Here is a 288358-nt window from a genome sequence, read left to right as displayed (position 1 = left end):
CATAGAAATGACCTGGGAGGTTTACCAAAAGCTACCTTAGACAACTTCACAGTTAACCCTACCTTACGAAGGCGATTAAGGACCTCTTTTAGATGATCAAGGTGTTCTTCAATGGTCTCAGAAAATACGACGATATCATAAAAGTAATTGTAAAAGTATTCAAATTTGATGTCGGAGAAGACCCTATCCAGCAGTCTCGTTAGCACAGCTGCCCCCGTGGGGAGCCCGAAAGGCATGCGGTTGTATTCATACAAGTTCCAATCCGTGGCAAAAGCTGTGAGATGTTTGGATTCTTCGACTAGAGGGATTTGATAATACGCCTGATTAAGGTCTAGGATGGTGAAGAACTTAGCTTTCCGAAACCATGAAAAACAAGAATGAAGGTCGGGAAGAGGCACTGATTGTAACACTACCTTCCGATTTAATGCCCTATAGTCAATCACAGGCGTGAAGCCACCTTGGGGTTTTGGAACCAGGAAAATAGGCGATGAATACGACGACTTAGAGGGTCGAATTATACCATCTTCTTAGCATGTGATCTATGATCTCCTTGAGAGCCTTCATTTTAGGAGGAGATAACCTATAAGGTGGAAACCAAACGGGGATCGAATCCGTAACCTCAATCTTATATTCAATAAAGTAAGTAAAACCAAGAGTACCGGAGAAAACATCTGGAAACGACTGACACAACTTACGAATACTCTCAGCCTGCTCCTCAGGTAGATGCCTAAGGTCTAACAACATCTCATCTGGGTAGGCGAAACAGATGAACATGACACAGAATTACATTTTAGCATATTAGCAAATTTGAAGGTGCACAACTTGCTCTGGATATCGAGCACTAGACCGGTGTTAGATATGATATCCACTCCTAATATAATGGGGCAAGACAAATGCTTAGCCACAAACAGTTTTACCTTCCAAGTGAATTTAGAAATACGAATTTCGACATATAGGGAACCTAAAATTTCTAATGGAGGAGAAATAGCCGAAACGTATTTAACCGAAGACGAACAATAGTCAGAAAATTTACAAACGGACTTTAATTTGGAATACCACTCAGCCGAAATAATGGAGCAAACACTCCCTGAGTCTAATAGAGCGGTAACGGTCTCATTATTCAACGCAATTTTGAGAAAATGTACCAGTGCGGGGGTCTCCGCGGCAATCCTAAGACATTCTTTGGGGCATTCAAATGCTGGGTTAGAAGAACTGCTACACTGTTCTGAGCTATCGGTGTCTTTAATCGCGGCTGAGCCATTTGAAGATGAATTGGCGGACTCAGCCGATACCACTAGTCATTTCCTATCATTTGAGTTGGTGGAGGATGCACCAGAAGTGCTATTAGCATTAGGACGGTTCTTGGCAAGGTGATTAAATGAGCCACACTTGAAACATCCTTGTGATGAACCTACTCCATACTTTGTCCCACTGGATTTAATCAAAGAACACTTGTTCCGGAGATGATCTGCGACCCACAAGCATAACATTTGCGGGTTGTGGAAGTTCGGCGAGATGGAGGCCGAAGGTTACTCGGTGATGGAAGGGGCCCCTTAGCGACTCGTAAGGTGCCGGCATACCTAACTCCTTTGGCTGAGACAGCCATAGCCTCCAATTCAGCAAAGGTTTGAGGACGCGACGCAAAACACAGATATGACTTATAGGGAGGGGAAATGCCTTCCACAATGGCCTGCAAATTTGATCTTCTGGGAAATGAAGAGCAAAGCCCCTAGTGTAGAACTTAATGTCCTGGATGAAGTCGGCAAGATTTTCATCCAGTCGCTGTACTCTGTAATAGTACCTTTGAATTGATGATGACATTGATCGAGCCGGAATGAAATTCGCCAAAATGTGTGCATAGAAGTCTTCTATAGAAGATTGTTCAGCAATAGCTCTGACTGTCTTGTCCGAGAAGACACCAATGGAGTAAGGGTAAATAATCTTAAGAATTTGAGAAGGGGAAAGAGAAAACACTAGAGCGTGATCTTGAAACTCAACCAAAAACCTTAAAATGAAATAACCTCGATAGTGGAATTAATAGAAAATTTAGAAATTCCCCTAAGCAACATAGCCAAAGGATGAGGCAAACTACTAAAGCCAGGTGACATAACAGGTAACGGCCTAGGGGGTGAAGAAGCTTCAGAGACAGCGTTATTTAAAAAGAAAGGTGGAATTGAGGTACGACGGTCAGTGTCATTTCCTAATGGGGCAGACGTCTGTTGAGCAGCCACAGATTTTCCACTTTCTTCTCCTTTGGAAGAATCCTCCTCATTAGCTGTGTTTACAGTAGTGGCTTGGTCGGTTTTGGCAGTAGCTGACCCAGTCAACAATTGAAGAACTTTATTTAACATTTCAGAGAGATTATCAACAAGGTTGCTAGCCTCCTTAGCATGGTCCTCTTATAGTTTAAGAGACCCGTTTAAGTTGATTGGGAGAAGGATCATTTACTTCAATAAAACTAATTACAGATGCTAGCTCAGTACTGTTGTCAGTGATAGTGTAGAGATCCTCATCAATGTCCTTCTCTCCCAAGGTTGGTATACAAATTGGTAACTCTAATGACTCTTTCAGCTTGGTGGTATCAGCCGCAACCGTGCTTCCAGATTGAACATTTCTAATAGCTAATTCATAAATCAATTCCTCCTTGCGCAAGTAGCCGGGATGGAGGACTTCGCGAGGGCCGGACATGATGACAAAAATTTACAAATTTAGAAAATAGGAGAAGAAAATTCCAGCGACTGAGAATCGAATCCAATGTTTAGCCGTCAAAAGGGGCTTAATTGAGACCCAATCAACCACGCTCTGCTACCACTTGTTACGGCATTACCCGTGGAGCAGCAGAGGTGAAGGAAGGTGCCGGGATGAATGGGTCTATCCACAAAGTCAAAGTTAATTTAAAATTTTAACAAAGGTTATATTTTCGAAAAACAAGAAAACATCAATTTTTCACTTAGTGAGATAACAATGATATAGCAATATAGAAACAAGACTTAGAAAGATTCCAGAACTTTAACATTCTTGGGCTACAAGCCCCTAGTATTACAATTTTGAGTTCCCAGCTGAAATATTATAGAGGAGCCCAAATAATTCAAAGGGCAGAAAGCCCCTAATACCTGGAGCATTTGCGTCCAACTTCAAATATTAAGCCTCCCAGAGGCACTTCTACAACACTTGAATAGAGCTGACACGCTCTCAGTTTTTCAAGCCTATTCAAGGCAATATCCGAAAACTTACAATTACTTGCCACCAAGGCACAACTTACAAAAACGGAAACAGGGGTATCTTGTACCCAACCCACTGGGCCTTCATGGAACACGAATAATGGTTAAGTAAATGGACCTACACACAAATAGAATAGAGGCGAGTACTAGCACTCCTAGAACAGATTTCTTAAAACCTAAGGGGCACTAGGCCGATGACACAGGGGCAATTCCCAACATACTGTGGTGACACGTATAAGAAAAATTAAGACTTTACGGAAGGAAGAAAACCAGCTACAAAACGCAGTCACCTCAAACCAACATGAAGGGGAGCTCGAGAGGGAGCATCACTCTCCATCCCCGATTTATAGTTAAAGATTTATGAAATGTTTACATGAGCCGAAAGGAGATTTACATTTTAAAGAAGTTGGTTACATAATTAATGTTTCGAACCTTTCCCTCGGGTTAAACTGCGGAGTTAGCAAAAGGTGAAGATGTTAATTGGCCGTACCTTGTCGGAGTACTGCTGCCTGATGAAAGAGGCACCTCCCTCCTGCTTGACACACAAACTTAGTTAGATGTTGATCAAATGGCCAAGAGACGTGAAAATCCGCAGTTTATAAACCCTCGGGAAAAGTTCGAGACCTTTCAAGGATAATCAAGACACACCCACAGAATTTTATTGGTTACATTCAAAAGTTACACTCAAAGTCGAAAAAGAAATACGGGATTGGTTGGAAATTAATTACAAAAATTAGGGATTGGCTGGATTCAAAACTGGCGGAAAGAAAAGATAAATATTGCCAACCCAAAAATAAATGAGCATCATTTAGTAAAAAACTTATGAATACAAAACTTCTTCAAAAAGTTTCCTTCAATTCGCACCAGAGTGGATGATCGTAGTTTTTTAGCAGTGACATCTATGAGAGAATGTCCAAACTTATTGATGAATGGAAAACAAAAACAAGTAGAAATTCACACAGTTCTGGAAACTTCACAATAACAAAATTACGTCAAATTACCGTATTGACACCTGAGTAAAGGTTTATGTAGGTCTAGCTTTCAAGTTCACTGTTTCTCCTGTAGAGGAGTTCTTTTAGGTGCAAGATTTAAATATGCGGCGTAGAGGTGTACCTCCAGGTACAATTATTATTATTATTATTATTATTATTATTATTATTATTATTATTATTATTATTATTATTATTATTATTATTATTATTATTATTATTATTATTATTATTATTATTATTATTATTATTATTATTATTATACACTCCCTCCTCGCCCCCACCTCAAAGGGGGCTGAAATTGGACATTAAAAATCCAGAGTGTCACTATTCATCTCAGCGATCCCGTAAACTATGGACTCAACACATTTTTCTACTATTTTTCAATTCACTCCCACCTTGCTCCCCCCAAAAGGGGGTTAATTAGAATTTAAAAATCCGGAGTATCACTATTAATCTCAGCGACCCGGAAAAGTATGGAGTCGAAATTATTTTCGATTATTTTTATAACTTAGCCCACTCACATTGCGCCTTTAAGGGTGCTTGTGGTGTCTCTCCCCCACGAGGTTTATCTCCTGATACTAAGTCATAAGAGTACCAAGTTTGGTTGAAATCGCTCGGTTGGTTTAGGGGGGTATGTAATGCATTCCCACATACAGCGACATTTATATAAGTATATAGACATACAGACAGGTTACATAGACTCGCCTTTGCTCGTTGGAAATCCCAAGTTGCTCTTCGTTTGGAGTGGGTGTTAACTCGTGTTATTCCACTGTTGATATTCTATATTTTTCACAGTTTCTTAAATATTTTACTCATTTAATACACAGCTACAGTCTTCAAATTGGGCCGACCCATCAAAGTTTGCCCTATGACATGAAAGTAAATCTCGATCACGGCATATTCGGTTGCAATTTCAAAATAATAGACATAAGAATGAAACTCGTAGCAAGACCGACTACACTATATCAGACCTTAATGCTACTATCGATTGGGAGGAAAATGGCTCCTCCGTGGGCGAACGTTTGAGATATGTGGTTGGTTCATATCTGTGTTTACATTATATTAAAGAGTTTTATTTTGATTGAGTTATTGAAGTATAAAGTATATATTTTATAAAATAATAACTTATAATGGTTTATTAGTGCAATGTATTGTTAGGAATGTATATGATGTTATTTTGAGTGTATAATAGTGTTTATGCTGAAGTACTGTAACATTTAAAAAAAGGATTGTTGCTACTGCGTCCATGGCTGTAGATCGAATTATACCGTTGCTGAAGCTTTTAAATTCCCTGAACATAGATCTTTACGGGGGAAATGGATAAGGAATATTCATCGGGAAATTTGGAAGTCAAAGACCCAACTATCTTATGTGTGTAACACGTCGAGAAGGGCATCTGGCCGTAAAACTGACGTTAGGCTTCTCTTAAGATTGCGACTGTGAGATTAGGTTTGCTCTCTTATGCAACTCCACGTCGGGAAGGGCAACTAGCCGTAATGTGAGATTAGGCCCCTCCAAGATGGCGTCTGTGAGGTTAGGCTCGCTCTCTTATGCCAAATTCGCGTATCGGCATAGCCCTACCACTAAGGGCCAATGGCCTCGAGGTCAGAACTCGCATAGGTATACTACTAGGGGTCATAGATCTCGGATGCTGACTCAGCAGAATAAATGCTGACGAGGTAGCTCAGAACCGCCTAGCTGTACTGCTGATATGCATGATGTGAAGAAAGTAGACCTACCTTAGCAGAAAACGCAGACTTGCTAATCAAGAAAGATTTACATGCTTTAACCATATCCCTAATCTCGCCGTCCATACTCTTCCAAATAAACATTTGCCTTTTCTTCTCTCTCGTTTTGAAGATGCTCAGATGTCCCCCTAAGAGGTTCTCACGGTAATAATTGAAAATAATCGGCACTAGAACATCTTCTGGTCGTGCCTCGAAAGGCAACAGCGAACCCTGTTCCTCAAAACGTAAGGGACAACATGTTCCCCAAGAGAAAGGGATCTTCACGTTGATATTTCTCTATACCGTGATATAGCAGAGGAGCATCCTGTAATATATTCAGTTAGGTGTTCATATTATTTCTAGAAAATACGAATGTAACCTTGCGAGTACAAACAGCTGTAAGAGTGTATTACCAGCGCATGCTGGAGCGTTGTATACGTCATAAGTCATGTGGTTCAATAAAGCACCGCATTGGCTACTCCCCTCTAGCCCACCCCCAGCCGCAGCCTTCCCTCTATCTCCTGTCAGTCTTGTATAGGCAGTCTTGTATAGTCATTCTTGTATCGTCCGTCCTTAGTCGTGAATTGTCTGTCTTGAGTTGGCAATTGTGTCGTGAGTCGTCACTCGTAATGTAACCTGCACCTACTTCAGTCCGTTCCTTAGCCGATGTGGCATTTTAAAATTAAGTGTGTTTCTACTTATTGTCTACCCCAAGGTGTTCCAGATGTAAAACATCCCTCAAAATGGCATTTACACTAGGAGGTAAGGAAATAGAAAGAGAAGAACTTTCCTCCGGGTCAACAGAATCGGCATAGCCAGAAAACATTTGGCTTAACCCTACAGCGACCACATTCTCTGATCCCCGGATCAAACTGTCAAACCGAAATGCAGAAATTCTTATAGCCCAACGGGCGATTCGCCCGGTACGACGGGGCCTAGTTAAAACCCAGCTCAGAGCCTGATTGTCGGTCTCGAATTCAAATTTAACATTTTCAAGATAAAGAGGGAATTTTTCCAAAATAAGTAGAATGGCCAATCCTTCTAACTCGTATACAGAGTACTTGGATTCTTGAGATGATAAGTTCCGAAACGCATATACAATTGGCCGTCTTACGAGTTCAGATTCCTGAAGAAGAACTGCAGCTGCCGCAGATGACGAGGCGTCTGCCTATACAATGAACTTTTGGAGAAAGCTGGTATTGCCAAGACTGGGGTGTTCAAATCCTCGAACGCAGAATGCTGCGACGGCCCCCATTCAAACTTGACACTATTACTACGGAGAAGATTTAGGGGTGCTGCCCAACTAGCGAAGTTAGGAATGAATTTCGTAAAGAAGTTCACCATGCCGATGAATCTAGCAACCGCTTTAAAATCTTTGGGAGGCTTAAGGTTACGAATTGCTTGCGTTCTGTAATAGTCTACTCAAACTACTTCAGGTGACACAATATGCACTAAGAAAGATATAGATGGTTTAGCAATAGATACCTTTCACAACTTGACTGTCAATCCAGCCTTATGAAGGCCATTTAGAGTTTCCTCTAGACGAGCTAAGTGTTCTTCAAAGGTCTCAGAGAAAATAACAACATCATCTAGATAATGGTATAGATATTCAAATTTAATGTCGGAGAAGACCCTATCTAGCAGCCATTGAAAAACAGCCGTGCAACTGGGGAGCCCGAAAGGCACACGGTTGTATTCATACAGGTCCCAGTCGGTAGCGAAGGCAGTGAGATATTTCTATTCTTCCGCCAGAGGTATCGGGTTATATAATAAAAACTGGATCTTTCCACCTACTCATTACTATTATTTATGATGATGTACTTAAAACATTTTTACATTTCAGTACCGGTTTCGACCCTACGTGTGAGTCATCTTCAGTTTTATCTTATTGAAAATATCATGGTATATGATTTAACGTCAAAAACCCTAAGCTGATGATGGCATAAAAATGCCGAAACCGGTACTTAAAAATTGACAATAAAAATGTGACATTTTAATTAAATCACATTTTAAGTAGTATTGAACAGGTGGAGAATCCTACCCTTTATCTTTGAATGTAAATTATATATGATATTAAAACACTACTTGCTCTAATTTTAATGTCTAATTCTAAATAACATTGTTGCATTGTAGTATTCAAATATCTTTGGAAGAGAAATTCAAGAGTCTAAAATTGATCACCAGTTCGTTATAATGTCACTGATCTTTATGTACATTCACATACTCATTCATTTGATTAGAGTATTACAATCTCTATGCCCTTATTTTCAGTTTTAAAAACATCTTATTATTAAGTTAAAAGAGTGTGTTTTGTAAGACTTGCGACTGTAGGAAGACTTAGTAATGATTTATTATATACCTTGATGTGCTTGTACAATGAAACAGGTATAACTCTCGTGTTTTGAGCGAATAAATTAAAAATCTTCTTATAGTTTGCTCAAGGTCAAGTAGTCTGGGTTTGATCTCCCCTTATCTAAAGTGAGAACGTTCCCTTCTTCATAACTGCGATCTGTTGGACTGTGTCAGATTATCTAAGTAGAAGAAAGAAAGGAGTTTTTCTGTTAGAGAATGTCTATGGAACATGTTACAAAAATGTTGCATATGCGTGTTACTTTCTTATTTGCTGCCTTGGCCTGTCGTTAGTGTGATTGTCGGGAGCGCGCCGTGCACTGCTTCGAGTACGGTGGGAGCTGGTTATTGCAGCATTGGAAGGGAATGGTGGTACAGCAAGGGAGGGGGCTTGGGGAAGGGCTGGGGTAGGAGAGAGCGTGTGTTGCGGTGACTTGGTTGCGTGTCCTTGTTTCTGTATATTGACTTCATTTAAGTAAGGGAAGGTTGGCGGCACTAAAAGGGAAATTTGTTTTCTGTTACTTCACTAATATTAAAATTTGGGTTGGCGTATTGATGTAAAATTCCTCCAATATTTTGAGCAAAGGGCCCTTAGAATTTTTGCTTAGAATTTCCATATCGTTTTGTCCTATGGATGAAATGGCGTATGGCTTTCAGTGCCGGGAGTGTCCGAGGACATGTTCGGCTCGCCAGATGCAGGTCTTTTGAGTTGGCACCCGTAGGTGACCTGCGCGTCGTGATGAGGATGAAATGATGATGAAGACGACAAATATACCCAGCCCCCGTGCCAGCGAAATTAACCAATTAAGGTTAAAATTCCCGACCCTGCCGGGAATCGAACCCGGGACCCCTGTGACCAAAGGCCAGCACGCTAACCATTTAGCCATGGAGCCGGACGTCCTATGGATGAACAATGATTGTGTTCTATAGCGTTTACATTTTCGTTATGCTGGATGAAAAAGCTCTTGCCAATGAGTCCGATGCAACTGGCCTCACAATCAGTGGCGAAGCGTGAACTAAGTAAGGGGGTAGACAGAGATTTATTAAAATTTAAACTATGTGAATCATATTATACAAGGCATTTTATTTTCGACGCATACAGATATTAATGAATATGAAACTAAGACAAACACTATAACAATCTACAACCGTACGTGCACTCGTTTTATTTTAAAATATAGACTAAATAGTAAGGGAGTTTTCAAATAACAACATACTTTTAGAATAAAAAATAAAAATATCTTTCATTGTTATGTAGATTTAATCATAGAAATAAGTAAATTGATATTCGCACAAGTCACTTTAAGCAATATTCTTGTAAATGAGTTCAATACGCCGGTCGTTCATGTTAGCAAATATACCTACTAGTCCCGTCCTGATGTCAGGCGTCTTGCTAAGATGCCACAACAGTGCCATGTCTATAGCTAGATTTCCCAAGTTAGAAAGGCTCTGGTTGGTCACCGAATTCCTTAAATAGTTTTTAATTCATTTGAAGGCACTCATAGCGCGTTCACTAACAACTGACGTTAACGGAATATACAGCATCAAATTAAGCATTTTTTTGTTTCCGTGTGCACACTCTGGAGTTCAGTATCAAGAATGTAAGCCAATGTTTATTGAGGTTATAATACCGTAACTAATATTGGTGGGCAAGAAAGATTTTTATGCTATCATTAATTTATTGGTTGTAAGTTTGCTATACTTCTTATTTGAATATTATTATTTTAATTTAGACTTGTCTAATAATGAAGTCAATTCAAATGAAATACATTAAACGCATGTCTGAGATGGTAGCTGATAAGAACACCTTTATAACTGGTATCCAAATACTAGCCAATGAGAGCAAGAAGAGACACTGGTAAGTCTGCCTATTGGGAGGAGAAATCTCGCTATAGGAAAGTCATAATTCCACCGTCAGCACCTACAGATAGCGTTAGTGTTGCTCTGTCTGAAAACTTCGAAAATCAAAGAGAACATACAAGGAATGGACAGCGTCTACTTTCGTCTTCGAGTAACTGACGCGAGCACTAGCATTACCAAAGTGAGACGAAAATAAGTAAATCGGGGAATGCAATAATGTCATGAATGTGGAAATAGTTAATGTTAATTGAACTAACTAGACAATATTTCGTTCACAAAATGTTAAGGGTACACGCTGTCTACACTTTCTCCCTTGACGATTCGCCCCTGTTCACAATTATTTCATTTCATTCGGTATACTCTACCCCTGAGTGGTTGTACTTGTTGTTTACGTTAACGGATTTAGTATTATGCAGGATAGTGGCATTACTGCATGAAGTTTTAAAGGCTATTGTTAAAAATAACGAACTGGTGAACAATTTTAGACTCTTAAAGTTCTCGTCCAAACATATTTCAATACTACAACGCATTAGTGTTAATTAGAATTAGTCTTTTAAGATGAGATTAAGTAGTGTTTTAATATTATATAGCCATATTATTTTGAATAAGATCTAGGTTCTTCAGCGGCTGAAGATGACACATATATAGGGTCGAAACTGGTACTGTAATGTAAAAATGTTTTAAGTACTTCATAATAAATAATTGTATTGATTGAGTATAAAGTTCAAATCATTATACTTGTGATAATTATTATAATTAATGCACCGTTCCCGCGTCCAGGTGAGGATACATGTGTTCCAGACTAGCTCCTGATAAACGATTCTATCTGCTTAACATTGCTGGGTTCTGGGTTCCGCGTGAGAAAGTATGCCGATGGCCTATGGTAAATCTCAACCTACGCAGAAGGACGTCTCCAACACGCTCTCAGTCGGATACCATACTCGCATGTCGCCGAAATTTAACGCAAAATCCAGGTTATTAAGTCATTTTAAGAAATTCGTGCATGCTGCTACCGAAATCGCAATCAGACAATAAGTTACTATAGCCTTATATCTAGCTCTTATTCTAAGTAGGCATTAAAAGAATTTCATAGTTTCACTACTCAGCTTTTTTTGGCAATACAGTCTAAGTATCATTTAAATATTATGTAAAATTTCGTTAGAAATCGCCTCATATAACATAGACAGTCTCATAATGCTATCTGCGTCTCTATGCGTTGTGATTATGTTGCAATAAAGGAAAACATGTTTTGAAAAACCTTTGACAAGTAATCGAAAACCAGGCCTTAATCATCGACACACTAATTCTGGCCTGTCGAAATACTAGGTTGTAGTTAGGTAATGTCCGTAAAAATCAAATGAAAAATTAAAAAATAAAATATATATATAATCAAGTGAAACATACTAAATATAGTTAAAATAATTAGATGCATCCAATTGATTAAAGTGAAAAGAAAACTATACTCCCTACTATATACAACATTTCAAATTATAGTTCAAATTGCAGAATGTGAAAACGCAGTGAAAATAACCAATAATTAATTAATTAATTAATTAAGATCTGGAATCTTTTCTTAGTGAGCTGGATTGCTCCTCAAAGTTACCAAAAATTCTATAATTTAATCTTTAATTCACATGTGACTAGTGAAGTGAATATCACTTTACTGAAAACTTAACATCCGTGTCCATGCACAGTAGAAAATCGGGTGAGAAAGCAATGATTGTTTCCTTAGGACTTCAAATAATTAATAAGTTTGAAAATTTCCATGTTCGTTTCATATTACACAATGTCTGATCTCCATATAGGCAAATTCAAGTCCACTGTAAGTCGTAAGTAATCTCAAATTAATTCTATCATAAGGCTTATGTGGCTAGATCACTCAATTATTATTTTAATCCATGATTGAAATTCAATTTAACTGCGTATCTGGCTGAATGTAGCATTGCCAAGTGTACTTAACTAATTTTTCAACAAATTATACCACAAGTGGAAAAGTTGGTATACTAGAAGACTCGACCTTCATCTAAAAGTCCATATATGAATGACTAAGTCACCAGTGATGTGTCAAACTACTCCCATATAATCATAAATTAAGTTACCGTGTGTGAGAGTACTTAAAAATGATCGTAGATAAGTCAGTGAAGGCCTAAATATTAACGTTATTCGCCTCTTGGCTCAAACGATGATTCTACATAGTCAAATAACTCTGTATTGATGGCATTGAGATCGTTCCTAACCTATTTTGTGTATCAGGGAATAAAAATAGCAATTGAAAACTGTACGTTTCAATATATACCTTAGCATGCGCAATTTACACATACTATCATCTCTCAGAAGAATACTATGACCAACTTTTCAAATAACAATAACTATCACCATCACAACTTAACATCAACTCATATTAATACTTCATTCAACATTTATCACTTCAAATATCACGTACCATTCATATTAGTGCGTCTCAGGCACTCATTTCATCAAATACGCTGCATATGTGCCATAACCTACACATATAAAAACATTATCCTTACCGTCATTGTATCAAAGAAAAGTGCATCACAATACTAAGCTGTGTTACTATACTTCATCGTAAACATTCCCTAAATACGATCTCCAAGCTTGTTGTTCTGTTAAAGCCATCGCACATGTATATTAACCTTCATATAATACTCTAACACTTCACTGACAACGATTTAAAAATATCAATCACTTTCTCTCGCATCACAATGATAAATTTGCGAACGGCATTCACTGGTATTTTACGCCTATATATGGGATTAACAGTAACTTCAGATGAATACCTACTTCCTTGTAACTACACTTAAATATTATGTATGCACGCACAATGTCACAAATCATATCACACATAGCCAAAAATAAAGATTTCTACTTACGAAAAACGACTCATAGGGGACTTAACTTTGCTTATTGGGTCGAATCTCCCATCTCGCTGTTGTGCATCGGGAATGGTAGGCCTCGCTCCATGGTTCTGCTTAGGTAATCGGGTCCATCTCGTCCTCTCAGCTGATTACCAACCCTCCTGGGTCATCAATCTCAGAAGCGCCACCATAGTCGGAGTAGTTTCTGCCTTAGTCTTTTGGTACATCATAGTGGTCTCTAGTACGTCAGGAACAGAATAATACAATCCATTATTTACTATTGACATGCTGCAATTCGTTTCGTACTGCCAATGATATAGGAATATATGTGTTCTAAGCCGTCTAGTTTGGCTATAACAGCTCTAAATGTGCTATTATTTGTCAATTCTCTTGCTTGCTGAACGGATGTAATTTTTCCGTGCTTTTTAGGAATTGCACTTTACAGCTGATGGAATTCTGCTCTCTACGGTGTGCAGTATTGGACAAAATATAATGCTTCCAAGTCCAACCGTGACGTAGTAGCTGAACAAGACTTGACGATTCCTTATCGCTGGTCTTAAATTTCGCGTATATATGTCAATCTATACGGTTGACGTTGAGAGGGCTGCCGCGGATTTAATTTTCCTCCAATAATTGATCATAAAATCAGATAACCGGCTTGAATCTTTACTCGATTCCGTCCTTTTTGCTGCAGTGCTGGATTGAGTCTAGTGTTCTAATGGAAGTCTCTTTATTTTAATAATCAGTTTAAATAATCCGCTTCTGTCATTCTTTTCTCACAGCCTTCTAAGAATGGTTCTTTCGGTGACTACCAGTTGAAAGGATTATGTTTTCGGCTCGTACCGCTGTTAATTGCTTTCATATTGATTCTTTAATGGCTGGAACGCCATTTTTGTTCCTAATGCTGTAACTATAAAACGGTGAAATGGCACGTTAATAAGGAAAATGAAGTTAATACATTATGATCTGATTATATGCCTGGTTAAGATCTAGGATAGTGAAGAACTTAGCCTTACGAAACCAAGAAAATCATGAATGCAAGTTACGAAGAGGTACTGATTTTACTACAATCTTACGAATTCACGCGCTGTAATCAATTACTGGTCTAAAGCCACCTTGAGCTTTCCTCACCAGAAAAATGTTGCAAAATAGGCTCACTTTGTGGGTCGAATTATACCATCCTTCAACATTTGATCTATGATCTCCTTGAGGGCTTTCATTTTAGGTGGAGATAGCCTGTATGGTGGAAATATTACAGGAACTGAATCCGTAACCTCGATTTTGTATTCAGTTAAATCAGTCACAACAAGATTTTCCGAAAACACATTGGAACATGACTGACATAATTTCCGAATGCAATCAGCCTGATCCTCAGGTAGGTTCTCAATCCTGGATTATGGGAGGCAATTTTGAGACATTCTTTAGGACCTACTCAAGACGTTACAGAGGGTCTTCTCTCCTCAGAATTGAACTGGACTGAGCCTTGAGAAGCAGATAGTTGTGACTCAGCCGGGCACGCGATTTATTTTATATTGTTGTGGTTAGTAGGTGTTGGTGACGCTATTTGAGACCTATACATGTTCTTTGGATTGTTATTGATTTTAATACAAGAGTCTAGCTCCTGAGGGAGCAATAGGGACGTTCTCAACTCATGAGTCAAACGTTACCCAATTGCAACTGTCAAGTTTTAGGGAGGAAGGAGGTCTGAGATTGCTCTTGGTAAACTGTCAGAGTGTAGTAAATAAACAATTAAAATTCGGGAAACATTGATGGAATCTTATGAGACTGATGTGGTGATAGGAGTAGAATCATGGTTGAGAGAAGGGGTGGGTAATAGAGAAGTATTTCCAGAAGGGTACACAGTCTAATGTAGAGACCGAGGAGATAAAAAGGGAGGGGGGTTGTTTATTCTGGTGAAGGAAACTTATTGTTCACATGAATGGTTTACCGATGAAAGGGATGAAATATTAGGGATAAAATTAGTTTGTCATAATATGAAGGAGGTGGGAATTATAGGAACATACAGGCCTGGAAGAGAGGAAAGAGACATGGAAATATTTGAGAAAATAATAGATTATACTCATAAAAACAATAATAATGATATGGTAATAATTGGGGGAGATCTAAACTTGCCTGAAGTTGAATGGAATGGAGCTGCAAGTGAAGCCCATGAACAGAAACTGGCAAATAAGTTAATTTGGGAGGGAGGATTTACACAAGTAGTACAAGAACCGACTCGTCTCAATAACTTACTAGATGTATTCTTGGTTAAACCATGGGAAATTGTTGATAAAACTGAGGTAATTGAAGGAATAGGTGACCATAAGGGTGTAATAATGGATGTAGGACTGGTACCAAAAAGGCTTAATAAGAGGGTCACACAAGACAAAAAATTATACAGAAAAACTAAAGTTGATGAATTTGGGACTTACCTTAAATCACAATTCAGTTGTTGGATAAGTGAAGGGAGTAATGTGGATACACTTTGGGCTAAATTTAAAGGAATCATTTGGGAAGGAGAGAAGAGATTTGTACCTGTTAAGAAGAGTAAAATGACCTCAGACCCTGTTTATTATACAAGGGAAATAAGAAAATTAAAAAGAAAATGTAGAATAGTAAACAGGAAAATCAAAGAGGGTAGGGAGAATAGAGAAACTAGAAAACAGCTAATGAGGGAACTGAATAGAGTGAAAAAGGAAGCAAAAGAGAATTATATGAATGGCATTCTTTAAGAGGGAAAGGGAAATGGAAAAAGCTGTATTCATATATTAGGAATCAAAAAGGAAAAGGAATCCAAATTCCTACAATGGTGGGAGAAGGGGGTGAACACTATTTAACAGATACTGAGAAAGCAAACCTCTTCAGTAGGGAATTCAGAGATTCAGTAGAAGATTGTCAGGACTTGGAAACCATAACAGAAGATAGAGAGGGAGAGACACATAGGGAAACAAGAAGCTTCTCATTCACAAATGAAGATATTTTCAGAGAAATCCAACTGCTTCAGCAAGGAAAAGCAGCAGGAAGTGATCAAATTACTGGGGAGGTATTAAAGACGATGGGGTCGTATATAGTGCCTTATTTAAAATTTCTCTTTGACTATGTCATAAATAATAGTGTAATACCAAAGGAATGGAAGGAATCTATAATAATACCAATTTATAAAGGAAAGGGTGATAAAAGGAAACCAGAGAACTACAGACCAATCAGCCTGACCAGTATAGTTTGTAAAATTCTGGAGAGTTTAATAGCAAAGTACATCAGAGGGATATGTGATGATAAAAATTGGTTCATGAGGAGCCAGTATGGATTTAGAAAGAAATTTTCTTGTGAGGCACAACTGGTGGGATTTCAGCAGGACATATCAGATCAGTTGGGTTCAGGAGGCCAGTTAGATTGCATAGCCATAGATCTTTCCAAAGCCTTTCATAGAGTGGAACATGGAATATTATTAAAGAAATTGGAGGGGATAGGACTGGACGTAAGGGTTATACGTTGGATAAGAACATTTCTAAATTCAAGGGTTCAGAAAGTCAAAGTAGGAAATTATATATCACAAGAAGAGAAAGTTTGGAAGGGAATTGCACAGGGTAGTATAATCGGTCCGTTACTTTTCTTAATATACGCAAATGATTTAGGGAACAATATAACATCGAAAATAAGATTGTATGCAGATGACATAATTGTTTATAGGGAAATAAATAACATTGAGGTTTGCTCAGAATTACAAAGGGACATTGAGAGTATCCAAGAATGGGTTGAAGAAAATAATATGAAGGTAAATGGAGGCAAATCAACTGTTACAACATTTACGAACAGGAGCTTTAAAACTGAATTTGAATATACTTTGGATGAGGTAGTTATCCCTAAAGATGGCAAGTGCAAATACTTAGGTGTGAGATTTGAAAGTAATTTGCACTGGAAGGGTCATGTTGATGACATTGTTGGGAAAGCATACAGATCGTTACATGTCATAATGAGGCTACTTAAAAAATGCAACAAAGAATTAAAAGAAAAAAGTTACTTAAGTATGGTTCGTCCATTATTGGAATATGCAAACAGTGTTTGGGATCCTCACCAAGAATACCTAATAAAAGAACTAGATGGTGTGCAGAGGAAAGCAGCAAGGTTTGTAACAGGGGATTTCAGGAGAAAGAGTAGTGTATCAGAAATGTTAAACGAACTTGGTTGGGAACCTTTAAGTAAGAGAAGGGAGAAAACTAGACTTATAGGATTATATAGAGCCTATACAGGAGAAGAAGCATGGAGAGATTTCCGTGAAAGGCTTCAGTTGGAAAATAATTATATTGGTAGAACTGACCACAAGTACAAAATTAGAAGGAATTTTAGCAGAAGCGATTGGGGTAAATTTTCATTCATTGGGAAGGGCGTGAAGGAGTGGAACAGTTTACCAGGGGTAGTGTTTGATCCTTTTCCAAAATCTGTACAGATATTCAAGAAGAGAATAAACAACAACAGAGAAAATAAATGAAATGTTAGAGGGCATTCGACCAGTGCAGGATATTGTAAATAAAAAATGTGTGTGATTAAATTAATTCCATCCCCCTGGTCTATGGAGTTTGGACAGCCCAAGTAGGGGACTGCCTGTAGGGGTGAAGTACAGTGGGGACTTCGAGGGCCCTGGGACCGCTACGGTAGCTGTGTAGGCCCTTCAGGAATTCTGAAAAGTGGTAGCAAAAGGGGCTCTGGTTAAGACGCAGCAGGTCGTTATGCTACTTATGTTCCAAAATGGGTAAAATATAAATATGTAAATAAATTCAATGTTAATTTTAATCTTATACCAGTTGTATATTATTATTAGAAGTAATTTCACATACCGTACTGTATATGAGTTGACTATGTTTGTAAGATATTATAAGTAGAATTTTGTAAACAATATAAATTTATTAAGGATGATGTATGTGTTTAATAGAACAAATTATTAGCGTAAATTGTATAATATTGTATTCTAAAAAAATTTCCTTTGTCTCTTGTTAATTTAAAATTTAGTGCTTGGCAATAATGTATTTTAGTGTACCATTTGCCACCGAGGTAGACACCTCATTTGCAAATAAAGAGATTTTGATTTTGATTTTTGAATAGTTTCGTGTTTTGCCGCATAGCGCTGTACAAAAATAATCGGAAGACATCGGTAACTTTCGTGAGGGAGCTTTAGTTTCAAGCTATGGCACGTTACGTTGGGAGCGCGCTGGTGTAGTGGATCTTGCAAACCAGCTATGAAACGGGTCGTTGTCTACGAGATAAGTAAAGGCCTCTGCGTGCGCGGTCTTTTCAAGCAGGCCTACTAAATTGACAGAGAAGCAACAGTTAAAGCAGTGCCGCTAAGTATACGGCTATCGCCCCATTCCTCAGCGCGATTCCAATTGGCAGTGCGAGAATGACTTGCATACAAAAGCAATTTTTTTATCATCATCATCTTCATCATTTCAATGGTTTCTTCGAAGATGCAGGCGACTCTGAGTGCCTGTGTTGTTGTAGAGACGAAGTCTCGGTTCGCTCCAGTGTCCTGGTCTCCCCATAAAAGCACATTAGAAAGGTTTAAAAAATGCGTTTTGAAAAGAAAAGTGATATTGCTATGACGATTAATGAAGAAGAGTAAATGTATCACACAATAATTCAAGAAGAGCCTATACGAATCAGGTCGTTGCGACTGCACAGTTCACGTCCTGGTAGAAATTAAAATACCGAGCTCGATAGCTGCAGTCGCTGAAGTGCGGCCAGTATCCAGTAATCGGGAGATAGTGGGTTCGAGCCCCACTGTCGGCAGCCCTGAAGATGGTTTTCCGTGGTTTCCCATTTTCACACCAGGCAAATGCCGGGGCTGTACCTTAATTAAGGCCACGGCCGCTTCCTTCCAATTCCTAGGCCTTTCCTATCCCATCGTCGCCGTAAGAAATATCTGTGTCGGTGCGACGTAAAGCAAATAGCAAAAAAAGAAAGAAATTAAAATACTACATAGTGTATATATATTTACAATTGGCTTTACGTCGCACCGACACAGATAGATCTTATGGTGACGATGCGATAGGAAAGGGCTAGGAGTTAGGAGGCGGTCGTTGCCTTAATTAAGATCGAGCCCCAGGTTGTGGTGCTGATAATTGTTTTTAAGAGGAAACACAACTCGGCACCCATCCTCTATATAACACTTATCATAAAGAAAAAATGGAAGGGATCCGACACTTCGAAAAATGAAGGTATCGACCAAAGGAAGATAAGGGCCACGAAGGGCGTGAAAATGAAAGACTCCCGACGCCTCGAGTGCTCTAATACCGTCGGGGTCGGGAAAGAACACGTGTTGACCAAGGGAGATCATATAGGATAGATAAAAGTGAGGAGCTTGGCACAAGTAAGAGGAAGCAATGGTAGTACTCAGCTCAGCACCCCGTGGTCGCCAATCCACGCCTCAAAGGTATGAGCCCCTGGGGCCCCTTTTAGTCGCATCTTACGGCAGGCAGGGGATACGTGAGTGTTATTCTAAAGCCCCCATAGCATTTGCCTGGTGTGTAAATGGGAAACCACGCAAAACCATCTTCAGGGCTGCCGACAGTGGAATTCGAACTCCCGAATGCAAGCTCACACCTGTGCGCCCCTAACCACATTGTTCCCACAACCAATTACTTTTTCTTCTTGGTCGTTATTGGAATCCGCATCTACGGCATAACCACAGTCCAGCCACAGAAACTCTTATGTTATACTGTTAGTTTGCTTTCGTGAAGGAAATGAACGATCGAATTTGCTAGTTGAACTGTAGGTTTATATAACAGGCAAGAGACATTCAAGGGCAGTGCAAACCCAAATTCATTCATTTCGAAAGAAATTTGTTCCGTTGGTAATTGAATTTCTCAGACTGGAAAAGAATCTGTGTATTTGCCGCCACGTAGTGCCGTAGGAAAATAAATGTAATTCTTCGGGAGAGCCATAGTTTCGTGTTTCACCGCATAGCGCCGTAGGAAAATAGTAATCGTAGCCCTTCGGGAAACTTCGGTGAGTTTGGCGCCGCGTAGCACCGTAGGAAGATAAAAGTAATTCGGGTGACAGATTAAATAGTATTTTCATCCTGTTTTCGTTCTTCATTAGTCCGCGCTCATGTTTGAACGAGGGATTAGCTAGAGCAGTACCATGTAAATATGTGTTACAATTTAGGAAGTGCATACAACGCGTCTAATTTAAAGTGATTATACATCAGGCGATAGATTATTTGTTTGACCGCGATCGTGTTTGAAGGAATGTTGCGGTGATTAGCCAGCACTGTAACATGTAAATAGATGGGTGTTACTGTTTTATAAGTGTATAAATTTATGTCGATAATTTCAGGTGTCTTTTTACAATGTTCAAGTGTAGTGACTGTGGTTTATTATACAGGCATAGACAAAGTTTAAATAGACACATTAATAGTACACATAAGGAAATTAACTCAAGTGGCCCTAATGCTACTAGTGCCGGTAATTTCACATGCAGTGTATGTTCACATACATATTCTAAAAAGTCAGATATATTGTTACATTTCCGCAATATTCATGACATTGTTGTGATAAGTGAAAGCAGGTCATTTAATTCTTTTGAAGAGTTTAAGGAATGGAAAAGAAATTATGAAGCAAAAAACCTTGTGAAATATGTTTTAATGTTTGGTTCTGAGGACATTGCAAAAAGTGGAACAGTATATTACAAGTGTCATCGTTCAGGACACTTTAAATCAAAGGGGTCGGGTGCCCGTCATTTAAAGAGCCAAGGCACCAAAAAGACTGATGGTTTCTGCCCTTCGACAATAAAAGTTTCTTTAGTTGAAGAGGGAAGGTGTGAGGCTGTGTTTTCATCTGCTCATGTGGGGCATCAAAATGATTTACAGCATTTATTTTTAACTCAGGATGAAAAGAGTTCTTTGGCAGTAAATATAGCATTAAAAATTCCTTTTGATGTCATATTAGACGATATTCGAAGCAGTCTGAAAACCCCAGAAGAACTGCAAAGAATTCATCTCCTCACAAGAAAAGACTTGCATAATATTGAGAAGTCTTACAATTTGAGCTCAGAAGCTGTGAAGCATTCTAATGATGCAGTGAGTGTTGATGCCAGGGTGAATGAGGTGAGAGCAGGAAGTGGGGATTGTGTGTTATTCTATAAGCCTCAGGGGAAGGTTTCTGAAGAGTATCCTTTCTTGGCTAAAAATGACTTTGTGTTAGCATTAATGAATGATGCACAAGCTTCTATGCTGGAGAAATATGGAGGGGATGCTGTATGCATTGATGGTACCCATGGACCCAATGCATACGATTTTGAATTGATAACTCTTATAATTATTGATGATATGCGTCAGAGTTTCCCATGTTCATTTTTATTTACAAACAGAACTGATAAAGAAGTCTTAAAGATTCTATTTTCAAAAATCAAAGACCAGCTTGGCAATGTGTCTTCAAAGATTTTTATGTCGGATATGGCAGATTCATTTTTTAATGCTTAACCATATCAAAGGCTGCATTGCTCCTGGCACATTGACCGGGCATGGCGTAAGAACCTTGGCAAAATCAAATCTAGAGACAAACAAGCAGAAGTGTACAAAATTATAAGATCACTTATGCAAGAGTGAGATGTGAATACATTCAGCATTATTTTGAGCCAGCTGTTCAGAAATTAATTGATGACCCTGATACCCATGATTTTGGTAAATATTTTTTAGAAAATTATGTTCCCACAGCAAGACAGTGGGCATATGGCTATCGGATGCACTGTGGTTTGAACACAAATATGCACATTGAGAACCTGCACAAGTGCATAAAACATATATACTTGCAAGGCAAGAAAATAAAGCGCCTGGACACATCCATTCGTGCAATAATGAGATTCCTCAAAGATAAAATGTTTGATAGGGTCATCACTATGCATAAAGGTAAAGTGGCAAGTAAGCTGAAGGGCCTTGGGCAAAGACACAAAACTAGTCTGACATTAAGAAAAGATTTAGTTATACAGAAAGGCAACATATGGACTATTCCATCAACATCCAGTTCTGATATATACACAGTTGTCCCCCTGAAACAAAACTGTGAGTGCCAGTTAGTATGTAATGACTGTAAGTCATGCATTCACAGCTACTCTTGCACGTGCATCGATTCTGCCATACAATTCAACATGTGCAAACACATTCATCTTGTATGCCAGATTGTCTCAAAGGTAGAGGTCCAGCCTAAAGAATACCAAGAACCCCTTCAAATATGTTCTGAAAAAGAGTTACAAGTTGTTGAAAAAGAAATATTATTGAAACAAATCTCTACCAATGCCTTTCAAAGCACCAGTACTACAGAAACCAATAATCAACCATGGTTAGATATCAAGAAACAAAAATTATTATCTCAGTTAAATGAAATCAAGGAATTGGTGCAAACTTTCACAACTATTCAAGAAGCAGATGCTTTAGAGAAGTTATTGTTACTAATTAAGCCTACATTAGCAGCAGTTCAAAGTTTTAACATGCCCTATAATCAAACAGACACATCAGTAGTATAATTGGATGGTTCTGCGGCCACCACCACCACCACCACAGGCTCCCAGAGGCCTCCTCCACCACCACCACAGCCAGAGGCCCCCAGAGGCCTCCTCCACCACCACCACAGCCAGAGGCCTCCCAGAGGTCTCCTCCACCTCCCGCGGGAAATTTGAATTTGTAAATAAAGCCACGTGCTTTTTGACAGCTATCATCGACAACAACGCATCGCTAACCTCTGTACTGCCATCTTGACGGGCCTAAACCTCAGAAGTACCAACTTAACCTAACTAGCGCGAGATTTGAATAGGTAAACAAATCCACGTGTTTTTTGACAGCCGGTGCTTTTTGACAGACAACAACGTATCGCAAACCTCAGTGCAGCCATCTTGACGGACCTAAACCTCAGTGCTACCAACTTAACCTCACTAGCGCGAGATTCGTATTTGTAAACAAATCCACGTGCTTTTTGACAGCTGTCATCCGCCATCTTTAAACTACAGAGCACCGTGCTGCCCTCTTTATCGAAGTAGCTGCAAATTCGTCACCTGTCATCCGCAGTGCTGCCATCTTGGCGGGGCTAAACCTTAGTGCTACCAACTTAACCTCACTAGCACGAGATTTGAATCGGTGAACAAATCCAGGTGCTTTTCTGACAGCTGTCATCCGCCATCTTTAATCCATAGAGCACAGTGCTGCCCTCTTTAGCTACTTACCCTTGAAATGTGTAGGCGGATAATTTGAAAAATGCTTTTTGACAGCCGCCATCTTTAATCCAGAGAGAACCGTGCTGCCCTTTTTAGCTAGATGCCTTTGAAATGTGGTGGCAGACAATTCCACGTGACAGCAGCCATCTTGGAGCACAGTGCTGCCCTCTTTGTGGTGGCGGGAAATTCTACATGCTCTTGTCTGGAAACAAACTCACGCGCTTTTTCTGACAGCCGTCATCCGCCATCTTTAATCAACAGAGCACAGTGCTGCCCTCTTTAGCTAGATACCTTTGAAATGTGGTTGCGGCAAATTCCACGTGCACTTGTTTGGAAACAAAGCCATGTGCTTTTTTGACAGCTGTCATCCGCCACCTTCAATCAACAGAGCACCGTGCTGCTATCATGCGGGCAATTTCTTCAGCTGTCATCCGCCATCTTTAATCCAAAGAAAACCGTGCCGCCCTCTTTATGGTTACTACCTTAAGCACGTAGTAGCGGGCAATTTGAAAAGTTCTGTTAGCTATCATCCGCCATCTTTAATCAAGAGAGCACCGTACTGCCATCTTTAGCTAGATACCTTTGAAATATTGTGACGGCAAATTGAAAAATTCCACGTGCTCTTGTTTGGAAACAAACTCATGTGCTTTTTTGGGAGCTACCATCCGCCATCTTTAATCAAAGGAGCACCGTGCTGCTCTCTTTATCTAGATACCTTTGAAATGTGGTGGCGGATAATTTGAAAAACTCTATGTGGTCTTGTTTGGTAACATACCTACGTGCTTTTTTGACAGCTGTCATCCGCTATATTTAATCAACAGAGCACCGTGCTGCTATCATGCAGGCAATTTCGTCAGCTGTCATCCGCCATCTTTAATCTACACAGCACCGTGCTGCCTCTCTTTATGACTACTACCTTAAGCATTTAGTAGCGGGCAATTTGAAAAGTTCTGTTAGCTATCATCCACCATCTTTAATCAAGAGAGCACCGTGCTGCTATCTTTAGCTAGATACCTTTGAAATATGGTGGTGGATAATTTAGAAAAAAAAATTCTACATCAGCCATCTCTCGACGTTAATTGCACAAGATGGTGGCTATACATGGCTCCTTAAATGTGCTTATGCAAGATGGCCGTTATACATAGGTTCTTATGAGACTCCCATGGGATGCTTGCGCAAGATGACGGTTATACAAGGCTCCTTATGAGACTCCCTAGGGATGCTTGCGCAAGATGGCGGTTGCTCTTATGAGGTGGCTTAAGGGTCCTTTGCACAAGATGGCTAGAGACGTCCTAAGGATGCTTGCGCAAGATGGCGAACACAAGATGACGTCTATACACAACTCCTTATGAGACGCTTTAAGGGTGCTTGCGCAAGATGGCTGCCGCTCTTATGAAGGAAGCTAGCTTAGAGGCTAACGTGTCGTGCTAGTTCGATTCATTACATTTAGGGCTTAAATGCAAAATGTTAAATATCTCGAAAACGGTGCACCGTAGAGCAAAACGGACAAAATTTTTCTGCCAAATACCCAGGTTCGCAATATGAGGAAAATGATAGCATAAGAAAAACATAGTCTAATGATGGGATCAACGGTTCGGTTCCTACTTAGGCCCTTTGGCATTTGCTCTGTTTTAGCTTGTATTGAAGCGCGTCTTCGTAACATGATCAGATCTAGCTATGGTAGAGAGTATAACGTACCGTGCTGGTTCGATTCATTAAATTTGGGGCTTAAATGCAAAATGTTAAATATCTCGAAAACGGTGCATCGTAGAGCAAAACGGACAAACTATTTCCGACTAATACATAGGTTCGCAGTATCAGGAACAAGAAAAACATAGTCTAATGATGAGATCAACGGTTCTATTCCTACTTAAGCCCTTTGGCATTAGCAGCTATCTAATTCTACAAGATGGTGGCTGCTCTTATGAGACACAAGATGGCTTGAGACGTCCTGGGGATGCTTACGCAGGATGGCGGGCACAAAATGGTGACTATACATAGCTCCTTATGAGATAGCCTAGGGGTGCTCGCACAAGATGGTGGCTATTCTTATGAAGAAAGCTAGCTTAGAGGCTACTGCGCAAGATAACGGCTGCTGTTATGCATGCGGTGGAGAGCAATTTGAAATTATATGTGCTTAATTAATCAACACAGCACCCTGCTGCCCTCTTTAGCTGAAATGTGGTGGCGAAAAATTTGAAAAATTCTTTTGACAGCTGTCATCTTTAAACAATGGCGTCTTCACATAGGCTGTTAATGCCTTATCATTCTCCTCCTCCTCCTCCTCCTCCTCCTTCTCCGCCTCTTACGTCAAGGCATAGATTTATATCGAACAAGTTTAAACCTGCATCGCGAAGGCAAGCGTATGCAGCGATAACATTATTGTGCATGTTTAGACTTGCGAAACATAAGAAGAGTAGAATCAAACGCTGTACTCGATACAACATGTGATCAGAACATTGATTGATGTGTTCGGAACACAAAATAAGTGATCAAGACTAGAATCGAACACTGTACTCAATACAACATGTGTTTAGAACATGTTACGGGGTACCCTTGTTCTAAGAAGGTCAGAATGAAACATAACAAAACTAGAATCGAACACTGTACTCGATGTCGTTAACTTCAACATGTGATCAGAACATTGATTGATGTGTTCAGAACACAAAATAAGTGATCAAGCCTAGAATCGAACACTGTACTCAATACAACATGTGTTTAGAACATGTTAGGGGTTACCCTTGTTCTAAGAAGATCAGAATGAAACATAACAAGACTAGAATCGAACACTGTAATCGATGTTGTTAACTTCAACATATGATCAGAACATTGTTTGATGTGTTCGGAGCAAAAGTAAAATTTTAATTATTTGCTTAGTGTACAATAAAAAACTATGGAAACACACTGTGCACATATCACGTAGCTAACTCGCTCAGTAAACGATATTGCAAAACTACAACTTCAATGATTTGCCTAGTGTAAAAACCAAAAACACACTGTACACATACTGGACAGCTAACTCGCTCGGTAGACGATATAGCAAAAGTACAACTTCAAATGATTTGCCTTCCATCATTCGTCTTGTGTGAAAATCAGTCGAACAAGTTATCGCATAAACATGTAACATGAAATATCAGTCAATCTGTTTGCATGAGTTAAAAGCATGTAGCTTATGCGGGAAGTAAAATTAAACAGAACGCTAGTGCTATAAGAAATACTCTGCTTACATTTAAGTCCCTAGCTGTTGAACAGGTTATACATAAGTAGTATAATTGGATGGTTCTGCGGCCGCCTCCGCCTCAGGGCTCCCAGGGGCTCCTCCGCCTCCACCTCAGGGCTCCCAGAGGCCTCCTTCGCCTCCGCCTCCCGAGGGGCCTTCCCAGAGGCCTCCTCCGCCTCCCGCGGCAAATTTGAATTTGTAAACGAAGCCACGTGCTTTTTGACAGCTGTCATCGACAACAACGCATCGCTAACCTCACTGCTGCCATCTTGACGGGCCTAAACCTCAGTGGTACCAACTTAACCTAACTAGCGCGAGATTTGAATAGGTAAACAAATGCACGTGTTTTTTGACAGCCACATGCTTTCTGACAGACAACAACGCATCGCTAACCTCACTGCTCCCATCTTGACGGGCCTAAACCTCAGTAGTACCAACTTAACCTCACAAGCGCGAGATAAAAAAGCCACGTGCTTTTTGACAGCTGTCATCCGCCATCTTTAAACTACAGAGCACCGTGCTGCCCTCTTTATCACAGTAGCTGCAAATTCGTCACCTGTCATCGGCAGTGCTGCCATCTTGGCGGGCCTAAACCTTAGTGCTACCAACTTAACCTCACTAGCGCGAGATAAACAAATCCACGTTCTGTTTTGACAGCTGTCATCCGTCATCTTTAATCTATAGAGCACCGTGCTGCCCTCTTTAGCTACTTACCTTTTGAAATGTGGTGGCGGATAATTTGAAAAATGCTTTTTGACAGCAGCCATCTTTGAGCACCGTGTTGCCCTCTTAAACAAACTCACGTGCTTTTTTCTGACAGCTATCATCCGCCATCTTGCATCACAAACCTCAGTGCTGCACTCTTTATCTAGATACCTTTGAAATGTGGTGGCGGCAATTTGAAAAATTCTACATTCTCTTGTTTGGAAACAAACCCATGCGCTTTTCTGACAGCTATCATCCGCCATCTTTAATCCAGAGAACACCGTGCTGCGCTCTTTAGCTACTTACCTTTGAAATGTGGTGGCGGCAAATTCCACGTGCTCTTGTTTGGAAACAAGCTCACGTGCTTTTTTCTGACAGCTATCATCCGCCATCTTGCATCACAAACCTCAGTGCTGCAGTCTTTAGCTAGATACCTTTGAAATGTGGTGGCGGCATTTAGAAAAATTCTATGTGCTCTTGCTTGCAAACAAAGCCACGTGCTTTTTTGACAACTGTTATCCGCCATCTTTAATCAATAGAGCACTGTGCTGCTATCATGCGGGCAATTTCGTCAGCTGTCATCCGCCATCTTTCATCCACAGAACACCGTGCTGCCCTCTTTATGACATGTAGTAGCGGGCAATTTGAAAAGTTCTGTTAGCTGTCATCCGCCATCTTTAATCAAGAGAGCCCCGTGCTGCCATCTTTAGCTAGATACCTTTGAAATGTGGTGGCGGCAAATTGAAATATTCCACGTGCTCTTGTTTAGCAAACAAACGCACGTGCTTTTTGTCAGCTGTCATCCACCATCTTACATCGCAAACCTCAGTACTACACTCTTTAGGTACATACCTTTGAAATATGGTGGCGGATAATTTAAAAAGAAAAATTCTACAGCAGCCATCTCTCGACGCTAATTGCATAAGGTGGTGGCTATACATGACTCCTTAAGGGTGCTCACGCAAGATGGCTGCTATACACAGGTCTTATGAGACGCCCTTGGGATGCTTGCGCAAGATGGCAGTTATACATGGCTCCTTATGAGCTGCCCTAGGGATGCTTGCGCAAGATAGCGGCTGCTCTTATGGGACGGCTTAAGGGTCCTTGCACAAGATGGCTTGAGACGCCCTAAGGATGCTTGCGCAAGATGGCGGACACAAGATGGCGGCTATACACAACTCCTGATGAGACGCTTTAAGGGTGCTTGCGCAAGATGGCTGTCGCTCTTATGAAGAAAGCTAGCTTAGAGGCTAACGTGTCGTGCTAGTTCGATTCATTAAATTTGGGGCTTAAATGCAAAATGTTAAATATCTCGAAAACGGTGCACCGTAGAGCAAAACGGACAAAAGTTTGCTATCTTAAACCTAGGTTTGCAGTATGAGGAACATGATAGCATAAGAAAAACATAGTCTAATGATGGGATCTACGGTTCGGTTCCTACTTAGGCCCTTTGGCATTCGCTCTGTTTTAGATTGTATTGAAGCGAGTCTTCGTAACATGATCAGGTCTAGCTATGGTAGAGAGTATAACGTACCGTGTTGATTCGATTCATTAAATTTGGGGCTTAAATGCAAAATGTTAAATATCTCGAAAACGGTGCATCGTAGAGCAAAACGGACAACATTTTTCCGCCCAATACCCAGGTTTTCAGTATCAGGAACAAGAAAAACATAGTCTAATGATGAGATCGACGGTTCGATCCCTACTTAGGCCCTTTGGCATTGGCAGCTATCCAATTCTACAAGATGGCGGCTATACATAGCTTCTTATGAGACAGCTTAAGAGCGCTTGCACAAGATGGCTGATGCTCTTATGAGACTCCCTAGGGGTGCTTGCGCAAGGTAGCAGCGACAAGACGGTGACTATACACAGCTCCTTATGATACGGCCTACAGGTGCTCACACAAGATGGTGGCTGCTCTGATGAAGAAAGCTAGCTTTGCATCGTGCAGGTATCTTTACAGCACTAAACCTCATACCTTTGAAATGTGGTGGCGAGTAATTTGAAAAATTCGACGTGCTTTTTCTTAACAGCAGCTATCTTTAAACAATAGCGGCTATACATAAGCTGTTAAGGCCTCCTCTTATGTCAAGGCATAGCTCTATCGAACAAGTTGAAACCTGCATCGGGATAGCTAGAGTAAGCACGTGCTGCAGTGATGACGTCATTAAGCATGTTTAGACTTGCAAATCACAAAAGAAACGTAACAAGACTAGAATCGAACACTGCACTCTATGCCGTGAACTTTATCATGTGATCGGAACATTGATTGAAGTGTTTAGAACACTAAAAAAGTAATCAAGACTAAAATAGAACACTGTACTCCTACAAGATGTGTTTAGAACATGTCAGGGGATACCTTTGTTCTAAGAAGATTAGATTACCGCACATTCCTTGTAGGGCTAATGGGCTAAAGTGCTAATGGGCAAAAGGGCTAATGGGCAAAAGGGCTAATGGGCTAAAGGGAAAAAGGGCTAACGGGCTAAAGGGCTAAAGGAGCAACAACCTCATCGATCGCTATCAGCAAGAACGCTTGTACTTTGTTAAGTGTAGAAAATTAATCTTTATTTGTAAATGGTTTAATGTTCAGAACAAGGAATGGAACCTAGGGGTTACGTCTTACCTAATAAAATCCCCGAGGAGCGATGAGTTACGTTTTTCGAACTAGTGTTTGGAAAACTGCACTTTTCAAGATGATAGCAGAGAGTTTAGCAATGTTCTGTTGTTGGATTATAAATTCCGCGCTACAACATGCATAAGGTGGCAGCCTTGAGGTTTACCGCCGTAAAGCTAACAAGAGTGAGGTTAGCAATGTTCCGTTGTTGGATTTTAAATTCCGCGCTATAACATGCATAAGGTGGCAGCCTTGAGGTTTACCGCCGTCAAGATGGCACCAGTGAGGTTAGCGACGCTCTATTGTCCTTCAAAGTGAGGTTAGGGTCCGTCAAGACGGCAGCACTGTGCTCTATGGATTAAAGATGGCGGATGACAGCTGTCAAAACAGAACGTGGATTTGTTTATCTCCCGCTAGTGAGGTTAAGTTGGTAGCACTAAGGTTTAGGCCCGCCAAGATGGCACCACTGCCGATGACAGGTGACGAATTTGCAGCTACTGCGATAAAGAGGGCAGCACGGTGCTCTGTAGTTTAAAGATGGCGGATGACAGCTGTCAAAAACCACGTGGATATGTTTACAAATTCAAATCTCGCGCTATGAGGTTAAGTTGGTAGCACTGAGGTTTAGGTCCGTCAAGATGGCTGCGCTGAGGTTTGCGATACGTTGTTGTCTGTCAAAAAGCACGTGGCTGTCGAAAAACACGTGGATTTGTTTACCTATTCAAATCTCGCGCAAGTTAGGTTAAGTTGGTACTACTGAGGTTTAGGCCCGTCAAGATGGCAGTACTGAGGTTAGCGATGCGTTGTTGTTTATGATAGCTGTCAAAAGCACGTGGTTTGTTTACAAATTCAAATTTCCCGCGGGTGGTGGAGGAGACTTCTGGGAGGCCTCTGGCTGTGGTGGTGGTGGAGGAGGCCTCTGGGAGCCTGTGGTGGTGGGGGACGCAGATCCATCCAATTATACTACTCACATCTCAGAAAAGAAACATTGAACCTCAACGGGTACTCATCTCAACTAAGAAGAAAAGATCAACAAAAAGTAGTACAGTGACCAAACCATCTCCAGCGGAGCAACAAGCTATTACGTTGGATTTAATCACTTCTGTTGACAATGAGGGACATTCTGCATGGAACCAATAAATGCCCTATGAACAATACCTACTGCTTCTGAATGCTCATGTTTAGATCAATTCATTCAAGTGCATTATTAACCATCATACATCTAATTTAAGACTGACTGAGAAACACACCTCAGTAAAAGGTATTTTATAATTTAAGAAACTGTCTTATGGTACCATACTGAACTAATATTTTGTAGTACAGTAGCATTAGGGCATCTAATAAGCTTAGAAATTCATATTTGACAGTTATCCGAACTTAATTTTCGGACAATGACAAATGTTTTATTGTCTATAGTGTGTGCGCGTTTGTAATGTGCTTCGACAAGTGACAAAATGACAAGTCGCCGTTCTTCCATACTCTAGTCGTCAATGGTTAGTATTATATTTTTATTATAATTTCTTCTTGTTCTGTTGACAAAATTCCTTACTTGGTGACTTCACTGTAGTTTCATTCGGTATATATGTTTACGAAGTTATTTTATAGGCCTAGTATTATATATAGTAACGACGACCGAGTCGCACTCCGTATCACTATCAGCTGTAAGTGTTTACGTTGTACAAGAGTGTCTGTCAGCTGCTCCCGCTTCACCAGCGCGCTCGCAACATTACGTGCCATAGCTTGAAACTAAAGCTCACTCACCGAAATTTCCCGAAGTTGTCCGATTATTTTCTTAGAGCGCTATGTGGCGAAACATGAAACTATTGCTCCCTCAGGAAATAGACTCTTGTATTGTCATCTTGTTATTCTTATGTTTTATGTGAAAATAAACACGGCTCTGCACAAAATATTTTTGGTACTCCGGGGGAATTGTTCCTGAATTTGGTTATAACTTGGAGTTCGGAAATCATTTTTACGTTATATGGATAGTGTTGTTTAATTTAGACTGTAAGCATCAAGATTTGCGAGTGCTTATTGGTAAGCGACTAATTCTTTCGTGATGTGTGTGTGTGCAATACATCTTCGAGAGACTGAATCATTGTGTGACGTCGGCCTGTGATACAATCACTGATCTCAACATATATCAATACAGTTCTCTGGATACAATCAACGACTTCTAGTGTGGATTGGACCCAGTAGGCAAAGAGTACTACAGAACTGTACGAGAAAACGTTTGAACGGGCCTGCGCAGAGCCATCTGTGTCAGACATCCAGACCAGTTGTATTAGCACTAAATACCTACGTGAGTTTATCTGCTTTATTCCTTGTTTTTCATTACTTTTTACTTTCTACAATGGAAGAAGCTCCATCTCGGAAATATTCGCGAAAAAGTATTCTCCCAAATAAATCACAAATAATAAGTATTTACATCCTTTTTTGAACAGCGATACAAGTAGTTTGGTCTAATACGAAGTCGGAAGTGTGTGTGTAATAATCGGTGCGTGTGTCGTAACATACCTATTGACTGTGCTAGGGGTTAGTGATGGCGGCCTCCAGTGGAGGGTTAAAACCGCCTATACAGATTCCCCTACCAGTAAGTCATGAAGAAATAGTGAATATGGAGGAAGACACTGTCGTGGTTCCTCCCTCTTTGACTTCTAACCATTCGCAAACTCCAATATATGAGGGAGTAACTGAACAAGCTCAATCATCCATTAATCAAAGGGAAAACGATAATGTGCAACCTCTCACTAATCAGAAAGACAGTGATAGAAAACAGGCCCCATCCAATTTTGATCAAGAATATTATCCATCCTCAAATTGTGGCCCATTTGTTGTATTTGTTGAATCCAAAAATGACAAAAACGTTGGCCAGTTACACCCTATGGCTTTAGGACGAATGTTTTATGATAGGGATATATATGTGAAGTCGATATCACGCAAGGGGCGTAATCGTTTGCAGGTCACATTTAACTACGCGGCCCGAGCAAATGATTTTACGTAACACTCTACTTACTACTCTTAAAGTTAAGGCATATATCCCTAGTTGAAATGTTCTTCGTGTTGGCATTATTCGTGGTGTTGATAAGTCTTTGAAGGATGTTGAAATTCTCAAAAACTTGAAATCGATAGTTCCGGTCAAATTCGTACAAAGGATAAATAGGAAAGTGGTTCAAAATGATAATATTGAATACATTCCCACAGGATCCGTTAAAAGTCGTGTTTCGCACCCAGAACTTACCCCAGCAAGTTTAATTATTTCAAGTATACTTGGACGTTGAACCATTTATTCTTTCTACCATGATATGTAAAAATGCCAGTGGTATGGGCACACAGAGAGAAATTGTAAAGCGCATGTATGTAGATGTGGTTCCTGTACTTTGTAGCATGCAAACAATCAGTGTTCCGAAAATTTTCGTCGATGTGCACGCTATAAAGGACCCCATTCAACCTGCTACTCCGAATGTCCCGAACAAAAATATCAACAAGAAATCAAGAAAATAATGAGTACCGAAAATATCCCATTCTCCGAGAGCCAAATCTAAGCTTTCTCCTCCAACTTATAATCCTGATCGGTATTCATAACAATTTTCCCCACTTTCGCACGAACCTCCTTCACCCCCTCAGGAAAATGTTCGTAAATGTAAGTTTACCCAAGTCGTACTTAAAAATCCTAGACCAACTCCCCCTCCGGGGTATGACAGAGCAGGTTACCTTAACCTCCTTCGAGAGCAGAATGTAACGCCATCACAATCAGTAGTGACCCCATTTACCCCATCATCTCCTTCCCAATCCTAACAATCTACATACACGGCATGTGACATGCCGCCTTGAGTTCCTTTGCCACAATTGGAGCATCCTGTCCAGCGCCACAAAGTCTTTTTACAAAACCAAATACAGAAAAACATTGATGCTTCTTTTGCAAAGATTAGGAGACCAACCCAGATATCCTCTGTAATTTACCAACTTCTTGACTGTATATCCCATATCATTAATTTATATAATCAACATCATACAATGGAACGCTAGTAGCGTCCTTCATAAAAAATATGAATTACAATTGATTATCCAAGAGACCTCCCCGCAAATTCTCGCAATAAAGAAACATGGTTTTCGCCCCATATCAATTTTCGTATCTCAGGATATCACATTGAACGACAGAATGGTCAAGGTTGTGGAGGTGTAGCGATATTCACCCATCATACCCTCCCTTATACCATACTACCAATCACTTACATCATTCCCAATACTTTTGCGTTAGGAATAACGTACAAGAACTTACATTTTATTAATATCTACTGCCCCCGTGATATTTTTTACGAATCACTATGGTCTCAATTTTATACCCAATTCGATCATTTGTCACATGTTATATTCCTCGGCGACGTCAACAGTTATCATACGATGTGGGGAAGTATTATAGATAGCTCTAAAGGCACTCATATTCTCACAGCCTCTCAGCAACATGGTCTTATTATTTTAAATGATGGTTTCCCCACACGACAATCTCCTCCCGGCTCCCCTCCAAGCGCGGTTGATCTCAAGCTATGTCGTAGCTTTCTGGATCCCATCATCTGGAACACTTTATACAATACCATTGCTAGCGAACATTTTCCTATTTTTAACACATATGGTATAGGCAATCCTATTCCTCACACTTATGCATCAGCACGCGTGGGCAATATCCGAACACTCCGTAACTTTGATCCTCAAATATACCACACCTATCTCTTTACCCACCTCAACCAATTAAATGACCATCCATTAACGTATTCAATATTAATTACAATTCTGAGCGATTATATAAATACTTTCCACCCCTACAAATCGGTAACAAACTATACCACTCGCCCCTTCCAATGTATTTATTGGTGGGGCAGAGAGTGTCATCAGCTGATACAAATGCGTCGCACACTATTTCGAACATATCGGCACGATTTAACACCTTCCAATTATTTCAAACTTAAACGACATATTGCGTATTCAAAACAAATATTCAACTCTAAACGCAGAAAAGCTTGGAGAGAGTTAATTACGTCCCTTTCTACCCTTATCTCATCCACTCAAATGTGGGATACAATCCGTGCTCTTACCCATGCATCACAACATTCAATACCAAAACCAGTTCCCAGCTCAGTTCTATCCCCATTCCTTAATTCTTTAACTCCTGATTACACAGTCCCACCCTCCATCTTCACTGAACCTTCATCGCGTCCTCAATTTACAACTTTACTACAACCTATTAATTTACGGGAATTAGACATGACCCTTACTAATGCATCTAATTCTTCACCTGGTCCGGATTATATTACGTATAATATGCTGCGCTTACTGCCCGATCGAGCAAAACAGGTTTTTCTTACCTTCTATAATAATATCTTAATAACTACTCATACACCCACCTTGTGGAATGAATTCTTGTTAATACCTATCTTAAAACCCAAAAAATATCATCTGACCCCGCCAGTTATCGTGGCATTGTTTTAGGGTCGTGTATCCGTAATACTTTCTTAAAAATTATACTCCAACGCTCAGTATGGGCTTTAGAACATTATAATCTGCTTCCTAAAACCCAATATGCATTTCTGAATGGGAAAAGCACATAAGACCCAATAAATACTCTTATTATTGACATACTATTAGCCAGACATCGAAAACAGAGTATTATTGCAATATTTTTGGACTTTAAAGGAGCTTATGACTCTGTTTCCCTTCACCTCCTTTGGAAAAAACTTGCATTAAAGGGTTTCCCTCTCAAATTCATATACCGTATGAAACAATTATATACTAATCGAAAACTGACAGTTAAATCCCCTACACATCACATTGCCAGTCGCCAATCGTCACATGGGCTAGCTCAGGGAGATATAAGTGAGATACTTTTTGCCTTTTACATATGTGACCTCGAACAAATTATCTTACAAATTGCCAGATTATTAGTATATGCGGATTATTTTGTTTTATACTTCTCTCATCATAGTATAGATGCGTGTGAAAACCATTTATCTAGTGTCATGAGTAAAGTTTTCACTTGGCTCAACCTACATGGTTTAAAACTTTCCATTTTGAAAAGTGCGGCGATGCTTTTTACACCAAAACGCTCTTAAAATCGCTCCTCTATCACGTTTGACGGACATGAAATCCCTTTCACCACCCATCATACCTACCTAGGCATTACCATTGATCATAAAATTAATTGGAAAATCCATATAAATAATTTACGACAGAAAGCTAACGGGTAAATCAAAATATTGAAAACAGTCACACGACGTAATTGGGGATCAGATCGTATGACAGTTCTTTCCTTATATCGTGCGACCATAAGGGCATAATTTGATTATAGTGCAACTATAATTGACACTGCACCCGTTTCCATTTTACAACACCTTGGTACTTTACAATATCATGCTATACGTATCTGCTTAAGAGCCCTTCGATCTACAACTACTAATGCATTACTTGTAGAATCGGGTGAACATCCACTTTTTATTCGACGTCAAAGGATAGCCAAAAAGTACCTCCTTAAGAAAATCGCCCTTTTGAAATCCCCACTCATTCCAAAACTACAACTTTTGAATGACTATTACAATACAAGACCTCCTAGAAATGAGCGAGCGCCAGCACTATATTTTGCATACAAAGAATTACATATCTACCGCACTTCCTTATAAAGAACTCCTACGTGGCCTATACATTACTTTGCCTATGATAGTCTTTGTTATAAACCTTACATTGTAACACCCACTGCGGAGAATTTTCCTGGACTTTCTCACTCGTCGCAAAATATTACACTCAGGTATAAAAACTCAAAGTACCTCTAATGGATTGTGGTATTGACATTTACACTGATGGACCCAAAACTAAACAGGGAGTAAGAGCTACACTCTTTGTTTTCAACACCTTTGTTACTGAGCATTATCACTTACCACAAAATTTATCCATCTACTCCGCTGAATTATTCGCGATCCGTCAAGCGTTAATTTATATAAAAAACCACTCCTATCCGAAGGCAACCATATATACCGATGCATTAAACGTGTTACAATCACTAACGTCCTGTAAATCATCACTTAATTGGTACCTGTACAATGTCAAACGTCTCATTTATCAACTTGAACAATCTGGAGTTTCCTTAACTTTAGTATGGACCCCTGGACATTCCGGAATCATAGGTAATGAAAAGCGGATTCTGCAGCAAAATACGCAGCCCATATTCAGACAGACCCTATTAATTTAGACATTCCCCCACGGACTATTATAACCTTCTCAAGGACTCACCCAAGAATGCTTGGCAACAGGAATGGTGTAACTCTGCCCGACATAAAGGAAAATTTTATTATCAAAAACCTCACATACCTACTAAGTCTTGGTATACACAAGGTTCATATACTAGGCGACAGATTACCAACATAATCCGGTTACGCTTCAATCATGCCCTTAGCCCACAATATAAATATCGCTTTCACCTCACCACCCTACAGCACTGCATATGTGACATTTATTTATTTATTTATTAATGTCTTTCTGTATATGGCGGGGCTCAGGCTATGAAGCCTGCTATTATGCCAAACCATATAATTATGCACCTGCATAAACATAATATACTGAACATTATAACTACAAAAATAAGTTAATTATAATTTAAAGTTAATGTGAAATGTAATTTGTATGAAATGTAAAGCATCATAAAAATCATTTTAACATTTTAAAATTAATTTATAATATTTACTATTATTAAAGCTATATCTCGAAAAATATAAACTATAATGTTTCTGACCTTACATTGGCATTTTATTCATTTAACTTAATAATCTAAATGTTTGGGTATTTCTAAGAGTAAGTCAATCTGAGTGTAGGTAAAATTTCCAGCACATTCTTCTGAATAGCTTTAGGTTTATTCCCCGCACGGAGATTATTTTTCGAACGATTAGCACGCATAAACACCCCTTTCCCAACCAGAGTTTCTTGTGTATTGCTTGAACCCACCCCTGTAATGATTCAGATAATCAATCGTTTTCTTGATGACTCCCGCCTAACGTTGTAAGCATTACAATTGCATTTGCATCCTTGTAAGCTAATTGCTCCTGCTTCCACTTATATGTTGTATATTGTACCGGTAAAAGAGCCCGACTCTCAGATTATATTTTAAAATAAGCAAGTATATAGTTCTCAGGGCAAAAACTGGGTGACTACTAGCTAGGGATCGGTACAGGTGGTAGGGTCCTATCTACAAGAAAACTTTGACTTTGAATGAACATGAGTTTATTCATATAAGACATGAAATTGCACATCACCTCCAGGTAGATATAATTTGTCTTCCACATAGTCCTATAATATGGCTCGGATTCTCCAGTTCACCAAGCCGGGCAGGTTGGATCACGCTCCAGAAGATTCCAGGGACCCCGTACAGAAGCGGCTGGACTGTCTGGGTTGGTAGAAGGTAGAGATGCCTCGAACTTTCGAGGCCCAGGTTGAACCCCGATGATCCTGGTGATGTTGCAGATAATCATTTACTACCTCAGTCCAATGTGACTGAGAGGGTTGATGTCTCCAAGGTCACTCGCAGTACTGATAAATCTGAGTTCATAAAAACCTTGGGTGATTAACCTATTAGCGAAGTCACTGGTTATTATTCATCAAGACTTTCAATATTTAACACTCGTAAAAATGATATGTCTCTGTATACGAGGAAAATATTTTCAGCGTTCACCACTAGCAAAAGTCTTCGTCTCTGAATAAATACTGGCAAAAAAACACAAGTCCCTTCTCATGAAACTATGACCAAATTTAAAGTTCACCACTGGCGAAGGTACAAGTCTTTGAATGAACACGGACGAAAAACATAAGTCCATCCATATGAAAACCTGAATAGATTTAAAGTTCATCACTGGAAAAATTTATAAGGTTTTGAATCAACACTGGCGAATGTACAAGCCTTTGAGTGAACATGTACGAGAAACACAAGTCCATCCACATGAATAAATTTACAGTCTATCACTAGCGAAATTTATAAGTCTTTGAATTAACACTGGCGAATGTACAAGTCTTTGAGTGAACATGTACGAAAACCCAAGTCCATCCACATGAATAAATTTATAGTCTATCATTGGCGAAATTTATAAGTCTTTGAATAAACACAGGTGAAATCCTAAATTTATGTTTTAAAGACATTGAATAAAGTTAGAGTTCATCACCGGCAATGTTTATAAGTCTTTGATCCAGTACCAGCAAAATCACAAATTGATGCTTACGGGAACTTAAAGCACATTCAGAGATCATCACTAGCAAAGTTTATAAATCACTGTTTATTAGAGGAATGAGTCTCTTAACACTCGCAAATATTGCAGGTTCGATTTATGAAGAATTCGTGCTTTAATACACGTAAATAATACAAGTCCAATTATGAATTTAACACGCGTAAATAATATAAGTCCATTTCGTGAATAATTGGAAAAATTCCAGTCTCGAACTCCCGTAAATATTACAAGTTCAATTATGAAGACTTAGAAAATGTTCTTTAACACTCGAAATATTGCAAGTCCACTTGAGAATACTTGGAAGAATTCGTTCTCCTACACTCGAAGAAAATACAAGTTCACGTTTTGAATACTTAGTTCCTCGTCGGGACTGCCACTACACGACGAAAGTAGCAGCGAGAGTGTCCACGCTGACTACTCAGCTGTAACTGAGTGAACAGGCTACAGTGGGCCCTCCTTTTATTCGATCCGGGACGTCTACGTCACAATACGGCTTGACTGAATATCTCCTGAATCCCTCGATGGATTTACTTGAAACTCGAGCATTGCGACGTTCAGGTGATCCCAAACAAGATGACATATCGCTCAAGCCGCTAGCATAATTATTATGGGAGTTACAAAATTTTCCCCGTCGAACAATCTGGAAGATGTGACGTGAAATCTAGAATATACGAGTCCAGGCTGGGAACACGTGGTGTGACGGGCGGGCGGTCTAGCTAGCCCCTGTGGCTACGTCACGGCTCACAGCTGTCTTTCACTCCCTTGCTTGCCCCGCTGACGGTAAACAAGCCAGGCGTGCTCAGAACATCACGCGTGGTAATTAAATGTAATTTATACTCAAAAAATACTCATGTACAGGCCGTAACCGGTACAATATATACATGTATCACTTGGATGGGATAACGTTATCTGACTCAGTGATGTGGATATGTTACTGCCCCCGAAAAGTATGTGAGTGAATATCGATACTTCAATGTTTTTAGACCAATTGGACTGTGTTTTAATGTGTCTATTGTTTGAAAACTATGTGTTTGTGACTGGGCGACACGACAAGGGTCCATACATTTCCATAAGAAAAAGAATAAGAAGAAGAAGGCTCTTACCAAAAGACGAGCTACCATAAACTAGAATAGTTATATTTGATAACAATTTCTCTATATTGTACCTGTCTAAATGATGCCTCAGTTAATTTGGGAAAGATGGAAAAATTTTATTACGGAATATTGGTTTATGAGAGCGCGTTTATCAGCTGTTACCGTGCCGTGCCGATGGGAGCCAGCCGAAATTAGGTCAACAGCTGTTGAAGGCCGCCAGCGCACGCAGTTACGTCACCTGACACACCGGCAGACGAGAGGGGAGTAGTATTCTCGAAAAATCCACTCGCAGCTGTGAGGAATGAATCACGGCGCATATGGCCAACAGCCAATGGAAATAGAGGAAGGTGCTAGAAAATTTTAGGATTTTTCTAGAACAAAGTCGAGGAAGAGTCTCTTGTGAAACACTGAACAGAACAGAAGAGTACCTTACGAAACGACGAACAGAACAGTTTTAAAGAACGTCGTACAGTCGTATTCTTGCGGAGAAGATGAACAGTGCATTCTCTACGGAAAGGAAGAGTATTTGCAGACGATGTTAATACCTGTATAATTCTCGTATGGCACAACCATTGCTTTATTTGAGTGCCAGTGCAACTTGTCGTTAGCTCAATGCAGTATCCAGCGAGTTTATTACAGCCGCACATTTTCCCGTGTGGAACTTGCTGAACCGCAGACAGTTCGTGTGTTTATTGAAGCCGAGTCTTATAATAGAAACTCATGGAATGTTCCATTGGACATTATAAAGGGAAGGCACGATCTTAAGGGAATATTCGAGAAATAATCTGGCCTTTAAGCATCGTAGTAACGAGTAATATTATTTGTCAGCTTTAAGACGTATCGCAACTAGGTGAATGTGTTTGGAAGTCGAACCTGGTAGTAAACCTGGACCTGAAAATACATCGTTGCACCAGTTAAGTGTTGTGAATAATTTAGTGAGTTACAACTAGTGTGGATCCTATTGTTAATGCAGAATTTCAGTTTCAGCTATCTCCGTGAAACCTAGCAGCCAATATGTAACGAACACGAGGAAAAGCTTGGAATTTTCCGGAACTTTGCTGGAGTAATACGACGATGCTGGACGTAGCCATAGTCATGATGGATTAAACTCCAGTGTGCACGCCAACACGATGACCTTGTACACCTGTAAACCACCATAGCTGAGGAAGAGGACGCCAACGCCCATAGCAGCATCCCGACGCCACGAATTCTCATCGGAACTATAAGTACCGTTGTAAAATTTCTTCTCTTTTATTAGATGCCTAGTAGATTGTATTCTTGTTTAGCGGAATGTAGTTTCTTTAGTAATGTTGTACTTAACGGTGATGGTAGAGTATTCATTCCTTCGTTGATTTGTGATTTCAATATTGTATTATCTTTGCATTTTCTTGGAATAATGGATTCTTTTTTTTTCGAATTCGGTGATGAGTAATCCCTGTTGCCAGTGAGTTGACAAGGTCATGAGTAATTACGATCTTCAAAGGAAATTATAAGGGATTAAGACCTAATAATAATGAGAATAATAATAAAAATAAAATAAGGTTATAATAATCATGACGAAGAGGATGTGATTAAAATAGGAGTAAACCATGATTAAATCGTAATCTTAAAAAGATGTTAGGCATGTAGGATGATTGATACTAGAAGGGAAGGTAATCGACAAGTAATAGAAACAGTTCATCGAGAGAACGTTCTAGGAGCCATTGTAGGAAATAAAAATAATTTTAATAATAATAATAATGAAGGTCGGGAAATTTTAACGAGTTGTTGAGAAAAAATGAGCGATCATTGTGATAGTAAATTTTGATGAATTGCCGATATGGGACCTCTAGGGTGCATATCAGTCATAATGATTATAATGAATCACAGTGGTTATATTGAGTGATGATGGTGATAGTGATTTATGATGTATGAAAAGATTTAGGGACTAATAATAGTTCTTGTTCTTCGCTCAACAACTGATATGAATAATGCACGACTTAATCATTATTTGATTTTCTCGAGGCTCTTAAACGCATATTTCTAATGGTAGTGATGATTATTCATCGAGATAAAAATTTTGTCATCCTATTCCATCTTATAACTACAGTCATGAGGAGTTCTCATTATGGTCAGGTAATGTTGTAAGGATCTTCAACCGAATTCAAGAGGAAGAGAAGGTTATAATAAAATAATAATAATAATAATAATAATAATAATAATAATAGTACTAATAATAATAATAATAATAATAATAATAATAATAATAATAATAATAATAATAATATAGTTCTATTGTGTGATAAATCTACTTTTAAACAGTTGTTAGAATTATGTTATTTTTGACATTTTCCTACATCATTCCAGGAATGCTTATCCTTTGTGTATTTGAGGTGATTGATGAGGCATTGATATTGTTGTTTTTGATTCCACATAGTGTTACGGGATACTCTATCCATCCATAGAGTACTAGTCAGTTAGGAAACGTTATCAAGAATTCTAAAGGAATGCAGTCGAGCGAAGTCTACGAGAGAGGGGAAGTTTGCCAAAGGATTTTTCAAAATTTTCAAACATTGTAAAGAAGTTTCTCGAAGTGGTAAAGAGTTTTCCAAAATTATAACGATGATCTCAAACATTACAAGGAGTTTTCCAAAAGTTATTTGTACAGAACTTATTGAGAATAAGCTAAAGAATTTCATGATGGTGATAAACGATTCAGAAAGGATTTTTCACAAGTGTGGTAAAGTAAATCTTTAACAAATTTTTTTTAATAAGTAAATGCAATTTCGATAGTGAAGTTTCTTAAAGAGGTATTAAAGTAATTTACCTGAGAATTTTCTAAACCTGTGTTGCAATTGAAAATGATAGCATTGCTAATCACATGATTAATTCAATGTTGCAGAGTAAAATATTGGAGGGAGTTTCATTGAAGAAGTAATGGAATCAAATGAAACCGAGAAGCATGCAAGGACTCAGTCATTTTATTTGTTCACAAGCAATAATGAATTGAATTATTTTGGTGAAATATTGTATTCGGTTTTTATTTTGCATTTGTCCAGGCTGAGTTTTCATTATATTTTAATAAACATTGTTGTTATTTTGTCCTGATTTTCATTCAACATTATGTCTCCTATCCAGTCACCAATGGCCCTATAAAAATAAATGTTCTCTAGGTCGGTCCCGTAAAAGCAAGTTGGCCCTGCGAACAGTCCACCCTTTGGTACTCTCGCTCCGCCGACTAAGCGACCCCGGAGAAGGGGACAATGTGCTCTAATCTTAAAGATATAAAAGTAAGACAGAAACACTTGCTGACTAGTATAGGGGAATGCAACGAGATTCAGACACAATTAGAATTTAATGACCCCAATGAACCCCATGATTTAGATCGAGATGTATTTGAAGAATTCCATTTCGAGTTGCAGTCAAAGATGGAAATATTATTAGTGAATGTGGTGACATAAGCCATAACAATAATAGTGAACTGAATTTGCCTGCCGTTTCTCTTCCAAAATTTAATGGGCCACTGCCAGAGTTCATTTAAAAGTTTAATTATTGATAACGTTGCCCTGACAGATATTCAGAAGTACCACTCTTTACTGTCGTGCTTATCAGATGAGCCACATAAGTTGATAGAGAATTTACCAGTCATACAGAATAACTTCAGTATAGCACGAGAATTGTTCTGTAACCGATGCAACAATCCTACGTTAATTCTGGATATGCATGTTAGACAGTTGTTATCTTTGCCCTCTTCAAATAGTGATCATCCAAATGAGCTGAGGGCACTAATACACCAAACGTGCAGTAATTTAAGTGTCATTAAAGTAATGAAAATTCAAACTCTTTTACATGAAATTATAATGTCGCATTACACTTTAGAACGAATCAGTATTAGTCTTAGAAAACAATGGGAGGTCAAACCATCAGGCCCACCGTGTCCTAGGTTGAAGGAACTAATATCATTCCTTGAAAGAAGTTGTCAAACTTTAGAGCTAGTCAGTGCTAATAAGCTAATGAATGAAAGACCATCCCAATGAACCAGATACAGCAGTAATAACAAAGAAAGCTTAGGGTAAGCCTTTATGACCACAACATCAAACTTTCAAAATGGAGGCATGCAGAACACGTAAGTTTGAACTCCACTGCTGTATGAAGGCTATCAACTGAAGAAGGCAAAAGGCGACCCATACTAAAAACGACTTATTAGAGTTGTCAGATGAAAGATTTCTGCATAGATATCTAATTACCAAAGCCATAATTAACAAGGTACTAGAAGAACTTGAACATAGGTTACAGCTTCCAACAGGCTGAAACTTATCAGTGTCTCTTGTGCAGCAGTTGCTTATATATTTTACAACGAGGGGTCAGACACTGCGCCCAATCGATTTCAGCAAGCTGTAACGGTTCAAATCCTGTTACAAAATTATATCTGTATTATTATTATTATTATTATTATTATTATTATTATTATTGTTATTATTATTATTATTATTATTATTATTATTATTATTATTATTATTATGTGTGTATTGTTATTATTTAATTCAATTCTGTGATCTGATTTCGCTATGTAGTAAATTATTATCACCTACGTGATTGTAGTTAATTTGTTATATATATGTATGTGTGTGTGTTGATTAACATTAAAGACATGTAAAGTGAAAGTTGCTGTATGCTATCAGATGTGGATGTATTGTGTGAAATAACTTTGACATTGCAACACATTGTGCAATACTGCTACTGTAACTGTCGAGTCATCGCTCTGTCATTGTGTGCATTTAGCGATGAGCTCATTTTTAGGATACACCTACAGCCGCCTTAGGCTTTTTCACAACAATCTGGAACATTTGTAGCCGGGAGGGGGTAACACCATAGTTATTTTTGGAGATACGTGTGGGTGTCAACTAATGGGTATATAAGCTGACCGTATATTATAGCGTCAGTCATATGAATGGAGAGACTTGCCAAGGAGTATTGTAATGAGATGGTAGTCAGGAGTCATTTGGGGAGAGAGGCCACAGATAGTCAGTGAAGGAAATGAACGGACAGATTTGCCATGAAGTCAATTGGAAGGAGACTAACCAGGAGCAGTGATATGGATACGTAATCGTCAGTGACCAAATAGATTATATGTTCGGAGTGTGTTACGTATATCTGTTCGGTTGATTTCTTGTGTCAGTTCGATGACAGTCGAATATAGGTTATCAGAGAATTACTTGTTAAGTTGATTGGGAAGTGTACATATAATTTCAAGCCATGCTATATCTCGTCAGTGAAACAAAGTTATACATCACCGAATTAAGCTTGAGATACCTACAGGACACCAATTCAAAGGAATACGTTGTAATAACACTCAAAGAGTTGAAGGTACTGTTCGTGAAGTAGTGAGGGAAGAATTTCTGGTATATTTTTTAAATGTCCTGTCAATAGGTTTTCAAATTTAATGCCTAGTTTCTTTCACTTGTAATGTCATAATTTTATATTATAATGTAAATTATCGCAGCAAGTCTTACTATTTTAGACATAATTTAAAGAATATATTTTGTTCAATATCAAATTAATTTATCGTTTTATTTCAATGGTAGAATTAGATAACCTCAAATTTAATGGGGAAACAAACCGACAAACTTCCTTTCCTGGAACCTGCCTAAGGAAGCTTATTACCTCACAACCTAAGTATATTCAAGACTCTCATTCTCTTATTGCTGCATTGAGTTGTAGCTGGCACCCATAAAATACTGTATGTGTAAGTAATCAGGTAAAAACTAAGTGTGAGTACAAAGTCCGACAAATGGATATTTATTTAATGTATATATTAATATTTTTTACTTTAATTCAGATTTATACACTTTTAATGTGAAAGGATTATTCGCAAAGCTTAATGTACCTGTTGGGATACACTCAGTAGTAACTCGCGCATAAGTGTTTAGGTCAATACGCCTTCGTGTTCAAAATATTGAGGACAAATATCATCAGGCAGGATCCGCTTCGTACCTAGGGGGTGTGATAAGAACACTAAAACGCGAAAACATTTTACTCATACAGGTAGGGTCCGCAACCTAATAATTTCCGAAAAATTGATAAACCCCCGATTCCAATGCAACGCATACGTACTTGGAGTTATATCACAGTCAAGCGGTGATCGATTGGTCATCGCACTTGTCTACGAAGTGCGACGGCGTGAGTTCGAGTGCCACATTAGTTATATTTTAAATACAAATTGAATTATTATTTGAGGGAATCTTTCTCCCTTTCTTTATCTCTTTACCCTCCAAGGTTGGTTTCCCTCGGACACAGCGAGGGATCCTACCTCTACCACTTCAAGGGCAGTGTCTCTGAGCGTGAGACATAGGGTCGGGGATACAACTGGGTTGTGTGGCCAGTTCCTCACACATGCTTCCTTACCTACTATGCTGAACAGGGGTCTTGTAGTGGGGATTGGAAGATTGGAAATGATAGAGGAGGAAGATGGAAGAAAGCGACCTTGGACTTAAGTAAGGTACCATCCCTGCATTTGCCTGGAGGACAAGTAGGAAACCACGGAAAACAACTTGAAGGATGGCTGAGGAGTTAATCCAACGCCGCTCTACTCAATTCACCTCCCGAGGCTGAGTGGACCCAGTTCCAGCCCTCGTACCACTTTTCAAATTTCGTGGCAGAGCCGGAAATCGAACCTGGGCCTCCGGTGGTGGTAGCTAATCACGCTAACCACTACAGCATAAAGGCGGACGTGAAGGTAAAAGCATACATACATACATACATACATACATACATACATACATACATACATACATACATACATACATACATACATACATACATACATACATACATACATACATACTGTCCCCGACTACGTCTGCCGGTGAGCAAGAGACACACAAGGGGTGCTCACTTCACAGGACGGCTGATTTAAAAATTTGAAAGTGGCAGGATTGACATAAGGTTCGGAAAAGAAATGTTTTAAGTATAGAGAAATATCACACTTTTATTCAATGAAAATAAAATATTAGCCATCCTGACATCTATGATAATGAAAATGATCGCTACTTTACGTTATCTACTATTTCTCTTGATGTGACAAAAAATACAAACAAATGGGATGGTACACGCAACATAAATTCCCCACCATTCTAACAGAGTGTTTGAATATAACATTGTTTTTCTTCGTTTTAAAACATTCATTTAGTAATTTAAAGTCGAGTTAATTTTTTATAAAAAATGAGGTCTTGCGTAGTATACCTCGAACAATCTTGAAAAATGCATTAATTTGAATAAAGTGTATAATAAAAATATCCAAGATTAATTAATTAATTTTACTACCTTGACACAATCTGAGTGAAATTCTCTTCATCAAAAATTTTGTTAACATTGAAACGAAAATTTGTTTTCTACAAGTTAATTCGAGATGTCGAGTATATCTGTTCACGTCTTCCCAATTATCTCCTCGTGAGAAGTAATAACAAAACTTATTATCGTTTGTCATTAAATGAACAAAAATTAGTATTGTGACCCTTCAGAGAAATCAATAAATAAGGAGAAATATATCCTCAACGTGGAAATCCCGTCCACATAACGAATTAACACAATCAAAGTGTCACACATCACTACAACACAAATAAATAGAAAATAACTCTTTTAACACTAGGAAATCTCTAAATCTGCTACTAGCTACTGAAAAATATCAAAGAAGAAAATATCTACAATATTTACACATCATCATCGGCTGTTAATCAATCTCGCCACTCTACCATTAACTCGTTCCAACATGTAAAAAAGATAAATTCTCCACGTGTGTACGAAGTAAGACCTCGAAGTGTGAGCATGCCTGGTTCCGAACTGTAACAGTATTAGAATATTCAATTGAGGATCTATTCTCCCGACCTAAGGTCTTCCAGTGAATTTACACGTACCTTAAACTTAGAATTACTGACTTTCATGAGCACTATTAGGATATTGCTCTGAATTATGTAGTACATCGATAAACATGGACTTGTCCTTATCATCAGAAGACATTATTATGTTAACTACACCTCGTAAAATCTCGAAGATTCCATATTTCCATTATATCACGATCAACGTCATGTATAAAAGTACCACTATATTAACATGTGAAAATTCCAATTTCACAAAGATTCATATCGTACGTACAAATTCCTCATAAATCACACGTACAGTTCAACATCATAACGACGACCCTAACTCATCGTAACCCATTATCACGCATGTGTAGTCATGAAAATTATAAGGACCGGTCATAGTTCCAAAACAAGCCATATCCTCATCAAATTTGTCTCGATGATTAACTAATCCATTAGTTATCACATACCATAATGCATGTACTCTAAATAAATTCATACACTCGATTCGGAATTAATATCCTGATGACCTGCTATCGTAAATATAATGTACAAGTAAAAGTCCAATTACCATGAAAATGTAAAAAATATTGGAAAAATAACACCTCGATAAATTCATGGGTCACAGATTAACTCACTATCATAATGAATTTCGTACAATAAGAAAGGATGGTTCCGAGAACACATGGATAACTTCAACTGATCCATCATCATCAAACTCGTCAACACGTGGTCATGAATCAAGCAAGTATGCAAATTACGCTGCAAGTCCTATCACACCTCTAGAAATAACCAGTGAAATGTCGTAAAAATAAATCAACTGGATATTATAGAACAAATCTAAGGAAAGATGAAGAGTAGAAATAAAGAGCTACATAGAAAAGATATAAATAAGACGTAGTTGTCTTCACATCTCGAAGTCCGGGTCCTCAATCACCCATTCTAAGGCAAAATTCCCTGCATTTCCCCGCTGCCGACGCTGGTCATGGGCTTAGAGCTTCATGATGAAATACGTGGAGTTCATGGCACGAAGTTCCATCTTCTTCTGGCGATGATAACGTAGAGGTCCTCTTCCACGTTTACACTCGTGAGGTTGCTGAAACTTGTACCAAATGTGTTAAAAGAAATCCTGAGCACACATGTAATTTAGGATGAAAAGAACACGTACTTTAAAAATTTTATCTGCTATTTCGACGTCTGTTTACTGCACTAACTCAAGTCGTACATTTGCACAATTGTAGAAAGCATCGAACACAGGAATGAGTCCACTATCCCTGATGATAATATACCACTGAAGTTCTGCGTTGAGATCCGCTGGCGAAGTACAAGAAGAGACTGCAGATAGTAGACCAGGAACATGTCAGCAAGTGAGAGCTTGTACTCTTATGACTTGCTTTAAATATCGTGGGTAGCGCTCGTGGTCGGAAGTGAAGTAAACTCAAGTACTGAATTCTTCTGGGGTTTGATTATATAATTTTACCCTCATTTCTAGCCGAAATATCGTTGAAAACAAGTAAAATTCCAGTTATTAATTTTTATAATTCACTCGTGACATTATTAACACAGTTCAGTCGAATATGATTCATGTGTACCTTCCTAATGATGCATATCACGCCACCAAAGATATTATAAATATTTCATTTATTACAAATCGATGTAATTGCAGATGAACACACTCTGGTTATTTTTAACTCTCGTTCGCTTTTATTTTTATTATTACCCCCTTCAAGTCAGAAAGTGTTTCTCTATCACCTGGCCAACGCCACACGCGCCTCGCCGACAAAGCGAACCCCAGTAGCACACTGACTCATATTCAGTCATCCGAGACCTGTGTACGGTCACAATACATACATACATACATACATACATACGTACATACATACATACAGCACCCGACAGAGGCATGATCCAAGGACCTTTGGTTAATACTGATCCTTGAAATTATGGACGCATTGCTATTTAAAGAAAGGGAGACCGAAATTAATTAATATACGCACCATTAAAATAGATAAATTAAGTATTTTAAAGTTATTTTACAGGGTTTCTTTATTTGAGACCTATCGCGCAATATTGTCCTTTGTGTAGCTGGAACTGGCGGCAGACGCCAAGCCGACCTACCCTAGCAGGAGGGGTTATGAATGGGGATTCCCCATGACATCACTCGAGAGAAGACATCCCTTCCTCAAGACTCAGAGAATGAGGGGAAACCAACTTTTTCGAAACGAAATATAGGAGCCATCTTGAATTCGGAATAGCCAACTTAATTATCTACAATCAAAAAATTAATGAAATTCGGATTCTGGAGTCGTCTCCGGATTTAAAAGAGATAAATGTCACTAGGACCTTTATTTAGAGTGTCTAATGTCCCCTTTCTTGATAATTAACGGATGAAGAAAGAATATGGTGTTGTTTCTGTGTGGAAAAGTACCGGGGCCATTTTATTCTCATGACACCTCCTTGACTAAGGGAGTTCACCCCGCGCGGTAGGGGAAGCCGGACAAATTTTAATTAATTACAAAAGATCCTGCGAAGAACAATCGAACGGATATGTCTCGATCACATAAGCCAGATATTGGTCACCTGATAGTTATACTATTACACCTCTAATGTGCCGTGGAGAGGCAGTACGCAAATTTGTGGAAGGGGAATCGCTCCCTGGTAAAAACCACTGCAGTAAGGGAAGAGCGTCACTCGGGACTCGCGGCTTACCGACGGCGAAGCTATGTTTGGTTAAGCTCTCATTAGTTCTTTGTTCAAGCGAATTTAACTTCAATTTCAAGTGAAATAATAGAATTCGCATAAACAATGTATAGATTTGGTCTCCGTGACACCAGTGTTAGTTTTTATAAAACCGTGAAGTGTGGCGAACATTCAGTGCGCAAAGTAATATTATTATTATTACTATAGCATGATAGTATTATGTAGCAGCAGACTGAATAGTGGCTGAGAGATAGACGGGATTCGGTACTGAACCGCGGACTACGTAGTCGTATCCGAGATCGTGACCGGACGTTCACGCTGAACGCTGTTAACCAGAGTGTGGAATTAAAACAGTGACGTGTTTGTGCACAGGATTTACTGCCAGCGGTTTCGTCAACCTAGAACCATGGACTCCCAGCCTGAAGGAAGAATGGTGCCACCAGTAACTGCTTTGGTACCCAGCACTAAACCAGCAATGGACTTCCCAAGCCAACAACGGGTCATCAAATGATGGAGATGAGTATTAACCATATTTAATATGACATGTCAAGATGGGGCGGGAAGCAGTTATCACAACCTGACGCTATAATGTTAGAGATAGTAACTTCAGTTAATGTAGATGTGCTATCATGATGCACGTAGCTTTTATTTACTTTATTTAATTAATAATAGGTCTGAGCAATTAACTGTAAATAAAGGTATAATACGATAAGTTTGCATGCAGTAGTAGATTGACTTATTCATTTTATTTGGGGAACTTGTAATTATTGATGCGTCAGGAGACCAATTTTTAGTAATTCAGAGTAATTCAAGTTAGCTTGTAGTTAGTCCAGCGTTGACAATGCATGGCTGGTAAATAGTGTAATTAGATTACGTGAGTACCCAGTACTACGAGATATGACTACGGAACTGACACCACAGGCCTCCCACTGAAATATTTAGATAGGCATTGTTACAATAAATTGGCAGGCTTATCACAAGTTAAGTGCAATATGAGGATGAGGTAAGTCTCGGGAGGATACTTGAATGTGAATATTTAATTGAGTAATCACCGTATGAAAATTTAATTGGGTTGGTCACTGTGTGAATATTTAATTTATTATTGTATTACCGTGTGACGTAATTAGAAATTAATTATCTTTTAATCACGAATTTATTAGCGATTGATTACGTCGTCATTACGAGGAAGTTCGGTATGATCACAGGGTATGATCTAATTACAAGGTAAGTCATGTAGGAAAATAGTGTAAGGATGAATCTAATAATAATAATAATAATAATAATAATAATAATAATAATAATAATAATAATAATAATAAATTGTAATGAAGGTAATCATACAAGTATTGGTATCATCGAAACCGGTGTCAAGTCGTGAAGTCATGATAATGTAAAAGGAATATGTGTGTTGAATTGAGGTGAAGTACTAAGGGGCGATGCAATTTGCTTAATGAGCAACAGAGCTCAGTTTATTGTGAACGAACCTCGAGATGGGGTGTTTTTGTTAAGAAAGGCCATGTTACGCATGTCAAGGCCAAAGCCATCAACTGCCCACGGCAGGGGGTTGGGGCGTTTGACCTAGTAAAGAAAATAGTTTTTTTGTGTGCCTGACCGCTCGTATAAGAGGGGAGCCATGAGTTAAAGGAAACAAGGCCTGTAGGAATCGGCTAATAGTGGAAATATTCAACACGCCAGAATGAGGTGTTCGTTATTAAATGACACGGTGATTGGAACCAATATTTGTTAGTTTACTATCACTGTTCATTTGAGTATAATGTAGCTAGGGTTTCAGTGTCCTCCTTCCATCCACCGGGCTGTCAGTTCAGTTCCCTGCGTCGGCATTGGTACTCCAAAATGCCAAAATGAAGGATGGGTGTCTCACGTGTTTACTGTGTATAATCTGTGTTTCACTGAGTTGTTTATGTATCATGTTGTGATAATAATTAGTGTTGACGATGGTTCTGACCATTAGGGAGGCGAATTGTGTCCTAGTGAGGGTCGGTTCAAACCTGGGCGTTTGTTCCATATTTATGTGAGTTCTTTCCTGGTATTTCGTTGGGTAATAATTGTGTGTTTTAGTATGGGGATTGCTCAGACCTTTTGCATGCATGTTACGCTTATTAGTTAATAATATCATATAGCCTCAGTGTTTGTGGTAAATGTTTGCCGTTCGTATCACGTCATGGCGAATCGCTCTGCGATAAACAATACTCGGATCCATCACACACGACTAAAGGTCGATAACAAACCACAATTGATAACAATCCATGTAATTCATTTGTAACTATATATGCGTCATTACCATCATCATCAAGGCCTAATAAATCGCTTGTGTTAATCTAAACTTTAACCCGAAAGTGTTCTCATTGTAATTAGGTATGACCCGTTTTTCCTACCCAGTATGCCTTTACGATAATTTTAGATAAGCGCCTATTTTAATATACGTTCAACCCTTTGTCGGCCTGTAGATATCTCACGCCGGTGCCTTCATGGGTAGGGGCGGGTGCAACACATACATACATACAAACATACATACATACATACATACATACATACATACATACATACATACATACATACATACATACATACATCCATACATCCATCCATCCATACATACATACATCCATACATAAATCATTATAGACGGTTATGCCTTTCAGCGTTCAGTCTGTAAGCCTCTGTCAATTTACTAATTGTCGCCACAATCCTCTATTTGCAACTAGTGCTGTGGCCTCATTTAGTTCTATTCCTCTTATCTTTAAATAATTAGAAACAGAGTCTAACCGTCGTCGTCTTGGACTCCCTCTCCTTCTCTTGCCCTCCATAACTGAGTCCATTACTCTCCTAGATAACCTATCCTCATTCATTCGCCTCACATGACATCGCCACCGAAGCCGTTTTATGCGTACAGCTTCACCCATCGAATTCATTCTAACTAAGCCTTTATCTCCTCATTCCGAGTACGCTCCTGCCATTGTTCCCACCCGTTTGTACCAGCAATCTTTCTCGCTACTTTCATGTCTGTTACTTCTAATTTATGAAGAAGATATTCTGATTCCTCCTAGCATTCGCTCCAGTGAAGCAAAGTTGGTCTGAAAACAGACCGATATAAAGATAACTTGGCCGGGAGCTGACTTCCTTCTTACAGAATACTGTTGATCGCAACTGCGAGTTCACTGCATTAGATTTCCTGCACCTTAATTCAATCTCACGTACAATATAACCACCCTGGGAAAACACACATCCTAAATACTTCAAATTAACTACCTGTTGCAGATTTGTATCATCAATCTGACATTCAATTCTCTCAGATTTCTTACCTACTGACATCAGTTTAGTCTTCGAAAGGCTGATTTTCATGCCATACTCATTGAACTTATTTCCAAGTTTCAAGATATTAGACTACAGGCTTGCGGCACAACCTGCCATTAAAACAAACTCGTCAGCATAGGCCAGACTCCTTGCAACACTTTCACTAACTGAATCACTCCCTGCCAATTTATAACTTTCAGCAAATGATCCATGTAAACTACGAACAACAAAGGTGAAAGTTTACAGCCTTGTTTAAACCCTGTAAGTACCCTGAACCAAGAACTCATTCTACCATCAATTCTCACTGCAGCCCAATTGTCAACATAAATGTCTTTTTAATAATCTACCCTTTATCCCATAATCCCCCAGTATGGTGAACATCTTTTCCCTCGGTACCCTGTCATAAGCTTTCTCTAGATCTACGAAACATAAACACATCTGTCTATTCCTCTCGTAGCATTTTTCAATTACCTGGCACATAACGAAAATTTGATCCTGACAGCCTCTCTGAGGTGTGAAACTGCAATGGTTTTCATCCAACTTCCTCTCAACGACTGATGGCAGCCTCCCTTCCAAGATGTCAGCGAATACTTTGTCTGATACACTAATCAATCAGATACCTCGATAGATATTGCAATCCATCCTGTTCACAAGCTTATAGATAGGTGCAATTACTGCTTTTGTCCAATATAAAGGTACCTTACCAACACTCCATGCTAATTTTACTACTCTATGAAGCCATTCCATCCCTGCCTTCCCACTATACTTCACCATTTCAGGTCTAATTTCATCTATTCCTGCTGCCTTATGACAATGGAGTTTATTTACCATCCTTTCCACTTCCCCAAGGGTAATTTCACCAACATCATTTTCCTCCTCCCCACGAGCTTAGTTGTTCGTGACATCACCATGAAGATTTCCTTTTACGTTCAGAAGATTTTCAAAATATTCCCTCCACCTGTCCAGTCAGTCCATGGGATCTATTATTTCACCTGAATTACTCAAAACACTGTTCATTTCCTTTTCCCCTCCCTTCCTAAAATTCTTTATTACTGTTGAGAAATGTTTCCCTGCTGCTTGACCTAGCCTTTACAGATTATTACAAAATTCTTCCATAACTTCTTTTTTGATTCAGCAACTATTTGTTTCGCTCTGTTTCTTTAATCTATGTACCATTCCGTGTCTGCATCTGCCCTTTGTATGGAGCCATTTCTGAAAAGCCTCCTTTTTACGTTTACAGGCTGCTCTTACTTCATCATTCCACCAAGATGTAAGCTTTTTCCCATCTTTGCACTCAGTTGTTCCTAGGCATTCCCTTGCTGTTTCTACTACAGCATCCCTGTATTCCACCCATTCACTTTCTATTCGCGAACCTGCTTACTGTCCACTGTTTGGAACTTCTCACTAATCATATCCATGTACTTCTACCTAATTTTCTCGTCCCGGAAGTTGTCTATCCTTATTCGTTTACAGACAGATTTCACTTTCTCTATCCTAGGCCTAGAGATACTTAGCTCACTACAGATCAGATAGTTGTCTGTAACATCAAAAAATCCCCGGAAACTCGTACATTCCTAACAGATTTCCTGAATTCGGAGTCGGTTAAAATGTAGTTTATTATGGATCTGGTACCCCTAGTCTCCCATGTGTAGCGGTGAACAGCCTTATGCTTGAAGAATGTGTTCGTAACTGCTAAACCCATACTAGCACAGAAGTCCAGCAAACGCTTCCCATTACTCTTAGACACCATATCTTCCCCACGTTTACCAATCACCCTTTCGTATCCTTCAGTTCTATTTCCAAATCTCGCACTGAAATCGCCCATTAGCACTATTGTATCATTGCTGTTGGCCCTGACCACGATGTCTCGCAATACTTCATAAAACTTGTCAACTTCATCCTCATCTCCACCCTCACATGGTGAATACACTGAAAACTCTCGTCCTAATTTCTCCAACTGCCAAATCTACCCAAATCATTCGCTCATTTACGTGCCTAAGAGAAACTATGTTGCGTGCAATGGTATTCCTGATAAACATCCCTACCCAATATTCTGCCCTTCCCTTTCTAACACCCGTCAAGTACGTCAAGTACACTTTATAATCTCCTATCTCTTCCTCGTTATCTCCCCTTATCCGAATATCACTTACACCTAGCACACCCAGATGCATCCTCTTTGCTGACTCTGCCAGTTCTACTTTCTTTCTTTCTTTCTTTCTTTCTTTCTTTCTTTCTTTCTTTCTTTCTTTCTTTCGTAAGCCCCATTAATATTGATAGCCCCCCATCGAATTCCACTTCATTCACCAATTTGTTTCCAAGGAGTCCCTCGCCTCTGAAATAGGAGTGGTACTCCATTACTCCCATAGGTCCGAGGCTTGCTTAAAATGTTTTGAGCTCGGTAAATTCATGAACCAGGTTGCTACCCTACTTACAGATAGTCAGTGAGGATCTCTCCTCTAACGGGTTAGGGAACATGGTGGATTGTATAGCCCTAGCCGCCTGATTAGACGGAAGGCCATGACTCAGAATATGTCCGAGATACCCACTCCCATTCCGTAGTAACTGGTATCCCGACTCTCAGGCCACTTACTAGGCCACTCAGCCTTTGCCCGTGGTTCACGAACTAGGACATGACTACAGTAACCCACACCATGAACCATTGAAGGTAAAAATGCGAATAAAAATATTAGGCAAGAAAGAAAGAAAGAAAGACATTTGCGGTAGAAAATAAAATGTACAGCAATTTGCGTAATATTTTTGTTCCTTCTTTTACCTTCACGTTCACTCAAATATTAATTGATTTTGAACAAGATTTATTGCTGCGACTACACTCGAACACATGTTTACGTGGTTTACGAACAAGTACGGTGACCACAAGGCCACCACTCCGTTTGACTGTGATGTACCTTCAAATTTATATGCGTTGCATTGGAATATCAATTTTTCAAAAATTATTAGGTTGCGGACCTGACTTGTTTAAGTAAAACTTGTTTGACTTTTAGTGTTCTACCACCTCCACGTCCGGAGCGGATACTGTGTCATGAAATTTGACCTCATTGTTTTCGAAAACGAAATCGTATTGACCTAAACCCTTATACACATATTACCGTCGAGTTTCCCCATCCCACAGGTACATTGAAGCTTGTTGAAGCCGAATGACCTTGTTGGATATTATGCTTGAGACACATTTCATGTAATTGTAGGTGACTATGTTCACGAGTGCAAGACAAGAGTGTGTAGAGTTCTGCAAAGTATTCCTGCTGCCATTACAACATTAAAAAAAACATTACATTATTTTCCCCGCAATAAAAGAATGCCCGAAAGTCATTCAAGACGTATCAATTACCAGTTTTTCCCGCTGATCTAGGATCCTTTGATTGCACTCATATAAGAATAGGCTATATCGAATATTGTGATACAACAGTTCGTTCTTTCAATTTTTATACATCCTCTCATATTTTCAAATTAAATTGTAAAAACATTTGTCTCGCATTCATCATAATAAGGCTTTTGTTGCCTCTTACTTGACATATTTACGTCTTAGCGGTCGTTACTAAACATAGCATATAATAATGTCAAACATGTGTCAAAATACTATTTCAACACACCACTAGCAGTGATTTATGTTGCAACCCGACAAAGATAAAAACAGGAATGATAATAAAACCCCATAAATATAACCAAATGAGCACAAGAAGCAAAATACTTACCATCGAGCAGGAGCAGTATTAACAAAACCAGCGTGGAGGGCACAGAACATAAGGGAAAGGACTGGATCGAGCTAACTACTTGAGGGGTTGCCAGGTCAAGATTGCTAAATGAAAGCAAGATTAATGTTTAAATAACTTGAATTTTACTTAAAATTAGGAAAAATTTAAACAGAATTTAGGAATGAAAACTGTAGAACAAATAATAAATCTGTAAATAATGTCTTTAAATTATAGATAAAAATCAATTTTTAAAGCAAAATATACTATGAGTGTGCACTCGGATAACAACGTAAAATAATTTTTATGTAGTAATAAATAAGTAAATAGAAGAAAGATAAAAATTGTAATAATTCAACTCATTAAATTAGGAGAGAAATGCCTATTCTCAGGATAATTAAAATCGTGAAAACACACTCAGATTACAAGCTACAGCTTGCCTTAGAATCAATGAATGACAGATGTTAAAACGGATCCGTGCATTAAATATTAATTACATAAATGGCCAGCTTTTCCTTGTGAGTAAGTATACTACAATTAATCACAATAAACTGGAATTTGCTTCCGGAACCAGTACACAAGGATTTCAATCACCCCGAAACACGGAAACACACTCAATATTTAAGGCAACGATAGCAGAACCAAAAAAAATTCCACACGTAAATAATTGAAAGGACACAAGAGGAAATCGCACGAACCCGAATACAAATATGTCTCAAATAAACTACAAATTACGAAGGGAACCACTTAAAATTCCACAGACAACAAAACAATGGTACACACGAAGCATACAGCTTCACAAAATCGAAGCCAACATCCGACTTAAAGAGAAAATAGGCAAAGCCCACACAAAATTAGCGTACCGGAGATAAGATAAAAACATGGCACGCAATAATTAAAGAAGAAGGAAAGAAAAACGGACGCAAATAATCTGAGGAGGGCAAAAGTATCATCAAGAAATAGGGAACAAATACCAGTTTATTATAACCAGAATATTACAATAATTATGTATAGTCTTTTAAATTTAACATTTCTTCCAACCAAAATATTAATAAAGGATTTAAATGCCGGTTACACAATTTTAATTTTAGGAGGCCTTGGAAAACGGTAATGGCCGAATAAGACCGGAAATAAACCATCCCATTAAGTAATTAAACAATGAGCCATTACGAAAACAATACTAGTACATAACGTCTTTCAAAACATTGTCAACAGTCCATCGGATGCCACAAATATGAACCAAGAAAAGTAGAAAGAAATCCAACAACAAAATTAATAATAATAATAACTTTAAGAAACAGAAAAAGGCAGCACAACGATAATCTCAGTTAAATTAAAGTAATGGAATAATAGGTCTCTCTCCCGCGCATATACCATGTTCCAGAATTACTCCATAATAATAATTTGGATATAGAACATTACCAAAATCACGTTAAGTTACATTTTAATATTTAGCAAATACAATTTATATCATTAAAATGTCCGATGAAGAAGAAATTCCAGCTTAATTTAATGAATAAACGGTGGTCGCCAGGTCCATAAACTATAGGCCTAATTTCAATTACAGTAGCGGAGTAGAGAGGAAGTAATATTAACAGCGTTGCCTTAATTTTCGTACAATAGATGTCACAAATTGCTTGTTACCCACGTTCTTCTTCTCCACATTATCCAGCAGTAGACAGTTTTGAAACAATTAAGAAGATACTTGTACTTACATCCTTGGGTGCCCAATTTAATATACGGTAACCCAATACCATACGTTCTAGCCCATTTTGTAATGAAGAACCCTCCTTCAGAGAGTTCGGTCACACTAATATTAAAAAAAACTGTAAATATGAAACACACAACATTATTGCGCTACAATTAAGGCAATGCCTTAATTAACGAGGCTATTAGCCTGGTTTATCAAACTCTACTCCAACAACTTTCAATCGCATTTTGTACACAACTTCTCCAAACGCGTCCATCTTGGCGATCTGCCGGGAACAGACTGGCGTTCAGTCCAGTCAAGCCGCGTGTCGCTCAGTTGAAGATCGACACTGTGCACGCTCAAGTCAAAAATTTGCTTATTGAGCCAATCAGAAGTTCGAAGCAACCGACGTAACAATGTCAAGAAGATGCATTTTAAATCGCCACAGTTTCAGGCACATAATTTAACGGCAATGCAAACAATGGCCGAGAATTGCAGATAAGGTCCCCACACACAAATATACATGTCCACCAAATGAGGGTATCGTAAATTATTGTCTCAATGTAAAGAAACGAAAAATGCTCACTGCCAAACGTGTTCAGAATTCTCACGGAAATGTCTTAATTTGTCTTTAACAATTGTTTCGTAATAATTGTTGTAATTGTGTTCTTGAAACTGGGTACTGTTAACCGAAGTGTTAAATTAATAACGATTGTTAGTTAACACTTGTGAAGTAAAATTTAATGGAGGCTAAGAAACCGGGCCTGAATAATTGCAGCATTTTTCAAAGACGCATTACTTTTCTCGGTCATCATGCATTCTTAAAAATCATGTTCTAGTGGCTTCTATAAATGATGTAAAATCAAGACCAACTACAATATATCAAACCTTAATGTTACTATCGATTGGGAGGAAAATGGCGCCTTCGTGGACGAACGTTTGAGCAAGACTGACTCCAATCCTCAGACCTTAATGCTATTCTCAATCGTCCAAAGTTTACGAATCGAGTAGCCGGAATTGTTGGAAATCTGGGTTTGTTTTGGTTTGTTGTTATCGTATGTAGTCTGTGTAATTTTATGAAAGTTGACGATAAATGTTAGTTTCTTTGTAGAGTATAAGCGTGCGAGTGTATTTATATGAGTCAGTGGACACATACGGTCTGTAATCATACGAGTAATGTGAGAATATGCTTGTTTTGATTGTGTTTTTACCCATTAAAGTACATGAGTGCTCTAGATGGACCAGGTTTTAGTCTAACTATGGCAATGCCTCTCATACAACTATTCTTAAGTTTCCTACGGAATAGAACATTAAGATAGATATGGATTAGGAATTTATATCGGATTATTTTGAAGTCAATGACAAAACTGTAGCGTGCATACATCATTTTGAGAATAAGTCTGAGGTTAGGGAAGCCATTTCTCTACTTCCAAACTATTCGTGCTCCTCGAAAAATATTAATTTAGAGAGAATATAATTGAAATTGTATTATTCCGTCAGTGTCAAAGTGCTAAGTGTCGAGTGATTTAGATGCAAGTTTATTTTACAATAATCTGTGCTTTGCCTGTGGAAATGTTTGGCGGGATCTTGGAGTATATTAGAACTTATAAGTGTGACAGTTGGAGCAATCTGTATACAGTTACACAGAATAAATAGTGATTTAGAGGGATTAGCTGGGTTTGTAACGTATGATTTTACACTACCAACACCTTCCGATTCATGCTGTGGTTATCTGTTATCAAGCAGACTGCGCCGAACTGAAGCTCGTGCTTGTGGTTAAATATCAATGTTTAGTCAATACAGTTTTTTGCACTCTTTAATGGGTAACAAGCTATTATATCTTTAGTGTCTGACGTTTCATAACTAAGGTTACTATCATTGCGTGAAGTGCTGTTATGCCATATGTCAACACTATGTTAACATTACCAGGGCCGTTCATTGGGTTAACATAATCATTTCGGCTGTACTTGGGTTGAGTGACTCAGACGGTTAAGGCGCTGGCCTTATGACCCCAAGTTGGCACATTCCATCCTGGCTTGGTCCGGTGGTATTTGAAGATGCTCAAATACGTCGGCCTCGTGTCGGTAGATTTACTGGCATGTGAGGCTTGTGATGATGGCGCTTGTTGTTTAAAGCGGCCTAATATCGAAGGTCATCGGCCCTTACTTGCATGTAAAAGAACTACTGAAGGACTAAGTTTCGGCACTTAACGTCTCCGAAAACCGTAACAAATGTAGTTAGTGGGACGTAAAGCCAATAACATTATTATTTCGGGTGTACTTCCTATTCGTTGGGTCCTAAATTTAAGAAATTATCCACCACTTCAAAATTAAGGCAAAAAATTGTGTTTCACAGTTCTCATGAGAGCGAATAAATTGAGGAATTTACTTTAATTTATTTTGAAACGTTCAAAATGAGTTAGAAGTAACATTTTAACAGTCTTATAATGTATTTTCATCTATCCAGCGAAGTGAAAGCTAAGAAATAGCGTTATTTGACGAATTGAAATTTCTAAATCATCAGCTTATTAGTCTCTTTTCTAGTAGAATAACTGTGATTCTTGTTGTCCAAGCGTTTTCATACGTGTAAAAGTGATTTTCCCTATGATGCTACATTGATAATGTTAATTTACTGCCGTTTATATTATATGTACGTGATATTTTCGTGTTAGCCAATACCAGCAATCCGGCTACTTCGGCCACCATGTTTTTTATATTACGGTCTGAGGATTGGAGTCGGTCTTGGTTTGAGACATGTGGTTGGTACATATCTGTGTTTACATTCTGTTAAAGCGTGTTATTTTGATCGAGTTATTGATCTATAAAGTATATATTTGATAAAATAGTAATGTATAGGGAGTGTGCACGGCCGCTCTTAGCGCCTCTAGCGGGAGTAATCGGTAACATTTAGGTGATCTTGTCTTGAGCGGTCAGTCCAGGCTGTGTAACTGTGCGTGTGAAATTGTGGTAGTAGTAGTGTGTCAAAATGCTTAAATCAAATAGAAACTGTTGTGCAGTGAACTGCCGCAACACACAAAGAAACACGCATGGAAAAGGAATTACATTTCACACATTTCCTGGTCGTCCATAGGAATCGGGCAGATGCAGGAAGTGGATTTCAGCTGTGGGAAGGATAAAGTACAGTAGGCTACCTTATTTCATTTGTGACGTAAATCACACATGTCACATCACACATTTCAAACATACCAGGTACGCCAAGTCAAGAACGCAAGTTCACTTTTAAATAGTACATTTCAATTATGCATTGCAGCAGGTTCGTATGTTTACATTCATGTCCTTCCATGTGCACGTGTCTTGACTACGCAGAATAATAATAACAATAAGATTTAGAATAATAATAATAATAATAATAATAATAATAATAATAATAATAATAATAATAATAATAATAATAATAATAATAATAATAATAATAAAATGTTTTCTTGCATTTCAGTGCAGATGGAACTCCATCGGAACCAACAAAATGCTCCGTCAATTGCAGTTAACATTTTGTTGGAGGGAAGTCCAGTAATATTGAAAATCATCCATCTTATATACCATCTGTGTTTCATGAGAGCTATAAGAAGAAACCGAAAAGAGAATGTGATGTATCCAAGTTTTAAGAGCGAGTAAAGAATGAAATGTTCAAGTATACATACGTCTTCTAATCAGGAAACTCATGACTATTGTGAAAAATGAGTGTTACATAAGTCGGTGCAAGCAGCATTTGAGATTGAAGCAACGACTTTCGAATTCACTTGTGTTTTTAGTGGGAGTGATGTAGGCACACAGTGCCACTCAGGCACAGTACCTTCAAGTATTTCGGAAAAGGTGGATAAAAGTTGCGGTCCCAACACCCTCATCGACGTATGCAGAGGATTTCATGGATACCACAGCATAAAAGTGAGGCATGTAAAAGATCTCATACGGGACAAAATTCCGGCACCTCGGCGTCTCCGAAAACCGTAAACCGTAAAAGTAGTTAGTGGGACGTAAAGCAAGTAGCATTATTATTATTACAAGTGTTTCATTTGAAACATTCAGTTTTTTTGTTTCTAAAGGGTCTATAAATATAAGTAATAACGATGTTTGTTTACTCTTTTTAATGCAAATGAATTTGGACCTTTGCTTCCTTGGCAGTCATATTTGGTGTACATCGGACTACTGCTGCGCGAATATTTTTGTACTTCTTAATATTTTTATTTTTATTTTATGGCCTAGCATACTATCCGTGCAAAATACTTTGCCTCGCGCTTTTAAAACATATTATCCTGACCCACGAGTTATAATTGATTGCACAGAAATGAAATCAGAAACGCCAGCAAGAATAGATGATGGATGTTACATGTATTCTTCGCACAAGTTATGTTATACATTTCAATTGTTATTAGCTGTGGCCCCTAACGGAGCTATTGTTTTTGTTTCCCCTTGTTGTGGTGGAAGAACTGGTGATACTTTTATTGTTAACAATTCAGGCTTCCTAAATCTTTTGGGTAGGGGCTGCCTGGCCGAGGCGGTAAAGGCGTGCTCGGTTCACCCGGAAGGACGTGGGTTCGAATCCCCGTCAGGAAGTCGTAAAATTTAAGAAACGAGATTTCCACTTCCGGAGGTGCACATGGCCGTGAAGCTCACTCAGCCTACGCCAAAAATGAGTACCAGGGTAATTCCTGGGGCAAAGGCGGCCGGGCGTAGAGCTAACCACTCTACCCCATTAAGTGCCGAGGTTACGGATAGTGGAAGCCTTTACCTTCCACCCCTCGAAGGGTCTTAATGGCCTGTACGGCGATGACTTTGCTTTTTGCTTTAAATCTTTTGGGTGAATGGAACGTTATATTAGCCGACAAGGGATTCGCAGGTTTTAAAACACAGTCACGTCATTCTTTACTTGTTATGCCGCCTTTTCTTCACAATGGGAGATTTAAAGAAAATGAAGTGTTACAAACTCAGAGTGTAGCAAGTGTGCGAATTCATGTTGACAGATGCATACAGAGGTTGTAAATTTTCAAAATCTTGCAAAATATTCCTAATGATCTGTTTCCGTATATCAACGACATTGTTTACGTAGCTTGTGTGCTAGCAAATTTCTTGCCACAATAATAAAGAACGTAGAACTGTAACCCCTGCATATAATCCACTCGTATTAATCTATCTTATCAGAACTTCACTTAGCAACATGACCTGTTATCTACATATTCCAACTGAATTCCTGTTTATTTGCTTACCGGATGTTCTGTCAATAGCTTGTCAAAAGCACAGTCAATTTCACCGGAAATCTCACTCGCAAAATTTGAGTTTTTACAGATTCATAGATAGGAGGTAGTTACAATATTTTATTAATTTCGCCCTGTAACAATATCAGGTTTAAATGTATTTTTATATGTACAGCATTACAACTTCCATAACATTACTTAATATTTATCTTGACGACAAGATGCAACGATATTTTTTACCGTAACTATGAAGCAAGTCTTCCAGCGGAACGCACTCCCACCGTATTAATTCTCGAAACTCCGCCAGAGCGCTTTGATACTAGTACCGTGCATGCTCCCTATAACGGTTTATTAGTACGGTGTATTGTTAGGGGTGCAAATGATGGTATTTTTAGTGTATAATTGTGTTTATAATTGCCGTGCTGTAGCATTTCACAAAATGGCTCGTTCCTGCTGCGTTCGTGGTTGTAGATCGAATTATACCGTCGCTGAAGCTTTTAAATTCCCTGAAAATAGACGTTTAGGGAGAAATGGATAAGAAATGTTGATTAGGAAAATTTGGAAGTCAAAGACCAAACTATCGTATGTGTGTAAACAATATTTGTGGTTAGGAAAGATCTCTTTCCAACCGAAAATGGTGAGTCTATTCGTTTTTGTTTTCTTATTCAGTTGGAGTAATTTCATGAAATTTGACGATAAATATTTGTTTCTTTGTAGAATATAAGTGGGCGAGTGTATTCATATGGGTCAGTGGTCACATGGGATCTCTAATTATGCGCAGTCGTGTGAGAATGTGTATGTTTTGATCGTGTTGTGAACCGGATTTAAATCGAACTATGACAATGACTCTCATACAACTATTTTTAGAAGTGGATTATGAACATATGTCGTGAATATTTGTACAAAACAGTAGTGTGTATATATCATCTGAGAGTAAGGCTGAGGTTAAGGAAGATTTTTTCTAATTCTAAATGGTGGACCTATTCATATTCCTCGAATAAACAATTTATTTAGATAGATGATAATTGATATGGTGGCGTTCCGTCAGTTTCTATGTGCTTCGAAGTGTCACGTGATTTAGATGTAATTGTATTTTGCTTTCCTGCTTAAGCATTTGGCTGTTCTTTTTTTTACAAGTTGCTTTAAGTCGCACTATCACAGTTAGGTCTTATGGCGACATAACCAGTATGTTTTAAGATTTTCCATTAAGGGAGGAGTAACATCACCAGGGCCGTTCATTGGGCTGGCATAACCATTTTGGGTGTACTTCCCTTTCATTGAGTGTTGAACATCAGAAATTGTCCACCACTTCGAAACTAACGCAACACGTTATGTTTCATAGTTCTCATGAGAGTGAAGAAATTGAGGAATATCGCCCCGTAAATTATTTTTAAACATTCAAAATGATGTTATAAATATCATTTTAACAGTTTTATAATGTACTTCTATCTATCCAGCGAAGTGAAATCTAAGAGAAAAATTATTTGACCAAGTGGAAATTCTAAATAATCAGCTTGTTGTTCTCTTTTGCTGTGGGGTTGTCCATCTATTCTAGCAGAATATGTGTGATTCTAGTTTATTATATGTGATGAGCAGTTGTTGGCGAATCGTTTTCATAGGTGCAACAGTGATTTTCCCTATGATGTTACATTTATCATGTTTGGCAAAATATGTACGTGATCTTTTCGTAATATCTGGCAGATTGAACCAGATATTGTGTAGCTCTTTCGGTGGTATTAACACAAGTAATTTAATGTGACGCCAAGCTGAGTGGCTCAGACGGTTGAAGCTCTGGCATTCTGACCCCAAGTTATCGGGTTTGATCTCGGCTCGGTTTGGTAGTATTTGAAGGTATTCAAATATGTCAGCCTCGTGTCGGTAGATTTACTGGCAGGTAAAAGAACTCCTGCGGGACTAAATTCCGGCATTTCCGAAAACTGTGAGTTGGTTTATCGTTGAAATGAAGTTATTGCGTACTAACCTAACCTTCATCATTCGGCAGCTACTGCGGCCACGACCTCCACCATCTTGGATTTTATATTACGGTTTGATATATTGTAGTCGGTCTTGATAAAGTCATTGTCGAATTTATGTACGTCACTTCTGTATGGCATGGCCTTCTTCGAATTCATGAAGCAGCAATGGCTTTCTTTCCTGAAGTAAATATTTCCATCTCTACAACAGAAATGTATTACTGAAGGCTCGACGTCGCAATGATGTATTTTGAATACAGTTCGTAATGTTCTGCACCCACCTTCACCAGTTCATACGATCTGAGATACGTGGTTCGTACCTGCTATTTATTATGACTATTTCGAGTTAGTAAGAATGGTTGTTGAAGACCTCGATTCTAAATAACCTACTTATATTTTGAGGAGCACACGGATTCTTGAGTGAAGGAGGTGACCAAAAGAAACATATATTTATTCATTTCCATTTGATGTGCGTACTTTCTGCCATCAAGAATTTGCAAGGGAAAAGCCTGTCGCTATACCCTAGTACTGGAATTTTTCGAGAAGGACAAGCTATATTTTCTGAGAACTCTACCATTCTTTCCTGCTACAGAGCGAGTTGGCCTTAATCCGCTACGATTTATATTCTCACCGGAAATATTTCTAATTGCAGCCATAGAATTACATGTGGTGTGGGCTGTAGCACCGTCTTGCACACAGTAGGCGTAATTTCTCTCTCTTCCTCAGTCAACATTTCAAAATTGGAATGGAAAATAGAATCCAGGTATGTTTCGGAAGCCTGTGATTCATAAAACGTATGGGTCCAATTACTCTTCATCCACTAACTGCACGTTAAACATCCACTGTCGTGTGATGAAGGGGTGAAGAAGAGATTTTCATTGTCCCAGTGTTGAGGGTTATAACAAGATCGACCCCAATCCCCAGAATATAACATTAAAGAAAACCTGGTGGCTAAAGTAGCCGGATTGCTGGTATTGGCTAACACGGAAATATCACGTACATATTATATAAACGACGGTAATTTAGAATGTTAAATGTAACGTCATACGGACATTAACTTTTTCACGTACGAAAACCATTCGTCAACAAGTACGCACCACATATAATAAACTAGAATCGCATATATTCTACTAGAAAAGGCAAAAAGCAAGCTTATTATTTGTAAATTTCAATTAGTCAAATAACGTTTTCCCTTAGATTTCACTTCGCTGGATAGAAGAATATACGTGATAAAACTGTTAAAATGATATTTATAACGCCATTTTTAATATTTCAAAATAAATTAAGGTGCGAAACTCCTCAATTTTTTCGCTCTCATGGAAACGGTGAAACATGATTTGTTGCCTTAGTTTTGATGTGATGGACAATTTCTTATATTCAGCACCCAAATGAAAGGAAAGTGCATCCGAAATAATAATGTTATTGGCTTTACGTCCCACGAATTAATTTTTAACGGTTTTCCGTGACGTCAAATTGTCGGAATTTAGTCCTGCAGTAGTTCTCTTACGTGCCAGTAAATCTAGCGACATGAGGCTGGCCTATTTGAGCACCTTCAAATACCACCGGACTGAGCCAGGATCGAACCTGCCAACTTGGGGTCAGAAGGCCTGCGCCTTATGCGTTTGAGTCACTAGCTCAAGTACACACGATATGATTATGTTAACCCAATGAATGGCCCTGGTAATGTTAACATGAAGTTGACATATGGCATAGCAGCACTTCACTTTATTATTTATTCTTTCTCCAGATCTACATAATATGTATGCGATCCATTAATGCGGAGAAAAATAACAAGTCTTACCTAAGCCAGCTCACAAAAGAATGTCACCAGATAGACAGACACACGAACAAAACCATAAATAATAATAATAATAATAATAATAATAATAATAATAATAATAATAATAATAATAATAATAATAATAATAATAATAATAATAAAATGGCAATGAGGCAGGATAATCACTATCGCCTGGCGCGAGATCAACTCTTATTGGTGGTCGGTTGGCCATGACAGAAGGCAGTAAGGCAGTATAATAATAGAAAACTAAAACAATAACATATAGCTGTGTAGAGTACAATAGTGTCAGCAGACGGCATCTGTAACTTAAACAAACAGCATATCACTTCCGGCCTGGTTCGCAACTCAGCGCAATCCTTTCTGAACACTGACCTCTCTGTTTTTCTACTTAAGTTGCAAACCCAGCTTTCATGCTACATCCACTGAGACGCCGGTGTGCAATTACGGTACTCTCCTTACGTTTCATTACTATTGTCCACTATTAAACTCCATTATCTTGCTGCACTTATTTTCTTTTACAATTTCAGGCAACTCTCTACATTAAATGAGCCCATCTCACTTGCCATTCCATATATTACCAGCCAAAAATCACTATCTCCCTATTCATCCGCCAGCCTTGACTCATCACATATATTTTACAATTACTCAACTACCTTATACCATCCAACTCCACACATTAACTTAAACACGAAAGCTCGTGATTATTTACTAAGCCACCACACTTGCCATCACAACTTTCAATCGCACTCATCCTGCCACCTACTTGTGTTCACCAACCAAGGTATCTCAACTATATTCACATAAGCCTCTCACCATATTAAATTATACCACTACATTTTACGATCTCACTATATTAAATACACACTTCACCGCCTACTAATTTAACTACTTAATCGCTCTAATCTCAGTTACAAGAAACACACACCCTCCACTATTATCATGTGCTTAACCAATTTACTTACTGCTGATGCTTGTTTTTTACTTATTGTCGTTATGCCTACGTCCAATTTACTCGTCTTATCCCACATTTTGTTTAGGCTCAAGCTTCTCCCTTTCGTCAAGGCACCTCTTGCTTCTGCTTTCTCCCTCCAGGCCGTATTTTCACTTCGTTTATGTACACTTGTCACATCTTGTGCTTCACCCCCCCCCCACATTCACTCCCTGTATCTTCTTTTCTCCTCTCGCACTGATCTCCGTCCTCATCTCCTTAAATACTGCCCTGGTCTCCCTCCTCATCTCAGTTGCTGCTTCCCTGGCTCCTTCTATGAACGATTCGAAGATAGCCTGCGCGACCTCCTCTGTCCTATTACTTTCTTTTAGCTGCAAGCTCTGTTCCAATGCCATATTTTCCTTGGTTTTTTCTTTATCCCCATGCCCGTCTTCACCAACTTTACTGTCTCTAATTAGCCTTTCTTCCACTCTCTTATCCATTACAACTTCGTTTTTCATATTCTCCTCCATTTCACGTAATTTCGTTACTGTCCAAAATCTGATCCATTGTCTATTGGTTACCACTACTAACTGGACCTTAATATAGGCTCTTAACCCTTGCAATCTAGCCCTGACCAGGTGTTTTTTCAGAGTGTTTATATTCTTAATCCCTTCTCATCCCATGTCTCTTTTAATCCAATTTTTTTCTCCGTATATACTCCGCACCTCATATCACAATTTCCGCCATCAGGGTGGAAAACAACTTCACTTTTATCGGCCTATTACCCCGTGCTTTACCTATCCTTTCCACTCAATATCAGCTTCACTAAAGTTAATTTTCATCATTTCTTGGATGACTTCCACAACTTTGTAGATAGGCAGCACTTTGTCCTCTCCTTTTTCTTCTGGCACTCCATATATAAATACGCATTTCTTCCTGTGTTCTAGGCTACCGTCTTCTATTTCTGCTTCAGGTTCACCATCTCTTCCCTCATCTCCCTTTTCACGTTGAGTGATATAATTTCTCTCTCGTTGGTTTACACTTTGGTCATTGTTTTATCTGTTTTTCCCTGTACCCAGCGCCTCATATTTTCTAATTCTTTCATTTGTTCCTTCATTATATTTTTAATCTGCTCAAACGGGCATACTTCTTCCACAACTTTTTAACCACTCTTCTTATGACCTCCACGTCTTCCCAGCTCATGTTGCCGCTGGAAGTCGGGCCGGGGTTTATTTCCACATCCCCTATAACTAGCTGTACCAGGATCACCGCTGCCACCAGTATCATCACACCCATCATTCTTGTTTCCACTTTACCTCCTTCACTCCTAGCGGTTTCCTTCTTCCATCTCCCCTGCCATCTTCCAATAACTACCCGATATTGATCCACACCAATCATCTTCCTCTTCCCACCCGTCTTTCCTTTTCCACTCGTCGCTCACACTGCACTTCCGCTCTACCGGCACACTCAACTCAACACGTCTGCCTTCGATCGCTGACTAGGTTAGACTGGCAGCACTTCACACAATGATGGTAACCTTAGTAATGAAACGTTCAGGCACTACAGATATAGTAGGTTTTTTACCCATTAAAGAATATGAGTGCAGAAACTCTATTGACTCTAAACATTGATATTTAACCACATGGATGAGCTTCAGATCAGATAACCACAATCATGAATGTGAAGGTGTTGGTATTGTAAAACCCTGCGTTACAAACCCAGCTAATCCCTCCAAGTCACTATTTCTTCTGTGAAACAGTATATAGATTGCTCCATCTGTCACATTTATACGTTTTGTTATACCAAGTACAGTAGAGATAATACACGACACTTCCGGATCTAGACATGTTAAAATGGGAGACAATTCACAAGTGGCGTTCCAAGTGGCGTGACTTGGAAATTCGTGTTTAATTCAAATATCACTGCAGATGTATATACGGAAATGGAAATAAATTACGCCTAGAAAGAAAATGTTACTAAAATATCAACTTCAAAGTTGCTAAAGCAATTCTGGATAAACGAAAGAAGAATTATTTAACAGGTTATTATTTGGACATTGGACATATAATCCAGATGTGAAATGGGCTGCTGTGAAAGGGCGTGACCTTTCATTTATGCATTACTTTTTCAGCTTTAGCATACCTGCCTGAACTTCCACGGCTAGATTTGTGTTTTTTCTCATTTAAAGGTATCGTATCATCACATTAGGACGCTTGTCAATAAAAATATCGGCACATTTATTAAACACATGACTCAATGAATTTACATTTAAGAGCTGGACAATTTTCCCTTTAACTTGAAACCTACTAACAGAAAGAAAATCTATAAATTTAGCCGCAAAACCATTCAAAATTTCACTATAAAAATACTTGCCATTACATTAGGGTAAAGCAAATTTGCGTCATCATATTGTTTCAACAAAATATGTACATTTCTTAAATCACCTATATTTTCTTCAGTGACTGACAACACATTACGGCATTATATATGGTGTAACTCGGAACACAATTAGCCACACTCATATGCATATGCATTTTCCTGAATGAAATCAAAACCCACAGATCACGCCTACAATAACACATCAGTAATACAATAAAATAAGCTTATTATAGATTAAGCCAGTTAAAAAATTGGTCACGCGATTTGACGTTCAGGAAGTACTATAAAAATCTCTTTGTAACTGGAAGAATATAAATGCAAACACAGTATTTACATTTTCTTGTCACCAGGGAAACGGAAGAAAGACCGCGAATCCTTCTGCACTTCATAGTTATTGCAGCACACATCTTTCCACTCATATTGGCAGGAGATATAAAGGAATGACACACGCTACTATTTGCTAATGTCTACTTAATGCAAACGAAAAAATAACGCCAAAACATTCAAAAACAAATACACATCCTCTTATTACAGAATCAGTAACTCCAGGTCACTCCGCTAGACAGAGCTCTAATCGCTGTCCCTCAATATCTCGCGTATTTCCGCAGGCAAGCACAGATTATTGTAAAACACACTTGCATCTAAATCACTCGACACTCTGAAGCACATGGACATGGACAGAATATCGCACTATCAATTATATTATATCTAAATTTATATTTTTCGAGCAACACGAATAGTTTGGAATTCTAGACAAGTCGTCCTTAACCTCAGACTTATTCTCAAAATGATGTATACACACTACAGTTTTGTCATCGACTTACAAATCATCACGGTGTATATTCCTAAACCATTTCTCTTTTAATTTTTATTCCGTAGGAAACTTAAGAATAGTTGTATGAGTGGCATTGCCTAGTTAGACTAAAACCTTGTCCACAACACGATCAAAACATGCACATTCTCACATTACTGTGTATAATTACATATCCTAAGTGTCCACTAACTCACACGAATACATTCGCACACTTACATTCTACAAGGAAACTAGTATGCATTGTCAAATTTCATGAAATTACACCGACTACATACGATAACAACAAACCAAAACAAACTCATACTTCCAACATTTCCGGGTACTCGATTCGCCATCTTTGAGCGATCGAGACTAGCATTGAGGTCTGAAGATTGGACTCGGTCTTGGTTCTAAGAATGAAAACTTTCGTAAAACCATATTCGTCAGACATAATCAAAAGCGAAGGGTCTACTTCTCCGTCATGCAGGGATTTCAACACATACCGGCAGAAGGTTATTTCAGCGGTGGGATCTGCGACATTTAACTTTTGCGTTATGTAATCTCACACCCCAAAAGTTTTGAATTTTAACCCTCTCGGCACTGAGATGGGCGAGACATACCACACTCTTTTGCTAAACGGCTAGACAGTTTACGAGGGCTAAACTGAAGTCTGACTAACATCTCTTAACGTTTTTCGTCAGTTGAGATAGTCCTTATTTCAGTACCTTCTCCTATTTAAGACGGATCGTGCTGTGCGTCACTTTTCTAACAAAGTAAGAACATATGGCTTTGATGATACAACTTAGAACTTCCCGGAAATCATTTTAAAAATTTCTGTACACTCCTACCGTACGATTGCTATTTTTGTTTCTTTCTCCTTCCTTTCCTCCCTCCTTCCTTCCTTCCTTCCTTCCTTCATTTATTCTTAGGACACTGAAACTGTTCTCCTCTGGCAGGTAGTGCCTTGCATGTCCCTTATGTGAAGAATACAGTCTGTAATTCCTGTCAGTTTTCTATGCGCTATTTACTTGTGTCTCCGTAAATTCCTGTGTGGTTGTCTCTGTATTATTGCTAACTTCATTATGGGCTATTTCTGAACGTTTTTGGTATGTCATTGCCAAGTAATAGGTTTAATTTCTCCACGGTTAAAGTACATTATGCACTTTTGAGTGTTTTCTTATTTTTGTTAAATGTTTCTTTATTCCTGTGCCTTGCGTACTTGTTTCATCACCATGCCTACTTCAAATGAATTGAAAGACAATCGAAAAGCTGGTTGGGTTTCTACCATAGAATTTGGATCAGAGTGCACCTTGAATATCTATGTCTATGATTTTGACAGGACCATCTCCAATAAATAATGCCAATTAGCTTTGTTTGCACCCGTTCAAAAATTTTGTGAAATCGATCTGTCGTATTCTCTGATCCTTCCGCTCTCATTTGTTTCTTCTTTGGAATGTGGGGGTTTTCCTTTGACTAGTGATGGTCAAAACTCTCGTCAGAGATACTTGAGACTAGCGTCACTACTCTCGATGCATCTTCGAGGTTTTCATAGGGATGGGCATAAATCTCGTCTGAGATACTCGAGCCTGACGTCACTATCTCGATGAATCTCGAGGCATGGTTCAATTGGACCTCAGCCAGGACGAACACGGTAAAAACCGAAATTATTAGTAATCATTGAACACCACCTGTCAGCATGGCTCAGTTGACTAAATATCATCGGTGGGTATTACCCTGCACTACGTTTTTCCTTAGTTCGAATCTTCTCTTCAAATATTTTTGTTTGTTTTTGTTTTGCAATCGGAGTTTCGGCTTCCAAACACACTCCTGTTCGTGCAGAAATAACCAAATCGCTAATAGAAGTAACTGTAACACAGTGGCGGCGCGTGACTTTCGTCATTGGGGGGTCAACAAAAGGAATATTTCTTGTATCCACCCCCCACACGCACACACACTACCACTCCGATTTTCGTCCAAGTCCCTTCGCTTTCATCACTCACGAAACATAAGCAGGGAAAACAAAACACATCCTGTCAGTAATTTTGCACCCACAGGTCCAGTCGGTTAGTCAGGTTTTTTGCATATATCCATTCTGAATTTACGCACGATTTCTTTACTTTCAGTCTGCTTCGTTATATCAAGATCAGGCATTGTGCGGTCGGCATTCTTAATCTCCAGTTTGCGCTCAAGAGAGAGATAGAAGAAAACTTTGTCTTCCTAAGTATCTGGACACTGTTCATACTCGTTTTGAAGGTCCTTACCTTTCCCGGGCACAAATATTGTGGACGCAACCACAATGCACAAAAACACACACACGGACAAGGTTGTATCTTCTTTTAAAAAGAAAGTTTCTGCACGGCACAAATAGTACACTGACACACTTGCACAGCGTACAATAATATACTGAATTATGTTAAATACTGTAAAGTTATATAAACACTAGTAACACATTTGAAAAACAGGGTGAAACTTTAGGGATGTGTGTTCGCACTGTTGACAATGTTGGTAGCTTAATTTTACGAACTCGTGTGTGATAGACAATTAGCATTTTCATTGGTATTATCCTCCCGTAATTCTTTGCATCAATGATTTTTAATTTAAGTTTCTCCCCAAAAAGAAATTACTCCAAAGAAACAAATGAATAAATGTTTAGTAAATGTTGATATATTTGAGACAAAATATCAATCGAAATTTGGCAGTTTAATGTGACTTTTGGTAGTAATGATGCTTTCCAACACTAGTGTTAACTATGTGTACTAGTCTCTGGTGCCGTAGTTAAATTTCTGTAAGGGCAACAGATGGCAGGGATGTACTAGTTCGCTAACCCCAACAACACGACTTGCGATTACGAAGACGGGTGAGAGAGAGTAGCATGCTGCGCATGTGTAAAGCACATATATCCGTTTCTGCGATATCCTGGTCTTGTCTATGTGTTGACCGGCATCTCCCCGCACCTCACCACACCCTTCGCCCAGGTACGGACGGAGATGTTGCCTTGAATGGGAGTGCATTTAGGACGAGTATCCAGCCAGGACTTTGCGCGGCTCGCTTGAATTGAAAGTCAGTACGAGGGTACAGTATTACGGATAGATGGGCTTAGCAAAGGCTTCGAGATTGGCAAGGGCGTTGTGAAAATTGAGTATTTAAGTACAATTTGATATAAACTGGAAGTTCATTGCTCTGTTGCGCTATACCAGAAACCGCCACTGCTGTAACATTACTGAATATACAATAACCAATAGATAATAAAACTCCTCCACTTGAACACATGCAATATAAATCATAATGTAAACAAACCTGATTACCTCGTGGCCATGTCATCAGATCAGTTAGCTTTGTATCTGTATTGCACTGAATATAATAATAATAATAATAATAATAATAATAATAATAATAATAATAATAATAATAATAATAATAATAATGTCCGTCTCTGTTAGCGTGATTAGCTGCCACCAGCGAAGGCTCGGGTTCGATTCCCGGTCCTGCCACGAAATTTGAACAGTGGTACGAGGGTTGGAACGGGGTCTACTCAGCTTCGGGAGGTCATCTGAGTAGAGGCGGTTTCGATTCCCACGTCAGCTTGGAAGTGGGTTTTCGTGGTTTCCCATTTCTCCTCCAGGTTTTACGTCCGTCCTAAATGCTAGTTCTTGACAGACGCCGGGGTGTGGGAATTATTTCCCGCAGGAGTTCTTTAACGTGCTGGAAGCCAACGGCATGGAATAGTTTACCTTTAAAACAGTACACTGACAGAACATTGAACACACTGTGATAAAAGTCTACGTGTTTCGACAGAGGGTTATCGCATTACTCCGTGTTTCGTATTGTACGTTTTGGTTATTACATATTACAAGGCTTTGCTACTCTGGGTTCTCTGTTCTACGTTTTGGTTATTGAATATAGCAGGCCTTTTCTCTGTTGTGAAGGTATTTTCACAAAAATAAGTTTGTTTGCGGTAATAAAACCGAATAAATCATAATTTAATTACCGTACCGGTTCTACTCGATAACGAGCCGCCGGAGCCCACGGGTCCCTTGTAACTATATACACAGAACACTGATCTCTATACATGGATCGCTGATGGCAGGTCTCCGCTGCAGGAGAAAGTACGCCAAGTTGAGTGCGCGGTTCGCCATGTTGGCGTACCCAACCTAGAGCTCTCCTTATGGGGAAGCAATGATAATATAGTCAATTTTAAGTCGCAATTAATGGCGCATTGGAATAATTTAAAATATAGAGACATGTTCACTCAAAGCATAAGGACATTGGGACGTCATTCCGAGGTCACTAAATCTCCGGGATAGCAATAAACATGAGTGTATAATAACGGCCGACAAATATTAACTTAGGTGCTGAATACATGCAATTAGCGATCGGTAACACAATACAAGTGAAAACCAGTTTCTGGAAACATTGCTGTAAATTGTATACATCTATGCCACGAAATTATGCATTCTTAAAATGATGTACCTATAAAAGTAGCTCACTATACAGGCCTAGATTCGACATACCATAATCGGTGCTTGATAATGAATTCCTGTTTCTATGAAATAACGCGCATATTATCAAATTAAAATATCAGTGAAGAAATGTACACATTTATAAAACCAGCAAATATTCAAAACTTGCCAATATATCACATTACCTGCAGCTTAATTTACTATTACAGACCTCTTTAATTAAATTCAGGTAGCAAAGCGACATTGATAGTCATCATCAGATATATGTAACACGAGTTAAGAGTCCCAAATACCACGAATTGTATAATGGGATAGCCCCAAACACCCACCACACTTTCCCTTCTCCCACCCATAATTATTACTGATGTAAATAAGGTCTAGAATTCCACCAGACTTCATTTTCTAAGATTGTTATAAGGTCACGTCAATTATTTCATCGAAACCGTCAGTTTAATTACGAGAAATAAAAAAATATATAAGTAAATTTTTACTTGCAGTTAATGTTCAGTAAAATTGAAAACAGTTGGCTGTACATCACTTCTAAGGTGTACAGTTTGTCCATTTCTATCAAAACAGTCTTCCTCTAAGTGATCCGAGCAGAGAACAGCTGTTTTAGAAGGCTCCCAATTCTCCCGCCTGATACTCCTAATCGATGATCTTAGATGTCCGGGTGTCGAGAAAAGAAACCTACAAAAATTAATTGCCATTTTGCTCCCGGAATATGCGAAATAAGATACAATAAACCTAAAACTCAAAACACTGCCCTAGGAAGATTCTTATGTACAGTATAAAACTCCCCGATGAAATGATTTCTCCTTCCTTCATTAGACCGAGGACGAGTTCGACAGCCGTAGTGGAAGGACGTGTTCCTCTCGCTCGCTCTCTCTCTCCTCGCCAGGCGCTCTGTACTTTCCCAGTACTAGTCAGGCAGCTGTACTTGTTAGTACATCTCCGAAAGAGCATTATCTACTGTCTGTACTTTTAAGTACACAGTACGAGCATTGTCAGGAAGCACTTTTTAGTGCTATTCTCTTTCAGGATTTTATTTCAGGAAGCGACAGGTATGATGGAACTTCGAGAAGACCTACCAGAGAACTTCAAGGACGCAGTAGGGGAGATTGTTCTCTGGGTCGACCACAGGACCGTCCCGCTGAACCACGCCGCCCCTGCGCTGCTGGTGCAGTACCGACCTGGGGAGGACACCTACAGGGAGGCCTACCTCATCATTGAGCTCCTCACGAGGCTCGAGGGGGCCACAGGGAAGGAGCTCTCCCCCGACGCCGTCGAGAACATCGAGAACTGGGCGATAATAATCCGCCCCACGGACCCAGGCCAGATCAGCCGCTACGAGAGGAGCTTCTCTGCTTACTTTCAGGTCACCCGAATACCAGGCAAGAGGAACTACACTACCGGCAACGGTAGCCAGGAGACTGCCACACAGACGGAGCCGAGGAAGGAGGACGACGGCGGCGCTCCCGAGCGCCGCGACGGCGCGACCCCAGTTGGAAAGCTGTACCTTACAAAGTACACGCAGACCAACAAGGCCGCCAACCAGGATCGTCGCCAACCTACCAAGGCGAAGTGGTCGCAGACGCAGGCCCACCAGGAGGGGCCTGTAACCCGGGCGCAAACCAGGAGAGCGCCCGTGTTGGTGGATGGCAGCACGGCAGTGGAGAAGGACGCCCCTTGGTGTTCTGATGCTGCTGCCCAGGCACAGCCTGCCTGCATGTCTGTCGAGTTGCAAACCTCGATGTGCGCCCCTCAGGACAGGGAAAGCAGTCGAGTGCTAGCACCGACCGACGCCGCCGCCGCCAGCCCGGAGAAGGAAGAAGACGGCGACGCAGCGGAACCACCAGCTACCCCGGGGTCACCAGGCCGGGAGGAGGACCACCAGGACGCGGCCTCTTCCCCTGCCGAGAAGACACGCCCGGGAAGAAGAAGAAGAAGAAGACGACGCCGGACCAGGAAGCAGAAGACGACGCCGGCCCATCAGGAGATGGCCACCCAGCCGCAACCCAAGACTGCTCCCAGGACAGCAGTCAGCCGAGGAGCCAATCAGGAGAGGACCTCAGCAGGTAGCGGCAGTCAGGTGAGAACAGAACGTCCCCCTCAACAGCTCTTGCAGTGTTTCCGCTGTCTGAGGTGGGGCCACCGTCAGGTCAGCTGTGGGCTCGAGGTGAGGTGCAACCGCTGTGGTGGTGATCACCACTACACGGCCTGCGCAGCACTTAGGGAGGCGCCGGTGTGCGCCAACTGCTCGGGGGGCCACCCGGCCTCCCATCGCAGTTGCCCTGTCTACCGGGCCATGGCGCGGGCAGAGAGGAAGGAGGCCCGGCGCCATGTCCCACAACCATCCAGCAGGTCCCCGCCTCGGCGGGCTTGGCCTCGTTCTCCGGGATTGGAGACTGGGTACGAGGGACCTCAAGGGGGTCGGGCGGTGCGGCAGGCACTAGTGGCTATTGCCGCATGGCTCGGCAACCGGCACGGCCCGCGCTAGTCACAGCAGTGCCCAGAAGGACTGATCCCCTGAATAACTGGCATGGCGAGGAATAGGCTTATGACTGTGCATGATACCTATTCCCAACTAACACAATTACCTGGACCTCTCCAGAACCACATCCTTGCATGTGCTATCTACAAAATGTCAGGTTTTACATGTAGGCATCTTTCTATTTCCGCCTATGTGGTTTTGTCCTGACCCTTACTACCTGATTACACCACTATTGATACCCACCACCACATCTGGCCTGGTAGCATGCTGAGCATGGGGACAGGCAGATACTCCTGTAGTATCACACTTCCACTCCTCCCTGCTATCTTTTTCTTCTTAGAACTAATAGCATGTCGGAGGCCATGTAGATTGAAAAAAAAAAAAAGATTTCTCCTTCTACTGATCGGTTCTGTTTGTACATCCATAAGCTGAACACTGCGGTAGAACCCCGTAGAATGTTTCTTCATTCATATTTCAGATAAACACATCATCATCTGTCGGCTTTTTCCCTCGGACACAGCGAGGGATCCAACCTCTACCGCCTCAAGGACAGTGTCCTGGAGCTTCAGACTCTTGATCGGGGATACAACTGGGGAGAATGACCAGTAACTCGCCCAGGTGGCCTCACCTGCTTTGCTGAACAGGGGCCTTGTGAAGGGATGGGAATATTGGAAGGGATAGGCAAGGAAGAGGGAAGGAAGCGGCCGTGGCCTTATGTTAGGTACCATCCCGGCATTCGCCTGGAGGAGAAGTGGGAAACCACGGAAAACCACTTCCAGGATGGCTGAGGTGGGAATCGAACCCACCTCTACTCAGTTGACCTCCCGAGGCTGAGTGGACCCCGTTCCAGCCCTCATACCACTTTTCAAATTTCGTGGCAGAGCCGGGAATCGAACCCGGGCCTCCGGGGGTGGCAGCTAATCACGCTAACCACTACACCACAGAGGCGGACTCAGATAAACACATACATATTTAAATTGAATCTTGTAATCCACAAGTATACTACAAGGCAACGAACTTAAATTCGTAAAATACACTATTATTTACTTTGCAATAACAAAGCACAGAACACTCGTGGAACTACAATCAAGAGGCCTGGCGTCACTGAACTAAGCATAAACAAAATAAGCGCGCTCCTCGTGGTCTACTGCACCGTGCGCTCACCGCCATCTTACTGCGCCAGTCATCTTCTATTCGGCTGTTGCCTACGAGATATACATTCGGCTTACTGCTACCCAAGCTACCAGCCATCCAGGTATAGAGATCAGTGACACAGAAGCAGGACGAATAGAAGTACATAGTGTTTGATATGTTCCTACACTATGCGACGCTGGTGTAGGTAAACGGGGAGCAGCTGTCCTTGAACATGTGATTTTAAATGAGATCTGATGTGACTGAATTCGGAATTTATCGTTTAAATAAATTATTTAAAACCGTGTGTTTATTATTGTTACGTTTCAGGAATGTGCATTCTCTTTACTGACGGATGACTGTGTTTATGTGCGATCTGTTTTTCGTGCAAATTAAGATATAGTGTTCCTTGTTTTGAAAGTAATATGTGACAAATTCGTAGGAAATATTTTACATTTAGGAATAATTTAATAGCATTACTTCTGAAATTGGTTAGTCAGTGTCTTAACGAATTTCTCAAATGGGTATGTGTGTATAGAGCTAATCCATATTTCATTAATTCACCACAAAATCAAACTCAGTTGCAATTATTAATTATAACTTTAAAAAATACACATGTTCAACTGTTAGTCTACATGCTACGTAATATAAGCATATTAAAACTCTGTACGCACCCACATGATGTTACGTACCGTTATGTCATACATATGTAATTCCTACATAACTACTTAAGTTAAATTATATGTTAACATGCTCAGATTAATGAATCTTACCAGCACTTCACCCCATCAGTCAGTTAACTGGACACCTTGGACATTTTACGGGTATGTTTTGCGATCGTAAAAGCTTGCATTTCTTTCCGTAATTCTTTTATTCGGAAATAAAATCGGCATCGTATGTAATGAAAAATTAATGTTGGTACAAAGTCCTGAGCATGTTCAGTACAGCACCCAAGCCTATGAGAAACAGCAATTGAATCAATCAATCAATCAATCAATCAATCAATCAATCAATCAATCAATCAATCAATCAATCAATCAATCAATCAATCAATCAATCAATCAATCAATCAATCAATCAATCAATCAATCAATACTGATCTGCATTTAGGGCAGTCGCCCAGGTGACAGATTCCCTATCTGTTGCTTTCCTAGCCTTTTCCGAAATGATTTCAAAGAAATTGGAAATTTATTGAACATCTCCCTTGGAAAGTTATTCCAATCCCTAACTCCCCTTCCTATAAATGAATATTTGCCCCAGTTTGTCCTCTTGAATTCCAACTTTACCTTCATATTGTGATCTTTCCTACTTTTATAGACGCCATTCAAACTTATTCGTCTACTAATGTCATTCCACGCCATCTCTCCGCTGACAGCTCGGAACATACCATTTAGTCGAGCAGCTCTTCTTCTTTCTCTCAATTCTTCCCAACCCAAACACTGCAACATTTTTGTAACGCTACTCTTTTGTCGGAAATCACCCAGAACAAATCGAGCTGCTTTTCTTTGGATTTTTTCCAGTTCTTGAATCAGGTAATCCTGGTGAGGGTCCCATACACTGGAACCATACTCTAGTTGGGGTCTTACCAGAGACTTATATGCATTCTCCTTTACATCCTTACTACAACCCCTAAACACCCTCATAACCATGTGCAGAGATCGGTACCCTTTATTTACAATCCCATTGATGTGATTACCCCAGTGAAGATCTTTCCTTATATTAACACCTAGATACTTACAATGATCCCCAAAAGGAACTTTCACCCCATCAACGCAGTAATTAAAACTGAGAGGACTTTTCCTATTTGTGAACCTCACAACCTGACTTTTAGCCCCGTTTATCAACATACCATTGCCTGCTGTCCATCTCACAATATTTTCGAGGTCACGTTGCAGTTGCTCACAATCTTGTAACTTATTTATCACTCTATAGAGAATAACATCATCCGCAAAAAGCCTTACCTCCGATTCCACTCCTTTACTCATATCATTTATACATATATAAGAAAACTTAAAGGTCCGATAACACTGCCCTGAGGAACTCCCCTCTCAAATATTACAGGGTCAGACAAAGCTTCACCTACTCTAACTCTCTGAGATCTATTTTCTAGAAATATAGCAACCCATTCAGTCACTCTTTTGTCTAGTCCAATTGCACTCATTTTTGCCAGTAGTCTCCCATGATCCACCCTATCAAATGCTTTAGACATGTCAATCGCGATACAGACCATTTGACCTCCAGAATCCAAGATATCTGCTATATCTTGCTGGAATCCTACAAGTTGAGCTTCAGTGGAATAACCTTTCCTAAAACCGAATTGCCTTCTATCGAACCAGTTATTAATTTCACAAACATGTCTAATATAATCAGAAAGAATGCCTTCCCAAAGCTTACATACAATGCATGTCAAACTTACTGGCCTGTAATTTTCAGCTTTATGTCTATCACCCTTTCCTTTATACACAGGGGCTACTATATCAACTCTCCATTCATCTGGTATAGCTCCTTCGGCCAAACAATAATCAAATAAGTACTTCAGATATGGTACTATATCCCAACCCATTGTCTTTAGTATATCCCCAGAAATCTGATCAATTCCAGCCGCTTTTCTAGTTTTCAATTTTTGTATCTTATTGTAAACGTCATGGTTATCATACGTAAATTTTATTTCTTCTTTGGCCTTAGTCTCTTCCTCTATCTGGACATTATCCTTGTAACCAACAATCTTTACATACTGCTGACTGAATACTTCTGCCTTTTGAAGATCCTCACATACACACTCCCCTTGTTCATTAATTATTCCTGGAATGTCCTTCTTGGAACCTGTTTCTGCCTTAAAATACCTATACATACCCTTCCATTTTTCACTAAAATGTGTATGACTGCCAATTATGCTTGCCATCATGTTATCCTTAGCTGCCTTCTTTGCTAGATTCAATTTTCTAGTAAGTTCCTTCAATTTCTCCTTACTTCCACAGCCATTTCTAACTCTATTTCTTTCCAGTCTGCACCTCCTTCTTAGTCTCTTTATTTCTCTATTATAATAAGGTGGGTCTTTACCATTCCTTACCACCCTTAAAGGTACAAACCTGTTTTCGCATTCCTCAACAATTTCTTTAAACCCATCCTAGAGTCTGTTTACATTTTTATTTACCGTTTTCCACCGATCATAGTTACTTTTTAGAAACTGCCTCATACCTGCTTTATCAGCCATATGGTACTGCCTAACAGTCCTACTTTTAAGACCTTCCTTTCTATCACATTTGTTTTTAACTACCACAAAAACAGCTTCATGATCACTAATACCATCTATTACTTCAGTTTCCCTGTAGAGCTTATCTGGTTTTATCAGCACCACATCAAAAATATTTTTCCCTCTGGTTGGTTCCATCACTTTCTGAATCAGCTGTCCTTCCCATATTAACTTATTTGCCATTTGTTGGTCATGCTTCCTGTCGTTCGCATTTCCTTCCCAATTGACATCTGGCAAATTCAGATCTCCCGCTACAATCACATTTCTTTCCATGTCGTTTCCCACATAGCTGACTATCCTATCAAATAATTCCGAATCCGCGTCAGTGCTACCCTTTCCCGATCTGTACACTCCAAATATATCAAGTTGCCTACTATCTGTAGAAATAAGCCTTACACCTAGAATTTCATGTGTCTCATCTTTAACTTTTTCGTAGCTTACAAATTCTTCTTTCACCAGAATGAAAACTCCCCCTCCCACCTTTCCTATCCTATCTCTACGATACACACTCCAGTGCCGTGAGAAAATTTCTGCATCCATTATATCATTTCTCAGCCATCATTCAACTCCTATTACAATATCTGGTAAATATATATCTATTAAATTACTTAATTCTATTCCTTTCTTTACAATACTTCTACAGTTCAACACTAACAATTTTATGTCATCCCTACTTGATTTCCAGTTCCCTGTTCCCTTATCACCGCTCCCTAGGCCATCCCGTTTCCCTGAATGTACCTCCCTATTACCCGTCCATACAAATTTCCTAACTTATACGTACCACTGCGGTTTAAATGAAGGCCATCCGAGCGCAGATCCCTTTCTCCTACCCACCCATTAGGATCTAGAAATTTCACTCCCAGTTTCCCACATACCCACTCCATAGTCTCATTTAAATCCCCAATCACCCTCCAGTCAGTATCCCTCCTGCACAGTATTCCACTAATAACAATCTCCGCTTTCTTAAACTTCACCCGTGCTGCATTTACCAGATCCCACATATCTCCAACTATGTTGATACTTATATCAGCTTGCCTTACGTTGTTGGTACCAACGTGAAACACTACCACCTTCTCCTTCCCCTCCTCCCTCTCTTCTACTTTCCTCAACATCTGCCTCAACCTAATTCCTGGATAACATTCTACCCTGGTTCCCTTTCCTCCACACACTTTCCCCACGTGTCTAACGATGGAATCCCCCATGACCAGAGCCTCAACCCTACCCACCTCATTTGATCCCCTCCCCTCCTGGTCAGCCCTATCTTTCCTGATAGCTGCAGAAGCTACTTCCTACTCCCTTTTCTCCTTCCCATGACCCTGTTCCACCTGTCTTTTCCTATCCTCTACTCTACATTTCCCTTTCCTACCTTTTCCCTTCCTCATACTTCCGTGCATCTCAGCAACAGTTCCCTGTCCCTCATCTTCCCTCTGTTGTTCTACCTGGAGTGACTCGTACCGATTTCGCACAGACACCTGTCCTGAATTCTGATCCTGAATAGAGCCCTTAGCCTGCAATCTCCTTCCCCTTAGAACATTAGACCACCTGTCTTCTACAACTCCTCCCTTTCCTTCCCCTCCCTCTTGTACACCTACTGTAACCTGTACATTGTTTGAGGGAGTCCTATCTTCCTTCCCGTCTTCTGTGAGAATCCTAATTATCTGCTATTTGAATAAATATTTTGAATTAGTTATCCTGAAAACATAGCGAGTAGTAGGTAAAAGTGTCATCTCTCCCCTAGTTCATCGGTTCCTCTGTTAGGCGGCTCTTCCAGCAGTAAGTGAGCTTGAGCTTACAAGTGAGCATATGAATAAAAGATAATTATTGCATGCAAAATATTATGCTTTTACTTATCAGGGGAGTATGCTGGGATCCAAGACATGGTCTACCACTAGATTTAGGTTCCCCATTTCTGATAGTTGGTTTAGTGAACATCAAGCCTTAAGCATTTTCAGTTGCAGCTAATAGCAATCAGAGAAGTCTGCTGTACAAGCCATTATTCTCATCATTGTTCCGTATTCAAAATAACTTTAACACTAAGTTTATACAAGGAGTATTTTATTATACCATCTATTCAATACAATGAAGGTAAACTCTCCAGACATTCTTGAAATATTTCGCCCCATAATGCTTCTTGTACACTAATATTTCTCACAACAACTTCCTCTACATGAGAAAACATCAATAATAATTCATTTGATGGGTAAATGAGATAGTTGGATGAGTTACAATATTCCTGTAGACTTGTTGAGGCTGAAAACGGGCTACCTTTTGTCTCCTCGGTATTATTTTGCAGAGACCCAATACATGCTGTACAGTCTGTCACTTTGCTTGCATGTTTAACAATGTACCCACAGAAGTGATGAATAACATTCATTTTTGAACTGGTGAAAGGAACTATTTCTTCATCTTCCCAACTTGATAAGGATGGCTGATCAAAGGTAAGCTTGCTGTAAATTTTCTCCTGAGCTGTACTTATGATTTTGGCATTATCTTTGGCAACGGCTTTTGCCAAGGCTCTAATATGACTGAAAAATGATGTAAAGGGTACTTCAACTTCAGACTGGCAATTACCTCCTTTAGGTATAACATTGCTTAATGGGACATACACTGGTTGTAACATGTGCAGGTGCAAAAAACCCACTGTAGAAGGGTGATCATCACAGCTTATGGATCGTAGGATACCAAAGTGCCTCTCCAAGGGGTCTTGGTTGAATTTGCCTGTAAGCACATAAGAAAAATCGCGGCTCCATAAATACGGTTCTATTGTGCTTTAAGTGTCACACGCATGGACTCAAGAGTTCTCTCAGAGGCGAATGTATTGTTTGGTGCTTTTAAGATCTCACTCATTTCACACAAACGATAAAATTTCTCGCAATCAGAAAATAATACTTCGTCAGGAGTTTTGGCATTCAATGCATCAAAAACATAATTGAGATCCCTTGTTAAAATTTCCATGGCTTCACTTCCTTCAAAACCATTGGTGTGACTGTCTCTAAAAATGAATTGCGTTTGCCATAGCCCTGCTGAATAACTGGAACGCCAAACGAGCATGCATTTTCTGAAAACCGTTAGGGTTGATATGTGATGAGGTTATTTTTGGACATACTCGCAAACCTGCAGAATCCTGGACGGTGTCATTTTCATAAACTAGCCTGTAATAGTTGAAGTTGATATTGTGGCCTTTATAGGTAGAATTTTATTAGGCAAGAAAGTAGTTTCTAATGCATTTCAGGATATGAACTGCATCTGAAAATGCCCAAATCTTTCTGGAGGAGCTCACAGGATTGGGAATGCTTACATTTCTGTTATTTAGTCTACCACTGATATCAAGATTTTGCCAAGTATTCTTGTTTGTCTGACTCCAATCGCACACAAATCCAACAATATGAATCCCAGCATTTTCCAGTTGAATAATAACTTGGATTATTATTTTTGACAGTATGTCACCAGGTGTGGAATTGCAACTTGCATATATTGCAATAGGTTGCACCTAATGCCTTAAGAGTGGTACAAACATAAACACTAGGGCATGATTTGCAACATTTGCTTGTTGTTCTTCTGGTGTGAGATCATCAAATTCCACGTACCCATCTATTTTTAAAGAAGTTCCATTAAACTGTATTTCTTCTTTTAGTTTAACTTCATCGAATATTAATATTCCTAACCTGTTGTTGTCATCATCATCATAAGTGTTAAAGGCCTGCGAAATGGCACTGACTGAATGATGATTGATACCGTATGAACACTTCAGGCCTTTCAACAGACTGCGAATATGTGATGATGATGGCAGAGGCAGAAGGTCATGCTGTCCACAATGCCTGTAACCTTTCGGGGACTTAATTTTCAACAGGAGTGTTTCCAGTAGAAGTTCCTGATCATAACGCATGCCTTTTGAATTTCTGGTATTGCTCTTCTTCAGTATGGTATCAATTATTATCTTGTTTCCTATTTAGTATTTCATTAGGGTTATTTACCTGTTTTTTGGGTGATTTAATTTCTTCAAGCTCCCTTTCTAATTCAGCATTCTTTTCTTCTTTTAATCCTCTGATAAAAAGTAACTTTCCTCTGGAGATGTTTTATTCTTTTTAAAAATAAATACCCTCTTGTTATCAGCACTAACCTGTGATTTATCACCAGCACTAGAGCATACAGAGCTAATACTAGCGGAGTCTAGTATGGAATAATCACCTGTGGAAGGAACATCTAATTTGGTAGACTGGCGTTGATATGGAGATCTTCCTACTGTGATGTTTCGTGATAAATATTTCGGAAGATTAGGAAAAACATGTGGGACTGCTGTAGGATCCAGTTTCCATCTCTGTCTTGGAATTTCCACTTTTTCACCATTAATAAGGAAACTGTCACATGTTTGGATAAGTTCGGCCGAAAATGCAGATCACAGATACGACTTTTATCATTTAAAGGCAGATCTTGAAGTGGGATAGCTTTCGACCAATTCGAGATCAGAGTGGGATCTTTTGGGGTTGAAAAAATGCCGCTTCTCATTCGATTTTTTTATCGTAACCCGGCTTGCAATCCTGGACATAGCAAGTTGTAGGCATATTCAGATGTGGAAGTAAATTGAAGCATATGCCCAAGTATGCGTCCTACTTCTCAAATGACTAAATATTTTTAACTTTTTAGTTCACGGAAAGTTAACACCAGATATTTTGCACGTATAAAACAGGAAAACGTATAAAACTACCGAAACAGACCACAAACTATTTACACACTTCCCCATAAAGCCGACAAAAAGCACGCGTACTTGGACCTTTTATCGACGGCAGCGCTTCAGGTGGCGGGGAACATGCACACCGTGTCTGTTAACATGTGATTCAGAGGGAGTCGTCACACTATTCATTTCTATTCGTCCTGCACAGAAGGTTTCCCTGAACAATGTTCGATAGCTTGTCGATGGAGTTCCATCCTGTATATGTGCCTTCAGGTCTGATAATATTGTAGCTGGTCTTGAATGATCCTTTTCATGGAAACGATCTGTTTGTTACCATACATATATAAAAGTATCGATAGTTCAGAAGGAAACTTAACCCGAGAACGAGTCCCTTTTCACATGCATGCACACATATAACAGTATCTTTAAGCCATTACCAGTATATTTTCCTTTCTGTTCAAATTATTACACTATTCGATGCGTCGTAAAAGAGATAGTTTCAATTAAATCTTAACAATACGTCACTCTCTTCATTACTATTTATTTCCCATACCCAGCCCCCGAACCATAGGAATTAATCAGTGAAGGTTAAAATATCCCACCTAACAGAGGATCGAACCCGAGTGCCCTTGGACCAACGGCCACCACGCTAACCATTTCGCCATGGAAGTGGACAGTTCCTAAACAAAGTGGTACATAAGTTGACTGCGAGTAGATTATAAAGAAGTTGACTTATAGTCATTAGTTGATCAGCAGGCGAAGTATAGTCGAGGGATAACACACAGCATGCGCATGATGTCCTGATTCAAACTTCGAGATAGGATTACGAGCCATGAACTGCACAAGACCAACTATTGTAGTTGGTCTTGGACTGCATCAGTTGTTCGAAATGCATCGGGAGCTCTCGACACGTTCCCCAGCACTGCCTCGAGACAAAGACCTCAAGCGCTTGACGTCATTATACGACATCGAGATAGCATTATGAGGCACGTATATACTGAATCGCTTGCTGAGAATGCATCGAGAGCATTGCATCATGTGACCCATCACTACCTTTGACATACGCGATGTCCTGTACTCGCAACTCGACAGTGCCTACATTGCTTCTGATACCCTGAGTGTCCTCCAAGCTTTAACAATCCAAGTTACCGGAAAAATTGGTACATTCAAAATCTTTGAAAACTTTGTTTCGATATACATCACTTATCAATAATGGTTACACTACATTGGATACCGGGTCATTCTAATATTCAAGGAAATGAACAGGCTGATGGCTTGGCCAATGTGGCGGCTCAATGACAGGGCGTAGCATATCATTTGCCATTGCCTTTTACTGATTTTTGAAGCAGTTGTAAAGATAGGATCAGACAATTTTGGCAGGACGATTGGAGTCACCCCTCGCGTAAACGGGTCGAAGTGTGTTTACGCTTCTTCCGAGTATCTCTACATCTCCGTGGTTTAAACAACATTCTTATTCCAGACATTATTTCACTAATATTATTCGTTTACGGCTCAATCACATGTGCACGCCGGATCAGTTATATCGTATGGAATCGGTCCAGTCTAACCTCTGTAAATGTCGTACTTCGGCGGTTGGTACAATTAACCATATTTTAAAAAGCTGTACATTCTAGGGCTATGCCACGATATGAATTTGGATCTTCTGTGTCTCCCTTACCTTTCATAGTACTTTAAGAGTGGCGGTTCTCCAATTTTGAGGAATACTTCCTTGTTTCAAACATTCATTAAACAGTTTTGTCCATACTTCCTTGAGGTTAGTTGCGGTACTTTTGAGATTTCCATAATATATGCCATCCGGTCCACATGCCTTTTTGTTTTTCGTCGTATTTATCGCTCGTTCGACCTCTTCCCCCGTGAAAGTTTCATAGCTAATTGTTATGTAATCTTCCTCCCTCAGATCTGGTCGCGTTTCGTATGCTTGTAGAAAGTTTTTTAAATGCCGCTCCCACGTTTTCAGCGGGATGTCTCTTGGGAAATGTGGTTGTTTTAGTGATCCTATCTTGTACCATTGTTGTTCTGTCGCTGCTATCATTTTTCTCTCTTCTTTTGCCTGGAAGATTTCTTTCTCTCCCTTATGATTTCTTTGTATGTCTTCCTAGCTTCATTATATTGTCTAAGGGATGTGTCAGTTGGTGAATTTCTTGCTCTTCTGAGTGCCTCTAGTGCAACTTGTCTCGCTTTGTAGCAGATGTGATTGAACCATGGCTTCGCCTTCCTGTTTTGATGGATGTTGCGTATGATTGCACTCTTAATGGGTCTTCATATATTGGTTGTTGCGTTATCTGTATCTCCTTTTTGTATTTCTCTTATACTATCTCCACTGTCTGTGTCCTTTAATATGTCTAGGTCCAATTTTCTTCCTTTAAGTATATTTCCTCTTCCATTTTTAGCTATTGATGTGCATTGTAGGTTTATGGTGGTGTCCACAGGTAGGCGTTTCCTTGCTACGACGTTTGCTAGTACTTTTTGTTGTGATGATTGACTATTGCTGAACACTAAGTCGATTGTTGCAGCCGTTGACACATATATATTTTGGAGAGTCTTTCCAGATAGTTTGCTACGGTCTTTGACTTGTCCTGTTTTATATCAATCCTGCAATTTAGATCCCCTGCTAGTATTATTGTTTCTTCGCGGGATACTGCATTGAGAGCTACAGACAGATCGTCAACGATATCGTTTTCTTTATAGTCTGGTTGAAAGTAGACTGCTATTATTACACAGAGCTTCGTTCTTATTACTAGGGTAGTATCAGATTTTATTATGACGGTGAATGGGGACAGTTTTGCTCTTAAGAGAACCGTGATGCCATCATGGGCTACACACAATGGATTACAGCTAAATGAGAAGAAAACAGTGACAGTGACTTTTAGGAAAGGTGGCAAGCCAGCAGCCAGTGATATAGTATACTACAGACGAGAGCCATTAACAGTTGTGTCACAGTTTAGGGTCGTATTCATGAACGAGACTTTGACTTCGACTTACGTAAGTTCACTTAGTTGAGTTTCGTGGAAGTCTGTTTCATAGACGCAACTTTTACAAAGTAGACTCTGGCGTAAGTAGACTTTGGTAAGTTACGATGTGTAGAATTAGATATGAAGTTGGCAATGAAAGCAATGGAAGAGCACTGTAGCATCTCCCATCACTCAATGTTTTTTCTTAATAAAGAGGCAGAAGAAGAATAAATTCAGCTGTTTCCTGCGTTATAGATCGCGTTATAGACTCTAAACTTCATCTCGTGGTTGATTATGCCCTGACAATTGAAACTAAAAATCCCTTTCCTATTACGGAATACCTCAGCATGGTTGCCACCTGGACTTATTATTGGTACATGAGTGCAATCAATAGCTCCAACCACTCCAGGGAAACGGGATCTTTCATACACACGTCGCGCATTATTTCGACATTCAGCTTCATTTGGGAACGAAACAAACTATGGTCTCTTTCGAGCAGTCAGGATCGATATTCTTCTGATTATTCTACATAGTCCACTGAGGGCTGGCTTACTCCTCGTAAATCAGCGGAATCAATTTGGAATTTACCTGAAAACCATGGAAGTGTGAAAGGCTATTGTATTTACCATAAGAATGCATTAATCTGTACTGATCATCCCTTAACCTAACTAGATAACACAATGAGTAGAAAGTGCAGAAACTGTGCGCTATAGTAACAATAATTTTACTCTTACCTGTAGCATAATATCTTAACGACTGGGCGATTTGTCCGTGCGGTTAGGGGTGCGCGGCTGTGAGCTTGCATCCAGGACATAGTCGGTTCGAACCCCACTGTCGGCAGCCCTGAAGATTGTTTCCCGTGGTTTTCCATTTTCAAACCAGGCAAATGCTGGAGGGCTGTACCTTTATTAGGGCCACGGCCGCTTCCTACTCATTCCTTGGTCTTTCCTATCTCATCGTCGCCATGACTTATCTGTATCGATGTGACGTAAAGCAAATAGCAAAAAAAATCTTAACGAAATTAGCAACTGTATCATTGGAGGTATGGGTGATCCTCGATTATTATGTTTCTGTAATTCGTCTTCAAACATCGTTAGTAGATCTAATACTGTACGTTTGTCGAATCTATGTCGTTTTCTGAACTCATTTTCTGTATAAAATTGAACTGGGTTTCGTGCATCTCTTATAATACGCCGAGGATTAGGCACAACGTATTGAATAAGTTCATGGATCTCTTCAATTTCGTCTACAAAATTAACTACATCGGCAATATCTGCCATTTTATTATTCTTCTGACCTCAGAGTCTACTTAAGTACGGAACATCGGCGACTTGGAAGTAAAGTCGCCATCTAAGTTTACTTACCTCCAAGTAGCGATTATGAAATGGAAATGGCGACTTACCGCCTTCTAAGTCTGAGTCTAAGTCAAAGTCTCGTTCATGAATACGACCCTTAAGTATCTTGGATTAACAGTACAGACAAGCGGAAACACGTTCAGCTATCATATCAAGGAAAAAGAGGCAATCGTCATATCTGCCATGAACAGCTTTCAGAATATACAGAAAATTTCGTTGGAAACTGCATTGAAAGTGTTTAAGCGAAAGATCTCACCGATATTAACCTACGGCTTAACACTAATGTGGGAACAGCTGCAAAAGAAAGACATCAAAGAAATTTAAAAGGTAAAAGCTAGATTTCTGAAAAAAACATTGGGAGTCTCTAAGTTTACCTTATCACGCTTGGCCTACCTGTTTGCCAGAGAAGCCTTCTATATCGAAGATCTAAGGCTTGAATTATCATTACCCACGTCAGGAGCATACCAGAGCCTATTAAAGGAACTTCAGGACAAAAGGGAGGGTATATGACTAGATTTCTGCTCTACAGACGCGATGATCAACAGGGAATGGATAACGGCTAACTATGAACTGAGGCACACCATGACTCGCTTTGCGGTCCATGGTATCCACAACAAAATCTGCAAGGGAGATACCTACCATGAACTAAGTGAGCTGTTCCAGTGTAAACTCTGTGGCGATCAATGTGATAAATACCATGTGATAAAATGCAAAAGCAGACAAGTCTCGCTGACAACGTTCTGTAATAGTTAAGTGCTATATAAACTATACATTGACCACTATGGCTATAACTGTATTATTATATGGCCATTGGCTGCATTAATTATTATTATTATTATTATTATTGTACCGGGCGGTACACCTCTACTCTGTTTATTTAAAAGTTGCGCCAGTTGAAACACCTCTTCTGGAGGAAGGTTGAACTTTATCTATTCTATTAATTCTCTACTTTCTCAGAAGATGTCACCACGTGGAAAATTTTGAGTTTTTGAACTGTGTCACTTTTGATGTGTTTTTGTTTCGCTTGAAGTAAGAAGTGGGAACTTTCTCTTCTAGAGGACACTACTGAAGAATTACAATAGTGCAACCTAGTGCGAAATCAAAGAACTATTTTGTTGGAGAAATTTTTATTTCAAAAGTTTGTTTCTTGTTAAATTTCTTTCTGTTATTGTTTAAGTTGGCTGTATACCCCTCTTTTTCCCCTTAGTTTGGATCTAGCCAATCCCGAATTTCTTTAATTAATTTTCCACCAATAATGTGTTTCTTTTCCTCTATGTAGGGGTTTCTTTTCCCGAACCAATAAAGATTTTGTGGGAGGGTGTTTTATTTCCCCTAACGCCTAGAATCTTCCGCGAGAGGATATAAACTGCTGATTTTGGGGTCTCCGGGCCACTTCTGTTCCATCTTTCAGTGTATTAAGTACATAGCAGGAGGCGGGAAGCGCCTCTTTCCTCGGCAGCGATCTACTACCAGGTAATGGCCTATTAATATCTTCTTTTCTTGCTAGGTCGGCAGTTTAACTCTCGCGGCGGGTTCGAAGCGTTTTCCATCATGTAACCTTTTCCTAAAATGTAACTACTCTTTTCTTCTTTTTCTTGTAAAGTTACATATTGGGATAGAGAGTGCTAACCCTCTCGAGCTCCCACTCACATTTGTTTTGAGGTGAACTTATTTTCTCAAACTTTTCTTCGTTTATGTAATGTAAAGTGTTCTTCTCTAAGTCACCTCTGTAGTATGGGATTAGCCCTTGCGTTAGTGGCCCCGAGCCAGATTAGGTTTTAAAAGCAAAGTGTATTAGGAGTGCAAGTTCGCCTCCTCTCAAGTTGTATTTTAGAGGTCATGTATTAATCTTTTCTCACCTAATAGACCTCAGTAGGTTGGGTATTTTACCCCTGTGTATATGTCCTTTGAGGACAACTTGAAAGTTGAGTTTGGTGTGGCCTGGGAGAGGCTTAACTTTAAGAGCGAGTGGCTCTTTTCTAAAACTGAGAGTTGTATGCCTCGAGGAGGCTTTGCTGTGTAATTTGGAGCAAAGGCTCCAGGGTTTGAGTGGGGTCTTCTGCCCCTGTTGTTAAAATTGGTATATCGTAAAGTTGAGCTAGTTGCTCAAGAATTGTGTTTTCAGGGCTCGAAGCCCAAATTCTTTAATCCCTGTAATTGTACATTTCAAGTTGTATTTCGGCTACTAAGTACCTGTTCTATTTGTTGTTACCTAATTTTGAAAAGAAAATATAACCTTGTTAAATTTTAAAATTTAATTTCTCTTTAGTAGCTTGAGACCTATTCACCACCCAGCACCTTCTTTCATGCTTAACTACCACAAAAACTCGGTAACAAGTGGTAGCAGAGCGTGGTTGAATGGGTCTCAATCTAGCCCCTTTTGACGGCTAATCATTGCTTTTGATTCGAACTCTAACAATTTTCTCAGTTGCTGGAATTTTTTGAGTTTTTCAAAATTGTTCTGTCATCATGCCCGGCCCTCGCGATGTTCTCCTCCTTAACTACTTGCGCAAAGAGGAGTTGATATATGAGTTAACTATCAGAAACGTTCAATCTGGAGGCACGGTTGCAATAGACACTAACAAGCTTAGAGAGTCCCTTGATTTGCCCATTTCCATCCCCAATTTGGGAGAGAAAGAAATTGATGACTCTCTTTCCACGATTGTCGAGAATATTACTGGGCTAGCATCGGTAGTCAGCTTTTTTGATGAAAACGATCCATCTCCTAATCAAATTAAGCGTGTGCAAGGCAGGCTGTATCACTTTGCAAATAGAGTTAATGATCTATTGTCTCTAAAGGTGAATGACGTTCAGAGGAAGCAAGCTAATACGCTCCTTGAAACTATTTCTGAATTGTCTAATAAGGTCACTCAATTGCTAACCGGCGAAGCTCCTCCCAAAACTGATCAACCCGCCACGGTGAATGTAGGTAACGAGGAAGAGCCTCCTCAGGGAGAAGTCAATAGGATAACCGTTGCTGCTCAAACTATCTCTGCCCCATCGAACAACGAATCTGAACGCCGTGCGTCATTGAGTAACATCCGCTCTGAATTAACTTCTTTGCCATTGAAACCTTTAACGACTATGTCACCTGGGTTCAGCAGCTTGCCTCATCCATTGGCAATGTTGCTTAGAGGTATCTCTAAGTTTTCCGTCAACACCACCAGTGACGTAATTTCATTTTTAAGATTTCTAGTGGAATTTCAGGATCATGCCCTTGTGTTTTCTCTTTCGCCATGTCAAATTTTGCAAATTATCTATCCGTATGCTATTGGTATTCTCTCTGATAAAATCGTAAGAGCCATTGCCGAGCAATCATCTATTGAGGATTTCCATGCCCATTTGCTAGCTAACTTCATCCCGGCTAGGGCCAGGTCCTCCCTTATTCAGAAATACTATTATCGGGTACAGCGCTTGGATGAAAACCTGGCAGACTTCATCCAAGATATTAAGTTTTATACTAGGGTGTTTGCTCTCCACTTCCCTGAGGATCAGATCGTGCAAGCTATTGTTGAAGGGATTTCACCACCCTACAGGTCATATTTGTGTTTCGCGGCGTGCCCGCAAACCTTCTCTGAACTGGAAGCATTAGCCGTCTCTGCGGAAGGAGTTAGGTATGCCGATTCCTTGCGTGTGGCGAAAGAACCCCCGCCTTCCTTTAGTAACACTCGGCCTCCACCTCGCCGACCAGTCAATCCCCGTAAATGTTATGCTTGTGGGTCGCCTGACCATCTGCGGAATAAGTGTCCTCTGATCAAGTCAAGTGGGACAAGGAATGGAGTAGGGTCATCACAAGGCTGTTTTAAGTGTGGGGCTTTCTCACATATCGCCAAGAATTGCCCAAACTCAAATAGCACCCCCTCCTGCTCAACTTCTGGTGCAAATTCCAGCTATTCCAATAATAAAAAGTGACTAGTGGCGTCGGCTGAGCCGACTAATCCATCTTCCCGAGACTTAGCCCCTAGTAAACAGGTTGTAAATGCAGAGAACGACCAGCCTTCAAATTCATCTTTTGAATGCCCTAAAGAGTGTCTTAGGATTGCGGCGGATACCCCCGCACCTGTTCCTTTTCTTAAGATTGAGTTAAATAACGAGCCTATAACAGCTCTCTTAGATTCAGGCAGTGTTTGTTCCATTATTTCGGCTGATTGGTATTCTAAATTGAAATCTGTTTGTAAACTCCCTGACTATGTCTCTTCTCCTGTTCAATATGTTTCGGCTAATTCATCTCCATTAGAAATTCTAGGTTCCATACATGTCAAAATTCGGGTTTTTAAGTTTACATGGAAGATCAAATTGTTTGTGGCCAAGCGTTTGTCTTGCCCCATCATATTGGGAGCGGACTTCATTTCTCACACTGGTCTTGTGCTCGATCTCCAGAGTAGGTCGTGCATATTCAAATTTGCGTCCAATTGTAGAATTCCCTTGTTAAAGTGTAATTCTGTATCATGTTCATCTATTTCGCCTACCCAGGATGAGATGTTGTTAGACCTTAGACATCTACCTGAGGAGCAGGCTGATAGTATTCGGAAACTGTGTCAGTCGTTTCCCGAGGTGTTCTCTGATACTCTTGGTGTTACTGACCTTATTGAATACAAAATTGAGGTCACGGATTCAATTCCTGTCCGTTTTCCACCGTATAGGCTATCTCCACCTAAAATGAAGGCTCTGAAAGAAATCATCGATCAGATGTTGAAGGATGGTATTATTAGGCCCTCTAAGTCAGCGTATTCTTCGCCTATTTTTCTAGTCCCGAAACCCCAAGGAGGCTTCAGGCCTGTCATTGATTACAGGGCTCTCAATCGGAAGGTGGTGTTGCAATCTGTGCCCCTTCCCGACCTTCATTCTTGCTTTTCATGGTTTCGTAAGGCCAAGTTCTTCACCATCTTGGACTTGAATCAGGCCTATAATCAAATTCCCCTTGCCGAAGAGTCTAAACATCTTACAGCGTTTGCCACGGACTGGAACTTATACGAATACAACCGCGTGCCTTTCGGGCTCCCCACGGGGGCAGCTGTGCTCACTAGGCTACTAGATAGGGTCTTCTCCGACATCAAATTTGAGTACTTATATCACTACTTGGATGATGTCGTCGTATTTTCCGAGACCTTTGAAGAACATCTAGATCATCTGCGAGAAGTTCTCGATCGCCTTCGTAAGGCTGGGTTAACTGTCAAGTTGTCCAAGGTTGCCTTTGCTAAGCCCTCTATGTCGTTCCTAGGGCATATTGTGTCACCCGATGGGGTAGCTGTCGATCATTCTAGAACACAGGCCATCCGTGATTTTAAACCTCCTAAGGACATCAAAGGTATCGCTAGATTCATTGGTATGGTGAATTTCTTCAGGAAGTTTATTCCTAACTTCGCTAATAGAGCGGCGCCCTTAAACCTTCTTCGTAGGAAAGGCATCAAATTCGAGTGGGGACCTTCTCAACAAGCCGCTTTCGAAGATCTTAAATTAGCTCTCTGTAATGCCCCTGTACTTGCTATGCCTGATTTCTCGAAGAAATTCATCGTCCAAACGGACGCGTCGTCGTCAGCTGTAGCTGCAGTCCTTCTTCAAGAGACTGAACTAGGGAGGCGTCCCATCGCCTATGCATCTAGGACTCTATCGGCTCAAGAAGCCAAGTATTCCATCTATGAACTCGAAGGGTTGGCAGTCTTATTCGCCTTAGAAAAGTTCCGTCTCTATCTGGAACATGTCAAATTCGACCTGGAGACAGATAATCAAGCCTTAAGCTGGGTCTTAGGTAGGCCGCGTCGTACTGGTCGTATAGCCCGTTGGGCCATCCGTATTTCTGCCTTCCAATTTGATGTACGACATATCAGAGGTACAGAAAATGTTGTTGCCGATGGACTCAGCCGTATGTTTCATAACGACGTAGAGACCCACGAACCGGTCGACAGTTCATCACCTTCCGAGTCCATACTGTCTGGTGTTAATGCCATCTTAACAGATGCTCCCATGCTTTTTAGGGATATTGAGAAATACCAACGTGAAGATCCGACGCTGGCTCCTATAATGGAAACCCTTTCTTCTGGGGAACATGCTGTCCCTTATGTTCTGAGGAATGGTGTTCTATGTTGCCCTTCGAGGCATGATAAGTTGATGAAAGTTGTTGTTCCAGCGGTTCTTGTACCTATGATCTTCAAATACTATCATGAGACCCCATTGGGGGGGCATCTTGGAATCTTTAAAACTCGTGAAAAGATTCGTGAAATGTTCATATGGAAAGGTATGGACGGTGAAATTCGAGAACTTGTAAAAGCTTGTAAATCTTGTTTGATCAGTAAACCCACCATGTCCACTAAAGTAGGCCTTTTGTCTTCTCATCAAGCGTCGCGCCCCATGGAACGCCTGTATATCGATTATGTGGGACCCTTCCCCCAGTCAAAGGGTAATGCCAACAAGTTCATCTTTGTGTGTGTAGATGGTTTTACAAGATTTTCCTGGTTATTTCCGACTAAGCTGGCTACCGCTCAGTCCACCATTACTTGCCTAAATTCTATTTTTGCTTCTTTTGGTCCGTGCCAATACATTGTATCTGATAATGCTAAAGCTTTTACATCAAATCTGTTTCGTAAATTCTGTTTTGACTTGTCCATCTCTCATGTAACTACATCTGCTTATTACCCTCAACCATCTCTGGCTGAACGGGTTAACCGCAATCTCAGGTCCGCACTTATTGCCTATCATCATGAAGATCATTCTAGGTGGGACACGTCCCTGCATTGGTTAGCTTTTGCTTTGAATTCGGCGGTTCATGAATCTCACAAATTTACTCCAGCTTCTTTGATGTTTAAGTTCGTTCCCAACACGCCGCTCTCTAACCTCTGGTCTCTGAATGACATTCTGCCCGAGACAATAGATCCGGACAACATTAAAGATCTTTGGAAGAAGGCTAAAGCCAATCTTAAAGTGTCTCATGAAAAGGTTAGGGAAAGGTATGATCGTGGACGGAGACCCACCACTTTGAAGGTAGGTGACCAGGTTATGGTCAAAAATTTTGTTCCCGCGGGCAAGCTTGCCCCCAGATTTCATGGGCCTTGTATCATTCTCGATTTTCTTACGCCGGTTACCTTATTGCTAAGTAATCCAGCCACCGAGAGGATATTTAGAGTTCACCTGTCCCAGGTGAAACCGGTGTAATTTTGTGTTAACTTGCTTCATATTATTTTGAAAGGATATGAAGGTTATATTTTTTTTGAGTTTCACTTTTAAGGCATTCTGCCCCTTCTGTAATATTTTGGGTTTTAGATGTAAGCCTTTTGTAAAACCCACCCCGATCCGTTAAACTGCCATCCTGTTCTTGCCACGGCCATTACCACGCTCCCGTCTCCTGCTCCACCTTACACTGTGGCTTCATAATAGTAAATGCCATGGATATCTACACGCCGCTGGCCCCTCAACCTCTCCACAAGCCTGTACCCTCAAAGAAGATGATAGTCCAACACAATTCTGCCGCCTAGCTTTAATGTTTCAGCGCCCCCGCAGCCGCGCAGCGCCGTGCAGCGACTGGGGAGGGGGATGGGCCCCCTCCTCTCCAGCGAGGACGACATGTGCACGGCGAGCCGGAGCTCACCTCCCGGCCAAGGCTGATGTGCGGCGCACGACCTGCTACATGCCCGCAGCCTGTATCTGTTCACCGCGGGCGCGGCGTACTTCAACACCTCTGCTCCCCTCATAGTGCGGGCGAGCGGTATCTCAGGGTACTTGAGGGGTCCGAGCGGCCTCCGTTGGACGCAAGCTGCAACGGCCGGTCTGGCCATCCGACTCAATCTACATCAACTACATGGACAGTCACCATAAGCAATAATTACATTTGGGAATTTAACAACAATATTTGGTGGACATTGCAAAATTTTTCTTCACCTTTAAGTATTAAAAGTTTATCTTCAGAAATACAAATTCTACAAACATAAAAACTTTACTGCACCGGCAACAACAAAATTTTGAAATTGCAACCAACCAAATTACTAAAATCTTATAAATGCTTCCGCAATTAATCTTAATATCAACATCAAAACTTGGACCTTATTTTGGAAACAAAGCTTATGTTCTTCTGTGTTACCCCTTGGAGGAACTTTTGGGGGGGGAGGTCTGTACCGGGCGGTACACCTCTACTCTGTTTATTTAAAAGTTGCGCCAGTTGAAACACCTCTTCTGGAGGAAGGTTGAACTTTATCTATTCTATTAATTCTCTACTTTCTCAGAAGATGTCACCACGTGGAAAATTTTGAGTTTTTGAACTGTGTCACTTTTGATGTGTTTTTGTTTCGCTTGAAGTAAGAAGTGGGAACTTTCTCTTCTAGAGGACACTACTGAAGAATTACAATAGTGCAACCTAGTGCGAAATCAAAGAACTATTTTGTTGGAGAAATTTTTATTTCAAAAGTTTGTTTCTTGTTAAATTTCTTTCTGTTATTGTTTAAGTTGGCTGTATACCCCTCTTTTTCCCCTTAGTTTGGATCTAGCCAATCCCGAATTTCTTTAATTAATTTTCCACCAATAATGTGTTTCTTTTCCTCTATGTAGGGGTTTCTTTTCCCGAACCAATAAAGATTTTGTGGGAGGGTGTTTTATTTCCCCTAACGCCTAGAATCTTCCGCGAGAGGATATAAACTGCTGATTTTGGGGTCTCCGGGCCACTTCTGTTCCATCTTTCAGTGTATTAAGTACATAGCAGGAGGCGGGAAGCGCCTCTTTCCTCGGCAGCGATCTACTACCAGGTAATGGCCTATTAATATCTTCTTTTCTTGCTAGGTCGGCAGTTTAACTCTCGCGGCGGGTTCGAAGCGTTTTCCATCATGTAACCTTTTCCTAAAATGTAACTACTCTTTTCTTCTTTTTCTTGTAAAGTTACATATTGGGATAGAGAGTGCTAACCCTCTCGAGCTCCCACTCACATTTGTTTTGAGGTGAACTTATTTTCTCAAACTTTTCTTCGTTTATGTAATGTAAAGTGTTCTTCTCTAAGTCACCTCTGTAGTATGGGATTAGCCCTTGCGTTAGTGGCCCCGAGCCAGATTAGGTTTTAAAAGCAAAGTGTATTAGGAGTGCAAGTTCGCCTCCTCTCAAGTTGTATTTTAGAGGTCATGTATTAATCTTTTCTCACCTAATAGACCTCAGTAGGTTGGGTATTTTACCCCTGTGTATATGTCCTTTGAGGACAACTTGAAAGTTGAGTTTGGTGTGGCCTGGGAGAGGCTTAACTTTAAGAGCGAGTGGCTCTTTTCTAAAACTGAGAGTTGTATGCCTCGAGGAGGCTTTGCTGTGTAATTTGGAGCAAAGGCTCCAGGGTTTGAGTGGGGTCTTCTGCCCCTGTTGTTAAAATTGGTATATCGTAAAGTTGAGCTAGTTGCTCAAGAATTGTGTTTTCAGGGCTCGAAGCCCAAATTCTTTAATCCCTGTAATTGTACATTTCAAGTTGTATTTCGGCTACTAAGTACCTGTTCTATTTGTTGTTACCTAATTTTGAAAAGAAAATATAACCTTGTTAAATTTTAAAATTTAATTTCTCTTTAGTAGCTTGAGACCTATTCACCACCCAGCACCTTCTTTCATGCTTAACTACCACAAAAACTCGGTAACAATTATTATTATTATTATTATTATTATTATTATTATTATTATTATTATTATTATTATTATTATTATTATTATTATTATTATTATTATTATTATTATTATTATTAACCATATTTTGTTTCAATGTCCGATGGGTTGCAGCCACTTTTTAGGCAACAATTCGCGTTAACCACTTAACTATCATGTTAGATACTAAATCTCACGCCCTATGTAATTTCCTTTCCGTTAATCATTTCCCCTTGTTTTATATCTCCCTTTTATATTGACCCGGTCATGTTCGTTTGGTGGCAAGTCGCGAGAAGGGTCTCTCTGCGTGATGCTTTGTACCTTGTGTCCTTGTGTTATTCCTTTTTGTTGTAGATTCGTAGTAGAATTAATTTCCTCTATTCTCCTCTTTATGACTTGTGTATTCGTCTCCTGCGTAAGGTTTGTAACTGGGTAAGCCGCTATTCAGCGAAGCCCATTAAATTATAACTATTCAGAGAAGAAGAAGATATGCGATGTCCTGTTCAATGTAGTTCGAGAAACCCTGTTATAGCCTATGGTTGTGCTGGGTTGTGCTCTCGTGCTAAACCTTAAAACTAAGCATATCCCACATTAGATTCGACCATGAAGTATGGCTGCTTAATCGTGGAAAGGGTTTGTAAAGTTGTCTAATTGAAATTTCCCCAAATGTATGATTTTATGGCCTATTAAATTCCTTCCTGGTCTGTGAAAACCATTCTTGTTGATCTCACCCATAAAAGCATATCTTGAGGTAGTTGTGTTTAAATAAAGATCCTAAGCTAACCAATGAGATCGGGTGAGGCGAATGATGGCTAGAATCCCTCAGGCTTGGGCTAGGCCTGTGGTATTTTCAATATAATGAATGTGCGAATTGTGTCATTGCGAGTAAGACATAACTGATTTCTCTATGTTGTTATTCCTACATGCGTAATTCTTCATGTGTAAGTATGCATGTATTTTTATGGGGTACCGTGATCATTTTGGTATTTTGTAGGTGTATTATGATTAGTTCGTTATCTTGATCTTGTTATACTTTTGCTTATGAAATGTTTTGTTTTCACGGATCTGGTCTCATGGTTTTATGCGAATTTGATTTAGTTTATACAACTTTCTTACGTTGGAATGTGCATTTAAATGATATTGAATACGATCCTTGAGGCGGCGTAATGTGCACTTGGTTAATTATGACCTGTTTTTAGTTCTGACATCCATTCAAGGTGTTTAGAGTTCGCTCTTTTTTATGTACTTTATAATGGATATTTTTGTTCCAGAAATGTGTGTTCTGTGCCCTTCGTTGTTTATTTTCTGATCATTTTTTTAGAATATGTTTACTGTATGTAGAATACTACAGGGAATGTATATTGGCATTGTGTTTAATTTTACTAATATATATACACCCACTAACATGTCATTGACAGCTTTTCTAAATTATTATTTTAGGAGTCATCTACCTTAGAATGGCTGCATCATGCTCATCCTCACATACACCATCTAATAACAAGACTGAGTGTACAAGTCCCAGCCCCACAGAAACAGTTTGCTTGGAGCTATCGGAGACTTCACTAGAAGGAAGAGAAGGTGCAGGTCCATCAAGGGTTGTGTGTGGTGACTCAGGATCCTCATCTGTTATAGACGATGCAAACATTGTGGTGAGAGATAATACTAGTGCATGTTTATTGGAAGAAGATGAAGGTGAGGGAAGTGAGCATGGAGAGGATTGTGAAGAGGATGGGTGGGGGGATTTGGACGATGCCGATGGAAGTGGTGAAGAAGAGGAGGAGAAACTTATCGAGGACACGTCGGAAGTAGTTGGTTCAAGAGAGAAAGATGGAACACCATTGTTGCCATCATCTGCGTGCAGTGCAAGTGCCATAAACCCCAGAACTTGGGTAAGTTTGGATGTTTTTGGTATTCTCTCTGTGTGTGTGTGTATTCAAATTTAATTACTATTATTTAGTAGCCTGGGTGTTAATGTTATTTAATAAACTGTGCTTATATACATACAAACAGTATTTGAATTTAAATACAATTATAAGAAATATAACATTTTGATACTAGTATATAGGCCCTACATGCTGAGCATGAATCATTCACTCAGCGATAAGGTACATTTACATAATATTGTAAGTTACTCTTAAGCTTGAAGAATTCTAATCTATACAGTGCTCTCCTTTACCAAGCTTGCTCTCAGGCTTTGCTCCACATCTTTCATCCATCCTTCTTGGTCTTCATATTTTTCTCCTTCTTCCAGATTTACCATCCATCACACCTTTCAGAACCTTGGTGTCTTCTATTCTTATCAGATGGTCTAGCCATTGTAATCTCCTTCTTTCAAAATCCGCCACTATGTCTTCATACAAAATTCATAGCTCATTATTAGTTCTTATTCTCCAAATTCCATCCTCACTGCTGATCCATAGATGCTTCTCAATATTGTCCTGTCTCAGACATTTATCATCATATCTATTTCTGACATAGGCCACATTTCATTTCTATACATAAGTATTGGCTTTGTCATTGTGTGTATATTTTAATTTTGACTGCTTTTGATTTAAAAATATAAAAAGTTTGGTAGCCTAATTGTATTCATTGTAGAATTTTACTGAGCATTTTACCAAAATATCAAGTGTTACCGGTACACTTATTTTGGAGGGCAATGTAGTTGTCCAGGGTTTATTTCGATCCTCTCCATTGCTAAGTTAAACAGGTCTGTTGACAGTGCTTCTCCTTGTTTTAAACCTCTTCTCATTTGAAAGTCCTTGGATACCTGTTCCTGAATTTTTACTTTGCTTCAATAATTTTCTAATGTTAACTTAGTAACACTAAGTTACCAGTTAATGTAGAATGCAAAACTCTTTTAAGATTTTATGTAAGAATCTTCTATACACTGAGTCATATGCCTGCTTAAAATCAGTAAAAAATAAATGCAAGTCACAGTCATGTTCATAAAGCTTTTCACACACTATCCTTAACATAGATGTACTAGCAATTGTGGATCGTTCTCTCCTAAAATTACATTAGTTTCCTCTAATACCTCTTCTTCACAAGGGACCAGTCAGTGAAACAGTAGACTAGTGAATATTTTGTTACGGATATTTAACAGATTATTGCTGTATTCCAGTCGTCCGGCATCCTCTCTTTTGTCTATAACTTATGGTTCAGTTTCCTTATTTCTTTCCATTATTTCATACTTCTACTTTTAATTCATTCTGCACTGATTCCATCCTCTCCTGGTGCTTTATTATTTTTATCAAGGCTGTGAATGCTTTTAATAACATTATTGGCTGGAAGAGTCACATTCTATATCTGGTGCTTGACGACTTTTTCTTCTTTCTTGTCTGTTATTGCTTTTATTCAGGAGTTCTTCAAAGTGTTCTTTCCATCTCTCTCTCTTGTTTTCCTCATTCCATAACAGATTACCATCTCTTCCCATGCACACTGAAGCTTTTAGCTGGAATCCTGCTCTCAATACCCTAGTATCATATAAAACTTTATCTCCTTTTGTTTCTTCGCTTCTTCTGTGTTTTAAATCCATTGAATTTTCCTTTTGTTTTTATACTCTTTCAGTATTTATCTGGTTCTTCTCTCAATCATTTTAAATCTAGCTCTTCCATATTTTGATGGTATTCCTCATCTAACCACTCATTTCATGTTCTTCGTCCTTCTTATCCAATTACTTCTTCAGCTGTATTTGCGATTAAGCCTACCATATAATCTCGAATATCACCTGCCACGGAATAAGACCCGCACACGTGAATTTCTAATGGCAAAATGTGGAAAAAAAAAATCAGTTTTTAAAATTTCTGCAAATGTGTCACAAAATTGCTAATTTAGAACACTTTACAAGTACAGTACTAAAAAACACTAAAAACACCGCAATGAGAAATAAAACTAATTCATTGTTCAAATCAATCATGATTCAGCATTATCAGAACTGCCATCATTGGAACTACCATCATTGGAACTTTAACCACTGTCACCTTCCCATACATAGTCGTTCTCACTACCATCCATAGAATATGAAATTCCACATTTCTTGAAACTTTTCTTCACCAAGTCGTTGGAGATGCGATCCCATGCAGTTTTTATCCATTTGCATAAAAGTTCCACTTCGAGTCGTTTCACTTGTCCACTAGATGCCAGTGCATGATCACTGGCAGACACTATCACTTGGTGTAGAGCTGTTTCAATGCAGCTTTGAAAAGCCGGTTCATATAAACATCCAATGGCTGTGGCATAGAGGTCAGCCCTCTTGGAATTATTGCCAGGTCAGCATTTTCCTTTACTTATAAATTCCTTTATGGTGCCTGTAGTATGCCTGCGATAACCGCCGAGCACTCCATGGCTAAATGGTTAGCATGCTGGCCTTTGGTCGTTAGGATTCCGGGTTTGATTCCCGGCCGGGTCGGGAATTTTAACCTTCATTGGTAATTCCAGTGGCACAGGGACTGGGTGTTTGTGCTGTCCCCCATATCCGTGCAACTCTCACACCACACACAACACTATCCTACACCACAATAACACGCAGTTTCCTACACATGGCAGATGCCGCCCACCCTCATCGGAGGTTCTGCCGTACCAGGGCTGCACCCGGCTAGAAATAGCCACACAATATAATTATTATTACTTTCGAGCACAAGCAAACTCTTCTTCTGCAATAAAGATCCCGGGCGACGTTGCCAAATTCACTTCACCCAGTCCTCGATTAGCTCACTGTCCATCTAGCCGGATTCTTGGGTTCAAATGAAACTACCAGACGGCATATTTCCTTTCGGAAATGTTTTCAGAACCACATATGGAGGAAGTTTGGTTCTGTCGGCTAATATTCATAACATTACCTGCAGCGTATTTTTTCGTTACCACCTGTCCTAATAGTAGGGCCTAGCACTTTTTCAGGAACCGTATTGACTAGTGACATTTCTAAATAAACGGGCATTTGGTCAGCATTCCCAATTTGAGAAAGCAAATAGGAATTTTGTTTTCAAAAAATAATAATGTGGCGATGAAAGGCCATCAACCTTTCTTCATAGGCAGCAGGGAGATGTTGTGAAATAGATGTGCGTCTTCGCATACACAATCCGTTTCTTCGATAAAAGTTCCTTGTCCACCCACGGCTTGCAGTAAAACCCTCCTTTTTAAGTTCCCTTGCGATCTCTAATGATTTTAGTTGACACATTTCAGTCGATACACAATAACCTAGTTCACATCTTTCAGTCACGTATTTATAAAGCCGTTCTTCAATTTCAGGAAACTCTGCACTCTGCCCTCAAAAAGCTCTACGATTACCATTACTTTGTAATAACATTTCCTTCTTCCTCGAATCGCGAATACATGATTCATCAATATCATATATTCTGCCGACTATTATCGGCACACTTTATCTTGGTGCATTTGTGTACGGGGGTGAGGAGTAAGGAGGGAGCTGTCCTGGTTCCGATAGTGCTGCCAACTGAATGAAAATTAAATCTGAATTGAATTGAGATTATGATCGATCGATATGAAGTTTCTAAACTGTTATTATCTTAAGCCAACAACTATGTCACATACACATTATATAACATTTCTCGATGCGAATCTTGTTCCTAGCATGAATTCTATAGTTTGGCTTTGCTGTGTAAACAACAGTACTAGTACGTAAAGTGTTCGCCAGATGTCGCACAACAATGCTTAAGTGATTCATAGTTTGTGTTTCAAAGGTTGCCAGTATGAATATCGAAGATTGCAGAGGTCGACCGATTCAGCACTGGGGTGTAAATGCACCAAGATAAAGTGTGCCGATAATACACAATTTCCGATTGGGCCGATGACCTTCGATGTTAGGCCCCTTAAAACAACATGCTACAATTTCCGATAGTTTCAACTTCCATTACAATTTTAAGTTTCTCACTCACAGTAAATGACCGCAAGTGCTTGTTTTGAATTCATCACTTGTTAGCACTGATGCTTCTTCACTCAGAACACAAAGTATTAATCAGCTGCCAAACCATGTGGTTATGGAAATGCAGAAGTGAGCAACAGAGCAAGATTTCAGCCATTGCCTAGTCGTGTGACATGAAACCGCTGTTGCCATGTTGATGTATTATGAGACCATGATATGCCTACTAAAGGCTTAAATATGACCTGCACCTGAATTTAAGGAGCAATATTTCTGTAAAAAAATAAAAAGAGTGCAGTTGGTACTCGGGATTGTACAGTAGGTTATTTCTTTAATGTTCTTCCAACTATCCTGAATTTCACATTTTTTCTGTTGATTTTCTGTGAAGCATTTTCTCAGTTTCCTTGTAATATTCCCTACTTATTTTTGCACTCTTCAGTTTCTTTATCCCCCTGTTGGTTGGGGTGATGGAATAACATCCACGGTATCCTCTGCCTGTTGAAATAAGCAATTACAAGGGCCCCAGGGGCTCTTGGGATCATAAGTTGGCGAACACAGGGCCCATAGCTGAGTCCTGGCATTGCTTCCACTTATTATCGGCACACTTTTTCTGGATAGATTTGTGTACGGGGGCGAGGAGTAAGGAGGGAGTTCTCCCCGTTCCGGTAGTGCTGCCAACTGAATGGAAATGAAATCTGAATTGAATTGATAATTTGATTGATCTATATGAAGTTTGTAAACCGTTATTATCTTAAGCCAACAACTGTGTCACACACACATTATATAACATTTCTCGATGCGAATCTTGTTCCTAGCATGAATTCTATAGTTTGGCTTTGCTGTGTAAACAACAACAGTACTAGTACGTAAAATGTACGCCAGAAGTCGCACAGCGATGCATACATGATTCATAGTTTGTGTTTCAAAGGTTGCCAGTACGAAGATTGCCGAGGTCTACCAACTCAGCACTCGGGTGTAAATCTATCCAGAAAAAGTGTGCCGATGATACTTGTGCCAGGCTCCTCACTTTCATCTATCCTATCCGACCTCCCTTGGTCAACTCTTGTTCTTTTCCAACCCAACAGTATTAGGTGTCGAAGCCTAGGGAGTCTTTCATTTTCATGCCCTTCGTAGCACTTGTCTTTCTTTGGCTGATTCCTTCATATTTTGAAATGTCGGACCCCTTCCATTTTTCCCCTCTGATTAATTATATTGCCTAGTACCCTTAAAACAATAAACAACACCATTTCTATTCCTTTACATCATACTTCTTGTGCCTTTTACTCTCTATAGTTGTGGAGATTGTGTGATGAAATTTGATTCAAAAAAGAAAATGTTCAGCACAAGATCGGATGTATGCCCTAACTAAGTACCATATGAAGCTGAGCAGGTCTAGATATTCTTCAGTCCTTTGGGGTCAAATGGTCAAGTTGCCATGCATTGTTCATGAAGACGTTCAGAAGGAATGGAATTAGAGGCCAATACCATTTCTTGTTTTTGATGCTGATGCAATAACAAGATACATTTTGATACAGTCGATCAATGCCTCCCAAGTGCATATTATACTAGGTATATTGTCGTGACAGATAGGATTTGAGCTTATAGGTGAGCTCATTGGAAATGTCAGATTGGTTGGAAGGTTGGTTGGATCGTTCCCGAGCAGTAGGAACGTACAGGTTGGGAAGTTTCAACTAAGGTGCAGAGAAAGAGGAAGACGATGAAGTGGATTCCCATGAAGATAATATATTCTGATACGTAGAGCTAATTACAGTATGTACACTATGTATAAAGATGAGAAGACTTTATATTGGCAAGTCTTGAGCGAGAAGCTGTCTACTAGCCTAGTATTCTAAGTCCGACGTGAAAGACTTATTATTATTAATGGTTGCATAATCGTCCTGTCGACCGACAAAGATTCTACTAGCAACTCGTCTGCGAGATGAATGATAGAAGCCCTGAATAATGACTTCCCTGCCCTTTTATAGCCTCCGGGGCCACACCCCATGTTCTGGAAGCTTGTCGAAACAGGCGTACGTGACTACTGTCCGTAATTTCTAGCCAGTCAGAGGCCTGTATCCAAGAGACCTTTCTAGTGCTTTCTTACTGTGTCTATGCGGTTGAACCATGCCCTGTCAACATGATTCATGTCCTGTGTGACAAACTTCTCTGTTGCTCAAGATTTCCTAACATGCAAGAAATATGACTTCTCCTCTTAACTATTCAATATAATTATTTTACAAACCTTATTTTACTAGGTATGGCTATAGGTATGCCTATACTTGACTTCTAGCCTCTATTACAGGCTGATTTCTATACGTCAGGTACAGCTATTCCTCCTACGTTCCCTGGGTTCGATCCTCGGAGGGAATAGCAGTCCTGGGTTCAAGTCCCTGGGGGAACACGATAATATAATTATATGTGCTGGCTGATTCTTTTCAGCATTACTCCATTTTCTGGCATGTCCCACAGGCACTACACCAGACACAGATGAGGCAATCGTAACAACATTGTTATTATTGTAGTGTACGAGCGTGATACCTGGGTTATGTTCTATTAGCTGGTGTTAACTACCATGTTCCTCTCTTCTTTTTTCTTTTTTCTTTTACAGAGGTGAATCTCAGGAAGTGGAGTATTTTCTACTCGATTCTTGCATATGGTACCTGTACCTCCATGGCTTTTCTCCTGCAGCTTTACCAACAGCTGAAAGAATGTAAAATAATTATTGATGAACAAGTTGAGTTGAGTTCCTTCTGGTAGTTCTGAAACTAGGTCCAGAACAACCGAGCTACCTACTCCTAATTCTGGTGTTGTATTTCTAGTAGCTGCTCTCCTTGAACTAGATACCCGAGATGAGTTGGTAAAGCCCAGAATTTATACTCAAAACATATTGGTTTGCCATGAATGAGTTGCTTGGTACCACGAGTCTTCCAAAATAGAGGACCATTGACTCGTCCACAGAAAGATACGCCTCACTAGTATACCATAGCCAGCATTCATTTAGCATTCTCCATACTGGACATTTTATTCTGAAATGGTCATTGCAGTCTAATTTAGCATTGTCATAAAAATGTAAATATCAGAATTTTTTCAGACCAATTGCCAACTTAATATACATCTTCTGCAGTTTCCCAGTACATTCTTGCCCTGGCGGCCATCACATTATAGCTGGAAAGAAACAGTATTGCAAAGGATAGCTGAAGTTCAGTTTTGTCCTGTGGAAATGACATATTTTCTTTTCCATCAGAGTGCTTAACTGTGCTCTGAATGATATAATCAAGTACCTCATCGTCAAAGAACAGTTCAAACAATTGGGTTGAATACTCATTGTTTGGAAAGCTTGGTCGAATAAACTCTGTGTTTGGCTTGTTCACAATGTACTCATTTCCCACACACATTTTGGTTTTGCTTGCACATGATTAGATGTGCTTGGCTCTACCTGCTAATTAGTTTCTTTGTTTCTTACATTTGGGTTGCTCTTAATCGGAATAACTTGAAGACGTACTCGGTACTGGACTAGCTGCTTCTACACTGACATGACTCACTTGATTTTCACTCAGGACACCATCTTGCATATGGATTATACCGTTTTCAGTTAGTTTTGTACACACTAGTATACAGCTTGAAGCTGATTGCCAGAGAGACTGTTTATATCCCCACACAAACACAACTCATCACTGTCGCTATTCCCATCACTATGAAAATCATTTTCAGGTGGTTCTATGTATTTATTAGCATATAAGATGTCTTCTGATTCCTCCAGCATACTAACGATCTGCTAGACAGTCAATCTGAGAAGAATTAATGAAAACACTATATCAGTACTAAGGTAATCCACTTTGCACCCACTGTCAACAGGTGTCGATGTGGAACTTTTGTGCTCTGCTAGAGAAAAACAACTCATTTCAAATCAAATCAATCGCTACTGATCTGCATTTAGGGCAGTTGCCCGGGTGGCAGATTTCCTGTCATTTTCCTAGCCTTTTCTTAAATGATTTCAAAGAAATTGGAAATTTATTGAACATCTCCATTGGTTATTCCAATCCCTAACTCCCCTTCCTATAAACAAATATTTGCCCCATTTTGTCCTTTTGAATTCCAACTTTATCTTCATATCAGGATCTTTCCTACTTTTGCACCCGCTGTCAACAGGTGTCGACGTAGAAATTTTGTGCTTAAACTTGTATGTCAACTAATGTCGTTACACGCCATCTCTCCACCGAGAGCTCGGAACATACCGCTTATTAAAACTTTTTACAATTAATTTATTTAAAACCACCTATTCAGTACTTTACAGGTGAAGTATTGAATAGGTGGTTTTAAATAATTTACCGCATAGTCGAGCAGCTCATCTTCTTTCTCTCAAGTTTTCCAGCCTAAACTTAGCAACATTTTTGTAACGCTACTCTTTTGTTGGAAATAACCCAGAACAACTTGAGCTACTTTTCTTTGGATTTCTTCTAGTTTTCATGAAGTAATTCTGGTGAGGGTTCCATACACTGGAACCATACTCTACTTGGGGTCTTACCAGAGACTTATATGCCCTCTCCTTTACATCCTTACTACAACAGGTACAACACCCTCATAACCATGTGCGGAGATCTGTACACTTTATTTACAATCCAGACTGCCTTCTATCGAACCATTTGTTAATTTTGCACACATGTCTAATATAATCAGAAAGACTGCTTTCCCGAAGCTTTCTTGCAATGCATACCAAACTGACTGGCCTGTATTTTCAGCTTTATGTCTATCACCCTTTCCTTTATACACAGGGGCTACTATAGAAGCTCTCCATTCATTTGGTATATCTCCTACATGCAAACAATAATCAAATAAGTACTTCAGATATGGTACTATTTTTTTTTTTGCTATTTTACTTTACGTCGCACCAACACAGATATACTTATAGTTATGAATTTCATCCCCCTGTAGTTAACCTTTCCAATGTAAACTTTAATAAAGAAGAAATCGCCATTTTATCAAAAGGCCCTAACCAAAACTGGCCTAACATGAATAAAATAAACATAATGACTAACATGATTATAGAATCAGAAGCTACAATAAACAAAATGCCTTTGGAGAAACAAGACGAAATTAGATTCGAAATAAAAAGAAAACTAGATAAGATAGGCACAGCTGAAAACGTAAGTAGGAAATCTATTTCTATTAACTCTAATGACGACAAATTTACCTTTGAACACAAACAAATCACAGAACTTAAAAATAAAATAAAACATAATGACTTAATAATTACAAAGGCAGATAAAGGTAAAGCTACTGTCTTAATGAATAAAACTGATTATGTATCCAAAACTAAAGACTTTTTCAACAACAACACATTTAAAATAATCAAGAAAGATCCTACCCAAAAAATCCAGAGGCAACTAAAGCAAACTTTAAAGAACTTAACATTTCTTTTTACAGACCATGAAAAATCTAAACTGATAACCATGAATCCAGGCCTTCCTACAGTTAAAGCCCTTCCGAAAATTCACAAACCTAATATTCCTATCCGACCCATTATCAACTACAGACCCAGTCCACTCTACAAAGCATCCCAATTCATTCAAAATTTTCTAACAAAAAATTATCACTTTCTCTCCAACAAATCCATTAAAAACACTACTGAACTGATTGAGAAATTAAAGGTATTAAACCTACAACCTAACCACTCCCTCCACTCCTTTGACATAGAAAATATGTACCTGAGCATACCAATTTCTAAACTTCCAAAAATTATTGAAAATAATCTAAGTAAATATAGTTCTCTTAGCAAACTAGAAATACAAGATTTCATTCAGCTTCTAAACCTGGTCATCAACAATAATTTCTTTGTTTTCGACAAAATTATATATCAACAGAATGGACTGGCAAAGGGATCACCTTCATCAGGAATTTTGGCTAATATTTATTTAGATAACTTAGAACATACAAAAATCAATAATAACAACTTTCCAAATATTCTCATGTGGGCTAGATATGTGGACGACACATTCGTCATTATGGATGAATCAATCAAGAACGCGGAATCCACTCTTCAAGACTTGAATAATATTGACCCATACATTAAATTCACACTAGAGTCAGAAACCAATAAAGCAATCAATTTTCTAGATATAACTATTATTAGAAATACATCTGGCCTGTCTTACAAAATATACAGGAAACCTACACAAACTGCTAACACTATACACAAAGATTCCATACATCCCATAATGCACAAACGTGCAGCATACAATAGCATGGTATATCGAGCCTTTGCCATACCCATGGCAAAGAAAGACCTTAATAATGAACTTAATACCATAAGGGCAATTGCTAAGTTCAATGGGTACAACAGGCAGTTTATAGAACAAATAATAAACAAATACAGGTACCGGCCTAAAACCAAACTCATAAAAGAAAAAGAAAAAACTCATATTTCAACCACCTTCACTTATAATAATGACGTCCACAAAATCACCAACCTTTTCCGAAAACACAACGTAAGAATTTTATTCAAAACTAACAATAGAACTTCCGAAATTTTACACAACTCTGCATCAATCAATACCCCCAGTATCTACTCCAAATCTGGAATATATAGACTAAAATGCAATGAATGCAGCAGCTCCTACATAGGTCAAACAGATTTTCTATCTTTATTCGTTTGCAGACAGATTTCACTTTCTCTATCCTAGACCTATAGATTCTTAGTTCACTACAGATCAGATATTGGTCTTTATCATCGAAAAATCCCCGGAAAACCCGTACATTTCTAACAGATTTTCTGAATTCGAAGTTGGTTAAGATATAGTCTATTATGGATCTGGTTCCCCTAGCCTCCCATTTGTAGTGGTGAATAGCCTTATGCTTCAAGAATGTATTCATTACTGCTAAACCCATACTAGCACAGAAGTCCAGCAAACGCTTCCAATTCCCATTAGCTTCCATATATTCCCCACGTTTACCAATCACCCTTTCGTATCCTTCAGTTCTATTTCCAACTCTCGCATTGAAATCACCCGTTAGCACTATCCTATCCTTGCTGCTTACCCTGACTACAAATGTCACTCAATCCTTCATAAAACCTGTCAACTTCATCCTCATCTGCACCCTCACATGGTGAATACATGTCAATTCTTATCACTGCAGACTGATTTTTGTACAGTTTGTAGATAATCCTTCTTTCTCGGTATATGATCATGATCACCTTCAGAATTTCAAATAGCTTGGTCCAATCAATATTATCGAAGGCCTTTTCTAGATCTGTGAATGCCATGTACATGGTCTTGTTCTTCACATGATCTTCTAAGATCTGACAAAGTCAGGATTGCTTCATGTATTTTTGTTCTGAAGGCAAACTGTTCTTCTATCAACTCAGGCCACTCTTCTGTAAGTAGTATGTGTTAAAATTTTGCAAACGTGATATACTAAACTAATGGTGCGGTAGTCAGCATCTCTTTTCTTGGGAAAAGTATAACATTATTCTGTCTAAAATATTATTTGTACATATCTGTCCATTAAGGGAGGTTTCATGATATAGGCTAAGCTAGGTTATGTCATCACTAGGGTTCGGATTTTTGGGACCTATCAATTGCCCAAAAATGCAGGCGCATTTATGCCTGGTTTCTGGAATGGTGAGATATCTTTCTGATAGCTAATGCTTTGTTACAGCTGTCGATTCAATAAATCTTCGCTACATTGCACAAGGGAACAACAGCTAACTTATCGAACTGTCAACTATTGGCTCATTGATCAAGTTTCATAAATATACACTAGATGTCACCCCTCGTACTGCTTTGTTTTTGTGCATTAGGTGTGTTCCCTGGATTGTCGGGCGCATGAGCGCAAGTAATATATATTTCGTATGGCATGAGGATACATTGTTACAATTTGGTTATTGACAAATATGTACAATTACACAAAAAACAGTTTCATCTATACACACAGAACAACTACGTAATAAACAAACTATATTTATACATTTGAGCTCATCAATATCTGCATTGCTGCTAAAGCTGAATGTCCAGTTTTGTTAGCCAACTCACAGCTTCATCACTGGCCTCGTGGATATCCTTTATTGTCCCACTGAATCTTCGGAGTGGGCACTCTGTGACGATATGTTGAACGGTCTGAGGCACGTCAGAGCAGTCGCAATAAGGATCGCTGGTAATCTTCCACTTGTGTTTCCAGAAGTTGCATCTGCCATGTTGAGATCTGATGAACAGATTTTTCTGGGTAAGTTGAAACCAGGAGGTTGCATAACTGGATCCGAAATTAGACCTAATCTGTCAGGGTTTGAAGCTGCAAACCCATCGCGCCAGGCAGTGTTAGTATGAAATTCATCTTGGGCTAGCCTCTTTCCTAGTAACCAAGAAGGTTTCCTAGATTTCAGCCTGAGATCTTCACGTAGGCAGTCTTGATGTATTGGTAGAAGAGGATTGTCACAGCATTTAACCCATTCTTTCTTCAGTGCCATTTGTCTTCGGAGATGAGGAGGTGGAATATTTGAAAGAACTGGTAACCACTCCAAAGGTGTGGATTGGATGGTTCCTGATATAGTCCTCATTGTATCGTTTAACTGAGTGTCTGTCTTCTTTGTATGGGCACTGTTGAGCCATACTGGGCAGCAGTATTCGGCTACTGGGTATACTAACGCAAGTGCTGTAGTTCGGAGGGTGGATGCAGATGGGCCCCAGCTTGTTCCTGTGAGTTTGTGCAGGATGTTATTGCGGGCAATTTATTGTTCTTTCCTTATTTCTTTTTTTCTATCACTCTTACTGCCCTAAATGTCGGCCATTTTACACAGCCATGGAAACCACGATGCAGATGGGAACTCTACCCTACATTTTTATGCGTTGCCTAGGCCACAGAGCTTAAATTGTTTATTTACACCTTCTGCCCTTACTTAGTCAGCCATCTTTAGAGCGGGGTTTTCGTTGCTACACGTCCGTAGGTTTAACCTCATATTACCCTACACGTGACCCCTGGGTGGTGCTAAGAGAGCAACAACTTTGGCTGCTGGACCCTAAGCTCTTCTTTGTGGATATCCCAGCAATTCAGAGGATTCATTAACTCAATGTGAGCGCAAGTAATGCAACGTATTTGAACTTTCAGTGCAGCTCCTATTATCCCCTCTTTGCCATGCAGCAAGAAATGGGTATTCGACTAGTTCTTACAGACGTGGTTGTCAGTTTCGTGGTGTTTAAGGACTGTCAGAAGAATTTGACATTGATGATTTCTAATGAAATATGCACACAAGTGGCACATGTCACGCGTGATCCAGTTTGCACTGAGCCTTATAAGTATACCGTATATCTTCCCTGTTATTACAAAATATGAACATTGTTTGATCACAGTATAATGATATATATTGGGTAATTAACATAATTATATAACTTGTTAGTTCCTTGTAATGTAATATCGTCAATTAAAAACTATCCCACGATAAAAGTATATGCTCACTGCCAATGCAAGTAGGCCTACTCCATTTAATGTGTAATTATCTGTTATACTCAGTTACTGGTACCGGTACCATTGCTTTTATGGACACGAATGCAGTCATAGATACAAATGTGATAAGACTCAGTAGTACTGAATCTTAAAGGGAATCGTAATTAATAATTGATCAACAGGGGCAATGGAAAATTATTTGTCACAGGACCCAAATTGTCACCTGTAACCTTTACCACACCTATGACAGTATATTTGTTTAGCCTCAATTCATTTTCACTACTGTAAACTTCATTAGAACATTAGGTCATTGATGATATAATCGTGGTCGTTCTAGAATGTTGACCATTTCTGCAATTTCTTTGTTGGAAGAAGATGAAAAAGCCATAGAAAATTTTAACAAACACAAGGTTTGCTGCTGATACTGAAGTAGTGCGCACGCGCCCACCAAGTTAACAAATAGATATCTTCTGCTGAGGGCCCTCTAAGTTAGCAAGTGATTTATCGAACCGATAGATGTATCTTACGTTCATGCAACGCCAAAATACTTGTTAACCATTCGATAGCGCTATAGATTTGATATCTCGCATTCCAGAAACCGGGCAATAGTCTTAAAAATAGTTAAATATGACCCAAATAATGGAAAATATGACCAAACATACGTACTTCCAACAAATGATTTTGTCGGGCTGAGTGGCTCAGATGGTTGAGGCACTGGGGTTCTGACCCTAACCTGTCAGTTTCGACCCTGACTCAGTCTGGTGGTATTTGAAGGTATCAGCCTCGTGTCGGTAGATTTACTGGTGCGTAAAAGAACTCCCGCGATACTAAATCCCGGCACCTCGGCATCTCCAACAACCGCAAAAATAGTTAGTGGGGCGTAAAGCCAATAACATTATTAACAAATGATTTTTGCCACTAGTTCTTTTTTTTTATAAACATACTATTAATTATGTAGTCTTATTGTAGTACTTTGGTAGTCCGACTCCTTGGCTGAATGCTCAGTGTTGAGGCCTTCGGTTCAGAGGGTCCCGGGTTCGATTTGCAGCCGGGTTGGGGATTTTAATTGCATTTGATTAATTTTTCTCCTCCAGGGATTGGGTGTTTGTGCTTGTCTCAACACTTTCCTCTTCATATTCAGACACCACACCACACTACCAACCACCACAGCAACATGCAGTAGTGATTACATCCCCCCACGTAGGGTTAGCATGAGGAAGGGCAACCGGCCAAATCCACAGTGCACCACAGTTCGCAGTTCGCACCTGCGACCCCACATGTGTGGAAAAAGCAGTAGGAAAGAAAAAGATTGCAGTACTTGTATAAATTTTCTTATTAGTTCTCTTAACTTAATTCCACTAGTCTCCATCATAAATTCATTATCAGGATTCAAACTGTGGTCAGTACCGAAGATATTTTTAATTAATAATGCAGTCTTACACAGTGATGACAGAGACCACATCGGTGCTCCAATTAATGAAAACTATTAGTTACTGGAATTGAGAATGCTCTGACAGTTGCCATGGGCACAAAATATTTAATTGAAGTAAAAAAAAAAAAATATATATATATAAAAAATGCCTCTTATTCACCATTCATCTTAGCATTTTTGTTTCTGGCAGAGTCACTTATGTTGCTGGTCATTAAAATGCTTTGTTGCACTTAGTTTAACTTTGCTCACTTTACAGAAGAGGATTTTTCCTTTGGTAGAGAAGCAATCATCCCTGAACTCTTTAATGCTATTTCCTAATTTAACATTTTCACTACTTTTTCTTATATCCTTATGCCAGGTCTATACTGTTAAATGTAACGATGAAGCCTAGAAAATTGTCTCAGCTAAATTTTTAAGTAAGGTGGGGGGAAAAAATGTTATTTAAGCACTACCTGAAGTGGTCATAAAGGAAGATAAATGCATGTTGCATTTCCTTGTCTTAACAAGGGTGACTTTCCAGTGGACATAAATACCCGCACTGCAAATCTTACTTTGAAGGAAGTTATTCTAAAACTAGTGATGTAAACTCAGACAAGATACAATAAGCATCAGCTATTCAGATTTGATACCTGAGCTTGAAGTTATGTCACAATGCCACAAACACGTTTACACACGCAACATCTGACATCTCATTTAAAGTACAGTACATTTTTCCATGTAAAATACATCAAAACTAAAAACAACTAAATGGACTGAAATATGACCAAAACATTGTTAAAAATGGGAAAATATGTAATATGCAATAAGACTAAATATGCTCAGAAAAGTCCAGTTTGTGTTTAATTTCAACAAATAGTCAAAACGGTAGATGGGGGGGAATGACATTTCTTGAACATCCGAACCTTGATCACTAAAGGCCATTGTTTTGTTATGCTGCTGAATTTTGTGAATTGTCTCAATAAATAAATAAATATATAAATGAATAGATCGTAGACAGAGGACTTTTGAGGCTTTCCTTGAAATGCACTACTTGATGTAAATTGCTTGGTTGTCTAGCTCACACTTTGTTCATGGAAATTATACTTGCATTGAGGACTTCAGAAGACTGAAGGTTCCTGAATGTTTGGAAATAATGACCATATTTGTTTAGCCTTGTTGTATATTAATTCTCTTGTTATTGTCTTCAGGTTGGTATTAACATTCTTACTCTCTTATTTCAGCGTAAGCGTAAGCTTGAAGTACAAAATGGGTTTCCTTGTAAGAAACTCTTCCCAGAGGAAAAGACTGTAGCATCGAGGTGAGTAATTAACAGCAGTTTTAATAATGGTACTTATTGCTCACATGATTGACCAAAAATAATTTTCCTTTTTTCTTATTTAGCTTGAAGAAGAAGTCGTTGGATGGTTGTATTCCATTAGAAAAGGTGAAGGTGCCAAGAAGTGTTATTCCCTCAAAAGATAACCCTCCACCTGAAATGACTGAATGGTTATACCAATTCCAGGTGAGATTGTGGAACTAAATACAGTTTTCTTTGTCATTGAATTGTGATTTGTTGAGTCTCGTCATAATAAGATTTCCGCTTCTGGAGGTGGCACATGGCTCTGAGGTTCTCTCAGCGTACACCAAAAATGAGTACCAGGTTAATTCCTGGTAGCAGAGACAGCCAGGTGTAGAGCTAACCACTGTACCCCTCCAAGTGCTGATGTTACGGATAGTGGAAACCTTTACCTTCCACCCTTCAAGGGACATCTTGGCTGTTCGGAGATGACTTTGCTTTGCTTTCCTTTCCATTCTTGAGTTTCTTCATTTCTGCATTTAAGAGTAAGATATTACATGTGAATAGCATCATGGAAAATATTTTAGCCTTATTTTATTAAAGTAAAGGTGTAAACTTTCTTGACAGTGGGGATGTGGATCTTCTAATCTTGCCCATGTCAACCATCAGAACAGTATGCTCTGCCTCATTGAAATATAATGCTTGTCATCCCTTCATGATTATGTCATTGATTTCAAATGTGCCCGTCTCAACCAATATGTACTACTACCATGAAATGTTTATTTTTAAATGGAATTTAAGAAAATAAATATTGGCTATGGACAGAAATGGAGCTGCACCTATTTTGTATATTTGATATACAAACAAAATGTGGTACATACGTTTGAAGTTCACAGACAGAAAACCAATTTTGTGTGTACAGATTACTACTACCAGCAAGTTTGCTATTTTACTGTACAAAGTTACTCTTCATTTATTCTTGCAGTTTTTGTCTCTGATCTTTGGAGGGATACCCTAGTATATTTGATCCATTATTCCGAAAAACCTCAAAGTTGTTAGAGGGATGTAAAATCAATCATTGATCCTTTATTTACTGATACATGTATTGTTCTTTTCACAGAGATGGTCCAATGCTGAACGGCTTCTAGCAATAGATCAGCTAATAGAAACTTGTGAGCCAACTCAGGTTAGGCATATGATGCAAGTTATTGAACCTCAGTTCCAGAGAGACTTCATATCTCTTCTTCCCAAAGAGGTATGGCATGCAATATTTTTAATGATTTTTTTCTTTTGGGTCTAATAAGACTGCGTGTGAAATTAAATCTTTTAATGATGCCTGCTAGTTGTCAGACCCAAGTTAATTTTTAGGATTATCGTTGTTAGAAGGTGTGATAGAAAACGATCTCAATTTAGAAGAGATAGGGATTGCATGAAGTCATTGGGTTCCATTTGAGTCTCATGTTGATCTTAGAGCTGTTACTGTTCATAAACATCAAGTAGATGGTGGTATCTTTTGAAATATGAGGGTGAATCAAAAAGTTAGTTACACTTCCAAGTTATGGCCTTTTATGAAACCTACATATAGGCAACATGGCTATGACAACATACAAGGTAAGTTCACTTTTCCACATAGTCCTCAAGAGACTGTAAACATTTCTCAGAATGGTCAATCAACTTTTCAATTCTAGATGCGTAGAAATCACCTCCAGTGCTATATAACCACCTGAAGACAGCTGCTTTCACCTCCTCATCGTTTCGGAATCGTCGTCCACCGAGATCCTTTGTCAGCTTACCTAACACGTGATAATCGCATGGCACTAAGTCAGGGATGTATAGAGGATGTTGCCATACCTCCCACTTGAATCGCTGCAGCAATTTGGTTGTTTGGTGGGCTGTGTGAGGTGTTGAGTTATCGTGCAACAAAATCACACCGGCACTCAATTTTACCTGCCGCTTTTCTTTAATTGCCTTACACAACCGGTTCAACATTTGACAATACAAAGCAGAGTTGATTGTCAAGCCTTTCGGCATAAATTCCACATGCACCACATCCTTCATGTCAAGGAACACTGTCGTCATTACCTTTCCTGCTGATAGTTGGACCTTGGCCTTCTTTCGTGGTGGTGATGTGGTGTGCACCTATTCCATCATTGTTCGCTTTGTTTTGGGGGTGAAGTGGTTGGCCCATCGTTTCATGATTCACCAAAGAAACTTGTTGTCCTCCAAAGAATACTGTTGCAGAAATGCCGCTGATGATTGGAAACGTCCCATGTGAACATCGGTGAGCAGACATGGCCCATCTTTGATACAGTTTATGAAATCCAAGGTGCTGGTGAACAATGGAGAAAAAGCTGCCATACGAATTGTTGACCATGCTGGCAATTTCCTACAGTGTTATGCGCCAATTCTCGCTAATGATCCCATCCACATGTTCAAAATTTGCAATGGTTTTGGACATTGCAGGCCTGCCTTCGCGATATTCATCCAATGAGATCCGTGCATCCGGCGTCAAATTGCCTACACCACTTTATAATACCTGGGCAAGAAATTGCACACTGACCATACACAGCAGTGATTTTGCGATGAATATCCATGCAGTTGAGCCCTTTAGCCCATAGAAATCTGATCACTGCACGCACTTCCAATTTGGAATGAACATCCAGTTGATGCGCCATTGAGCCAAGCCCACTGTACACACACCATGACAGGATACCACACCAATCTTCCTATCGGACATGTCAGCAGTTACTGTAGCTTGCTCCGCATTGGCCACTGTCACAACATACAGCGTGCTCTCATTGCGAGCTAGTGTAACTTACTTTTGCCCTTGTACACTATCAAAAAGGTGTTCTTGTGACATGTTTCACACTTAAAACTGGTTTTTCTTCTTTTGCCTGGAATATTTCGCTTTGAGTACACCAACCAGATCTGTGATGATGCCTGGATTTTATGTGACTTCAAAAAAAATGTGTTCTCTTGACACGTTCATTGTAGAGAAATTTGAAGCCTTCTTTCTATCTTGAATAGGTCTACTTGGGACCAAGCATTACTCAGCTCTTGGGCTTTGATCTTTGCTCAACATTGTCACATCTTCTTCCGGTGTAATTCCTTTCTTTTCTTCGACCAAGGGGTGCCTTTCATCTTCAGTGATTTTTCCTGAAAACCACAGACTTTCTTCAGGATCTGTCTCATACCCTGTCTGTTTTGTATGTCTGTTAGCTCCAGTTCTTTTATGCCCTTCTGAGTCTCTGTCAGCCATGTTTCTTGTTTCGTTTTCTGTCTGAGAGTAAATCTGAACTGGGATGTTACTGTTATTCCCCTTTTTCCAGTACCGGACCTAGTATCTTTCTGCAAATTCCTATATCTCTCAGTTTTTCGATCAACCCCTTTCTATTTAGTGACAGATACTCCACGGCATACAAGGCTTCCGGGCAGTTGACTGTTGTGTAGTGTTGTAGCTTCAGATTTTCTGACAGGCATTCCTTATAGGTGTTTTGAGCCATTTGATTGGCCATTTCCAGCTGGTATACTCTGCCGGGGAGGGCTGCTTTCTCTGACAAGTTGGGTTCAGTCCAATCGCAGAGATACTTAAATTTCTCCATTCGGGTGATTTTACTCTCTCCTAGTGACATCTCTTTTTATTCAAGACCAAAAGGAAAACACCAACTTTCTGCATCATTTTAGGATTTTATGCAGGAAACAATAAGTTGATTCGTAATGATCAGCAGCGTATACACTTCCTATTTGTTTCATGTAAAGTATTATTTTAATGGGGTTCAGACATAGCAAATAGCAAGATGATAGATCAGTGGCTTTTTAGCTAAGGTTAACTGGTTCGATTCCAGCTCGGTCTGATGGTACTTGAAGGTTCTCAGATTTACTTATTCGCGTGTCAGAAATATTTTGTACACAGCCAAATATTACTTTGAAACACTGACAAGGGTGGCAGACTCAGTCCTTGAAAACAGAGAAGATTCCTTGGAAAAATCTTGTGTCCAAAAAGGTTTCAAAAGGACTAACATACTTTCTAGTTGAGATCAAACCAGGAGCTCTATAAAACTATTGAAAAAATTATGGCGACGATGAGAGAAAGGAGACTGACTTTTAACGTACACATTAAAAGGCTAAATCGAGAGGTTGGCCAATAGAATACCCTTATTTTATCCATTTTTGTTTTTTGTAGACAAGAACGGAGGAACTTCATTTCTGTTGCCTGAAGATGACTCTTTGTTGGTCCAGTTAGTGTTGTTGCTTCCAGGCCATACGTCAATATAAATACGGACTGTAAAAGCATCAGTCTAAAAATGTGTGTTAATACAAATTATTAATAGTAAATACAGTTTTACTTTGATCCCCTATTGCTTTCTTTAATTCAGTATAATGTTAATATTCACATCACATAAAAATTTTATCTCCTTTTTCTGAACAGTTTTGTTATCAGCTGATAATATCTCTTGAAATACTATTCTTCAAACCTAAGGTAATGACATAGGAGAGAGGCCAAATTTAGAAAACTTTCCTGTTCTAGTGGTACAAACTAGAAGCTTTAATGGTATACTAAGGCGAAAGAGGAACACTTGTTGAATGTGAAGTAGTTCTTGAAACTTGTAAATTTCATGTATCTAACTACACATTTCTCTTCTGTTGTGTGTGGGTAGCCTTACTGTTCAGAAACTTAGTGTTCTATTCATAAAAACAATGTTTTACTGTTGTTGATTGTGTGCAGTGTGAATATTTCTTCCATGTCAACTTCATTTAACCATGAATGGCCAGTGTTACCTGTTGTAGGATGGTGTAGACTGTATATCCAATGACTGAACATCTAGTGTTGGACGACAGTAGAAAAACCTGGTTTCTAAAGGAGCCAACGGTTTTGGGGTAGCAGCTTCTTTAGGCGGGTGTTGGTCCTCCAGTGGAGGAAATGGCACTGAAATCCAACATGCAGAGTCTCTTTTTTCAGGTTAGGGGCGGTCTTATTGAAACCTAGCAGTTGGGTATAAAATGCCTTTGGGTGTGGCGGGTCCACTGTAATAATATCCTATATGAAGTGTGAAAGTGGATTAGGACAAGGAGAGGTTGAAATGGAGGTCAGTGATCCACAGCCCTACCTAGGAGCTCCCTGTGTATGGGTGACAGAAGGAGGAGATGTAATGAAGCTTGTATTTTCTCATTTTATACAGTTGGCGCTGTACGTGTTGTCATTCTTAGAACCACGTGATCTACTCAGGGCTGCTCAGACCTGTCGCAACTGGCGTTTCTTAGCTGAAGATAACTTACTTTGGAGAGAGAAATGTCGGGAAGCAGGAATTGAGGAGGTGCGAGAAACCTTCCCAAGAAGACGACATCGTATGCCGTCAGTGGCTTCACCATGGAAGGTATGTTATTAGTAACACCCTCTTGTTTTCTGCATTCTTATGTGCCATTTCATAGATCCTTCCCCTCTGTTTGTAATATTCCCTCTCATACTGATGTATCTCTCTTTAATGCCTTTTATCTGCTCTGGAGTCAAGCTTGCCTGTGGCCATGTCATTAAGGTGTCAAGCCAGTTTAAGTCCTTTTGTTTGATAAATTTTTTACCATTAGAATGTTGGCTGGCAGGGTAGGAGAGGTGGTGGTATACAACTTCTAATCACTAGATTAGTGGATTCATTTCCAAACCTCTCCTCAGTCTTCATATGGAATGAGGCCATATGGTGCTGTTGATGGTGATTCGTCATCAGATGGTGATGTTAAGCTTTGAACAAACCCCTTTGTGTTATTTGACCTGATTAAGCTGTTTGCCAACCCCAGGTTTATTAGATCTCCTTTTTTTTTCCCACTTTCACAGACAAAAAAAAAAGTAAAGGTGGGTCCAATATGCGATAACCTCACATTTTGTGCAGTGAATACATGACTTCTAAGAGCTATAAACTGTACATGTAAACATTCTACACTATTCTTTAACAAACTTACAAATGTATTCTGAGATTTTCCGGCTGTTTTCGTTCGAAGGCAGTATTTCTAAATTTAAAAAGATGATAAATGGTGAACACGACTTTTAGGCCTACATATAAAATAAATATAGTCAGTTTTACTCTTATATCACGTCATTCGTTTAATCTCATTAACTCCTCTGATGAGGTTGATGTCAGGAAGGGCATCTGGTCATAAAGCTGCGTGACGTAAGGGGCCATCTCCTTCCGCCTTGTCGATGTTCCACTCTTGCGGTGTTACTGGAACACACTTCTCACAGCATCTATAACTATATTAAGCTTATTAAATAAAAAATATTTACATATGTACAGAGCGTTTACTAGAGAGCAGGCTTGCTCGTGTCCAGGATTGTACCTAAATTGAAGAAACATTATAATAGTATAGGAAAGTAAATTAGTAATGCTGTCTTCATTATAGGGTGTGGGCTAGTTTTCTGTTCCCATGTCTCTGTCGGGCTAAGGTGGATTGATTCGTCCTTTGCCACCTGGCTGCGCTGCCATTGTCTTCTTGTGTTTCTATCAATCCTTCCTTGCTTGGGTCCCACGGGATGAAGAGAGCTGTAACTATAAGAACATATATTTATTTAATCTCCAAAATGCTGTGAACCCTATTTTACCATAAGGTATGTTAAGGTTGTAGTTTATACAAAATATACAATTTCTCTGATAAAATTCAAAATACATAAACAGCAAAATACACATGAACAGAAATGGAAAGATAAAAGTATACAATCCTTAATACTAAGAGTACTGATATTTAAAAATACCAGATCATAATATATACAATACATATGTTAAGCAGCTAATAAGTAGACGGTATCAAATTATATATGTTTAAATACATAGTCAATAAATTCTGAAAATTGAGAAGTGCAGCATTTTGTATACAATATGAAATTCAGTGGTTTTTCAAAATAGCAACTGCAAGTTAACAAATGCATCTTAAGTTCAAAACGTGCTCTCTCAAAAGCAGGACAGTTGAACAGAATGTGTTCTATACTTCGAATGGAAGGTTTATTTACCTTTATCACTTTTTTTTTTTTTTTAAAGGATTAAGGGCGAATTTTGAATCGCTCAAAGTAAGCATCGAATTTACCATGACCTGGTAGCACTTGAGTTAAATGAAAGTTGCACATTATATATTTACATCCCAGCCTACTATATACATTTAGAAAAAACAAGTCTTTGGTTACTGAGCCATTTTTACTTGCTAACCACAGTTCATTCCAGCGAGAGAGCGTTTCATCCTTTACGGTTCTTTTGACAAAAGAAATTGGGCATTTAGTATAACTCTCTGACAAGTTAGAATTACAAGCTTCTTTGGCCAATTGGTCTGCTCTTTCGTTCCTTTTATGGCGGAATGACCTCGCACCCAACCGAAACATATATGTTTATTGTACTTTGATATATTCTCTCTTACATGTACTGCCAAATGATGTAAGTTATATTTATCTTTTATGGAGTTCAGCGCCGCTTGTGAGTCACTGAGTATAGTTGCACACGTATTTTTGTAAGCACCATTGGTTCAACAGCTCCGCGATATATAATCTTCAAAATTTGCGAGTTTAGTCCCCAGGTGGGTCGTGCTACCATACAATTTGGCTGCTTTGGTTTCCAAATGTTGATATACAGGGTGTTTACAAATGAATATCGGAGTTTTAACGCCTTATAATATTGAATACGTTAAACTTACAGTTATACATTATATGTCAAATGAAAGAGCAACTCAAACAGTTTTGTTTGTTGGCACCAGTGCGCGTGTACGTGCAATGGTTTCGCCGCAATCCGCTAGACAGCGGTAGTAGTACGTCGTTATGCCAGTGATGTGGCGCACCATCTTGATGGAAAATGAAGTTCTCTGGCTCATTTTCTTCCAACTGAGGGAAGAGCCATTGCTCTAGTGTATCGAGGTAAGAAGTACCAGTTACAGTACGTTCACCATAAAAGAAAGGCCCATAAACCTTTCGCCGGGATACGGCACAAAAAACATTCACTTTAGGGGAATCTCGTTGCATTTGTACCAACTCGTGAGGATTTTCTGAGCCCCAGATGCGCACATTATGAGTGTTTACATCTCCACTAAGGTGAAAGACCGATTCATCACTGAAAACAACACGATTCATAAACTCATAATCATGTAACAACATGTCGTTTGTGAAGTTGGCACGTAATCTGTGGTCTGCCGGCTTTAGAGCCTGTAATAACTGTAAACGGTAAGGACATAGCTGTAAGCGTTTTCTTACAACTTTCCAAACTGTCGACGCAGGAAGTTGTAATTCACGACTAGCCTTCCGGACTGATTTCTTTGGGCTACGAGTGAATGACTCTCTCACTCGCTCAGCAGTCTCTTCACTTAATCTTGGTCATCCCTTGCTCTTCCCTTTACAAAGGCAACCGGTGTCTTCAAACTTATGATACCATCTGCGAATGTTATTGTCACTTGGAGGATCACAACCGAACTTAATGTGGAACGCACGTTGCACAGTAACTACAGATTTTGTCTTTGCAAACTGCAAAACACAAAAAGCTTTCTGTTCACTAGTCGCCTTCTTTGCTACTACCGCTGTCTAGCGGATTGTGGCGAAACCATTGCATGTAGATGCGCACTGGTGCCAACAAACAAAACTGTTTGAGTTGCACTTTCATTTGACATATAATGTATAACTGTAAGTTTAACATATTCAATATTATAAGCATTAAAACTCCAATATTCATTTGTAAACACCCTGTACATAGGTACATAGTGTCTGCAGTGTTTCGTGAGCTGTGTAGTACAGTATATAGCTTAGGGGGGCTTTCAGCCTCCTTCCTTCTAACCGTGTGGCTGAACAGAATGTACTTCAGTGTGGGGTACTTGGTGTAAAGATCGATGTCATAGCGTCCTATCCCACTAACTAGTGGTGTACATTCACAGTGTTTGTTTGCAGATGAAAATGAAAATCTACAACCTGTTATCCAGTCATTGACCGGGTCAGGGATGGAAGGAATGAATGAAGCCCTTATCTTGCGACAAGGATAGGAATTGGGCCAGCTGCCGAAGCCTGTCGCACTCCTCTTGGGCAGTGATTAACACAATGCTGTCCGGTCCATCTGACGTATAACTGGCCCTTGCGGCCAGAAGGTTTTGGCAGAGACATGGAGTTATTGCAGGGTATCATAACTTAATAATTTTGGGTCCATTCACACTTATATGCGTCCACTTTATAGTTGTAGTGAGATTTTATATTTCGGTGCATTCTGGTAATGATATCTGGTTGATTCCTCCACCGTATACTCTAACAAGTCATTACAAATGTACAACTTGACCTCATAACCTATATTTTCAGGTTCACTTGGCAAAATTTTAACACCAGGCGTATCCGAGAAAGACTCCAAAAACAGTATAATATCCTGCTTAGACCACTCACTGCCAGAAATAGGGATATTATTATCAACAGTACTTACAACTAGACCATCTTTGCTATCTGAAGCAACAGGTCATTGCTCGTATGGTGCAATTAACGTGTCATTCAATGCATCACTTCGACATAAATGCATGACACTACCACTAGAATTATCATTAGACAATTCATCTTCACTCTCCTCACAATCACTGGATACATGACATATTATCAGCGTATAATTCACGTTTAATATCACTACGAGTCAATCCAATGTTTACCGGCGCTGCCATTTTTGTTTGCTAGCATTGATGGATACACGGGAGATATTCGGAGGCAAAAACAAATGCCATTTATGCACTAAAACGGGCAAAACCAATACTAAAAGATGCGTAGATTTTCTACAATTTAGGTACATCAACGATAACCTCCAAGTAGTTCCTCAATAACTGTTAGATGGCATCAGAAGACAGAGCTGCACCAACACGTATTCATACGTGATCGGCTGCAGAGCACCGTGCTTGGAAATACGTATTGATACGTGAGCGGACAGCATTGTGTTAATGACTGACACAGGAAATGAAATGATAGTGGAGAGTGTTGCTGGAATGAAAGATGACAGGGAAAACCGTAGTACCCGGAGAAAAACCTGCCCTGCCTCCGCTTTGTCCAGCACAAATCTCGCATGGAGTGACCGGGATTTGAACCACGGAACCCAGTGGCGAGAGGCTGCCGCCTGAGCCACGGAGGCTGTTTGTTCGCGGATATGATGTCTTACTTGCCGTGCATTTGCTATTTTGTAGAGGTGCCCTGGTGGTGTGCCCCTCTAGGGTACCATGACCTTGATGTCGGTGTGGGGGCTTGTGTGCTTGTTGATCCCGAGGGCTGTGTCAGCTCAGGGTTACCCATGCTGGATTGGCCTCGGTGTAGGGCCAGACTAACAAGGTGTCCCCCGAGTTGCCTGAGAGGTGTCTGTGCTCTTTATTTTTCATAGCTATTTCATACCTGCCATCTTTTATGGTTTATCCATAAAATTTATGGAAATTGCAGCATTTAACAGTTTTATGGGTGGACGGTGTAATTTTACGTCTTCGCGGACAGAAATTTGAAACGTTAACATTTGATAATCGCTCCACTTCCGTACAATCAATTCTTTGCATGGGTCGAAGCACGCTCGGTCTTGGTCGAAGGCAAGTTCACGATAGTCGAAAACTATCGATCCTATCGTAAAATGATTGGTATTTTTAACTGTGTGATGTTTGTGTCATTATTGAAATTGAATTTAAAGCCGGGATAACAGTTCATCCGTGTGAATCTTAGGTGTCGACAGGCTTTTCTCCGAAAAATTCTTTTTCCCGCTCCGTTCGCTTGTTGCGATTTAACCTATATTCTTTGACGTACTTGGTTCACGAAGTTGGCGTTCCTCGAACGTTTAGCCTTTTAAGGTTATGATATATTTTAATGAAGTATTCGAGTTTTTGCGTTATAACTTTGTGCTTCTCAGTTTCCTGTATTTGTTGGACTAATTACATTTGTTCCAGTGACTGGGTATACCGCTATTAGCGAAACCCATTAAAATATAAAGAAGAAAATGAAGAACAATTTCATTCGTTCCACGTGTGTGTATGCTTTTTACCATGTTCATATTCTTTGTTCACGAGGTTGGCGTCGTGTTCATTTAGTGGTTTAAGACTTTGTTTGCTTTGACATGTTTTAATGAAGTGTTTGACTGCCTTGAGTGTTTGTTATAATTTTATGTGACATTAAGTGATCCAGGTTCATTTTGATTTTCAGTACATATGGAGACATTTGTTCTCGGACATTTTCATATGCTACATTCCTATTGTAGATTATCATGAATCAATCCAGTAAGAAACAGTACTTCCAGACATTTAATGAATCATATTCTGTTGATTTTCCGTGTATACTAAAATCAAGAAACGGAGAAAAATTTGCCTTTTGCACGGTATGTGGGTGTGATATTAATATTGCACATGCTGGAAGAAACGATTTAAGTGGTGATGAGTTAGTTATTGGCATTCAGACTTCGAACATAGTGAATGATCTCCAGGATACAGATAAAGCCCTTTTCTTTTCATCAGTGAGAAACTACTTTTGTACTGGCTGTGACTACATCATCAACAAGTTTCCACAGATGCACAGTTTTCTTCCGTTCGTTTTTTTTCCGAAAATTTTCCAGTCATGTTATGCAAGGAAGAGAATGAAACTACTGAGGAGGTGATGAATGAGCTTCAGAGACAGTTCACAGCTCTTCAGGTAGATGACACTTCGGCTGCAAATCAAGATGCTGCAAGTAATTCCAGAATTCGTGAGCCCAACCTAGCATAAGAGGGCAAAACGCTGGCAGCCAAAGAATAAGTTAGCTGGAAAACTTATAATGTCTAATAACGGACCATTTATATTGGTATTATAAGCCGGGGTATGTCGAGAGTTGTTAGATTTTTTGTCGCGCGTGAGTTTTACTGATAGCCCTTTTCAAAAGTTTGCAGGTATGCTATTTTTGCCCTTCTATTCTCACCTTCTTAAATTTCATTCCTCTTCCTGTCTAGCCACCCTCTCTGCCTTGGGTAGAATAGGTTAGTACGGAGGTTTTATCCTCCCCAATCACAAGTTTTGGATCGTGGCGAGGTGATGCTTCGCTGCTGGAAGAGTAGTTGTTAGTGGCCCACCCCAGTCACAAGTTTCGGGTCGTGGCGAGGTGATGCATGGCTACTGGGAGAGTAGTTCTTAGCGACCCCCTCCAGATACCGGGCGCTCTCTGGAGTAGCCTTGCCTCTGGTACGTCAGGGCTCTGCCGAAGGTCGACCTTTTATATCCCGGGTACTCGTGGTACAGTGTATGAGTTTTGATCTTGGTTTTTCTAATTTGAAAGAGGGTGGCACTCTCCAAAACACTGTGTCTAGTAAAGTGCGAAAAAGGAAAAGATACATGCCTCTGGCATTAGAAGATGAATGTGGCGAACGGCTCCCTTGATTCCTGGTCACCTCCAGGATCGATGGCCAGAACTTCTTAGAAGAATGTCCATTCATGATTAGCAGTGCAATTGAAGTTATTGTTCATGGTGAAGTTGATGAAATGTGTAAGCTTTGTGATGGCTCCATGCTAATAAAGTCATGGACGGGTGAATAGAGTCGGCGGCTACTTGAGGCTAAAATGTTCGGCATTGTGGCAGTTAAAATTGGGAAGCACAAATCCCTTAACCCCTGCAAAGGGGTTATTTTCCACTGGGATTTGATTAGGGCTTCCAAAGACGTTATAATTCGAAATCTTGCACGTCGGGGCGTTACCGATGCGTGAGGATTAAAGAGGCGTGTCGGTGATAAGCTGCCCGATACGGGCGCTTTCATCTTGACCTTTGATGCCCAGTCACTGCCTGAACGTATTAAAGTCGCGATGTACCGTTTAACTGTACGCCCATACATTCCAGCACCAATGAGGTGTTATAACTGTCAAAAGTTCGGCCACACCTCATTGTGTTGCCGTGGTTTGTCGACCTGTGCTATGTGTGGAAAATGTGAGTGTGCTGGTGTTGAGTGTACACCACCGTCAATGTGTGTCAATTGCACGGGCGTGCATGCTCCGATATCCAAAGAATGCTCAACGTTCAGGGAGGAGAAGAAGATCCAGCAGATAAAAATACTAGATAAGCTTTCCTATCCAGATGCCTGTAGAAAGTTTAAAACTATGGCTGCTTCGGAGTTCTCCATCTCCTTTGCTGAAAAGGTTGTGAATATACGGATCACACCACAAAGCTTCAATCCTGCAATAGCTAGTTTAGAAAGACAAGCTCCATCAACGAGCCAAGAAAAAAGTGTTGCCGCGACAAGTACAGATGCTCAAGAAGACCGGCAATCCATCTGCTGGCTCTCCTTCAAAGATTAAAGAAACGGTGGGCAAGAGTGAGAGGCCCAGATGGCCTCCGCTCTGATCCCTTTCTGGGTAAGCCAGTTCCCTCAGAAGGCCCACCGCTCCAAATCTGAGAGTTCACCATCTATGGAGTGTTCATTCTCCAAGACACCCTCAACTGAGGAAAAATGGAGACCGAAGCACTCATTGTTGTGGATGGTGACAATGAAAAATTAGAAAACTACAAAAAAGGCAGTAAATGGCAGGTAGTTTATGGAAAGAAGGGCAAGTAGTAGTCTAAATTTCATTACGCTACCAATCCACACAATGACACTATTGCAGTGGAACTGTAATAGTTATCACTGTTGACTAGCTGAGATACGTCAACTTATAAATGTCGCTGCAGCCTCCATAGTTTGTCTACAGGAATCTTGTTTGAGACCTGGACATGACACGACTATGAGAGGATATCATCTTTATTCTACAGACAAGAGTAGCTGTGGATGGCACGGTGACTGGGGGCGTTTGTACGCTAGTCGCTCCAACATCTTCAGCGATGAAGTTCCGCTCCGTACTCAGCTAGATGCAGTTGCAGTTTGCACTTCATTGCCAGTAATGACAACGGTGTGCAGCGTGTCCTTTCCACCGGACTATGATCTTGAAATCATTGAAATACAAGATTTAATCGCTCAGTTACCTCCTCCTTTCCTCACGATGGGAGACGTGAACGTCCATAACACATTCTGGGGTTCTCCGTCTTCCTGTGCTAGGGGGAGGATGCTCGAGTGATTGATAAACCTGTTCGATCCTTGCGTGCTAAATACAGAGGAACCGACATGTTTCAGCAGCACACATGGCACATTCTCACACCTGGATGTCACTTTTTGCAGCCAAGCGCAAGTTCCCCTTCTACGGTGGCAAGTACATGACGACCTCTGTGATAGTGACCACTTCCCCATAATTCTATCTCTCTTGAATCAAACGAAATACCCAAGCACTGGTTACTTCGGTGGACAAATTGACCAGAATTTTCGAAACACGCAGTAATGGCTGATGATATGCTGGAGTCTGTTGATGAGCAAGTTTCTTCCATTACTACTGGAATTTTGGCTGCTGCAGAGGGAACAGTTCCCTCCTCGTTCGGTATGCGTCGCCAGAAACAGGTCCCATGGTGGACGGATGAAATTGCAGCAGCCATACGTGATCGCCGACGGGCTTTTAAGCATTATCGTCGGAATCCTACGATGGCCAGTCATATCACATTTAAGTATCTGTGCGCGAAGGCCCATTTTTTAATTTGGGAAAGTAAGAAAGCTACATGGGAAAAGTATGTGTCTTCCATGACGCAACATACTCCGTCATCACAAGTGTGGACAAAACTCCGCCGCATTGTTGGGGTACAGAATGTGCCTCCAGTACCCGGAATCTCCATTAATGGAGATATAGTTACGATTCCTTCAGTCATTGCAGACCACATTGCGTCACGTTTCGCAGATACGTTCAGCTCCGGGAGATACGACTGCATTTCTTCCAATTAAGCACGTAGCAGAGGTACACCATCTCTCTTTTGCCTCTAGTGCTTCGCATCCCTACAACATGCCTTTCACGGAGTGGGAGTTGTGGAGTGCACTCGCGCTATGGAGAGACATGGCTCATGGACCGAACAAAATCCACAACCAAATGCTGAAGCATTTGAGTGACAGATGTCTCAAGGATATCCTCACCCTGTTCAACAGAATATGGAGTGAGGATGTTTTTCCATCTCGGTGGCACGAGGATACTAATTCCCAAGCCAGGTAAAGATCCAAAACTTCTGGATAATTATAGGCCAATATGCCTTACAAATGGCCTTTGTAAGCTATTTGAAAGGATGGTTAACTGGCGTCTTGTGTGGGCCATGGAAAAGGAGAGTCTCTTGTCTAACTACCAGTGTGGTTTTTGCTCTCATCGGTCTGCCTATGATCATCTGGTCAGACTGGAGAGCGCCATTGAGAAGACCTTTCTCCAGAACGAACACCTAGTTGCTGTCTTCTTTGACCTGGATAAAGCTTATGATACTACCTAGCGATATGGGATTCTCTCCACACTACACCAGTGGGGATTTCGGGGAAATTTGCCACCGTTTATTGAGAACTTCATGTCCCTCCGGCTCTTTTGAGTCCGAGTAGGGAATGCATTTTCTCAATATTACGTTCAGGCAAATGGAGTACCTCAGGGATTGGTACTGAGTGTCACGCTGTTCGCAATCTCCATCAATGGCACAGTTGCCGCTGCTGGGCCCACAGTCATTCCATCGCTGTGTGTAGATGACTTAGCTGTACATTACAGCTCCGGAAGGGTGGCGTTTGCTGAGAGACAGCTACAGCAAGCTATTAACCGAGTCGACAGATGGGCCCTGCAACATGGTTTTCAATTTTCAGCGGCGAAAACCTCAGTTGTACACTTTGGTTGACAGCGGCTTGTGCATCCTGAACCAGAGCTCCGCTTGTGAAACAGTGTTTTACCAGTGGTAGACACCTGCAGATTCCTGGGTCTCCATTTTGATAAGAGACTAACGTGGCAGCCCCACATCCTTCAATTGAAGGTTGCCTGCATGAAGAAACTTAACATACTTAAGTTTCTCAGCAGCACTTCGTGGTGGGCTGACCGTGCGGTGCTGCTGCGATTTTACACGGCAATGGTCCTCTCCTGAATTGACTATGGAAATGCAGCTTATAGCTCAGCATCAAAATCTGCGCTGAGCCTTTTAGACAGTATTCACCATAGTGGAATTAGGCTGGCAACAGGAGCCTTCCGTACTAGCCCCATTCCCAGCCTACTCGTTGAAGCGGGAGTTCCACCCCTACGGATAAGGAGCAGCAGTTACTCCTCATGTACACTGCCAAAATTCGTGAAATGCTGCTACATCCAGGTTATCAATGCATCTTTAGTACCCAATACTACCAGACGTACCAAAACCAGCCGAATGCCACACAGCTGGTTGGGTTTCGAATTGATAGTCTGTGTCATGATTTCAATATCAATATCGGTGGTTGTCTTGAACAAACTTTTAGCAAGGTACCTCCGTGGTTGGTTCCATGACCGGATATATATGTAGATCTACCCGTTGAACCAAGATGAACACGGATTCCTCCGTTTATCGGAGATATTTCCAGGACTTCCTTCACCAATATCTGTCCACGAGACTTATCTTCACGGATGGATCTAAGATTGGAGATAATGTTGGTTGCTCTTTTGTCACCGATGACATGAGCTCGAAGATCTCTCTTCCTAGTGTATGTAGCGTGTATGCTGCAGAACTTTACGTCATCTTAGAAGCTCTGTAGTTTGCATTGTGTGACGAAAGAAGCCACTTTCTTATGTGTACCGATTCGTTAAGCTCTGTACAGTATTGAAACCTGTTTCTCGCAATACCCACTGGTGCAGCAGATTCATGACCTTCTAATCAGATTAAGTGATGCTGGTACCAGAATCACTTTCGTGTGGCTTCCAAGCCACGTTGGGATTGTGGGAAACGAACTTGCGGATGAAGCTGCAAGAGGAAGCGGTATTTTTACCTTCAAGACCTGTCAATGTACCTTCTAAGGATATTTGTTCTCAGCTACGTCTAACCATCTTGGCGTCCTGGGAATCGGAGTGGCTAGCTATCCGAAGTTCCAACAAGGTGAGATCAATTAAGAAGACAACAACCATGTGGCGGTCCTCTTTCCGACTTTCACGGAGAGAGGCCATAGTATTGTGTAGGCTGAGGATAGGTCATTTACGATCAACACACTCTTATGTCTTCAAGAAGGAAGACCCCCCCCAGTGTGTTCTTGTGGTTCCGACTTCACTGTGGCCCACATCCTCACAGAGTGTACCGATCTCTCTGGCCTAAGGCGAAGTCTCGGCCTGCAGGAAACACTCGAACACATACTAGCCGATGACGCGACTACTGCTGATCTCGACATCCGCTTTATGTGCGACAGTGAATTAATCAAGGGTATATAAATTCCAAATGTACTATTACTCGGGGAACACACGTTCCTTTTTGATTTGTTTGTAATTTTTTGGCCTAATTCAATAAATATTTGTTTTACTTTGTACTGTGTTTCCAAATTATGTTGTTGAATAAATACTTTTGTTTTTTATTTTCAATTTCTTTTCCACTAATTGGTTCAGAGAGGATGATTACCTCGTTGTACTTCCTCTTAAAACAAAAACCACCACCACTGTTCTTAAAACAAAAACCACCACCACCACAACCGTAGTTTTTATACTGGACTTTTTGTTGAGTATTGGATATAGCTGGCTTAGTCTTATGTGTACTTTCCTCTGGATGGCTTTAATGTGATGTAGCATGGTTTTAGCTTTCTATCTAGGACTACTAGGTATTTAGCTTTGTCGTATCATTCTATATCCTGATTAAATAGCTTTAGCGGTTTAATATTGGCTGGCCTGTATGTGCGTGTTCTTTCTTTTGAACAGCACAGCTTGGTACTTGTCAACATTGACCTTAATGTGCCATTTAGTTAGCCAGGGCTCAAGAGTGCGTAGTGCTACTTGTAACCTCTTCCGAGTGTTCGCTAGCTGAGGGTGTTGAGCTGTGATGGCAGTGTCGTCAGCGTAGAGGTGTGTGGAAGTAAATTTTTACATGTACAATTTATAGCCCTTTATAGCCTAGAAGTTGTGTTCACTGCATAAAATTTGAGGTTATCACATATTGGACCTCCCTTATGTTTTTTGGCTATAAAAGTGGGGGACCAAAAGTGGGGGGAGTAATATGCAAGTAAATTATGGTAATCACCACTATAGTTGAAACTGAACAAGCAGTTTTCAAACTACCCATACATGAGCAAGATGAGCTTAGGTACGAAATCAGAACAAAATTTCAGCTTTCTTATATCAAACAAGATTCTAAAATGCCAATGTTTTCCATTATCCCCATTATCCAATCTTATTGTAAAATTAACTACATTGATGTAAACATTGATGCTTTCACAACCCGTACTTGTAGACATATGGGCTTTTGGGCTTCTTATGCCATGTCAAGAAAACAAGGTGAAACTCTTTAAGTTTCTTAGAGAACTTTGTTCTGCATCTTCAGAAGGAAATCTCGACTGTTCACGAGGAAGGCTTCTACAATAATGAAGGTTTGAATTTAGACGTTAGTAATAGAAGTGTAAGTGGTATGTTCATTTGTCACCAGATGACTCACCGTACGCAGTACAGCGCTACCATTCAAAGTGGAAGCTGATGACATCATCAGAATCAGTCTGGGAGGGGGGGTAACTGGTTAACACACATATGAAAGCATGACTCTTGACACAAGCCTGGAATGAAACATCTGGTGATGAGGAACGTATGAATTTGGAAAACACCAAAACGAAATAAGGATAGTGAAAGGACAGGGAAGAGAACTACCTACGTAAATCTTTAAGGGCTGGCAACCATGTATTACTTAATTGATAGCCAGTATCCCACAGATGTGGTTTCCCAGTCATTAAGGATTTACGTAGGTAATTCTCTGCAAATAACCTCAATCACTGTGGCTGGGTTTAACTCCTAATGAGTAACCAGGTTCGTAAGCCGTGCATCCAATTATATTGGAGCAAAGACAAATGTATTGAGACCCCAAATTTTCAAGAGACAATGAGTAGCTTGAAGTGCCTCTATGTACACTCGAATGTTTCCAGATTTACCACACAAAATCTTCGTTCTAATATCATTGTTGTTGAGTACAATTGTTTTGAATGCTTCACTGAAAACTAAGCGTGAAAATTCTGGTGGTTGTTCCATTTACGGCATTTATTTCAGAGCGGTGCACAGTAGTTCTAACTGGGTGGCTTTCTCATGTTCAGAGCGATTTAAATCTGATTTCTGTGCGAGCGCGTGGGACCATTAGACCTGTAACTATTGGGTTAAAGGTACATACCTGTGTTAAATTTCTGGTAGTATCAGGAATTGAACACAGGTCTCCAGTGCCTGCAGCTAACAGTGCTAACTGTTACACTACAGGGGTGGGCATGGACGACATATATTGATGAAGTAATGATTTGATAAAGTGCATGACAATGGCCAAGAAGTTAATTAGGGCAGTGCTGAACTTATGCTTTCCTTTACTACATTCAAAATTCATAATTTTCTGCGTAGATTATTTACTCATTTATTAATTCAATTTCTAATCGGCTTTACTTTCACATTTTTTACTAATTCAGTTTTGAATAAAGGGGCTGTCATTTATGTAAGCATTTCTCATATGCTTTTCTTCTCTTAAGGCCCATTAAAAAATATTAAGAAGTTTTACTGAATTCAGATAAAGCAGTATTTTGATGATCCATGGCAGTCTTTACTGAAGTGTTTTCTACTGGGGCTGTGTCCTTAATTGTCACGTCATTTTTCAGCTATTGTAATGCATAATTGGGAGATTGTGGGTGTGAATCCCACTGGTGTCTTGTTAGCCATTTTTGTTTGGTATTTAATATCTCCTTGATATGTACTTTATGTACTGAACACAACCTAGTAAGTTGAAAGTTAATTTTGAGTACAGTGTGGTCATGAAAAGAAAATACAGTATTACCACTCTTTTACACTTCTCAAGGGACCCAAGGAATACTGGTATACAGTAAATGGGGGAGGGGGATATAAATCATGGGGAAACAACTTACATACGTAAAAATGTTCTGGAAAAGGAGGGCAATGTTACACAAATGCATATTATTAATTTAAAAAGTATTTCAATCTTAATCCTCTTTTCTAACCTCAAATAAAGGTCTGTTGTTAATTAACTGTTGATACTGCACTCCGTTTGTAATTCTGCTCATCCACTGACCAGGAGAAGGGTACCAGTAGGTAGTTAAAATATTGTATAATATATTCTTTTAATCCGGATATCTTTCTTAGAATAGCTTTAGAATTATCTAAGATGCAATATATTTTCTTTCTCTGGATGGAATATTTTAATTATTGCTATTGTACCTGTTTACAATTTTAACACACATTTATTCCGTATGAAAAAATAACCCGCCTGGTGGCCAGGCGTTGGAGTCTAAACGGTCTGACATTGTGGCATACCTGCCAAGTATTCTGGTATTTCCATAAAATGTACGGATTTTGAGTGTGTTTAACGGCTGTATGGATGATCAGTGTTATTGTACAGATTTTGAATATTTGTGCTTGGTTTCGCTTTCTGCTGTCAAATCGGATTTGTGTGACTTTCGATAGTAGCTGGTAATAAGAGATGCAGTGTTTGAAATTCGACTGGTAAATGTATCGTTAATCACATTATAGATTATCACCATGCTTTTGTCACGTGTTCGACCTCAACTGCTACTTCATTCACTGAGATGTTCCCAAACAAGTAGCAGGTTGTGATTTTGAAGAAAAGAAATCCGTAAAAAGTAGCAGGCTGCGAATTTATATATAACAACTTTTGTAACTGCGTCGTGCTTCGTAGCAGCTGTGAAAGGCTTTGTTTGTGTGTGGGTGTGAGTAACTCGTGGAATTGTGTGACAAATTTATTGGCGATTTAGTATTTTTAGTGGTGTTCGTAATGAATTAAACTAAGAAACGAGGCATATTTAGGGAGGCATATTCTGCTTAATTTCCTTGTTTTATATGATCACAGAAAGTGTTCCCAGTGTTCAGTGGAAATAGATGAGCACTCATTAAGATGTAACCATGTGTAGGTATTGAATTTCAGGGGTGATCATAACATATATTTGACTTGTATTAGTATTGTTTATAATCTACCCCCTTGCCGTCCTTTTTCATTATGTTTCAAGACTTTGCGACGTATGTGCATGTTGTTAAAAATTTTCCGCTTTAGGATCTTCTGGATTTCTCTTTTTGAAAGTTGGCAGGTATGCCATGGTTAGCCGATTCAAGTCCCGTTGGTCGAAAAAAAATTCCCCATCTGAATGTTGGCCGGCAGAATAGAGGAGATGGTGGTATACAATTTCTAATCACTAGATAGCGTGCTAAGAGCCTGGATTAAATTCCAAACATCCCTGCAGTGCTAATAATAATAATAATAATAATAATAAAAATAATCGTATGGCCTCAGCTACCGTGTCCAGACATTTCAATTTGACGCCATCTGGCTGTCTGCTCGTCAATTTTGACGTTCCGTTATACTCTAGGCCTACTAGATGGCAGACCGAGTAAACCGAAACTATCTTGGGTGTCTGGTTGAGATTTAACGAATTTTGTCAGTTAAACACCAAATGTGTCACCAGAGATCTTTTATAGCCGACATCGTACGACATGGAGTGTCGAATGGACTTTTTTCCGCCCTTCAAAAATCCAACTACCTCTGTCGGGTTTGAACCCGCTATCTTGGGATCCGGAGGCCGACACTCTACCACTGATCCACAGAGGAAGCTTCTGTTCATATGGAGTGAGGGCATATGACATGGTTGATGGTGATTTGGCCGTCGGATGGGGATGTTAAGCCTTGAGCAGACCATGTGGTGCTGTTCGACAGGAGTAGGTTATGTACTGGCACCGGGTTTCACCCTCTCCCTTTCTACTATCATGTATCAAATCATTCATTTCATCTCATTAACTCCTCTGGTGAGGTTGACGTCAGGAAGGGCATCCGGTCATAAAAACCTGCCGCGAAAGATTCTTCTCACCTCATACCTGACCCTATAGAGGAATGGACAAGGGTTGGACAAACAAACATTTCACTTTTCCCGCACCCTTGAGGGGTTGCAGGTGCGATGTGTGTCGCACATGTGGACTTGGCACTGTTTTACAGCCAGATGCCCTTCTTGACACCAACCCTTTGTGGAGGGATGTATTATTTTTGTGGTGGTTGGCTGTTGGGTGTGTTGTTAGTGTATGAAGAGGTGTGTACTGAGATGAACAATAACATCTAGTCCCCGAGGCAGAAGAATTTGGTTTTGTCGAAAATCCGTGTCCTGGCTGAGAATTGAACCCAGGATCCTCTGAACTGAAGGCCAACTCTGGCCTTTCAACAAGGAGGCGGACAAATGCATAATATACAAAATAAAATTGTATAGAAAATAAAGACAGTTTGCTAGAACTACAAAAATATTGAAGTGTAAAAAAAAAAAAAAAAAATCCAGTTGGATACTATTCAGAAATTACTCTCCTATTTGCAAAAAATATAACTTGTGCTGTAGTAACGATGTTCAGCTAGTTGTAACAGATTTTAAGAGACTCTAGGGTGTTGGAATCTTGTCCTTCAGGAGATCTTTAACTTGCCATAGCTGAAGATACAGAGGTGTCACATTTAAACACCCTCAAATGCCAATGACATCGGCTGGAATCAGATCTGCTGTCGAAGGAACTGAACGAATGACAACAACTGTCAACACCACAAACCTAGAAGAAAAAAAATAAATAAATTATAGACTCAATCAGAAAGTCCATGAAAACTAATGTTGCATGTGTATGGATTGTAATTGCTCAGATTTGGGAGATTTTTGAGTTTATCTTGTTAGATATTATAATTACACTCCATTTAGCATGTATATTTAGAGGACATAACATTTATCATTTAAAATTAATTCGAAAACATAGCGCCTCAAATCCTTAGCTGTAATGATACACATACACTCACATTTTATGAACGAATTACTCAAACTAATAAGCATATAAATGAGGTAAATACTGAATTCAACACCTTTTAACTCAACATAAAGGACAGTTAGTATTCAACTTATTGTAGGTAATTATCGCAGGTTCAAAAGAAAAAAGAAGGAGTTGTATGACATGTAGGTTACAGGAAGTGCAATAATGTAAGAATATTGTGTTATACTTCTAGACTTATGTTCTGTTGGAGATTAGATATTAACTCGTCTTAAATGATGATAATGCTACCCAGAGAAGATTCTTCTTCACAGTATTCTTTTGTAAAATGTCCATATGTTTTTCCATATGTTTTTTCCTGGTTCGTCTAATCCTAAGTAATGTTTTTGTTCTCACATACAGCGATATAATTTTGTAGTGAATTTCAGGGAATTGTGTGTACCTAAAATCACATCATCAGATGAACCGTAACACACGACCATCTAATATTAATTTCGTTAAAATTGATAACTGCTACCTTTCTGTAAGTGCTTAACCCTTTCCGCTCGTGTGTCGACCTGAGGTCGACAGCCGTCACTCAGCGTTATAGCTCGTGTGTCGACCCTGAGTCGACACAATGTTTCGCCGCTCGTTGCTAGGTTACCTGGAATGCCAGGGCTTTTGTACTTTGTTTTGTAAGTGCTGGTCCCTTCCGGAAACCGAAAGAAACCAAATAGATGTGTTTTAGTTTCTCTTTGCTTGGCAAAATTGCTCCGTTTTTTTCCTTGACAATGGAAAGCAGTCGCCTGAAGCAACATGGCGGCGCACAGTCTGACCGAAGCTGAGATTCTTGCGTCTATTTCGGCTGATTGTTTTATAATGACCATGAAAGTGATGAAAATTTTAAATTTGGCGATGAAAGTGATGTATCTATTAGTGATTCAAATGACGATATTGATATCAGCGTCGCAAGAAATCATGGAGGAGGCGATAGTATATTGACTCGTCCCGGTCCCAGTCATACAGTGCTGACTTCAAACATACCTTGGAGATCGCGGAGAACGGGAGATGCAGGATTACCCAAATTTCCTTACAGATTAGTCAGTGTATTCCAAAATTGTGGCAATAGACTTAAAATAGAACTAGAGTACTGGTAGCTATTTTTTACTGATCAGTTGATAACCTCTATTGTCCTTGAGACAAACAAATTTGTCAAAATGAAATTACAGCAAAAATACTCTTCAGAAGAGATCTGTCTGGTTTTCTCGGAAAGCTGACAATAGAAGAGCTGAAGGCATTTATTGGTACAGTTATCAACATGAGGCTGAACAGTAAGGCAGAAATGCAGGATTATTTTAGTGCAGACTGGTTGGATAAGCAAGCAGGGTTCCATCCAAGCATTTGCTTTGAACGCTTCCACACACTCAAGACATACCGTTAAGAAAGTGAAAAACATGATTTTGTATCATGTAAATACTATACATTCATTAATTTTGTAGTTTCTTCGTGTATATATTGTTACAACCAGTACTTAACACCAGGTTATAAAATATGAAGAATGCTGACAGAAATAAATGCGAGCTGGGAGAAATCATTGATGGTTATGAATTTCATGTTTTTGGTCCGTATTGAACTGAGAATAATATATAAGTAGTAATAATAATAATAACGTAAATGTTTCCACCTTTTCAATACAATATATTCACAAAATTACAAAATTATACGGTACTAGTTTCGACCCATCTAGGGGTCATCATCAGCCGTATTGGAGCAAAGATCATTTGTCTTAGGATTTCGCCACAAATGATCTTTGCTCCAATACGGCTGATGATGACCCCTAGATGGGTCGAAACTAGTACCGTATAATTTTGTAATTTTGTGAATATATTGTATTGAAAAGGTGGAAACATTTACGTTATTATTATTATTACTGGGAGAAATCAGGACGTACAAATAATTTGAGTGGAAAGGGTTAAATATTTCTGCCTTTAGCATTAGTGAGAATTCCAGGTTTACACTTAAAAATACTTTGCACAATTTTGAAAGGTTGAGCAACAAGGTAGAGGATATATCTGTTTTTGCAAATAAACATACGCCTATGAAGAGAGAGTTCTTAAGGTAAGGACATTTGCAGTGGCCTGGAGGCCCCACTTCACGCTCTTGATATTGCGCAGAAGGGATCCGATTTGATCCGTAGAGAAACATGACCAGACCCGCTTTGGTTCACTACGTGCTTCTTGTCTTGAATTGTGCGGAGATCGTTTCGTAAAAGGTACAGCATATTTTCTAACTTGGGACTTGTTCGGGGCCATAAATTATTTCCTTAATGACAAATTTTCCGTCTTCAGTCTGTATTTCTGTTTACAGCCAATTGATTTCTTCTTTGGTATTGTTAGCTACCTGGAGACTCGTGCCTGTACTCGTTGACTGGTGAAGTTGTGTAGAACCTAATGTAATAATTTCTGTGTACAAGTAGGAAATCATAGAGAGAAGGAAATATAGTAGCAGGAATAGCCCATTCACAATAATTTCAGATATTTTTTCCATTCAGAATATCAGTATAGTAATTATTTTAATACCACTAATGGCACAGGAAGGCAAAGAAAGAAAGCTAAATAATGAGTTAAGAAGAGAAACCGGCAGAGCGTGAGAAAAGTGGTTAAATGAGAAATGTGGGGAGATTGAGAGTTTGGAAAGAGAAGGGAAATACGAACAGATGTATCAAGAAGCAAAGAGGATGGCATTTAAAAGGAAAAGTTGTAGGACAGGAGGAGCAATTGAAGGAAGTGAATGGAATAATCTTTGCTCCAAATGAGACTTTAAAACAATGGAAAGGATATGTAGAGTCTTTGTATGCAACTGAAGATAGGCCACTATGCATCCAAATAGAAGAAGAATGTAAAGTGCCTGAAGAGGAAAAGGGATGCTCTATACTTGAGGATGAAGTTGCACTTGCTATTAAAGAAATGAGATGAGGAAAAGCATGTGGAAATGATGACCTACCAATACAAATTGTAAAAGGGTTAGGAAATAAGGGTACGCAAATTTTAACATCACTTTGTAACAGAATAGATGAGACAGGCCAGTGGCCTGAAGATTTTCTAACCACAGTGATGGTCCCTATAGCAAAGAAGAGGGGTGCATGTAAGTTTGAAGATCACAGGACCATAAGTCTAATTTCCCATGCAGCAAAAGTACTATTGAGAGTCCTGAATCGAAGGTTATATTAAAAATTAGATGAATCAATTAAGGAAGAGCAGTATGGATTTAGAATGGGAAAAGGTACAAGAGTTGCTATTGGGTTACTAAGAACTTTTGGAGAAAGATACATTGAAAAAGGAAGACTGGTATTTGTGACTTTTATTGACCTGGAAAAGGCTTTTGACAGAGTTCAGTGGGAGAAATTGATGGGCATACTGAAGAAGAATGGAGTAGTCTGGAAAGAAAGGAGGCTAATTAAGAACTTCTACATAAATTGAACTGTCCAAATCAGAATGGGACATGATCTGTCAGAAGGGAGCAGAATTGGCAGAGGGGTGAGGCAAGGCTGTTGTCTTTCATCATTGCTGTTTAATATATACCTGGAGGAATTAATTGCAAATTGCTTTTAAGGAAAACAAGGTGTGGCGGTTGGAGGAAAAAGAATTGAATGTATTCGATTTGCAGATGACATGGCGGTTCTAGCAGAAACTGAGAAAATGATGAATGATATGTTGGAAAAATTGAACAGATCCTGTAAGAAGTTAGGCATGAAAATTAATAGGAAAAGACCAAGGAAATGATCATGGGGTCAAAGAAGGACTCAACAGCTAAAATAATACTTTTGGGGGAGAAGATCGAACAAGTGTGTAAATTCAGATATTTGGGAAGCATAATCAGAAGTGACCTTTATTGCTTGGACGAAGTGAAGACTATAATTGCAATGGCCAAGGAAGCATTTATAAAACAACAGACACTGTTGAGTGGGCCTCTGAATAGGGACCTGAAGAAGAGGTTAGTGAAGTGCTTTGTGTGGAGTGCTGCGCTTTATGGGGCTGAGACTTGGATGTTGAGAAAAGTGGTAGAAGGAAGACTAGAAGCATTTGAAATGTGGATCTGGCGGAAGATGGAGAAAATTAGCTGGCAGGAAAGAGAAAGGAATGAGGAAGTATTAAAAAGAATGGGTGAAGGAAGGAGAACTATATTGGAATGCATTCAGAGACGGAAGAAAAATTGGTTAGGCCACTGCTTGCGACGAAATTGTTTAATAACCAAAGCATTGGAAGGGAAGATACAAGGGAGGTATGTTAGTGGCAGTGTAAAGGTGAATAGAAGCAATTGGAAGACAAAGAGAATGGCTGAAGACAGAACAGCGTGGAGAATTCATGCAAAGACCTACCGATAGGCAGACCACTAGTGGTGATGATGATGAATGGCGCAAATGTCAGCTGATCATCATCATGTCTTGTACTTGTATCATCAATGTCATTTCCATACCATTTGGGAATATTTGGGAGGGTACAGCATCTGCGTTCAATTTTTCTTTCTTAATGGCAAGCCCAGAAGTTAGTTTTTGGGTCCTGTTCATCGTTATGAGTGAGGAAATGTGCAGAATAAATTCTAGCAGCGTTGGGGTTGATTTTATAAGCTCTTTGACACCGTAACATCCATTTAGCATATAAATAATATTTTTTTTAAAAACTGATAACCGTGTGTTTTATAGGCCGTAATTTTACCATTCTTCCTCCACCAACTTGTCCCAATCATGACCTCTCAGCAGTATATCGTTCTTAACTAAATCTATCCATTTCCTTCGTGGCCTTACTGGCATCCTCTTCATGTGACCAAACCACTTCAGTCTTGATATCTGAATCTTATTGAGGAGGGAATCTATTCCTACTTCTTCTCTAATTTGCTCATTCCTAATCTTGTCTTTTCTGGTTTTCTGGATCATAGTGCGTGGGAATTTCATTTCAGCTGCCTGAAGTTTGGAATTATCTCTATTGGTCAGTGTTGTGGTTTCGAGACTATGTAAGAATTGGTGTATAATAGGTCTTGTACAATGTCATTTTTGTTTTCATGGGTATTTGCTCATCCCACAGCAGTGTTTTACCAGGTGGTAAAATTGTGTCGCCTTATTGATTCAGTTGTTCACCTCATGTTTTGCTAGGTTGTCATTTGATATAACGCTACCCAAGTATTTGAAAACTGGAACGCTGTCCAGTTGGGCTTCATTTAACATGACTATTGGTTCTGCTCCTTCCCCATTCACTTTCATCACCACCGTCTTGGTCTTGCTGATGTTTAAACCATATTTCTTAAACTCCTCATTCCAGCTTTGCATTCTCTCTCCCAATTCCTCTCCTGAGTCACTCCAGATCGCAACATCATCTGCAAATGTGAAGGCTTTGATATTTCCATATTCTTTCCTTTTAATAGATTTCATTACTACATCCATTACAATAATAAATAGAAGTGGTGACAACGAGCTGCCCTGCTGCACTCCTCTTTTTGTTTCAAACTAGTCCAACAAACCACATCATACTTGAATACAGCTTCTATTCCCACTATAGAACATTTTCACTTTGTCTATAAGGCTGTCTCGCACTTGAAGTTCTTTCATGCATTGCCAAATTCTTTCCCTTGGTATGCTGTCGTATGCTTTCTCAATGTCCAAAAATATTAGAAATAAAGGCTTGTTCTTCTCCCAGTATTTTTCCATTAGCATCCTAATTGCAAATATAAGGTTCCTTTCTTGAACAGAGGTACAATGATGCCCATCTTCCAGTCCTCAGGAATGGTATTTTCCTCCCATATCTTGTTGAGCAGTCTGTAGAGCCATTGTATTCCTGGAATTCCCGCTGCTTTCAGCATATCTGCACTTAGTTCACCTATGCCCACTGCCTTTCCTTTCTTCATGCTCTTGAGCGCATTTTCAACCTCAAGCCATGTTATTGCTGGTTCAGTTGTGGTTCCTCGACTTGGCTCTCCTCTATTCGTTGTTATGTTTTCTGTATCTCCATTCAGCAGCTTTTCGAAATAGATCTTGAGTTCTTGTTTAATTTCTCCCTCTTCTTGTGCCAGAGTTCCATCATCACGTTCTATTGCTTTTATGGTCTCTTGATCCCTTTGCTTGTTTTTCACTATTCTGTATAGCAATTTCATATTTCCTCTACTGTCCTCTTCCAGTTTGCCTGCAAACTCATTCCATTTTTTCTCTTTTTCTTCCCTTACAATGTTCTTTACAGCAAGTTTCTTGTAGTGTGTATACTCCTTGAAGTCTTCGTATTTCTTGTTCATTTCGTTCTTGTCCCTGTTTTTGTTTTTCCTTGTCCAGTACCTTCTTTATTTGGTTTCTTTCTTTCACCGCTGTTTTCACTCTATCGTTCCACTACGGTGTCTCCTTTTTTCTTTTGATAGAACTTGTAACTCCACATAGGTTTTTGGCTTCTCCCACAAAGGTGTCTTTGAAGGCCTTTCACTCTTCATTAATGCTGGTTACTTCACCTTTTGCCAAACTCTGTTGAATCCTTAGTTTGTATTCTTCCTTTATTTGGACTTCTTGCAACTTCCAAGTTTTAACCCTTGGTTTTTTCATAATAATTTTCTACGTTTCATTAGTCTTATGTTTAAAGTCTACTACCAACAATCTGTGGTCACTGTCCATGCTTTCATGAGGGATGACCTTTACATCTGTGATGTACCTGCCACCATCTTTATTCATGATCACGTAGTCAATCAATGTTCTATACTGGCCGTCCCAACTGTACCTTCTTATTCTGTGACTGTCTCTTTTTTTGAAGAATGTATTTTTGATTATAAGATCATTTCTTCTGCACAGATCTAATAGTTGTTCTCCTTCTGGGTTCCTTTGTCCAAATCCATGTGGACCAATGATGTTCTCGTACCCAAGTCTGTCTACCCCAACTTGCGCATTTAGATCTCCAATAATAATAACATTTTCCTCATTAACTGTATTTTCCAGGTCTTGCCGAAATTTCTCTTTGTCTTCCTCACTGCAGCCTGTCTGTGGGGCATACACTTGTATGACGGTGTACTTAGTGTTCTCCAGTTTCATGAACATTTTAATGATTCTATCACTTTTGCAGATAACTTCAGCTGTAGCATCAGTCCCTTCGTTAATTAAGAATCCAACACTATTTTTCGCTACCTTCTCCTGTCCACTCCAGTATAATTGAGTTGTATGCGCGAACAAACGTGTATGTTACATTCCCTATATATATTGAGAAAAACGGCAGTGAAGATAATTGTTGATTGCGGGACATGGCTACGTGTCCTGTCCACTCCAGTATAATTGAGTTGTATGCGCGAACAAACGTCTGTTACATTCCCTATATATATTGAGAAAAACGGCAGTGAAGATAATTGTTGATTGTGGGACATGGCTGCATGAGAGAATGTAACATAGACCTTTGTTCCGTAAACCAACAGGTTATAAGTGCACGCGCTCACTCGTTCATACATAATGTATGCATGCAGAGGAGAATAGTATTATTTTAAAGTTTTAGCCTAATGATAATGATTTGGTGCATACATCTTTCCACTCACTAGGGTCACGTTTCCTTTTCCTGCATCTGTTTTTGTCAACTTGTGTATACTGCTTGGGGACAACAGTACATTACGATCACTACTATCGTCTGACTGCATGATTATGGTTTCGATGGGTAACTAAATAAACTCAGTAATATAAGACTGAACAAACCAGAACAATCTTCGGACTAGAATGTGTTCATTACATTGCATTCAGTTCGTGACATTGTCGAGCGCTTGCGCTGGAAACAATGTAACGTAGACTTTTGTTCCATTATTTTTCAAGTGCATTTCTCTTCACAATTTCTGGAATACTATAGCCATCTGTTGAGATATGCTCAAACTACCTGCAAATACATATCCAGGACACATCATAGATGTTTGTTCCGTGAATATCTCAAATGCCAGAAAAATGTAACATAGACGTTTGTTCGCGCATACAACTCAATTTATATCTTCCACAAAGTGTCTTACTTCCAATGCCTTTCCATTTGGTCTCACTTAATCCCAATATTGATATTTTTCTTCTGTCCATCATGTCTAGCATGTAATCTAAACTTCACTCACACATTGTACTAATTTACTTAATAAACACGCAATAAACAATTAAACAGCTGACCGGAGACCGCTTACTAATGTTACCGCGTGGAGCACGCTGTTGAAGTGTCCTCACAGTGACGTCACAAGTTATGAGTGCAGTTAGTGCGGGAATGCGATTCTGGCATCCCCTGGTTATCCCCAATATCTGTTGATAATGGCTTAAAAATGAAACTTATTTTTGGTTGGGACTCTCTTTTGCACTGTTGTTTCATCAAATTACATCAGATAATAGAGTAAGATGAATAGAGTACAGATTGTGATGTTTTACTACATGATGAAAAGCTATCTGATATAGTGAGGATTTACTGTATTTTAACAACAAGACATTTAATTTGTGTCAAATAACTTTAGTTTCATTTTGAAGTGGAAGTTCAATATTTTATGTTTTTTTTGTCATCTTATAGGTAGGGTCCTGCGTTTTTCGTTTTTTGTTTTGATGGAAATCAGGTTTATTTTGAAGATTTTGTGTTTTTTATTTGTTAGAATTTCGCATTATTTTTATTCATTTTATTATCACATTTTGGTGTTTTAAAGACATTATACTAGCCTTAACAGAACACAAAGATAAAATAAGACTGTTACTGACCAGCTTCTTAAGCAGAATGACGTACGCGCATGAGTTGCGTTGAGTGAGTGAGAGAATAAGTTGACCTTGTAAGACTGTTTTTTTTTTTTGTACTATTTGCTTTACGTCACACTACACAGGTAGGTCTTCTAGCGACGATGGGATAGGAAAGGCCTAAGAATGGGAAGGAAGTGGCTATGGCCTTAATTAAGGTACATCCCCAGGATTTGTCTGGTGTGAAAATGGGAACCCACGCAAAACCATCTTCAGGGCTGTCAAAAGTGGGGTTCGAACCCACTATCTTCCGGATGTAGCCTCACAGCTAACTGCTTGGCCAACTTGCTCGGTTTGTAAGACTGTGATGGACACGATTGTTTATTCTGGCGGTGGAAAAACCTTTATAAGAAGGCAAACGCAGCGAATTTGCATTATTATGCATATAAAATTGAGAAAGTTGACATATTTGCGTTATTGTCTAATTTTTTTTTTTTTTTCCGGAAATTAAAGCTGTATAATTTTCGAATTGTTAACAACGTTAAGTATAGGTAACTGTTTCCCAAGCATTTTAGGGAATATTTTTTAAAAATTGGTGTTATCGCAAATGCAAAAAATGAGGGTCCCTATTTATAGGTCATTTTTTTAAAATTTCCATTTTATGAAACACTCTTCTCCATTCCTCTTGTCGGTCTAGTCCAAATGTTCTATATTGTTTTCCTTCCTTGAACTGTGAATTCTTTGGTCTTTATTATCATTGTCAAGATGCTGACTGTTTCCAGCTGAGACTAATGGTATCCGTAACGGTGGGGTTTGTTATGGGGCCGTGTGGTTAGGGGCACACGGCTGTGAGCTTGCATCCGGGAGATAGTGGGTTCGAATCTCACTGTCGGCAGCCCTGAAGATGGTTTTCCGTGGTTTCCCATTTTCACACCAGGCAAATTTTGGGGCTGTATCTTAATTAAGGCCACAGCTGCTTCCTTCCAACTCCTAGGTCTTTCCTATCCCATCGTTGCCATAAAACCTATCTGTGTCGGTGCAACGTAAAGCCACTAGCAAAAAAACAAACCAAAAAAGTTTGTTACGGTTTGTCCACTTTTCACCCTTGTATTTTCTGAAGCACCATATTTGTAGTCATTTTCATTGTAGACAATTTTTATGAAGAGGGTTGTCACTCCCAGAGGTACTTTTGTTTTTTTTGTGGAGATAAATGCCTTTTTTGAACTGGAGAAATAGATATTGTATAATGGCTTTCAGTGTTATTTCCTCCACTGGTGGACCATCATCCCATTTACAGGTGTTCTTTTGCCTGAAGCTGCTGGCTGCATTGTGGATATAAGTAATTTACTGTCACTCAGCATTTGGAAATACAGTTAAGAAATATTGCTAGTATAAAAGCAGTAAAAAATCTTCATTATGTAAAATATGTGCATTAATATTTGTTCACAGGCAGCATTCATGAGGCAGCATACCATTGAGATGAACTGGAGGACAAAGCCAGTGAGACCCCCGAAAGTTCTCAAAGGACATGATGATCATGTGATAACCTGCCTACAATTCTCAGGGAACAGGATTGTAAGTGGATCAGATGACAATACTCTCAAAGTATGGTCTGCCACTACTGGAAAGGTAAGTATTGACAAATGCATTCACAGTGTAAAACAGTAGATATAGCTGAATTTTTTCTTCCAAAGAACGACCTAAAAACGCTAAAATTATTACCTCTCACCCCTTGTCATCTCTCTCTTTCCCTCCGTACCTTAACACAATGAGACTCTTGCTGAAAAAAGCAACTTTCCTGGCACCCAAGTGCTGTGCACGGTTGTCAACTAGTAATGGGCAAACGATACCCGTGTTCGAGTGGGATCGAGCCGACCCGATACGCACTGAGGTTCAAGCCTCTTCGAAGCAGCTCAAGCAGTCACGTGACTGAAGGCGGAGTCTGACTCGGGCTACAGTGCGAAAGTGAAGATATGCAAAACAGCATATGAAGTGAAGCACTGCTCACGCAGCTGTGTGCATGATGTTGATAACGAAGGTACGTGCTGTCATATACTACTACACTGTCATTGGCATGTAACTTGTGGGCAGTAAAGGCTGTCCATAAAATTAGAAGGGTTAGATTATGATATGCTATGAAAAGGACAAGGCATTAAGAGATACGAATTTCATAGTGTTCCATATTGAAGTGAGATCAATATTAAGTTGAAAGAAGATATATGATTGTTTAACCTTTCAATACTATTAAAATAAGAAATGTAAGTTTTACATTCCTGATTAATTATAATTGGTACCGGTTTCGATCAGTATTCTTGGTCATCATCAGCCGATCACAAATAATTATAAAAGACAATGCACAAGTAAATAAAATGTGAAGTTTAAATAATTATGTTAATTGCTGTTTGTGAAGCACTAAAACACTTTAGGAAGCACTGTGTGTTGAAATTTCAGCTAATCACAAATAAGTATAAAAGATAATGCACAGGTAAACAAAATGTAAATGTAAATTTTAAATAACCGGGCGAGTTGGCCGTGCGCGTAGAGGCGCACGGCTGTGAGCTTGTATCCGGGAGATAGTAGGTTCGAATCCCACTATCGGCAGCCCTGAAGATGGTTTTCCGTGGTTTCCCATTTTCACCAGGTAAATGCTGGGGCTGTACCTTAATGAAGGCCACGGCCGCTTCCTTCCAACTCCTAGGCCTTTCCTATCCCATCGTCGCCATAAGACCTATCTGTGTCGGTGCGACGTAAAGCCCCTAGCAAAAAAAAAATTTTTTAAAATAATTCTGTTTATGAAGCACTATAACACTTTAGGGAGCACTGTGCGTTGACATTTCAATGTTAGGAAGAAGTCTAGAATCAAACATGTTTTTCGGAACTATCAACACGCAGCGCTGATCCCTAAAATTGTGCAGTGACTCTTGAACTGCAACTGCAAAATACGTATTTGATACATATTTGATTCTAGACTACTTCATAACATTGAAATTTCAACACACAGTGCTCCCTAGAGTGTTTTAGTGCTTCACAAACAGCAACTGATGGAATTATTACATACATACATTATAATTATAGACTGTTATGCTTTTCAGTGTTCAGTCTACAAGCCTTGTCTCAAAACGTCGCCACAATCCTTGATTTGCAACTAGTGTTGTGGCCCCATTTAGTTTTATACCTCTTATCTTTAAATCATTAGAAATTGAGTCTAACCATCGTCGTATTGGTCTACCTCTACTTCTCTTACCCTCCATAACAGAGTCCATTATTCTCCTAGGTAACCTATCCTCCTCCATTCGCCTCACATGACCCCACCACCGAAGCCGGTTTCTACGTACAGCTTCATCCATCGAGTTCATTCCTAAATTAGCCTTTATCTCCTCATTCTGAGTACCCTCCTGCCATTGTTCCCACCTGTTTGTACCAGCAATCATTCTTGCTACTTTCATGTCTGTTACTTCTAATTTATGAATAAGATATCCTGATTTCACTCCCATAAAGCAAAGTTGGTCTGAAAACAGACTGATGTAAAGATAGTTTCGTCTGGGAGCTGACTTCCTTCTTACAGAATACTGTTGATCGCAACTGCGAGCTCACTGCATTAGCTTTACGATACCTTGATTCAATGTTAAAAATTAAATAATTGAAAAAGAGGTTCAACCTATTCAATTCATAGGAAAGAAATGTAGTGATTACATTTTTATTTAATAGTAAATATAAATGGGACTGGTTTCGACCCTAGTCCAGGTCATCGTCAGCCGTAAAAATATGTAAAACAATGCATATGAAAAAGAAAAAGAAAAATAATTAAACTCTGGATCGGTATAAGATGAAAAAGTACGTAATATTAAGAATGGTAGTATGACACACGCAATGATAGGCGAAGTCTCACAATGTTTATGAATATTGGAGAACAGTCAAAAGGGTCAGTTTCCACACTCTGTCAGGCACAAAGTCACAACACTATCAAATAATATATGAAGATCATAAATAACTTGAAGTCGCAGACGAATAGATTTGATTCAATCTCGCATACTATATTACCATCTTGGGAGAACACAAAACCTACGACCTGTTCTAGCTTTGTATCACCAATCTGGCATTCATTTCTGTTGAATTTCTTACCTACTGACATAAATTTAGTCTTCGAGAGGCTAATTTTCATACCATACTCATTGCACCTATTTTCAAGTTCCAAGATATTAGACTGCAGGCTTTTGGCACAATCTGCCATTAAGACCAAGTTGTCAGCATTGGCCAGACTGCTTACTACATTTCCATCTAACCGAATCCCTCCCTGCTATTTTATATGTTTCAGCAGATGATCCATGTAAACTACGAATAGCAAAGGTGAAAGTTTACAGCCTTGCCTAACCCCTGTAAGTACTCTGAACCAAGAACTCATTCTACCATCAATTCTCACTGAAGCCCAATTGTCAACATAATTACCTTTGATTGATTTTAATAATCTACCTTTAATTCCATAGTCCCCCAGTATAGCGAACATCTTTTCCCTCGGTACCCTGTCATATGCTCTCTCTAGATTTACGAAACATAAACACAACTGCCTATTCCTCTTGTAGCATTTTTCAATTACCTGGTGCTTACTGAAAATCTGATCCTGACAGCCTCTCTGTGGTCTGAAACCACTCTGGTTTTCATCCAACTTCCTCTCAACGACTGATCGCACCCTCCCTTCCAAGATGCCTGTGAATACTTTGCCTGGTATACTAATCAGTGAGATACCTCGATAGTTGTTGCAATCCTTCCTGTTCCCTTGCTTATAGATAGGTGCAATTACTGCTTTTGTCCAATCTGAAGGTACCTTACCAACACTCCACGCTAATTTGACTACTCTATGAAGCCATTTCATCCCTGCCTTCCCACTATTCTTCACCATTTCAGGTCTAATTTCATCTATTCCTGCTGCCTTATGACAATGGAGTTTATTTACTATCCTTTCCACTTCCTCAAGCATAATTTCACCAACATCATTTTCCTCCTCCCCATGAGCTTGATTGTTCGCAACACCGCCAGGATGATTTCCCTTTACACTGAGAAGATATTCAAAATATTCCCTCCACCTCTCCAGTGATTTCTTGGGATCTATTATGAGTTCACCTGAATTACTCAAAACACTGTTCATTTCCTTTTTCCCTCCCTTCCTAAGATTCTTTATTACTGTCCAGAAAGGTTTCCCTGCTACTTTACCTAGCCTTTCCAAGTTATTACCAAAATCTTCCCACGTCTTCTTTTTGGATTCAACAACTATTTGTTTTGCTCTGTTTCTTTCATCTCTGTACAAATCCCTATCTGCCTCGGCCCTTGTTTGGAGCCATTTCTGATAAGCCTTCTTTTTACGTTTACAAGCTGCTCTCACTTTATCATTCCACCAAGATATTCGCCTTTCCCCATCTTTACACACAGTTGTTCTTAGGCATTCCCTTGCTGTTTCTACTACAGCATCCCTGTATGCCACCCATTCACTTTCTATATCCTGAACCTGCTTGCTGTCTATTGTTCGAAACTTCTCACTAATCATATCCATGTACTTCTTTCTAATCTCCTCGTCCTGGAGATTTTCTACCCTTATTCGTTTGCAGACAGATTTCACTTTCTCTACCCTAGGCCTAGAGATACTTAGTTCACTACAGATCAGATAGTGGTCTGTATCATCGAAAAATCCCCAGAAAACTCGTACATTCCTAACAGATTTCCTCCCATGTGTAGCGGTGAATAGCCTTATGCTTGAAGAATGTATTCGTAACTGCTAAACCCATACTAGCACAGAAGTCCAGCAAACACTTCCCATTACATTAGCTATATTTTCCCCACATTTACCAATCACACTTTCGTATTCTTCAGTTCTATTCCCAACTCTCGCATTGAAATCCCCCATTAGCACTATTCTATCATTGCTGTTGACCCTGACCACGATGTCACTCAATGCTTCATAAAACTTGTCAACTTCGTCCTCATCTGCACCCTCACAGAGTGAATACATGGAGACAATTCTAGTCCTAATTCCTCCAACTGACAAATTTAACCACATCATTCGCTCATTTATGTGCCTAACAGAAACTATGTTGCGTGCAATGGTATTCCTGATAAAGAGCCCTACCCCAGACTCTGCCCTTCCCTTTCTAACACCCGTCAAGTACACTTTATAATCTCTTATCTCTTCCTCGTTATCTCCCCTTACCCAAATATCACTTACTCCTAGCACTTCCAGATGCATTCTCTTAGCTGACTCAGCCAGTTCTACTTTCTTTCTTCCATAAGCCCCATTAATATTGATAGTTCCCTATTGAATTCCATTTTGTTTGCCAAGATGTTTCCAAGGAGTCAAATGGGAGTCAAGTTAAAAAATGGGAGTGGGACTCCCTTACTCCCATAGGTCCAAGGCTTGCTTAAAATGTTCTGAACTCTGTAAATTCATGAAGCAGGATGCTACCCTACTTGTGCATAGTCCAAGTGAGGATTGCTCCCCTAACGGGTTATGGACCACCGGTGGATTGTATAGTCCTAGCCGCCTGAGCACAAGGAGGGCCGTGACTCAGAATATGTCCGAGATGCCCACTCCCATTCCATAGCAACTGGTATCCCGACTCTCAGGACCACTTACTAGGCCACTCAGCCGTTGCCCATAGTTCACGAACTAGGACGTGACTACAGTAACCCACACCATGAACCATGATTTAACTTATTATTTATTATTATTACTTATTATTTATTTAAGTACCTTATTTAAACTTGACATTATCTTTACCTGTGCATTGTCTTTTATAGTTATTTGTGATCGGCTGATGACCAAGAATACTGGTCGAAACCAGTACAAATTTTAATTAATTAGGAATGTAAAACTTACATTTTAATAGTATTGAAATGTTGAACCATCATCTATCTTCTTTCAACTTAATAAGGACAAGACGTGCATCCGTAACATTCCCTGCGTATTATCGGAAGGATTTCCTACCTGTGTATCTTGTAACAACTCTACATTTGATACAACATTATGAATACGGTAATATTATTTTATGTTGTCATGTTTTGGGCTGCTAAGACAGTTGTGTTGCGCGACAGGCGAGGTGCTCCTTCTGTCCTCAATGTTGGGGGTTTGAGTCCCCTTGAGTAAGAAAGAATTATCTCATCAGTCGTGTATACAGATAATGTATAAATATTATTATGCCGCATTGTTAACTATCCGATTGCGTGAAATATATCAAAATCAAAAGTATCCCATCCATAATTCACGATTGTAAGCTATATCCTTACCAAATTTCAGGTCAGTCGGTCTAGTAGTTTTCAAGCTTATCCGAAATGAAACAGACGCCATCTCATTTTTAGTATTACCGGTAGTATAAATGACCCACATGAACTGATAACAAATGTACCATCAATACAAGACAAAAATAATTTTTTAGTCTTATAACCATTCAAATTTGTAATTTTTCAGCACTTGTAATGTTAAGACAACACTTTGATTTTCCTTTTTCTGTATTTTTGCGGCCGAAGCAACACATTTTATTAGACGATTAATTTATTCTGAGTAGACATTTGTTATGAATCATTGCACAAACACTAATTTTGTCCGTCTCCAAAATAAAGATATTGGTCGAAGTGATATTATGTACAAAAGACATAGAAGGAACTGCAAACAGAAAACAAACCAGTACTGTCTAGCATAATACTCTTACACTTCTTTCTCAAGTTCTGTGGGTGTTAGTAAGAGCAAGCCGCTAGGTTTTGGTGCTCACAGAAGCTCAAGCAATCCTCAAACTTGTTTGAACTCTGACATCATCTGTTAGAGCAGCTTGAGCTAGGCTCAGGCACGTCACTTTAAGCCCATGTGGAAGAGTTACAACAAACCATCTTAGAAGTAAACAATGTGCTCTGTATAGGCATTGCTGAAACATGGTTGCATAGGGTTTTATCATCATCGGCAGCAAATCGTGATGAATATATACTATTACAACATGACCGCACTGACGAACGGGGAAGTGGAATAGGACCAGGTTGAATAGAAATATGTATTGAGACGACTTGCACTGCTTCAAATGTTCCTTCATTACATGGGGCTGGTGTAGATGTATAGGCATCAGCTGATTCTGAACTCATGATTCTAAATGGAATTTGACGTGACTTAATTTGGAATTTTTCATTTCAATAAGTGATTTAAAACAGTGCATTCGTTATTGTGGTGTTTCATTAATGTGTATTCTTTTTACTGGCGGATAACTGTGCTTAGTAATGACATAAAGACAGTACTTCAGAATTAGGTTCATAATGAATTTAATAAATATCTCAAACGTTTACGTCTAGTTGAGCTAAGCATTCTTTCAGTAATTCACCATGAAATCAAATTTAGTTGCGGTTACCACTTGAAAATGAAATGAAAATCTACAGCCCGTTTCCAGTCATTCGACCAGGTTAGGAATGAGATGAATGAAACCCTCATCTAGCGGTGAGGATAGGAATTGTGCAGGCTGCCGAAGCTTGTCGCACTCTTCTGGGGCAATGATTAATGAATGACAGAAGAAATGAAATTATGTTGGAGAGTGTTGCTGGAATGAAATACGACAGGGAAAATCGGAGTACCCAGAGAAATACCTGTCCTGCCTCCGCTTTGTCCAGTACAAATCTCACATGGAGTGACCAGGATTTGAACCATGGAACCCAGCAGTGAGAGGCCAGTGTGCTGCCGCCTGAGCCATAGAGGCTACCTGTTATAAACTTTAAAAAAAAATGTTTATCTGTTTAGTGTAAATGCTACGTAATTATAAATATATTAACCCTAGAATACTAATATTATTCGCTAAATGCGCAATTCTAACATGTAAAATTTATGTGCATGTCCATATCTGTGCTAAAATAATAAGCAAACTCCACATTGTTATCGGACGTAATATTTAATTACCTAGTATAATTTGAATTATGTTGTTAGTTAAGAGTAATTAAAGCACCTAAGTGGATCAGCTTCTACATTCGATGTAGGTCCTGGGTGGAAAAGAACTGTGTTCTTTTTTGTGTATTTTCCTGTGTTGGAATCAGTTGTTTTCCATATATGCCCATCCGTACCAAATAGTTTATCCACTTCATAGTCAACAAAGAGATGTTCCAGAGGTTGAGAGGCTGAAGCTGAGCTGTTTGAAGTAGTTGCTTCTGTTATTCTCTTCCTAGTTCCTTTTTGAGATTTTCCTTTTGATGGTCACTCAATTTGCTGAATTTCAACAAAAGCTCGTAAATTTGGATCACAGTCGAGATCATCTTCGGAACCATCATGACTGGGTGAATAGTTCGGATTGTCAACGGAGAGAGTTCAGATTCAGTTTCTAAATGGTTGCCTTCCCCGCTCTCATCTTCATCCAGCTTGTCAAGAATACAGCAAATGAACTCCTGTTTCACTTTTCGTTTATCCATTGTGTCCTGGAAAGCCACATGCCTAATAACTATAAAGCAACCATCTGGAATGAGCAACCTACCTGTATACGACAATGTCCAGATACCTGTTACATACTAATAATATGCAAGTTTTACACAGCAACGATAATGTGTCAATACTAACAATACATACATACATACATTATCATTATAGACTGTTGTGCCTTTCAGCGTTCAGTCTGCAAGCCTCTGTGAATTTACTAAACGTCGCCACAATCCTCGATTATGTAAAAAAAAAAAAAAAAGAAAAGTGCAGTGACTTACCAAAAATGAACTTTTCTGGCATTTGTTCCTCACGCATGCAAGATTTCGTTTACTCTGCCATCTAGTAGGCTTGGAGTAGAACGGAACGTCCAACTTGACGAGCTAGCAGCCAGACAGCGTCAAATTAACATGCTTGCATATGGTAGCTGAGGCTATACGGTTATCATCATCATCATCTGCAATAGCTCTTTCGCAGTCTCTGCTGCGAGGTCATGGAATTTCCTCTCTCCTAACATTAGGGACATGACTTTTAATAAATTTAAGGTGGACTGCTGAAGGTACTTGCATGATTCTTTAAAGTGACTTGTGGAATGACTGAGGTGTGAACGTGTGAGTGAATGGTCAATTATTTTTTACTTAGATTATAATTATGTATCAGAATTAGTTTCTGAACTATTGTAAGGGTCAAATATTTTTGTATTTAGATAATAATTATGTATTAGGGTTAGTTTCAGACTTAATGTTTTCCTGATTGTCATCATCATCATCATCATCGTAATCATCGTCTTTTAACTTAGGGTGTAGCACCTCGTTAATCTGTTTCATTGAATAACCATCACTCAGGAATATTCTGGTTAAATGGTTAACTCGAGTTCCTAATCAGAACATTCCTAAGCAATGGCTATTTAATGTAAGAGATGCTACATCCCAAGCTGAAAGGCAGATTGTCACATGATTCTCCTCCTGTGAGTTTGGTCTGCTGGTCATAAGTATAGTTTTTCTTGGATCCTTTTGATCTAAACTGTACTGGAATACACAAAATTCCATGTTTCTTTTTTATGTTGGCCAAACATTTTTTTCACTGAAAATTGCTCAAACAAGTTGAAACATGTTTGACTTGTATTACTCCATCTAATGATGGTGATGTGTATGTATTGAATAGGACATGTTAAATTTCCTTTTTAAAGTGAAAACCGTCAATATGGAATGATTCTGATATCTTATAAATCTGTTTTGTACATAACAAAACAAATGTGTGCCATGGCACAAAAATAAAAACCAGAAAACCACATTTAAAATCCTACTTTAATGATTCCTATCATTGTTACAGAGGGCTATTTAATAATTATTCAATAATTTAATCAAAGAGTGGTTAAAGGTCCACGTAACCAAAGCTTTAAAAGAATACAAAGTCAGAAGAAAACATTCTGGAGTGGGGAATGTAAAACACACTTACATTCAGTTACACAGAAGTTAATGGAGGACAAAATCTGATGGAGAAATTAAGTTAACATAATAAAAAGGTAAAAAGAAAAGGTTTGCCTCCAACAAAGTGAAGATGCCTGTAGTTGAAAAACTGCATCATTGTGCTTATCAGTGATTTAACGGTTAATGTGAAATCCAAGGCAAACTCCTGCATAATTAAAGAAATTTACATTCAAATTTAAGTGAAGTTAGAACTGAAAATTAATAAGAACAAGAGTGTTTACCCTCAAGGAGAATTGAACGCTCCTTGTGAGTGAAGCTCAGAGTCACCATGTCCAACCACTAGGATGGTCAATCAGGAAAGACAACAGACATCCACTCGCTCCCACCAAGAAGCGGGTGAAGATCCAGAAGCCGGAAATGGGGTAAGCACAAAGGAGACCTATATAAATGCAGAGTTAACCCTCAGGTCTGGATGTTAACCAATTACCAACATCGTTATTGTGTCCAATCAAATAGGTCTTCCATCTTGCTGATGATTACAGAATTCTTGAAAAGTCCAATCTGACAAAACAGGAAATGTGCTTCTAGAACACGGCGTGTGTACTACAGGGTACTCAAAACATTTAAACCAAAAGATGAAAATTGAAAAACACATTACAATGACAATGTTTAAATACACCCAGATTAATGAGAGATCCAAACAGATAATTTAGAATGTTGCACTTTCCCACCATCTGAAAAATTACATCTACGTCATATGTTTTTTGTTTAATTCAAGTGGATGTTTTGTTCCTAAATGCCAAGTATTAATTCATAACTGTTTCAAGATTGAGGTAATGTCCACCTATTCAATACAAGTACAAAGCCATGGTGGACTTTCCTAGTTTCAACCTGATAAGAGGTCATCTTCAGCCATTGACAAAATAAAGTAGGTCATTTGACAAGATTCAAATCAGTAAAAAAAAAAAAAAAAAAAAAAAAAAAAGTTATGGCTTTTAGTGCCGGGAGTGTCTGAGCGCCAGGTGCAGGTCCATCGATTTGACACCCATAGGCGACCTGCATGTCGTGGCGAGGATGAAATGATGATGAAGACAACACATACACCCAGCCCCCGTGCCAGCGAAATTAACCAATGATGGTTAAAATTCCCAACCCTGCTGGGAATCAAACCCGGGACCCCTGTGACCAACCATTTAGCCATGGAGCCGGACAGTAAAAACAACAGTCAATGAATAACATAAAATAAAAACGGTTGACAATATTAAAACTTATGATAATAGAAATGTTGAAATACTCTTACAAAGATTGGGTGTCGATTTATATGTGAATTAATACTAAACCATGGATTTTAAAGTCCATTAAGTCTTAAGGAATGCCCATGTGAAAATAAGTGTATAATGGAACATGTATGATATAACCAGTGGGATGACTAAAAAATACATTCACAGGTTTGTAGATAAACACAGGTACAAAAGTTCAACACTTGTTATAATAAGGAATGAGCTTGTTAGATAAGTATAAGCAAAGTTAAATGATTATTGGAGGCCGTCTCCTTAATGTTATCTAATGTTGTAATTTAGTCTAGGCGCACATCTTGATAAGAAGGGGCTTGAAGTGTGTGGCTCAATACTATTTTAAAGCAATCTATGAACTGTTGACAATTACAGATCCAGTGAGTTGTAAAAAGCCAGATTCAAGTAAGATGCCCATCTGTTGCTCCAAGGGAGTGCGATTACATTTACACATATGAAATATAAGTTGCATTTTGTCATATTTATTTGTTTATCACTTGCTTCAGTAAATGTGGCGTCTCATATGACGATATTTGAATCTTGTAAACCTAAATAGAATAATATTATTTAAAAATAATGCAAAACTCTTCAAAGAATTAAATGAATACATTTATATCATTAAAATACCTCCTTTAAGAAAAGAATGGTTGTCTCCCTTGTGGGATTCTAAAAAGTGGGCTTCTGGTTGATTTCAGACACTGATTTAGTGGGAGAGGATACCTGTTGGCTGCAGGTAGATTAGAGATGCATATCTTGCAGGTAGAAGTGGGAAGTTTCTACATGTTTGCTACAGATAATCTAGAAATTTCAGTTACATCAGAAGTGGCACATGCAGCAGTAGAAGCAGTGGTTCTAGTGTGAAATTACCATATATATCAAGATTTGTCTTGTATGACAGTGTACGGTGAAGTTGAGAGACATTGCATGTGCTGCGATAGTGAAATTTAAAAATACTCTGTTTCCTTACATCACATCACCTTATAGTTTGCTTCTGATGAAGTTTGGCTCTCAGCTTAAGCAGGAATATTTTGTTCACAATTTTTTTTAGAAGCTTTACCTATCGCTTTGATTAGGATGGTGACCTTAGTTTGCCCATTATTGGACATGTATTGTACATGAGTTTTCTCAACAAAATGAAACAATATGGAGCATCACAATAGGCACATTTGGTGCTGAACAATCCCCAGAATCACGTTCTTGAGGTAAAAAACCAAATGCCACTTAAGTCACATTCTTGAATCAGCAGTATGTTTGGGAGTATAGTACCCATCTGCCTGCCAAGAATACTGCAGTGTAGGGTGATACACTGGAGCAGACAACATGTTATGAATAATAGAAAGCATTTCATTACAAAAATGTGATTTCCTATTTTAATATCGAAATTACTGCAGAGAGTCCTTCTATAGCTTGTTATCCTTCTTGCATAGATTTTGTACTGTCAGAAGAAATATACATCCACATCCACAGGCTGTATGTATTTTGTTGTTTTAGGTGTTATGGTCCATGCATTCACTGTTTTTACTGCAAATGAAGTGTTCTTGTGAGCACTCCATGAATCATATAGCAATATACACTTGTGGTTAGTTTTGATATTGTTGCAAAGGACATTCAAGAAAAAGGGTTTTTAGGTGGTCTGTTGACATTTTCTCACTATGTTAGCCTCCAAATATATATTTGGTATTTGTTGGTCTTCAGTATCTTTTTTTTTTTTTGAGCCAAACGTAACGCTGAAAGGCATAACAGTCTATAATGATAATGTATGTTGAGCCAAACGTATTTTCCTGAAGACAAATATACATTTATTTCGATAGGTGTCCACTTATTGAAAGTCTTGCATTTATTGTACAACTATGTATTGTATTGTGCGCAGACTGAACCAAGGCAACTGTTGACCCTTTTCCTTTTCTAGATAGTGTCAGACCGAAAGTTGGTTCATAATTAAAGCTGCTTCAATTGGAATTCCAAATGCAGTGCGACTGTGTTTGGAAAATTGCAGTTTTCTTGTTTACTTCTCTGACAAAAGAGTCCCACACTGGTAAATATAATGATCATTTTGTATAAATCTGGTTGTCATGGAAATAGTGATTTGTCTATAACACATTCTGTATTCTTTCTTGAGATATGTTACAAAATTTGCAGAACATTAAAAATATTTGTGCCCAATTTCTTGTGCTTTTTACATTTCCCAAACTTTCAGGTGCCAATAATGGACACATTTTGCATCATTCCTTACCATGTCATATTGGGGTAGAATGCTTTATTTTATTGCCTGTTCTTTAATTGTCTTGTTTCCTCTAAAATGATGTTCACCATGTTTTTTTGCTCCACATAATCAAATATTACTTTTTTGTTTTACTTCAAGGATGGATGTCTCTTCAATAAGGCGCTGTACATTTTCTCTTTACGTGGAGGTGTATGTTAATCATTATAAGTATGTTCCAGATTGTCTTCCAAAAATTTAGCAAAAATGCTAACAGTGTCAGATTTCTTTTCTGGAGGCGGTTCATATTCACTAGAACTGCTAGCTTCTCTTTGAGGAGTAATGTTTTTGCCACTGACACTAACAATACACTTGTTAAAACTACTAATCACTGTATCAATCAATCAATCAATCAATCAATCAATCAATCAATCAATCAATCAATCAATCAATCAATCAATCCAATCAATCAATCAAGTCATCTTCATCCAGAATGAATTGTTATGTTTCTGAATAATCAGCTCCACCAAAATTGCAAAAGTGTAATCATCCTGTCCTACACTTATGTTTCTGAATAATCAGCTCCACCGAAATTGCAAAAGTGTAATCATCCTGTCCTACACAGTCTTCCATTCGATAACGCCTTCTTAACGTGGATAAAACAATATTTAAAACTTTCCTGATATTAATGACTTTGTTCATGTTCACTATATCCATGTGAAGATACTGCTACATACTATAATCTATTAGTTTCATGGTCCATATTGATACTGTAGTTCAAGTATGAAGGATGAGTTCTCCACCTAATCAATATTTTACATAGTGTCAATATTATTTACATAAAAAGACAGTACTGTTTTTGATCTGTAAACAGGTCATCTTCAGCTGCTAGAGAACCTGCTTAATAGCGACTGTACAGAATAAATACTACTAAAATTAAAATTAAACAAGGATGCCATTAAATAAACATGAATGCCACTATTCTAAAATGACTTGATGTTAAGATATATACATATGGTACAGTTTGGGGTGAAGGGGCTATTTCCCTGGCCCTATGATTTCTACATATTTCAAAAATTATATTTAGTGAGGTTGGAATTGGATACAATTCTTAGAGTTTATCAAGAATCACCATCATTCAGGCGTCATCTGTGTTAATTTCCAACATTATGCCCAACGGTTTATGAGATGTTCAAAGTGCAGTGTTGTGCCATAAACATGCGGGGGCATCGTGTTCCTTAGAATAAGAGGTTCAGCAACCAGTTCACAGACACATAGCTTATACTGAGTCTATATCAATGCTAAAACACATGTTAGTAAGTGCCACTATTCTAAAAAATACTTAACATTAAGATATATACATATGGTACAGTTTTGGGGTTGACGTTTTTAAACTGGCCGCATGATTACTACATATTACAAAGTTCTTTTTGTTGAGGTTGAAATTGGATACAATTCTTAGAGTTTATGAAGAATCTATGACATTCCGGTGTCAGGCTCAGATATCTAATGTTAAATGCCAGTACTATGTCCAACAGTTTTATGAGATGATTCAAAGTATTGTGCCCTACTGTACTATAAAGTTCCGTCCAGGCGAAGGCCGGTCTCGAACCCAGAGTACAGTAGTGAACGAACTCTCACAGACGTGAGCTGGTGCACATAGTCTTACCTGAACACTGTCCTCTTCAATCAGCCGGGAGAGCGCTCTTCTCAGGGATAACATGGGTATAACGGGGCAACATAAAGATAAAACACTAGGACATGTGCCTACTCAGGTAAGAATTCGACTAAATTAAAAATTAAAATAAAATATCTAACAGAAAACACCACTGCATTCCAAGTTTAACAAATAGGGATTTATTACATAAAATTGAATTATTTACAAATAAAAGATCATTTCAATATGAGATGGAAAAATGACGCTGAGCCGATGACTATCAGTTCACTGCCTTCACGAAAACCCGTGAGCTGCAACAAGCATGTTACAATGGTGTAAGTAACGAAGTTTTGAAAGATGGATATCTGCTTAATTACACAAAACAATGATTCCCATAAAAATTTACAATGCCTCGCGCCGTCGAACCCCGGTGCCAACAAAATCACCACAAAATTTACAATGACCTGACTCGGTCACGAACCCTAGTCCTATGACAGGTAAGGTGTCCAAGATACCTATGCTAACAATATGAAAGAATCCAATCAACCCATACAAGGGTGTCAGTATAAAACGGGCCAGTGTTAAAATATTACGTAAAACAAATAGGACATAAAACAAATCTCTCTCTCTGCTTTCAAAACAAGAGGGTCGTTTCTTCCCCTCCTAGCATACTTGAAATACTGCAGACGACCAACACACCAGCCTGTGACGTCAAGCTCAATGACCTCCATTCTCACCCCTCCACTTGCGGCAGTTCCCTAATTTATGAGCTCCAACAGGGAGACAGGCTAAAGTCTTGCCTTTCAAAAGAACACTTCACGTAGTCAGCTGCTAAAGCCCTCATTTAAATATACCTGGGCTATCTGCCCTCGTCTCAATACCTTCCGCAATCTCGCTCATCTTACTAATGCCTCTCATGGGCTAAATCCTGGTGCTACAAAACACTAATCATTGAGCGATCGTCACATTGCCATACTAGGCATTTCCAAAATATATTCAATAAACTCTCAATGGTTGGGCTCTCTCATACCAACTGCAAATTCTACTTCTGCCTCTTATGGGCTCAAATCTCTTAAATATTTGGACTCGCTCGCTCTATCAGTGAATCTGGGTGAATTCCTGGTCACGACTTGGTCACAACTTGGTCATAACTATACACTTCTAAGTCTGCAGAAACAAATGCCTGAATGTGATCTAATAAAAGTACCTATCTGTAGACTAACCTCCTATGCCCAAATGAGTTCAATCAGACCCTTACAAAAACACGTACTTTAAAATAACGCAATTAAAATGAACCATAACTTCGCTAACAAGGACTCTACAAATAACATCTACCTTAAAGTACGGGGTTCGAGTTTGAGGCCTAGCTCTATATTACAAGGGAAATTATCCTATTACCACAAATCTGCTGACTGACGGCCCCCATATTCCTATCTAAATTTAAATGACATGCTTGAAACAGAATTGGAAAGCTCTGACCTTAATTTAGAGAACATAGCGGAGCGGCCATCCCTGTGGATCACTGGATCTACCACATTCTGATAGACTGCAGAGCTGTCATCAGAGACTGTTGACCACTTGGAGACATTCTTGCTGGTGTGGCGTCTTCGTACAGCTCCCTCGGTAGTCGGAAGGTGTCCTCTTCGATGTTGTGCTGGTCAGGTGCTCCCAACGTTCCTGGATCGATGCCCGTTGTTGTGTTGGCTTCAGCTCCTGGTTGTGGCTTCTTTGCAATGATGCTGTCAAACACTCGTTCTGACTTGATGCTGAGGTAAATCTTTGCAGAAATAGCAGTACAGGTAGTCGGTGTAGCTTGAAGACAAAGCGTTGTTCTCAGCACCAACACGCAGTATGACGATTCGTTCCCGCAGCCTCTCGGTCCAAGAATGACTCTGATATGCCCTGGCGGCCTTAATTTATAATTCCGGGTAGCGTCATCAAGCCGCTTGGCTGCGTGTAATCTTAGCGTGCCCGGGAAAATTTCCCGCATTAATTATATCATGAGCTCAAATTAGCGAATGCATTAATTAATGCAGCCCTAATGCCTATCAAAATAAAGCGGAAATAATACAGGTTGCAATTCTTGTCTCAAATCCAATGCAACTCTTCTGTAACCAAAGATATTAATTTATTTCATTCTTCCCTCCTAGAATAAGTTTAGCCGGGAACTGGAAAGCGTCCCCAAACTTCATCAAGAGGCTTGGCTTGGGACATAACTTCTTTTAATGAGTTCTGGAGATTTCTCATAATGACGCTCGCGCTCACTTCACATAAGAACGCTTCTTCTGGACCCCTTTATGACATATACTGTAAGACATCGGCTTCGTGGGTGGCCTAGTATGATTCCAATATCCAATCCTCAAATTAATACAATTGCTCCAATGAACAGAATGGTTCAGTATATTGTTGGGCCGCAGATATGCGGAGACGTCGTATTCATTAGAATAAGAGGTTTAGTAACTTGTTTACAGATACATAGCTCTTTCTCGGTATATATCAATGATGAAAAACATGCTAGTTTATATTAGACTTCCTTATTGAGGTTTACGTTGCTGTGTTCGACATATTGAGATCAATGAAAGTGAGTTGTGGGTGCTCCCCTCTTCATACTTGCATTCCCTCAGATATTTTTAAAAAATCTGAGAAAGAAGAAAAGGAAAGTAGGTATTAGAATAACTGAGAGTGCCTATTAAATTGGTTGTGTATATGGTGTGTGTGTGTTTTTTTTTTACGTGTGAGCTGGATATGTTCTTGAGCATAGTTAGGAGCTATTAAGCAGGTTCTCTAGCAGCTGAAAATGACCTGTTTACAGGTCAAAACCGGTATGTAAATAATATTGACACTATGTAAAAGAAAGTAATGATTAGGTGGAGAACTCATCCTTCATACTAATTTTGCTACATGTAAAGTAAACATGTCAACTACTAGCTGAGACAACTGATTGCATGTGTATCTACTTCCCCTCCTTCAAGATTACAAGCGCTGTTTGGGCAAACCAAGCAGTACACAATCAAATGCCTTCACAAGCATATTTAGAATTGTGAGATGGGTCTGTGTACACAGTTTTACAAACAAATGCCTGTTCGAGTTTAGAGCCTTCCCTTGTAAGGAAAATTTGAACCTCCATCTCCAGTAATTTTGAAGTTTTTGTAATATAATATTCTTCTATTAAGCCATTAATGTCACATTTTATTCCCATGAATTCCTAAGTGGTAATTAGAATGCAGGTTGGAGATTTCATTCTTCGGTGTCAGAGTGAGTGACATTAGATTTAACAAGTGCTGATTGTATTTACTTGTAATTTGCTGGGGGGTTTTTACTTGTAGTTTGCTAATTGTTTTGGAGATGTGTTCTTTACTCTCTCTTTTTCTTGCCACTAGGTTTAACGCACCACTTGTATTGATTTTGTATATTTTCTTACTAATCTTATAACTAAAACTTTTTTTGTATTACTAGTGTCTTCGCACACTAGTTGGTCATACAGGTGGAGTTTGGTCATCTCAAATGTCTGGTGCCATCATTATTAGTGGAAGTACAGATCGGACGCTGAAGGTGTGGAATGCAGAATCGGGTCACTGCATACATACTTTGTATGGTCATACATCCACTGTTCGCTGCATGCATCTCCATGGCAAAAAGTAAGATTCTATTTCTTGGTTAGTGTCATTTATTTTTGTGGCTTCTTTGCAAGAATTAATTAAAATTAGTATGTCATATACTTGTCTAAATTTCTATAATATGAATCAGCATTGTATTTATTTGATCTTGAATGTTCCATTGCTCTAACATATTGATCCCATAGTTAAAATTGACACTCGATAGTAATTATAACACTAGTTTGTCTGTTGTACATTACCTACAAATGCTAAATGATGCATGTTCTCTTTCTGAAAAATATGTCTAATAGGAAATACAATATTTTAATGAAAAATACTTTATGGCTCCTAATATAGAAATAAACAAAGCAGTCAAGTATCATTCCTTTACAGCTGCGTGTGAGTGTTTGCTAGTAAATTGAGTTGAAAATAATCCATTCATTCTGGGTTTATACAGGAAAAATCTTGAACTACTAGTTGGTGGTTTATCTCCTAGCACTAGTGAGGTAAATGCCCTATTTAGTGATTCTTAACTCAGCATTGCTAGGTCTTTACGTGTGCCATTACTCGCTAGTGAGCTCACCTTTTTGTTTAAAGGCCATAATATGCCCATATAAAGATGGAGGTATTTTTAATACGTAAATTTGTGATAGTCTTTTATTTCGGAACATGAGAGAATGGAGTAGCCATGTGTGTTAATGCGCTACAGCTATGGAGCCAATCTCTGCATTAGGGAGATGCATGGGTTCGAACCCCACCTTTGGCTGTCCTGAGAATGGTTTTCTATGGTTTCCAGTTTGCACTTCCAGGTAAATGCTGGGTCAGTTCCTATTCATAGGCCACAGCTGATCCCTTCCACCTCCTTACCCAATTTCATTCACCATCATTCATTTCATCTTCATTAGCTCCTCAACTAAGGTTGGCAACAGGAAGGGCATCCGGTCGTAAAACATGCAATATAAATTCATCTCACCTCATACCCGACCCGAATCAAGAAACGGGACTAAGGGGTTGACAAACTATTTAGGAACATGAATGCTTAAATTTCAGCAAATAGTTATTTACTTAGGAACACTAATACTTTCATTTAAATGAATTTGAGATAGGAATATGCTCAGTATGAACTAAATAATAATAATAATAATAATCATCATCATCATCATCATCATCATCATCAATGTCCCACTCAAGTCGCCTGGGTGTGGTTAACAAGCCTCCTCCACTCCTTTCTGTCCTTCCACCTTTTCTGCTCCATTACTTCTGCCACATCCAATCCAGCTTCTCTAATATTCTTCCAGATCTGATCCATCCACCTTCTTCTCGGTCTTCCAACTGGTCTCTTTCCCTTAACTTCTCTTTCTAATTCCCTTCTTCCTACCTGTTCCTTTCCCATTCTTTTTACGTTTCCGAACCATCTCAGTCTTGCTTTCTGTATGTTCTGTACTAATGGTTCTATATTTAGCTCTTCCCTAATTTTAATATTTTGGATTCTATCTCTTCTTTTCTTTTAACTGATGTTCTTAATTTCATTTCTACTGCTTGGATCTTACTATCTTGTCTCTTATTAGTTACCAGCGTTTCTAGTTACAATTACTGTTACAATTGGTATGAAATACTGTTTATATAATGTTAATTTTGTTCTCTTGGGTACTTTGTCATCCGATAAAAGCTCTGTGACTTGATGATAAAATGTTGTACCCTTACTTAGTCTGTTATTAATTTCAGGGTTGATTTCATTACTTCCATTAATAATGCTACCCAGATATGTAAACTGTTCTACATTCTCTAACCGTTTTCAGTCTATGTTCACTTGGCTTCTCTTTTCCTCTTTTCCACAATGCATGACTACAGTTTTCTTTTTACTAATTACCATTCCAAATTCCTTCAGATTTTCATTCCAAATGTTTTTCCATTATGGTTTGAAGGACAACTTTATTGAGTCATTCTTATTAGACAAATAAGCTGCTGACTATGATCATCTGTCTATGATTCCTTGTGGGTAGTTGTATAGATTCATTGTATTATCCACCCAGATTCTTTTCATTTTAATCATTCTGTGATTTATTTATATGTTTCTCTTACACTGGGTAGCCTATTTTTTTTTAATGTGTGGGGAATTTTTTTCTGTTGAGAATTAATCATCATCATCTGGGGCAGTTTCCAACCACAGGCTGGGTCTGCTTGGAACATAAGCCTCTCTTTTTCTGTCCATCCACCACTTCTCTCACTCTCGTCCAGGTCCCTCCTCTTGCCTTGATGCTCTTCTTCGCACCTTTCAGCCATCTGTCCCTCAGTCTTCCTCTAGGTCTCCTTCTCTTCAACTCCATTTCTAAAATCTGTTGAGAATTATTTGTTGTAAATGTGGCTTGTGAAATGAAACTATTTTCTGTGTATTTCGCATTAACCTATATTTATACATTTCTTATCACAGGGTCGTTAGTGGATCTCGTGATGCCACGTTAAGAGTGTGGAATATCGAAACTGGTGAATGTCTTCATGTTTTAATTGGGCACCTGGCAGCTGTGCGCTGTGTTCAGTATGATGGCCGTTTGGTTGTGAGTGGGGCATATGACTATATGGTCAAAGTTTGGAATCCTGAACGAGAAGAATGTCTCCATACCCTCCAGGGTCATACAAATAGGGTTTACTCACTACAGGTTTGTTAACTTGTAATATTTGATTATTCAGTAGTATTTCACGTTCTCTTGGATAGTTTTGCATGATTTTATATTGGTGTGGATTTTTAAGTATGTTTTATATCCTTTCTGTATGCTCTTAATGTTGTGTGCAGAATTGCTGTATTTGAAGACTGACAAAGGAGACTTTGTTCAGTAAAAAAGGGATTTGCTTTTGCACAACAGATACGTTTAGAACTAATTAATTGAAATTGGCAGTAGGCCTAGTAGTAGTAGTAGTAGTAGTAACAATGGAAAGTCATCGTGGAATATTTTCTTAACCGTTTGTATATTTATGACCTTAGTTGTTTATATAACTGATTAACTTTGAAGAAATAATTTCTCCATAATTGTATTGTTTTTATTTCATAGTCCTTTTGATTTTATATTTTAAAGTGCCTTTAATTGTAATACATGTTGAAGCTCTTGGAATGCAAATGTTTAGTTGTGCATAGTGACTACAGTAAATAAAATCTTAAGATAGTGGTAGAAAAATCTGAAAATGTGTAGTGTTTATGGTAGTAAATGGATTCAATCATGGTGTAATTTCGCATAAATAAATATTAAATCGCAATATTCAAGAAAATGAGCGTATTTGCATGCTATAATCTGTTCTTCTTTTCTTCATGGGGCCTCTAAATATTAGTTCCTAATTAGCGTCAACCTCTAAGATCTTTTGCTACCATGTTTTTCCTTCATTCCCACCTAGATATACCTGCTCCCTTCACAAAGCTGCAGTTTGTTGTTATTAGGTCGTCTTGGATTTTTTCTCACTCTTCACCTGGAAGTCCGAGTGGAGAGTCTGATTCTACCCAGCGTCTCACATTCGAAAAGTATGTGTTCATCTGATTCCTCTGCTTCATTGCATTTCCTACATATGTTGGCTCTTATGACTCCAATTCTATGTAGGTGTTTCTTCAGATGGCAGTGTCCTGTCAACAGTCCTACTACCCATCTTATATTTTCTCTGCTGAGTTTCAACAGTTCTTTAGAATGCTTCTTATTTGGTCCTTTTATCAGTTCCTTTGCAAGCCTGCATCTGGAGTATTTTTCCTGTTTTTCACTTGTTTCTTTTGTACCCATTTTACTGTGTAGTGTCGGGCTTGTCCATAGGAAATCCCGCATACAGGTTCTGGGCCTACAAAATGTGTTTCTGTCCCTTTCCTGGCCAGTTTATCTGTCTTTTCATTTCCTTCTATACCTGCATGCCCTGGTACCCATATTATTTTGACAATGTTGTACTGTGAGGGCTTCAGGAGAAGTGAGTGGCAATACCAGACAATTCTGGATATTATTCAGACTGCCTCCAGTGCCTTAATGGCTGCTTGGATGTCCGTAAAAATGAAAATGTTCCTAATCCTATAGTTCATTTTCAGATTTTCTTCAAGACATTTTGTGATAGCTATCATTTCAGCTTGAAAGACTGGATTGATCTCTCAGGTCTTCCCCCGTTGATCCCTCCTCCTGTGCCATCCACAGTCTTTGAGCCATCAGTCCACCACACTATATCTTCTTTTTCAGTATTCCACTTGTTGATATCCCAGTCTTTTTTAAAATTTTTTAATTTTTATTATCTGGGTCTCAAAAAGTTTTTCGAAGTTGTACTTTGGTATCATATGATCAGAAGGCATGTGTTGAACTTCCTCTGTTATTACTCTGTTAATTTTACAGTGTCCTAGATTGGATCTTTATGCATTCTAGCACTCTGATTGTGCCAATCTATATCAACTCATTCTAGCCCGTCCTATGAAATTGCATAGTGATGGGACGTCTAGTAAAGTATTCAAAGCTTCTGTCGGCGTAGTTTTCATAGCCCCAGTTATGGCTATGCATGCCATTCTCTGTAGGCTATCCAGTCTACTGCCAACTTTTCCATGACTTACTTTCTGCGCTATAATCTGTTACAAAGAAAGTACAAATCATATTAATAATTGAGGTAGGCCCTACTGTTTATTGTATCATTTCAGTATAAGAGCTGAATTCATAGACAGCACTTATACATAAGTGCCCCTCATAAACCAGGTTTCATTTCATCTTACCTACTTATTGCTATAAGTGGACCTCCCGCACACACTTAAGTGACTCACTTATGGTACAGCAAGATGGAGGATAATGATTTTGCTGAATATTTTGCATTTCATTCACAGAATGCTTTCCGTGCACATAGTAGAGATGGATAATCCTGTCGAAATGTAATGTGACCAACAGTTTAAAGAAGGTTTCATTTTAGTAATGTGACAGTTATGAGTATTCTTGTTCCTTTGATTGGTCGTGGCTGTGAGCTTGCATCCAGGAGATAGTGGGTTTGAATCCCACTGTCGGCAGCCCTGAATATGGTTTTCCGTGGTTTCCCATTTTCACACCAGGCAAATGCTGGGGCTGTACCTTAATTAAGGCCACGGCTGCTTCCTTCCAACTCCTAGGCCTTTGCTATCCCATCGTCACCATAAGACCTCTCTGTGTCGATGCGACGTAAAGCCCCTAGCAAAAAAAAAAATTGTTCCTTTGATTGAGAGAGTGAACATAACTTCTAGAAGACTCACTATGTCACCATAAATGAAGATATTGTTTTGAGATTTTATTTCACCTTATTTCAGGTTATTATTATTATTATTATTATTATTATCATATATAATTCGCTGGGGCCATGAAGGACCACGTTAAGTCTTGTTGCATTTGACACTGAACTTGGCCTTCTTTAGAGCCCAAATTTCCCTCATTCTTTGTGAGTGGGCCTGCTTACGCTCCTCTGTCCAAGGGGCACCGTGTCTTCTCTTCGGTTGCTCGTCTCGGTGTAGCCCATTCGTCAATATTTTCTTGCGGAAGAGATCTCTGTTAAGGGCGTCTTCAGCTGAGATATGTAACATTTGCAGGTCTTTTTTGGTATTTCTAAACCAGGGAATTGTGGTTTTGGGGTTTGAATCAAAAAAGTGAAAGACTTCTTTAGTTAACTTTCTTCCATCCATTCTTTTCAGATGACCGTAAAATTGTGCCCGTCTTTTTCTGATTGTGTCGGTAATTTTCTCTATTTTGTTGTAGACTTCCTCGTTGGATCTCTTTTGATGGATTCCATTTCTGTACTTTGATCCCAAGATTCCTCTCACAATTTTGCAGTTTTTTTTCCTCCAGTTCTTCAAGGAGTCCTTTGTTGGCAGAGACAGGGTTTCGGCTGCATATAGAACTACTGACTTCAGAACTGTTTCATAGTGACATATCTTGGTGTTTTGGGAAAGGCATTTTTTGTTGTAGATTGTGCGGGATGTTTGGTAGGCTATTTCCAGTTTGCGTACTTGCTCCTGAAATGCTTCTTCGTCCGGTCCATTTTTCATGATGATCTCACCCAGGTATTTGAATTTGTCTACTTGGGTGATGTTCCCGTATTTTGTATATTATTATTATTATTATTATTATTAATTGGAAATGTGTTACAAGTTAGATAGATAAATGTCTTTATTGGCGTAGTTAAGGCCATTGGGCCTTCTCTTACACTAAACCAATTAGTATACATTAAAGTCATAAGTAATACTACCGTAATTAATACTAGAAGACACAATTAAAACACAATCAAAATACAACTGAAATAAAATTCCACCACAGTGAGACATACATACAACAGCAATAATAATAATAATAATAATAATAATAATAATAATAATAATAATAATAATAATAATAATAATAATAATAATATTGTAGTACGATCATTGAAAGGCCAGAAATTCACAGGTCACTCGCATCCTGTTATACCTCTTAACGCTCTTTCAAATGACACTGTAGTTGGTATTCCTCTGACATCGTCCGGTAAACGATTCCATTCTCGTGCGGCAGACACCGAGAAGGAGCTGTATTATGCGTCAGTTCAATGGTGAGGGATGATGAGCAGGTTGGATATTTGAGCCCTTGTATGTCTGTCATGAACATTTGAGAAGTAATGGAAATGCAAAGAAAGGTAAGATGGGGAAGATGTAGTAAGAACTCGATGGAGGAGAGACAAAGTATGATGGTTACGACGAACACTCTAATTTTAGGAAAGATGGTGACACGTGGTCAAATTTTCTTAAATTGCATATATATCTCACACATGCATTTTGAGCGCGCTGTAGCCTTAGGGAAAATTGCGGCCTGACGTCATTGAAAACAACATCGTAATAGTCAAAATGTGGCATTACAAGGGCTTCAATTAATTTCTTTTTAAGCTTTATTGGAAATATTTGTTTATATTTATATAAAGAATGTAAAGCTGAGTAAACTTTTTGACAGATATGTAAGACATGTGCAGACCAAGTCATGCGTTCGTCCATGATAACACCGAGATTCTTCACTTGTGATACAAAAGGAATTGGAACATCCTGCAGGATTACTCTTGGCAACGGACGTTTAGTTATACTTGTTATTTGACTTTGATGGCCAAGAAGGATTACTTGCGACTTTGTAGGGTTCAATTTCAGGCCGCGCGCAGCAGACTAATCATTAACAGACTGTAAGTCAATATTTAGTAAGTCGATATTTTCCTGGAGGTCTCGTGCTGTGGAGTCGGTGTAGAGTTGAAGATCGTCAGCGTACATATGGTATTTGCAGTGTCTTAAAGTGGATGATACGTCATTCACAAAGAGTGCGAAAAGAAGAGGACCAAGTACAGAGCCTTGAGGGTTTTCCTCTCTTCACGTGGCGCCACGAGGAAACGATTCCATTATTACCTTTCACACATTGTTGACGTTCGTGAAGATAAGAATGCATCCAGGCAATCGTACTCTGAGAAAAATGTAGAGCCCTCAGCTTTACAAGTAAAATGTCAATGTCTACGCTTTGCAGGCTGTCCACTTCATGGCCGTATCGATGAGTTTAATCAACAAATTAATCTAAAAAGCCACCTAATCGATACTTTATTTCTTTTGCCTTTGGCAAACTTAAAAATACATTAACAAACACAGCACATGTTTCGACCACTTAGTGGTCATCTTCAGCTGCATATAAAAAATCTTAGATGATAACATTTAAAAGCAAGCACATTGGATCTTAAAAACTATATCCCATGGGAATCCAAAAACTATTGTTCTAGATGCTTTAAATGAATTGGAAGATGGAGGGGGGGGGGTTGGGGGTAAGGAGATTTATGTGAATGATACTTCAATCACAGCATCGTTCACAATTGTGTTTAAAAAACTTAAATGTTGAAAAACACATTTAAAATATTTAAAAGCGTCTATGGTAAAATTCTTTTTGATAAAACTAGGTGGCGTGAATAAAAAAGGTTCGTGTTTGTAAAAATCTTCAGGCATTTGTGAGAAAACAATAACTCAATCAAAATTCGCGTCTGTGGTGCTGTTAAACACTTTGTTTTTAATAAACACACTTTAAAATATTCTAGAGTGTCTATGGTAAGGCACTTATTCAAAAACACTTGTGCTTGAATGAAAGTTTATGTCAGATGCACCAGTCTTCAGGTATTTATTGTTTATATTTAATAACTTCTTTGAGTGATATTCTTGTGGTTAAAAGGCCGTGTTGACTGTTTAACTTCCGAGAATTGCTCTTCGGAATGTGATAAAAGAAAAGAAATTGTGTTAGTCGTTTAACTTGTTAAAACCCTGTGGTGGCTTCTGTTATACAAAATGGCGATCTGATTCGGGGAGCTTGTCTCGCGATCTGTAACCAGCAGGAGATCGTAATATATTAAAATATAACATATGATAAAAGTAAAAAGCTCCGAATTCTAAATAGATAGCGGGAAGATATTTGTATTCGAGATTGCGTGGCCTTGACTTACCTTATCTGGCAAATGTTTAATCCGCGTTGCCTTGGAGAACTGCCTTCGTGCACGACCTAGTGTGATAGCGGTGTGACATGGTCTGATTGTTCGTGGAATATTCCGGAGAAAGGGGAAGTAGAGTTATGTCGTCATCCACGTATTTACTGAATTGTTCGTATAGGAGGTTTTTTCGTTCGTTTCGTTTAGATTCCGTTCCCTGTTCTCTAGTTTATCGAGAGTAATGTGGATGTTTTCTAGGTTATTCATTAAACTTCCTTTGTTAATCCTACTGATAATTTGGAGATCTTGTCTGATGTTAGTGAAATTGTGATTTGCCTCCTTCATATGAGCTCCCATAGCAGAGTATCTTCTGTATTTCTCTGCATTAACATGTTCCTGATATCTAATTAAAAAGCTCCTCCCAGATTGCCCCACGTATGTTTTTTTGCACTGGGTACATGTCAATCTGTAAATGCCAGATTCCTGGAATTCGTCATCTTTAAGTTTATTGACTTTATTGTGATTTAAAAATCTGTGTTTTGTATTGTTGGTTGAGAAAGCTATTTTGGTATTGTGCTTCTTAAACAAATTCGTGATTTCATAAATCCTCGGGTTGTTAAAGGTGAATTTGACGTATTTCTTTGCATTTTCCGATTGTTGCTTTAGTTTAATTTGTTGTTGATATTTGCACTTAGTAATGATTTTGTTAATGAATTTCAAAGTGAAACCGTTATGTAAGGCTTGTTGACGAATGAAAGATAGTTCCTTCTTTCTGTCCGTATCTGTTAACGGGATTTCAAAGGCCCTGTTGACGAAACTGTAGTAGGCGGATTTTTTTTGTGAAGTGGGATGTAAAGAATCGCTTTTAATTGTAGTCGGTGTAAAAGTGGGTTTTCTGTGTATTTTAAACTGGAAATGGTTGTTTATCCGAATTGTTTGAATATCTAGAAAATTGAGTGTACCTTCTTCTTCTTCTTCTGCTGTAAATTTAATGTTTGGGTCTAAAGTATTCAAGGTATTTAGAATACTTTGACTGTCATTAAGTTCTTTGTTTATAATGACAAAAGTATCGTCAACAAAGCGTACCCAGAAATCTAGTCCTTTAATGTGGCCTACTATCTGAGTGTATTCCAAGTGATCGAGGTATATGTTAGCTAAAATTCCGGAGGCCGGTGCTCCCATAGGTAGTCCGTCTTGCTGATAAATTTTATTATTAAAAGAAAAGAAATTATGGTTCAATACGAATTCCAGGATAGTTATGAAGATTTCTATTTCAGATTTACTGATGCGTTTATGGTCTAATAAATTAGTTTTTATAATCTTGATAGTGTCTTTTATAGGAATGTTCGTATACATGTCTTTAATGTCGAAAGAACTTGTTACGTGAGAATAAGTTAATTTGAAATCTTTAGCGGCCTTACAAAACTCTTTAGAGTTTTTTATCGAGGTTTTGGTATAAAAAACATAGTTTTGGGACAAAAACTTATGGATAAATTGAGAGGCTTTGTACGTAGGACTTTTCCGAAAATTAATTACTGGTCTAATAGGTATGTCCTTTTTATGTAATTTAGGCATAGCTCTTGCCTTAGGAAATCCAGGGTTCATATTTATGAGTTAATGGACTTCTTGGTCATTTAAAGGGAAGGTGCATTGCTTCAGTATTCCTTTCAAATTCCTTTGGATTTTTAGGGTGGGGTCTTTCTCAGTTACCTTAAACTTGTTACTATTGAAAAAAGTTTCTGTTTTCATAATGTATTCGGTTTCATTTAATATTACCACTGTTCCTCCTTTGTCGGCTTTTGTTATAACTACGTCATTTTGCCTAATTTTACGCTGAAGATCCTTCTCAACTTTTGAAATGGTGGAATTAGTTAATAATCCTTTAATTACGGAGGGAATCTTTTTCTTTGCTTCGTACCGTACATCATTTTGAATGTCGACTGGAAGAGTTTGTATGGCCGTTTCTGTTTCTGCTAACGTTTGTATTAATTCTAGTTTGTTGTTGATACTTTGCCAATTATGATTTGGACCTTTGCCTAATATTTGTAGTTCTTGTTCTGTAAAAGTCGTGTCAGACAAATTTTTTACAGGGGGTGGGAGTTTTTCACAATTGAAAGGTGTTTTAGGTTGAGGCTTATATTGTTTAGTTAGGGCATTGCTTTTTAGGTTTTCTAACTTCTTATTCAATGTCGCCTGTTTCTTGTTCATAAGACTCTCTACTTTATCTCTACAGTATTTTTGTACAGAATCCCATTCTAACGGTACCAAATTTATTGACGCTGAAAGGTGCGCTAGGTAAAGTTCCCGATTAAGGAAGGATTTCTTCCTATACATAAATTTGATTTCTCTTTTAAGCCATATACGGTTAACTGTTTTCTGGGTTGAAATTTGGAATACTGAGCGTATACTGTTTCTTTGTGTCCCTTTTAAGAAATTAGGAACCAGGTTGTTAATCCAACATTCTTTCAGGAATGTTATATCTGTGCTTACTTTTGCAAGTTTCATCTTTAGTTTAAGATAGATGTTCGTACTATTTCCTGCTTGGTTAGCATTCGTATTGCAAGCTGTCCACTTCATGGCCGTATCGATGAGTTTAATCAACATATTAATCTAAAAAGCCACCTAATCGATACTTTATTTCTTTTGCCTTTGGCAAACTTAAAAATACATTAACACACACAGCACATGTTTCGACCACTTAGTGGTCATCTTCAGCTGCATATAAAAAATCTTAGATGATAACATTTAAAAGCAAGCACATTGGATCTTAAAATTCGGAATTTAGAATTCGGAGCTTTTTACTTTTATCATATGTTATATTTTAATATATTACGATCTCCTGCTGGTTACAGATCACGAGGCAAGCTGCCCGAATCAGATCGCCATTTTGTATAACAGAAGCCACCACAGGGTTTTAACAAGTTAAACGACTAACACAATTTCTTTTCTTTTATCACATTCCGAAGAGCAATTCTCGGAAGTTAAACAGTCAACACGGCCTTTTAACCACAAGAATATCATACCAATATAATGGTCCGTTATTGGACATTATAAATTTTCCGGCTAACTCATTCTTTGTTGCCTGCGTTTCGCCCTCGTGTGCTAAGTTAGGCTCGTCAGTTGGGACTTAGCACACCACCCAAGACGCGAGGCTAGTGCATACCGTGGAGGCCACTGCATAGGCTACTTGAAGCCACCAGCAGTGCCAATGCACTATGAGAGCTATATTAAATATAAACAATAAATACCTGAAGACTGGTGCATCTGACATAAACTTTCATTCAAGCACAAGTGTTTTTGAATAAGTGCCTTACCATAGACACTCTAGAATATTTTAAAGTGTGTTTATTAAAAACAAAGTGTTTAACAGCACCACAGACGCGAATTTTGATTGAGTTATTGTTTTCTCACAAATGCCTGAAGATTTTTACAAACACGAACCTTTTTTATTCACGCCACCTAGTTTTATCAAAAAGAATTTTACCATAGACGCTTTTAAATATTTTAAATGTGTTTTTCAACATTTAAGTTTTTTAAACACAATTGTGAACGATGCTGTGATTGAAGTATCATTCACATAAATCTCCTTACCCCCAACCCCCCCCCTCCATCTTCCAATTCATTTAAAGCATCTAGAACAATAGTTTTTGGATTCCCATGGGATATAGTTTTTAAGATCCAATGTGCTTGCTTTTAAATGTTATCATCTAAGATTTTTTATATGCAGCTGAAGATGACCACTAAGTGGTCGAAACATGTGCTGTGTTTGTTAATGTATTTTTAAGTTTGCCAAAGGCAAAAGAAATAAAGTATCGATTAGGTGGCTTTTTAGATTAATTTGTTGAATGTCTACGCTGTCGAAAGCTTTACTGTAATCTAGTAGTACCAGAACTGTGAATCGTCCTCTGTCTATTGCTTGTCTAACATCCTCAGTCACTTTAAGTAAGGCTGTAGTTGTACTATGTCCTTGTCGGAAACCGGACTGGAGAGGATTAAGGAGATTGTGCGTTCGAAGGTACTCAGACATCTGTGTATGGACTAAATATTCTAAGGTTTTTGATAAAGCTGATAGAATACATATTGGACGATAGTCTCCCTCGTTCGAAGGCGTTTGACTTTTCAGAAGAGGTAGCACAATAGCCTTCTTCCAGAGAGTTGGATATGTGGAGTATAGAAGAGAGAAATTGATTATATGAGTTAAGGTTGCTAATATACAATCAAAAATTAGTTTGACCATGTCAGTCCCAATGTCATCAATTCCTTTTGCTTTCGTGCTTATTCTGAGGACTGCTTTTCGGACTTGGAGGGGCGTCACGTGACTGAAGTAGAATTTTTCTCTGCCAGGAGTAGGGTGTGTACCATAATAATCATAATAATTCATAAGTCTCTGTTTGTCGTCATGTCGTACTGCGGAGCAGTTAGCAGTAAAGTACTCGTTAAGAGTCTCGAGAGGTACTGTAATTTCTTCTCTGGTCTTGTTCTTCGTAAGTCCAAGCTTATTAATAGATTTCCAAAATGTCGTCGCTGTTCTACCGTCAGGCGTAATTAAACTGTAAGCGTGTCGCAGTTTAGCATTTTGTATTTGTTGTGTTGTCTTATTTCGTAACTTCGTCAAAGTTTTGTACGGTAGCGTCATTTTTGTACTGTCTGTGAGCGCAGTCTCTTTGTTTCATAAGTTGTCTAATTTCGTCATTTAACCATGGGGAGGGTCCTTTCGATATTCTCGCTCGCCGCTTTGGGGCATGTTTGTCAAATAGTTCCGTTACTTTGCTATTAAAGAAGTCAACTTTGTCTAGATTGTTATAGTTCGTTATGTCATGCCAGGGTATTTTGCCTGCGTCCTCTAAGAGTCTATCTTTATTTATATTTTTCAATGGTCGATAGGTGATAAATTTCTGGGAGGGTTTCGGTGGCCGGAGGTTATACGAGATGTATATTGCGTCATGTGCAGATATACCAGGTACGGAGGTTTGACCAACATTGAGAACTCTGTTTGAGTTGCTGGTAACTATAAGATCTAATAGTGTGTGCGAATGAGATGTATGGTGAGTCGGAGAGAGAGGTAAGATTTCCGTATTATAGGCTTGAAAAAATGTTTTGAGTCGTGTGGATTCGGAAGAAGTTGTGTCAGTTAAATCCGTATTGAAATCTCCCATAATTATTGTGTGAGGGTAGTCCGGCAGTAATTTAGTTAAGTCAGCTTCATAATCCTCTAAGTGATCTGTATTCGGAGGTAATAATATGGTAATAATTGGGGGAGATCTAAATTTGCCTGAAGTTGAATGGAAAGGAGCTGCAAGTGAAGCCCATGAACAGAAACTGGCAAATAAGTTAATTTGGGAGGGAGGATTTACACAAGTAGTACAAGAACCGACTCGTCTCAATAACTTACTAGATGTATTCTTGGTTAAACCATGGGAAATTGTTGATAAAACTGAGGTAATTGAAGGAATAGGAGACCATAAGGCTGTAATAATGGATGTAGGACTCGTACCAAAAAGGCTTAATAAGAGGGTTACACAAGACAAGAAATTGTACAGAAAAACGAAAGTTGATGAATTTGGGACTTACCTTAAATCACAATTCAGTTGTTGGATAAGTGAAGGGAGTAACGTGGATACACTTTGGGCTAAATTTAAAGGAATTATTTGGGAAGGAGAGAAGAGATTTGTACCTGTTAAGAAGGGTAAAATGACCTCAGACCCTGTTTATTATACAAGGGAAATAAGAAAATTAAAAAGAAGATGTAGAATAGTAAACAGGAAAATCAAAGAGGGTAGGGAGAGTAGAGAAACTAGAAAACAGCTAATGAGGGAACTGAATAGAGTGAAAAAGGAAGCAAAAGAGAATTATATGAATGGCATACTTCAAGAGGGTAATGACCACAAAGGGAAATGGAAAAAGCTGTATTCATATATCAGGAATCAAAAAGGAAAAGGAGTCCAAATTCCTACAATGGTGGGAGAAGGGGGTGAACACTATTTAACAGATACTGAGAAAGCAAACCTATTTAGTAGGGAATTTAGAGATTCAGTAGATGATTGTCAAGAGTTGGAAACCGAAACAGAAGATAGAGAGGGAGAGAGACAGAGGGAAACAAGAAGCTTCTCATTCACAAACGAAGATATTTTCAGAGAAATCCAACTGCTTCAGCAAGGAAAAGCTGCAGGAAGTGATCAAATTACTGGGGAGGTATTAAAGACAATGGGGTGGTACATAGTGCCTTATTTAAAATTTCTCTTTGACTATGTCATAAATAATAGTGTAATACCAAAGGAATGGAAGGAATCTATAATAATACCAATTTATAAAGGAAAGGGTGATAAAAGGAAACCAGAGAACTACAGACCAATCAGCCTGACCAGTATAGTTTGTAAAATTCTGGAGAGTTTAATATCGAAGTACATCAGAGGGATATGTGATGATAAAAATTGGTTCATGAGGAGCCAGTATGGATTTAGAAAGAAATTTTCTTGTGAGGCACAACTGGTGGGATTTCAGCAGGACATATCAGATCAGTTGGATTCAGGAGGTCAGTTAGATTGCATAGCCATAGATCTTTCCAAAGCCTTTGATAGAGTGGAACATGGAATATTATTAAAGAAATTGGAGGGAATAGGATTGGACGTAAGGGTTACACGTTGGATAAAAGCATTTCTAAATTCAAGGGTTCAGAAAGTCAAAGTAGGAAATAATGTATCGCAGGAAGAGAAAGTTTGGAAGGGAATTGCACAGGGTAGTATAATCGGTCCGTTACTTTTCTTAATATACGCAAATGATTTAGGGAACAATATAACATCGAAAATAAGATTGTATGCAGATGACATAATTGTTTATAGAGAAATAAATAACATTGAGGATTGTTCAGAATTACAAAGGGACCTTGAAAGTATCCAACAATGGGTTGAAGAAAATAATATGAAGGTTAATGGAGGCAATTCAACTGTTACAACTTTTACAAACAGGAGCTTTAAAACTGAATTTGAATATACTTTGGATGAGGTAGTTATCCCAAAAGAAGGCAAGTGCAAATACTTAGGTGTGAGATTTGAAAGTAATTTGCACTGGAAGGGTCATATTGATGACATTGTTGGGAAAGCATACAGATCATTACATGTCATAATGAGGCTACTTAAAGGATGCAACAAAGAATTAAAAGAAAAAAGTTACTTGAGTATGGTTCGTCCATTATTGGAATATGCAAACAGTGTTTGGGATCCTCACCAAGAATACCTAATAAAAGAAATAGATAGTGTGCAGAGGAAAGCAGCAAGATATGTAACAGGGGATTTCAGGAGAAAGAGTAGTGTATCAGAAATGTTAAAGGAACTTGGGTGGGAAACTTTAAGTAAGAGAAGGGAGAAAACTAGACTTACAGGATTATATAGAGCCTATACAGGAGAAGAAGCATGGGGAGATATCCGTGAGAGGCTTCAGTTGGAAAATAATTATATCGGCAGGACTGACCACAAATATAAAATTAGAAGGAATTTTAGCAGAAGCGATTGGGGTAAATTTTCATTCATTGGGAAGGGTGTGAAGGAGTGGAACAGTTTACCAGCGGTAGTGTTTGATCCTTTTCCAAAATCTGTACAGATATTCAAGAGGAGAATAAACAGCAACAGAGAAAATAAATGAAGTGTTAGAGGGCATTCGACCGGTGCAGGTTATTGTAAATAAAAAAAATGTGTGTGAATAAATTAATTCCATCCCCTGGTCTAAGGAGTTCGGATAGCCAAAGTAGGAGACTGCCTGTAGGGGTGAAGTACAGTGGGGACTTCGAGGGCCCTGGGACCGCTACGGTAGCTGTGAAGGCCCTTCAGGAACTCTGAAAAGTGGTGGCAAAAGGGGCTCTGGTTAAGACGCAGCAGGTCGTTATGCTACTTAGGATCCAGAACGGGTAAAAAAAAAAAAAAATAAATAAAAAAAAAATAGTAAATAAATAAATGCAATGTAAATATTAATGTTATACCAGTTTTATAGTATCATTTGAAGCAATTCCACATACTGTATATCAGTTGACTATATTTGTAAGTAGTACAGGAGATATTATAATTAGAATTTTGTAAACAATATAAATTTATTAAGGATGAGCTGTGTGTTAATAGAAAACATTGTTAGCGTAAATTGTATAATATTGTATTATAGGAACAATTTTCTTCTCTTGTTAATTTAATATTTAGTGCTTGACAATAATGTATTTTAGTGTACCATTTGCCACCGAGGTAGACACCTCATTTGCAAATAAAGAGATTTTGATTTGATTTGATTTGAAGGTTTGTAAACTACTCCCACAAGTGCTTTAATCCCGTTCGTTGTTATTTCTACGAACATGTATTCTGGTTTTCTCTCATACCTGCCTGGTGAATGACCGACCAGCTTAGGTTTGAGGCTAGTTAGGAAATAGCCACATACCCCTCCACCCCGTTTGTGAGTGCGGTCATTTCTCAGAAGCGAGTAGCCTTCAAGATGACACAAAGAAGACTGGTTATTATCTGTTAACCATGACTCAGACACTAGCAGGACATGGAAAACAGGTGGAGTGAATATTTCTACAATCTCGTCCATTCGGTTGGCTGCTAATATACTTTGCGCGTTTATGTGACAGACGTGTAAGGCTCTGGGATGTTGCGAGACGAAGTTCTTGAGGATACTAGCGGTACTTTGGTCAAGGTTTGCGCTATAGGGTGAGGGGAGTAGGGACGGTGGAAGGACGGGAGAGGGTAGCTGGTCTGAGGCGACATACGGTGGCTGTTGAAATCGACTAGTGACGTCAGAGGAATTTGTTTTGTCACTTGTAACTCTTGCCAACTTGGAACAATGAAAGTTAACAAAATGTACAGATAAACTCAAAGAGCTAGGAGGAATTTAACGTTAATTGAAGTAGTGTTGATAAGTTATCAAGACTGTAGGCTTAGAATACTAAAGAACAATACTGAGTTATAAGAAAAATGAACGTGTTGCACTTCGACCATTTATTTTAAGGTTGGTTTGTGCTAATTATGTTAGGTTAGTCAACCAATCCTCTGCTGGATTATATCAGAAGTTTCTGAAATGGCATCGCACATCAAAACATACGTGAAACTCAGTTAAGAAGTTTTTCAAGGGACTGAAAAAAAAAAAAAAAAAAAAAAAAAAAAAGGCAGAAAACTTCTTAAAAGGGGTAATGCCCAAAAACTTATTCTGTACTTTGAAATACATGTGAAACACACAGCCAGCAGATTTCTTTGTTTGTGAACAATACCGAAATAGGCCGATATATAAGGCTGCTAACAGAAAGCCACAATATAAAAATTTGATTATCACTACAATATTTTTAGAGATAAAGTAAAATAATTGATCATACCGTATTACAAATATATTTGATAAGAGAAGGGAACATATTATATAAAAACGTTGCAAGGTTTGCTTATTTTAGCAGGCAGAACCATTTCCTTCCACGCTTCCCTTTCCTCCGCAGTTACACTCTCTGCTTCACCACAAATTGTTTTGTAAATGATACCGACTCGATTTTTAAAGCGGTCCAGCCACCTGTTCGACGCTGTAAAAGGTACCCTTAATTTGCATGCGACTTTCTCCTGCACAATAGTCCCACTGAAAGGTATGTTTAAACTTCGCTGCTGTTTAAACCCTATTAGCAGAGCTTGTTCTATTTCATCGTACTTTTCAGATTTAACTTCCTTACAATTTGCTGAAGTATTCCCTGCAGAAGCAAAGATCTCTTCTTTCTTCGCTATAATGCCGTTCAAAGTAGACGGCGGCATCCCCAGCTCCTTTGCCGGGCCGATGACCTCGATGTTAGGCCCCTTTAAACAACAAGCATCATCAGCAGCTCCTTTGCCAAAGCAACATGGGAAAGTGTAGATGACTCCACTTTCCTTATAATCTCCACTTTGTCTTTTATTGTTAGTGCCTTTCGTTTGATCTCGTTCCTCTGAGTTCCACTCATTTTCACTTAAAATGTTTGTACGTTAATATTACAATTACAACTAACTTCACCGACTCCTATTCGTACTAATTACGATGCTACACTATGCTTGGCAATCCGTAGCTTAGGCTTACAGGATGCAAAGACAAGACGTGTACCACAGTTTGTTAGCATGTGCTTTCTATCTTCCTCACACCCCCGACACCTGCTGCAAGGATAACTGCAGCAAATGGGAAATCTGGCAACTTGTTCTTAAAGATTCTCAGAACGTAGGCCTAAATCGCCCCTGCATTCCTACGGGTTGTCACGGCAACGGGCGTAGTTTCTGGCTCATAATCATAATCTATAAGTTTCATTTCCGTATTGATTATATTCACAAATATGAAGATTTGAAGCTTCCACCTAATCAATACATATATTTATATATTAATGTTCTACAGTACCGGTTTCGACCTTGTGAATGTCATCTTCAGCTGACAATCATAACATACAATTAAAACATCACAATAAGAATGTCACATGGTATGGGTGAAAACATAGTCATTACATTAGTTCTAGTTTAAATAATCGTCTACAATAACTGATATAATAATTTAAAAACTTAACATTACTATATGTACATGAATGATGTATGTTAAAATACTTTTTCTTAAATTATAAAGGTGTCACATAGTATGGATAAAAACGTTATCAAACGTGTTCCATCTTATCTTCGTCTACGTTAATCGGTATGAGAGTTAAAACTTTGCACTACTGTTATGTGCACAGGTGATATATTTTGAATATACAATATTCTTGAATTGTGAAGTGTCCACTGTTCCACATTAAAACTTATGGCTAGATGAATAAAACATTTTGAAGTACAGATTAATTCTTGCGGCGTGTTGTATATATGACTATGTTATATGATCAGCTGTGTTCGTCTACTGCTGGTATAATAGTATGAATTTCTTGAAGTAATATGAACACTTATGTTGAAATCAGGTAGTTGTCCGGTGTTTAGTGCGGGACTTCGTCGATATATACACAAAGCTTATAGTTTATACTAAGACTGAATTGACCATAAAATATGGTATATAAATGTAGATAAGTTGTTGTTTTAGCGACGTGCTTCCTTTAGTTTTATGTTACTGTATTTTGTTTTGTCAAAAGTCAGTATGTATTATAATACTTGATTTCAACACATTTTTGTGTTTTTAGTTAGCGTGAAAGCTTCTTTCTTCACTTTGTGTTGTAGGACGTATATTATATCTGTAAATAGAAATAAAGTGTAAGAAATGTTGTGCCTGCCAAGTTTGTTTTGAAGCTGGAATGGGTGTGCGTGTACTTACTGTAGATGTTGACACTTGATGTGTGCTATTCGACAGCACGTCGAGCACTGTTCCATATTTGTCTGAAGTTGCTGCTTGTGGCTGCGGAGGGGTAGGAGGAGCAGCTGTTGAGGAAGTAGGACAGGAGCGGGGGGTGTCTTCTGGCGGTTCTTTTATGTGTATCGGGTCGTGCTTTTTGATTCTTTTTAGGTAATTGTTTTTTAGGAAAGGGATGACTGCATTGAAAAGAGTGTTCACTTTGTCTGTAATTTCATTCCATTATATAATGGAAGAATTCTATATCGATCTAGATCAATACGCCAGTCCAAATGATGGCTGTCACTTCAGCTTGGAAAACTGTAGTGTATCTGCCTAGGCTCATTTGGATTGATCTCTCAGGTCTTTTCCTGTTGATTCCTCCAGCTGTTCTCTTGTCAGTCCTTGAGCCATCTGTCTACCACACAACATCTTCCGTATCAGTTTTCCATCTTTTAATGTCCCAGTCTTCCTTTTTGTTATCTGGGTCTCAAATGGTTTCTCAAAGATATACTTCGGAATCATATAATCAGCTGGCATGTGTAAAACTTTCCCTGTTATTACTCTGTTAATTTTACAGTCTTTGAGCCTTCCAGCATCCATTTTGCTCTAATCGATATGAGCTCGTTCTAGTCTTCCCTCTATAAAGTTACTAGTAGAGTGTTCAAGGTTTGTGTCGGTGTAGTTTTCATTGCCCCAGTTATGGCTGTGCATGCCATTCTCTGAAGGCTATTTAGTTTGCTACTGACTTTTCCTTGACTTACTTTCATCCACCAAATGATTGCTGCATAGGTCATCAGTGGTCTAATGATCATTGTGTATATCCACATTACCATTGCCGGCTTTAGACCCCATGTTGTCCTGACTGCCCTCTTGCATGCATACAATAGGTTCTTAGCTTGGGTTATGTTTCTTTCTATGTGTGGATTCCAGGCTAACTTTTTGTCAGAAATTACACCTAATATTACACCTGTACTTCCATATAGATTTCTTGCCCAAAGAGCTTCAGTGTTCTCGTCCCCTCGTAATTTCTTCCTTCTTGTGAAAGGGACCAGTGTTATCTTGCTCGGGTTGGCTATGAGTTGTTCTTCCTGACACCAGTTCTCCACAAGGTTAAATGATCTTCTCATGAGGTCCTGGATGACACTCATCACCTTACCTCCTACCACAATAACTAAATCATCTGCGTATTCTTGTGTGTAAAATCCCTGTTCGTTGAGCATGGCTATGATTCTGTTCACCACAAGGTTCCACAGAAGAGGAGAAAGGACTCCCTGCGCACAACCTTGAGTGGCTCGAACCATTAGCGTCTCTTCAAACAGAGTTGCCTTTATTTTTCTACCGTCTAATATGGATCTAATCCATTTTACAACAGTCTTGCTCATCCTACTCTCTTTAACAGCTTTAATCATTGAGTTGGAGGTTGTATGACTGAAGACCCCTTCTATGTCTAGAAATGCTGCCAGAGTAGTTTGCAAACCAATTGATGGAGTGCTGTCTGAGTGGATCTGCCAGGTCTGTATGCAAACATATTTTCATGTAATGTTGAGTTCAGTTGCACAGTTTTCCGAATGTATTTATCCAGTATTTTCTCCATTGCTTTTAGCATGAAGGAGTTTAAGCATAATGGTCTATAGGCTTTGCCTTGGACATAGTTCGCCCTTCCACTCTTTGGTATTCGTCGCCATAAGACCTATCTGTGTCGGTGCGACATAAAGCAACTAGCAAAACAAGAAAAAGAAAGGAAAAAAAAGTCTTCGGTATAAATATCGCTTTAGCTTTAGACCATGATTTCGGCACGTACCCCAGAGCTAGGGTTGCTCTATAAAGGTCTGTCGGGGCCTTAATGATTATCTCCCGTCCTTCCTACAGGAGTATCGGGAGTATCTCATCTGGCTCCGAAGCCTTTATGGGCTGAAACGTATTGATTGCCCACTTCACATGGTTAGCCTTAATTACTTGGTTGGCACCGTTCCAGTCCGCTCTTCGTGATCTGGCCTCTGTTTCAACCATTTCTTCCCCTTCTACTTCCTAGGCTTCAGGAAATTGACAAGCTAGCAACACCTCCAGCACCTCCTTTCCCATCTGAGTGTATGTTCCATCGGGTTTTTCCAGTGTTCCCACTTGATTTGTATGTTTCGTTTTAAGAACTTTCTGGAGCCTTGCTGCTTCAATGTTTGATTCCACTTTCTCACAGAACAGTCTCCAAGAGTTTCTTTTTGCTCTCTGTATCTCTAGGTTATACTTGGTGAGCTTCCTATGATAATACGTCCCACATGCCATCTCTTGATGATATTTTGTACAATGCTCTAACGTCTTTCTTCATTTGCCTAGATTGTTAATCCACCACCTAACATTTTTGGTGGTTTTCTTTTCTCTAAGGGGACAGTTGTCATGGTATGCAGCTAAAATGGCCTCTTATAATTGTTCCACTGCCTCATCCAATTCCGTCTGTCCCCTTACTTTCTTTTGGATCTTTTGTACAGTCTACCCTAGAGCTTCTCTGTATCCATCCCAGTTCGTTATTTTAGGATCTCTGTACATTTCAATACCACATTGCCTCGCATCTATTGCAAATTGGATACGGTGGTGGTCTGCCAAGGATGGCTCCTCCAGCACCTTCCAATCCTTAATGAAGTTTGCAATATGCGTGATGCTCAATGTGATATCTATTACCTCTCTGCGATTCTTATTTATGAATACAGGTTTATTTGCTAGGTTTAATATTATCAATTCTGTTCTAATAATAAACTCTAGTAAGGACTCACCTCTTGCATTGCAGTTAGTACAGCCCCATGCAGTATGGTGTGCATTTGCGTCTGCTCTGAGTACTAGGTGTTCACCTTTCCTCTTTACTTTGCAAATTAATTATTCCACATCTTCCGATGGAGGCGGATCCGTTGAGTCGTATGGAAGGTACACAGAGCCTGTTCCTCTCTGGGACCTTCCCATTTTCCAAGTTTTATCTTGGCCACCACTAGATCCCTTGAACAATGTTCCTTTAACAGAAGGCATTTTAATTTCCTGCTCAAAGTAGACATGTTCTGAGCATATCCGATGTAATATCGTACATTAGTTTACCTCCAGATTCTGCCAGTTCTGCTACTCTGCCCTTAGCTTCCCATGGCTCTTGTAAAGAGCCACGTCAATAGCCTCGGACTTGAACTTCCTGACAAAATTGGCAACAGCTGCTTTTATATGTTGAAGGTTGGTCTGAAGAACTTTTAGCACTATCCTTGCCAACGCTAGGTTTTGTTTTTCCCAGGTCTAAGCTTGGCCTTAAGGCCTCTCTTCTTGAGGCCTTCAAAATCCCTTTAATTACGGGCCAAAACAATTGTCCTCTCTGTGTTGTCAGTAGTTGTCGCATTCAGCACTCTCCACTTTTTCGTTGGAAGTTTGGTGTCATGCTGATGGATTCTGACAAGAACATCTTCTATGTTCATCTTGTCAAATGGAGGTGGAAACTTGGTAATGATTTTTGTAGTGTTCAGCACCTTCTTAGCTTCTGCCACCTCCAAATTCTCCCCTTTCCAAGGGTTGCAATTGCCTACTGTCTGTTCCAGCCAACTTTTGGTTTCTGGATTTGCACAGTTCAGTACCATTGCTCCACTTTCCAGCCTTGGAGACTGGAGGAAGCCTGGAAGACACCCGTCCGACAGCGGTTTCATCTGCACTATCAGAACAGATGAGAGCTCTTTCAAGTCTTCCTCCTTCAGTTTCTCATCTGGAAAGGTTTTAGGTATTATGGCTACCTTGATTGAAGTGAGTCATGACCGTTTCTTCTTTCTGTTTCTTAGCGGGCGGTTTTGTAGCTGAATTTGATGGTAGAACTATCCTCCGACCTTAGCCTTTGGGGCGTTGTTGAAGGGATAGCCTCTCATTGATCCCTTGACGAGTTAACTGTGGAGGGTAGCCATGATCAACTCAGTATGTAGCCGTCACCTTTATTAAAATTATTCGGGTGTTTAGTAATTTCTATTGCCTCACAAATTATTCTAGGTATAAAATATTTCTCTTTATAAATGATAGAAGTTCCATCAAAAATGATTTGATGGTCATTATGTATGGCATGTTCTATCACAGCAGACTTCTCTGGCTGGCAAAGACGTAAGTGCCTGCGATGTTCTTTAACCCTTGTTGCTATCTTCCTGCATGTTTGGCCAACATAAACTGATCCACAGAAGCAAGGAATCATGTATATTCCAGCTCAGTCCAAAAACCAACAGAATCTTTGACAGATCGCAAGCAGTTGCCTATGATGACATTAGGCTTAAAAATGGTCTTCATATTCTGCCGTCTGAGAATATTGCCAGTCCTATCCGTGACAGATTGTACATATGGCAAGAAGGCCAGAATCAAAGGATGAGAATCACGTGACAATCTGTCTTTTGGCTTAGGATGTAACACTTAGTCAATCTCTTTCCTTGAGTAGCCATTGCTCAGAAATGTTCCATTTAGGAACTCAAGTTCACAGTTTAATTTATCCGATCTTATGCATAAAGGAGCATGTCTATCAAAAATCTGTAACACTAGATCATTAAAAGTGTGAACCTTTTCATCAATATTCGTTATTTGTGTAAGGTTATGCCACTGTTAAGAATATGCGACTGCCGTTAACACATCACAGCCTACATGGTTGTAGCCTCATATAGTAATGTACTTGGGCTTTGCTTTAGGTACCTTCAGGGAGATGGACATGAAAATGACGTCATGAGCTAACAATCCAGGGGCTGAAGTCTGTCCATGGTTCATTACTCTGTCAGGGTTGTTTGTCAGTATTAAGTTAAGTGTGCGAGGTTTTGGTATGATGAGTCGCCGAGAGAGGAAGAAGTGTCATATTACATGGCTGGAACATGTGTAATAGGTGCTTTGTTTCCTCCGAGTTAGTCTCTAAAAGATTTGTATTAAAGTCTCCCATAATCATGTGCTCGTAAGACTGTAATAGCCTCACTAAACCCGTTTCGATGTCAGTTAAGCATCCTCTCTTTGGTGGTCGGTATACAGCACACAAGAAACCCTTAGTACTCTGTGCGGAAATTTCAATAAACGCTTATTCTGGTTTCCGCTCATACAGTTGAGTTGACTGACAGATGATTTTTGGTTTAAAAATGCCTAAGCACATACATCCCTAAACCACCACCACCACCACCACCACCACCTGTTTCTTCTTAGGATCTCAGAAATTAGTGCCCTGGCAGGTTGAAATGATTTGATTTATACTTTGAGCCACATTTCACTCTTTAAAATAACATCCACCTGCTGTGTGTTGAAAACAGCTTTTAACTCGTCCATCTTTGAAAAGCAAGAGACTGAGCATTGAAATGAGCGACCTGCAGCACAATCTTCTGTTTACTCAAGAATATCTGCTCTTAAGTGAAGGGCTGAGGCTGGAGATTCTGGTGTGCAAGGACATTGGAATGCAAGGAATGTTTACTGGTGACAGAGGGATGAAATGATATCAGTGGTAAACATTGCCACCTTGCTTACAAAATTTTAAAAATACCAGTAGAATTATAATTTGAGCGTTGCTGAAAATTATTATTTGAACTTCGTTGTGATAAGCTAGAACCTGTAAGTTGAGTTGGAATTCCCCCCAACCAATGGATTTTAATTCGTTAAACAATAGTGTAAATTTTGTACAAATTTAGTCAAGTAGGAAACACACTGTCTGAAACAAATACAAGATTGAAATTAACAAGGCAGAGACAAAGAAAATTAGAGGATAAATAAAAGAAGAATAATTTGAATCCAGCAGTTCTAAACTGTGTTAATCATGAAAATCATGCACTTTGAAGTTCACTTAATTGGCACACACAAATTTTTGGCCAGACTGAGTGGCTCAGACGGTTGAGGCGCTGCCCTTCTGAACCCAACTGGCTCAGTCCGGTGGTATTTGAAGGTGCTCAGATAGGTCAGCCCCATGTCGGTAGATTTACCAGCATGTAATAGATCTCCTGCGGAGCAAAATTCTGGTACCTCGTTGTCTCCGAAAACCAAAAAGTAGTTAGTTGGATGTAAAGCCAATAACATCATTGTTTTGCAAATTTTTGATCCATCAGTCTTTTTAATAATAATTGGTGTCTCCTTTGTATGACCAGCGATTGAAATTACCAAAATGATCAATGGTAGCCTGCAGGATGGATAGTCAACATGAGGTCTTTGTGAATTGTGGTAGCTTTCATTTTCCTTTTCCTTTTGTTTTTGAATATGTCTTGCCGGTGATCGTGCGACGTTAATTTAACAATAATTGGCTAAATTTTTCTTGGGGATTTTAATACTAAACTGTAGCAGCGATCTGTTATTCATAATGACATCAGCACCCACTGCTTTACGAACATTCGGAACTAATTCCTCATAATTTTCATTTACTCTTTCCTGCACACCAAAAGACCTGACATTATTTCTTCCTATTATACCTTTCCAAAACTTCACACTTAGCACTCAAATCATCTCTCTTTTTTTAAAAACATATCTTAGTCCTTACAATTCCAGTTTCTTTGTCAGATCCACTACCATGTTGGTATTAAAAGAAAATTACCTTTCATGCTCCTTTAAAACCATGTTTGTCACTTTTTTTTACTATTACTTGCACCAGTTTTTCCAGAAAGTCTGACGAATTGATGACTTCATCCAAGGGACTCTTCACCACATGGTTTTAGTTGGTAACATTGTGTATAGCAGTGGCTTGATCCTTGCTGCTTTCTTTCACCATGTTAATACAGTATTTACTACTGTCACAGGCGCAAAATACAGTGAAAGCTCATTAAGTGCGTTAGTAAATTCGAAGTCCCAGTTCACAATACCAATATAATACCCTATGGGAATCAACATCTATATTGTCCCAGTTCACGTCAGGGCGAAACATGTCCCTTCAAATTTTAGTTTAATAGGATGTAAGTCCTAACTTTGTAAATTCTATTGTATTGAATAGGTTGATACTAATAAATTTTGGTAATATCTTAAATTGATGTACATTTCAGTACGGACCAAATATTAAATTTGTAACATGTAATAGTATTAAATTTATGTAAAAATACATAACTCATCGTGTCACAGATATTTGGTATTACCGCTTAGTTCGATCACATTTTTTCTAGCCCTAAAAATATTCTTTGTCATTCCTTATGAAAGGAATGAGATTTTCAACACAGAGCCCTTGCCACAGGAGGCAGGTCAGGGAAAGTTGTACAAAAATGGGGAAAGGCCTTGCATTTCTGAACTTTACAGGGTAAATTACTGCTTTGGAGATCAAGCCATTAGCCTCAGAAAGTGCAATTTTGCTTGCCGGTTTTCAGTGATATTGCATAATAATCCAGTAAGCCTGTCTGTGCTTGTATTTCACATTCTGTTCAGAACTGAATAATTAATTGTTTGTTGAGTGAGACAGTGAAGGGTAAGTCGCATGATAACCTATGTACGGAAAAGGAACATAATCATGTGAAGTTGACTTGCGTGGTAGTAACATAGATATGGATACTGAAAATATCATGAAATCGCTTACTGATGAAGACAAAATTAAAATCCAGGAAGTGACAGACATCTGCATCTTTCATTGGTAGCACGTATGTTGAAACTTGCACTTGCAAGTCAATCGAAGTGTTGTCATATTCAAGATAGCGGTCAAAATAATTCTCTCTTACATGGCAGAGTTTAACCTCCAGTTATGGTCAAAGAATATGACCAGAAAACAATGATTAATAACCCACTGGTCCGAAATATAAGGCTTCGGCTAACATTTGTTTTGGGAAGAGTGTGATCTGCAATAATACATTGATACTTTTATGGGCCCCAGTGCAAATGTTGTCTATTGTTTTACACACCTTTTAATATGTTGATACTTAATAAGCCCCAGTGGAAAAGGTTTTCATATCTGCTCTCTCGTCTTTTTCGTGCCTTTTAATACTCTCCTCTTATCTTTAGAAACGGTAGATAGCCTACAGTATATCTTCTACTCTGCCTGTACATACACGACGTAAACTGCATGCTTATAAGAAATAAATTGACAAGAGGGTCCATTGCACTTCAATACGGAACAAAAATGAAATTTTAGCTTATAATTATAAAAAATACATGCATATCGAAAAAACATATCCACTGTTGGATAGTTTTTATTCATGTATTCAATTATATGTTTTCCTGTTTAACACATTTTCTTTCCTATCGCATGTAGAAATGTCTTAACGAGGTTTTACTGTGTATTAAATTAAAGATAATAAGGTTGAAGTTTGTCACTCACATTGCTACTCACAAGTTCACATGTTTTTTTCATCACCACTACTCAATGTCACTGTTAGCTGCTAATCACTGTTAGCTACAGAGCTGATGTTACATGCGTGCATCACCTAGCATGTAGAATATTGACTAAATAAAAATACAAAATTGAATTAAAGAATATCTTGGAAGACCATGTTTTAGTGATACATGATAATAGTGGCACAACATTTTTTTTTTTTTTTTTTGCTATTGGCTTTATGTCGCATCGACACAGGTGGGTCTTATGGCGACAATGGGACAGAAATGGGCTAGGACTGGGAAGGAAGCGGCCATGGCCTTAATTAAGGTACAGCCCCAGCATTTGCCTTGTGTGAAAATGGGAAACCACGGAAAACCATCTTCAGAGCAGCCGACAGTGGGGTTTGAACCCACTATCTCCCGAATACTGGATACTGGCTGCACTTAAGCGACTGCAGCTATCGAGCTCGGTTGGGACAACACTGTGGAAGAAAAAACTACAAATACACTTCCATGAATGGCATTGATGGCATCGGAAAATGACGTAGTGGAAAATTACCGGTAAACTACCCAGCCCATTAAATTACAATCCCTGTATAATTTCCAAAACAGTTAAAATAATAGTACTAATAATAAACCTAAAAGTATTATTCAAAGTAGCTGTTGGACATCACGGGAGCATGATGTAATTGAAATTTACTGACAAACTAGCCTGCTGGCCATGTATCAGTGGCAGAGCGTTACACCACGTCACTCTTTGTTGAAGAGAGGACGTACTACTGCAGCACTTTCTTAAGATAAGTTCTAACTTGTAGTGAAGGGTATAAACGGAATTAATTTAAACATAATGTTTCTACATTTCTAAACAATTTTCGTCAATAAAAAAGAATGTGATGATGTTCTTTCAAGAATGAAACATGCCATTATTTGTTTAAGAGACTATTTTTTGCTAGTTTGTTGTAGTGTTATAGGTGTTATAATTAGTCTTTGACTGAATGAAAAGCTTAAAAGTAAACTCAAAACTGTTGGTCCAGTGCTAAACAAAACATGAGTTAAACAACCAGCTATCCTAACTGATAAAAAATTCAGGAAATTTGTGAGAAACTTCACCAACTCCCCTTCCCATCTGAAAATCTTTAGGAAAGTGGCTCGTCAAAGTGAGGTTTCAGTTTCTTCTACATGGTGGGTAGCAAGAGAAAGGAAATTTTGTGTTACGAAGTCACAGATGTGCAAAGTTTAAGCCCAAGAGATCCAGTCACAAGAAAACATAATTGCAGTTGGTTTCTTCAGTCTGTCAACAGTGGCGATCTAAATCCTGAATTAGTGCTGTTTTCTGATGGGGCGTAATTTCATTTGTCTGGATGTGTAAGTTTGCAAAGTAACCAGTATTTGTCACGTGCGAATCCAAGTATATTTCATGAAACTCCACTTCATGACTTTAAAATAGGAGTTTAATGCAGCATTAGTGCTAAAAGAAATATAGGGCCAATTTTTATTAATGACACCATTAATTCTGATTGAATACATAAAATTAATACTGAACAAGTTTTTTGTCTCAGCTGACTGAACAAGAAAGATAGCTCGGATATTTTCAGCTACATGGGGCTACAGCATATACCGCTCGTAATTCAATTAATGCAGTGTGTGAGTGTTTTGGAGACAGAATAATTAGTGCAGCTCACTCTTTCGATTTAATACTTAACCACTTCTATTTATGGATAGTTTGAAAGGCAGAGTATATATAGAAGTGAACCTTGCACTATGGAATTTACACCAAAATTTTTAAGATTCTGGAGGCCGAATTGCAAAGAGTCAACCGGTATATTATCACTGCCTCAGTGCTTATCTGCAGGCTGAGGGAGAGCATTTTCAACACTTACTGAGGTAATTTTTATTGTTTTCCCATCTGATTTATACAATCCATTTCATTACCTGGATCTGAGGGCTGGCTCGAGGTCCACTCAGCCTACGTGATTACAATTGAAGAGCTATCTGATGGTGAGATGGCAGCCCCGGTCTAGAAAGCCAAGAATAATGGTTGAGAGGATTTGTTGTGTTGCCCACATGACACCTCATGATCTACAGGTCTTCGGGTTGAGTAGCAGTCGCTTGGTAGGCCGTTGCGCCATGGAGTTTGTTTTAGTTTTATTTATATTATTCTCAAAATAAAAGTAATGTTATAAAAATGAAATTTAATCCTTTGGGGTCCTATTATATTTCCTCTTTCATCCTCTGTAGGTCTTATTTCAAATTAGACAAATTTGGGAAAAAACACACGGGTACCAGTATTTATTTTCTAGGATTAACACTTTGAAAGAAATCTGTGCAAATTTTCTGTTGTCAACCAGCTAACAGTACTCCTAGGGATATTTTTTCATTGTGTGGTACTGTTAGAATCACTTGTTGGGATGGAGTCTTGGACTGATTTCACATTAAAATGATTTTTCCCACCCATCATGTTACTTCCTGTCAGAACATATGACAAACCTTTGTGTTCTTGTCCTCTCTGTCATCAATAATGATGAGTTTCCCGTTGAGACTAGTAGACACCTTGTTGCTGCAGACTGTAAACATTGTTCCACAGGTGACGTTTTTTTGCGAGATAGCACTTTTAAAGATAAACAAACGAATTGTAGGTGTAAGCCCTGTACTGAAGAATAGTTATGCTACGTATAGAGTGAAACATGACCACCATTTTCCCACAAATTTAGAAATCTAACCTTAAAATGATGTTGGACCAGGTCTTGCATTGGACTTGAAATGCATATTAGCCATGTCGGGCTGAGTTTAACACTGGATATCAAAGGGTTAAAATAGAAACTATTACAATGTAATATAAGCATAATATATATTTTGTGAGCTTTGTTTATATAAGTAAACTAGGGAGAGAATAATTCATAAGTATTACGTTTTCTCAATTACAACAAGATTGTGTAAGAAGAAAAATTAATGTGCAACTTGCTCTTTATTATCTTATTTATTTGTGACCGAATGTTTGGTAAACCCACCTTCATATCATCTTCCAGAGTAAACAGCTTTGTCTTGTCCTTACATTTCATTGTGTTCATTGCCAAAAATTGCTCTTCACATGCATGGGATTTAGAAAAGTGTAGGAGAACCTGTGCAGCCTTTGTGGAAATAGCTGGATATTCGTACTAAAGAGAAATCCAGAATAATACAATGTCTAGCTCTGAGTGCTGGATCTTCAAACCTCTTGTCATTTCTCACATCGACCAATTCATTTTATTCCTGGACCTTTAATTTGGCTGAATGAAGAAGGGATCCATTTGAATGAAGTCAGTTGAAGCATTGAGAAATATTCTCAACATTTGTATGCAACACAGTACCTGAAATTAATGCTGGGTGATTTGTATCAATTTTGCAATGCTTTGCGAGCTCAAACACAACAGTTTTATAATTTAGAAAAAAAATTCTGTCTACTGAAATGAGGTAATTTTATCACTTAAACTATTCTGTTATGACATCATGCCTACGAGGACATAAAGGGAAAAGAGGAAGAAGAAGTTATAGTATGCATTTTATTTCATAAAGGGAGTTTATATCATTAATACTTCCGTTTTTATTTTTTGTGGCATATTGGTGGCTCATTCGCAGAACATTAATGTGCTGTGGCACACTGGTTGAAAAATTCTGATATAGAAAGAGAATGGATAGCATACAAAGATTCTGTTATTGAAATGGCAAGGAAATGTGGTGGAAAAAGGGTGTGAAAAGATATGAAAAAGTGCATGTCTTGGTAAAATGACGAAATCATGGGTCACCGGTCGCTTACCTCAGGCATGGAATTGAGGAACAATCTTGTGTTTGGTAGTGCTACTTGTAAATGTCAAAGATGGTGTTCTCAGTGATAATTGATGTCTTGTACTCACATGTGGTCTTATTTTGTGTGTGGAGTAGGAACTTTATGTACAGTGAACAAATGACTTTAATTGTGTCTCCTCCTCTTCCTCTTCCTCTTCCTCCTCCTCCTTTCCGTTTATCCAGCTGTAGCCGGGTAGGGGCAAATATGGTTCCTCTCCACTTTCTTCGGTCTTTCCACCACTCCTCCTTGAACACTGCATCCCAGTCCAGGTTTCTTTCTATAATATTGCATTGGATTGTGTCTTTCCATCTCAACCGTGGTCGTCCACGGCCTCTCCTTCCTTGCATTTGCATTACCTTTTTTGGCATTCTTTCATCACTCTTTCGCTTTATGTGCCCAAACCATCTGAGTCGGCTCTTCTATTCTATCATTCATTTTTTCCACTCCAATTTCTTCCTGGATTTTCTCATTCTTTATTTTCTCTCTTCTACTCTTTTGTATCATACTCCTCAAGAACTTCATATCGGCTGCCTGCATTCGACTCTCATCCTTCTTTGTCATTGTCCAGGTTTCTGCTCGCTAAATTGTTATGGGTACGTAATACATCTTGTACATAGTTTCCTTTGCTTCCATTGGCACATCTTTGTCCCATAACATATTTTTTACACTATGATAGAAACAGTTTCCAGCTTGAATCCTCTTACTAATCTCAGCACCCAGTCGAGCATTCTCCATTAATTCACTCCCCAGGTATTTGAACATCTCCTCTACTTCTAGGGGTTTGTCTGCAAGTCTAATCTGACCTTTCCCTTCTTTCTCCCCTCTAGTCATAACAAGTTTTACTCTTTTCTACACTTATTTTCAGTCCACATTCTTCGATGTTCCCATTCACCACATCCAACTGTTCTTGAACCTTCATGTCCTCTTCTCCCCAAATCACAATATCATCTGCAAATAACATGACGTTAATTTCTCTTCCTCCATATGTTACTTTTGCTGTTCTCATGATGTCATCCATTACTATTGTAAACAGGATTGGCGATAAAACACTTTCCTGTCTCAGCCAACTAGTTATTTTGAACCACCTTGTCCTGCCAACTTGTGTTTGCACGCAACTACAATATTTCTTGCACATGACCATGATCATTTTTATTAATCCCTGTCCAATTCCTTTTTGCACCAGACTGTCCCAAACTTTAGTCCTGGGGCACCGTCATATGCCTTTTCAGTGTCAATGAATGTCATCACCACATCATTCCCATACTCCCATTGCTTTTTCCATTAGTTGTCTCATAATGAAAATGGGCTATAATGTTGACCTTCCACTTCTGAAACCAAACTGATTTTCTTGTATCTGATTTTCATCCCTCAACCTTATCCTACGCTCCAGTATCCTCTCCAATATCTTAGCAACATGGGATATCAGACTAATTCCCTTATAGTTTCTTATCACCTTTTTTGAAAATTGGGATGATTATTCCTTTTTGCCAATCCTCAGGGATTTCCCTTATTCTCCCAGACAATCTTGAGAACTCGATATGTCCACTGCAGGCCTACAGCTCCAGCTGCCTTTATCATCTCCACTGAAATTTCATCTATTCCAGCAGTTTTTCCATACTTCATCTTTCTTACTGCCGTTTCAATTTCATTCATTATAATTTCGTTATCCATTTCTTCATCAACTAATTGCCTTTCCTTGTCGTCCATTGAATGACTGTCATTAGGTCTCATGTTCAGCAACTTCTGAAAATACTTTCTGCATCTATTTCTTATTTCTTCTGGCTTTGTTAATATTATGTTGCCTTCATCCTTTACATATCTGGTGTTTACTTGATCTCTCTATTTTGTTTCTTAAGATACCATACAATAATTTTTTGCTGCCCTGCATATCATCTCTCAATTTCTATGTGAATAAAGCCCAGTGACTCAATAAGGGTATATTAAGGGTTCTCAGTATCATTCGTTGTACTGGAGAATAAACTTAGGTGACATAAATAATAGCTTCTCAATAAAGCAAGCACTGTTCAAATCCTAAAGATGTGGAAAATTTTGAAAATGAAAATAATTCCTATGGGTCAGATTTTGTGTTAACATATTCACTCCCAGCTCCCTTTGTAAGTATTTAGTCATACAGCCTTGCGATTTTTAGGTGCCACCCTGACTCACTAGGTAATATGTAACACATGGCTTCAAGTATCACTCATATACCATAAACCCTAAGCATTTGTACATATCTTCACAAGATGATCTAGTACACTTTTTTACTTGCCATGACTATTCGTGACATCACTCAGTGCCACTTGAATTCCAGCCTCGCACTTCAGAGATCTCGGGACTGGCACGTGTTTATTTAGATCACACATCACACAATGCGGTAAATTATCCCAAACTTTAGTAAAACGTTCATCTGTCCGCTGTCTACTGGCATTCTGCTCTATTATGTCATCTAACATACATTTGAATGTAAAAAGTTGATGCAAATTCAAATCTAAGTTCGGATATGGTATTTTACACACATGAAACCTAATCTGACCATGATCGGATATGGGAGTGAATGTGTTAAATTATAGGTCGTGTTGCTCGAGATTTATTTGGAGGTGGTTAGTTTGCTTGCAAAGGTTACAGATGAGATGCTAAGAGGTGTAATAGTATATTAATTTTTAAAAAGCAAAGAGAAATCATAGTGTGGGTATGAAGTTAAATGTTACAACCAGTCATTGATTTAATGTTGCAGTTTGATGGTATACATGTAGTGAGTGGATCCTTAGACACAAGTATTCGGGTTTGGGAAGTGGAGACAGGAGCTTGTCGACACACACTCATGGGCCACCAGTCACTTACATCAGGCATGGAATTGAGGAACAACATTCTGGTTTCTGGTAATGCTGATTCCACTGTTAAAGTATGGGATATTGTCACTGGTCAATGTCTCCAAACTCTCTCAGGTAAGAAACATACAATAATTTTGTTTTGTTGTAATCTATGGTTTATATTGCTTACACAGGCTAAAGGAAGACTAGCAGAAACATAATTTGTTCATGTTATGGAGCTTCTCACTTTGATAATGCACAGCTGAGATTAGTTGTCCATTGTTTTCCGACAGTTGCACATACTACACACATCAGGAAAAACTTTGCATCACCTATGTTTATGCACTAGTCATGATGCTTAATTAAAATTTGTAAAAAAGGATGTAATGCATTTATATAGTTCCTGCTCAACAAACCAAAGACAAAACATTTCTCTATGAGTTCATATCATTTTTCCTCAATTGGAATTTGTCACATCTATCTTGCCAATGTTAATATTGAGTAGTGCATCCTCTTGCAAGCATAAATTCTTGAATTCATATTGGTATACTGTCGACTAAGTTATTTAGCCATTGTTCGTCCAGTTTTGACCAGTCATCACCTTGCAGATTACGTGGTCAGTTTGGACATCCATAAACAACTTGTTTCAATTTATAGCAGGCCATTCCATTTGGTTGATACCATGACAATAGAGGGAGGTGTTAACAGTGATTGCACAATGGTCATGTGAGTTATCATCTCTGAAATGCTGGCATTACTGTTTCCTGATTGGTTAGAGTATGTCGTATTATTTAGGAACATTTAGTGTGGCCACAGCCAGAAGAGGTATACAGTGAGCCTGTGTAATACTACTTCAGAACATCAATGAACCACTGTTTTACTTCACACGTTGGACACGAACAAACAGTATTACCTTGTTTCTTCCAAATATGTCTTGTGCGATTGTCTGGATTCAATTTTATGTAATATTTGAAGCCGTCTCTTTTCAGTTTCGACTCAGATAATTTATAACTGTTAGGTTCTTCAGTCTGCCGAAACTAATTTTGAGTAATAAATTTATAAACTAGCTGAAAAAAGAAAACATACGGTAACAGTATTATACTTAAATAAAGAAACAACTTAATTATTCTATTTTATTTAAATTAATTGAGTTGTCAACATTACCTGTTCTGAAACGATCCCATGTTCGAATCACATAATTTTAATTCACTTGTTCATATCAACTAACTTCCATTCTTCACACTACTTCTTGATGTAAAGTGGTTATGCGGACATGATCAAAATTTTGACATTGTCTATCTTGCCATTGTGTACTTTACTGTTTTTTACTGGTAGGGCGTACTATAACTTCAACCAAAATGCTGCATACCATTTGAGCTTGACATTCTGTCTACAATACCAATATAAAATGGGTCTGTTATTAGACATAAATTGGCAAGCTTCAGCTTTTGCAAAAGAGACAAAGTTTCTCATAGTGCATTGGCACTGCCAGTAGCTTCAAATAGCCTATGCGGTGCCTTCCACGGTATGCACTAGCCATGCGACTTGGTAGGTGTGCTATTGGCCAACAGACGAGCCCAAATTAGCACAGTGGGGCAAAACACTGGCAACAGGAATGAGTTAGCCTGAAAATTTATAATGTCCAATAACAGACTCATTATATTGGTATTATAAATTTATTCATTCGGAACAAATAATTCAGGTTCCATAAGGGAATATATATCCATATTATTCTGTCCACAGGTCTATGTACAGATCTGGTTATGTTTACAGACTACCAAGGGTCAACTTTCTGGCCTGCACACAAACATTCCAGGTAGTAATGCATTGTCACTACTTAATGGGCTGATGAAAAATAATTTTTTGATGAGTGCATTACATTACAACAAATTAATTTAAATTTTGTTCCGTATTGACTTACAATTTATGATCAAAACATTTTCTACAAAGGAAACCTTATTCAACATACTTCCACCTATTCATTACTATAGTCATCTATTCATTTACAAGAAACAGTTATTTAATGTAAAGTAATACATGTTCTATCCTTGTTTGGATCATCTTCAGCTGATATTATAATCAAGAATAAAAGTTAAAATTAAATATGTATAGAGGCATTATTTTTTCGCATTAACGATAAACGCGTCAAAAAATATTTTGAAGCGATTTTGCGATATCTTTACGAAACATATGTTACTGGTTAAGGAAATATGGGCATGTTCGCGAATTAAAGCGATAAAGCCATTTTAAAGCGAAATGCAATTATATCGCGGTGAGCACGATATTACAGCGAAATCTGACGAGTGAGTGAATAACGAACTTGACATGTTGTTCCCAGATTATGTATGAAAAGAAAAGGAAAGTGATAAAGATTCATCAACAGGAAAGAAATATGTTGTTATTATTATTCTGGAAAATCTCTTTAAGACATGGCATCAAATAAAAAGGGGTTGGTTCCAGGCTTCTTGCCAAACGAAATGTTTGGAATGTTGTTCTTGTGGTTGCTGGTAATCCCACCCCAGCCTGCCTCCTCACGGCAATGTGCAATCCTGGAATCCCTAATGACGTCCACAAGCAGCACAATTGACTGGTGTATTTCGGCTTCGTGGTCAGGTAAAATTAAGAAAGTGATCACAGACAGTAGCGAAGATGGGTCGCTCAACAAGTGTTACGGTGCACAGCAGAGCGAAACAGGTTGCGAGTGACGGTTTATACGTTTCGGAAAGCAATATTTTAATGTGTAGATTTTGTAATGTTCGTATCGAGTAGGAGAAAAAGGATACTGTCTCAAATCATTGTTTTAAAAATAAGGAACATTCAGAACGTAAATTTAGCACTCCAACAGTGAAACGGCAGGCAACGATAGAACTCTCATTAAATATGCAAAAGAAAGCTAAGAGTGAAAAAATAGAATTTATTCTCGAAACAACAGTGATGCTACTCAAAGCCAACATCCCGCTGGAGAAGGTAGACGACCCTACAGTCCCGAAATGGCTTCAAAGGTATGTACCAGGTATGTACAGTCTATCAATTAAACCTCCACAATCAACGATCAGTGATAGTAATGAAACCTTCAATGATTAATTTTAGAATTTCGTTAACGTGAAATATTGATTTTGCGAAATAACGCGAAAATTAGTATCCTTATCACGAAATCGTTCAAAAATTAATGCGAAAAAATCATGTCTCTATATATGTACAACATTTGAAATAAATATTTGATACCCGGACACAATACAGAGCCCAGTTATTTAATGTAAAGTAATACATGTTCAATCCCTGTTTGTATCATCTTCAGCTGATATTAAAATCCAGAATCATCATCATCATCATTTCTTTGCTCCAGCAAGCCGGGTGCGGTTGTGTACGAGCCTCCTCCAGTTTGTCCTATTCATCCACAGATGCTGCTCATATATGCGATGCCAGTTCACATCTCTGATTTCAAGGTCCTTCAGTATCTGTTTTTCCCAAATATCACGAGGTCTTCCTCTTGGATCTCTTCCCACTAACATTGTGGTCAAAGTATGATCGAGGAGTCCTGTGAGGGTCCATTCTTTTCATGTGACCATACCATTGCAATCTCTTCACTTCTAGAGTCTCCAGCTAACTTCTTTCCAATCCAAGCTGTTGCTGGATATCCACATTCCTTATTTTATCCATTTTATTTTTGTAGACAAGAGCAGAGGAACTTCATTTCTGTTTCCTGAAGACGACTCTTTGTTGGTCCAGTAAGTGTTGTTGCTTCCAGGCCATACATCAATATAGGTACTAGATATACAGGGTGCGCACAAATTATTTGAGCAGTTTTGTCAATTATTTCTAGCTATATTATTAGAGATATGGTGATGGTGTTTGATGTTGTAAGGCAAGTATCCCTCAAAGTATTATTTTGTTTTGTTTGAATAGCCCTCCATACATTGTGCTTCCCCCAATGCCCACGAGAGCACAACAGTTGCAACATCTGGCAGACATGATGCGTCCTCTACTCCAACAGTTGCAAAGATGGCGACTAATAGTGATAAAGCGTGTGCTGTTCTGGAATTTCATTCCAGCCAATCTGTGACAACCGTGCGACGAAACTTTAGAACAAAGTGTCGGAAAGATCCACCCAGTGCCAACTCCATTCACCGATGGTATAAATAGTTCAAAACCATGGGATGTCTGTGCAAGGGGAAATCAACAGGCCACCTAGTGTGCCTGAAGAAATGGTTGAGCGTGTGCGACGCAATTTTGAACGTAGCCCGCAAAAGTCAACTTGTCGAGTGAGCAGGGAAATGAACATGCCTCGTTCGACCATTTGGAAAGTCGTAAAGAAAAGATTGCAGATGTGCCCTTACCGTTTGCATCTGCTCCAAGCATTGTCGCCAGCTGACAAAGTGAACCGTTTTGAGTTTTGTACAAGTTTTCAGGAGCGTATGGTAAATGATGAATTTTGTGACAGCCTTCTCTTCAGTGATGAGGCAGCATTTTTCTGAGTGGTAAAGTTAACAGGCACAATGTATGAATTTGGGGGACTGAAAATCCCCGTACCTCTGTGCAGCACGTTCTTGACTATCCCAAGCTCAAATATTTTCTGTGCCATCTTGAAATTTAAAGTTTATGGTCCCTTCTCCTTTGCTGAAAAATCCATTACAGGGCACATCTACCTGGATATGCTGCAGAATTGGTTCATGCCACAGTTGGAGATCGATAGCATGAACTTCATCTACCAACAGGATGGCGCTCCACCTCTCCATGTTGATGTTCATGACTTTCTGAACAGCAGACTTCCAGAAAGATGGATCGGTAGTATCAGGAATGAAGATCACGTCCTCATGTCATGGCCTCCACGCTCTCCTGACCTCACTCCTTGCAACTTCTTCGTATGGAGTTATGTGAAAGACGCAGTTTTTATGCCACCGTTACCGGCTGATCTATCAGAACTGCGGGCCCGCATCATCAACGCCTTTGGTCAAATTGACAGTGACATGCTACGTTGGGTGTGGGACGGACTTGACTATAGAGTTGATGTGTGAAGAGTCACTCATGGAGCACATATAGAGCACTTGTAGGCTCATAAAAAAACTTTGTGAGTTTTTCTGTCTGTCTATATAATTTTGTAATGTTATAACATATAATAAACAAACAGGATTTTTTTAAACCGCTCCAATTATTTGTGCGCACCTTGTATTTTTTACCAGCTGATCTTGGAAACTAACGGAAATGTTTCATCCCAAAGTATTTGACGTACAGCATGATAGAATTTGGAAGCTTTCTGTATTCTGTTGCTAATCTCTTGATGTATGGTATTGTAAATACTGGAAGTTGTCTACAATATCCATCTCCTCATCTCCAGTTCTTAGATGAACAGTTGGAGAGTTTGGAGATTTTCTGCTCATCACCAAGCCAACTGTTTTCGTTTTGCTGATTTTGAGACCTAAGGTTGTAAAAGCTTCATGCCAGAGATCTAGTCTAGTTTGTACTTCCACTTCTGTCTCACCCCATACCATTACATCATCAGCAAAAACCAGGGCATTAGTTGTTGGATCCTTTCTTGTAACCACTTTTAAAATTTCATCCATTCTGATAATGAAGAGAAGTGGTGAAAGACAACTTCCTTGCTGGACTCCACTCTTCGTTTTGAACCAACCAGACCTTCCATCCTGGACCTCATATGGCTCAGCAAGACCAAGCGTCCTTGTGAAACTGAACAATATCCACCACAGTGGAGTTAGGTTGGTGACGGGAGCTTTTTGGACAAACACCATAGCTAGCCTGCTTGCTGTATCTGGTGTGCCACCATTACACTTGAGGCACCAGCAGTTCCTTCTGTCGTATGCTGCAAATTTGCGACAGATGCCACTTCACCCAAACTATCCTTGCGTATTCAGCAATGGACACCGTTGGCTGTATGCTGCTTGTCCTCGAGCAACGCGGTCGGTTGGACTACGCTTGGATAGTAGTCACAGATTATTTCACGTACCTTCGGTTCCTTGCCTTATCAGACATCCAAGTCGGGTAGTATGACGGCCTGAAATAGTCCGGGATCTGCACACTTGGCCCGAAGGAAAACATGGACCCTTCGATTTATCGGAGGCTCTTCCTGTCTGTTGTTGGCCGGTATCCAGGTTCAGTCGTTGTTTACACGGATAGCTTGAGAACAGACACGAAAGTGGGCTGTGCGTTCGTTGTCGACACTGGTAGGTTTATTTTTGCTCTCCTGGAATCCTGTATTGTGTACACAGCACAGCTCTATGCTATCTGTGAAGCTCTGCGGTACGCACTGTCCGATGAGCGCAGACACTTTCTTCTGTGTACTGACTCCTTGAATTCGCTACAGTCTATTGATACCTGTTTCCCTCGGCACCCTCTGGTGCAGCAGATCAAGGACCTGCTGGCCGGGTGTTCGGATGCCGGCACCAGAATCACGTTTATGTGGCTCCCAAGCCACATGGGTGTAGAGGGAAACGAGTTAGCAGATAAGGCTGCCAAGGAGGCAGTAAAACTGCCCCGTTGCCTTATAAGGTTCCAGCAAGTGATATTTGCTTTCAGCTGAGACATCTGGTTATGTTCCATTGGGAGACGGAGTGACAGGCCACTCCACTTCCAGATAAGCTGAGAGCGATAAAATGTACAACGAAGGTATGGGGGACTCCCTTCAGGGTTCTCGGAAGGAAGGAGTCAAGAATCAAGAATCTTTATTTGCCATTGACCGTATACAATGAAATAGGCTTTGGCAACTGATAATAATTTAGTACTTAATATTAGTAAGGCTAAATGAACGTACACCTTTTATTAAAACTTAATACTAACATTATACATTTCTAAGAATTCAGAGGTATTATAAAATGGATTTTCTATTAACCAATCATACATTTTTGTTTTAAAATTACTTAGAGTGAACCATGCAGAATGTGGTAATTTATTAGATAATCCTAAACAACCGATTTTATGTGAGTGAGCAGTTTTTGGCAGCCTGTAAATTGGGATGTCAATGTCTGCTTTGTCCCGAGTATCATGAAGGTGAATGTTGTCCCTAGTACTGAATTCATTTATGTTGTTTTTAACATATGTCAAAGATATATAAATATACAAATTTATAATTGTCAGATTTTAAGCTTAATGAAGAGAGTCTTGATTTATGAGTTTCATATCAGTATTGACAGATTACACATGTACATGTTTTGTCATTAACGTTGTATCGTCCGCATACAATATAAGAGCATGACATTTGGCATTTTGCGGTAAATCATTGACTGCCAGAATGAATAAAAATGTACTGAGGACAGAGCCCTGTGGCACACCAGTTGTAACTTTCTTCAAAGTGGAATACTTATTTTTAATTGAGACAAACTGGTATCTGTTATTTAACTATGACTTAATTATGTTCAGTGAGGGTTACTCGACACCATACATCTCAAGCTTTGCAAGTATAATTTCATGATTAATACTGTTACGGGACTACCCATGGACCAGCAGAGGTGAAAGAAGGTGCCGGGATGAATGGGTCTAACTACATATTCATGAAGTGATTTAAAACTTTTACAAAGGTTATATTTCTTTGTAATTTCAAAAGTCAACAACAAAACTTTAACAACTTTTCACTTAATGAGATAACAGTGACATACCAGGTAACATGACAAAGTTTATACATAGTAGGACATCCAAAAATTAGTGACTTTAGTAATCTGGGCTTCCAGCCCCTCGTTTCAAAATTCGTGAGCACTCAGCTCAAAATTTACAAAGGCACAAATCTAGACAAGGGCAGAAATCCCTCAATACAATGGAGCACTATCTCCGTACTCACAATATCAAGCCTCCCAGAGGCACTTTTACAACACTAGAACAGAGCTGACGTGCTCTCAGTTTTCCACGCCTATACAAGGCAACACCAAAATATCTTACACCTTTTGGCCTTCCATGGCCCAACTTACAAATTGGAACAGGGGTATATCATACCCAACCTATAGGGCCTTTGTGTAAAAGCAATAACAGTTAACTAAATGGCCCGAACACAAAATGAAAGGAGGCAAATGCTTGCGCTCCTCGATATGAACACTTAAAACCTAAAGGGCACTAGGCCGATGAAAACAGGGGCTATTTCCAAACTATGGAGGTGACTCGTATAATAAAGAAATTTTAAGACATTACGGAAAGGAAGAAAATCAGTTACAAAACGTAGTCACCTCAAACCAAAGTGAAGGGGAGCTCGAGAGGGTAGGTCACTCTCTATCCCTGATTTACAGTTAAAGATTTTAGGAAGTTTTTACATAAGTCGGTAGAAAGTTACATTTGCAGAAAAGGTTACATGGTTAAAGTTTCGGAGCTTTCCCTCAGGTTAAACTGCGGAGCTAGCAAGAAATAAAGATGTTAACTGGCCATTACCTTGCTGAAGACCTGCTGCCTGATGAAAGAGGCGCCTCCTGCCTCCTGCCTCCTGCTCGACACACACTAAATTAGATGTTGATAAAATGGCCAAGAGACGTGAAAATCCGTGGTTTATAAACCCTCGGGGAAAGTTCGAGAACTTTCATGAATAATCAAGACACACCCACAGAATTTTATTGGTCAAATTTAAAGGTGGCCCTCAGAATCGAAGAAGAAATACAGGATTGGTTGGAAATTAATTACCATAATTAGGTATTGTCTGGATTCAAAACTGGCGGAAAGAAAAGATAAATATTGCCAACCCAAAAATAAATGAACATCAATAAAAAAAGCTTATGAATACAAAACTTCTTCAAAAAAGTTCTTTCACTTCGCACCGGGGTGCATGACCATAGTTTCCTAGCATTGAGATCTATGAGAGAATGTCCAAACTTCTTGATGAACGAAAAACAAAACAAGTTGAAATTCACACAGTACTGGAAACTTCACAGTAACCAAAATTACGGTAGTGACATCTTCTGAGAAAAGGTTTAAATAGGTCTAGTTTCAAGTTCAGTGTTTCTCCTGTAGGGGAGTTCTTTTAGGCGCAAGATTTAAATGTGCGGCGTAGAGGTGTACCTCCCGGTACAGACCTCCCCCTCCAAATGTCCTTCCAAGGGGTGACACAGAAGAATTTTGAAAAAATTATTTCACTTCGATGAGAACAAAAAAATTCAAAGTTTTTTGTTGATGGTTAGAAGCCTGTTAAACTTCAGCTTTAGAGTGTCTTTGTTGCCGTAATTACATGTGAGTATCTTCGACGGCAAGTCCTGCTGCCGCTGCTGATATCCAGTTGAGGCCGCCTGGACCCCTCAAGTACCCTCAGATACACCTCTCCCGCTACTATGAGGGGGCTAGTCATGGTGAAGGACGCTGCAGATCAGAAGTATATCTCCAGTCCCCAGATGAACTGGCGATAGGGGCGCCGCACTTCAGCCTTTGCCAGGAGATTTACTCCGGCACGCCGCACACGGATAGACGTCACGGGAGTGGAGTGGTCCCGTACCCCACCTCAGTGGTGGTACGGCGACGAACGGCTGCGGGTGCACTGAAACAGTAAGATCTCGGTGACAGAAAAGTGTTGTTGGCGATTTGAGAATAGAGGGTACGATCTTTACTGGTGATGCTGAGGACCGGGCGCGTGGACGGCTTCAAATGCCAAAGGTGTGTATATGCAGGAGACGGGGGCTTGCTAATGGCTACTCAGGAATTGACAGCAGGAAAACCAGAGGGAAAGATCGTACATACAAAGCATATACATAAAGAAAGGAAACCTTAGTGCAGAAGGCCTTAAAATAAAATAAAAATATAACCTTCAAAGCTCCTGCTAAATTGATTGGTAAGTTAACAATGAAGTTACACAGGTTTTATTTGCGAGATGTGGATTCTAAAGCTGTGTGGCTGGATTGCTCACCGGTAATGTAGCGGGAGTCAGGAAATCTAATATGATGCACGGCCCATGAAATCTGGGGGCAAGCTTGCCCGCGGGAACAAAGTTTTTTACCATGACTTGATCTCCTACTTTTAAATTGGTGGGCCTCCGTCCACGATTATACCTTTCCCTAACCTTTTCAGGAGAAACTTTAAGATTGGCTTTAGCCTTCTTCCATAGATCTCTAATATTATCGGGATCTATTGTCTCTGGTTGAATATCATTAAGTGACCAAAGGTTAGAGAGCAGCGTGTTAGGCACAAATTTAAACATCAAAGAGGCAGGAGTAAACTTATGGGACTCATGAACAGCCGAATTCAAAGCAAAGGCCAACCAATGCAGGGACGTATCCCATCTGGAATGATCTTCATGATGATAGGCAATTAGAGCCGATCTCAGATTAGGATTGACTCGCTCCGCCAGAGATGGTTGAGGATAATATGCCAAAGTAGTGACATGAAAGATGGACAGATCAAAACAGAATTTACGGAAGAGATTGGAAGTAAAGGCTTTAGCTTTATCAGAAACTAAATATTGACTCGGACTAAAAGAAGCAAAGATTGAATTTAAACAAGAAAGGGTGGACTGAGCGGTAGCCAGCTTAGTCAGAAATAACCAGGAAAATCTTGTGAAACCATCTACACACACAGGAATGACTTTGTTGGCATTCCCCTTTGATTGGGGGAAGGGTCCTACGTAGTCGATATAGAGGCATTCCATGTTGCGCGACGCTTGATGAGAAGATAGTAGACCTAGCTTAGTGGACAATGTGGGTTTACTGAGCAAACATGATGTACAAGCTTTCACTAATTCTCGAATTTCACTGTCCATACCTTTCCAGATAAACATCTCTCAGATCTTTTGTCGAGTTTTGAAGATGCTTAAATGCTCCCCTAATTGTGTCTCATGGTAGTACCTGAAGATCATAGGTACAAGAACAGCTGGAACCACAACTTTCATCTTTTGATCATGCCTCGATGGGAAAACCCCATTCCTCAACACATAAGGGACGACATGTTCCCCAGAAGAAAGGGTTTCCATAATAGGAGCCAGCACAGGATCTTCACGTTGATATTTTTCAATATCTCTAAACAACATGGGGGCATCAGTTAAAATGGCATTTACACCAGGAGGTATGGGCTCGGGAAGAGAAGAACTATCTTCCAATTCAGAGGTCTCCACCTCATTAGAAAACATACGGCTTAGTCCGTCCGCCACAACATTTTCGGATCCTCTTATATGCCTAACATTAAACTGGAAGGCCGAAATCCTGATGGCCCATCGGGCTATACGACCAGTACGACATGGCCTAGCTAAGACCCAACTTAAGGCTTGGTTATCAGTTTCTAGGTCGAACCTGACATGTTCCAGATAGAGGCGGAACTTCTCCAATGCAAATAAGACTGCCAAACCCTCAAGTTCATAGATGGAATACTTGGCTTCTTGAGCCGATAGTGTCCTTGATGCATAGGTGATGGGTCGCCTTCCGAGTTCAGTCTCTTGAAGAAGCACAGCAGCCACCGCTGACGATGACGCGTCGGTTTGAACGATTAATTTCTTCGAGAAATCAGACATAGCAAGAACAGGGGTATTACAAAGAGCTAGTTTCAAGTCTTCGAAAGCGGCTTGTTGAGAAGGCCCCACTCAAATTTGACGCCTTTCCTACGAAATAAGTTCAAGGGCGCCGCTTTGTTAGCGAAGTTAGGAATAAATTTCCTGAAGAAATTCACCATGCCTATGAATCTGGCATTACCTTTGATGCCCTTAAGAGGTTTGAAATCACGGATGACCTGTGTTCTGGAATGATCAATGGAAACACCATCGGGCGACACTATATGCCCTAGAAATGACATGGAAGGCTTAGCAAAGGCTACCTTAGATAATTTCACCTTTAACCCTGCCTTACGAAGGCGATTGAGGACCTCTTTCAGATGATCAAGGTGTCTTCAAAGGTCTCAGAAAATACGACGACATCTTCAAGATTATGGTATAAGTATACGAATTTGATGTCGGAGAAGACCCTATCTAGCAGTCTCGTTAACACAGCTGCCCCCGTGGGGAGCCCGAAAGGCACACAGTTGTACTCGTACAAGTTCTAATCCGTGGCAAATGCTGTTAGATGTTTTGGTTCTTCAGCCAGAAGGATTTGATTATATGCCTGATTAAGGTCTAAGATAGTAAAGAACTTAAGCTTTCCGAAACCATGAAAAACAAGAGTGAAGGTCGGGAAGAGGCACTGATTGTAACACCACCTTCCGATTTAAAGCCCTATAGTCAATCACAGGCCTGAAACCACCTTGGGGTTTTGGAACCAGAAAAATGGGCGATGAACACGCCGACTTAGAAGGTCGAATAATACCATCCTTCAGCATCTGATCGATGATCTCCTTCAGAGCCTTCCTTTTAGGTGGAGATAACCTATAAGGTGGAAACCTGACGGGGATCGAATCCGTAACCTCAGTCTTGTATTCGATAAGGTCAGTAATTCCAAGAGTATCAGAAAAGACATCAGGAAACGACCGACACAACTTACGAATACTATCAGCCTGCTCCTCAGGTAGATGTCTAAGGTCTAACATCATCTCATCCTGGGTAGGCGAAACAGATGAACATGACACAGAATTACATTTTAGCAAGGGAATTTTGCAATTACTAGCAAATTTGAAAGTGCACGACTTGCTCCGAATGTCGAGCACTTGACCAGTAAAAGACATGGAATCCGCTCCTAATATAATAGGGCAAGACAAGTTCCTAGCGACAAACAATTTAACTTTCCAAGTAAATTTAGAAATCCGAATTTTGGCGAAGATGAAACCTAAAATTTCTAATGGTGAAGAATTAGCCGAAATGCATTGAACCGAAGACGAACAATAGTCAGGAAATTTACAGACAGACTTTAATTTTGGGTATCATTCAGCCGTAATAATGGAACAAACACTCCCTGAGTCTAATAGAGCTGTAACGGGTTCATTATTCAACACAATTTTGAGAAAAGGTACCAGTGCGGGGGTCTCCGCCGCAATCCTAAGACATTCTTTGGGGCATTCAAATGCTGGGTTAGAAGAACTGCTACCCTGTTGTGAGCTTTCGGTTGTTTTAACCGGGGCTGAGCCATGTGAAGATGAATTGGCGGACTCGGCCGATGCCACTAGTCACATTCGATTATTCGAGTTGGTGGAAGTTGCACCAGAAGTTGAACAGGAGGGGGTGCTATTAGCATTAGGGCAATTCTTGGCGATATGCGAAAATGAGCCACATTTAAAACAGCCTTGGGATGACCCTGCTCCGTTCTTTGTCCCACTGGATTTAATCAAGGTTCACTTATTACGCAGATGATCTGCCGATCCACAAGCATAACATTTGCGGGTGGTGGAAGTTCGGCGAGGTGAAGGCCGAAAATTACTAGAAGACGGAGGGAGCTCCTTAGTGACTCGCAATGTGTCGGCGTACCTAACTCAGCAAACGTTTGAGGACGCGACGCGAAACACAGATATGACCGATAAGGTGGGAAAATACCTTTAACAATGGCCTGCACAATTTGATCTTCAGGGAAATGAAATGTCGTGTAGCTTTTAGTACCGGGATATCCCAGGACGGGTTCGGCTCGCCAGGTGCAGGTCTTTCTATTTGACTCCCATAGGCGACCTGCACGTCGTGATGAGGATGAAATGATGATGAAGACGACACATACACCCAGCCCCCGTGCCATTGGAATTAACCGATTAAGGTTAAAATCCCTGACCCGGCCGGGAATCGAACCCGGGACCCTCGGAACCGAAGGCCAGTACGCTGACCGTTCAGCCAACGAGTCGGACTTCAGGGAAATGAAGATCAAATACCCTTGTGTAGAACTTTATGTCCTGGATGAATTTGGCAAGATTTTCATCCAGTCGCTGTACTCTGTAATAGTACCTTTGAATTAATGAAGACATTGCTCGAGCGGGAATGAAATTAGCTAGCAGATGGGCGTGGAAGTCTTCAGCAGATGATTGTTCAGCAATTGCTCTGACTATTTTATCCGAGAGGACACCAGTGGAGTAAGGGTAAACGATTTGAAGAATTTGACAAGGGGAAAGAGAAAACACTAGAGCATGATCCTGGAATTCAACTAAAAACACTAAAAACCTCAAAAATGCAATTACATCATTGGTAGAATTGATGGAAAACTTGGAAATTCCCCTAAGCAACATAACCAAAGGATGAGGCAAACTACTAAACCCAGGTGACATGATGGGTAAGGGCCTAGGGGGTGAAGAAGCTTCAGAGACAGCATTGTTCACAACGAATGGTGGAATGGAGGTACGACGCTCAGGTTCATTGCCTGTTGTGGCAGAATGTTGAGTAGCAACCGATTTCCTACTTTCTACATTCTTGGACAAATCTTCCTCGCTTGCTATGTTTACCACAGTGGCTTGGTCGTTTTTGGGGGTAGCTGCCCCAGTCAACAATTGAAGAAGTGTATTTGACATTTCAGAGAGATTTTCAATAAGGTTGCTAGCCTCTTTTAGTTCAAGAGACAATAGGTCCCTTACTCTATTGTAAAAGTGAAACAATCTAGCCTGCACTCTTTTGAGTTGATTGGGATATGGATCACTTACTTGAAAAAAACTAAGTACAGATGCTAGCTCCGTGGTATCTGTGATGGTGGACAGAGCCTCATCAATATCCTTCTCTCCCAAGGTTGGGAGACTAATAGGTAATTCTAATGACTCTTTGAGCTTGGTGGTATCTGCCGCAACCGTGCCTCCAGATTGAACATTTCTAATGGCTAATTCATAAATCAATTCCTCTTTGCGCAAGTAGCCGGGATGGAGGACTTCGCGAGGGCCGAACATAATGACAAAAAAAAAAAAAAAAAAAAAAATTAAAAATTACAAATTTAGAAAATAGGAAAATAAAATTCCAGCGACTGAGAAAATTGTTAGATTACAAATCGAATCTTATGTTTAGCCACCAAATGGGGCTTAATTGAGACCCATTCAACCATGCTCTGCTACCACTTGTTACGGGGCTACCCGTGGACCAGCAGAGGTGAAAGAAGGTGCCGGGGTGAATGGGTCTAACTACAAATTCATGAAGTGATTTAAAACTTTAACTTTGTAATTTCAAAAATCAACAACAAAACCATAACTTTTCACTTAATGAGATAACAATGACATACCAGGTACCATGACAAAGTTTATACATAGCAGGAACATCCAAAATTTCGTGACTGTTTAGTAATCTGGGCTTCCAGCCCCTCGTTTCAAAATTCGTGAACTCTCAGCTCAAAATTTACAAAGGCACAAATCTAGACAAGGGCAGAAATCCCTCAATACAATGGAGCACTAGCTCCGTACTCGCAATATCAAGCCTCCCAGAGGCACTTTTAGAACACAAGAAAAGAGCTGATGTGCTCTCAGTTTTCCACGCATATACAAGGCGACACCAAAAATCTTACAAAAACACTTAAAACCTAAAGGGCACTAGGCCGATGAAAATAGGGGCTATTTCCAAACTATGGAGGTGACTCGTATAATAAAGAAATTTTAAGATATTACGGAAAGGGTAGGTCACTCTCTATCCCTGATTTACAGTTAAAGATTTTAGGAAGTTTTTACACAAGCCGGCAGAAAATAACATTTGTAGAAAAGGTTACATGGTTAAAGTTTCGGACCTTTCCCTCAGGTTAAACTGCGGAGCTAGCAAGAAATAAAGATGTTAACTGGCCATTACCTTGCTGAAGACCTGCTGCCTGATGAAAGAAGCGCCTACCGCCCCCTGTTCGACACATACACTAAGTTAGATGTTGATCAAATGGCCAAGAGACGTGAAAATCCGCGGTTTATAAATCCTCGGGGAAAGTTCGAGACCTTTCATGAATAATAAAGACACACCCATAGAGTTTTATTGGTCAAATTTAAAGGTGGCCCTCAGAATCGAAGAAGAAATACAGGATTGGTTGGAAATTAATTACCAAAATTAGGTATTGGCTGGATTCAAAACTGGCGGAAAGAAAAGGTTCGCACCAGGGTGCATGATCATAGTTTTCTAGCAGTGTGATCTATGAGAGAATGTCCAGACTTCTTGATGAACGGAAACAAAACAAGTTGAAATTCACACAGTACTGGAAACTTCACAATAACCAAAATTACTTTAGTGACATCTTCTGAGAAAAGGTTTAAATAGGTCTAGTTTCAAGTTCATTGTTTCTCCTGTAGGGGAGTTCTTTTAGGCGCAAGATTTAAATGTGCGGCGTAGAGGTGTACCTCCCGGTACAAATACAATCAAAAGCTTTACTTAGATAACATAACACCAAAGAGATCGCCTGCTTGTTTTCAAAAGCTGTTAATATCTGATTAACAATTTCAAGAACAGCAGTAGTAGTACATTTACCTTGTCGAAACCCAAACTGACAGTCGGATAGGAGATTGTTAGTTTCAAAGTAGTTGCCAAGTTAATTGTACAAAAGTGATTCAAATATTTTAGAGTCAGGTCAAAGGTCGGACCTTTCCCTCAGGTTAAACTGCGGAGCTATCGTATGCGACAGTAGACGGTACTACCTGCGACTGTCTGGCCGAGGGTGGGGCGGCCAATACCAAACCAGGCAAACTAAGGGAAAACCAATAGCTGCGAGCAGAGGAGTTTTCCCTTAGAAGGTTGGATAAGATGAGACTTTTGTGTGGGAAATAAGACATAAATTCATCAGCTGCTGCCTTGCAGTGAGGCAGGGGACTGCCAAAGGCTAAGGGAGACCACTCTGAAAGAAAATCCTCTAGTACGTTAGGCCTAGCAAGTCGGTACAGGAGTACAATGCAGTTGCTTTCAAAACGGAAATGAGCCTCGGAAAGAAACATATTCTGAATGTCGACAATACTTCAAGTACTCTTGGAACTAATGACGACGTCGTGTCCGATGTTCATTCAAGATGCACGAGAAGAACCGATCATAGGAACAAGCTTCGGATTGGAACCTTAAACGTTATGACTCTAACAGGAAAATGCAACGAAATCACGGATTTAATGAACCGTAGACATATTCACATCCTAGGGCTAAGTGAAACCAAATGGAAAGGTTGCAACACAAGAATGTTAGAGGACGGATATAAATTATACTGGAGTGGTAATCCTGCAGTGGCGAGGAATGGAGTTGGTTTTATACTCCATAAAGACATTGATAGTGTAACAGATGTCTCCTTCATCGAGAGATTAATCAAAGCTAAAATATGCCTAAATGGAGAAACTCAAACTGTAATCCAAGTTTATGCTCCCCAGCAGGGTTGTAGCGATGACCAAAAAAGCAAGCTTCCTAGAAAAACTAGAGGACATCATTGATGAAGAGAACATAATGATAATTGGGGATTTTAATGCCCAGGTAGGAACTGATAGGTCAGGTTATGAAGGCATTATTGATCCATGTGGATTTGGTAATAGAAATGAGGAGGGTGAACTTCTGCTTGATCTATGTACATGAAACCAACTTATGGTGAAGAACTCGTGGTTTCAGAAACAGGATAGCCACAAGATAACGAGATACAGCTGGGATGGTTAGTATAGATCAGTGATAGACCTTATCATCACAGATAGGTCAAGTGGAGAAAAGGTGCATGATGTAAAAGTGATACATAGTGAGAGCCTTGATAGTGACCATAGACTCCTCATTGCAGACCTAAGAGTCACCAAACCTATTATTAAAATAAACAAGAAAAAAACCCCATGAATTAAAGACTGGAAATTGAAAGATGTGGAAGTCAAACAGCAGTTTCAAGAGGAAATCAGAGCTAAAATACCAATAACAGACACGAAGAAAGGTAATGAAGAATGGAATGATTGTAAGGCAAGTCTGGTTGGTAGTGCAGATACAATATGTGGAAGAACAAGCAGAAGGGTGAGAGAGAAAAGAACATCTTGGTGGAATGATAAAGTGAAAGAAGCCATAATGAAAAGGAATAAAACCAAAAAAGTTCTTGATGTGGCTAAGTCTGATAGAAGAACCAACAGCGACCGAATAAACAACAATAAGTTGGAAGAGATGGCAAAGGAATATAGATACAGAAAGTTGGAAGCCAAGAGAATTGTATGGGAAGAAAAAAGAGAAAAGTTGGTAAGAATTTACAACTAAACTGAAAGAAGACAGTAAAGGGAATATGAAAATGATATATGGAATAGTAAAAAGTAAAAGATCAGATAAAGAAGCAGTTCCAGCTCAGGAGACAGCAGATGGGAATATAGTTCGCGATATGAAAGAGATCATGGATACAATGGGGCAGTATTTTGACAAACTGCTAAATGGCCCTAAAGAGATCTCTGTTGAGGATGTAGGACAGAAAACAATAGAGGAAGATATCCCAATTACATGGACAGAAGTAGAGCAAGCTCTCCATAGGATGAGAAGTGGTAAGTCAGCAGGAGCTGATGAAATTACAGCTGACATGATTAAAGCTGCTGGTTTGCCAGGAATACAGTGGCCGGTTAGAGTTCTCAAAACAATATGGAAGGATAACAAAATACCTGAAGATTGGACAAAAGGGGTGATAGTTCCTACATTTAAGAAAAGGAGTAGAAGGAAAAGTGAAAATTACCGAGGCATTACCCTCGTATCACACGCCCTTAAAATTATGGAGAAGATCATTGAAGCCAGAATAAGGGATATACTAGAGCCTTAGAAGAGGAACAACATGTCTTTAGGACTGGAAGAAGCATAACAGATCTGATATTTGCTTTGAGGATGTTGGCAGAGAAACACTGGGAAAGAGGAAAAGACCTAATTATTGTGTTTATGGACCTTGAAAAGGCGTATGATAATGTCCCTAGATCAACTGTTTGGAAAAGTCTTAGAAAACTTGGTGTACCGGAGTACCTTATTAGGAAGATCCAAATGCTATATACTAACTGTAAAAGCTGTGTCAGAATTGGAGATGGTCACTTTGAATGGTTCAATACAACCAAAGGATACAACAGGGAAGTGCCTGATCACCTCTTCTATTCATAGCAGTTATGGATACCATTTTAAAGGAACTAAAAGGAAAAGGTAATAAAGATCTTCAGGCTCTGGTGTTTGCAGACGATGTGACAATATGGGATGAAACAGAGAAGGGAGTGCAAAATAATCTGAATGCATGGTATAAGAAGTTCGATGATTATGGAATGAAATTGAACCCATCAAAAACAGTAGCATTGAAAATCAGCAGACATAATACAGAATGCAACATAAAAATACAGGACCACCAAGTTGAAGTAGTACACCAATTCAGTTATTTAGGAAGCGTAATGGCTAGTAATAACAGAGCTGAGATAGAAATAACAAACAGAGTAACCAAAGGCTCTAACTTTTACAGTATTGTTAGACACCTGCTATGGGTTGAGAAGGTCCCACAAAGAACAAAAATGACCCTGTACAAGTCATATTTCATTCCCATCCTAACATATTCTCTGGAAACCTGCACACTAACATCAAAGGATTGTAGTAGGATTCAAGCCTGTGAAATGAAATTTCTTAGAACTGCCCTCCAAAAGACGTGACTTGATCATGTGAAAAATGATGAGATCTGATCTAACCTAGGTCTAAATGAATCGCTGGAGGAAAGACCTAGGTCATCTAGACTTAAATGGTTTGGGCATGTTAAACGAATGAATAGCACAAGGTTACCATGTGCTTATTTGGAAAAGAGAATAACAAGTAGAAGACCAGCTGGAAGACCAAGAAGAAGATGGATGGACCAACTGAGGGAAGACGTAGAGAGAAGAGGATGGAATTGGGAATCTGTCTGAATAGGTAACTTTGGAAGACGCTCGTTTTCAAACACCCTACCCGGCTCGCTGGAAGGGCAAACTGATGATGATTGGAACAATTGAGACTGCATGTTAGTTCTGAAGAAATTCTTTGTCCCCACTTTTAAACACTGGAATAACTTTAGAAATTTTAAGTAGATCAGGAAAAACTCCAAACTCTATACACTTATTAAAAATAAAAGCTAGAGGTTCGGAAATCAAATGTATTATTCTTTTGATGGTGTAATTAGATAACCTATAACAATCCATACTCTTAGAGTTTGATAATTTTATGCTAACTTTAATTACTTCATCAGATGTGATTTCAACCCATTGGAAAGTGTTTCGGCAGGGGGGTTGATTGTGAAGAAAGTCACTCGCAGCTGTACCTGTTGCCTTAATTTTATCTCCGATTTCTTTTACGGATTTTAAGAAATAATTATTCAGTTCTTCTGGATCGAGAAATGTGTCTTGAGTCTGAGTAGGGGTGTTTTCTTGTAATATAACATCCCATGCCGCCTTGCATTTGTTGGGTTCATTCTCAGTATATTTTTCACAAGCTAAAGTATTGGCATGGATAAGTTTTCTTTTATGTAACTTTTTACATTTAAGATAAGCTTTATACACGCCATTCTGCTCGGTTCCTCCTTGACAAGAGTTTTTATAAATTCTATACAGCAGAAGTATCCTTTCTCTATACTGAGTCAATTCATCAGTATACCAGTTCAACTTCTTAAAGTTTACTATTATGACTCATTTTTACCAGTGGTGAACATGAATGCCACAATTCAACCAATTTATCTAAAAAGTTTCCAAAGACAGTTTCAATATCATTTTCTCCCATATGAAATTCAAATACAAAGCCCCAGTTAATTTGTTTCGGATTTTCAATAAATGTATTAATATAATCATCACCCTCACTTTTTACCCACATCAGAATAGGTTCGTCATTGTAAATTATGTCAGGCTAGTTAAGATACAGTAGAAGTCCGTTATAGTGAGAATTCATAACGGCGAAAAATTTACTCGCTGTAGCGGATTGTCGTTATATCCGATACACTGTGGCTACTCCGACCACTACTCTTATACCTTCATATCTTCCACATAATATAAATAACATTTGTTTGAGCGCCAGTTGCTTTTTTAAGAAAAACAACAAAATTCGGTAGAGCATACCTCTTATATCAATTATCTCAAGGCGTGAGGTGATACACTCACATATTTGGCAATATACAGGGATATGGATCAGGAAAATATTAAATTACTGTTGCATTTCCACAATTGAGGATTGTACATGGAACTGGAATCACTTATTATAATTAAAAATAAAACTGAGTTTATGACTAAATTTACGTCACAATGAACAATCATTTACGTCTTTTAATTTAACAAAAGAAATATATCGTGAGATTTGCGGTACAAAGAAAAGAAAAATTTAATCTAAACAAAAAAAGCTATTGGCATGAACTTGAAGTGAGATGTGATATCGCCGCTGATTATACTCTTCTTCATGTTATGAATGCATAACATGTCTGATGCTTTAATTACCTGTTGTCTGCATACACCGCTGTTGAACTTGAAATTCTTGGGAAAACCTGTGAGCTGAAGTCGGGAGCCGTCTGCTGGTATCTTCTTATGTAACAAGGAGTTGGCCTACATACCATGTACGCGTGTAGGGAGCTCCAATGTAATTACGTCCACTCAATATATTTTAAATAATTGGAAAATATTATTGAAACATCTTGTGAAGTCCATCCTCACAAGAAGATGATGTTTCTTTATCAGCATAGTACCCGTCTCTGCTCGGATACAAGCACCACTTGTAGACTTCCTCGATGATTACTTCTTCAAACACAACTCTTAGCTCTGACCATCACACTAAGACCACTTCTTCCATTTGATACATCTGACTGTTACATATGATCTCCACGATATCAACTGCTTATGAACTGAGTAAGAACAGAATACCTCTCCCCACCGTCGCCTTGACTTTATATAACCTCGCGATGACGACTCCTCTCCCTACTCCTGTTCATCCCTTCCACTTCCACATACAGTAGCTGGCGAATACTGACACTTGGTCGCAATCACGTGCTCACGCACTGATGTCATCAGTCATGTGTCGTCTAAGCGTACCCAAGCGGTCCGAAAATGACTATGCCGAATGCGTCACTGGGAAATCTCCTTGTACACAACATTCCCAGTTAAACATAGCCTCGATTGCAAAATACTATGCCAGCTCATCTAGCCAAAGTTACAAGCCACAGCATGACAATATGAAACCAACAAATCTCACTTACTACAATACAGAATAATTACAAACATATTCACTTAACCTATGATGAAATACAATAATATACGTGATACCTAATTATTACAGTCTAATTGATGAGAAACAGAATATATAAAATCTAATGAATCGGGTTAATAATGATAATAATAATAATAATAATAATAATAATAATAATAATAATAATAATAATAATAATAATAATAATAATAAATACAGAATGGAGTCTGTAACCCTGTTGTACGGTTACAGAACGCCTCCCTCATGAAATAATCGATTAAATGAATCGATTGATTCATGAAATATCTACACAATCACCTGAAATCGAGTACACCATAGATACATGTATAAAAATGCCCTTTACAAATTTGGTACATAGTATCATCCATCTGGATGTTCGTTGTTACACATATAAAACATTTATCAATTATCATTTTCACTTTGATTATACAGTATTATTTACATACAGATTACATTTCTTTCTCACTTCTGTCGTTTCAAACGTTCATTGAGTGTTCAAAAGTAATTCTCGAAGACATTTCATTAGATACACTGTCTCCAAGCACTGGAGTTTATTGCACTGCCGTGCTCACTTAATATCACAACACACGCTAATTTCACTGAAGTCCTGTTCGCAATGCCAGCTTCATAAAATATGGTGAATTAACATAATAATGAAAATTAATCAACAAACTCACATGATATATTTCTTAAGATTCCTTATATTGTATGTGCCTACGATATTTCCTTCCTTGTCTTCTAATGAATAAGCACATTTCCCAATCCGTTTCACTACGGTGAAGTATCCCTGATATAACAAGAAAAACTTAGAAAATTGACCAGCTTCTGCTGATGACGGGAGTGGCACTCTGAGTAAAACCTTGTCACCAAGCTCAAATTCATCCAATGTAGTCTTTTTCTGCTGGCGAATACGTTTATCTCCTGCTTTCTTTAAATTCTCCCTAGCCAGCTGGATATAAAAATCCTTAGTTTTCTCCTCTCCCAAGTCCAAGCCTAACATACTCGCAATTTCATCAGTAGGCTTCCTGCCGTGATGAATTTCATAGGGCGTAAATCCAGTGGACTCGTGCAACGTGATGTTACACCAACGTTCGACATTACCCAACTGTGAAAACCACGAGTTGTGTTTGTCATGCACATATGCCCTAAATATACGTCCTATTTCACGCATCGTTCTTTCAACCATATTGCTTTGCGGGCAACGTACCGATGAAAATATAGTTTTGATCCCCAGTTCATTTAGTTTGGTATTCCAGATCTTCGAAATAAACTGGCTGCCATGATCAGATAGTATTCTGAGGGGACATCCGAACTCAGGAATATATCTGTCCACGACCTGTTTGAGACAACCCCTCCCTGTAGCTTTCCTCAATGGGTACATCTTGACATATTTGCTGAAGGCATCAATCAAGACAAAAACAAATTGGTAACCATATCTGGATTTAACTAACGGTCCAAACAGATCAACACTAATAAGCTTCCCGGGTCTGTCAACAATAACAGCCTGCCTGGGCCCCTCTAGAAGTCTAGTCGGGTGCTTAGAGCGTTGGCAGAGATCACACGTAGCGAGTATTTTCCTCACGTGCCTTCCCATATTCCTCCACACAAAGTTACCCTGAATAGCATATAAGACCTTATTTGCTCCAAAATGACCCAGCTCCTTATGATAAAACCAAATCATATCCTCTTGCAGGGCTTTAGGTACACATACATTGAACTTCCCAGAATAACATTTCCGAGTGAGAAAACCATTACATAACTTATACGTAAATTTACCGTTCACTAGAACAGTACCTGGTTCCTTATCTCTAAGCGAGGTCAACAGTCCCGCCAACTCTTCTTCTCTTTCCTGCTCGGACAACAGATAACGAAGTCTATCTCTTTCTGCAGTATTATCAGTCATCGAGCCAACACAAATCAAAATACCTTCTTTCACCTCTAAAGAGACAGTATTTTCCTCCTTAGGGAGATACCTGCTGAGAAAGTCAGCCATAACATTATCTTTCCCTTTAATATGACGTATCTTAAAATCATACTCACTTATGGCTAAAATCCAACGAGTCATACGATTACTAGTTAATTTATAAGTATTTAAGAATACCAAAGCCTGATGGTCAGTCCATATCTCGAATTTATTACCTAAAACATACATTCTAAACTTACTTAATGAATACATGATTGCAAGAAATTCAATCTCAGTGATCGTATATCTCTTTTCTGCCATACTGAGCCCACGACTTGCCAAGGAAACTATGCCTAAATTGCCGTTATCATCTCTCTGACATAAACATCCAGCAACTCCCTTCTCTGAACCATCAGTCATGAGAATAAATTCACGATCTGACATAGGATATCTCAACATAACAGCTTCATTAAATCCATCCTTCAACTTCTGGAAAGCCTCATCATGTTCTTTCCTCCACTTCCACTTCGCACCTCCTTTCAATAGCTCACGAAACGGCTCTAACAGCGCAGAATATTTCCCCACAAAACGTCGAAAGTAATTACACATTCCCAGAAAAGATTTCAATTGCTTAACATTACGTGGAGTAGGAGTGTTGTTTATCTTGTCTAATCTCGTCTGTTCCGGTTTTACCCCCTGTTCAGATACAGTGTGTCCCAAAAATGTGATCTGTTGTGAACACAATGTCGATTTACTCAGTTTTAATGTAAATCCCCCTTCCCTGATTTTCTGTAGAACAATCTGTAAGTGTTTCATGTGTTCCTCAAACGTGTGGGATGCTATAACAATGTCATCGATGTACATGGTCACAAAACTATCCGTATCTCTCCCTAATACTTTATTCATGGCTCTAACTAATGCTGCAGAAGAAGTACGGGTCCCGAAGGGCACCCTGGCGAACTGATACAAGCAATTCTTGTATGCAAAGGCCGTAAGTGGACGGTCACTTTCTCTAAGTGGAATCTGCCAGAAAGATGACGACAAATCAAAAGTAGAAAACCATTTTCTACCTTCAAAACGTTGAATAAGTTCCTCTACCGTCTCCGCCCTTTGCTGATCGGCTTCTATCCTCATATTCATTAATCTGCCATCAATGCACAGTCTTACCGTGTTATCCTTCTTAGGTATAATAACAAGTGGATTTAAATTAGGACTACATGATGGTTCAATTATATTATAATCTAGCATAATGTCAATCTGCTCTTCAACAGCGCTAGCGTATTTTAACGGAATGGGATATTTCGGTCCTACAAAAGTTGAGTTATCAATAACATTAAATTTGTGTTCGTAAAGATGTGTTCTACCAGGCCGATCGCTAAAAACATCACTATGTGATATCAATAATTCACACAATTCGTCCTTCTGACTTTCCGCTAAATTACATTTCTCCACTGTCTCATACAATTCATCTCTAGAATCTCTCTGTATCGACACATGGCAGACATCAATATTTTTCCTCATATTAGGAATTTCACAAGATCCTTCCGTACTAGAACACACTTTATTCGCACTAATTTCTGACAAAACATCATATGGTAAACTGACTTCCCTGCTACTCTTTCCCCAAATAAGATTGACATTACACAGATCAAAATTTAATTTAGCCTTGTGACACGTTAACCAGTCGGTACCTAAAATAACGGCATAAACTAAATTAGGCACAACTAAGCATGGTTGGAAAATACATTCTCCACTTATGCTAATGGGGACAGCTATTTGTTCATTCACTCTTTGAGACTTGTTTCCAACAGCTGTTACGATGAACGTATTCCTCACTGGAATTTCCGCTACCTCATACTTCTCTCTTAAAACTTCCTCATACAGCTTGGAATTTACACATGACTTCTCACTACCAGAGTCCAACAAAATCTTAACTTTTCTGCCCCATATCAGCAGTTCAATCGTCGGTGTAACAGTAACACTACTTAAATTATCCTCATTACATAATATAAGATCACTTAACAAATCTTGCCTTATATCTAAATTTAAATTACACTTATAAAATTTATTGTCTACGATTAAGTCGTCACTTAAAACATTTGAATTATTGCTACTTAGGTCACAATCATGTTCACTTACAACTATAGGCTGGTCGACATTGTCATACTTATCTACCTTATACGTGAACTCACCATTTACGGACTGTCTCAGTGACCTGTTTATACAGTCCGTTGCGCGTTTAAAGTACTTGGTTCGGTTACGACTTGTTGGTTACACACCTCAGTCGGCCTCCCCTGTTGCCTATTTCCTCTAGCGTCATTATTATTATTATGGCCTGTATTCTCTCGCCTCCCAGCTTCTGGTTGATTACCATAATCACGCCTCCCAGTCCTGAAATTTTCCGAACTATTTTGATAATTTCTCTCCCTGTGGAAATTATTATTAGGTCTCTCCTGATATTCTCTTCTGTAGTTACGATTATTCATAGTCCTGTCCTGATTATTAGATTGGTTACCCCTTCCTTCTACATTCCTATTTAGTGTCCTACTATGATTCAAGCTACTACCTAAAGCATCAAAACTTTCCAACAAAATCTCCATTTCCTTAATAGTCTCCACTCTTTGCATACAAACAGCTTCTCTTATTCTATCGGGATAGTGCTTAGCCATAAGTCTAACTATATCAGCCTCAGGTCCAATACATTCTAAATTTCTCCACACCAACACATGAGCCAAAAAGTATTCAGTCATTCTAACACCCTCGTTAGAATTATACCTGCCAAACATTACTCTCTCTCTCTCTCTACTCTGAACACCTTCACTCCAAAATTTAGCCATGAATTTCTCCTTAAATTCAGTTAGACTAGACATCGAGCTTTTATATACTTGAAACCAAGACTTAGTCTCTCCTACGAAAGCATTAGATAAGATCTCCAATACAGTTTCCCAGCTAATAATATTGTCTCTTAATTGAACAGCAAATTTCTTCTCTACTACTCTCATAAATTCCATCGGGTTAAATTCTTTCCCAGAAAACTTAGGTAAATCATGATCTCTAGTGATTAAACCATTATTTACAATTATTTCACGTACATTTCTACTATCACGCACTTCTTTCTGGAGTTCTCTCTGGCAACTCAGAAATTTTTCTTCCAATGTTTCCTCAGCCTTTTCTTCAATTTTTCTTAACTTCTCCTGTAATTTTTCTTCCGATTCTCTCACCTTCTGTGATAATGATTTTTGTTCACTCTCTAGATCACCTACTTCTCCAAGTTTTCTTTCCACCTGTTCTACCCTACTAATACATTTCCTAGTTTCTTGCCCCACTGTATTGGTTATCTTTTCAAACCTTTCTTCTACTAACTCATTGATTTCTCCTTTATTGGACTCGATCTTGGCGCCTAATTCATCAATCTGTTTGATGCATGTCTCACTAATTTGTTCTATTTCCGCATGGAGATTGCTCCGACCCAATTCCATCTCAGCTCTGATATCACTACACTCCTTATTTACTTTACTTTCTAAATTATTAATTTGCTTACTTATTTCTAACACCTTATGATCTATCTTATTACTAACATCATCAATCTTCTTATTAATACTATTTATGGCATTACACTGAGCTTCAATTTTTTTACTAATAATATTATTCTGAGATTCAATTTTCTCACTCATAATATTATTCTGAAATTCAATTTTCTCACTAATAACCGTTTCAATTTTCTCACTCATAATATTATTCTGAGATTCAATTTTCTCACTAATAACCGTTTCAATTTTCTCACTCATAGCATTATTCTGCTCAGTCATTTTGGACATCAGCAAATTAAATAAACCCAGGTCAATCACCCCTTTACTTTGATCTTGCGTGACAGCGTTTTCCTCAGTTTGTACTATTTTCTGACTTTCAGTAGGTCCCACCTTAGTCACCAACTTCCTACTTATGTTACCACCTTGGATTTCCTTGGACACAATAACCTCAGCCTCATCACCTGACTGCATATTGCTATCCTTGTCCATCTTCGGTTTCCTACTAATTTTTCGCGATCTCAAAGCTATTTCCCCTTGCAATTCCTCTGATATTACCCCTTAAATACAAACTTCAACAAAATGACCTTCCTAACATTACTCGGTGAATTTAACATGTGCGTACTCATTAAAAGAACTGATCCATGTATATTGCCATTCAGAAACACTTTTTCTGAACCTTTCGAGTCCCACGTTGCTGGCGACACGTTGTGGCTACTCCGACCACTACTCTTATACCTTCATATCTTCCACATAATATAAATAACATTTGTTTGAGCGCCAGTTGCTTTTTTAAGAAAAACAACAAAATTCGGTAGAGCATACCTCTTATATCAATTATCTCAAGGCGTGAGGTGATACACTCACATATTTGGCAATATACAGGGATATGGATCAGGAAAATATTAAATTACTGTTGCATTTCCACAATTGAGGATTGTACATGGAACTGGAATCACTTATTATAATTAAAAATAAAACTGAGTTTATGACTAAATTTACGTCACAATGAACAATCATTTACGTCTTTTAATTTAACAAAAGAAATATATCGTGAGATTTGCGGTACAAAGAAAAGAAAAATTTAATCTAAACAAAAAAAGCTATTGGCATGAACTTGAAGTGAGATGTGATATCGCCGCTGATTATACTCTTCTTCATGTTATGAATGCATAACATGTCTGATGCTTTAATTACCTGTTGTCTGCATACACCGCTGTTGAACTTGAAATTCTTGGGAAAACCTGTGAGCTGAAGTCGGGAGCCGTCTGCTGGTATCTTCTTATGTAACAAGGAGTTGGCCTACATACCATGTACGCGTGTAGGGAGCTCCAATGTAATTACGTCCACTCAATATATTTTAAATAATTGGAAAATATTATTGAAACATCTTGTGAAGTCCATCCTCACAAGAAGATGATGTTTCTTTATCAGCATAGTACCCGTCTCTGCTCGGATACAAGCACCACTTGTAGACTTCCTCGATGATTACTTCTTCAAACACAACTCTTAGCTCTGACCATCACACTAAGACCACTTCTTCCATTTGATACATCTGACTGTTACATATGATCTCCACGATATCAACTGCTTATGAACTGAGTAAGAACAGAATACCTCTCCCCACCGTCGCCTTGACTTTATATAACCTCGCGATGACGACTCCTCTCCCTACTCCTGTTCATCCCTTCCACTTCCACATACAGTAGCTGGCGAATACTGACACTTGGTCGCAATCACGTGCTCACGCACTGATGTCATCAGTCATGTGTCGTCTAAGCGTACCCAAGCGGTCCGAAAATGACTATGCCGAATGCGTCACTGGGAAATCTCCTTGTACACAACATTCCCAGTTAAACATAGCCTCGATTGCAAAATACTATGCCAGCTCATCTAGCCAAAGTTACAAGCCACAGCATGACAATATGAAACCAACAAATCTCACTTACTACAATACAGAATAATTACAAACATATTCACTTAACCTATGATGAAATACAATAATATACGTGATACCTAATTATTACAGTCTAATTGATGAGAAACAGAATATATAAAATCTAATGAATCGGGTTAATAATGATAATAATAATAATAATAATAATAATAATAATAATAATAATAATAATAATAATAATAATAATAATAATAATAATAAATACAGAATGGAGTCTGTAACCCTGTTGTACGGTTACAACACATTAAATTCAGTATGAAATGGCAATCAGTTTGTTCAAAATTTGAGTTTTCGCGGATAATATCCACACTGCGGCTTAGTTGTTTGTTGTTTTTCAAAATCCGATACTACGTGAAAATGTGAGTTTAATTTCATTCTGAAAAATATATATTACCGTATTTCTCCAAATCTAAGATGACCCCAACTTTTTCCTTCAAAAAAATTTTAATCAGGCTTAAAAAGTGCTTTGTAAAATCATATGAATGTCTTTCTTATACAGTACGCAGTGCTTTGTAAAATCATATGAATGTCTTTCTTATACAGTACGCATTTTTAGACTGTAGACGCCGAACATTGGCTTTAGTTATGCCGTATTTTTTTGTGGCTGTACAATTATGCTTTACTTCAGCGGGTTTAATAACCATTAACTTAAAATTGGCATCGTAATATAGACGGGAACTCATTGAAAATTTGCCGGCAGTACACATTCCGTGCATCTCTACAGTACGGCGATCCATCAGGAAAATATTCTTGCTTACTATAAAACTGTTAGGTACCATACTTTCACTCAGCGTCAGATATAACTGGTTGCCACTATACGCACGTCTTGCTTGCCAGATTCAGCCAACTTGAGCGGCTAGCGATGTATAAGGTCTTAATCGCGAACTTCTAAAGTCAACGAACGAGTTTAGTGCGCCGCAATATAGCAATTCCACCCATGCATTTTTGTGCACATATCTCACAATTTCATCTTCAACCTCTTTAAGGCGTCCTTGTTGCGGGCCACTGAATGCATTTTTTATGCAGTACGCATTTTTAAGCTATCTTTGTCTTCACAGTAGCGCCGAATATTGGCTTTAGTTAAGCCTATGCCGTACTTTCTTGCGGCTGCACAGTTATTATACATTTCCAAGTAACATCGAAGAGAACCCGTTGAAAATTTGCCGGCAATACCTATTCCACGTATCTTTACAATACGACGATCCATCACGAAAATACTTCTGCTGTCTATAAAACTTAATTTTACTAAGCGTCAGGTACAGCAGACGCGTTATAACTCTGCTACTGAGTAGCCATGGTTTTTCTAAGAATTCGAAGGCTCGCATGTTTTGATGCTATTCTGCAGATTTGAGAAACGTTTTTGTAGAGGATAATAGAATGTCGTTCTCTCTTCACTATTTTCCTAGATCCATTGACGTTACACATACGCACTGTACGACCGGTTGCCGCCTGTGATAAAGAGGCGGTCGTTTATTATCAACGAGTTTTGTGTGTGTACGCGCGCGGGGGTGAAAAGAAACAGCTTGGTTACTGCGGTAGTTGCCATTGGTGTTCATTACTATCAGGCTGCGATGCAAAACGACCCTTGATTTTTCACACGAGATTCTGAAGAAAAAACGTCGTCTTGGATTCGGAGAAATACGGTATCACTCCAGAGGCTTCTGTGGCAAACATTTCAGTTTTCTTTTTCAAAGGGCCATCACCTAACCTAACCGTATATGTATCATGAAAGCCTATTTGAAACGCATGTAGAGAAATGATAACCTCCTCGCTAAAAATTGACATGGGAACAGCTTTCTGAAATATAACTAGACGTGAGAAAATATAAACTATCCTCTGAAATCAGTGATGTACCCTGCCATATCTGGAGGTGTATCACTTTCTTACTTAATTTCAATCAATCAATCAATCAATCAATCAATCAATCTATCAATCAATCAATCAATACTGATCTGCATTTAGGGCAGTCGCCCAGGTGGCAGATTCCCTATCTGTTGGTTTCCTAGCCTTTTCCTAAATGATTTCAAAGAAATTGGAAATTTATTGAATGTCTCCTTTGGTAAGTTATTCCAATCCCTAACTCCAAACCAAACCAAACCAAACCAAACCAAACCAAACCAAACCAAATCCCATGGCACTACAGCCCTTGAAGGGCCTTGGCCTACCAAGCGACCGCTGCTCAGCCCGAAGGCCTGCAGATTACGAGGTGTCGTGTGGTCAACTCGACGAATCGTCTCGGCCGTTACTCTTGGCTTTCTAGACCGGGGCCGCTATCTCACCGTCAGATAGCTCCTCAATTCTAATCACAGAGGCTGAGTGGACCTCGAACTAGCCCTCAGGTCCAGGTAAAAATCCCTGACCTGGCCGGGAATCGAACCCGGGGCCTCCGGGTAAGAAGCAGGCACGCTACCCCTACACCACGGGGCTGGCATCCCTAACTCCTCTTCCTATAAATGAATACTTGTCCCAGTTTGTCCTCTTGAATTCCAACTTTATCTTCATATTGTGATCTTTCCTACTTTTATAAACGCCACTCAAACTTATTCGTCTACTAATGTCATTCCACGCCATCTCTCCGCTGACAGCCCGGAACATACCACTTATGATACAAATTCTTATAATTTTGTTAATTACCACCTATTCAATACAATAAAGACGTAGTACAAACTTACATATTTATTAAGATGTTTATATGGTACATGTTTCGCTCCTTTTTCGTGAGCATCATCAGCCAACTATTATTGTATAAGATCATGAAACAATTCTTTTGGATTAAGATTATTCCTATAAAACTAATTGACAAATCTTATAATATTTTACAAGTCATATAGCAATAAAATTATGTCTTTAAGTTAAAACGTTTTGTCTAAAATCTATCTAAGTCTAACATTTTATTGACGAAACTCATCTGGTGAACATCTTTTAAGTTGTTTAAAAAATAAAAAATAATTAAAAAATAAAAAAACTTTTGAGATCTGGCTAATTGTATTGATTCATGTTGCTTAACTTGTATGATTGTCGTTAAAACTTCGTAAACTATATTGACAATTTTCTGCAGTTGATGATTGTCTATGTTATGGACATTTGACTTGTTCTCGTTGCTGGAGTAACATTTATACAAATGTATTGGCATTAATTTTATATTGTCAATAGGATAATATTGTTCGTGAACAAACTTGTTGATGAAACACTTTCTAATGTGATATTGGATTTAAAATGTTCTCGTATGTTCCAAAATGGCTTGTGGTATATCTGTAATGAAAGATAAAAAATTATATGTTTATGGTTTTGATTATAATTTTGTATAACTTCTTATTGGAAGGATTGTCACTTACTTTTCTTTCTGCTGCATAATTGTTTAGTGTTACTCCTAGCCTCTTGAGAACTACTTGTTGTTCTGTTTGCACTTCTTGTATTATATGAGTGAGTGTGGATGAGTTTACGTTTTGGCGGGGAGTGGGAAGGGGAAGTTAAGTTAGGCGGTGTATTGATAGCTGCAGTAGATTGTGTAGGGGATTGACAAGGAAACATCGGCAATGGGTAAATCGCCGATCGCGATGAAACTTGGAAAACACATTGAGGTACACATAAAAATGATGTCGGCATCAATTTTGGGTGCCAACATTCATTAGGGCATTAACTAGAGGGCCTAAAAGTTGCAACATTTCAAATTCCGCGCGATCAGCGATGAATACCTTCAGGCCAGTGCTAAGCTGCCACACTGCGTATCTAGAGACACGCCTCTGCAACTCCTCCCCTCCCCTGCTCCAATTGGTTCACCACCACACGTTCCCCTTCTCCCCGCGCTTGCCGGCCGCTTAGCTGTCGAAGAGAACCGGTGCTACACTTTGCGTACTCTATCAGCCTTCCTCATATCTCTCCTTTGTAATTTCCACGTTGTATTAGTCAGTTTACATTTTCTGAAATGTTTATGAAAACGGTTGCAGCGGGAGAGTTGGCCTTGCGATTAGAGGCGCGCGGCTGTGAGCTTGCATCCGAGCGATAGTGGGTTCGAATCCCACTGTCGGCAGCCCTGAAGATGGTTTTCCGTGGTTTCCCATTTTCACACCAGGCAAATGCTGGGGTTGTACCTTAATTAAGGCCACGGCCGCTTCCTTCCAACTCCTAGGCCTTTCCTATCCCATCGTCGCCATAAGACCTATCTTTGTCCGTGCGACGTAAAGTAATTAGCAAAAATAGTTCGGTGCCTGTTGTTAATTGTAATTTGTTTTGGTTTTCTTTTCACTATTTTTTAATGCTTCGAATAGACCAAAGATTGTTTTTGTTTACTATCAGTTATTGATGGGGAGTTTGCCCGATGTAATTGTTACAGAGTCATTTATTGTGTTGCCTTGTAATTGTTTTTTGTTGTACCAGTTCGTACAATACCCATTTAACTTTTTGCGTATGTGACTGCCATTATACCCAGAAGACTATAGTGTGATACTTTAATATCGGTACTTGTTGAGTACATAGACCTTCGTCAGCTATAACGCAAAAGTACCGGTACAGTAAGACTACAGGTCTGCCTGTGATTACTGTATTTCTATTGCATATATAAATGCACATCTTTTTTATGTTTCAAGGCTTTTCTTATTACGTCAAACTTTACTACATTCCATGTCATACTCATATCGAAGTTGCCTATGCATTAAATTACTTTATATTCGACAACCATTGCTGCAATTGAAATGTGTTGTGCCTGTCACTGCAAAACATAAATAAATCGTTCAGTACAAGCACAAATAAAAACATTCTACCTATAGGCCTATTCCTTATACCAGAGTACGCAATACGGAAAATACCAGTAGTTTCAAACTCGGAGTTTATAATTGTTGTTGTTGTCGTCCGCGATGTCGTTTCGTTATGACACAACTGGTAGCATACACAAAATGGGTGGGGGAAAGGGGTCATAAAAAGAAGATCTGGACCTATAACGAGGTTTTGATATCCCGAGGTACCGAATCTCATTACATTAATTGAGATCCTCTACTCGGGCACGTAATTTCTTTACATGAAAAGGTATTTAACGTTGTTTAAAGGTCGGAGATTTATTTAGTGGTGGGTGCTTTAATTTAATTAATTCCATATGTATGTCCACTCTAAAGGACACTATCGACAGCTTTAAGGCGTTTTAGAAGTAAATAATAATTTAAGCGTAGGTAGGATGTGGTACCCCATCCCACGTTTCCGTGGTACTTAACTCGGAGTTGTACCCACGAATGTGACAACTCACCGTATTAGCAGGAATGAAAATATAACATTTGAATAAATTATGGGTATATTAGTGTAGGTTATTTATTATCATTATGTGTGAAACGGAACGTAATTTAAAGGATTTCAATATTATTACAGTACGAAAAGAAGCAGTCGGTCCCGTTGAATAGCTAAGCAGCCGGCAAGCGCGGGGAGAAGGGTAACGTGCAGTGGCGAACCAATTAGAGCGGGGAGGGGAGGAGGTGCAGAGGCGTGTCTCCAGATACGCAGTGTGCCAGCTTAGCATTGGCCAGCATGCTGGGGCTGTACCTTAATTAAGGCCACGGCCGCTTCCTTCCAACTCCTAGGCCTTTCCTATCCCATCGTCGCCATAAGACCTATCTGTGTTGGAGCGACGTAAAGCCCCTAGCAAAAAAAAAAAAGCATTGGCCAGCAGGTATTCATCGCTGATCGCGCGGAATTTGAAAAGTCGCAACTTTTAGGCCCCGTGGTTAACGCTCTAATGAATGTTGGCACCCAAAATTGATGCCGACATCATTTTTACGTGTATCTCAATGTGTTTTCCAAGTTTCATCACGATCGGCGACTTACCCATTGCCGATGTTCCCTTGTGAGATCTATATTCTAGAAATATAGCAACCCATTCAGTCACTCTTTTGTCTAGTCCAATTGCACTCATTTTTGCCAGTAGTCTCCCATGATCCACTCTATCAAATGCTTTAGACAGGTCAATCGTGATACAGTCCATTTGACCTCCAGAATCCAAGATATCTGCTATATCTTGCTGGAATCCTACAAGTTGAGCTTCAGTGGAATAACCTTTCGTAAAACCCACTGCCTTCTATTGAACCAGTTATTAATTTCACAAACATGTCTAATATAATCAGAAAGAATGCCTTCCTAAAGCTTACATACAATGCATGTTAAACTTACTGGCCTGTAATTTTCAGCTTTATGTCTATAACCCCCTTTATACACAGGGCTTACTATAGCAACTCTCCATTCATCTGTATAGCTCCTCCGACCAAACAATAATCAAATAAGTACTTCAGATATGGTACTATATCCCAATCCATTGTCTTTAGTATCTCCAGAAATCTGATCAATTCCAGGCGCTTTTCTAGTTTTCAACTTTTGTATCTTATTGTAAATGTCATTGTTATCATAGATTCACAATTAAGTATTTATTATTTTCCACCTAGTCGATACAATGATTGCTTAAGGCAATTTAATGGTTAAAAGTGGTACATGTTTCGTATATTATCAACATCTTCAGCCACATAACACTGTTTAGATGAAAAATATATAAATTGACAAAGTAATGCTTAAGAGGAAGTGTCCTTAAAATTAACAGGTACAAACCTGTTTTCTCATTCCTCAACAATTTATTTAAGATTCTTTTTTAAGGACACTTCCTCTTAAGCATTACTTTGTCAGTTTATATATTTTTTATCTAAACAGTGTTATGTGGCTGAAGATGTTGATTAAATACGAAACATGTACCACTTTTAACCATTAAATTGCCTTAAGCAATCATTGTATCGACTAGGTGGAAAATAATAAATACTTAATTGTGAATCTATTGAAGTGCGATACGGACCATGAAGCTGATTTTATGTAATTGTTATCGTATGTAAATTTTAATACTTCTGTGGCCTTTGTCTCCTCCTCTATCTCAACATTATCCTTGTAACCAACAATCTTTACATACTGCTGACTGAATACTTCTGCCTTTTGAAGATCCTCACATACACACTCCCCTTGTTCATTAATAATTCCTGGAATGTCCTTCTTGGAACTTGTTTCTTCCTTAAAATACCTATACATACACTTCCATTTTTCACTAAAATTTGTATGACTGCCAATTATGCTTGCCATCATGTTATCCTTAGCTGCCTTCTTTGCTAGATTCAATTTTCTAGTAAGTTCCTTCAATTTCTCTTTACTTCCACAGCCATTTCTAACTCTTCTTCTTTCCAGTCTGCACCTCCTTCTTAGTCTCTTTATTTCTCTATTATAATAAAGTGGGTCTTTACCATTCCTTACCACCCTTAAAGGTACAAACCTGTTTTCGCATTCCTCAACAATTTCTTTTAACCCATCCCAGTATACGGTATACCATTAAAATGAAGAGATCGTTTACTTCAGCCTTTATTTTTAACGAGTTAATAACTGCTATAGGCCATGTTATTTACGCATTTATTACGAAAACGTGTTATCCTCTTGCATTTCGAATTTTCTTTTGAGAACAGCAGTCGACAGGTATTACTAATCGACTCCAATATCGCCTTCGAATGTTGACGAGAGAGCTCGCAAACGCACATAGCGCAAAAAACTATACCGCACCGAAGATGATCGATCGCATTTTGTGGACGTTTCAGTTTTGTTATTCAAATATTCGTCACATATCCCAGTTTATCTGTAATGATGAAAACATACTTTAGGCGGAAGTAGAGAAATTATAACCTTCTCGCTACAAATCTACATGATAATAGCCTTTCCATAATTTAACGGACGCAAGAAAATATAAACTAACCTCGTAATCAATGACCCACTCTGCTATACCTTGAGGTGTAGGCCTATCTCATTCTTACTTAATTGCGGTATTTAGTATTAAAATTAAGCGATCGTTTATTCAGTGCGCATCTTTAACGAGTTAACAACGGTTGATAGGAAAAACTTAAAACGGTCCACCTTTTCAATACAAAAAGTTATATTTTATTTATAACATGTATTTGTACTTGGAACTAGTTTCGACGCTGTGTTTGCGTCATCATCAGCCAAAATGGGAAACAGGCAAGCAAGTAGGCATTTATGTTACACAAGGCGTTACATTAAACAATACACATCTTACAAGGAGATAAAAACAGGGACGAATATAGGAAACAAATGAATCGTTGAGAAAACAAAAGTTATACAAATTAAAAATAACCTTAACCACACATCTTGCAGTGCGAAAGTGTTCTTCTTGAATGATTCCTGAATGTAAAACACACGCGCACACATTTCTGAGGAGCCAGCAGGCAGGACAAAGTAAGTTATCGGACACGTTATTTACGCATTTATTACTAAGACATGTTCTCTTTCATTTTTCTCGCGGAAGAGCAGTCGATGGGTATTACTATTCAACTCCGACATTGCCTTCGAATGTCGACGAGAGAGCTCACTGGTGGGCATAGCGAGAAAACGATACAGTACAGAAGATGATCGATTGCATGCAGTATAATGATTGGGTGCATAAAAATCAAGTGCACATAATCGCTCGTAATAAAGGATGAGTCAGTGATAGGGTTCTCGCTGTAACCGAAGGATAATACACAGTTTAATATAGAAATTTTTGAAGGGACGGACAAAAGATGTCGTTATAACGGGGTTCTCGTTATATGCCGTACTCGCTATAGCGGACTGCTACTGTATAATGATATAAGCAAGGGTTCGTGGTCTGCAAAAGCCCCACCAACAAGTCTAAGTTAATACAAATCTCTCGAAAAATGTACAATAATATTATCCAAGCATGCATTATTACATGCAGGTAGCTTGTTTGTGCAAGTTAAATTTATCGTTCTTAGTAAATTCAGAAAATTTCTAGAAATCTGCCCATCTGAATATGCCATCTCTATGTTAAAATCCCCACAAACAGCAACTTTGGCCTTAAACTTCAAAATTTTTTCCATTACTAATTCAAAATTCTTAAGAAAGTTACAGGTACGTGTTTCGTCCCTCTTGGGAACATCTTCAGCCTTGCAAAGAACAAAAGTTAAATAGTAAAAATAAAAGCATATTTAAATTGTTGTTGCAATACATGTCTTCAATAACTTAAATCTATAGGTCTTTGTGCATCATTTAACAAGACAGTAGCAACATACAATTAAAATCTGCTTAAAAAAGGGTTAGCCATTAATCACAGTATAAAAGAGTCTTATCTTTGCCAGCAAATAGGTTCTGGATAAAACTATAACTTGTTGTGTAGTCTTGGATTTCTTGCTATTGTTTATACAATAGTATACATTGATAGTGAATTAAAAAACAGTGCGTTGTAAAATTGGACCTGTTTGCACAGAGGGAACTTTTCATGCTGTGTAGTTAGAAGCTGAAATTGCCAGGCTTAGGTTGTAATAGTCTTGTATATGAAGTAATATAGAATGAAAAATAGTTCTATGAAAATTTGTGCCTAAAGTAAACAGTGCAAAAAGATTAAAAGAGTATAAGGCACATCTGAGGACTTACTTCCTTTCCAGTCGTTCCTTATATTGGCGGGCAAGCCTTGAGTGGCCTTGTGCTGTGTACTGAGTGTGATCTACTGTTTGCTGGGAGTAGCAGCCAGGTAGGGAGATGGTTTGAGGGTGTCGAGGGAAGTGATAAGTACAGTGGGTCTGTATTCTTGATGGGGTAGTTTTTCTAAATAATGTATTAATTATTTCTTCAAAAAGGACATTAACACATTGACAACTGGCTCCGGAGATCTCCTTAGTACTGCAGCCAGTGGTTGTTGACAGGCCCCGGAGATCTCTGTTTTTACGCACAATTGTACGGTCTTTGTAGCCATGGAAACTTAGTATATATATGGTGTTCTTACGCGCCGAGGATCATTGTACAAGATGGCGTGCCCATGGCAACATGCCCAGTGTGACAGCATAGTATTTCGACATTTATATGTAGATTCATTAATTGAAGTGCCACGTGGATGATGAACCCTGAGAATTCTTGTAGTTTCTCAGCTGACAGTAGGTGACTGCCAACAATAGGTTACCGGCTACGAGAATTCTCGCTTTTATGCACCTTGTATTTCCTTGATTATTAATGAAATTGTAGACGAGATTATGAGTACCAAACGGTGTAGTCATGGAATATAAATTGTTGCTGCATCTTTCTTTCTTTAAACCTACATGTATTTAACAAAATAATGTTGGATATGTAGAGCTATTCCCTGGAGCTCCAGTGCAGATGACAACATGGCGCGGCGTATTCAGTTGCTGACAGCCACCAATAATTGTGATGAATTTTGTACAGACCAGTTATAATAGGTACCAAGTGTCAGTGAAATAGATATTTCAAATGAACATCTAGCACTAAACGGGGAATAGCCGTAAAGAGAAATCCTTGCAGTCTTGAAAACAATGAGTATGCGAATGACACAAATACTGCATTCAAACCGCACTGTGCTTAGAAAGACTGTTAAATGGAGCCACAAACAGAATTGCTTTGAAAAGTATCACAATGTACAGGCTACGAAGCAACCTGGTGAGTATATGTTCCAAGTTTTAGGTCGATATCTTGAATACATTTTGAATTACAGTAGTTTGAATGCAGCAGTGTAATTTCTTTCTTGGAAATTTGAACTATCCGGTCTACGCGGGGCAGCAGCCTCCGTTCGGGATCCGTCGTCAATGTGTTAAGATTTTCTGAGATTTTGTTCAAGTTACCATTAGGGTTCGTTCTTTGATCTGTATCAATGAAGATGTTTTTATAAATATTTAGCAGAGTACCTTTACTAGCTGTTTGGAGGATGGAAAGATCTTGTTCCGTTGTAGAAAATGAATGTGGGAACTCATTGCAGAAAATCTATTGTGCTTTTTGGCGTTCGTATGTTCCTAGTATCAAATTAAAAATTATGTCCTGTTTTTCCTCTATAACTGGCTTGACATTGTAAACATCTTAATGTATATACTCTGGAATTCGTAAATTTATTACTGTTACTGTGAATGCTTTGATGATTGTAAAAAGTTTTTATCAGCTGTTGTGAAAGCTATGTTAAAATTTTGTTTTTTGAAGATGTTCATAATTTGATAAATCTTATTGTTATTAAAGGTAAACGTGACATAATTTTCTTTCTTTTTGGAATCTCTGAGTAATTTGGTAGAAGATTTGTTTTCGCAACTGGAAGGGGTGTGAGAAAACATTTGATAATTGCACTGAGTAACCAAAGTAACACCAAGAATAAAACCCAAGAAGAATAGTTATAAAGAAATGGTAACAAACAAAGGGAAGACCACCAATTGCTCTGAATGTGACCCAGTGCCCTTAAAACAAAGAAAGGGAACATACGATGGCTGTGTGGAAAGTATCATTCTCTCTTAGTAGCCTGTGGAATAAACACTTGCCCACCAGAAATTATAATCGTAACTGAATCGGCCTTGGAGAGCAAAAACACATGTGAACAGATTAAAACAAAATTGATGAAATGGTGAAGATACTGCAGTATTGCATAAGATGTCCCTGTAGCTAAAATTACAAGTACAACAAGCAGACATGTTATTATAGAGAGAAATTCATTGTCGTGAAAATCTTGTCATTAAGCTAAGCAGCCAACTTGAAAGTAGTGTAGCACCGAGAACTAACATCTCACCACTAATTGACAACTAACACTGAGAATTAAGACCAACTGTGTTCGATAAATACAAAGGCATAGTTGGGGACAAATTATGACGACCTCAGTTCTTGGAAGTGAGCTGGAAACCAGCTGTAAATCTCACCCTGTACCCTGCTTAGTTAATGAGCTCAATGTGATCCTTGCTTGGTATGGAGAGGTTGCCAAACCACTCTCTTCAGTCTTGACTCGTTCTTCATGCCGAGTGCAGTGCAGTGACCTAGTGAACATTATTAATAGTAAGATATGAAATAACTGATATTTGTAATATTTATAACTTATCAGTTTAGCGCAAGAGCAGTAATACATCGGTATTCTTCCGACCATGGGTAAATCAAGAATCACAGTGTAACGAAGCAGAATTAAATCAGCTGCCTGGACTTTCTTCTTCTCCTTCCTCATCAAGAACTCCAACTAAAAGTGACAAAAATGTGAATGGCAGAGGCGTTACATTACGAAAACAAACCGTGATGTCGGTGAGGAACATTAAAAATTTCTTACGAGGTGTTTTAGGAAATGGCGGTGTTATAACTGGTAAAAATTTAAGTAATTTAGCATCGGAAGCGACAGGAATCTGTGTTAATACGGTGAAAAAATAGTTAAAATCAGTTATGTCAATACCTATGTAACCCCCACTGAAAAGAAAGTTCGGAAGCAGAAATTTAAATTTGATAAATTAGACAATTTCACTCGGGACCTGCTTCGTCGAACAGTTTTTGAGTATTATAGGGACGATAAATCTCCAACAATAGGTGACCTAACAGAATCAATGAAACAGAAAACAGCTGGGCAGATTATCACTTTCCATATGGGGCGAAGACACTTTGTCGTCTTCTGAAAAGTATGGGGTTTAAATACCTGTCTGTACCTAAAAAGTGTTTAAAAGCTTAAACATCTGAAATAATTGCTTGGCAGTACAGATATCTTCAAGATATTAAAGATCTTCGGGCCCAAGGTTATGCTGATGTATAACTAGATGAAACATGGTTTGACAGTAACTGTTACAGAATGAAGAACTGGACAGAAGATTCTGACAATTGTGCTGTACAACCCCATTCAACAAAGGCAATAGAATCGTTATTGTTCATTGCGTTGGACGGTTTAGTTTTATTAGTGATGCTTTTACTCATACTAAAATGGCGGATGCTCCCGTGGATTACCATGGCAGCATGATATCGGAAATCTTTGAAAACTAGTTTGAAGAGAAGATACTACGACGCTTAGAGGGACCATCTGTAATAGTTATGGATAATGCCTCCTACCACAGCCGTGTATTTAAACCTAAATCCAATTAATACTGGAAAATAGATCGAATTCCTTCAATATATGATTCCTGTCCCTCATCCTGCTCCTATAATGCAAGTACTCCTCGAAATTATTACGGGAACATGCCTATTGGAGAAAGAAAAAAGTATGTTGTAGACCAATTGGCAGCCAGTATGGACACATAGTCTTGCGCATACCGCCATACCACTGCATTTTTAATCCCATTGAGATGGTGTGGGCGGAGATAAAAAGGAGGACTGGATCACAAAATCTAAGAAAGAAACTATTGGAAGAAATTATTCAATCACTGAAGGAAGCCTGGATGCTCGTGACACGTGAAAAGTGGAGAAATTACATCAGCATTGTGGAGAAAATAGAAAAAAAAGCTACAAGAACATCCAGTCCATTTTTGACAATGAGAGGATTTGTATACAGCTAAAAGAGTCTTCTGGTTCTGAGGAAGAAGACGACCATGAGGATTAAGGTAAAATTTTAATAAGAAATTTAATGGAGGGTAGTGGTGTGAGGCGAGGTCGTCATGTTTTGTCCCCAACTATAATGATGAACCACTGCAAGGAGCAGAAGATATTACAGATTACCCTGAACCCCAGTGCGAGAATAAGTAACCGGAGTTACAGTCAGAAGTGATCACAAGAAAAATGGACCTAGAGATATCACAATCACTGGCACATTGTCTGGCTCTTTGGCTGAATGGTCACCATAATGCTCTTTGGTTCAGAGAGCCCCAGGTTCGATTTCTGGCTGGGTTGGTGATTTTAACCTTAAATGGTTAATACCCTTGGCTCAGGGATTGGATGTCTGTACTGTCCCCAACATCCCTGCAACTCGCACACCACACACAACACTATCCTCCACTACAAAAACATGCAGTTTCCTTTACACAGCAGGTGCTGCCCACCCTTATCATCGGATCTGCCTTACAAGGGCTGCTGCACCGGGCTAGCAGTGTCCATACAAATTGATTATACTGGCACATTGACTAGCACAGATGCTGAAATAAAATCAGAGTAAAGGCGCATGTGGCTCTACAATACATAGGATAATGACACAAAACCGCCACTACCAAAAATGAAACGAGGAATAACTGATATAAGAGAATGTGGAGGACCTCCTGTGGAGGATTCGGAAAAGCGAACTGCACAGAATTCTGGCCAAAAGGAATAGCCGTACAGCAATACCGCTTTTATATATCCAGGGACGTGAGATATTTTCTCGAGCAGTAGTTTAAGCAGCAACTCAAAACTACTCCATAAGCTTAATGTTATAGAATATTGAGGGGGGAAAAAGTGCTCTAAAACAAATACCGATGAATATTACGGATACAGACATCATAATCTAGTAGAATGTTGTTGATGGACCCAGCAGCAGTACAAGGATACTACATAGCACACAGTCTGGCATCTCAAGGGCTGTAGGATGACCTAGCAGGGTGATAACCCTGTCTTGTAAAGCCAAAACCAACCCCTCATAAGGATTATAACTAAAACCTCCCATCTGTTAACAGTTAAAGCAGCAGTTGAAACCTTAATAGGTAAATTCGATAACTCCTATTAAAATACATTTACCAGTTAAAATTGCTATAATCGTTAAACATTTTGAGCCCAAGACTGTGCTCACACAGACAAAATACAAGAGAACAATCAGTTTGGAAGCCCTACAGGAAATCACTTCAACAGTGGAAATAATTGAAAATAATGCACATAAAGGAAGCATAAGTGTGGCACACCAGGCAGGGAGAGTTGGAACCCTTTCAATCTCTCACTGAAGAAGAAGAAAAAAAAAAGGTTTTGTAAAGAACCATAAGAATAGTAAAGCAGCCAGAATCAGTGGCATTTTCAATGAACATATAAAGGCTATGGTGGATGTGCTGCTAAAATCTTGGGCATCGCTCTTCAGTAAATGCATTGAAATACATGACACCTGAAACCTGGAGACATTTAATGATGATTCTGTGAGTAGCACGCAAAAGTTGAGCTCCTGATAATATGTGTGTGTGTGTGTGTATATATATATATGGTATGGAAGTTGGGCAACAATTACAAGCAGTAACGGTTTTTTAATATAATTGTGTGTTCTAAAAATCAAGTGGAAAGTTCTGAGGTGAGATAAACTTCCAAAACAAATACAGGAGCTCTCACCTGAACATGAATAAGTGTGCTGAGCATCAGCGCTCATATGACAGGTTGTAGTGCGGGGGGTGGGGGAGACCTGGGGATATGTAATATTTTTAATATATTGGAAGATAAATGGCAACTTGTATTCTGTGGTAGAATAACCCACGGTATCCTCTGCCTGTTGGTGGGGAACGGTACTACCGCTTCTACGTAATACTGACTTTTAAATCATTTTCTTGAAAGGAAAACACTGACTAGACTAAGCCTTGCCCCTGGGTATGGGCGCCCTTGGTGCTGAGTGCAAGAAAGAGCCGGGAAAGGTGGGAAGAGTACAGTGTGGTGAATGCAAAATCTGGCATCACGGGAAGTGCGCCGGTGCTGATGAAAAGAACAGTGGCTGGATCTGTAAAGAATGCGCTTTTAAAAAACCATTGTATTCGGTAAGTGATGTGATTGAACTTTTAAAGAAGTTACAGGAAGAAGTGCAAGTCATTAAATTAGAACCACCAGAAAGAAACTGATCTGGGGAATTCACTTAATGCATGTCATGACAAATGAGATGACATTGTACGTTTACTAAAAAATCTGCAGCATGACATAGCTCAATGTTTGTCTCAGATTGAGTCCATAACACAGGAGAATACTCAGCTGCTCTCTCGGGTGAAGGCTTTAGAGAATCGTGTAATGGAGACTGAACAGTATTCAAGAAGGAACACCCTTGAATTACAAGGTATTCCTGAGTGTAGGAATGGGAATGTACTAGAGACAGTGAAACTGGTAGGAAAGGCTCTTGACGTGGAAGTAACGGACAGTATGGTGTATGCATGCCACCATCTGCCAAAGCAACCAAGTCAAGAGCAGCAGTACAATTATTGTGAAATTTGTGAGGAGATTTGATAAAGACAGCTTTATTGAACATAATAGAGTGAAGAGGAATCTGAGCATGAGACACCTTGGGCTACTCGGCAGCAAAACAGTATATGTCAACGAGAGTCTGGAGAGAAGGGAGAAGAGAAAAGGACTATATTTTCTTTAGAGATAAGGAAAGGAAGAATAAAACTGTGGAAAAATGAGGATCCTCATATTGTTATTAATATGATGATCTTGAAAAGATTTATATGGCAAGGATAAAAAAGAATGTATCATTTACTATCAAAATGTACATGAACTAAAAATAAAACTACAGAACATTTATTCAATGAGAACTTATTATCTAGTAATATAGACATTTGTATCTAAAGTGAAAGCTGACTTGACTCTAACATACAGGACAGTGAGATCTGTAATACTGGATACAGAGTGTACAGACAGGAGAGAGCTACAAGGAAGAAAGAAGATGGGGTTCTAATAGCGGTAAAGGAAGGGATTAAAATTCTGAAGGGAGTGACAGTGCAGTCAGAGGTATTGCTACTAAAGTCAGAAGTGAAAGGGATTGTCTGGTATGTCTGCTGTATTTACATTCCCTCTAACTCCAAACTGGAATCCTATGAAGAAGTGTTCAGATGGCTGGAAAGATATGAAATCTATAGCAAAAATATTGTCATAGCAGGAGATTTCAACATACCAACAATAACAGGTCCGCAATGTATATGCATTTAGAAATATGGGTAAGTGGTTCCACCTGTTCAATACTACAAAGTTGTGAAGTTAGAGAGAGAGATTTATTAAAGAAATAAATCGTCCGTCCTCCAATGAGGGTGACCATTTCGATCCGGAATACAGTTTCAATTTCAATGGAGTTTAAAAATATCAAGAAATGAAGATTTAATCGTTGAAGCTGTTATCTTCTTTTTTCCCGGGGTTAGTGGGGGAGAATGCCAATCACGTTCTCAGGTACAGATGGAAGTGAATGATTTGCAGAGAGTCCCTCAGTATCTGTATTACTATATTTTCTAACTCGCAGAATGGAACTTTGAAGTTTTGTAGGAAGTTCTACAATCCACCGATCGATAGGTATTTTATACTTTGATGAAAGGTAAGGCAAGCATGGAATATAAATTGCTTGCTTTTCTAGGTCCACATCCCGAGCCTGATCCAGGTCCCTTTCAAAGCGAATGGTGGGATGTAAGACCATCGCTTTCATGTCCTCTCTGTTGATGGCTACGATGTCCGCCCTCCGATTAGAGTCATCGGTAGAGACGCAGTGAACCTCCTTGTGCACCTCCCATCCACGCTGTCTCAAGCCTTGAGCAATCAACGATCTTACACGGTGGTGGCGGTGGTTGTGCATTAGTTCAGTGCTCCGGCAGAATCCCAGCACATGTCCAAGGGTTTCTGTCTCGTTGCAGCCATTTTGGCGGCAACGGGTTGTGTTGAATGACCTACCGGGAACCAACCTGACTGCGGTGAGATTGCATGTCATCTTCACTGCATTCATGTATTCAGAGGAGGACAGAGGTGATTTATGAGTCATCCAGGAGTTTGCTTTCGGGCAGTCTGAATATAACACTACTCCTTTTCCTTTATGTGGTAGCTGACACCACGACTGAAAGGATCGATTTCTCATAATTTTGCGTAGTTTCCTTCCGTCAATCTTTGGGGGGAGACTTTCTTTCTTTATGTCAAGTCTGTGGAGTGCCATATCTTGTTCTTCAGGTAACTTCCTTACGTATGGTAGGTGAACGTCCTGAACATGGAGTAAGCGATTACAAATATTGTAATGCTGTATATTTGCTTTCCATTCTGCGCAAATTATTCCCATCCCTCTGACCTTTCTGGCACTATACAGCATCGAATTTGGAGTATCATCAGGCAGCATCATTATTTCTTTTACAGAACTTCTTATAATTTTGTCCAGATCTTTAAGAAAAGTGTTTAATAGTTGTGTCAGAGGGGCACATTGTAGAGGATAGATCAAACCCGGCCAAACAAACTCGTTAATAATCTTGATTTTTTGCTCAGGTTTTAGAAGTTTTGTTTTTACCAGATTATTTAAGTCAGAAGTTATTGTGCTTATTAGTTTATGTCTGTCAAGAGAGATTTCATTGTTGAAGTCAATTCCTAAATACTTGATTCGTTCATTGTTTGTTTTTATCGATGGGATTTTTGATCCTTCGACTGTAGTGACGTTTCCTTCAGTTAATTTTCCTTTTTTCAGGATTATAGATTTGCTTTTAAGAGGATATACGTCACATATTTATTTGATCTCATTATTGGGACTGGTTTTGGCAACTATACTTGCCATCATCAGCCTAAGAAAATTGTTACAAGGCATTTTGAAAACTACACTAACATAATTTTAAAAATTTATGTACCGTATGTACAACTTGTTCTTAAACTAAGTTTAAGAGGGTACAGCTTAAAACTTGTATATTTAAAATACAAAGACCAGAATAATTCCTATGAGATACAAGTCATAAATATTGTACAATCTTTTGAATATAAAAATAGTAAATGATGTCAAATTGCTTGTAGATGTTATAAAAGTTGATTACAGTATTGAGTTTTTGTAAAAAATTCTTCATAAAATATATCTTAATTGGACATTAAAGGCTTTCAGTTGGCCTTGTCGAATTGTAAACATTTTTAATTACATTTAACATACAGTGAAATTGGCTGATTAGAATATTAAAAGTCGTTATACGTGAGGGAAAATCAGATTACAGCACCAATTTTTGATAAAAACAGTTCCTCATAGAATATATGTGTTTGCCTTGATAGTATCTAGAGTATAGTGACTATTATCTTGTGTGGATACAGTAAATTAAATTATATTAGTACATGTGTCATGTAATATTGATCTTATATTTTGATAGCTGTATCCATAAATATGCATAAATTTGAGAATTGTAGATTGATGGCCAAGATTTCTTGAAAACCAATATGTTCTGAAGGATTTTGGTGGATCTAGGAAGATCTCGAACCAAGACGGACCTTGATCACCACAGGTCACCACACCTCACAAGAACCCTCAGGAAAAATGGCTACTCGCTCAATAACATCCGATGAGTCTTTAAAAAATCAGAAGAGAACAAAGAAAAGGCCGCCGTAGGAGAAAACAACGGGAAAGAAGAACTGACCCGCCTGAAAACAGCGATACTGCCATACATTAAAAATACTACAGACAGGATTGGCAAGATACTGGACAAATACGACATAAAAACCACCGGAAGCTAGCCAGTTATCTACCACCAGTAAAAGACACAATAGAATTACAGGCTCCTGGAGTATATCACGTTGAATGTAGCTGCGGAACTTGTTATGTTGGTGAAACAAAACTTCTGATCACCTGCCTAAAAGAACATATCCGTCACACCAAGAACCAAAACACAGATATTTCAGCGGTAGCCAAGCATTCCTATGAAACAAGGCACAGAATATCATTTGACAAGACCAAGATCCTAGCAGCTATCCCTTGGAATCTGGAAAGGAAAATCCGCGAGGCTATCTAAATCAAGAAACATCCAAAAAATATAATTTTAGAAGAAGGATATAAAATCAGTAATTCTTGGATGCCTATCATTCATAGTTTAAGACATAAAAACCACAACATAAACACGCGGGGCGAAACCCCATTACATAACAGTGCGGGCAAGCCCCACTACCTGGCTGTGACACATACCTTCCTGAATGCTCACGAGACAGCCAGGGCTTACGTCAGTCAGAAAGGCTAGGATATAAAAGGCCAAGGTCAGGGCCACTCTAGTAGTGTAAATTGCTGCCTGGGAGACTGATTACCTCTGATCGAGTAGGGGTATTTCAGTCGCCTTGACAAAGAATACTGCAATGTATTCGAAACGTCGGCAAACTGTATGTGATGTACAGACAACTACAACACGGTTCAACCTGGAAATTAAACTAAATAATTCACAACTTTGTAGTACTGAATAGGTGGAACTATTTACCCATATTTCTTAATGTAAATCTTGATTCAATACAGACCAAAAATGAAATTTTTGACATTAAATAGGTCCACAATGGTAACAGCTACTGCCAATTATTGAAAGATTTTATGAGTCCGCTTGATCTACATTCATATAATAAGTTCTCGATTTACTACCAGAATGTATGTAGACTGAAATCTATACTGGGTGAACTAAATCAGAATATTCCAAACAGTGATTTTGAAATTTACAAAGGTCGATCAAATATAAATGGGAGTTTTGTTCCTTAACATCAACAGTTGGTAGGACTGGCCCTGTGGTTCTGCTGTGCTTAGGCGGGACCATTAGGAGTGGGGAGAGCGTACTGTTAGATATTTCCCGCCGTCGGAGCAACAGGTGCACCCCTCCACTGCTCAATGCATAATAATAAAGTTTCTTGCTCATGAAGGAGTTACAGCGGCAGAAATTTGCCAGAGATTGACTGCACAGTTCGATGATCAAACATTGTCGAGAATGTGTGTGTTTGCCTGGCATAAAAAGTTCAAGGAAGGACGAGATCGTGTGGAAAATCAGCAACACGATTGCCGTCCTTGGACCAGCATTACAGACAAAAACATTTGTGCGGTTAAAGACATTATTGACGACGATCGACAGGCATGAGCAACACACAAACAATGCTGCTTACTACTGTTAGCTGTTGAATAAGGCGAGGATTGTATATCACCGCAAGAGATGAGACCAACCAATTCGACAGGTCATCCTCCTCCACGACAATGCGCGGCTCCATACTGCAGCTCTGTCTCCAAGCTACAGGAAATGCACTGGACTACACTTGATCCTCCTCCTTACAGGCTGAACTTATCGCCCTGTGATTTCCATTTGTTCGGACCGCTTAAAGAATCTCTAGGAGGCCAACGATTTGAAGATGATGAGAGTGTGGAAGACTTCGTGCACAACTGGCTGGTGACACGACCCTGTTCTTTTTGTGTTGAGGGCATCAAAAAGCTGGCCATATGCTGGGACAAATGCATTTCCAAAGCAGGAAACTATATGGAAAAATAAATTGTAATTGCCTTGTGTTTTTCAATAAATGAATTTAAATAAAAAATAAAATTCTGTTTATATTTAATCCCCCCTCGTATATAATTACTGAATTATGGCTGGACTCTAGTGTGTATGACAGGGAGGTCAGCCATGGGCAGTACAGAGTGTACAGAGCAGATAGAGCTGGGGGTGGGACATGGAGAGGAGGTGGTGTCCTCTCAGCAGTTTAAAGAAGATTATTTGTCTTGAAATTTGAGTAAGAAATGAGGGGTTTTGAAGGTTTGTTCCTAAAATTACTCATTCAAGGGAAGGTCTGGTACGTTTGCGGTATTTATGTGTTGCCTTCCTTAGATTTAGAGATCTATTTGGAGGTATTTGGATGGCTGGAATCTCACTACGAGATCCACGACAGTAATATAATAATTGCTGGAGATTTTAACACACCATCAATCTGTAATAATGAAACAGACCTAAATTTAGAAAAGCAAATGCAGGAGCTTAGAAATTTCATGAACATATACAATTTGGCTTTGTATAACTCTGTTCCAAGTTGTAATGATAGAACTTTTGATTTAGTGTTAATTATGTAATAGACAAGAAAAATATTCCACCGATCAGTACATTTATTATGAATGAATTATTGCACTAGTACCGGTTTCGGCCTAGTACTAGTGCAATAATTCATTCACAATAAATGTATTGATCGGTGGAACATTTTTTCTTGTCTATTACATTGAATCCAATCAATACAGAATATGAAACTTATAAATAATAATTAGTGTTAATTAGTCGGTTAGTATATGCAAAAAGAACGCTGATCCCATACTGTCTAAGGACGCTCACCACCCCGCCCTGGAAATAGAACTCCAGGTCACTTCAGATCGTAGAAAAGGTTATGGAGTGTCCCAAACAGCTTACAATTTCAGGAGAGCTGATTTTGAACATCTGGACACTGAGCTAGGAAGTATGAATTTGGGAGCGTTACGTGAATGCACCGTTGTCGATAATGCAGTAGACTGCGTTTTACACTAATTTATACTTGGCAATAAACGTATCTGTTCCTAGAAAGTGCAAGTTAAAATCTAGGAATTATCCAGTTTGGTTTACTGATGACATAATATAAATGATAAAAGAATACCTCAGAAAACAAAAATACACTTCAGAATATTGTAATAGACAATTTAAAATATTAAGGTAAGAAGTAAAGTCGGCGACAAGATCAGCTTGTAAAAGGTACGTAGCATCAGTAGAATAAGATATATGAGGTAATACAAAATAATTTCGGGCTTATGTAAAAAATAAAATATGAAATAATGGTAATTGTAGTGCATTCAAATACAGGGATAAAATATTAGATAACGATGAGAATATAGCAGAAGGATTTGCAAATTTCTTCTATTCTGTATTTGCTCCAGACACAGCGCAATATGTTTGTCCAAGCAATCCTTGTGTTAATACAAACATCAGTGCTATAACCATAAAAGAAGTTGAAATGGTGATGAAGAAACTTAAACCTTTCTGAAGGAATGTATATGTATGTAGGTGTATGTTGTTCAATACGGACCTGGTGAAGAGATTTATAACCTGTAATGAAGAAAAATCAAAATAATCTGCAGGGCCAGATCAAATTCAACCTTATGCAATTAAAGTACCTCCTCCTCTTCATTTACAATTTAATTTTCAAATAAAGTGTTGAGAGTGTACCCGATATTTAAATCAGGAGACCGCACGCTAATTAATAATTACAGGCCGGTATTCATATTGTCAGCAGTAGTGAAGATATATGAATTTGTACTATGTCTTCGAATATCGAATCATATAAGACCTTTAATATCAGAAAACAGCATGGATTTCTTTCAAAATGATCTACAGTTACAAATTTAGTTTATTTCATGCAGTCGCTATCCACAGCTCTAGAGAGAGGTGATTAGATGTATGTCATATTAATGAATTTTGAGAAAGCTTTCGACAAAATTAATCATAATATACTTTTAAATAAATTAAATGAATTAGGGTTTTTTCATTTATTGTTAAGTTTCTTCTCTTTCTACCTGAGTGGAAGGAAACAATATGTGTTGTATGGAAGATTTAATTCTAAGGAATACATGGTAAAATCAGGAGTAATTCAAAAGTCTAAGTTGGGCCCGTTAATATTTCTCGCATTTAGCAGTGTTAATTATTCTGATTGCCTACTACAGTATGTCCCACTCCCAGAGGGGTCGGCAGTTGACATGCACATGTACGCTCCAAACGGTATACTCATAATCTCGTGCTGACTATCTGCATAGCCACGAAGCAGTCAGTTACTCGAGTTTGTGTGTCGTGGGAAACCGTGGAGTGATACATTTGTTGCAAGAGCATGTGTGGCTAAATTACAGTAGAATTAGATTAATTACATTATTACACTGTTGAAATGCCAGTAAAATTCACGCTTGAACAAAGAGTGTTTATGATACAGATGTTGATTCCCATAGGGAACCTGAAATATTTGTCCCGAATGAGTAAATTTATAATACCAATATAGTTGGTCCGTTATTGGACATTATAAATTTTCCAGCTAACTTATTCCTGGTTGCCAGCGTTACGCTCCAGTGTGCTAAGTTGAGCTCATCAGTTGATGAATAGCACACCTTCCAAGACGCATGACTAGTGCATACCGTGCAGGCCACTGCGTAGGCTACTTGGAGCCACCGGCGGTGCCAGTGCAAGAGTTTTTATGTATGACACATATGTAATAACCGAGTCATGTAGACAGGTGTGTCGGTGATTTCAGGAGAGATTTCCCAGAGTTCCAGTTCAGGTAGAGAAACACAACGGGATCACTTAATGCTATGATTCCTAAACCTAAACCAAGTGTTCTATCGGAAGAAAAAAACCAATGACGTTAACACATCATTTGTACGATCTCCCACTAAATCTGATGAAATGTTGCACAACAAATTGGTACCTCAAAATCCTCAGCACTTAGGGCCACTAAAATATTGAAATTGAAATCTTACAGAGTGACTGTCGTCCACCAATTACGAACCTGTGATGATTAAGCCAGAGTAGATTTCTGTAATTGGACATTGCAAAATATTGCTGACGGCGTTGTTGACCCACATTTTATAATTTTCTCAGATAAGGAATGGTTTCATTTGCACTTTAAACATCTCATAAATGTTGGACATAATTCAACACAGACAACTTGACACCTGAATGTCAGTGATTCATGATAAACTCTAAGAACTGTATCCAACTCCAACCTCAGTAAATGTAACTTTTGAAAATAGCCCCTTAACCCCAAAACTGTACCATATGTATATATCTTAACATTAAGTAATTTTAGAATAGTGGTATTCATGTTTATTTAATGGCATCCTTGTTTAATTTTAATTTTACTTGTATTTATTGGTTTATTGTATTCATGGTTCATGTTTGTGGGTTACTGTAGTCACGTCCTAGTTCGTGAACCATGGGCAACGGCTGAGTGGCCTAGTAAGTGGTCCTGAGAGTCGGGATACCAGTTGCTATGGAATGGGAGTGGGCATCTCGAACATATTGTGAGTCATGGCCCTCCTTGTGCTCAGACGGCTAGGACTATACAGTTCACCAGTGGTCCATAACCCGTTAGAGGAGAGATCCTCACTTGGACTATGTGCAAGTAGGGTAGCATCCTGCTTCATGAATTTACCGAGCTCAGAACATTTTAAGCAAGCCTCGGACCTATGGGAGTAATGGAGTCCCACTCCCATTTGACAGGCGAGGGACTCCTTGGAAACAACTTGGCGAACGAAATGGAATTCGATGGGGAGCTATCAATGTTAATGGGGCTTATGGAAGAAAGAAGGTAGAACTGGCTGAGTCAGCAAAGAGGATGCATCTGGATGTGCTAAGAGTAAGTGATATTCGGGTAAGGGGAGATAATGAGGAAGAGATAGTGGAATACCATTGCACGCAACATAGTTTCTGTTAGGCATGTAAATGAGCGAATGAAGTGGTTAGATTTGTCAGTTGGAGGAATTAGGACAAGAATTGTGTCCGTGTATTCACCATGTGACTATATCTTAACGGACTTTGAATTCAGGAAATCTGTTAGGAATGTACGAGTTTTTCGTGGATTTTTCGATGATTCCGACCACTATCTGATCTGTAGTGAACTAAGTATGAGGATGAAGTTGACAAGTTTTATGAAGCATTGAGTGACGTCGTAGTCAGGATCAGCAGCAAGGATAGAATAGTGCTAATGGGCGATTTCAATGCGAGCGTTGGGAATAGAACTGAAGGATCCAAAAGGGTGATTGGTAAATGTGGGGAAGATATGGAAGCTAATGGGAATGGGAAGTGTTTGCTGGACTTCTGTGCTAGTATGGGTTTAGCTGCTACGAATACATTCTTCAAGCATAAGGCTATTCACCGCTACACATAGGAGGCTAGGGGTACCAGGTCCATAATAGACTATATCTTAACGGACTTTGAATTCAGGAAATCTGTTAGGAATGTACGAGTTTTTCGTGGATTTTTCGATGATTCCGACCACTATCTGATCTGTAGTGAACTAAGTATCTCTAGGCCCAGGGTAGAGAAAGTGAAATCTGTCTGCAAACGAATAAGGGTAGAAAATCCCGAGGACGAGAAAATTAGAAGTACATGGATATGATTAGTGAGAGGTTTCGAACAGTAGACAGTAAGCAGGTTCAGGATATAGAAAGTGAATGGGTGGCATACAGGGATGCTGTAGTAGAAACAGCAAGGGAAATCCTAGGAACAACTGTGTGTAAAGATGGGAAAAGGTGAACATCTTGGTGGAATGATGAAGTGAGAGCAGCCTGTCAATGTAAAAAGAAGGCTTATCAGAAATTGCTCCAAACAAGGGCCGAGGCACGGCTTGTACGTAGATGAAAGAAACAGAGCGAAACAAATAGTTGTTGAATCCAAAAAGAAGTCATGGGAAGATTTTGGTAATAACCTGGAAAGGCTAGGTAAAGTAGCAGGGAAACCTTTCTGGACGGTAATAAAGAAAGGAAGGGAGGGAAAAAGGAAATGAACAGTGTTTTTAGTAATTCAGGTGAACTCATAATTGATCCCAGGGAATCACTGGAGAGGTGGAGGGAATATTTTGAACATCTTCTCAATGTAAAAGGAAATCTTCCAGGTGGTGTTGCAAACAGCCAAGCTCATGGGGAGGAGGAAAATGATGTTGGTGAAATTATGCTTGAGGAAGTGGAAAGGATGGTAAATAAACTCCATTGTCATAAGGCAGCAGGAATAGATGAAATTAGACCTGAAATGGTGAAGTATAGTGGGAAGGCAGGGATGAAATGGCTTCATAGAGTAGTAAAATTAGCGTGGACTGTTGGTAAGGTACCTTCAGATTGGACAAAAGCAGTAATTGCACCTATCTATAAGCAAGGGAACAGGAAGGATTGCAACAACTATCGAGGTATCTCATTGATTAGTATACCAGGCAAAGTATTCACTGGCATCTTGGAAGGGAGGGTGCGATCAGTCGTTGAGAGGAAGTTGGATGAAAACCAGTGTGGTTTCAGGCCACAGAGAGGCTGTCAGGATCAGAGTTTCAGTATGCGCCAGGTAATTGAAAAATGCTACGAGAGGAATAGGCAGTTGTGTTTCGTAGATCTAGAGAAAGCATATGACAGGGTACCGAGGGAAATGACGTTCACTATACTGGGGGACTATGGAAGTAAAGGTAGATTATTAAAACAATCAAAGGCATTTATGTTGACAATTGGGCTTCAGTGAGAATTGATGGTAGAATGAGTTCTTGCTTCAGGGTACTTACAGGGGTTAGACAAGGCTGTAATCTTTCACCTTTGCTGTTCGTAGTTTACATGGATCATCTGCTGAAAGGTATAAAATGGCAGGGAGGGATTCAGTTAGGTGGAAATGTAGTAAGCAGTTTGGCCTATGCTGACGACTTGGTCTTAATGGCAGACTGTGCCGAAAGCCTGCAGTCTAATATCTTGGAACTTGAAAATAGGTGCAATGAGTATGGTATGAAAATTAGCCTCTCGAAGACTAAATTGATGTCAGTAGGTAAGGTAATTCAACAGAATTGAATGTCAGATTGGTGATACAAAGCTAGAACAGGTCGATAATTTCAAGTATTTAGGTTGTGTGTTCTCCCAGGATGGTAATATAGTAAGTGAGATTGAATCAAGGTGTCATAAAGCTAATGCAGTGAGCTCGCAGTTGCGATCAGCAGTATTCTGTAAGAAGGAAGTCAGCTCCCAGGTGAAACTATCTTTACATTGGTCTGTTTTCAGACCAACTTTGCTCTACGGGAGCGAAAGTTGGGTGGACTCAGGATATCTTATTCATAAGTAAGAAGTAACAGACATGCAAGTAGCAAGAGTGATTGCTGGTACAAACAGGTGGGAACAATGGCAGGAGGGTACTCGGAATGAGGAGATAAAGGCTAATTTAGGATTGAACTCGATGGATGAAGCTGTACGCATAAACCGGCTTCGGTGGTGGGTCATGTGGCGAATGGAGGAGGATAGGTTACCTAGGAAAATAATGGACTCTGTTATGGAGGGTAAGAGAAGTAGAGGGAGATCAAGACGACTATGGTTAGACTCGGTTTCTAACGACTTAAAGATAAGAGGTATAGAACTAAATGAGGCCACAACACTAGTTGCAAATCGAGGATTGTGGCGACGTTTAGTAATTTCTCGGAGGCTTGCAGACTGAACGCTGAAAGGCATAACAGTCTGTAATGAAAATGTATGTATGTTGTATTTATTCTGTGCAGTCTCTATTAAGTAGGTTCTCTAGCAGCTGAAGATGACCTATTTACAAGTCGAAACTGGTACTGTCTTTTTATGTAAATAACATTGACACTATGTAAAATAAAGTATTGATTAGGTGGAGAACTCATCTTTCATACTTGTACTTGAACTATCAATACGGACCATGAAACTAATAGATTATAGTGGTCATGTTTCTTCACCAAACGGTAGGTATTAGAACACTGAAAATCTGCAATTATTTCATGAGTTCCTTTACATGACCAGAAAATTGTTGTATGGTGTGCTGTAACTGCAGAACGGATATTAGGGCCCATATTTTTCATTGGTATCATAAATTCCGAGAGAAATCGCACAAATATTCTTGCATCATTTTTTCAAATGTTGACAGATAATGAGATCAGATATGGCTATTTCCAACAGGATTTTGCCACAGCTCATACTGCACATGATTCTTTGCAAGACATAGATGATATGATGGGATAATATCAAAAGGGTTATGCCCTCCCTGCTCTCCCCCAATCTTACTGTGTGCAACTTTTATTTGTGGGAATCCTAAAAAATAAAGTTTACAGAAATAATCCTCACACCATAGTTGAACTTAAAAACAGCATAACAACAGTAATTAGGATAATAATGCAACATGAACTTATGAATGTGAATAGTAATTTCATTAAAAGATGCTAGGCATTTTTGAATGCTGAAGGACATGACTTTCAACACTGCCTGTAAAAAAAGTTAGTAGTAATGATAAAGGCTATTGAGTATATGATGAAGGTTATTGGGTGCATAAATAAGCATTAAATGTAATATCAGTAATAGAATATGCAGGAGGTTATGGATATACCGCTCGGAACATGCATGTTGTCTCCCAGCCCTGCTGGGAGTGGGAGACACTGTATATGCTGATGACTTCGAAGTATTCAAAGCCATTTCAACCATTAGCAACTATGAACATCTCCAGTTAGACCAGAATAACATAATGGACTGGGTGATAGAAAAAAAATTTACTTTATATCTAAATATTCCAAAATGTGTGTCCATGTCGTTCACCCGAAGTAAAGCATCCAACTTCTACACTTCGAAGTTAGGGTGCGATGACCTGAGAGTCGTAACAGAATGGGAAGACCTCAGACTGTTATTTGACTGGGACCTGACCTTCACTCCTCAGGTGGTCACTGAAGAATGTTGAACTTCAGGATTTGTGATAAGAAATGTGAAGCCATTTAAAAACATGAAAACGTGTATTAAGTTGTACAACACCTTGGTCAGGCCAATACTGGAATATGCGAGCGTGATGTGGAGCTCTAGGTGCAAAATGCATGTGCATCAACTTGAAAGGGTGCAAAAGAAATACTTGAAATATTTACATTTTAAAAGAATGTCTCATTATCCATAAATGGTTTCGTACAACGAGCTTTTGTTAAATTTAGAAATGGAGAGTTTAGAAGATCAAAGGCAGAAATATGCGGGAAAGTTCATGTATAAAATAATAAATTCACAAATTGATAATCCTGAGTTGCTTTCCCTCCTGAATTTTCATGTGCTGCACTCAAATTCAAGACTTCATTCAACATTTTCAAATAAAAAAGTTAGAACATCTGCCTGTCAAAATTCACCACTTTACCGACTGTGCAGTATCTATAGCAGTGCATCTCGGGAAAATAATGCTTTTGATTTCATTAAAAACATGATAGTATTTTTAAAAGATTTCACGGCTAGCATTGAAAGATAGCATTTACGACAAAACGCTGTGTGTATATTAAACCATATTGGAACAAAGACTGGTAAGCCTAAGCCCACAATAACAGGATAGATAGAACTATATTAGTTTAGATTAGATTTAAGTAAGTTAGGCTTTCTTATATTCAATAAAGACAAAGCCACCTCCGTACAGGCTATGAAGGCCCTTGGAGGAGTGGAAGGTAAAGGTTTCCACCATTGTTAACCGCTGCACGTGATGGGGTAGAGTGGTTAGCTCTACGCCCAGCCGCCTTTGCCCCCAGGAGTTAACCTGGTACTCATTTTTGGTGTAGGCTGAGTGAACCTCAGGGCCATATGCACCTCCGGAAGTGGAAATCTCGTTTCTTAAATTTTACGACTTCCTGACGGGGATTCGAACCCACGTCCTTCCGGGTGAACCGAACACGCCTTTACCCATTATCTTATATTGCCTCTTCAACTGTTTTGTGAAAGACTCATTCTTTAATTTCTTATTTACCTATGCATTGTTTTTGCATTTTATTCGGCTGATGATGACCCGGATTGGGGTCGAAACCGGTACTGCTTCCGCCTATAATTAAATAGGAATGTAAATCTACATTTTTTATTTATTTGTATTGAATAGGTTGAATTACATTATTTGTTATTTCAGTTTAATTTACCGCCTCGGCCAGGCAGCCCCTACTTATATTCAATAATAACTTAAATATATTATGAGGTAGTGTTTGATCAAGTCCTAGCAGTGTTTGGTGGTGTGATTAGCCGTTGAGAAAGAGAGCAATACACTTAATACACTTAATTTTACCTATGTAAAGCGAGGTTCTTGAAACATGTAAAGCATTGAGTGATGTAAATGAACAACTTTTAATAGTATTGACAATGCAGAATTATATGTTTTAACAGTGTTTTTCAGTGGTGAATAGATTTAAGTCAATACGGACCATGAACTTGTCCAGACCAATGGTGCTTGCAGTGCAGACTAGAATTCTAAGGCTGCTTCGCGGCTCTAACGTGGGTGCTTACGCCCCCGACCTCATTTGCTTGTCCCCAAATCATTGCTTTTCTCAGCACTATACCGTAACCTATGAAAATATATTGTCGTATATCAATAACATAAACAAACTTGTATCTTCCATGATATGCATGTAACTTCCATTCTTTCCTCATCTACTGTAAGTTCCATACCTTGTTCTAAAGTCATAGTGACCAGTCTATCCCATAACACCTCTGGAAACAAAGATGGCTATGATAAATACATGCTCCTACTTCATTGTGAGTAATAATTACCAGTATTACCCATAAAATCACTAAAAATCCTACATTTCGGGACCTGAAAATATTCAAAATGGAGTGCTGAATACATGTGAGTAATTTTCAATGCAATATTGTTATTGTTTCCAGTCCCCTACTTCTTTACCACTGTCTATGTTTGATATTTGAACCCAATTTTATAATATCGGATTGGTGTTTGATAAATGAAGCTCATTTATAGAATAGCATCATCTTATATCAAGCACTATAACAAATTAATGGACTAATTTTGATAGCAGATTTTGCTGTCTTTTTATTTTTCTTCAATACATAATCCTTGTGAGCATGTTTGCTGAAGCATATATTTTCTTTTCATTGCCTCTGTATCTATAGTTTCCCTAATGATGGTTCAGAACTTAGCATTGGTTAAAATAAAGATGCCTAATGAAGAGTTAAGTCAGAGAAAGCATGGAAAATTCTCTAACCAAGGAAACAGTGCCAGTATTGAACACGTGCTTTGACTGAAGCTATTCAGCAAGTAAAATCTGGCATGATGTCCTAGAGACATGCTTCTAAAACTTATGATATGCCTCTGACAACATTAAATGACAACTCTCTGAACATCAGAAAAATGCATTAACTCTTGCCAAGAGCCATTCCTGAGCCCTTGAGAAAAAGATGGCATTTATGAATGGGTGATGAACATAGCAAAAAGAGGGTGTCCACTAAAAGAGAAAAATTTGCTCAACAACCTTACAGTGATCTTCAACACAGATGAGATGAACTTCCATTCCACAAAGAGTTGGAAAAGTACCTTAGTGTCAGAGGGGAACAACTTCAAATAACAGCAACATTTAAAGGAAAGGAAGGCATAATTATAATGGTCAACTTCTGTGCTGATGGGCGTTGCACCTCAACTATTATTATGTACGGCAATATTGGCCTACAGCAACCTATCAATAATAATGTGCCTGAGCCTTGGATCTACAAGAAAACAGAAAGTGGATAGATGTTTTGGCCACAGCATTGTTGAATTACTTCAACATTTTAGGTTGTGGCTTGAGAGAGAAATCTCAACTTCCTACCATTGTTTTTCCTGATGGACACAGGAGTCACCTCTCTCAGCAAATAAGTCAATTTTTTATTTTTTATGACAGTGGTATACAGTTATACTGGCTGTTTCCCAATATGGCTTATCTTCTCCAGCCAGCAGATGTGGGTATGTTTGCACCCTCTGAAGTGTGCCTGGGAGAACAATTTGCAAAATGAGAAAATCATGCTCAGGGTGCAGCAGTAACCAAGTTAAATCTTTTACCCTTGTTAAAGAAAGTTTGGGATGTATCTGTAAAACCAGACACCATGAAAAGTGCCTTTTTGCAAGTGTGGCCTCTTTCCCCTGGATTGTAATGCTTTGGACTACAGCAAATGTTCTGCAGATGTTTTGGAGACCCCAATGGAAAGACATCCACAATAATGTGACCAAAACATGTCTCTGAACATCAGAAAATGCATTAACTCTTGCTAAAAGCCATTCCTGAGCACTTGAGAAGAAGATGGCCTTTGTGAAGGGGTGATGAAAAAAAGTCCCCTCTCTTCATTAGATGCTGAAAATTGTGCTTGACAACATTGAAGAATTCCTCCCTCCTCATATTTCTAACAACTTCAGTGAAAAAGTGGGTAGTGAAGAAGATCAGCAGAATGATGGTGATCCAGATTTGTATGAGTATTGAAAAAGGGTAAAAATCTGGTACGATGCAACACACATTCATAGTCTACACGATGTGAAATATTGAAAGTTTGGAAGAAGACAAAGAAAATGATGGAATGGTTAGAAGACTGTGATTTTGCTTGGAACAGTGAGTGACGGGAAGAGTATGCACTTTCACCTAAGAAGGATCTTCCTAGAACAGTCCCTTTGAAGAGCGGTGTGAAAGTTCACTAACCAAAATTATTGTATCAGGTTGAAGTTGCTTCTGAGCTTGCATGTTCACCTTCTAGTAGCCTTCTTCTAGTAGTAGTGAGTACACCTTGAAACAATTTCTGAAGCTTCCTGAAGCCCGAAAGGAAGCACAATATAGATTAAGAAAAAAATATGCCATATTTTCAAGAGAGTAACGGAAAGAATTGAAGAAATAGTAGTTCAATGAGAAGAACTAAAGGTGCCTTTATCTCCTTGAAGATGACTGGAAATGTACTTGATATGGTTTAAGAAATACATTACGCATTATTCTTTGTTTATGTCTTAATATAGTTCAAAAGTGTTTAATTTCCTGTCAACGTTTCTAAGGGTATGGATATTGTGTTAATATTAACATATCTAATAATACGTAACTTAGTTCAATAAATCACACCCCACAGTTCAATAATTAAGCCTATGCAGTTCAATATGTAAAGGACACTGTTCAGTATATGAAATACTGTAATAGACTTGTGCACCTCAAGTAGATCTGTTACCTTTAAAATTATGTAACTAATGGTGAAAACAAATAATATGTACCAGAGGACCATCCTTTATGGATTTGTCATATATTCAGGCCTGATGAAAATAATATTCATATATTCATTTGTATGACCTTAAGTGTTCGGTGTATAATGCCATCACTGTACACTCTGCTCTCAGCTAAAGGTCGAACTGTCTTCCATAACCCTCTCCTTATCTTGGTCACTGCAGCTTTCCCATCTTGCTTGGTGAAAGACAGGTAGGTAATTCCCGATCCTAAGATATTCTGTGACCTATTGAGCTAGATGGAATGTGACACTGTTGAACTGGCTGCAGTTTCAGTATACCAGTGTACGGTGTGTGGCGAGATGTAAGGTATAAGATTGAGTCCAGTGTCTTACAATACTGTAATTTGCTTTCCTACGTGTCTTCCTTTATAGGTGTATTATGCATTTCAAAAAACGTTTGTCAGAAATTTTTTAAATAGAGTGATTAAATTTTAGGAGAAACGTGGTAATCATGGTGTGGGCCGAGAATTTAATATGACGATAGGCGAGTCGAATTTTACAGGTTTGTTCACAAGCTCCGTTAATATTCATTAAACAGTTTCAGTTATAAGTTATACTCGTAAAAAATATGCATATTACATGACAAGTGCTGGTGGAAGGCGTAATGTTTATCTGCTTTTCCTTTGCTTTGAAATGGATGCAGAAATGTCAGGGGAGCATATTCACCTACAAATGGAATCCTAAACTTTAATACTTAATATTCAATGATATGTTATGGAACATATGGAAGATAAAATGCAATCTTTTATGTGAAATTGTGAGGCTTTACTACTTTTAAAAAATACTTTAATTCTAATCAAATTTGATTTACTAACTTCTTGCATATACCTCGCACCTCAATATTTAAGCTCAAATTTTGAAGGGAAAAAAGTGCATAATATATGTGAGTAAATACCATACCGATACCACGTACAGAGCTTTAGTATTCTATGTAACCTAGGAGATCAGCATTGATCCAGTGAGAACTGACTCATCTGTTGCTTTGTTACGTAGGATTAGACCTAGAGGGTAGAGTTAAAATAAAAGAATTTCAGAATATGAGAGTACAGTGGTGAATTTCAAAACTTGTCGTGAACTACACAATTAATCTTTATTGTGATGAATGCAGTTTTAAGGAAATTATATTTCAAGAATATGGCTATGAAAATATGCAGATAATAATTTCTACTTTGTGTTGTGTGTGTGATTGGATGTATGTTGAGAGTATGATTGATTTTACCTGCACTTGGCATTTGGTCTAATATCTGTATGTGTGTGTTTTTTCTTTCTTTAGTTCAGATAACCTTCTCCTGTTTAATGTTTTGTGTTGAAACTGAAAATGTGTATTTTAAATTGGTAGTCCTGGGTAGATGTTAATAAATTTAATTTTATTTTGCAGGTCCTAATAAACACCAGTCAGCAGTAACATGTCTGCAATTCAACAATAGATTTGTTATTACATCTTCAGATGATGGTACTGTCAAACTCTGGGATGTACGGACAGGTATGTTTATCTTCTGGCATGCCTTTTGTGGAATCTTTCTTTTTCACTTTCCTCATGCCTTTTTAACATTATTTGTCTTATTTATTTGTTACAGGTGATTTTATCCACAATTTAGTGGCACTGGAGAGTGGTGGAAGTGGTGGTGTAGTGTGGCGTATCCGTGCCAATGAGACTAAACTCGTTTGCGCTGTAGGTAGTCGAAACGGTACTGAAGAGACTAAGCTACTTGTTTTAGACTTCGATGTGGAAAGCAAGTAGTTAATTGCGGTATAACGTGTGTCTAGTTGTTTTCGAAATGTTTGTGGCAATTGTTGTTCGTTCTTAAACAGATTTTTTTGGACATTGTCCATTGCTCTATTTATATACTACTTTTGTTCAATGTTTTGGGAACATATCAATTATTGCGACTTGGTGCTAGAATGATGCCCTAAAACATTGTCCAGTGTCTGTCAGCACCTGAGATCTTCAAAATATTTATTGAAGTCAGTTTCAACATAAATTATTTCTGACTTTTTGCATTATGTTCATCCTGGTATTTTAACTACAAGCTGCAAGATAAATTTTGCTTGTTTCATTGCTCTTTATGTTCTTTTCTTTGATGTTATCAATGTAAAATGTAATTGTTGATAATAATTGGAGGAGAGGAGTGCTTTAAATTTTCTTCATTTTCATAACTCCTCCATTGATCATGCAGTTGCATAATATCCAGTCTTTATCTTCTTTAAGTACTTGTTTTTAGTCAAGGATTTCTTTCCACTTTGAAAGTAAGTTATTCAACGTGACACTAAGTGGTAATATTGAACATATTTTAGTTAAAGAATGCTCTTCCTGAAATTCAGGAAATTCTTCAAACAGCATGATAGAGGAAGGTAGTTTTAGCATTTGTTCACTCTGTGTGTGGTAATTTTATCTCGTTTTTTCCTATCATATGGTAGCATATCTGTACACCTAAACTCAGGGCTAATAACACAGATATTAATGCGCTTTAACTGAAACCCTTTTCAGTCGAGCATTGTAGAATGGTCTGTTCCTTGAGAGGTCAGAGAATAAGTGAAGTCTTTATTATGAAATCATGAAGTAGATTTTCTCATCACCTTAATATATACGTTATAAATCAAAATTAAAATGAAGTGAGTTCATTACTTGCTTGTAATAAGCTGAAGGTCTTTGCCTTTTGTTGGTGCATTTTCTTTTACCAGCTAAAGAGGTGAAAAATACAGTACATAACATTGCATAACTTTCAAGACTAGAAGTATAATAATTTTTTCACTATGTGAGAAAATTTGCATGGACCAAGTGATGTTGACACCTTTATTTGAAAAAGGAACAAAGTGGATTTTATTTGCTATTTGTATAAAGTAATTTTGAATCTCAGGATGAAGTGACTTAAGATCTTCTGCTGTTTAATCATGTTTGGATTTATAGAACAAAGAGATGTGGCTGTTAGATTTTGAAAAGTAATGAATTTATTGGAAAATAAACCGTGAATTTTTAGGTTTATGGTCCAGTGTAAGTGTTCCTGTGCACATCTCTTTTTATATATTCATACATGCCAATGGTATATAGTAGGGCAGTGGATGTGTTCCTACTAATTTCGAGGTTCACAAAGCTATATGAGACTGATCGAGAGAGGGAAGCCAAGATGAACTGAAACCTGACTTTATCCTCATCTCAACCTGCGTACTCCAAGAGGTTAACAGCTGCATAAAGTGTACTTCAATGCAAGATTCGGATTTGAATGGGTAAATGGGGTTGGTGTTAATTGAGTGAGTCAGGATTAAATAGCATTTATGTGTAAATCAGAATGAGGAAGCATTGTATACATTATCCATGTGTGCATCCTTTGAGATGGTATCGTGCAGATGCAGTGATCTGTGTATTGGACAAGGCTCTCCCCAAGTAATATTTCGTAAAACTCTTCCCAAGTAATATCATGTAACATTGTCATGAACCCTATTATTTCTTTTTCCAAGTCTGAATTTGTATCTTGTATCCTAATTTTCTAATATAATATTTATTACATTTTGTTTGTAATGATGTCTGTCTGTTTTGGTGGGGTTGGCTAGTATTATATACTGAAATAAGGATGTTGGTACCGGTATTCAGGATTGGATTTTATACTCAGCATTTTTAATGCCATCTTGCAATTTTCTGTTGTTTTACACTGCAAAATGTTACCTCAATATAAATAATGTTGTGTCTCTTACTTTTGAATTATTTTCAGTGCGACATGTTACCTGAATTTGATGTTCATGCGAAACAAAGAGTCTTCGAGTTTCTGTTAGATAGCGCAAGAATATCTAAGCAGAAATGGTGTGTGTGTTATTATAAATACATAATGAGGACACATTGTTTCTTTGTTGAATGTATTTATTATGCTTTTATTTTTGAATCATATTGCTTCTTGAAACACAGTGAAAACTGTTTTTAAGATTCCTCAATTGAAGAACGGATGTAGAATCTTAAGATCTGGACATTTTCCCATGTATTTGTAAGTGGGGACAAATCAAGACTTTTATTTTATTTTGTTTTACATGTAATACTCATTCTTCTTTTGGCCCCACTTTCAATACAAGTCCCGTCATAATTAAGTACACGTATCTTTTTGTATCATACTGAATACACAGAAGAAACATTGCTCAAAGATCTTCTTTTTGTAAAATGTTATGTATTATACATGTAATAAATTGTTTCTTAGCCCAGTGCATTTGTATTTTATTGCTGTAATACTAAGTACAGGAACACCATGGATTTTAATAGTTTTTGTAATTTAAAAAAATTAAAATATTTGCCAGATTAGTCAGATCCTTGAGCTTGAATGTTGATTAGTAAATCATGATTGTCCTTTGTTCTTGAGTCCGAAAGCTGTCCAGGACAGTTATGCCATTCCCCTCATAGTCAACATTTGAGAGGAACACACTGCAGTATTTGGAACCTTTTGTAATCTTCCTCTCCCCAAAAGCCTCTGGATTTCTTCTTTTCAGACAAATATTTCAGTGCTAAAGAAAAGTGGATATCTGTCAATGCAGGTTTTGCATGAGTGGCCATATTATTGTCTTTAATAAACTTGATTTTTTCTGATTACCGTATTTACACGAATAATCCCTGTATGTTTTTTAAAAATTGAAGCACGAAATTGGGGCGCGGGTTTTATTTGCGTCAAGGTTGGCAAGTTTTCGATGTTGGATGTACAGTTACACTTTTTGTAACCGCAGATGGAAAAAGATTGTCCCCGTATGTCATATTTAAATGGAAAACAATTCAAACTTTTAATTTAAAATTGCCTTTGCACTTAAGAAAAATAGTATTTTCCAGAATAATTTAGATTCAAAATTTCTCTGTGTCACAATAGAATGCATCTTCCTGAACATGCAGTTGTAGCTTTCCGCACTTTCACTGACTTTGATCTGTTGACATTGTGTTTTGTAGTTGCTAAGTCAAGTGAAATCATTCTTTTGTATTCAGCGTTTTACTGGGCGAGTTAGCCATGTGGTCAGGGGCACGCGGCTGTGAGCTTGCATCCGGGAGATAGTGGGTTCGAATTCCACTGTCGGCAACCCTGAATATGGTTTTCCATGGTTTCCCATTTTCACACCAGGCAAATTAAGGCCACGGCCGCTTCCTTCCAACTCCTAGGCCTTTCCTATCCCGTCGTCGCCATAAGACCTATCTGTGTCGGTGCGACATTAAGCCACTAGCAAAAAAAATATTCAGCATTTTAAGGAACTCTACAATATCACGTAACAGGCAGTGTGCGGAGAAGCAGAATCTGTAAACACTGGCGATGCCAACAGTTGGCAAAAAAGCGTGCCTCATAATTATAATCAGTTCGTAGGCACCGAACAATATTGTCAATGCCAATTAGACTGCAATGTTTTTTTTTTTTTTTGCCTAGCCCAAATGGACTTTTATTTTTTAAGGAGATGGGCTCACTGTACTGTGTTGCAATCCAGATGGAAGGTGGTGTGAATCCAATCATTTACCAATTTTCAACAATAGGATATGTTGGGATTGTACCGTAACAACATTCCCATAGCTGAGCACTATTTTGACTTCTAGACAAACTAGTCTGAAGAAAAAAGGTAAGTTAAGGTAAGTTGTAGCGTCAACATGGAAATGAAAAACATAACCTACGATAGTGCCGCCAACCAGGCACACAAATATGCTTAAAATGTGTGGAATGGTGGAACATCCTTCAAACTCTTAATTTATTAGTTATATGTCAACACGGAAATGAAAATCATAACCTGCGATAGTGATAGGGCTCTCGCTGTAACCGAAGGATAATACACAGTTTAATATATGAATTTTGAAGGGATGGACATAAACTGACATTATAATGGGGTTGTCATTATATGCCATACTCGTTATAGCGGACTTCTACTGTATATTGTCTAATTTTCTACACACCCTAGATGTTACTGTTCCTTTCGCACGCTTTAATTCCTGTTCAATGACCTTTATAACATCCATTGCATTGCTCAGTTCTGCACCTGAATCTTCCAGTTGGGTGATTGTTCCAGATAAATAATTAAAATTGGATTTCATGTAAACCAGGTCCGCTTTTAACCCGCGAGTGGTCGCTAGCAGAAATGTAACGTGAGTGGTCGCGCGTGAGACTTTCTCTCAAATTAAAGTAGTATGACATTTTTCACAATTTTTGGGGGCGTAAGACTAAAATTTACTGCTGAAATGAAATGCAAGTTCTACCTTATATATTTTCTATAAAAATGAAATAAAAAAAATGGAATGGCGTATGGCTTTTAGTGCCGGGAATGTCCGAGGACAAGTTTGGCTCGCCAGGTGTAGGTCTTTTGATTTGACTCCCGTAGGCGACCTGCGCATCATGATCAGGATGAAGTGATGATGAAGACGACACATACACCCAGCCCCCGTGCCAGTGAAATTAACCATTTATAGTTAAAATTCTCTACCCTTCCGGGAGTCGAACCCGGGACCCCTATGACCAAAGCCCAGCACGCTAACCATTTAGCCATGAAGCCGGACATTAAAATGATATGATTAGCTGTTTATTAAAGACACAAATTACTACTTAAAATAACATATGCAATGTACATAAAAATAACTTCCGTCCTGAAGTTGTAAAAAATGAAATCTCACACATGCATTATATCTAGTAATATTTACGTACAAAGTAAGGTTTCTGAACACAATAACATCTTCAAAAACAAGAAGTGCTCATAATACAAATACTAACATGTACAACAGGAGTAAGTTTCCCGCTCCATTTGAACATAACACCAACGTCATTGGTCGCGCGATGAGAGAAAGTCTCACGCAGCGCGCACGGACACATTTGAACTTTTGTTCTGACTAGGGGAGGGTGTGCTTACCCTTCAAATGTGAATCTCTCTACTCACGACAGTTATAAACTCAGCTAGAAGAGGGAACAGTCACCTCCCTTTCATCACTGTGAAGTAATATCACAATAAAAAATAATGTGAGAGAAAATCTCATATAGCGACCACTCGCGGGTTAATATAGCGCTTGAAAATAAATCTAAAGTAGTTTTTACAGAGGATGATTCTGCAGGATCAAAAGACTTAACGACCATCTCCACGACATCTCAGTTGTTACAATAGTACACTGCAGCATCAAGCCAAGTCCCCCAACATGTTACAACTGGCTGAAGAAGTAGGGGCATTGATGGGTTTTTTCCCTTGAAATTTGTGAACGTGAAGTGAAGCTTTGACCAACACTTCCTTACAGTTGGATATTAAATTATCTACTTTAGAATAGCTACTTCTAACTTCTTCAGCTATCCTATGCAAGGCATGTGCAAGACATGTCACATGTTGGCTATAGCATTTTAAGTTCCTTGGCTGCCTTCACCATATAAAGAGCAGCAGTTACAAAGAGAAAAATAAGCTCTCTCTTTGCCTTGTTTGACCACAGTAGATTAATTGATTTGTTGAAGAGAACTGCAATGATGGAATGATTTGTCTTCTCTAGCACTACATGCCAGGAGGAACGTATATCCCGGCCGGTCTACTTTCAGCATGCCAGCAGTTACATTTGGTACATATTGTCCATCCACCTCTGTAGTCTCATCTATTGAAATCCATATCTTACTGTGTCCCATGCCATGTTTTATTATATCTAACGTATTTTCATAACAAGGGGTCAGATAGTCCTTACTGAGAGTAGATTCATTGGGAAAAGGATGCTTTTTATATTTTTCAACAAACTGTCTGAGTCCGGTGGTATTTGAAGGTGCCTAATATGTCAGCCTCTTGTCGGTAGATTTACCGGCACATGATAGAACTCCTGCTGGACTAAATTCTGGCATCTCAGCATCTCCAAAAATGTAAGAGTAGTTAGTGGGACATAAATCCAATAACATTGTTACTAAAACATAAGATCCAAACTTAAGGACTTCACAGTGAATGAAGAAGAAGCAGTATCTCAACATGGAATTGGATCAAGGAGGTTCTGTCTACATCTCTACCTGCCCTGGATGAGAGACCAAGACAAAACCTCCATGGATATCACAAACTGTCCTAAAATTAATTGAAGAGAGAAGTAATGTGAAGAAATTTGTGCACACTATCCAGGATGAAGACAGATAAAAGAGCTATGCAAGGAAATACAGCAAAACTGCAAAAAAGATATGCCACAATTGATTAACAAGGTCTGTGAGAAAATAGAGCAACATCAAAACCAAAATCAGATTCAAGACCTCTTCAGAAAACTTCCCCTTTAAACCTCAAACGTGAGTGTTAGATGACGAAAATGATATTGGGAAAAAGGAAGAATCAGTTTTGAGGTGGAAACAATATTGTGAAAAACTTTACATGCTAGAAGATTAAAGTCCAGCACAACAGTGGGCATTAGAATCCCCAATTATCATCATCATTTTACAGTTCCAGCTTCCTGGGTAATGTTGACGAGCCTCTTCCACTCTGTCATATTGAGATACGTTTTGTTGTTAATGGCGTCCTCTACTGTCCATTACTGATTTGCAAGGTCCATCTTTACAATGTCATCCAGGGGTTCTTGGTCTTTCCATCATCTGTTTTCCTGCCACATGCCTCTCTAAGCTAACATAAGCTATTATTGTTGTCTCCCTTTCCATTGCATGCCTGAACCACCTCAATCTGGATGTACTGACCCGATCTAATAATGATGTCTCAGTCCTAGCTTTCTTTCTCACTAAGTCATTCCTTAACTTGTCCAGTTTTATTTTTTGAATTGTGGACCTCAGGAACTTCACCTCAGAGTCCTTAATGAGTCCTTCTTAATGAGGTGCATATTTCAATACCATGGGTTAAAATTGGTATGAATTATTGATTGAACATCACCAGTTTTGTTTTTGCTTGTACTTTGGGGTCCTAGAGGAGTGTTCCTACTTGCTGGTAATGTGAGAGCTCTTCTGCACTCCATGCGCCACCTCCTTTGTGGCTAGTATGTCCCGATAATTTACACTGCTGAGGTATGCAAAGTTTTCCAGACTTTCCAATGGATGGTTTCCTAGCACGATGTTTGCTGGTCATTGTAGTGATTGTTTAGAATTGGAACACTGGGGAATTTTATATCATGTATGTGCGGCCAGTATCCAGTAATCGGGAGATAGTGGGTTCGAGCCCCACTGTCGGCAGCCCTGAAGATGGTTTTCCGGGGTTTCCCATTTTCACACCAGGCAAATGCCGGGGCTGTACTTTAATTAAGGCCACGGCCGTTTCCTTGCAATTCCTAGGCCTTTCCTATCCCATCGTCGCCGTAAGACATATCTGTGTCGGTGCGACGTAAAGCAAATAGCAAATATATATATATATATATCATGTATTTATTTATTGTTTGCTGTGTTGGTTTATATTTTCAATGTATGAATTTTGGAATTATTTAATTTTAATATGGTTTTAAGATTATTTGATTGTCGGGGTAATTCTGGTATATACTGTACCACATGCGCCAGATCGGCATGGTATGTTTCCGGTTTCATAATATTGCATCAGTTTCGACGTTTCTGGATGCTACTCGATGTGCTTTATCAGATATTGTACCTGGGCCCCTATTGGTCATTATAAAATAAATTGTGATTGGTGGGTGAAGGAAAAAGAACGGACGCTCATTGGTTGTTTTACGATTTCGTAATTTCCGGAGAGAAGCGTTTCGCTAGAGCCTAGCTCTCCCGAGGCGTCTTTGAATCGTGACCGCTGAAGGGAGGAGTTGCCTTTTGCAGGAGACGGTACTTCTTGGCCCCTCCGACAGGTGAGCACATAGTTGTTTTTCATTTTTCAGGTTATCTTCAAATGTAGTATTCCGTTTAATTTCTTTTGCGGGAGTTTACCCGTTTTATTTTCCTTCAATCGCCAAAATTTCAGTAAAATGACTTAGCCTACCGGCAAGTGATCAGAAAAATGTTAAGAGACAGTTCCCATGTCTTTGTTGATTTTGTAAATTAGATATTCAACGCCTTTCAATGTAATCATAATATGATTGTAAATTTCACCTTGGGGCTGTCTTGTTTATCCCGCTTCATCTTGGAGTATTCACCTTTAGGATGGGCACCTTTCTTAGAAGTGTTTTTGAGGGGGCTACCTACTGAAGGTGCTTTGCACTAAGATTATATTTTAAACGTTGTTCTCTTTCTTACATGTACATCTTCATAATAGTGTAACGTTACCTTCCTTTTCTTTCTTTCTGACAGTTTCATGTGTTTTAAAAGTGTGCGATGTTCCGGTATAAGATTAGATAACTAAATGCTACCCTCGGGGTAAATTGTAATTACCGCTGGATTTCTGTTTGCAAATTTTAATGGTGTATTTTGTTGTTTATTTATGCTTTAATTTTCATCTAAATTTGTTAAGTAAAGTTTAGGATTACATTTGACTTCGCTTCCACCGCCTGGATATGGTTCCCAGCCGCTTCCCTGTTATCCTTTCTTAGCCGTCATGTTGGTTATCCTGTTATTATTTACTGTGCTTAATGTGCTTATAGTTTTAATTTTGTACATATTATCATGTCTCGTGTTAGTGTGTAATTATGTGAATGCACAACGGTAGCAAACATTAATATTATTTTTATTATTCCTATTACTTGTAACCTTACCTTATTCTGGAGGTTACAGAATATTCAAGGGAGACGTTGGACGTGGCATGAAAGGGCCGAGGATAACTGCCGTGGTGACCCTCACTTTGAGGGTTACGTTTCCGGAGTATCCGAGGAATTTCATGCCCAAGGAGTACATTTGATTCTTCTTCTTATTATTATTAGTACGATTATTATTTTCTTTGTTCATTTCTGTCTATTGCGTGTATTATTTTTCTTTTCTTTTTCTGTACAGTATGTGGAGTTTGAAAGAGTGAATTTTGGCATAGGCTGGACATTGTTATTTTTCTCATCTAACGGATCAAATGGGTAATTGTTACTGTAGATCTAGAGAAAAATAATAAAGTATCAAATAAAGTATAGATACAGTGATGGGCAGTATGAGACGTGCTCTCGAGACTCCTTCAGACTAGCGCAAGCACTTGTTTCTTGCAACATTTTTTGAGAGATCTCAAGAGTGTAGTCTCCGTATTGTGCGGCGAGCAGCATATCGTAGGCCTACAGGTAGATGGAGCTAAATCTTGTTTGTGCCGAGTATGCAAATAACTAACTACAGGCCTTTTCCATTCCATAAATATGTTTCAACAAACGACTAGGCCATTCATTTTTTTCATTTGTACCGAGATCTATTTTGACGTAGTATAACATTATTATTAAAGATATGCGTTATGGCATTGTATGTACACAAATTATTAGGCTAAGAGCAGAAACTGATGGCTACTGAGGTGTACATCATCATCACTCATAATTTATTATACGGTACCCCATCTTCAATGTCCATTTGACCCGTGCTTGTGTGTTTGAACATTATGATGACAAAGGAAATAATTTCTTACAGTGTTATAGAGCAGGGGTTTCCAAATAGCAGCCTGTGGGCCGCATATTTTGTGGTCCACGAGAGCTTTAAAAAAATATCTTAAGAAATGTGAAGAAAATTTACAACTCTTTTAAAATACAGACACTGCCATAAGTATTCGTATATATGTGCTGATGAACAGTGCATAGCATTGAGTCAGCTGCTGTACGATACTTGTTCAGGCTAGAGTAATAGGACTGATGGTATTACAAAACAATACATTCCTTTATTTATATACATCTAAGATTTGAACAAAATATGTATTCATTCTCTAGTATTAAAGAAATAATGTCAATAAACACAAAAAGGTATCGTGTCAAAAGTATTTTGCATACGTACTATGTTTGTTGTGAACAAACTGAATGCAGTCTCTCTCCAGGTTTTCAGTACCTTGTTGGGTTTCCCTTTGCTTTAATGACGGCTTGAAGATGTGTCAATGATTCAACAAGTTTTTTCATTAATTCATTGGAAATAGAGCCCCATTCTTCTTGCAAAGCCATTACTATGGTAGCCTTGCTCGTAATTTGCCTTTCCTGTATCCTGGTCTCCAGAATGCTCCATAACTGTTCAACTGGATTAATATCCAGGAATTGAGGAGAGTTATGAGGCTCTTTTGGAACATACAACAGCCACAGTCTTGAATTATGGGTGGTATAGCTTGGGATCAATGCCTTGTTGGAACGCAAAGTCATTTTGGAGGTTCGTTTGTTTTCAAAATATCAATATACATTTTGTGATTCATTATACTGTATATAATATGAAGCTTCCCTACTCCAGCAGCACTCGTGTATCCCCAAACCAGCACAGTTGCACCTCCGTGTTACACTGTGGGACACAGGTTTTTGGGCGCCAGCTCCGTATTCTTTTTCCGCCATACCATTTGTCGTCCACCTGACCCAAATATATTAAATTTACTTTCATCGGAGGAAATAACTTTATTCCATGTATTGTTTTGCGAAAGCAAGGCGTTTTTTCCTATTCGCTTCAGGAACAAAAAAACTTCTTCCGAGCAACTCGACCATTGTACCCTTCATGTTTAAAAGCATTGCGCACTGTGCTTTCGGATACTTCAATACCTTATTGTATAACCCTGCCACTGTCTTTGGAGTGCTTAATCTTGGACCTTTCTTAATCAGACCCAGCACTTTACACTTGTCTCTGGCAGTCAGTTTGTCTGGACGTCCACTTCTTGGCATGTTTTGCACAGAGATAGTAGCACAATATCGATCTGTTATAGACTGCACCATTAATCAGGGTCTCCCGACAAGCGCTGAGATCTCCTGTAAACATTTACACTAATTGTGGATTTTAATAAGCTTGCACTCTGCTTGACTGGTTTCTTTTCTCTTATGGCTCATACTGACGCCATTTTACAATCACACATACAAACACAGCTGCAGTCGCACTCGGACTGAACAACTGCGAATAGTCAATGAACTTAAGTTTTTGTGGCTCATTGTATTAACATAAAGAAATAAATGAACTGGATTAAAGCCTCGCTGTCGGAGGCAAAACTTCACATGCCCTGATGAAGGCCAATGCAATTTGGCAGAAAGCTTGGCTTTATTATTAATAAATATATATATAGTGGCTTTAATCCAGTTCATTTATTTCTTTATGTTAACTGCGAATAGTTTTTGCCATATGAGAACTGCGCTTACAGCCCTGTTTACAGAATGTTTTCACGTCTGTACGAATACTTGGGTTTAGGAAAGGTTATTCCACAGAAGCTCAACTTGTAGGATTCCACCAAGATATAGCAGATATCCTGGATTCAGGAGGTCAAATGGACTGTATCGCGGTTGACCTATCTAAGGCATTTGATAGGGTAGATCATGGGAGACTGTTGGCAAAAATGAGTGTAATTGGACTTGACAAAAGAGTGACTTGAATGGGTGGTTATGTTTCTAGAAAATAGAATTCAGAGAATTAGAGTAGGCAAAGCTTTTATCTGTCTCTGTAATAATTAAGAGGGGGATTCCTCAAGGCAGTATTATTGGACCTTTATGTTTTCTTATATATATCAATGATATGTGTAAAGAAGTGGAATCAGAGATAAAGCTTTTTGCAGATGATGTTATTCTGTACAGAGTAATAAATAAGTTACAAGATTGTGAGCAACTGCAAAATGACCTCGATAATGTTGTTAAATGTACAGTAGGCAATGGTATGATGATAAACAGGTTTAAAAGTCAGGTTGTGAGTTTCACAAATAGGAAAAGTCCTCTCAGTTTTAATTACTGCGTTGATGGGGTGCAAGTTCCTTTTGGGGATCATTGTAAGTACCTAGGTGTTAATGTAAGGAAAGATCTTCATTGGGGTAATCACGTTAATATGATTGTAAATAAAGGGTAGTCTACAGATCTCTGCATATGGTTATGAGGGTATTTAGGGGTTGTAGTAGGGCTGTAAAGGAGAGGGCATATGAGTCTCTGGTAAGACCCTAGCTAGAGTATGGTTCCAGTGTATGGGACCCTCACCAGGATTCCTTGATTCAAGAACTGGAAAAAATCCAAAGAAAAGCAGCTCGATTTGTTCTGGGTGATTTCTGACACAAGAGTAGCATAACAAAAATGTTGGAAAGTTTGGGCTGGGAAGACTTGGGAGAAAGGAGATGAGCTGCTCTACTAAGTGGTCTCTTGCAATAAGTGGTATGTTCCGAGCTGTCACTAGAGAGATGGCGTGGAATGACATCAGTAGACAAATAAGTTTGAGTGGTGTCTTTAAAAGTAGCAAAGATCACAATATGAAGATAAAGTTGGAATTCAAGGGGACAAATTGGGGCAAATATTCGTTTGTAGGAATAAGAGTTAGGGATTGGAATAACTTACCAAGGGAGATGTTTAATAAATATCCAATTTCTTTGCAATCATTTAAAGAAAAGTCTAGGAAAACAACAGATGGGAAATCTGCCACCTGGGCGACTGCCGTAAATGCAGATAAGTAGTGATTGATTGTTTGATTTACTTATGACACAATAGCTGTTTTGTGTTTCTTGACATTATGGGCTGATTGCAGAAACGGTATTTAGACAATATTTACAGTTAAACAATGTTAAGTATGGCTACCGCATTGCAAAGAGGATATTTATCACTTAGACACTGTCTAAAACCGATGTTCAACCAGCCTTGTTTAAACAATGCCGAGAACATTGTTTACCGGGCGAGTTGGCCGTGCGCGTAGAGGCGCGCGGCTGTGAGCTTGCATCCGGGAGATAGTAGGTTCGAATCCCACTATCGGCAGCCCTGAAAATGGTTTTCCGTGGTTTCCCATTTTCACACCAGGCAAATGCTGGGGCTGTACCTTAATTAAGGCCACGGCCGCTTCCTTCCAACTCCTAGGCCTTTCCTATCCCATCGTCGCCATAAGACCTATCTGTGTCGGTGCGACGTAAAGCCCCTAGCAAAAAAAAAAAAAAGAACATTGTTTAACCTCAAATTTTAGGAGTGAATCACAATCAGAGGTCATGTAACATGAAAGATATCACACAAGTGACAATCTGGTAACTGTCAACTTGACTACAATTCTTGGCAACTGATATACATTATTATATTTGAGATAATGGGATAATTTCCCTGGAATTATAGATCACTTGGACCACATCTATATCAGAATAACTTGTCCCGATTGTCAGAAGGCTGTCACATACATCAACTGCGAATTACATTTACTGCCAAGTAAGCACACAAAATAGTGACACTAAAAAAAGTATGCTCTGTGTGCGTGTGTGTGTGGGGGGGCAGTTCGCGGATAATCATAGCGCTAATTCATGTAATTTTTCGGCAACTACGAGATAGGAAAAGGCAAGGAGTGGGAAGGAAGAGCTGTGGCCATAATAACAGCCCCAGTATTTGCCTAGTGTAAAAATGGGGAAACTACGGAAAACAATATTCCTTCGCAGAAACTATTTAGATTACAGTCGCCATAACAACACTATAATCAAAGCTACACTTCTTCGTACGATGGCGTGTCGCTTTACTCTCGATAATATTATGAGATTTTATTTCCACAGTCTTATCTGTGGGCAAGTCGTGCTCATGCTTAGCCATATTTTAGTAATGTGTAGGAAGACGACAGCTGATTAATGTTAGGTGCACCCACCAACGAATTTCATTGGTTGTGATAAAGAAAGAGTTGGATGGAAGATAGGTACTTCTATTTCCAATTTGGAACCAATATTTAAACTTTAAACGGCATCTAGCTAAACACTGGCTGAACATTGTTTATGCAATGGAAGATCATGATTGACTTAGATATTGTTTAGGTAGACATTGTCGAAGGCTTAAAACTAGTCATTGTTTTTGCAATCAGCCGTATGTCCTTAATACTAGAGATTGTATACACATTTTGTTCAAATTTTAGATGTATAAAAATAAAGGAAAGTATTGTTCTGTAATACCATCAATCCTATTACTCTAGCCACAACAAGTATCATATAGTAGCTGACTCAGTACTGCACAGGTGTATGAATATGGCATTAGCTGTATATTAATTTTTATACCCTTTATAGACCCAAGTCAGAACTAATTCATTTAATATTATTTCCTGTTTTTTAAGTATTTGATCTAAATATATTTTTTATTAAAAAGTTAAAATCCAAACTTAGGTGGAAATTGAGCCCTCACAAATGCCAGTCTATATCTTACAATTCAATTAAAAATTAAGAGTAAAATATTTCCACCTTTTCAATTCAAAATCAAGTAATGTGGGTTACATTATGGAAAAACCATTTACTGGAACTAGTTTCAACCTATTTTTTAAGGTTATCATCAGCCAAATCAGGAGTTGCACAATGTATCTGATAGTTCATAGAAATTGTAAAAAAGTCATGAAAACACAGTGGTTTGACACTATAAATGTGAAAAAGTCAAAATTGTTGTAAAAGTTTTGGATAATGCATAAAATGCATAAATTAATGCACTTAGCTGTTGAAGGAAGAATTCAAGAAAAATAATTTGGGCGTTAAGATTCTTGAGGACCACCCATGATTGGCTGGCAAGCACCAATCCAGACGTATCATCTGAGAGGAGGGGGATGTTGATGTCTATAAAGGTTGATCATACGGCGGCAACAAAAAACATTGTAAGGGTGATTGTAGAGGTGATTGTAAAGGAACGAGAAGGAAGATAACTACAACTGACGCACTGTACGGGAAGGAAGTGGTGCTGATACACGGTACTGGAGTGACACGGCTGCAATGGACTGGACTTCAAACGTTCGTGGAGCGTAGTCTTGTTATGTTCGTGGAAAGTGGCTAATTGTGGAGAGTGCTTGCGCATTAAGTATGGTAGCACTTGTGGCGGCCTAGCATTATATGTTGGTGAAAGCTTCAGACTTTCCATAAATTTATGTTGAGGATCGACAGACGTGTGTATATATCTTTACAAGTGTTAAAATATGTGAACACAGTAGTACAAGGTACAGTATCTGTGTGATGTGATAACTGCCGATTATGAGAATCGGTAAGTCGAATTGATAGAGAGACAGTGAAGGGTATTTATCTTCATACATGTACATTGTTCATCGGACCATCTACAAATGGTAGCTTAGTTCTCGCTTTCGTTTTCCCACGATTTTCATTATTATTGTTGTTGTTGTAAATATGGAGTCTTCCAGCAATATTTTATGTGTGTATTATATGTATAATGTTGTATGTTGATGAGGTGCTCATGCACGGAATTTGTTAAGAATATAGTTAGGTATTTTAGAATCAGTGTTATTGATGAACCTGGGTGCAGTTCCTACCTAATTAGTCGTTTTCAGGAGGTTAGGTAAGGCCTGCAGCAGATGTACCAGTACGCAGCATTATGTATACGCCCTGGGATATAAAGTTTATCATGTTCTTATCTAAATTCGAGGGATCCATTCTGGTGAACTCTGGCGCCCATACTACGGACATTTTGGTTAATTATGCTTATTAATTTTATTAAGTTTTTGAGTAATTTTATTATATATTTTTATTCATGATTTTATTTATTATCAAAAAAAGTTACAATATCACTCATTATGAAGTTCTGATAGTTGCGCTGCGATGTGTTGGACGTATTGCAGGTAAGTCTTTTACTTTGTCTCTCTTTTCTTTTCTTTTTACAATTTCTATGAACTATTAGATACATTGTGCAACTCCTTGCCAGTCTCGCTGTGGATATTTTATGCAATGTAGCATGCATTGAATACCGAGAAATTAAATTGCCATTGGTGAAAGAAGCGGTCTCAGTTCTTTGTTCTTCTCTCACTGGCAGTACTGGCCAGTACACAGTGCTGCATACCAGGCCATCATACCTGACATGTGTCTGAGAGTGCTGTTGTCCACTCTGAATTCTCTGTTTGCATCTGAGGTTAATATAAATTTTGAAAGCACTTGTAGTTTTCTCCAACTGACTCACTAGGCCTAATGTTAGAAAAGATTTTCTGTCCAGGTTTTCTCCCTTAGCCTTTAGCAGTCCCCTGCCACATCTGTAAGGCAGCAGTTTCCTGTTGAATTTAGGTGTCATTTCGTACACAAAGCCCTCAACAAGCCCTCCACCACCAAGCGTGAACTCCACCTTGGTTCTTGGTTCTCTCTTAGTTTGTCAGGTTTGGTAACAGCTGCCCAACACTCGGCCAGACAGTCGCAGTGAAGACAAACTTCTTGACTTACATTTTCAGGGAAGTACATTGCTGGGATTTGAGACTCTTCCAACTGTACATCATTGTTCCCTTCATACTACCTCCACTGAATTGTCCTTCCCATTTTTGTTTTGACTACGTTTTTGAGTAATTTCAGTTTGTCTTTAGGTATTTTCTTTCCTGTTATATGTCAAATATTAATTGTAATGAACTGACAATTCCAGAAGAATGGAAGATGGCCCTTATCCACCTTATCCACCCAATCCACAAGAAGGGGATAAAGTGAACCCCAACAACTATAGAGGCATATCACTTTTGGATATTACATATAGATATTCTCAAAGGCCTTACTTAATAGAACAGAACCACAGTTAGAGCATCAATTGGGAGAATATCAAGCGGGATGCAGAAAGGGGAGATCCTGTCTGGAACAAATCCTGAACCTTAAAAATCTCATAGCATACCAGAAATCTAGGGCAAAAGCATACGTCATCACCTTTATTGACTTTCAAAAAGCGTATGACTCACTAGGCAAGGAAAGTCTCTTTTCTCTACTCAAAGAATTCAGTCTAGACAACAAAAACAACAAACCTCATTAGGGAAACTCTCGCTAATACATTTTCCAAAGTCAAATTCATGGGAGAATTGTTGGCTCCTTTTGAGATCAAAACTGGTGTCCGACAGGGTGACGGACTGTCCCCCATACTGTTCAATTGTGCCTTGGAGAAGGTAGTCAGATAATGGAATAAGACAACCAGTGGTGGAATTCGATTGGGATCGGTAAACAAGGGTATCAAGATCAAATGTTTAGCTTTCGTAGATGACATGGCCTTACTAGCTGAGACGTGGGAGGAAGTCAAGGAGCAGTCCTTCGAACTGCTGAAGCAAGTAGAGAAGATAGGTCTCAAGATTGCCTTTGGAAAGACCAAAATAATAATCAACATTAAGAATCCTCCAAAATATTTGAAAATGAGGGAACAAAAAATAGAGATCGTCATGGATTTCAAATACCTTGGTGAATGGATCAGTTGGAATGGTCTTGAGAAGAAAGCAATGGAATCTTGATGAACCAAAATAGAAACAGCCTTCCAGTTTACAAAAGACATCTATACCAAAAAATCCCTTTCCTGGAATTCCAAGATCAGACATTATAATAGAGTAGTCAAGCCTGAGACCCTTTATGCTGCAGAAACATTGTCTATAACTACATAAAGGAAAGGAAAATAGTACGAAAAATTCTAGGCCCCAAATTCCATAATAACGAACATTAACACTTCAGCAAAGAAACCCTGTATAGGAAAACAGAAAGGATTTCGAGCACAATAAGGAAAAGGAGAATTGATTTCTATGGCCACATCCTAAGAATGGACCCGAAAAGGATAACTAAATCTTCGACTATTTCTGTAATAAGAAAACCAAGCCGAACTGGTTTAAGGAAACTGAGAAGGACCTATGAGAATTCTAAATTACAGAAGAGATGCTTGTAGATGGATCTGTGAAGAAAATAACCAAAGATAAAGTAAAGAGGTTTCAGGACAGTGTGAAGCCCAAATAACTATACAGAATTTCTGAAGAAGAGAGGAAGGCAAGATCTGAAAGGGTGAAAAAGTACTGGGAGATAGGAAAACATGGCTCACTAACCGTTGATAGATCTATCGTACCCCAAAGGGGGTGAAACAGACAAGAAGAAGAAGAATAAGAACCGACATTGTTGGGTGATCTTCCGAATTTAATTGTCCTGTTATAATAGTCTTTCTTCTTCTTCTTGCATTCCGGCCTTCTAAGACCACGTTACAATTTCAATTCTTCCTCCTTAGTTCTTTCCTTTTCTTCCAGTATTCTTTCATTGTTTCACTGTGCTTCTTTTTCCTGTCTTCAGACCACTTTGTGCCTGTTTTCTTTTCCTTCCTCCCTTGGAATCCTTCCATTTGTATGACTTTCTTCCTAAAAATCTTTCCTTCCAATAATTCTTCTTCTCATATGTT

At 38.9% G+C, this 288358-nt stretch overlaps 1 protein-coding gene across 2 annotated transcripts; it reads left to right on the top strand.

Annotated features, from left to right (window-relative positions):
* The first annotated feature begins 102902 nt into the window (after window positions 1-102902).
* Window positions 102903-272541, top strand: LOC136874557 (F-box/WD repeat-containing protein 7). Of its 2 annotated transcripts, none has more exons than XM_067148193.2 (12): window positions 102903-103018; window positions 103826-104274; window positions 120348-120424; window positions 120508-120628; window positions 121524-121658; window positions 125584-125778; window positions 153277-153456; window positions 171284-171465; window positions 173855-174080; window positions 205911-206121; window positions 269732-269836; window positions 269931-272541. In XM_067148193.2, exons 2-12 carry the CDS (start codon window positions 103843-103845, stop codon window positions 270092-270094), a joined length of 2028 nt encoding a protein of 675 aa, XP_067004294.1. In that variant the 5' UTR covers window positions 102903-103018; window positions 103826-103842; the 3' UTR covers window positions 270095-272541. The 2 variants fall into 2 exon arrangements, with proteins under 2 accessions (XP_067004294.1, XP_067004295.1); XM_067148194.2 differs by lacking the exon at window positions 102903-103018 and adding an exon at window positions 103198-103326.
* Window positions 272542-288358: the final 15817 nt, after the last annotated feature.

Source organism: Anabrus simplex, chromosome 5 (assembly GCF_040414725.1).
Source record: "Anabrus simplex isolate iqAnaSimp1 chromosome 5, ASM4041472v1, whole genome shotgun sequence".
NCBI lineage: Eukaryota > Metazoa > Arthropoda > Insecta > Orthoptera > Tettigoniidae > Anabrus > Anabrus simplex.
The sequence above is the reverse complement of the archived record's forward strand: the minus strand, read 5'-3'. Positions and strand labels throughout refer to the sequence as shown.

Bases quoted from the DNA above. Each gene is read 5' to 3' on its own strand.
- LOC136874557 (XM_067148193.2), top strand. From the start codon at position 103,843: ATGGCTGCATCATGCTCATCCTCACATACACCATCTAATAACAAGACT. The intron at 104,275-120,347 runs GTAAGTTTGGAT...CTCTTATTTCAG, and splicing joins CCATAAACCCCAGAACTTGG to CGTAAGCGTAAGCTTGAAGT. The intron at 174,081-205,910 runs GTTTGTTAACTT...TTAATGTTGCAG, and splicing joins ATAGGGTTTACTCACTACAG to TTTGATGGTATACATGTAGT.